Raw genomic sequence first — 221,121 nt, forward strand, 5'->3', positions numbered from 1 at the left:
AGATGCGCCCGCCGGGTCCCAGTCAGCTCCCAGGCATGAGCGGACCCAGCGGGTGTCTGCAAGACAGGTAAGGATTCGGCGGCATTCCCCTTGATGTGTGGGAGTGCCGCCGCAATAATGCGCGCCGGCGTGACTCAGAGAATGTGTTATATGTTATTTATTATACCGTTTTCTGACCTTGGATTGTCTGACCATTCTTGATCTCTGAAAACCTGCTCTTGGCTTGTTTCTTGTTTGTGTACCTCTGTAATCCCTGCTTATTACCGTTTATTCTGTGTCTTGCAGACTTTCTGACTATAATCTCAGGGCTAGCATGGCCACTTTGCATATCCCTAGGTTTATGTGTTCGCATCAGACCAATCCTGAGAAAATACACATAACTACAAAAGGAATATATCTATCAGTAAGCATCAAAGATTGACTCCATGAACCAACGCTGGACATCCTCACGCTTTGCATAAAGATATCTAGAGTGTTGGAAAAAAAAAACGGTTTTGTTTTTTTATATTTCTTCTCTTTATTTTCAATGATAAAGACATGGCAAACAGTAAACATGTGATACATTTAAATGTGTGAAGATGATAAATTGTGTTATTAAGTGCATGAAAGACATATAAAAGAGTATCAGCACAGTATTATCATAGTTTTGTGGCAAATACAAAAACATATACAAACACAGGCACAACGAAAGACTGCAGTATCCGGGGCCCGATGTTGAGTATGGGGGGGGGGGGGTAAATATCCAAAGTAGTTTTTTTTTTTTTTTAAACCGTTTTCATCGCCGGAGGGGGCAGAGGATTCCTATAGTGTTAGCCATACAGATTTGAATTCCTAATACTATAGGGCTCCTTTAACATATAAATAATTAGTGACCATTGTATTTTCACTATGCACACCTATCTTAGCAATAAAGGTTTTTTAATTGGTTTTACCAAGCTAGCATTCATTGACGAGAATGGAGTTATATGTCATAAGCGGAGATCATTAAATGATTTTTTAAAATATTGGGAGAAGTGTATTCTGATACCTTCATGTGTTCATACTCCGTGTATATTGAGAAGCTATCGATATTTAGAATTATTCTGTGTGTATTAAATCGCTGTAAAACAATCCTGCGAACAAACTGCCTTTAATGGGGACTATGACATTCCTTCCTTGTGGTTTTCACGAAAAATTTATGAAACGCATTGAATTTGTGTTTAAGTGTCAGGTTTCATGCCGTGCAGAAAATGTTGGAATTTTCTTAATTCTTTCACTATTGCAATTTTAATTTTTTTATTTTTTTATTTTTGCAGTGCATATTGATGATACAAGCAGGCTGAGGTGCCCCGGAAGCAGTCCTCATGCAATCTCCTCGATAAATAGGCACATTTTATATTATAGTCAGGCTTAAATAGTCAGCTATTGCAAGAGTGTGTTACCGCTATTAGGCTTAATCACTGCACAACTTAGTCTTTTGACGACAGAAGTAATGCATGCATGCATGTAAATAGGCTTTGCTAGGTGGGTCGGTAATGCGTCAACAGTGATATGTCAGTAAGGTTGCAACGATAGTTATGGTGATTACATAATGCAAACAAACTGGGTTGGTTCTGTCAATTTAGCAGTCTCAACGTTATACATTTCAAGCGGTTAATAGCTTGTTCTGTCAGGCTGTCAAGTATCCAGTAGCTATGTGCAGGAGTGTAAACAAAAAACTTTTAAAAACTAATAAAATCTGTCAACATTGAAGTTGCTGTTTAGTAGATAGGAGAGTGTGCTGGATCTTGTGTATTGTTTATTGTATAATATGGCCCCCAGCAGCACCCCATTTAAGCATGTTCAGGTGAGTGCAACCATCCCCCATGTTTTTTATATATATATATATATATATATATATATATATATATACGTATATATATATATATATTTGGGAGTCTAGCCAACTCCTTGGTTTTGCACCCCTCCCTATTACAGGTGCCTCATCTCAGGTCCCTATTTAGCCTTGTACTGCAGAGAGCCTCAGATGGAATTTTTTTCCCAAGTAAGTGGGTTAATCTCATAAGAGCAGACATTAGACTGTGAGAGTAGGACCTGCCAAAGATGGGGTACATTGACGTTGTGGCAGGCTTATGCAATGTATGATCATATAATGTAACTAAATCCCCATTATTTTTTTTGCGTAGATTAGGTGTTTTTAAAAAAAACTTTTAAAAACTAATAAAATCTGTCAACATTGAAGTTGCTGTTTAGTAGATAGGAGAGTGCGCTGGATCTTGTGTATTGTTTATTGTATAATATGGCCCCCAGCAGCACCCCATTTAAGCATGTTCAGGTGAGTGCAACCATCCCCCATGTTTTATTTATATATGTATATATATATATATAAAAAAACACTACTAAAAAAAGTTTTTTGTTTGGACGGATAACAAAACCATGGCACCAATAGCACTTATCAAGAATGTGTACTTTGTTGGAGCAAGGATTGTTTGAATTAATTCAGTAATAATGGACTATTTAGGAGTTGATACACCTTCTGTGGGATAGTATTTCAGTTGAAGTCTATGTGCAGATGATGGGACTAGTTCTGGCAAACGCCGTATACTATACAGCACGTAACCTCAATACAATGAAACTAATGTTCACAGTAACAGCACAGAGTGTTATACACAGAATCAGTCATTTATACAGATTACATCGCCATGACGAAATAATAACACACAATAGGTAAATTACAGAGAGCAGGCATTACTGTGACAAAATAACGTGGAAAAGCAAGTTGAAGCATATAATTACAAAGATTAAATGACATTCAGAATTGTATAACAAAGGCCTGACCTCTGCTACAAAACGTAGGTAGGCATTTCATAGATCACTCAGAGATTGTTGCTGACTGATGGCTAAAATGAAGCATAACAAATGATCATTTATTAAATCAAATTGTTTGTTATTTGATACATTACAATTAAAGGAATACTCCGAGCACCATAACCACTACAGCTCATTGATGTGGTTATAGTGCCAGAGTGCCCTGGCACAATCCTATTGTAAAGAGTCAAACATTTTGACTTCTTACCTAGGATCTGCTGGGCGCTGCTCCCCGTCTGCACTACCATTGCTGAAGTTCCTAAATAGTGTGCAGCTCATTGGCTGAGCGCAATCATCTACGCCTAAACAGGAACTAACCAAATTACTCTGGCGGCCAGGAGGGCTATGGCCTCTAACTAGGTGCGGGGCTCAGTATCGCCTATAGATAAATTGACAGCAAACATTTGCTCAATGTTGCCCACATACAACAAAGTGTTGGCACCATAAAGGGCTATATCAATTCTATTTAACCCCTTAAGGACACATGACATGTGTGACATGTCAGGATTCCCTTTTATTCCAGAAGTTTGGTCCTTAAGGGGTTATTAAATGCCTAGGTTAATAAGATTTTTTTATTTCTTTTTTTGTAAATATCATTTTAGTGAAGAATTTTCAGAAAAAGGTCACAGGTATGCACATTCTCAGAAATAGGTACAGGTCCCCTACACTCCAGTAGTTTTCACAATAAGCAGTCGTGTTACATAAGTATAGCAATGTACCCAAGCACCACTAGTGTCTATCGCTTAACAATAATCATGACATAACTGTGATGAGTTTGCCCAACTAGCGTTGTAGTGAGGCGATCTGATGACGGATGTGTAGCTCAGTTCCCAGCTACGTGTATAGTATCGACCGGGAGAGTTGTGTCAGGGCTGAAGCAACATGGGGGACCGAAAATTGTTGGATCAAGCTAATTAAGTATCCCTACCAGTCACACCTATGTGTAAAGAACCTAAAAGCTGGACACCCGCCTTGTCTACCGTCTCATATTCGGTGCGAACGGTGTAATTGTATCCGATGTGGGCAGTGTATGTTCACCACGTCAGCCCAATCACGCTTCCTGAGAAACATAAAAACATAGAATGTGACGGCAGATAAGAACCATTCGGCCCATCTAGTCTGCCCAATCACAATAGAGGATGTGATTGTATCAGTCAGGTCCCGACTCCCATCTTCACCAGGTGGTTTACTGTTTAGCTTTAATAGGTGTAGTTAGTATTCTGGGAGGAGGTCTTATGATGGTTTATTAGTATAGTCCTGGAGGGAAGAGAAGGAGTAAAGTAAAAAGAGAGTGTATGTAGAAGATTGAGCATGGTAAAGGATAGGAAGAATGGGGTAGGAGTTTGTATTTAATATGCCCTACCTTCTCTGTAGTATGAGAATTTCCTTAGCTCTTTTCTTTTGCATAAGGCCTGTTTCTTTAATCAAAAAAAAAATATTGCTCTTAATTCATATTGTCAACTCAACGTCGATTGAATGTACTTCACTACTTGACCAATAAATAAAGGATAAAAAAAAGATGCATATATAATTTCTTCTAGAAGTGAAATCTTGATAGGAGCAGCTGATAGACTGATGATTGATGTGAAGATGGTCAGATGGCTGAGGAATTCAAATAACAGCATGTGTGCTGAGTATCTGCATATATGTCTAATACCTCACATTCCGTGAGCTTTTCAGACCATAATTCACTGATAACTGGAATGGTTCTACAACTGACACATATTGGTATTATTATTTTATTAATAATGCACCAATATATTTCATTATACCGTACAAAATCAAAACGTACGCAGAAATTCTGGGAAATAGTTTTATTTTTTTTTGCTATACTTGAACAAGATTTCACAAGGGACTATTTGAAATGAATTTACAGTTTAAAATGAGTGTATACAATATAACTGTGAAAATATACCCTTTAAATTTGTTATTCCGGTGTAACTATCTATATTACAAATTAAAAAGTTAAGAAATATATAAATGTTATTTGTGGTCACCTAAAATTTCTCAGAGCAGCCCTAAAATGAAAATGTCCCTCTTTGTCCATTAGAAATGTTGTCTGGTATGTAATAGCATTTAGTCGTATTTGGCAGAACTCGGTGCCAAGACCATGACATTTTATCTTCAAAACAAACACGCACTCATTTTATTTAAAGTGTTCTTACTCAGTGCTCCCATTTTCCTGCCTCCATCTTACTTTATCTCCTGGTAATTTCGCCTGCCTGACGCTTATCAGTCATTGCATAAGCGCAAAAAAAGGTTATTAGGCAATCTTCGCAAGTGATGCCTTGGATATGTCAATCTGTGTTTTCCAATATCTTTCTGTTTAAACCCCTACCTCCACCAGTTCCAGTAATGGTGGCTTGTCATATTGTGTTTAATTCGACACTTTTTTGTGCCAAAGCTAACTTGTATTGTGACTTTAACAGCTAAATCTTTAATATACATTTAGAAAAATACACCTCTCAACATTTCATATCGACACAGAGGGATATTTTAATTTTAGACGTGTGAGTGGGGGTGCGACCAGGAGCTGGGTGTCCTGAGATATTTTAGGTGACTTACTAATAATTATTTTTGCAACTAAAATGTAATTTATAACAAGAACAATGTATCTTATTCACACAGACTGGTTTCTAAACACATTTATTGTATTGATGCAGAGCTCTGTTATACATTAAGACACACCAACAATATGGAGCTCCTAGACATTAGGACAGACAGAAAAGAGGGACAGGGGAATTTGGGCCCAACATAGGGACTGTCCCTCCTAAATATGGACACTTGGGAGCTATGCAAAAAAATTAAATGCATCAGATGAAAAAAAAAATAGTTTAATAGGCGATTTTCAATGTTTTATTGCCCCCTGCCATGCTGCCTGAGCCCCCCATGCCCCCGAGCCCCCCATGCCCCCTGCCATGCTCCCCGAGCCCCCTGCCATGCTGCCTGAGCCCCCCATGCCCCCTGTCATGCTCCCTGAGCCCCCCATGCCCCCTGCCATGCTCCCCGAGCCCCGCATGCCCCCTGCCATGACCCCGAGCCCCCTGCCATGCTCCCCGAGTCCCCCATGCCTCCTGCCATGCCCCCTGCCTTGCTCCCCGAGCCCCCTGCCATGCTCCCCGAGCCCCCCATGCCTCCTGCCATGCCCCCCATTCCCCCTGCCATGCTCCCCGAGCCCCCCATGCCCCCTGCCATGCTGCCTGAGCCCCCCATCCCCCTGCCATGCTGCCTGAGCCCCCCATGCCCCCTGAGCCCCTCATGCCCCCGTCATGCTTCCCGAGCCCCCAGTCATGCTCCCGAGCCCCCTGTCATGCTCCCTGTGCATCCCATGCCCCCTGCGCTCCCCATCAGGCTCCCTGAGCCCCCAGTCATGCTCCCTGTGCCCCCCATGCCTCCTGTAATGCTCCCCGAGCCCCCTGTCATGCTCCCTGTGCCCACCATGCCTCCTGTAATGCTCCCCGAGCCCCCTGTCATGCTCCCTGTGCCCCCCATGCCCCCTGTCAGGCTCCCCGAGCCCCCCATGCTCCCTGTCAGTCTCCCTGAGCCCTGCGCTGTCACTTTAAATCCTGACACATTACATCATGGCCGCGGTGCATGGTGGGGGAGGAGGGCAGGACGCCATTTTCGCTGGGCAGCAGACAGAGGCGGATACCGGCTACCGACAGCAGACAGGAGGATGAGCTCCGGAGCTCGGGCTGGCAGCTAGGAAGGCACCGGCCCTGTGACAGAGAGCGGACAGGGAGCGGCTTCACCCTCACCGGCCGGCCTCCACCAACAGCGGAAACAGCTCTGACACACACCGCAGAACGGTAAACGGGGACACCGGGGGACACGGGGCGAGAGAGACCGGGGGAGGGATGGAGGGGACCGGGCTGGGTGTGGGGGGACCGGCGGGGGGAGAGAGACCGGGGGAGGGACGGGATGGGCAGGATAGAGAGCCTAGGACCACCGCCCCAATACAGGAGACAGGAGGGAACATGATGCCATGGATATCATTCAGGGAGCAGGGAGGGGATGGAATGGCAGGGACCGGGGGGGGGGGCATGGTACATGGAGAGGGGGACATGGAGAGGGGGGCATGGTACAGAGAGGGGGTAGAACGGGGTACATGGAGAGGGGGGACATGGTACATGGAGGGCATCCCTGGGCTCCTCACATACAGAGATGGATGATTAATTACTGTATGTGCCACTGTCATTGAATAGCTTGCTAGCTGTGTTCACGCATGATGTTACTTGTAATCTGCTAATGGGAGACTGGGGATGGATAAGGGGGTACCTGGGGCCCCTGTAGGGGCCTGGTGGGTAGATATGGGGAGGGGGGCAGGGAGTTTTATATGAGGGGACCAGGGGATCTGATATGGGGAATCTCATGTTTTCCTATAGATTCTTGTTTCTCTCTTTGTTAATTCAGTGATGTTACGGCTGTTCTTCCTCATTTCTGTTGAGTGGGGGTACCTGTGATTAACAGTGACGTTTTCTTGTGCTGCAAAGGCTCTCTGTATTGCAGGGGGTTTGCTTTATCACATGGCTGATGGGTTAACCATGCGAGTGCCTAACTAGATTTCCTCCAAACAGGGAACGTTTGGTTAACCTTGGTTTAGCTGCAGAACAGCCAGGTGGCTATTCAGTATGGTAATAACATTATTATTACAAGTTTAGTTATTTAGTATTTTCAGCATTATCCATTGGCTGAATAGGGTATATATTTTGTCCTTTATTGCTTCTTTGCTTTTTGAAAATGCTAGGGATGGCTGATATTGCAGGTATAGATGACAATAGCAAATACATTATGTGCAGCTTCTAATGTGAGGTTAGCTCTTTAACCGCCTTGTAAATGGGGAAGAAGAAAAAAGAACCCAAACCCAATGCACTGCTGCTCAGTCATGTGACCTTCGAAAGGTTGTCTGTGTGGGTGTGCAGTACACACTGCTAGTTATTTGTGTAGTTGTAAATTGAGTAGTATTGATAGGTTTGCAATAACCCAGGGCTAGTAGCAATTGGAATTAAATATCCACAAGCTGTAGGTTATAACATTCGTTTGTAAAGGGCTTGACGCTTTAATTTGTCATCAGGAATGTGTGATATTGCGTAGCTTCCATTAATAAATAATACACTGTATAACAGGATATTTGTAATGGTGCAGGGAAGTCACTGCTTAGGCGGCACGGTGAAGTCACTCCGATTGCATTTTGCCATTTGCTCAGGATCAATGTACGTTTTGAAGATTCAGATGTTGCAGTAACATTATTGTGACTGTAATGTTGTGTATGCTTCCAGTTCGTATCTTAGCATTAGTGTTTGTTTCTTGTCATTCCATCTCCTGGGAATATATCTCTGCATCATCGCAACCTCTCAATTAACCGCACTACCCGAACAATTTAATGGCACAGAGGCCTCAGCCGAGACAGCTATCACAGGATTAGACACGTATATTGAAAAGAATGATCTGGAATACTACCCTGCAATGCACTGAAATATTGCCATTATTAAAAGGGAGTATTCTTTCATACGGTGTAAAATCTGGCCGTCATTAAATGCTACTGACTCACAAATTCCGTCTATAGTACTTTTAGTGGTGCGCAGCAGTATTTTGTTGCGATGGGCTGAAGGCAATGCTTGCGTTAAGAAATATACATGTTATCTTAGGGGATATTGTGTTTTGGACTGAAGAAATGAGTGAACAGTTTATTTTTGGAGACTAGGCGGAGGCATGGGTGCGTAGGTGCATGACAGAATCTTTAGCAGTGAGGCTGAACACTGGCACTTAATATCTATTGCAGAGTTTTACTGTACTAGAAAGGATCAGAGCATGTTCCGAATTCTGGGATGTTCCTGACACACCCAGCTAGAGCTGTGGTGCATCTGGGTCACTGTCATCCATCTACCTCCTCACACAAAGAGCATGTTATAACAAAGACATTCTCCTTTAACCCTTCCGAATGCCAGAAGAATGATTGAAACCTCTTAGTCACACAATGTGACACTTAATCTGCTTTGATATGCAAGTTTTAGAGACGGTTTAAACTGTTTTCATTTTACGCCATATTAAAATTCAGAGAAGGCCAAGGCTTTTAGGGCATTTAAATTATGATCTACAGCTGCACTGAAAAATACAGTCATTATTTCCTGAGGGTGCTGGTATGATTGACCAATTAAATCAAATTTTCTGCTTCTTGGTTGCCAACAATTACGTTTTTAATTTTTATTTTTTTAGGTGGCAATTTTTAAGTATCATGCTTCATGATAGATATCCTTTGTTTCTTGATCTAGGTTATAAAGCATTATTTATCTTGGCACTTCTAAATGCAGCTCAAATGGTATGACTATGGACTAGAGGTCAGTGGATTTAATAAACTAAAGAACAACCTGATTGTCAGAAAGCAGAGTTTTATGTGAAATGTTCCAAAAAGGTGTCCGTTATATTTTGTTACCTTCTGAAACCCTGGGAAGTTTTGTATATGAATATACGTGACACAGTGATTGCGCCGTTTTATTTGGCATAATCAATAGAATTTACTAATAATGAGATTTTCTTGGCATTATTGCTGCTGCAACTTAAGTCAAGGTTGCTCATTGGTTTATTTTAATAAATATAAGACCATTTTATTAGTAGGAATGAAAATACGTTTTTGTGCCGGGCTCATTGAAATTTCGAAGCTTTTATTTTTGTAGATGAAGGACGATCACGAAGTATGTGATATGCTACAAACACCATTCCGGTTGAAATTTTTTTTTTTTTAAAGTAAAATTATCACACATTTTGTTATATTAATTCATGGTTTGTCAAATAAACATTACCAATATATTTGCTACTTATGGATAAAAAAGGAGCTGGTTATTAAAAAAAACAAAAAAATAAAAACACGCACACATTAAAAATAAAAATTGTTAACCTTCAAGTGTTCTTTTAAGTTTATTGATCAAAATGTTTGGATTAATTCAGCAAGCAAGAGAAAAAAAATCTGATGTTGCAGGTAACTTTTGTCTGTCTTTCAGTTTTCGCTTGTAATGGGATATGCTTATCCATAGTGATCTTTATGGTTGCTTTAATAACGGGATTAAATGATGAATAAAACTGTGTCGTATAACCTTTTTGTATATTCTGCAGACCTCTTCAGTTTTTCAATACTTCTCTGCAGTACTTCAAACTTCTACAGCAGAGTATGTTTATCAGCTACACAATACTGCTGACGTATTTTATTTTTCAATTTCTTTTTGGGTATAACCGACTCTATGATTAATCATGGAGAGAGAGAGCAAAAAAATAACTGACTTTACATTTTTCCAAGGAATGGTTACTTTTCTACACAAATTATGTAATCCTTACTATATATTTTCATTCAACGCTTGGAGCAGTCAGAATACAAAATGCTACCTTTGACGTTGCTCTCCTCAGATTAGGCAGGTAGTTTGAGGAAGAGGATGAGGGCGTAGATCACTCTGTGTATAATCTCAAGGCTATTCTGGCTTTAGGTTAGTTTTGAAAGTACCATCCTGAGCAATTTAACATTTTAATATACAGTAACTATAAAGTCTGGAGGGCATTAGGTGAGATGTGACTTTTTAGAATATTGATTCAGACCAGCGGTCAGTTTTATTGATTTTTTATTTTTTATTTTTTTTAAATCACTACAGGATCTCTGTAGATTTTAATAAATTGGGAGAAAGATTAAACAACCCAATGCATTTTTTATTTTTTTTATAAATCTTTCTCTTAAGGTGTTAATGTAAAGATTGTGTCCCTGTCAAACCTGGACATGTTGAATGTCACACCCAGAGACTTGCATACCTACACACAGGTAATGTGTGATTCTCACGGTGTACCTCCTCGCAAACAGGATTTGTATGGTAAAATAAATAACCTTTTATCTAATTTAACACCCTACATAAGAGAGTGGGAAGATGTGGCATATATTTGAAACACTAATTATCAGCCTGCTTGTTTTGTTACAAATAATAATAATAATAAAAAAAAAAAGATTCAGAGAGTCATAACAGAATAGCAAAGGAATTCATTGCAAAATGCTGTGAATCTTCACAGTGAAAGGGCTACTACAAGCACCATGGCCTTGAAGTGGCCCTAGTTCCTGGAGTTCACTAAAGTAAATTTAATTTTTTAAGACCAGAATGGACAAAATGAAAGCATAGTTGAGACAATTTGTTAATTTGACTTTAAACTTCACTTTGACTTATTACTTTCATTAGTAACACTGTGAGAGACTCCTAAGTTCCCCATAACATTGGGCAAGACCTTTCATCAATACAAACATGGCTATTTCCTCTCAGGAAACTACATTTTTATATTTTATTTAGACCAAAATTGCCAAAACGGAAGCATAGCTGACTAAAATTTCCTAAATTTGAAATATACTTTGAATTGCCCATAATTGAGTTTGAATAAAACTGAGGGTTATAGAGTTCTATTAACACTTATGTTGTAAAGGGGACACTGTGCAGACCATGGTTAAAGTCACTAGCTGTATGTGACTGATTATTAACACATTTGGGGAAACTTATCAGAGTGTCACCAACACTTTTCCATAAAATATTTGGAGAATTTATGGCATTTCTTTTGTTCAATTAATAAATCTGTCGTAACTCTTTTTTCATCGGTTTTCTTTTGCCCCCTTAACCGCCATTTTTGAACATGCGCCATTTTTTGCCAATGCAACTGATTTCTGAATATTTCTCGTCCTGCAAATTGAAAGATTTTTTTTTTTTCCAGCCACTGTACGTTTTGGTGGTCTTATGAAATGGAAGAACTGGCAGTATTTACTATGAAGAGCGCTGTCTATTTTTAGATTACTTTAATAAATACAATCAAAATAATAAGGTAATTTAACAGCCACTTTTCAGAAAACATGTTTTAATATTCCCCAAAATATAAAGTGAAATATAGAGTTGAAAAATCAGTCATTTCACTTGAAATACTTTTTGTAACACAAGTGAGGCACAAACAAGCTTGTACATTTCAACTTGGTATACTTTCTTTTTGCATTTAGTATATATCTGAAATGTGCTTTTACAAGCTGTCTTACTTTATTTTGCTAATTCAGGTCTAGGTTTTTAGCTGAATTTCGCACAGTTCATCAGGATGCCAGGACATGGGGGATATTGAGAAGCGGAGCATGTTTAGCATGAACTTCTTTAGAAAAAAACAAAGAAAGGTGCACTCCTACGTCTTACCAGTAATAACCTTTTTATTTACTGCCTCATGTGTTGAATAATTTATCTACCAAGTATTTGCCTGTAGTTGGCATACATGGTTTTAAAGCACAAAGTACAAAAACCACTGTAGCACAGTGTACCAACTGCGTTTGGTTTGACAATTGCATGGGTCCCCAAGCATCTCGGGTATCGCTAGAGCGAATATCCTTATCGTGCATTAGTGTCTTCAACATAGCCATTCTTTGAATGGAATTCCTTTGCTGAGAACCTCACCTAATACTCTCAGCCAATGCATTTGTCCAAACATTTTTTTTTAACCCCTTAAGGACACATGACATGTCACGATTCCCTTTTATTCCAGAAGTTTGGTCCTTAAGGGGTTAAAGGAACACATTATTGATTTTTGGGGTCTACAACTTTTGCAAGATCTCCCGTTTTTTTTTTTTTCCTCAGCACAGACTTTCAGGAATACGCCAATAAGCGGATTCTCATTGAGAAACCTCTCTACTGGAGCCTCGGACACATGCAGGCGGCATTCCTATGCTTTTTGATGCTATGAGTACCAATAAAGGAACACTACAGTGTCAGGAACACAAACATGTATTCCTGACCCTATAGTGTTAAAACCACCATCTATCCCCCTGCCTCATTAAATATAGCAAAATCTTACTTGTATTCAAGCATGAAGCTGTAGCTCTGCATGCTGTTTTTCTCAGAAAAGCAAACTGTCTGCTGACATCATCAGAAGTGATCCAATCACAGTGCTTCCCCATAGGATTGGCTGAGGCTGACAAGGAGGCAGATCAGGGGCAGAGCCAGCACAATTCAAACACAGCCCTGGCCAATCAGCATCTCCTCATAGATATGAATTGAATCAATGAATCTCTATGAGGAAAGTTCAGTGTCTGCATGCAGAGGGAGGAGACACTGAATGTTTGGATGCATTTTAGGCAGCCATGACCCAGGAAGGATCTGTAACAGCCATCTGAGGAGTGGCCAGTGAAGTTATCACTAGGCTGTAATGTAAACACTGCATTTTCTCTGAAAAGACAGTGTTTACAGCAAAAAGCCTGAAGGTAATGATTCTACTCACCAGAATAAGTTCAATAAGCTGTAGATGTTCTGGTGTCTATAGTATCCCTTTAAATTGGGTAATCGTAACATCCCCTGGACATAGTTGGAAACCATAGTAATTTGAATGTACCTTTCCTGGTTAATTACATTATTATTATTATTATTATTATTATTATTATTGTGTAGTGTTCCATTTTAGCTATATCTAAGGAGCACTGTAGCTGATTTGGGGAGTCTCCAATTTTCTCTTGAACATTTTGTTGGATATAATTCGAGGCATGCCATTTAAAAAAACAAACAAAAAAATTTCAATAATTTTCCATCAGAGAGAGAGAGAGAGAGAGAGAGAGGTACACCCAATTAGTTCTGGTCATTTCAATTACTCTCACATTAAATTATTTAACAATGCCCGTCAGGGAATTTTGAGAACATTCAGTAGGAAGATTATCTTATCTTTATCTGTTCAATAAAGTGGGGTTGTAACTAAAACTAAGATTGCTAAATAATTTATGAACCAGTCCTCTCTATAAACATTTCAGGTATTACACGCATTGATATGGCACTATATCACTCATATAAAGGAACTGTCTTAAAAGCAACGTAAGTCATACAGCCCATTGACTAAATCATGGATTTGGAGTTTGTCTGGAATCTCACAGTGGAAGTGCCTCTAGTGGCTGTCGGGTATGTAGCCACTAGAGTTCGTTTTAACCATTTAATGTGAACATTGCTATATCTAATAAACTGTAATGTTTTATAATAAAGGGTTAAAACAAAAGGACCAATGCGCCCAGACCGCTGTATTGAGATGTTGTTCTTTGTGCCCTTGATGGTCCTTTAGTACTGAACAGAGACTGCAATCACACACCATAACCACTTATATGAGGTGATATGGTTAAAATGCCTAGAGTGTCCCCTTAACAGCACAACTCCTTTTTAAACTGCCAAAAAATTCTCAAACGTTACTTGGATACACAATCCTGTTACAAGTACTACATGGTGCAGGTGTCAGATTTGTAACCACCACCACCCTGCATTTTGTAGACATTGCTCTAGCTCTGCAGTAAGATTCTTACAAGCATGGATTTCCTCCCTCCCCCCCTCCCTTTCCCTCACAGCGTACACCTCTACTGAACACTTCATGCCATTGTGTGAAGGAAAAAGCTGGGGGCATGGATACCTTTCCCTTATCGCCATGGAAACCTATTGCCAAGGTTTTGAGTTGTTATGAAGTGCCTTTCATTTGTTAGACATATTTTCCTTTTGAATTTGCAATACGAAAACACCATGTGCTATTTAACCTTTACTGGGATAACGTGATCCACCCATCACAGGCCTTCCAGTTATGCAGCGTGTGCAGGGACAAAGCTGCTGGCTCCAGCAGGCTGCAAGCGGTTAATGAACGTGGGTGCCCGTGCTGCTGTGAAAACATTGACAATGGTAATGTTTGAAAAAAAGCGTGTGTGCATATATACGATACAAGTACGGTATGTGTGTATGGGTATAGTATTTATAGAGAGATGTGTTGACCCCTTATCTACAAAAATATCTTTAATGGGCAAAAGGTCAATCCTTTTGCTGTTGCAGAACTCCCATGTTTCTTTAATAGCTTGCAAAGTATCATGAATTCTGTAGTTCTGCAACTGTAGGATTTGCTTCCAAAGCACCCTTGATCTAGACTGCGAGATCTGTTGTGGTTTTTAGTATCATCCAAAGTACTTGGCTGGCGAAGAATCATGGGACTTTTAGTCCAAGAACCACTTTCAGATCTACAACGTGTCTGTTGGCTGATGTATGTTTCATGGAACAGTTGTCTAATTTCAGAGATGATTTATTTTTATAGTGTAAAGCTCTTGAATCTTCTAGCAGAAGATATTTCACAAACTAAAACTACCTTTTGTTTTGTTAATATCCTGCGATTGAAAACGAAAAATCTTTTTATCAACAATTTTCACTTCCTTCCCCATTTGAAGTATCCCCTTGTGACGGGAGGAGATGATTCTGCTGGTGCAATGTATTTTTCTTTTTAAGGTTATCCGTTTTAAAAAGACACTATTGCATGTGTTTGAAGGCCCAGCAGTATTGCCGTCTATAGCACAGAGCAATAGGTCTACAGATTGCTAGTGCAATATGCAGATTAAACTCCTGTTACAAGCTAGAGGCACACATTTTGAAGGTGATAAGCTGACTTTACAGACCTGAAAACAATGGTAGGCATCTTGACTCCAGGGACTGTGAAGACTCCATGGCACATACTGCCGCTCATCATACTTCCACTACATTAGGATCGGAGATCCTGCAAAGTATTCTCCTCTATTATAGTCACAATTTTCAATTTGACTTTAAAAACCGTTTGTTTAGTGAATAAACCCATAATGATTTGGACCGTGGACAATTTACTAAATAGTTCATCCATTTTTGCATTAATAATTAAAACCCATGGTTAGGATACCAACCCTAAGTTGCTATATGATATTTATTTTTTTGTTTTTCCAATCCAGTCACGACACACTGCAAAAACAACCTGCTTGCATTAGCTTTATATTGCTCTATTAGATGTTGGTTGTTTTTTACTTTTAGATTTTTTTTTTTTCATTCTAATTTGGCAACTCCCTCAAGTCACACTATATTTTGGTTATGCGATCCAAGAGCCATAGAGGAATCACTCGGTAAAAGCAATGTACAGTGTTTGATATTGATGCTTAGGTGGCATTCATAATGCTGTGCACTGTACATAAAGGTTGCGTTTAGCAAGTGTCTTGGGTATGGTAGTCTGAAAACCAAAGGTTTGGGGAAGCCACAGAATAGAACAGCCATGGTTTCTAAAATTCTCTCAGAGAGAGAATCTGTGATATTTCCCATCAAAATACTTTAGTTTTTTCCACAAAATTATATATTTTTTTCTTCCTAAAAACATACATGAATATATCAATCTCTAATTATGGCATTATAAAAAAACAATAAAGGTATGTATGTTCTGAAAAGTCATGCAAATAAAAGGAGTAATCACTAATATATTGTCTGCTGATTAACAAAAATCTGTACATTTTGATAACTCACCATGGAAACCAATATAATCAGCAGACACGTTATATTGATGATTAAACCTTTGCACTATATTTAAGACTACAACTTCCCCCTATCCCCCATTGTCACCCCCCAACCCTCTTATGTCTATATGCTGATTGACCAGAGTGAAGCACAGAACTAATAATTATTTAAAAGGAGACAAAATCTAGACTTTCAGGATAGAGCTAAATGCATCCCTGTGGGTTTCTAAATGTAGTATTACTTTAAACGCTCACAATATGTAAACCTAAAGACAAGTTTCCATGGATAGTGGCCGTTCACTTTTAAGTCGATTAAATATTTCAAATAGGCTTATTAGGTTTGTAAAACAAGTCAGTGTTTTGTGCGAATGCAACATTTAGAGGGACTTTGAAGACAGAAATCTGTCGAAGACCCCCTAAAGCTGTCTGCGTCTGAACAGTATTCCTTGGGGGACACAATTAAATCCAGTGCTTGTTCAGCATCATGTGGCTTCAAAGTGCACAGTTTGACCGTAAAAAGGAGTCTTACTGAAAGTGGCCTCGCGGGATTTGTTGCAGCTAAGTAACTATTCTTGTGGAAAGGCAGCAAGCGGAAGAGCGTGCAGTGTGTGGCACCATTTTAACATTTATCTTTCTCTTTTATTAAATTAAATGAGGAGCAGTGCCTGTTCGTGACAGTTATTTCTTTATCTGCAGCCATATGTCTCCATATTGGCTGTGAATTGGAGATCTAAAACAATCGTATGTAATGATTTTTTGTAGATCATGCATTCCTATTTTGTTGAAAGAGGTAGTGGTGGTTGTCCTAGGAGAGAGTCAAACTGTTTTCGAATGGTTTGACGCTTGCTTGGGTCCCTTGTTATATCCATTATTTTCCCAAACCGAGTATTGAACATTTATGTGCACAGCTCATTCCAAAATGTCAAATAATAATGCTACATTTTATTTTTCATTTCTTTTCTTCAGTGCTGATGGAGGTAAAGGCAGAATAGACAAACACTAATTAAAGGGACACTATAGTCACCTGAACAACTTTAGCTTAATGAAGCCGTTTTGGTGTATAGAACATGCCCCTGCAGCCTCACTGCTCAATCCTCTGCCATTTAGGAGTTAAATCCCTTTGTTTATGAACCCCAGTCACACCTCCCTGCATGTGACTTGCACAGCCTTCCATAAACACTTCCTGTAAAGAGAACCCTCTTTAGGCTTTCTTTATTGCAGGTTCTGTTTAATTAAGATTTTCTTATCCCCTGCTATGTTAATAGCTTGCTAGACCCTGCAAGAGCCTCCTGTACGTGATTTAAAGTTCAATTTAGAGATTGAGATACAATTATTTAAGGTAAATACATCTGTTTGAAAGTGAAACCAGTTATTTTTTTCATGCAGGCTCTGTCAATCATAACCAGGGGAGGTGTGGCTAGGGCTGCATAAACAGAAACAAAGTGATTTAACTCCTAAATGACAGTGAATTGAGTAGTGAAATTGCAGGGGAATGATCTATACACTAAAACTGCTTTATTTAGCTAAAGTAATTTAGGTGACTATAGTGTTCCTTTAAAGTATACATTACAATCTGCATATTTGCTAGCACTTTGGCTGGTGCTGATACAGATAGAACACATTGTTTACAAATGCCTTTGTTATTTTTGTATAACGGCCTTGTTTTATGGGTGTTCGTGAAGAAAAAATAGATTTCTACAAGCGCCCCCATATTTAGTTCCCTTTATGTAAACTAAATCTCATTACTTTCAGTTATCTGAGTACATATATTGATCTTGGTTATCTTCTTGTTTGTGTATTGTACGGTTTTCCCATAATCTGTAATAGTTTACCTAAAATAAATTTTCAAAGTCTAACATCGCATGCTGCTGCAAAGTATTCTGATGTCTTTTTTATTTACATTTTCTTGTGTAGCTTTCTGTATTTTCCTTGCAGCTTTTTGCAATTCATTATTTGTCTTCTTGTGACAGAAAAAACATATCCTGGAAAGTGTGTATGTAATTGTTGCCTGTAGGTATGTTGGAAAATGTGTTGGCATCTTATCTGTTAAATGATTGGATTATCCCACAACGTATGTTTCTGAGTTTGGGGATAGATGGCATTTAAACAAAAAAAATAAAAATAATTATATATATATATATATATATATATATATATATATTTTTTTTTTTTTTTTTAAACATGTTTAAGATTTGCAATTCCCTGATTAATTCCCAAAGAATCGTTCTTTAGTAAAAACAACTTGGTCATTAATTTCTAATCGGTCAAACCTATTTAGACACCGTTAGCCTTTACTTACACATAACTAGTCACACACAAACTGCTGTGCTTTCCTTGTCATTTTTCACAGCTTCTCGCAGTTTACATTGCATTTGAATATATGTATTTTATCCCCCCTCTTCCTTCCTCCATACACCCTTAAACACAACTATCCAATGGCCAGACTCATTCACTCACACTTGCTGTAGGCAAGTGGAAATCTGACTCTTGAAAGGGAATATTGTAGTCCCAGTCTTGGTTATTCACTAGCTGGCTTATCGCCAGTGCTTCCTGTAATAACAGCGGCAGTTTGCGCTTTCAGCCAATGAGCTGGCCCGCCCGGCTTGGTTAAGAGGATCCTGCTGAAGTTCCATGCAAGATTTTCTGGCACCCAAAAGAATCCAGATAAGTTGTCAGAACCTTATCAAACAGTTTGACTTGTGTTAAAGCCATCATATAGGTCGCTTGCCCCCACTTGCCCTCCTTAAAAGGTAAGGAGATATACCTTTTTTTCACTATTTTGGCATTGACCCATCTTCCCCTGATCAACATCCTTGGCTGACATCAGAATTTATGACTTCAGCCAATCCAATGCTTTCCAATAGGAATCATTTGTATTGGCTGATGTCATCAAAGGGACCGAGCCAAATGCCGGCCTGGCCAATCATCATGAGGAAAGTTGTGTCTCCATGCAGAGGGTGGAGATACTGAATGGCACTCACACTGTGCAGCATTGCCTCAGGAAGCCACTCTAGCAGCCATATGAGGAGTGGCCAGTGGAGGTGTTCCTAGGCTGTAATGTAAACACAGGCCTTTTTCTAAAAAAAAAAAATAGTGTTCACTGCAAAAATCATGCAGTGACTGATTATATTCACCAGAACAACTACATTAAGCTGTAGTTGTTCTGGTGATTATAGTGTCCCTTTAAATTTGAAATGTATTGAGTTCACTCTGAATTCTCACTGTAATAAATGATCCTGATGGTTGTATGCTTAGCTGTAGAATTCAGCTTCTGCCATTAGCCTCAATCAATATACCACAACTGTGTCCATGTAGTGTAATCTGTGTGTGCACCCACGCTCTCTTGCAGTCAGTTCATGCTAAGCAGTGTGGGAAAACCCACTGCATAAAGAAATCATGAGTTGTATATCTCCTATTTAAATATACATTTCCTGTCAATTTCATGAGGGCAGTGTGTGGCAGAGTACATTTTATGACATACCGTAAGAGAATCTTACATTATTTTTTAAAGTGCAACTTAATGGGGATAAATAAACAAAAGTCCTCCTGTAATGTGTAATAAAGTTTTATTGGGACCAAGGACCATTATATTGGCATTAAATTAGCTGTTGTTCCATATTGACATGCAAACCAGGTTATTACATTTTGACTTACTGGCAATAACCGCCTGCAATGCATCAATTTTATTTGTAGGGGTTAAACTACAGTTGCAACGTGGCTGGTGCAAGCTGTATAGAATGCAACAAGCATGGTGAAGAATCTTAACGTGTATCTCATTGAATTGTAAAAGAGACGAAGAGATTACAAATTGGTTGTGATGGAGAACAGGGAGATTTGCAGAGCTGTCATCGAATGTGTTTTACACGTTAGCGGTTTCTTCTGAAGTTCTGGTAACTGTAGTTTGAAGGCGTAATCCTAGTTGTATGACCAACCTTCATATTGTGGGTGCCTGGGACTACATCTCCCATGATGCTCGGTGACCTGATTCTTAATTTGATGATCACAATAAATATTTTCCTATGAAGGGGGTCACATTTTAAAATGTATTTATTGATTTTAAACAATATTATGAAACTTAAGTGATTGGTGGACGTTCAATGATGAGACTCGAGTGGATTTAAAAAAAAAAAATTGAGTTTGTGGGCTGAAATGGAATTCCTATCCCTGCTGGTCCCTTAGTGTGCTTCCACAGGTGCCACCAAAAATTACACCAGCAGTGATATTTCTCTTCAATTCCCAATTGCACAAATGGCAAGGAGATGTCATTAGTCAAACCTAGTGAGAGCTAGATTTGTTAACTGACGCAATGGGGTTGGCTGGTTTTAAAGCAAATCAATCACCGTACAGTGCAGAGACATCTGCTACGTCTGTTATTGAAACCTCGATCATGCCTGGTATATCTTCTTCCGCTTTACCGAACACCCATGAGCAGAGCAAGGTATTATTTATTAGTAGTAGTCGTATTTATATAGCGCCAACATTGTCAGCAGCGCTTTGCAATTCTAGTAAGGGGAAATTTAAAGGCCCTGCTCATACAATCTATGAATGAAGACGTTTGTTAACCCCTACATAACTTTCCACCTACCTTTTCACAAGGAAGAATGAGGAACTGGACTTTTAATATGGGACGTCATTTACCCTGGTGGGGTTTTTTTTTCTGCTCCTGTAATGCATTTATTTATTTTCAGTCCTGTAATAAAAATTGACGTCTTGCAGCTCTTGGCTGCATAATTAAAATATTAAGTTGCTTCTATGTAGAGAGACTGCAAGACTTTATTTATTTTATAGATTGTTTTGTCGGCTGTTAGGATTTGAAGCAGACGTTAAATTGATTCCCGTCGCTTTCCTATAGACTGCAAGTGTTTTTTTTTCTTTGCTGCTGATGCAGTTAGATGTGTGGATGTAAATGGAGTGGTGCGAGCAATAGAACATTCACAAAATATTTTAGTTCTTGTAATACATTGTATATGCATTGCGTCAGTGGTTGTTGCCATCTGAAACGGCATCTGGCTTAATAGAACGATGAGTCATATCTCTGCTGGCTACTTTAGATTCTAATAAGCTGATCTCTGGATCTCTGGATATCTGCGTAATGTATTAGCGGATGTTGTAAGTTACTTGTGGCTCCATGTATGTCTAGTATGGCCAAATAGTGGATCCCCATGGTTAACTCCCATGTTACAAGGCTGGCAAAAAATATTGTTGTTCAGCAAAATCAGATGCCACTAATGTTTGTTAGGCTAAAGTATCTTGTTTTTTTGCGTGTGGTTTATTTGCAGGATTAGGCAAGTCCTGGACTGTAAACAGGTGGTTTTCATTATTTTTATTTCGAAAGTAAATTAAACTTCCTGTTTTTCTTACATTTGTTTAATATTGCAAAACACTATTTGTTGTGTGTGTGTGTATAAAGCACCATGTCCAATATGTGGGTCCGACTAGTATTCATTTGCCCCCTTTGTATCTCTTGTTAGTTTTATGTACTTTTATTCACCAAACTCTCTCATTGCTCACTTTACTAAATTCTCACAAGCAACTTTTATTCTGTGATATTTTCTGGAATGTTTGTCTTCGGTCTGTCTTGTGTCCTCCTATTTCTCCATACATTTGTATCAGTAAAATGGAATGCAGTGATCATTACATGACGTATGAAAGGAGCCCCTGATATCTGAACGGACGTGTCTACACTACAGAATGTTTTGAATCTATCTACTTGCTTTATTAATATATTCATAATGACTCAAAAATCTGGATATTTCAGGTGACCTAATCTTTACCTTGCAGAATGTATGACAACATGTCCACAATGGTTTACCTAAAGGAAGACAAGTTGGAGAAACTCACCCAAGATGAAATTATTTCAAAGACCAAGCAGGTGATACAAGGCTTGGAGGCCTTGAAGAACGAGCATAATTCCATCCTTCAGAGCCTCCTGGAAACTCTGAAGTGCTTAAAGAAAGATGACGAAAGCAACTTGGTGGAAGAGAAGTCCAACATGATCCGCAAGTCTCTGGAAATGCTGGAACTAGGACTGAGTGAAGCACAGGTACATTTGTAACTTCGTGCATTGGAACCATCTATCTCCGGTCTTGGGGTATAGAACTTTACATGGCTGTAGTGAAGCCAAAAATGTGCGTTGATGGCTACAAGCTGCCAATTATTAATTATTATTTTTTTAATCACAGGTAATGATGGCACTATCAAACCATCTGAATGCGGTGGAGTCTGAGAAACAGAAGCTGAGGGCTCAAGTGCGTCGGCTCTGCCAGGAAAATCAGTGGCTGCGGGACGAGTTGGCCAGTACACAGCAGAAGCTGCAGAGGAGTGAGCAGTCTGTGGCCCAACTCGAAGAAGAGAAGAAACACCTAGAGTTTATGAATCAGCTGAAAAAATATGATGATGATATTTCTCCTTCAGTACGTAGATTTTCCATTTTCTGTGATTCATGTGTTTTCATGTTTAGGACGGATGTGTTCTAAGGCTGCAAGTGTCTCTTATTTCTGTTAGGCTTTATTGAGATTTTTTATTGTTAATGGGCAAGTGAAGTAAGTGTTATCTAAAAAGAATTTTAATTTACAATAAATGGGACTGCACTCATTAAGTAGAAGGGTTTTCTAAGACTTGGCTAGCTACATACCCCATGATAATTTTTTTATTTTGTAAACCGATGCAATGTTTCGGTCCCAGTCAGCTTAAAGGAAAACTCCAGTGCCAGGAAAACAATCAGTTTTCCTGCCACTGCAGGTTCCCTCTCCCTCCCACCCCCCAATCCCCGGTTACTGAAGGGGTGAAAACCCCTTTAGTCACTTACCTGAGGCAGCGACAATGTCCCACGTCGCTGCCGCCTCCTCCGCGCTGCTCCTCTTTCTGACTCCGTCGGCTGGTGAGGGAGACTGATCCCGCCCACCGGCCGAGGAGACCTAATGCATGCATTAGCGCTCCCCATAGGAAAGCATTGAAAAAGATTTTCAATGCTTTCCTATGGGGAATTGAGCGACGCTGGAGGTCCTCACACAGCGTGAGGACGTCCAGCGACGCTCTAGCAAAGAAAATCTTTGCTATGAGTCAGGAAGTTCTCTCTAGTGGCTGTCTAGTAGACAGCCACTAGAGGTGGAGTTAACCCTGCAAGGTTATTATTGCAGTTTATATAAAAATGCAATAATTACACTTGCAGGGTTAAGGGTAGTGGGACCCAATAGGCAGAAGTGGTCTGGGTGACTGGGGCAGAAATACGGCCTCTGTTTCAATAAGAAAAATAAAAATCTGTCATTTGATTTAACCCTTTTGAGTGCCCATGCAGATTTTAGTCCTATCCGCTCTAAATCAGGGGTGCCTAAAAGGTAGATCCCCACATGTTTTAAAACTACAGCTTCCATTATGCTTTTTTTTATTATTTTTTTTTAATCCTAATATAATTCTAAAAGCATCATGGGAATTGTAGTTCTACAACATCTGGGGATCTAAGTTTTGGGCACCCATGCTGTAAAGAATTTCAGTGAGAGGATGCTGCTATAGTGTGGTTGTAGTGAAGACTGAGGTTTATTACCCTTCTATCTCACCTTTTGTGGCAGTACTGTAACATCTAGAATAAGGAGAGCAATTGGCCAATGCAAACACCTGTAAGGCTAAAAGTAATTATGCCAAATGGTGCATGTCTTTATGATGAATTGAGCTGCTCGAACCTATTATTTCACTAAAAATATTGAAAATTATCTTGGGCTACCAATATATTGTTTATATAGATCAGTTCCTTTGTTATGATATTGAGTCTTTTGGGTAGTTGGCAATACTCCATATCCCAGGGGGTAGACAACCTTCTGCACTCCAGATGTTGTGGCCTACATTTCCCATAATCCTTCCTGGTAAAATGCTGTTAAAACCATAATGCTGGCAAAGCATCAGGGAAGATGGAGTCCACACCATCTGGAGCTCTGAATGTCGCCTAACCCTGCCATAGCACCTTAATGACCTTAGCAGTGTGGGTAAGTCACTGCAAACTGGTTCTGAATGGTGAGTGATGTACTCTCTTCTCTTTATTTTATATATAGGGTGAGGTAGTGGCAAAAAATGCCTACAAAATTCAAAATATAAACAAATAAAAAACAAATTAGACCTGTACTGCAGATACTCCACACTGAAGTCCCAACAGTGTGTATACAACCAAAAAACAAACACGAGTCCTGCGCATCCAGTATAGGTGTGCACACCCAGGTGCTATCACAATTTATTTGAGGACAAAGTTAATGCAGCAAACGTTTTGAGCAGCAGCCCTTTCTCAATGCTAATGTCTACATGGGCCATTAGCATTAGAAATGGCTGCTGCTCGAAACGTTTGCTGCATTAACTTTGTCCTCAAATAAATTGTGATAGCACCTGGGTGTGCACACCTATACTGGATGCGCAGGACTACTGTTTGTTTTTTTGGTTCTCTTTATCTTATAAGCATACACTCACTTCTGGCTTTTTTATTTATTAAAGGAAAACCACAACACTTTTTTTTTTTTTTTTTTTTTTTTTTTAACAAAAGAATGAAAATGACCTTGGTTATGATGGATTATTAAGTGGAACTTTGCATATATTTGTTTTTGTAACATGTATCCACTGGAAACCGCAAGACCCTTGTTGTTTTGTTTGATACACACAAACATGCTAACAAACTGATATTAAAAGAACAGCAATTCTAAGAAATTAAAATCTATGATCTTGGACGGTCACTGTCCTGCGTAAAATGAGACTTCTGCCTCATCTAGTGGATCAGATTAATGGATTTTGAATTTGTTAATGTCGATGAGATTAGCATTGGACCATGCATAGAGAGCAAGAGTGTGTGTGTATTTGTGCAATGTTTGGTAATGGAGGCAAGCTCCAATCACCTACAGCCAAGGGAAAAGCCAGGCCACGGGAGGTACCAATCCTAGAAAGCATCTCCCAATAGAATTACAGTGGAAAGGCGTTTTATTTACACCAAAACCGATAGCCGCACAGGTGGAGCCACAAAATGTAGGAAAGATAATTAAGGACCTATGGGTCGGAAACCCGTTAGAATGCTTTGTAGCTCCCCCAATGTTTTTTTTTTTTCGTTTATCTGATTTGGTGCTATTAAAACTTTTACATTTATTGCTTGATAGTCCTTGGGCCTGCTTTCTGCAGTGCGTTGATTGTGACCAAATACAACATTGACCTGTGTCAAGTTACTGGTATTGTGTTTATGCTGCATTAACTAGCTTGGTTTTAATACGTTTGCTTGCTTTGGCTGTTTTTGCATTTGAATAGCTGTATAGAAGATTAAAATATTCTGGGTATTGACTCTGCTAAATTGGATCTTGCTTGCTGACTCTGCACAGTTAATGACATTGTTAGCAATGCCAAGCTAACATTAGCATGATCATCTTTCAGCATTTTAATGTACCCTTTTTTTATTTTATATATTTTTTTATAGGATGACAAAGACAGTGATTCTTCAAAGGAGCCGCTGGATGATCTGTTCCCTAATGACGATGATGATCAAGGTCCAGGAAGTAAGTGTTTTGTGCATCAAACTGTCTCTCTTGTAACAGTTTTGTCTGTTTTCACCATGTGTTAAAAGTGACCCAGCTATCCAAAAATTATATGGGTATTGTTGGTGAGAATTGCATTCCGGTTTAGTTCCTTGACTTACCTGTTTAGGTATGAGCACACTCTGCAGCTCCTTCGCACCTCTTGTCCTCAAGCTGTCTGGAGGTTCCTTTCTGTTTTTTTTTTTTAATTTATTTTATTGGTGTTATTCTGCAGAATTCATTTGTCATTGTGTTTTTATAATTTTGTTTACATGTAGATACTGACATTATAGTCTTAATGATGGTTGGAACAGAGACCACATTACGTAAAACTATTTCTAGCTACACATTCTGGTAAAATTAGAACAATAGTTTAATGATCTAAATATCTTGGTACATATTGGAACAAATCTATTACTTGTGTAGAGACTGCTATAAAGGACAAATAGTAGTGGTGGGTGGTGAACAGTTTGAAGCAGAAAGGTTAACAAAAACCAGAGCATTGTGACATTTGGATTAAGTGGCGTTAGTAACGTTACGAAGCTGTGAACAGGCTTATGGTCGGAAGAGAGTATTGGGGTCAGTTGTAGTGCAGATTAAGAACTGTAGGGGGTGTGTTCTGACTAAGGTTAGAAATTGGTCATCCATCGGCTGGTTAGATGATAAGCTGACAATTTAAATAAATAAAGTAAGATCAAGGAAATGGAGAAATGCCAAAATATTGTCCATATGGAATATTTCAAGACATTTCCATGAATTTGAATAGAGGTATGAAGAAGATTAACAGGTTATTGCTAATATGTGCAGAGAGATTTTCACCAGTTTAATGCTAGTTAGGCTGTAGCCATAAGACTCCCATCAGTCAGGGATGTTGGTTGTGCTTTCTCTATTTCTGTCAAAGATCCATCCAACTTGTGTGGTGGTAGTCTCATGAATGCTAAGCACTTCTCTCCCCTCCTGTCCTGCTCTGGAGAGAACCTGAGCAATGGCAGCGCACATGTGGTCAGTGTCTCAGGACATTGCTGCTTACTAGGGAATTCACAAACCTCTCAACTGGGCTGTGAATAGGCTTATCTTTTGACAGAACATTACTGCATTATGGAATATAATTTAATACAAGATCATGCGTTACAATAATAGAACATATGGAATATAGAAAAGTGCCGGAATGTGAAAATTGTATTGTCTGACGCATGGGACATGTGGTTTATTTGGTAGTTCACCGTAGCTGTGGGCAAGCGACAGGGCTGCTATTGACAGGACAGTGTTTGGGTCACGGTGTGTGAGCTCTATACTTTCAGACAACATTAAAAGTGAAATAATGTAAACCGGAATTTCACGAGTATCGCTGATGTAGCCTTAATCTCTGTACAATTTCTGTACAGTGCAACAACCACACAGTAGCGCTGCAGCTGCTGCCCAGCAAGGAGGCTATGAAATCCCTGCCAGACTAAGGACCCTGCATAATCTGGTGATTCAGTATGCCTCCCAGGGCAGGTACGAAGTTGCTGTGCCTCTCTGCAAGCAAGCTCTTGAAGACCTGGAGAAGACTTCTGGCCATGATCACCCTGATGTCGCCACAATGCTCAATATACTGGCTCTGGTCTACAGGTTGGTGTTGTTTTATAATCCGTTGGAATGCTAAGTAGATTAATCCCATTTAAATGTTTTCCCCGTGTGACTATGGAGCATGTAAAGGTTGGTTTTGAAAGGGTACATCTTGTTGGGCGTATTTACATTCTGTCATTAATAGGACAAATTAATTTTATAGCACCCAGTTACATGGATCCTGTTTGCTTTGCCAGACAAATTATCTACGAAAACGCTGTTTTTTGTTTGTTGTTCTTCATACAGTCAGGACTTAGGCATCATAAGCGCTGCATACTGATGTAGTGGTTATGGTACTACTAGGCTGTGGGTGTGTCCCTCTCTTGCTGGTCCTTGTTTTGAGCAATTTGATCAAAACTGGTCCCCGAGGACCCTTCGACCTTGCTCCCCCATTCTGATGGTAATATCAATAAAGCAATAGTCCGTATTTGGATGGTAATGATTGACTTAGTGTGACCTTGGTATGAGGGCTTTTAATTTATCCTTTGTTCTGATCCGTTCCTCACCTTCTGAAATCACAATCCCTGTGGAAATGTTAGTTTATATTATTTTCTTTATTTATAGAGAATATATTTTGAATTGTAAAATAAGCTTAACATGTTTTTATCATCTAAATTTATTTCAGGGATCAGAATAAATATAAGGATGCCGCAAACCTACTAAATGATGCCTTGGCAATCCGTGAGAAAACTTTGGGCAAAGATCACCCAGCAGTAAGTAACTGGAGGATTCTATCTTTAAATTTCCTTGTGTCTCTGTTTGTTACATTCTGCACACCGTTTAAGTTTTAATATTAAACTCAACAGGCAAGGTTGCATGTGAACTGGCTGTCGAGTAGAGGTAGAAGGTAGGTCTTCTCAAAGCCCCCAAAGCTGGTTTATCAATCACAACCTCTCTGCATTGCAGCTTAGACTTGTCATCCTTGTTAAAGCAGCAGTACTACCTGCAATATTTTAAGACGCAGATACTGGCAGCAAAATATTTCTGTTCCACTGGTCTAGGACTACATCCATATGTGTATTGGTGTATTAACTTCCTGTACAGCTAGCTTGTTTGGAAACACCTTATTTCTAATTTGAAGTATTTTTGTACTATACATAATACTAGAAATAGAATTTAAAGGAGATTAGTTTTTCCAGGTTAAATAAATTAGTCATGTGAAACAAGTAGAGGGAGCGGATTGGTTGGTTGAAAAAGCTATTTGCTATGGCAGCACAAAAATCTTGGTTTTTTTTTTTTTTTATATATGTATGTAAATCAGAGGAGACATTTTAAAGGAGACGTCTGCTTCCTCTTTACTTTTAATACACTGTTAATATTCAGTCCTAGCAACTCCTTTTAGATGACGTCCCTATTTTGCACTTTTTGTTATAGACAAATGTGTGTTTATTCTTAAAGGACCACTCTAGGCACCCAGACCACTTCAGCTTAATGAAGTGGTCTGGGTGCCAGGTCCAGCTAGGGTTAACTAATTGTTTTTGTCAGAGCCTAACCGCCGGCATCCGCTACCCTAAGACTTCCGGGTAGACGGAGCGCGGCCACTCCCCCTCCTGACGGGGTCGTTCCCAGGATACATAGGGAGACCGCGCCAACGCCAAAGGGCTGGATTAATTTGAAAGCCTCCCGCGAACTCCAAACTCTAAAGAGAAATTGAATTTACCTCTACTGTGTACCGGACCCGGACTGTTTAACGTTGACCCCCCTTCTCCTCTCCTCGACCACGGACTTGGCCTTTGGAATACTCTTTTGTCTGCAGCTACCTTATCCAATCTGGGAACAACTTTTACAGAACCTGGACTACCACCCCTACAAAGCTAAGTAGTACTCATCGTCCTAACCAGGATTATAACTGCTTGCATTTCTGCTTACACTCTATTGCCTCTACCTCACTAATTATTCTGCTGCCTATTTACTAATTCTAATTTGGAAGCTCCTCTCTGCTATGGACTAAATATTGCTTTAAACTAAACTACTGCGAATCCTGCTGCTGTTTATCTTCTGCCAAAGAATTAAAGATACGGTACAAGTACTGAATAACCTTTATTTCAATTGTTACCATTTAATTCACATTATCAGTTATCTGCAGTTGTGTTCCATATTGTTAATAAGTGAGCATAACAGTTTTATAAACATAGCAGTTTCAGAGAAACTGCTATGTTTATCAATTAGTTAAGCCTTCCCCTATTTCCTCTAGTGGCTGTCTCACTGACAGCCGCTAGAGGCGCTTGCGTGATTCTCACTGTGAAAATCAGTGAGAGCACGCAAGCGTCCATAGGAAAGCATTATGAATGCTTTCCTATGTGACCGGCTGAATGCGCGCGCAGCTCTTGCCGCGCGTGCGCATTCAGCCGACGGGGAGGAACGGAGGCGGAGAGGAGGAGGAGAGCTCCCCGCCCAGCGCTGGAAAAAGGTAAGTTTTTACCCCTTTCCCCTTTCCAGAGCCGGGCGGGAGGGGGTCCCTGAGGGTGGGGGCACCCTCAGGGCACTCTAGTGCCAGGAAAACGAGTATGCTTTCCTGGCACTAGAGTGGTCCTTTAAGCAAAATAGTTTCCATTGCACTAGATTTCGTAACCTGTGTTGAATAGAATCAACAAGGCCTTGTTCCTTCTAATTTTAAATCAAGGTTAGGCAGCTCCAGCCTTGTTATTGTTGTTGTGACTCTGTCATAGATAGCAATGTTGTGTATTAACTCTGTAGAGCTATGTGGTTACTGCACGTGAGGGATTTTTTTAAATCTATTGATTAGCACTATTGGAGTTTCAAGGCATTTTGTCATGAAAGGATATTGCATCAATAAGTGGCAGTTAGAGCTAAACTTTTCATTCCATTTTTCTTTTCCCCATTTCTAAAACACAAAACTGAATAACAGAGGAGATTTTACCTAGAGCAGGGAGCACTGCTGCTTTACAGGATTCACTTGAATTTCATTCTTTTAAAATATATGTATTTTTTAAATCATTGCATGCAATAGCAAAACTCTTCTGAAACAATTTTAATGTGATTTTCTTACAAATCTGCATAGATATATTTAAAGGAAAATTAAAAACAAAAATGACACCATTCTCTGTAGAATTCCTTATGTCAAAGGTAAATTCTGAAAACCGAAATAGGATTTTGTATTTGCTATTTTAACATCCACGTGATATCAACTGGTGCCAGGTGTCGTTGCAGAAGCCCAACATGACTGCACATATATGTAGTAATTAAAGAAGGTGTTGGCACTATTGTACATGAATCAACATGACAATGGAAACGGGCTACACCTAACATGTAAGGCTGACTGAAAGAAGGTTCAAATGTTAAGACGCTTGGATGGAAAAAATAGCTTTTTTGTTTTTTTTCGTTCAGTCGTTGAAGATTTCAAATTGTAATGCTTCAAACAATTATTCTTACTATTCTGTAAGTTAGAATATCTTTCCAGGTTTAATCATATCCTTCAATCCTCTGTAATCTAAACACTTTAAATTGTCAATGTTTTACTGTTCCCTGATTTGCAAATTGTTTCCAATATGTAGACTTCGGGTTGAATAATATGCAGCTTTAAAAATTCTTTGATCTCCTCCTGTCATTCTGAGAAGGGAGACGGTATTGGTGGCTTACAGATTGCAAAGACCAGCTCGCTCTTATAGAATGCACACATCAATCCTATTAGCACATTTTAAATGAACACTTAATTTAAAAATTGTGTTGCTAAATCTTTTCTGTGTGGGTATTCAGCGATTTATTTTCTTTGTTTAGGTTGCAGCCACCCTTAATAACCTTGCAGTGCTTTATGGAAAGAGAGGAAAATACAGGGAAGCAGAGCCTTTGTGTAAAAGAGCTCTGGAGATCCGGGAAAAGGTAATGTTCCAATACGAAATAACAGCCATTCATTGCTAATACACAAGGACCGGTCCTACACCTTCATTGGTTTCCGTTCACTCTCCAATTTATTCGTAAACCTGTTAAGTCAGTTCTGTGGGTCAGAAACAATGACTTCAGAATTATTTACTGTAACAAGAAAGATTTTAAAGCAACTTAACGCTGTTCCTATAACTCTGATCCTGCTGTATGTCTTCCATACAATTCTTAATTATTTTACTATTGTTGCCTCCCTTGGTCATCTGGATGTATATGCATTCTCTTGCATTTCTGATTTCTGGGTGTGAAAACTAGTGCAGTGAGTTAGGGTGGGGGTGCAGAGTGTTTGACTATAAAACAGCCTACGGATTAGTGTGTATTTATTTGGGTGGATAAAAAGCTTGACTATAAAGTGGGCCTGTCATTTACAACATGTATGACTAACAAGGCCAGCTTCAGGTGAGTATACAGTAATCCCTTTATGTGAAGGGCTTAGGCATGTCCCTTTAAATTGTGATGTGCAAGCTGTGTATGATGGAGCAGTCTGCCTATAGAATGAGCTTGTGATAAATGCACTAATTGCAAACTATATCGACCTAATACTTCTGGCTAATGAAATCCCTTTCTCTCCAACAACTGCCTGTGATCAGAATCCTTCACTTAGTTTTTGGATTTATTTATTTTTTTTATTTAATTTTTTAAAGTAAAACCACAAATACTTCATACAACTCTAGGTTAGCCATTACAATGGACTCTAAAATGTTTCTAATTATTGTATTTAGTGATGATTCCTACAAATATGTATTCCTAATATTACAGTTCCTTATTATTATTATTTTTTTTTTTTTAAAGAGAGATCCCTTACCATTATTGAGTAAAATAGTTTTACTCAAATTAGTTCCATGGCCCTCCGGTCCTTCCACGGTTCCTTCTCTGGCTAAAATCATTAGTTTATCTCTGTCGATCCATTGCTTCCCCATAAGGTAACATTAAGGGACTAGAGTGCATGTGCAGCTATCATTCATCTATAGAGATCCATCAATATAACTCTATGGTGACTGTTTGGCATCTTTATGTAGAGTGTGACGACTCTAATCACCAGTCCTGCATAGATACAGTACTGCAACAGGGAGGACCTCTAGTGGCTGCTGACTGATACACTAGAGGTGGTTTAAGGACAAATATAAACAATACATTTTCTCAGAAAAAACAGTGTTTACAATTGTTAGACAGCAGGGACATATTATTTGCTCTTGAACCACTACATTAAGCCGTATTGGTTCTGGTGCTTATTTTCCCTTTAAAGGCTGGCTGAGTGTCCACATACATCGGTGCTAGCAACATATCGTGTTACTGATGTAAGTGGTATTTGTAAAATGAATGTTCTTATGCAGGATTTGACTATAAATCCAATTTACTAGGATTGCTTGGAATGAAAGGGAGTGTAAAAGAGCTTGTATGTATAACTTTAAATATTTGCAAATCTGAAATACAGCTCATAGAGCTTGGGAAATGTTTTACTGTGATGTTGATCAGCAGTGAAGATTTGTGAGTATCGTGCAAAACCTCTATTATTTCAGGTTCTGGGGAAAGACCATCCGGATGTAGCCAAACAATTAAACAATTTGGCATTATTGTGCCAGAACCAAGGCAAGTATGAGGAAGTGGAATATTATTATCAGAGGGCCCTGGAAATCTACCAAACCAAACTGGGACCCGACGATGCCAACGTGGCTAAAACAAAAAACAACCTGGTAAGTTTGGGACTTACACATAGTAGGGTACGATTTTTCATGTGTGCGTTCGGTATGAAGAATGACTTATGTTTTTGTTTTACAGGCTTCCTGCTATTTGAAACAAGGAAAGTTTAAGCAAGCGGAAACTTTGTATAAGGAAATCCTGACCCGTGCTCACGAAAGGGAGTTTGGCTCAGTGGACGGTAAGGATCTCCGTTCAAAGCCTGGTTTAAAAGACCACACACGTTTTTCTGGTATCCATGCTATTTCCATTGAAATCAAAGTTCCATCCTTAGAGCTATTCTTGTTTTGAAGCTAACTTTGAGATTAACGTGAATCATTACACCATTACACTATTACTCTTCAGTAACATATGATTCCATCATAAGGTTGTTTTTTTGCCAGTGTTTAAATCCTGTCCTATTTTTCTTGTTTTATAGATGAAAACAAACCAATCTGGATGCATGCTGAAGAAAGGGAAAAATTCAAGGTAATAACAAAGTACCAAAATATTTAGTTCAACTGTAAAGTTATGTTCCCATACTTCTCTCCCTAAATAACAGTGACTTCAAGTTATCCAAATAAGAAACATTTTTTTTTTTTGAAAACACTTGTTTATTTGAAGCTTGCAACAATACCACACATGTCTGGGTGCAATCATCCAGTTCGCAATGAAGCATACATTTGATCAATCGGCATGTTGCAATTTCCACCTAGCATATAGCTGAATAAGAAGAAGATAAAACATATAAAAGTGTTACATAAAGAAAAATAAAATTATTACAGAAAAGCAGAGTTATATATGAAGAATAAGAAACATAGATATGAAAAAATTAAATCTGCATTCACCTGTGCTTTGGGTGCTCGCTAATGACTTCCCAGAGTGCTTTCTGTGATATTCTTTCCACTCTCTCAAACATTAACTGAAACATTGAGTTGCAAACTCTCCAGTCACCTGGCATTCATTGTTACTGTTAACAGTGGTTTCTGTGTCTGATTCTCTTTAAATGACAGCAAATGTATTCACTCTTATTAGGGTCCTAAATGTATACACCTCAATCTGATCTGTAGCCGATGATGCTCTGTCTAGACAGATTAGGAAAGGTTTAGCACAAGGTCTACATTTCTTGAAGCCAGACACCAGATATGTGTAAAACTTGATTGTTCCCATTAACCCTGAAATTTTCTTTTGGTATCAATTTGACTAAATTATTGTCCAAGGTTCCTAAATTAAGCTTAAATGTCGCTGTTATATGAAATCCGTATGGTATGTTACATTATTGGATTTTTTTTCTTCTTGATCAGAAATACTAATAAAGAAGATATAGTGACTAGCGTCTCATGGAGTTTTAAAGTGGAAAGATAACACTGAACTACAACTCGCAGAAACCCTTGATTTTACCCACAATGCATTGCTTTTTGGATTAGCTCTATGATATAGAACAGACCTAGGCAACCTTCGGCACTCCAGATGTTTTGGACTACACCTCCCATGATGCTTTGCCAGCATTCTGGGTGTAAGAGCATTATGGGAGATGTAGTCCACAACATCTGGAGTGCTGAAGGTTGCCTATCCCTGATATAGAAGGATGGTTGGGCATCATGTTTAAGTGGTCACAACCATGTTCACTACAGAATCTGCAAAACCTGGGGAAATGCAGCAAAATCAAATCCTAATAAATCAGATTTTAATTTTCTTTGCCATGGTTAATCATCATTACATTAGGAAATCCGTCACAAAACTGAAATTAAAATGGGAGCAATAGGGGACTCTGTACACCTCTCACTCATCAGCTCAGTAATTGGATTGTCTAGGTTTTTAGCACCAAAACGAGCCCTGACATAAGTGGCGTCTCATAACCCCCTATCACAACACAATCAACATATACATTTTTATACCGCTTTGTAGGAGTGTATATTCAAGTTACTGCTGTTTATCAGTTTCATATGAGAAAATCATAGAAAAATGATAAACCTTTCTTTTGAATTTGTTTTAATTTGTATATTAATGTGTTTTTACAAGTTAAAATCACAACCGTGTAGCTGCTGTCCATGGTTTACTTTGCTGCTTCCACTTAATATATGTCACTTAGACTGTGGCTTTGTGTTTCAGGGAAAGCAAAAGGATGGCACATTTGGAGAGTACGGTGGCTGGTACAAGGCCTGCAAGGTTGATAGGTAAGTGTACAATAATTTATATTTAACACTTAGAGCAGAACATGTCCACTGTACAAAAATAAGAGACGTTCCGTCACATGGGCTTACCGTTGAGAGATGACTTTGTAACCCCTCCTTGGTCCATACGCTTATTGAATGTTGGTGGGTATATCTGTGAGGTCTGCCCCGTGGCCAGTGTCTTCTCCAAGTCCAATTCTCACTTGACTAAAATTGTGCAATCTGCCAGGAAAAAGTACAAAAAGCTTTTAAAACATTTTTATAGGCTTATGTGTTATGAAATGTATAAGTGATAATATTGTTTGCACGTACTTCACTTATTTGAAAGTAATTTTGCAATGCAAATTTTGATATTAAAGTGAGGCACGCTATCGTAACAGACCTAGTTGTTTTTGCTTTAATATTTGAGTGTATAATTCTCCCCCTTCTTACACATCTCTGTCCAGTCCGACAGTCACTACAACACTGAAGAACCTTGGAGCACTTTATAGACGTCAGGGCAAGTTCGAAGCAGCAGAGACTTTAGAAGAGGCAGCAATGAGGTCAAGAAAGCAGGCAAGTTGTGATCTTTGTTGTGTTTGCACATAAATCCATCAATTTCCTTTTAGTGCATGTATGGAATATTCATTTTCCCTAAATCATTTTTTACCCATCTTCAGCTGTTAAGACAGTAGAACTCTTTCTGTTTGGCCCCTTTCATTTTGCATGTCCCTTGGTTGTCTTAAACCACCAAACATGTAAGATGCGATGAAGCACTAATACAAAGTAGGCTTTAAAAAAAAAAAAAATCACCCTGCAGTAGATTCAGTTGCGTTCATAAGTGATCGTTGCTGTTTCCTTGTGTTGAGAAGCCACATTGGTTGCTCCTAACTATTTCATTTGCTGTGAAAATAAATGAGTTGCAAGTTACTAAATGCCTAGTCATCCCTCAAAGACAGTGACTGACTGAAATAAGCCAGAAACCGTAAACGAACCGTACAAAGAATATATTTAAAGTAGGCTAAACTGTTATTCCTTATGATTTAGGGTATTTATAGGGTAGGCCCTAAAATGTCAAGTCCTAGAATACTAACCAGGCCTTAAAACCAGGTGTACGTTTTTACTCGCCAGGGTTAAATTTTAAAGGATCACTATAGTGTCAGGAAAACATAGTGGTTTTCCTGATACTATAGTGCCTTGAGGGGTTATTATTATTATTATTATTATTATTGCCATTTATATAGCGCCAACAGATTCCGTAGCGCTTTACAATATTTTGAGGGGGGGATGTAACAATAAATAAGACAATTACAAGAAAACTTACAGGAATAATAGGTTGAAGAGGACCCTGCTCAAATGAGCTTACAGTCTATAGGAGGTGGGGTATTAGAAACATTAGGATAGGAAATATCAAGTAGGAGTGAAGCAGAGCTGGAGGAGAGAGCAAAGGGGGGAGAGAGGGGTTAAAACCCCTTCAGCAGCTTACCTTATTCCAGCGCCGGGCTCCCTTGGCGCTGGTGACCTCTCCTTCCCCGCCGACGTCGGCTCCCTCGCGCATTCAGGCTGTCAATAGGAAAGCATTTTTCAATGCTTTCCTATGGACGCTCTGCGTGATGGAGGCATAATATGCCTCCAGCTTCGCAGATGTGCCTCTAGTGGCTGTCCGGAAGACAGCCACTAGAGGCTGGATTAACCCTCAATGTAAACAGCAGTGTCTATGAAACGGCTATGTTTGCATCTGAAGGATTAAAACCTGAGGGACATTGCACCCAGATCACTTCATTGAGCTGAAGTGGTCTGGGTGACTATAGTGCCACTTTAATGTTGTCAATGGTTAGTGGAGAGTGGAAAATGTTAGCCCTGGTATAAGGGTATACTTGACACTAACACTTAGTGCAGGTAGGCAAAGCATAAAATTTAAGAAATTGAGTGTGCTGCGTTCTTAATGGGTGTCAACTTTAGAAACATAGAAGGACATGGGGAAAATGCCTCAGTACCAAAATATTGCAACTAAGTTGCTTTAAAATCCTGCCTCTCTGCTGAATATTTTATTTCACTTTCGTTGTTTTTAGTAAGGGTCTCTTTCACTGCATATTGTGAAATGTAGATTCCAGTGTATGTAACGTTACAGTGTACTGAGCATGTTTGTTATGTTGATTGTGTTGTCATTGTGTATCTGTATAATACGGTCATAAAGAACCCTCTCACCATAGCTTCACCCCTATCATTTCATTATCACTGTGTGTCTTGCTGTACTGTTTTCTTTTATCTTCTTTCCTGCAAATGGGTCTCAGGGACTTCTTCCTCATTTACTTGTTACTAAAGGGTGCTGTCTCACAGGGACTAGACAATGTCCACAAGCAAAGAGTGGCAGAAGTATTAAATGACCCCGAAAGCATTGAAAAGCGGAGAAGCCGAGAGAGCCTGGACGTGGTAAAGTACGAGAGTGGCCCAGACGGAGGGGAGGAAGTGAGTATGAGCGTTGAGTGGAATGGGGTAAGTGCAGTACACATGTTCTCAATCTGTAACCAACCTTAAACTGCATTAACACAATTGGCATGCCGTTTAATCAACTTGTACAATAAGAAATCTCTTGCCTGACTCTTAAGTCTTTCACCACTTTTTATCCGGCCTCTTTTCTGAAAGTCTTGCAGTGCTGATTGAATGTCTACTTTTTTGGCACTTTATTATTTTTAGTATTTTATGGTGTACTTTAGCTCTCTGTTTGTTTGAAATCGTATTTCTATTTAATTGATAAGCGGTCCTTTGGAAGGCTTACCCCCACAAAGTCAACAAAACTCTTCCAACATCACAGCAACTATGCCAGAGCTGATTGCTGTGATCATGGTGCTAGGAAGATTCTTCTGGAGTCTGTCTAAAACCCCCATGCTTATTATTTAATTGTGTTAAATGTCCAGCACCCAATTTCTTCTGCCTCTCCCATTAACTTTTGCCATTCAGCTGTCTAAGTATTTGTGTGGAGTGTTCAAGCACTGTCTGTTCACACTGTTTAAGTCTGCCTCCTGATACTGCCGGAGGTGCCTACACCATAGCTTAGATGACAAATTGTGAAGCAGCTTTCGTTAAATGATTTTCATAATTAGCAATCTGAATGCTGGACACCTAATAGAAAATGCAAAGGAACTTCAAAATGGGAGTTTGTTGGTCCAGCTTTTTAGCGACATAACTACAGTAAGTTTTAGTATTTATGGTGTTAGGAGTGTCCTTTACAATTGTCATGGAGCGCTCTGTATATAAACGTAATGGATTTTGTAGAATGAGCGTTCGTCGTGCTACTGCAGTAAGAGGCCCATCCTTTGACCGTTAATGAATTGCTGGGAAAGCGAGGATGGGGACAATTGAAAGCTGATCTGTTAGAAATCAAAGGTGTATTCTGAATGGCTGCATTGAGTGATATTGGAGCACACCCACACTACATGAATCGTGAGATGCCTTCCTGGTCATTTTGGGCTTAATTGCCTCTTTCCTTTTTGGCTGTCGTGTTCCTGAAGAAGGAATAATTATTCAGATATTTAATTTCAATCTGTTCATTTTCTGTTTTGGCATATGTAACACTTACAGTACATCTTATTTATGTATGGCCTTGTTATTATTTTTATATATATATATATATATATTTCGTTTTTTTCCTGTGGTGTGCTAGCAGAGTCCCTTTTAATGGGTGCTAAATATTTTTGTTTTGTTTTTCTTCTTGTGACAATCAATCAGCACCTGTTAAACCTTCATTCAATTTCCTGTCCTCCGTTCTGTGAAAATGAAAAGCATGGGTCGTTCCCTAATTTCTGCTAATTTTGAACTGTGTACTGTGCTCTCCCCTTTATTTCTGCTGAACTTTGCATGTTGTGTGTTAAACCTTCTGTACTGTTATTTGAAAGAAAAGAGGGATGTTAATAAGCGTAGCAAAGGGTGTGGAAGATGAGTAGTTGTATATAATTTTTGTTTTATTGACTAGATATTGGGTGAAGTCTAGCAGTATTTCTAGGTCTGTCATTCACTCCCTTAACGAGTTTACTATTCATACTCAAGATGTTAATACATACTTCCTACAATTATCAAAGTTGTTCTCCAACATCTGGAGAGCAGCTTGCCAGGAATTTGTCACATGGATGCAATAAAAAAAACCAAAAAAAACAGTTTATTTCTTCATCTTTACTTCTCAAATCCCATATTGTTATGTTTTTTTTTTTCTTTACTTTTTATTTTAAAGCTTGTATGTGAAAAGTACCACATTCCATCTACTTTTTATTCACATTTAATTTGCTTGTGACATCATCCTCTTGTACTCCTGTGGCCATGTGTAGTCCTCCGATTGCCTGCGAGTATATTGGCCAATGATGACCATTTGGCTACCTCTCCTCCAGAGAGAATGTGTCCGTTGCAAAAAAAGGCATGCTTTGTTTAATTTTTCCATCATCCCTGCATGGATCGTGACCTATTACGTTTTATTTCGTTTTATTAACTAGGCACTTAATGCTCAGGTTTCGTAGGCACAATAGCGAAGTAAACGGGATTTAAAAGCTTTGAGGATTTAGTTTACAATACACAAGGTCCGAACGTCTCCTACCTACTGATTACAGGATTAAAGTTGACTTCAGCAACTTTCCCTCAAGTTACATTTTGCAAAGCCCTAGTGTTTGTAAACCGGATGTTGCTTTGGTGGCCTGACACTGAAAAATAAAGTCCTAGAAATAAGGAATGTTGCGGCGCTGCTCCTTCGCTGAATACATTTTATTTCAGCGTGCAGTAAAGTGGGCCTGGCAGGGTTGCACTTACTGTGCTTGTCGGAGTCCTACATCTTAAGTGGTGACACATTGCCTGGTGCACTGAGGAGCAATGTTGGGATGCCTCTTCTTACTGCTGTGCTATTGCGGTTTTAGGGGCCGGAGTATTTGTTCAACATTAAGTAGTGTAGAACAGATCTATTTTTTTTACAATTATTTTTTCTTTCTTCTTTAGATAGCCAATACTAAAGGGGTCTGTCTAAACACCATAACCACTACAGGCTGCTCTCGTGATGATCATGCTTGCAGGCTACTTTCTCTATCACCTAGCACCTCTTAGCCAATTACTAGCAATATTAACAGTGCTAATACAGAAATTCTGTATTAAAACTTCTATATCGGTAATATTGTGAGTTATAGGCCAGGCCACGCCAATAACCTGCTAGCACCTTAACCACTACATCTGGTTATGGTGCTCTGACTGCCCTTTTTAATGCTAGCACTTTCAAAACTAAGAAGAAAGTCTAAAGGGTAGGGAAACAAAAACCTTGCTAAAGCTTAACTTTTAATATAATAAAGTTTTATTAATGTTGGATCATAAAATATATTACAATGCAACGAAAAATAATTGCTGCCAAAATTGTGTTTGTGAAAAAACAGGGGAAAATGTGCTTTTAAGGACATTATGAATACACTTAGATAAATGTAGAATATGGATTCAGTTTATAGACCTGTGTTACTGAAATAAAGTGTAAATCACAACTACACAAGACATTGACAGTCTTCCAGACTTTCTAGTATTGGGTCGCTAGTAGACCCAGAAACTATCTGGCTTATACATTTGATAGTTTTTATTAGCACAATGTATGGATTAATTAGTGGGACATTCCTGGAAAAAGGCTGTATCTTCCCTAAATCAGTATATTCGTGTTCCACGTCCATTTTAAACATTTTGATTTTTTTTGTCACTGCATGTGCTTGGGCAAAGGAAGTGCATGCAAGCTTCATTTTAACACATCTTCCATTATTTTGTTATTTTTGTACTGCTTACAATTTACTTTTTCTTTTATCTTTAATGATTTGATTTTAACATTTGATGGTACACACAGTCTCTGTATAAAAGGTTCTACAGCACATCAATAACATACATATTTAATGACATTGCTAATGTCAGCCTCAGCTGCTGGAGGATTAATTTGCTGGTGATCCTTAATCCTGGTTTATGTCTAAAGCCAGGTGCTCATTAAAATGTTATCTTCTGTATTGAGCACTGAGAGTCCTATCCGAGGCCTCCCATCAGAGTAATATTTATGTAGATATTAAAATGAGTGTAGTGTGTATGTATACATAATGATAGCAGGTACCTGTAATTCTGAAATGTAAAAATAATCTAAAGAAAACAAAACGCTAAGCAGACTGAAAGGACCACAAGTGCCCAACGGAGCCAGGCAGGTTTTAAACCATGCATAAATGGCTTGACAGCTTCCATTTCTATTTACTTATTCATTTTTTTGTAGCGTCTTCCCTTGTAGAACGTTAGAATTTTACCATGCCTAAAAAAAAATTCTACTACTGATTGTAAATCCAGTCAGTAGAAAGTCATAAATTAACATAGACCACCACTTCAGTTACAAACTAGATTATCAAACTGGTGGTATTCATAAAATACCAACATAATCAGTTATAGGAGCAGGATTTAGTAAGTGCCACAAGTGTTCAGTATGAAGGGCTTATATTCTAGACGCAAAAGTGGAGTGATGGGTACATTCCAAAATTCAGGCAAAAAACGAATCCGAGGCAGTTGTTTATCAACTGTAGAACCTTTGGCAGCTGATGTGTTTTAAATATCATAACATTCCTTCCCTTCTTTATTGTATCCATCGTACAAATCTATCCTGCTCTTTCCTGACCTTTCTTATTCTGCTTCGTAGCGTTACTTGTAACTAGATTAGTTCCCTGAAGTAGTTTAGATGTCCAATTCCGCCACTGGATCAGAAGTTAAAGCTGTGTTAAAACTTTATTTGCTTTTCTCAATTCAGAAAATTAACAATTTCTTGCAAAATAGGTATTTATGGCCTAAGAATACTGTAGCTCAAATGTTCAAAACTGAAAACTGTTGATTAATTTTCCAACAGTTTCATGGAGATATCTTTTTCTCTCTCCCTCTTTTTCTCTCTCCCTCTCTGTCCGGCAGGCCTAGATGCCTTGTGTGAATCTAACTCTGTGTTTTGCATGACGAGTGTCAACCATCTAGAGCTTTAACCTCTGTCTCCAGTACTGAGCACTGTGCCCTAACCACTCCTTTTAGGAAACTTCTTCAAGCTATCATGCACTTCCTTGTAAATTGATCATTTCGTCCGCGCTGATACTCTTCCACCTGACTTTTTATCTTTTCTTTTTTTCTTTTCTTTTTTTTTTTTTTTTTTTTAGTAGTGTACATCAGTGGCTTTGCCAATCTGTAATCTAACTATAAAGAAATGTAATCTGATCATTAAACTGTGTGTACATTCTATTAAGTCACTAAATGCATAGGAGAGAACTTATAAGCTAGTTGCTCTCTGTGGAAGGTCAATAAGATCTGAAGGTCCATAATGGCATGATCGGGACCTCTGCACAGAAATTATTCACTGTAGAGTCAAGGCATGTGCTTAAAATATCCATGGAGAGACCCTTTATTTGGATACCATCAATATGGATTTATGGATCTCTGCAATTAATTGTAATTAGCACTAGAGCTAATACAGTCTTAGTGTGGCCCTTTTTTTTGGCAGTTGTGCTTCTACTAATCTTTAAGTGTTTGGTGATATGTGTAAAATGTCTTTCTAACTTCTAATAAACTATCTCCAACTGACCAATGACTGTGTCTCGTTTCTGCTTGTTGGACTTTAATGCTTGCGTGTCCATTCATTGATACTCTAGAGCAGCGATTCCCACATTTTTATTTGTTATAAAGTTCTCAAGTGGTATGATCTTTGGGCCAGTTAAAACACATGATTTAATGTTAAATAATCATTTTTTTTGGTTAACAAATTTCCTAAATGGGAGCACAGCTCTAGTGTAGACGACCATATTCATCTTTCTAACAAGTCTTTCTCTTTCAAAGTTTAGAGAAAATGTTACCATAGCATGTTTTTGTTGAGTCTGAAGCATGGTTGGACAACACCACCTTCCTGCTTTTACCACATTACAGCATGTCGTCAGGATGATGACGTTTGTGGGTCAACACCTGGATTACTGCACATCCAGTCCAAGTATTTGGGGTCTAGCAAGGTGTTGTCCCAGAATACAAATGTTTTATAGAGGAGAAAACACATGATCAAATAAAACTAAAACCCGTATGTATGCATGTCTGGTTTCCCCAAATACATTTTAGCAACTGCAGCCCTTTCCAGAGGGAAGTTGGTTACAAGTTAGGCGGTGCAGTGTTGTCCCTCCATGTAGAATAGTAGTTTCATGGCAAACTATAGTGTGTTTTTTTTGTTTTGTTTGTCTTCTAAGTTACCGGTATTTTATAATCCCACAAGCGCAATATTTGTGTTGGTGAATTACACATGAGTGGGCAGCTAGTTATACTACCAAGGTTTTTCACAAAGCGTGAATTTCCCCATTTTTGGCCACACTAGCTGAATTGGAAACCTTTTACAAGCCATTTAGACTATTTTGGTCAAAACTTTAAATTCCTTTTGAATTCTTGACTATTTTCACTTTAATTAATTTACAATTTAAATTATCAGGGATCCCAATAATAATTCAAAGTGAAGAATAGCAAATTTTAGACCAAAGTAACCCAAACCCATAATGGACTTAGATAATTTTTCCATTTCAGCTATTTTGGTCTTAAAGGGTTACTCCAAGGATCTTGATTTAAAGTGGTCATGGTGCCTGGAATCTGTATGCGCAGTGTTTTTGCTTTGAAATGCTGCACATATGGGGGTTTAACCATTCTGCGGCCGAAGGAGAAACACCTCTATCAGCGTCACTGGGTCATCATCCTCCAGCCTAGAACAAGAGTTCTGGGCTGGATATTGTCAATTCTGAGCATATTTCTATGCACAGAAGCTCATTCATTGGATGTTAGTGGTCAGCTGATGCACTCAACCAATGAATGAGTCTGAAACTGCATCCGGGTTCTGCAGCTCTTCAGAAGCCATATATCGCAAGCCAGCACCACAGGAGACCAGATGGCTGGCGGGGACCAAGGTAAGACTGCAAAGCTTTGCAGTTACCAGGGAAGGGGGCCAGAGTACTCCTGGCATCATAACCACTTCAGTTGGCCATAGTGGTTATGATCCTTGGAGTAACCTTTCAAATTTTAAATGAATTCCAGGCAATTTAGTAATTAAAACAAAATCCTGTAAGAGTCTTGGACCTTGAAATCAAAGCGAATTCTTGTCTGGGAGTAAAGGGTTATGTTAACTGTACAATGGTCTACATTGAAATCCGCTTCTCGTCAGTGCTAACTGCAGCATGGAAGGTAAAGCATTTAATTTTACCCAATATTACAAATGTATGTTTCATTTCACCTTTAGATGAGCTTTTTCTCATGTGGAAGTCCCTGCCTATGGGTCTAATATTTAAAACGGGGTTACCCAAATGGTAGTTATGGACTTACACCTTCCGTGATGCTTCTAGAGCATCGTGGGATTTGTAGTTCTGCAACAGCTGGGGAAACTACCTTTTGAGCACCCCCGAGTTTTAAAGAGACATTAGGATGCAACTGTGTTAAAAATTCTCTGTCCTCTCTGCCTTAGAATGTCTGAACAACGAAACACTCTCACCGCTCTTAAAGTAGTAAGGTGTGTTTATCATGTTCACTTGTCTCGCACGGTATGTGGATGTGGTACATTTTTCAAACTAATCCTCCAGCCAGTTTATGCACAAAACGGAAACAAAATCTGCAATGATTTTCTATAGTGGCTAAAATACTGTAGACTACAGCCATATTTTTTTCTTCTTCCCCCATCAAAGCCTGGTTACAAAAATCATTTGAGCCCTTTTTTTTTTTTTTTTTTTTTAAACCGTGTGAAATTTTAGACTTTGTATAATAAAAACTGACTTTTCATGCCTGTTAACCTCTTATTTTTAGGATGGCACTGGATCTTTAAAGAGGAGTGGTTCCTTTAGCAAGCTCCGCGCTTCAATTAGGCGCAGCAGCGAGAAACTGGTTAGGAAGTTGAAAGGAGGAAGTTCACGAGATGGTGAACCAAAGAATCCTGGGTAATTATCCATTGCTGGCTGGCTTTCGGTGCCCCTGGCAAAATGTAGCTTTGCACTGTAATGTAAGGAGATCATGTCTTAATGAAATGTGGATAAAGTATGCAGGGTCTAAGGTCATTCTGTCATTAATTCACAAGTTCATATCTTGCTCTTTTTACTGTACTGTGTGAGACAAACCGATATTCCTTCCTTTGTGCAGAGCAGGCACTCTTCGACCTCTCTACCATCTGATCAGCAGAAATTGTTCATATTACGTCTTCCATTCTAAATAGAAACCCCCCCCCCCCCCCCTTTTTTTTTGGCCATTTTTATTTTTATTGCCCATTTGCACATAATTATAGATCAGAGTGGTTGCATTGACCATTCCTTTGTGATTTCAGCACCATCACGGAGTCCATCTGTTGGTGGGTTAAATTTTCTCCGTTACCTGGATAAACGAAAGAATCTATTGTGAAATTTAATTGCTTTTTGTTTTTTTTTGTTTTTTAAATCTGGCTTTTTATTTGAGCATATAATATAGTGGTTCTTAAGCATTCTGCCTAGATCACAGTGCACGCCAAGCTGTCTAATACAACAACAAAACGTGAATAGACATGAAATGATCTACTTATTACAAAAGTTTAAAATTAGAATTTGGGTCAATTATGCTTCTGTATGGTCAAATTCTGTTGCACAAAACCCCCAAAACATTTATTTTTATTTTTTTGTTAAATCTGAAAGGCCTCCTGGCATCATTTAGAATAACTCATTTAACCTGTTGTTGCAAGTATTAATGCACAGATTCCTTAAATGATTTACCTAATAAGTTTGGTTTTCTGCCTTGAGGATCCGTTTTTTACTTTGCTTATACATATAATTTCCTGCAGCACTGTATATTGTCTTTTTGCTCCTGCAAGGGAATAATGTCCTCCGTTTGAAATGGCCTAGGCTCAGTTGAGCTTTAGATATTCATTATATTGTTGTGAGTTCCAAAAATGCTCTCTTGTAGGCGATACTTGGACTTTTGCTAAATCGTGGGTTTATGCCATCGAGATGATTAAATATCAGAATATCACTGAGCGATAATCACTGGGGATGGAGCTGGTGATTGGCACATTAAAGATCAGTGAACCATTTTCATGGATAATGTTCAAAAATTCCTAAAATGTTGTGTTTCGGCTGGTTTCCTTTGCTGCACATAGGCTGTTGTGGCCAAGCTACTTTTTGGCACAGCTAGATCTGTAGAAGAATCTTTAATAATGATCCCCATTTGTGTAGATGTTTAGAAAAGCAAAACTTACAAACTGCTTTGGCCTGCTCCAGATAATATCCATGTCCACGCTTGTTTTAGAGATGCACCGTGTGTCTATGCAGCTGCACGTAATGCACGATTACAAACAATAGATATAATGAATAAATGCCTTTACACTAAAGCAATCTTTTAAAGCACTAGTAATTTTATTATTCAGAAAAACATTGTTTCCTCCTAGGTAACCAGTCCCAATACATTAGGTTAGGAAAGGACACGTCTGTCTGTCTCCCATGTGGTGTTTGCAGATGTGATGTATAATATATATAGGGTATATATGTATATATATATATTTTTTTTAATTCTTATATGTAAAGTTTACCTTTTAGTACACCCTGTCTATTACTATTGCTTTAAATTGCACAGATACCGCAAGGATATTGCCCCCAAGCCATTGCAGCAGCCATTTAGTTTTTTTGGCGTGTTGCTAATTTGTTACATGATGCTGCTGTTGCGATTAGCACGAGAACCAACCTGTACCTCTGATAAGCCAACCGTTAACCTTTGTCGTTCTCAGTAAATATTGTACAGCTGAGCAAAATGAGGAAAAATGTGGGAAGAATTGCACAAATACTTGATGAAATTGTTAATAAATGAACTAAGGTTAAACTAGCATTGATTGCTTTTTATTTTTTAAAGTTTTCATTTTTTATTTCCTAATGCCAAGTGGTAACTGCGTGTGCCAAATGGTAACGCCACAGAATGTCTATTGTCAATGCTTATTCTAATGATTGTATTACGTTTGTGCTGTTTAACGTGCTAATTTTTGCTAACCTTCCTTTGTGTGCTTGCTTTATGTCCACAGGCCTGCTCTCTGCTTGGTCCTGATACTAATGCAGACTGTCATCTGCAAGTCCTTTTTTCCCCACTATTACTGCTTCTCAGTCCTGTTCATAACACGTTTGCAAATAATTTCAGTGTGTTTTTGCTATGTGACGCAAACTCTTTCCAGATTAAGAATTTACTTGGTTTATTACATTTTAAATAAAAGGCACATTATCCTGGTACTTCCATTAAATGATAATTTCCAAAGCAGGAAAGAACAGTTTGGTACCAGGAGAATTGCCAGCAATTTAGAACGTCTTAGACATATCTATCGATAATAATATTATCTTACGTCTAGAACATGCTGTGGCAATAGAATACAAAACAAACACAAGTACTAAAAATCCTCCTATTTTGCTTGGGAAGCGCCCTTAAAAAGTCCCAAGTAAAAAGGGTGGAGGAGGTGCCCCTAAATTTGAATAGGTCAACCAGAAAGGGGGGGGCGGGGTGTATGTTAACCCCCAAACAGACCATGCTGCCTGTCATGATTAGGGAATAATAATAATGCACATTAGGTGAAGACCAACATTCTGATTGCTTTTCAAGTAATGTGTTGCAAAGAAAAGTCAACAGTATTCTAAATATTTACTTTTTAATTTATTTAGAATGTCTTACAATTGCTTTCAGTTCAGCTAGAGACAATGTGCCGTTAAAGGGTTACACCAACCCTTATTAATATGTTTGCCCTATTGGGTATTATTCTGTAGGTCCCCCCCACACCCCCAATCGATTTTAAAAATCGTTTTGAAAGGTGGTCTACTTACCTTTATTCAACGCTGGCGTTATGTCACATTCCGCTTCCTATCAGAATGTGTTTCCCCTCACAGCACGGTAATCATCGGAACTCCTCCTTGGTGTCTGAAAAGGCTGCTCAACGAAGGTTCTGCAAGGCAAGTAATGTTACTGTCACATATATAGTTAGGGGCTCCACTGCAGCACTTGGGACATTTAGGGTTAGGAAGTAAATATTATTTAGCCTCTCTTAACCCCTTAAGGACAGACGACTGATATATTCCGTCATGATTCCCTTTTATTCCCGAAGTTGTGTCATTAAGGGGTTAATATATAATAATGGTAAATGTATTAATTTATTTTTCTCAGGTCCGTAACCTGTAAATAAAAATTGACTCCCTAACTCTAACCCTAATTTTAACCCTCTCCTTAACCTTAATGTCCCAGTGTTGCAGTGAAGTCCCCAACACTAAGCTGAGAGTGACAGTAACTTTACTCAACTTGCAGGACCTCGCCGAGCAGCATTTTTAGACCAAGGGATTCTGAGGGTGGAGGAGTTAGAATGATTGCCAAGCTGTGAGGAGAAGCACATTCTGATAGGACACTGAATGTGACAGAGCATCAAGTGAAGCTCCTGGTGCTTTTTCCAATGCTCCCATCTTACATAATCTGCAGCAGCGAGCGAAAGAGAAGCCTTTCATAGGCCTACCTAGCTGCTTCAGAGTGCATGCGCATGTTCTGTTCCGGGAAGGGGATAAAAAAAAACAACACGGCGGGGATAAGGAGGTGGGAGGGGGGACACACAAGACTCCCCTTGCAGGCTCTGCAAGAATCACATTGTTTGTCGCCAGCGGGCAGTGCGTGCTGACGAAAGATGTATTTTATACAAAGAATTGACATTGGCATCCCAGAACTGTGTTTTGGGCTGCCAATGTTACGTGTGCTAGAGGTGCAACTTGCCGCTTGGCACAAAAGTGCTAATAACTCTGAATGTGCAGGGTTTCAGTTTGAAATCCTACAAATTCAGAGTCTTGCCACTATGACCACTTCATAAAGCAGGAGTGGTCATGGTGGTTAGAGTAACACTGCAATGAGACTCTTTGTTTGTACTATATAATGCAGTGACCCCCCTGGTTATTATCATTGCCGCTACATTTCATATTTGGAACATCTAAGGAGGAGCCCTGTTCTAGAAATGTATTCGTTGAACATCGAGTCAGTGAGTCGTCAACAGGCTTGGAATACCTCAGCTAAAAAACAGGTGTGACGGTGTGCAGCTGTTCTGGCTGAAGTTATTTAAGTTGGTTGTCGGCTCACTGTTTAGGGAGTACACCCCAGCCCGAATGGAATTTACTAAAGCAATTTGTTTTCGTGGATGCTTCTTCTATAACAGAGTCAGAGGGCCATTAATGGAGACCTCCTGTCCAATAGCAACAGTGGATTAAGGTATTAAAGTGCGACCCTTAGAGAGATTATATTCCTTTACTATGCTATATCTAGATAATTCTGAAAGATTGTAACATTGTGATCATTAACCAGTTTCAGAATGCTGATTTATGATAACCAATATACAAAAACAACCTATGATAATGTAAAGGTTCTCATTGGAAAGCAGGGCTGCTGCCTTTTCCTTCTTTTTTCCTTCTCTGTGATGAAGTGGAGACATTAACCCTTTGTAGCTGTGCGTTCAGACCTACCGTGATTCTCATTGGTTTGTCCTTGCATGTTCTCACTGTCTCGGAATGCAGCATGAAGCGCGCCAGCTCTCTGAATGTACTTAACACGGGTGGCAAGGCTACTGAAGATCTCGTGCAAGTAAGAAGCACTACTATATACTTACACCATCCATTAGTAGTACTGTGCATGGGGCAGTGATATACATAGAGAATGTAGGGGTAAGGGCCGGGATATTTCAATCAATCTAGAACCCATGTAGAGGGCAGTCCTTTAAATCACTGGCATCCCCTGCCATGAAGGGGGATAAATCAAAGATAATGTTCGCATTGGCAGTATGTATTTACTAAAAGATTTGTTAATCCTGCTTTACTGAACACTGTCTTGTGCCCTCGTACTAACCCAATCACAAACTAACGACATTTAATCCACCGTCTAACGATACTGAATATGTCCTAATCAGTGATAACAGATATTTTTTTTCCACCTTTTTACTAGTTTTTAGATGTGCTTAAAGCTCACACAACAGTTAAACAGTAACAGTAACCTTACAATATTTAAAACTATTTGGCTACATGTAACTTCCCCCCCCCTCCCTTGAATGTTGTACACAAGGAAACAAACACCGTTTACTTATCCAAAAGTTATTAGACCCATAATATTAACAATGCCAATAAAATAATGATTCTCTTGCTTGATATGAGGTTTTTAGACCCCAAGATACTTCCCACTCAAGCTAAACTGCTTTTCTTGGCAGCCACTTACTTTTTGGTGTAAGGAGCTGAACTCTGGTCTAACAACCCGTCAGCATCATTGAGAAAACCTTAAAAAAAAAAAAAAAAAAAAATATCATAAAAACTGAAACTTTAAACTAAGGATCTTAATGAAGACTGGGTTGATTATAGGCATTAGACAAAGGGTGGGACATGTCATATGAAAAAGATTTAACTGGAAATATGCATTACAATGGTTTTTTTTTGACCATCCAATTTGCAGTAAAAAAATGATCGATGTAGACTTGCTCTACAGTATTTAGACAGGATTCTTTATGACGATCATAGATGGTAACCATGACAACAATTCTATTCATGCACTGTGGGCAAGCCATTGTAGTAAATGTAAGCTGGGAGATGTCAGTGAGTGTTGGGAAAGCAGTAATTCTCTATAAGGCAGCCATAGTTCCCTACAATGGAAGTTAAAACGTGCACTTCTATAAAATATTTTAACAAAGCTTCTCATATTTGTTTAACCCCTTAAAGAAACATGACATGTGTGACATGTCATGATTCCCTTTTATTCCAGAAGTTTGGTCCTTAAGGGGTTAAAGTGGACAATTTCTTTTTTAGCCAATCGAATATTAAAGTATATTTAATGTGTGTAAAACATACACCTCTCAGTATATGGAACAGCGGTGTTTCTTTTCGATTCTTTTCCCCTGATAGTCAGATTTAATAGAATTTAAATTATACTTCATTTTTTTCCCCCCTCCGTTGTCTTGAGAATAAATTTTAATTTTATAATAAAATATCAAAAGTTAAACATATCCAGCATTAGGACAGGGTATAATTTTAATGTTTATTTCACTAAATAATAGTTTTCCATCATTTTTATTTCTCTATTCTGGGAAGTTGGCATGTTTTGGGATCAGGCTCTGTAAATGTAGGTCTAGCATAAGCAAAGAAAAAAAAAAGAGTGCAAGAGAATGTTGTATGGTATAGACTCATGTGACCGAAGCAATTTGTAAATTATGTAAATGCACTCTCACTTGAAAAAAAGTATTAATTGTTTTTCAAACATTTTTTTCTTCTATACAGGAGCGAAATAATTGTCTGACAGACTTGAGAAGTCTCAGTGCCAGTCACACTGACTTGGCACATTAAGATTCACGCGGAGACGCTAGCTAAATTTCCTTTGAATGACGACGCACTGAGACAGCCCTAACCTGTGCTTCCTCCCCTACCTGCATATGGAGGTTATGCCTGTTTGATAATGGACTGCCCTTTTTACTTTTCTAAAGGAAAGAGATCTAGACTTTTTTTTTTTTTTTTTTTAAATTAGTGTAATTAGTTTTATTTCTTTTTAAAAGGAAGATTTTATTTATAGGTGTGTGTATATAAATTGCTTATTGCACTGTGGTCTGTAGAAATCTATAATATATACCGTACCCAACAATTGGTAACTGTTACAACAGCCAAATACTAGGTAGAAAACCCATAACCTCCCATTTCTCTTGATCTCAATGATATCCATCATGTGCAACTAGTGACCCTGTCACTCAGTGAGCTGATTTGTAAAGCTACAATGAAGAAAATATAAAAAAAAAATGTAGTTTTCTAGAAAATGTGTTGGGTTTTTATTTTGTGTAAAGGGGAATTGTCATTTCTCTGGATTTTTATTTCCTTATCCTCGAAATCTAATAAATGTTTTGTGAGGCGTGCAACTAAATGTAGAGTTCCACACCTCTTTATCCTATAACTGGGGGCTGCCATCTTGGCGTCCTGTCAATCATTGTTATAAACTGTGTCCTTTCCACCTGGCAGTCAGCATAGATAGCATACAGAGAACAGGAGAAATTAAACTATTAATATTTTCATCTATTCTCAACCTTCGTGTGTGTGTGTGTGTGTGCTCTGCTTGGCCTGCATTGGGTAGGATGCCGTTTTCTAGATCTCTAAATCTAAAAGTACTTTATTTAAAATGTGGAGCATCACATGGGGGGGAAATAAAGGTTACCACCATTACTTATTGATGATTTCAATGTTATTCAGTGTATCAATTACAGAGAAGTGACAGGTCTCCTTTAACTCTTGTGAACGTTTAAAGTCTCTATTATTCCATCATGTTATAATATTTGTTTTTAAGGATTCAGCCTATTCACATATCAATGATTGAGTCCCTCACTTGTAGTACATAAATTTATTGCTATTATTGAATGCAGGCATTTAGACCTAGATATTAAAGCTCACAGTAAACCAGATTAACTCATAGAACATGCGTGTGCAAAGTTTTAGGTTGTATCCCTTTCTACATCTGTGTTTACCAGGAAATTAACTCTATACGATACGTTATGGTTAGGATAGACCATTTCTAAACCAGGCACCGTAAAATACAGAGGAACAATACATTTTAGTTTTCTTTCCTAATTGACAAAGTTATTCGACTGAGGCAATCCCCCAAATGAAATGTTTGTAGGCCAATAACAGTCTAGTACGCTCATCTTCATATGTTTTGTACAATAACCAGTAATTGTGATGGGTAGAGTCTGACCCTAATGTTGTTGGCTCAAATGTGTTTGTGGTTTAATGATAAAGTCATGAAATACGGTAGATTATTTTCTTATTCCTATTTAGTAATAGGGTTAGAAAAAAAATGTCTGTACAGAATCTTACTATGGGAGTCTACATAGCTATTACCTCGCAATTCGAGAGACAATGTGTTTGTTCGTTCCTAAAGAGACAGTCATCACCAGTGACAGCCGAGGGAATTGTCAAAACCTGATGGCAGTAGTTCTGCCTTTTGGTAAATGGAGGGAAATACATAATCTAAAGTAGTCAATACTCTCTCATGAGATCTTTTACCATTTAATTGGTTGCATATTTATGATTTTATTAAAGATTCTATCATAATGAAACGCTCAAAGTGAAGATTGGATTACTATTGAATAAATTGCAAAGCCAAAACAGGTGACAATGCTTTGTTAGATCATCCGTCCATTCATGCCTACAACAGCTGTCTGGCGAAGAACTCTGCGAGTCAGGGCTGGCTAAGGATTTTGAGCATTGTAGTTTACGGCTGGAGAGATATCGAATAGTCCTTACACTTGAGGTTTCAAGATTCAGTTGTGTTCTCTTCTACATACTTTTGATCAGCACACGAGTACAATGTCACGCATAATGTAGAATCTGTTCTGCTGGGAGGAAATTTGTTAATCAAGGACTTATCATAAAAGAAATCTTGAGGAGTTAATTTAGTTCCTTTAATTTGACTACTATATATATATGACATGGCAGCAGTCTTGTGTTTTCAGCATGTACATATGTGTCCAAGAAAATGTGGTGAATCTGTAATCCTAACCGCTCTAGGGTGTAAGTAAATTCTAGATCATGCAAATTTCATAAAAATAGTAAAATGTTAGATCCACGTTTGTTCCACAAAATCCAGATAGGCCATGTGTAATTAAGAGGAATGCAGCCCACTCTATGCAAGCTTTATGTGATTATTGGTGTTGGTGATTCTTGCTCACACAAGAGGGTGTTGCAGTTACATTTTATATGCTATGAAATGTTTGTACAGGTTCATACAGAAACTATTCATAGATCAGGAAAGATTTGGCTGTATGTTAGTAAACATGCAATGACCCAAATGTAACTTATCAAACACATTGTACCACCCTGTGAAATATGTTGGTTCTTCACAAATAATCAACTGCATGGGTTAGTTTTATCAGTTTGAAATGTGCTTGGCCCTACTGTATTGTGTTGTACACGTGGATTTTGCTTTTACTAAAATGCATTGATCTCTTTCTATAATTGAAATATAGATCCAGATTAGATTTCAGTGAAATATGCACAGAGCCTCCATTTACCAACAACTCCCTGCCCCTACAGAGGGTCAGCACATTGTACACCCAACATACATCGAAAGGGTTGTATTTAGAGATGGATTATTTCCACACGGTAAAGTTGTATGTATATTACTGTGCATTTTTGTTCTACATATTAGTTTGGCTGGTTTATAATTTTTGATCCTGACTGTTACAAATGGAACGGTTTAATGCTGACTGAAAAAGGCTCTGTAAATAGATCTTTGTAGTACCTGGGGTACTATATGAATGTGTAATTTTTGTATTTTAATGTGGTGTGTAACATCAGTTCTTTTTAAATGCCAGGGTAATGCACTATAATAATATCTAATAAAGTTCCACTAGATTACATGTGATTTTTCTTTTTTTACATTTCTTCAGATAAATGTATTTAATTATGTATCACTGCTGTATGTATACCATGGCAGTGAAGGCCATCTGAGGATAAAGTAATACCTTTTAGACTATCATGAAAAATAATAAATGAGCATGGCTTTCACCATCAATGGTGAAAGTCATGCTCTGTTTTCTGCATGTTGGAATACGAAATGGTCTGATTTGGTCTGCCACAATTACTTTGTTCCCTTTTTCCCAATCCTGAAAAAGTACATTTAAACTGAAAAGGACAATCACCCACTGCAGCACTCGCATGTTGGTGTCTTTCTCCATTAGTGGCCCTGTGTAAGGTGGCTGAAAGTGGAATTGCTGTATGACATTTTTACAGAAGCGTTTAAAATCTTTGGAAATAAACAATACAAACATATATTAAAGGAAATAAACTCCAACTTTCATGATAGAAAGCAACCCAAAATGTTTAAAATTAATCAAAGAAAATATACCATAACACTTTGTTTGTTAATTATGCTAAAATAATTCTAGAAAAAGTGCAACAAATTTTTTGCACCAAAAATGTCTTAGAAAACGTTTCAGTGAAAGATAAATTTCTTAATTGGATTCTATGTAGCGCAAATTTCTACCAAGCGTGTGAGGGGAGTATCTTAGCTATGCAGTAACATGTAACGAAAGCTAGATATAGTAACAGTTAGGACATATCCCTTTTAGTGCCTTCATGGGCACCCCTTAAAAAATTCTAACCCCCCCTTCCTAACTGCTGTAACTGGATAACTAAATCATGCAAAATAAGAAAAAGGAAAGAGTATAGCACAAGTACATTAATAAATGTGAGGTGGCAATCATAAATGTAAATTGAAAGGCTGCAGCATCATCCCCAGATCAAAGCCACCCTCATATATAACAGTCCCAACGTGCGTTTCGCCAATAACTGGTTTATTAGTTGTTATAACAAACGTTGTTTTATGGTATTTTTTCTTTGATTAATCTTCGACATTTTGGGTTTCTTTCTATCATGAAAGTTGGAGTTTATTTCCTCAACTTTCCCTTTCATAAATGTTGGTATTGTTTATTTTCATTATCTATAGGGGGTTACCCACTGGCTTTAATAGCAACCTGACAATCTCCCTACAATATACTTTATTACAGCTATTTCAAGTCACTGGGAAGCAGACCCATCCCTTTTTTTTTTTATGGACTTTATTGGGGGGGAATGTAAGAAATTGAGCTAAAACAAGCATCATGAGACTGTTTACAGCTGTTTGGAAACAAAACTAAACCCACTTAAACATCTTTATGAATTGTGGAACTATAGTCAATGAATGAAAACTAGATTTAATAATCCTGTAGCTCCTTTTAGTCAAAAACGTGGACCTGCCACAGGTGGGGTCTTTGAGGTTTGTAGAAGTCTCCTCAGGTTGAAATATCTACCTCCATAGTGCTGCCTGCTGCAAAAGAGGGAAGGCATTATTGCCAAAATTCAAAAGTGAAAAATATTTACACCACAAAATGAAGAGCCCGGCATGAAGTATTTTTATTTGTACACAATGTTTGTTTCAATAAAGAGACCTAGATAAAAAGTACAATGAAAGCAAGGTGAATCCTACTTTATCAGAGACGTTTTGTTAGACACATATACAACAGCAGGACCAGGTGTGCACAGAGAATAGTAAGAGGTGTTCTTGGCATTAAAGCAAAAGTTATATTTACAGTATACCCCATATACAGGGGTATGTGATCTTGCAATCATCAATATTTGAACAAAGGGTGTTACAGCTGTGAGGAAGATTAAATGCCCAGAAGAGGGAAGTAGACAAAAAGGAAAGACATGGTAAAGATAATAAGGAAGGTAGTGCACAAGGAGAAACTCAGCTGAAATGCTAAGCACAGACAAAACAATGAATTGGAGGGTTAAGTGCACTATTTTGTTTCTTCGTTAGTCGGTTTACCAAATTAATTCTGATCACTGAGATAATGGCTGGTCAATTCCTTTGACACCGTCCACATCTACTGTATAGTAACATGATGACTGAGGAATGTGCGGAGCAAAAACTACTTCCATGGTTCGCAAGATACACCCAGGACATTCTTGGGGTGCTGCATATGGAGTGCGTGTTACAATCATTCTCACCAGAAGCTGGTTTGACCACGAGATGCCCAGAGCTGGAGACCCTTTTCTGTCCTTTAATCTTAAAAGGGGAAGAAAAAAAAATGCTTTTTTTTTTTTTAGACTCAACCGTTAAAACACTCAAAGCACCATAACCACTAAAACTTACAGACTTCACTCTCCTGTAGTCCATTTTATTTATTTTTTACATGTATTTATATAATGGTATGGCTTCCTACCCAACTCCACAATACCAGTGAGCCTTAAGTTCCTAACCAGAAATCTGTCTTGGCTCTGCTGAGCTGAGAGCATCTGCTGATTGTTGTATAAGCTTTAGTCCAAAAACTAAAACCACTGCAGCGAGCTGCATACAACTTGTAGGAGCCAGTATCCAGGCTGTTTGAAAGTCATCCTTACAAAAATAGGCCAAAGAGAATTAAAAACCGGGAAGTACATCAGGAGCAGTAGCTCAATAAAACTTGCAGATTTGAACACAAGGGCACACAGAGGAGGCTTACATAGGAGTTCCATTTTTAAAAACAAATCATATTAATAAAAACACAACCCAGGATAACCAACCTATACTTTTTAATCATTGATCAAAGATCTGCCATGCATGTGTGTGCCTGACTTAACGTACTTTGTTCTTCGAGAGACTGCAAAGTGTATATAAACATATTCTGAACTATCCTTGGACGAGAACAGCAATGTATCTAATCGCATATTTACTGGTCTTTTGCGTAGCTAGTCTAGCTTGAATTACTAAGTAGGTACAAAAGCATTCTCTAATAAAACATGACAATCCTTTTAAAAAGCACACAGTCTTCCATAGTTTGTCTGTAGAAGGTCCCCTTTAGTGACTTAATTTTTTTTTGCATTGTAATTATGGTGCATTATTTCCCCAGTTAGCGTCAAATGGCTTGAACTATATCAGAAAACCAGGTCTCTCTCAGCACTTAAAACCTATCCCGTCTAATGCAGAAATGATTTTCCTGATTAGATGTACAACTACAGCAATGATATTCTGTCAGAGTTCACTGTCATCGAGAGTTGGACAACTAATGAATTAGTTTTCTTTTATTAGTTAAGCAGTCGCAGCGTGTTTTAGATGACAAGACCATTATGTCAAGCTTGTTTCTGTCTTGCTTCATATGACGGCTAAAATGGATTTCCAGCCATGGCCATTTTCAAAGCTTCAAGAGTTTGTTCCCTGCCCAGAGTAAGTGGTAAGTAAATTAGATTACATACTGCCGGCAAAATGCATGGATAAAATGTGCTCTATAAAAAACTTATTTTACCATGAAAACTTGATTAAAGGTTTTTTTTGCAGATATCTGCTTGGCATTTGAAAGCAATAGCCGCAGTGTAAGGAAATCTCAATAGCTTACCCCAGATTGTCCTGGACGGAGTCCCCAACTGTATCTGTAATCTAGAGGGAAATTAAAACAAAAGACAGGACCATTTGTGAGAGGGTTTTGATAAGAATGGGAATGCTATTTAATGTATGAAAATCCTACAGCCAAGTATGCACTACATTTCAACTTGCCATTAGTGAGTGAAAGTTGAGCCCAGGCAAGTAGAACTTCACTCCTTGTACCATAGATACTCCAGGCTTGCAGTTGCAAGTAACGTTTAAGGTTTGGCTAATTGTGTAGGACTTTGAATCTTTTTTTAAAACTGGTGGACATTAAATTGATGTAATAAATAGGGTTTAAAATGTAAAGATTGTGCACACTGTTCCCATTCAGCTGACTGTTATTCAAACATCCAGCAGGTGGATTTATTAACTCTTAAAAACATAGTATCTACCGACTGACTTTCTGTGCGGTTAGCCTACAGCCACCATGACTTACAGTAAGTAAAAAGTGACACGGAAGGAGAGATTCTTGTAGATTTAAATAATTTTGAAAGGCAAGGACATCATAGAGTGTCTATTCACACAACTATTTTTTTCTGTGACAAATAGCACAACTCGTGTCAGGGAGTAATGTGACAAATAGCAACTCGTGTCAGGGAGTAATGTGACAAATAGCAACTCGTGTCAGGGAGTATTAGGAAAAGACTAAATACCTGATTAATGCAGAGTACAGGAGTTCTAAATCTGCTGCTTAATTCATGCAGTTTGGCTCCCAGCGTTTGCACATGTTTTGCTTTCAGGACCGCATCCCTGGCCGCGAATTCACAGCGAAATAACGCAGCGATGGAGTCTATTACGATTAAGCGGACTGCCCCACGAAGGAGCAGAATGGGAACCTTTTTGGTGATGCAATCAGTAAGCATCTCCTATATAAAAAAAAGTTATACATGTAAACCTATATAATTATAATAGAAAAAAAGAAATGCTTAAAGGATCACTATAGGTTCAGGAAAACAAACATGTATAGGTGAATCAGTGAAATCTTTGTCTACTGTGATAGGTTGAGGATACTAATATACCACGAAATATGTCCGGACCGGATGTGTGGCCATATTGGAGGTGGCATTACACATCCGGTTCAGACCATATAAGGAAATAAGTGTAATTGCTTGCTACATGTGTAGAGGATAATATAATTAAGTATCCATGCTAACTCATAAATAGGATACTAGTGTCATTGTTATGTTGAACAGCACCTGAGGAAGACCATATGTAAATGGTTGAAACGCGTTGTGCATATTTTATATGTAATAAATCTTCAACTTCACATTTTCTACTCCGGACTCCAAATTCTTATTGAATGGCCACTACAACTACTGGACCTATTTGAGAGGAGGAAGGCTTGCTGAATGTCCTTGAAAGTGACATAAAGGCATTATAAGTTCTGAGCCAACTTCCAAACGGCTCAAAAAAGTGTGAGTGGTTTCAGCTCATAATTTTCCTATTATTGAAAATTTTGTACAGATTACACTGTTTTGTTATATATTTATTGTATAGGTAATCTGTACCGTGTATATTTGAACATATCCTTTATACAAAAAGAGAGGAATATTTACTAAACAGGGGGGCGTGGCCGCGACCTTGACCAAGATGGCTGCTTAGTCCGTTTGCTCCGATCCACTATACCCCCTAAACAGCGATTCATTATAGCTACGGACGACAGATGGGTCGCAACAAGCGCATGGAGCCCCCACAGACACCGAGGGGCTCCCAACAACACAATCCCCAAGGCACCATGGACTCCTTTCTGCAGCCGGCCTCCGGCTCCGGCGGAGAGCCAGTAGGCCCGAGTTCAGCACCGCCGTCTCCCTCATCACCTGCCGGCACGGAGCACTCCACATTCGCCAAGATAAGTGAGGAACTTCGCTCCATATCGGCCTCTATAGCTTCTATGGCCACTAAAACAGATTTACTCACTTACCACCACGATTCAGGATGCTCTACGCGCGGAGATGGCAGGCATCAGGGCGGAAGTGGCTGCACACGAGACCTGCATTGAAACCCTGGAGCACTCCACAGAGACACAGTCGGCCAGGATCTCTGCGTCTGACATGGCGATTACACGGCAGGGGGACATGCTACTCGACATGAGGAGACACCTGGAGGACCTCGACAATAGAGGCCGCAGGTGCAACATCCGGGTAAGAGGAGTCCCGGAGATAGGTGGGGAGGAAAACGCGGCGGAGGTCCTCTCGGACCTGTTCAACATTATACTACAGGCTGCAGCACCCCAAACATTTGAATTCGAAAGGGCACACAGAGCAACACGCCCGCGCTCCGCTGAGGATGGACCGAGGGATCTTATTTGCTGCCTCCACTCCTTTCCCATCAAGGAAGCCATTATGAGGAAAGCCCGTGAACGACCAGAATGGACATTCCACGGCTCTCAGGTCTCTCTTTTCAATGACCTCTCCCCCCTCACACTTGAGGCCCGTAGAGCCCTCAGGCCGGTCACAGCGGCCCTGTGAGAACATCGCATCACCTACAAATGGGGCTTTCCTTTTGCGTTGCTGGCTCGCCACCATGACAACTGGATCTCAGCGAGGTGGCCGGCAGATATACCACGCTTTCTAGAAACCCTGGATCTACCGCCTATCCAAGTCACGAACTGGGTCCTGGGCCCCACTGGACAGGGCCCGCGACCTCAAAGAGCTCCACGGAGGCGCAGAGACGGATCCCCTCAGAGACAGCCCCCCAGACGACGCATGGATCAGGGAGGCCAGGCCGAGTGAGTACCATCCCCTGAAGCGGGATACCTGTTCCTGTACCCCCGGTCCCAGCCACTCCTTGTGCCCAACGCTTATCCGGATGTCTGGGCCTAATACCCCTGAACTGCCCCCCCCCCCCTCACTTATTTTCACCTCCCCGCCATGGACCGCATACCCCCACTTATGGTTGCCCTCTCTCCGTTTACCGCTGGCTGATACCTAAGGAGGACGTCCCCTCTGTCCCTCTGACGGACACCCCTATACAACACTTGGCTGGGGCGCAGGCCATAAGCAACCTAAGGAGTTTACTTTACTTTCCCCAACCACAGATGCTGGTGGCTCTATAGCACTCAGCAGCTTCACCCGAGCACCGCTTTGATCTGAGCATGCCCCATGATCCTCCCACTCCCACGGAGACAGAAGTGACCGCTAAGGCCCTGCCCACAAGTCTGCATTCCAAGGTCAGGGACCACTCGGGGCAACGGCCTTGTGAATCCCCTCCACGTAGGAAATACACACATGATGAGACTTGTCCTCCCGGCTTTTGCGGCCACCTCACGACCGGCACCCACAGGATTGATTACTGCCATTACTACCGTTCTATTGCATTTTTACATTTGTCCAACAGCGACGACATGCAATGGCCCCCGCTCCTTGTAGTTTCCCAGATGGAACGGGACAGGCGGGATGATCCCGCACGACCTTCCTGCCTACCAAACTAGAATGTAATCGGTCCCTTGGGCAACACTGGACTTTTATACAAGGACCTACTACAATGTTATGAACGGCTAGGCTATTGACCATTTAGGTCATTGGTAAGCTAAGATTGAACTGCTGTTTGCTGATATATACGGTAACAATAGCCACTGTTTATGATAACTTTATTGTGTATACCAGACAGGACTGTCAGACTCACCCACGCCCCAACCACCCCCATCACAGCGACACACCTATAGACTAAATGTAGATGTATATGGTATGACGGTATATGGTGAACAATGTGACACAGGGATGACGAGTTTATCCTTACTATATAAGGGACGCTTGCCGTGTGGCGCACCTGTGATCCACGCAGTTGTTGACTGGGACGGACACGCTTCTGGGGAACTGAGGGAGGCTCATGAGGACAGCGGCCAACCCCTCACCACAGCTTACAGTACTGGTCCACGACCTACATACTCTAGAGACACGCGGGCCACAGGCGGGGGGAAACAGGAGGGCCATTACCACCCAAATGTGCCCACGAAGCGACTCCTCACGGCCCGTCATACGCACTAGACTAGGGGGGCGGGACTGACTGACGGTTCGACAGACTGGGCCCATGCAAGATTCACGACACTCCACTATTCAAGGGACTGAGACCGTAGGCAATAACTGCCTCCGGGGGGAGGGGACCTCGGACGCACGGGGGAGGGGCACAACCGGGGATCTACAGGAAACATGGAAAAACTTTTTGGTTGGTTGTTGTCATTATCAATATTGTTATTATTCTGTTACTACAATGCTGCATAGTTGCTGCTCATCTTACTGTTGTTCTGTTAAATATGCTTAATTTCACATACACTGAATCGCTCTATAGACCGTGTAAGCTCAGCATACTGGGGTACTACGTGGACGGACCCTACGTCTCCACTGACACCTGTTAACACTTGGTAAGGTACTGGCCCACGCAGTCCCACACATACTCGTGCTACAGACGTGCGACGGATCACAGTTGGACACTGTCTACAGGTCTGGTTACCGAGACGTGCTCCCTGTGCTACCCGCCGCAGCGCGAGTCACCACCCCCTGTGGGGTGGCACACGAGGGGTACCTCATACCCCGGCGGAGTTTCCCAACTAACGGGAAGTTCCTCACTTTTCTCTTATCCCCCCCTCTTTCTCCCTCCTGTCCACTCTCCTCTGCCTACCTTCTTACTCCTCCCCCCCCCCTCCCCGTTCCCGCCCCACTACCTACTGACACAGACTTCCCCATCTAGTCCGATTGGCCTGCCACGGGAACCCGCGCCCGCGCGGTGCGGCGAGAATAGACTTGCAGCGGGGAGGTGTTCGGGAACTTACTGCCCACCACACATATCCCTTATTCGTGACAGACCATGGCTTACCAGCCGGCACCACTATCTGTCCTCACCCTTAATTGTAGGGGTTTGAATATCCCGGAACGGAGATCCCAACTTCTCTGCGAACTTAAGAAACGACACACGTCGGTTGCTCTGATACAGGAAACGCACTTTAAATCCGGCGCAGTGCCTAAGCTTCAAAACAAATCGTACCCAACTAACCACTTTTGCAACCACCCCACGGCGAGGAAGGCCGGGGTAGCAATACTGATTTCCGCAACACTGGAATTCCAGGTTCTAGACACTGTTACTGACCCACAAGGCAGATACCTCTTCCTAAAGGGAGCGATAGCAGGCAGAATATATACCTTTGCCAACATTTATGTACCTAACAAACGCCAAGCAGCTTTCATGAAGAACACCCTAGCGAAGCTGAATAACTTCTCGGAAGGAATCCTTATCCTTGGAGGCGATCTCAATGTCCCACTAGATCCTATTCAGGATTCCTCCACAGGGCACAGCAGCATCTCACAACTACATTTACGAGCAATTCGGAAAACCCTGGGGGATATGGACCTAGCCGACTGCTGGAGAACACTCAACCCCGCTGTAAAAGACTTCACACACTACTCCGCATTCCATGACAGGTACTCGCGCATCGATTATCTCTTTATCAGACAAATGGGCCTGTCACGGTTGATCTCGGCCAAAATAGAACCCGCCACATGGTCTGATCACGGACCCGTGGTGGTGGAGCTCCAGTCACCGCTCTTTCGACCGTCCACATGGACGTGGAGACTCAATGAGACTCTACTCATGGACCCTGGCACTCGGGAACAGGTTGCCCAGGCCCTAACACACTACTTCCAAGACAACGGGTCCCCAGACGTCTCTCCGATCTCAATATGGGAAGCCCATAAGAGCGTCCTTCGGGGCACACTTATACGCATAGCCACTCATAAGAAGCGGGCAGCGATGACGGAGATGGCTGAACTCTACAGACGTATCACGGAGCTGGAATCCCAACATAAAAGATCACGTCTTCTGGAAATATACCGGGACCTGATGCAAGCTAGGCGACAACTACGGGAGCTCCTGCTGAAACGCCACCACCGCTCACTACAGCGCTCTAAGGCGTTTTTCTACACCCACGCCAATAAAGGGGGTCGGCTCCTTGCGCATCTCCTGAGGGGCCAGACGGCCCACACTCAAGTTCACAGATTACGCCTCTCCTCGGGCAAGGTCTCTAGCCTACCAGCGGTTATCGCGGGGGAATTCAAGTCGTTTTACCGATCACTATATAACCTGGATGCGGAGACGCCGCAAGCACACACCGCAACGACCATGGCTCATACATGGGACTACCTCCGTGCCACGATCGGACCGACAATCTCACCGGACACAGCTACCGAGCTAGAGGCCCAGGTCACAGAGGAAGAACTGGCAGCGACATTAAAGGCGACCAAGAGAGGGAAGGCACCCGGCCCGGACGGCTTCTCCACAGGCTATTATAAGGCGTTTGCACCGATACTCCTACCGTGGCTCACGAAAGCCCTTCATGCAATTGCTGACGGAGGCCGCTTTGGCGCCGAATCCCTAGCGGCTACCAAAACTGTTCTTCCTAAACCCGGAAAGGATCCGATGCTATGTGGTAGCTATCGCCCGATCTCGTTGCTGAACGTGGACACGAAGCTCTTTGCAAAAGCGCTCGCGACCAGACTACGATCCACTCTCCCCTCCCTCATACACAACGATCAAACGGGATTCATACCAGGCAGGGAAGCGAGAGATAGCACACTTCGTCTTTTCGCGATACAACACCAGGCGAGGAGAACTCGGCGGCCCCTTCTCCTGATTTCCAAAGACGCCGAGAAGGCGTTTGACCGTGTGAAATGGCCCTATATGTTCGCCACACTCAGCCAGATGGGATTGGGACACAGATTCCTAGCGATGATCCGGGCTCTATACGATAAACCACGGGCCACGGTACGAGTCAACGGAGCGCTCACCGGAGATTTTGAGATATCCAACGGAACGAGACAGGGGTGCCCGCTATCCCCACTGCTTTTCGCTATGTCACTGGAACCCTTCCTTCAGAAGATACGCCAACATCCAGACATCAGTGGCTTCCAGTGGCTGGGCACGACACATAAGGTGGCCGCATACGCGGACGATCTCCTATTCTATGTAACGAGCCCCCGAATTGCGATGCCCTGCTTATTGTCGGAAATCGAGATATTTGGGTCGATCTCAGGCTTCAAACTCAACCTGTCGAAATGTGAGGTGCTGAATGTGTCTCTGCCTGAGGATGAATACGCGGCCCTGGAACCACTGTTCCCGTTCAGATGGTGCCTCCAAAAGATGAAATACCTTGGGATCTGGATTACCCCAGATCCCAGCGACCTTTACCGACACAATTTTGCTCCCCTACTGAAGAAAGTAGTGTCAGACCTGGACAGATGGGCGCACCCACACATTTCATGGCACAGACGAGTAGCCATTCTAAAGATGAACATCCTACCGCGGTTACTCTACCCGTTCCAGACTATGCCTCTGGCCCTACCGAACACCTTTTTCTCCGCTTTAAAATCCGCGGTCATACGGTACGTATGGAGGGGGGAGAGGGCGAGACTTCGACACGACCTACTCTGTCTCCCAAGACACCGTGGCGGCCTAGCACTGCCTGACTTCAGGAAGTACCACCAAGCCACAGCCTTGCAGCGTATAATTGAATGGCATGCAGTACCTCAGCGAAAGCAATGGGTTTCACTGACACGGAACGACCCAGACACCCCTGTGCAACCAACTATCTGGGGAAAGGGTACTAGAAAAACAATGAGGACGGCAGGGGAGGGAATACTGGAGCAAACGCTATATACCTGGAACTCTGTGAGAGAGGCCCCCCACATCTCACCTACGCCTAGCCCAATGCTTTCCATCACACACAACAAGGGAATAGGGGGCGGATTCCCGCAGACGATGTGGCCATCTGCGGAAGGACGCGACTACATACCCATACACACAATCCTACATAACGGGTCGATACGACCACTGGACACCCTTCTGGAAGGACAACCCCAGACGCCGCTAGCGGCGCTCCGTTACCTACAGGTGAGACATTATCATGATAGTATGCGGGACAAAGAACGCCTACATAGGGCACGCACGTGGTTTGAGGACTGCTGCGAAAGGAACACCATCATGGACAACGCTATCTCCATACTCTACCAGCACCTCCTGACAGGACATCTGACAACGAATACACAGTTTCGCAGACAATGGGAGGAACGGTTGGAAACTACCTTTACCCCACAACAATGGGACAAAGCACTTCTGTGGCAACACAAAAGCTCGGTCAGCTCACAATATCAAGAAACCAATTACAAGCTGATAACCTCCTGGTACAGGACCCCAGTCCTGTTACAGAGTCTTCCCAACTGTTGCCCCAACGTGCTGGAGATGTCAGAGGTCTAGAGGAACGATAATGCACATTTGGTGGGAGTGCAGCGAAATAACTCCGTTCTGGAATATGATCAAACACCGAATAACAGATATTCTAGGCGACATACCGGACTGGTCGGCCGCTTTAGCCCTCCTACATATTTCACAGATGTCGCTGTCCTCCTATAAAAAGTCTATCCTTAGACATCTTTTGAACGCGGCTAAGTCGCTCATCCCGTTATACTGGAAACGGACGGAAGTGCCTAGCGAAGAGGAATGGATCCGCAAAGTGGAGGACATCCAGGGTGCAGAGGCACTGCAGGCATCCCTACAGGATAGAGGCAGTAAACATGCCGAGCGGTGGTATCCATGGTTTGCCTTTGTATCACTTAATTCACGGGGCTAGGTCGGTGAACCGATGTCACGCGCAGGGATGCTGGACATCCCGTGGTGAGGCCAATGTATGCTCCCCGACGCTAACCCCCCACCATCATCCTCTATACAACTGACGAACCCCTGCCTCCCCTCCACACTCTGTCCACGACTGCTTCTCCACACAACCGTTACTGAACGACCGACTGACCGACTAAACCCCAACGCGCACATCCGATCAACACCGAGAGCTCTGAACACACATACCCAAACGACCCTGGAACCACCCTACAATAGGCAGGAGACTACCCACACACACTCATAGGACACTCTAGCCTATAACCATATAACCCATTGGAGTAGAAACTGAGACATTTTGGACACCCCTTATCCTCTCTCCCCCTCTTCCACCCCTCCCCCCCCCCCCTCCTTCCCTCCCTGCACCCCCTCTCAACCTTTACCCGCTTGGATCCCCACTTTTACAATAGGTACTCTAACACACTTCCATGCAACCCAAGCATGCGGAGGCATGACGAGACAACTCCGATTGTCGGACAAGTCTTTGCTACGCTATACGCGTATTCCATATGCCGTAAAGGGCGACACTTCAGAGATAAATCGTCTGAGCTTATAGAGACACCTACAACGGTACTTCTTTCTAGAACCTCAAATGGGTAACCGATGTTATGTGACTGATTATTGCTTAATGCCGCTGTGTAACACACTGTATTGACCCCCACTCTGTTTAAGAATGATGTCGCACCCTTTCTTTTTGTACCCACATGCTTTTTTGACCTAATAAAAACCAGATTATACAAAAAAAAAAAAATATTTACTAAACAGTTACCATATCCACCTACAGGTAACCATCTTTCATCTTTTTGGTGTGCGCCTTTACCTTTTCGAATTTCTTTTGCTGCATCTTTAAGTGTATATATAGTGGCAATATACTTGGGTATAGCTGCTCCCAAAATTGTATATATCCTTAAGCGCCATCTCTATCTTTTCTCCTTTGCAATAGTCCTGGTCTGAGCCTTGCTAAAACACTGATTATGCTAAAACTTATCATTAAATATAGAGCCACTACAATACCAAAGATTTACTTTATGGTATTAAAATCAAATACCTGTGTCTATATAAACACACATATGTATGTCAAACAAAAATGTCATATTTGTAAATTGTTAGAACAATAGGAACTTACAAAATTATGAGTTAGCTTGTTTTTTTAAGCATTCCGAGTTAAAAGTATCAAAATTTACGGTTTTGATTTACGATTTTGAAACCGCATGAAATACACAGGTAAATGAACACTTTACTTGGAAAATTATAATCAACAGGAACTACAAAGCTTGCAAAATACTAATCAAAGGGTTCAACTCTCTCTTCATACAACAATGCAGAAGAAGAAGTGTCAAATAAAGCTTATATCCAACACATGCAAGGGTAGTTTTAGTTAACATATTTGATATTCTGAAGAAGGATGACATACAATGTCAGCAGCATGTTCGATAAAAATACCATCTCCGAATTGGATTTTCTTGATGATATCAGGGGGTACACTGGACCTCAGCTTTTGCTGACATTTAATCAGCTGGTGCAGTCGCTTACTTGGAAAGGCATCTTCTGTGCAAATGTAAACAGCACCTAGAGAATGCAAGCAGAATATACTTAGCCAGTATCTCCAAGGACTGTGAAGGATTGAAATAAAATGAATACTCAAACTTACCTGCCCCTAGCCCCCCATACTCCGCAGGGTACTGAACAGACAGGCACAGTTGTAAAGCAATTTGAGTTTTACCAGCTGAACTCTCGCCAGCAATCTCTGTGATGCCAACCAAAGGAATCCCACCCCTTAATAGGTTGTCCAGAATTTTACATCCAAGGCTAAGCTTTTGGTGCTGGGATGGGAACTGAGTCTTTTCACTGAACATCTGAAAAGCTGAATAACATTAAAACAATAAGCAGAAAGTATTTTTAAAATGGTTAATTAAGTGTATTTTAAATGTACAGACACCTGTACTATGTGCCGGTAAGACAGGAATATTCCCACAGCTAATCACGTTATTTAAAATAATATAAAATTATATTTAAATACGGATATATAACACTTTTGCTTAAAAAAAAAAACTAAAATAAAAAGCACAATAATGATGTATGATATAAATGATGGATAATAGTAATTGCTGAAATATGTCCTCTGGTACCCAGTCACACTAACAATTTGTTAGAGCTTAAAAATGTATTAAAAGCAGGATAGTTTAGAACAAATTGGTTATTTTTCACTAATGGGATTAAAAAGTTTCCTCTAAATGACAATCCAGAATCACAGACTATATTTCAGTGTTTGTGTTGGAATGCCACCTTCAACAAAAACAGAACGTGGCACTTTGTTAGTTGCAGAAAAATAAGAAGCAAGTAGAGTTTTGTTGTTTACTTCTTTACTGGTTAAAGCTGAATTCCAAGCTGTAAAAATCACTTTGGTTAAAGGACCACTATAGTGCCAGGAAAACTCGTTTTCCTGGTAATATAGTGCCCTGAGGGTGCCCCCACCCTCAGGGCCCCCCTCCCGCCGGGCTCTAGGGGGTGGAAGGGGTTAAACGTACCTCTTTCTCCAGCGCCGGGCAGGGAGCTCTCCTCCTCCTGCCGCGCATGCAGCCAGTCTCAGGAAAGCATTTACAATGGACGCTTGCGTCTTCTCACTGGTTTTCACAGTGAGAAGCACGCAAGCGGCTGTCAATGAGACAGCCAATAGAGGCTGGCTTAACCCTAATATAAACATAGCAGTTTCTCTGAAACTGCTATGTTTAAAGAAAAAAAGGGTTAATCCTAGCTGGACCAGGCACCCAGACCACTTCATTAAGCTGAAGTGGTCTGGGTGCCTATAGTGGTCCTTTAACTCTGCAGATACTAAAATAACTATCTATGTAAGTTAAGTTAAAGGGACACTATAGTCACCAGAACAACTACAGCTTATTGAATTTGTTCTGGTGAGTAGAATCATTACCGTCAAGCTTTTTGCTGTAAACACTGTCTTTTCAGAGAAAATGCAGTGTTTAACAGCTGAGGAGTGGCCAGTGAAGTTATCACTAGTCTGTAATGTAAGAGATCCTTCCTGGGTCATGGCTGCCTAAAATGCATCCAAACATTCAGTATCTCCTCCCTCTGAACTGCAGACACTGAACTTCCCTCATAGAGATGCATTGACTCAATTCATCTCTATGAGGAGATGCTGATTGTCCAGGGCTGTGTTTGAATTGTGCTGGCTCTGCCCCTGATCTGCCTCCTTGTCAGTCTGAGCCAATCCTATGGGGAAGCATTGTGATTGGATCAGGCCACCACTTCTGAGGATGTCAGCAGACAGCTTATTTTTCTGAGGCATGCAGATCTACAGCTTCAGGCTTAAATACAGTAAGATTTTGCTCTTTTATGGAGGCATGAGGTGCTCAGGGGGGCTAGATGGTGGTTTTAACACTATAGGGTCAGGAATACATGTTTGTGTTTCTGGCCCTATAGTGATCCTTTAACTCCTTAAGACCGCAGGGCGTTCTATGCCGTCCTTATTTATATGGCTCTAAACGCCGCAGGGTGGCATAGAACGCCCTGCGATCTTTTCTACTTACCCGGTCACCGGCGATCCCACTCCGGCGATCGCGGTATGGGGTCTTATCTGGGAGCCATGGGAGTCCCCCTCCATCCTCTTCGGCCCCCCTGAGCCATGTGATCACGAGGTCCTTGCGAGGACCCCGCGATCACATGGACGGCATAGCCGTCCATGTCGATGCCAGCAAGGGGAGTGCCTGTAATGACAGATACTCCCCTTGCTGCCTGAAAATAAAATAAGTTAAATCAGTGTAAAAATAAATAATATATACACATATACACACACACACACACACACACACAAATATACATACACTGTCTACATATATATATATATACACACACGTGTAATTTCATTCTAACTGTATTTTAAAATTAATATATATTGATATCAAAATACATGTAGAACGAAATATATATATATATACACACACACACACACACACATATATAAATAAAAATATTATATATATATCTATAATAATTCTACGTATATATTTATGTAATAATTTTACATCATTAGGTCATTTTATTAATTACAATTTGCAGGACCTGCCTGACAACCCAGGCCGAAAGTTCAGGGAATTTAATTTTCTAGAACTATATTTAACCCTGTAACGTTTCAAGACACCATAAAACCTGTGCATGGGGGGGACGGGGGGGGGGACTGTTTGACTCGGAAGGCTTTGCTGTACACAAATATTAGTGTTTCAAAACAGTAAAATATTACAACGACGATATCGTCAGTGACAGTGAAATTTTTCACACACAAATGGCACACTGACGATATAATTGTTGTGATACATTTTACTGTTTTGAAACATTAATATTTGTGTTCAGCTCAGTCTCCTGAGTATAACAGCACCCCTCATGTACAGGTTTTCAAAAGTTACAGAGTCAAATATAAGGCTTGCATTTCAGTTTTGTCACATTAAAATTCGCCAGGTTGCCTTTGAGACCATATGGTAGCACAGGAATGAAAATTACACCCGTGATGGCATACCGTTTGCAATAGAAGACAACCCAGGGTATTGCAAATAGGGTATGTTCAGTTTTTTTTTTAGTAGTTTTTAAGTTTTTTTTTTTACTGTTTTACATGCAAGACATCGCTGAATACAAATATGTGTATTGTATTGCAGTAAAAGCAAAACAGTATTTTGACATTCACAGTTAAAATGTCACGTAGAACTAACAAATCTTTTCAAAATTCTTATTTTCTCCCATTTTTTAAATATTTTTTTTCATATTAAATTATGTTCCATACCTAAATATTTGATGTTAAACGAAAGCCCTGTTTCCCCTGAATAAAAGGATATATAATAAGTGTGGGTGCATTTAATATGAAAGAGGTGAATTACGGTTGGACAGACATAGCGCAAATGCCAGGTTTTGTTTTGATCACAACTTGTACATTTGCCTGCGGTCTTAAGGGGTTAAAGTGCTAGTGATGCCTAAAAACCCTTCAATTATGCTAAATGTGCATAGAGATTTGGGATAGTGCAGGTAACACTTGTTTTTTATTGTATGTATTGGGGCTGATGAGTACTATGGTCATTGCTGTTTACCAGAAGTAGTGATCCTTTAAGGTTTGCACTTTAGTGAAAGGAACACTATAGAGATAGGACGTTGTATTACTAGCACTATAGTGTCTTTCAGCCCCGCATGACAAAGGGTTCAAAACCTTTTAAACACTCACCTTAACCCCTTAAGGACACATGACATGTGTGACATGTCATGATTCCCTTTTATTCCAGAAGTTTGGTCCTTAAGGGGTTAAACCAGCGTTGAGGTCCCTGGGTGCTGAGTGCATGTTTGCCTCCTCCATCATCATCACAAGGCGGAACCTAATGCGCGTTAGGCCTTCCCCGTAGAAAAGCATTGAATGAATGATTTCCTATGGAGATTTAAAAGATGCTGGACATCCTCATGCAAAGTGTAAGGACATCCAGTGTCGTTTCACAGGGTCGAACTCTGTGAAAAGCCAGGAAGCACCTCTAAAGGCTGTGTTCACCCTGCATTGAAAAAAATTTTGTTTCTCTGAAACTGTAATGTTTGCAGCTGCAGGGTTAAGGGGACAGGGATACTGCACTAGGACCACTTCAATGAGATGGTCTGGGTGGCTGTAGTGTCCCTTTAAATACAATGTACTTCCACAATTTGAGGAAACTATTTGTATATTACATGAAATAGGAAGCTTACTATAATGTAAATAATAAAGATTTACCAGTGACCATTTCATTTTTCCGCAGAGCATTGGCTACAGTCTTCTGTAAGAGACGGACATCCGCAACGGAAAGTTGTGTCAACTTTTGTAGCTCTGGGACAGAAAACGTAAGAACATTTTGGGCAGATTTTAGATTACCTAAGAAAAGAAATTAGAACCATGTGAATTATTTAAAAAAAAAAAAAAAAAAGCCATCTATTACACCACAAACCATATGAACCATGCTAGACCTGTTTTATATTAACAATGTGAATTTCAGCTGGAGACAATATTTTAGAGGAGCTCGAAGTTAATTTAATAAATGATTTGTAGACTTTTAAGATCTTTGTTATACGTACATCTGTATACAGCAGTGGATTCTTATCACTCACAAATGCATTGCTATCCATACTAATGGGATATAATCTACATGGTGTACGCTCTTGTCAAAACAAAATTTCATATTGGAAAAATATATTACGCAGGGATTTTCAAATTTTAGGCCACTATAACCAAACTGCAAAAACATCTGTGTTTGAAAGGTTTTTACTAATTTGGTTTATTTTAGTTGAAATATTGCAAATCCTCTGAAAGTTGTGGCGGATTTGATGAGCTGCAGGATTTAGTCTTCCAATGGAACAGGTCTTCTATCAAAAAACCCTACCCAGTGAAAATTCCCTACACCTGTCACTTTCGGTGACACAGCTGCACTGGAAGTGAGCCAAATCAACTGTATGTGGGCTACAACTTATGTTAACTCCACTAAGCCTATCCAGGGCCAATTCGTAGTCTGAGAGAGTGTCAGCGGAGTTAATTCAGCCAATGAATGTTGCCCTGCACCGCTGGGTTAGATCAGTACAAGAGCTGCTAACTGGAGATAAGGCAATGGGGTGGTAGACCAGTGGACACGAGGAATGTGGTGAAATTGTTCTCAAATGGTTTGTCTACTTATCCTGGGAGGGGGCACCAGGGAACGCTTGACACCATAACCACTACACAGGGGATTCAAACATGGCTCATCAGCTGTCTGATGACTTTAACTGTTACATGCCAACAAATATGAAAAATATGGCCACTTCGGTCACAGAGAAACTGGTATATATCTTGGACAACCTTTAGTAACCGCTGCCGAGATCCGAGGGCTTAAATCCAACTGATCCCAGTCCATGTCTTCAGAGCACCCAATTCATTCTGGGCTAAAAAACAAAAACAAGATCCAATTATTGAGGGTCACATGAAGTAGATCTAATTACGCGTTATTAATATTGATGTCCTTGTGCTATAATACTGTCCAAATTACAAACTAAGTTTCAAAGTCATTGTTTTATTCTGTTTTTCCCGGTTTATCATCGAAGACTAAGGACACGCCAAGTGGGCAGGACAAACACGAGAACATCCAGGCTTCCCTAAAACACAGGGGCGAAAAATGGGAATTCAAAATTACATTTCAAATTCTAACCAAATTCGTTTAACTCAAAACAAAGTCTCAGTTTATTAATTCCCATTGTACAGCGCTACGGAATCTGATGGCGCTATATAAATAATACAAATTAACGAAACTTGGAATTAGAGCAGATCAGAAACCCACAGGTTGGGGGGGTCTGGATATTTTATTTCTAACCCAAATCATCTGGTATTGCCATTCATGTTTACTCACAATAGACCATGTCCTGGCCCTGGGTAAGGAATGCATTGCTCACCAGGTGGAATGAGAGCTGGAGGAGGCAGGGAGAGGGTGCACTGTCCCTTTAAATGGTCAAACCGGAAGTGGAATGCCAGCTCTCACCACGCCTGTTCGTTGCTATAGTAACACTCCATGTAGCTCCTGGTCACATCACCCGCTGTCAATATGCAGCCACTTCCGCCTTCACCCCGCGCGCTCATTGGCTGAGGAAATTGACAACAAATACCACGTGTTCAGCGGGCGCCGCATTCTATTGGTCGCCGGGAGTTTGGCTCCAACGCAGTGATTGGCGGCCGGATTTAACTCCTCGCGCGCCGTGCGGGGGTGGTGGTGGATAGGTCTAGTGAGCACCCTGTCCTCTGATTGGTCAGACTGTCCTGTCACTCAGCAGCCAGGCGCTCCGCCCCCTCCTCGTTGGCTGTCTCGAGCGCCCCTCTCCGCCACTCCCCTTTCCGCGCTCGCTGATTGGTCGGCAGTGTGTGGGCGTGGCCCCGGCGAGGCGGGTGTCAAGATGTCCACCGAGTGCGACGTGAAGAAGCTGGTCCGCTCCCCCAGCGGGCTCCGCATGCTGCCCGAGAACCGCGCCTTCACCAGCCCCTTCTGCCTGGAGGAACCGCACTGGGTCCCGGATAAGGAGGTGAGAAACCGCGGGCTGTCCGGGCACCGAGGGGTTAACGGTAACTGTGGGTCCGGGCACCGAGGGGTTAACGGTGACTGTGTGTCCCGGGCACCGAGGGGTTAACGGTGACTGTGTGTCCCGGGCACCGAGGGGTTAACGGTGACTGTGTGTCCGGGCACCGAGGGGTTAACGGTGACTGTGTGTCCCGGGCACCGAGGGGTTAACGGTAACTGTGTGTCCGGGCACCGAGGGGTTAACGGTGACTGTGTGTCCGGGCACCGAGGGGTTAACGGTGACTGTGTGTCCCGGGCACCGAGGGGTTAACGGTAACTGTGTGTCCCGGGCACCGAGGGGTTAACGGTAACTGTGTGTCCCGGGCACCGAGGGGTTAACGGTAACTGTGTGTCCTGGGCACCGAGGGGTTAACGGTGACTGTGTGTCCCGGGCACCGAGGGGTTAACGGTGACTGTGTGTCCTGGGCACCGAGGGGTTAACGGTGACTGTGTGTCCCGGGCACCGAGGGGTTAACGGTGACTGTGTGTCCCGGGCACCGAGGGGTTAACGGTGACTGTGTGTCCCGGGCACCGAGGGGTTAACGGTGACTGTGTGTCCCGGGCACCGAGGGGTTAACGGTGACTGTGTGTCCCGGGCACCGAGGGGTTAACGGTGACTGTGTGTCCCGGGCACCGAGGGGTTAACGGTGACTGTGTGTCCCGGGCACCGAGGGGTTAACGGTGACTGTGTGTCCCGGGCACCGAGGGGTTAACGGTGACTGTGTGTCCCGGGCACCGAGGGGTTAACGGTGACTGTGTGTCCCGGGCACCGAGGGGTTAACGGTGACTGTGTGTCCCGGGCACCGAGGGGTTAACGGTGACTGTGTGTCCCGGGCACCGAGGGGTTAACGGTGACTGTGTGTCCCGGGCACCGAGGGGTTAACGGTGACTGTGTGTCCCGGGCACCGAGGGGTTAACGGTGACTGTGTGTCCCGGGCACCGAGGGGTTAACGGTGACTGTGTGTCCCGGGCACCGAGGGGTTAACGGTGACTGTGTGTCCCGGGCACCGAGGGGTTAACGGTGACTGTGTGTCCCGGGCACCGAGGGGTTAACGGTGACTGTGTGTCCCGGGCACCGAGGGGTTAACGGTGACTGTGTGTCCCGGGCGCGCCGAGGGGTTAACGGTGACTGTGTGTCCCGGGCGCGCCGAGGGGTTAACGGTGACTGTGTGTCCCGGGCGCGCCGAGGGGTTAACGGTGACTGTGTGTCCCGGGCGCGCCGAGGGGTTAACGGTGACTGTGTGTCCCGGGCGCGCCGAGGGGTTAACGGTGACTGTGTGTCCCGGGCGCGCCGAGGGGTTAGCGGTGACTGTGTGTCCCGGGCGCGCCGAGGGGTTAGCGGTGACTGTGTGTCCCGGGCGCGCCGAGGGGTTAGCGGTGACTGTGTGTCCCGGGCGCGCCGAGGGGCTAGCGGTGACTGTGTGTCCCGGGCGCGCCGAGGGGCTAGCGGTGACTGTGTGTCCCGGGGGCGCCGAGGGGCTAGCGGTGACTGTGTGTCCCGGGGGCGCCGAGGGGCTAGCGGTGACTGTGTGTCCCGGGGGCGCCGAGGGGCTAGCGGTGACTGTGTGTCCCGGGGGCGCCGAGGGGCTAGCGGTGACTGTGTGTCCCGGGGGCGCCGAGGGGCTAGCGGTGACTGTGTGTCCCGGGGGCGCCGAGGGGCTAGCGGTGACTGTGTGTCCCGGGGGCGCCGAGGGGCTAGCGGTGACTGTGTGTCCCGGGGGCGCCGAGGGGCTAGCGGTGACTGTGTGTCCCGGGGGCGCCGAGGGGCTAGCGGTGACTGTGTGTCCCGGGGGCGCCGAGGGGCTAGCGGTGACTGTGTGTCCCGGGGGCGCCGAGGGGCTAGCGGTGACTGTGTGTCCCGGGGGCGCCGAGGGGCTAGCGGTGACTGTGTGTCCCGGGGGCGCCGAGGGGCTAGCGGTGACTGTGTGTCCCGGGGGCGCCGAGGGGCTAGCGGTGACTGTGTGTCCCGGGGGCGCCGAGGGGCTAGCGGTGACTGTGTGTCCCGGGGGCGCCGAGGGGCTAGCGGTGACTGTGTGTCCCGGGGGCGCCGAGGGGCTAGCGGTGACTGTGTGTCCCGGGGGCGCCGAGGGGCTAGCGGTGACTGTGTGTCCCGGGGGCGCCGAGGGGCTAGCGGTGACTGTGTGTCCCGGGGGCGCCGAGGGGCTAGCGGTGACTGTGTGTCCCGGGGGCGCCGAGGGGCTAGCGGTGACTGTGTGTCCCGGGGGCGCCGAGGGGCTAGCGGTGACTGTGTGTCCCGGGCGCGCCGAGGGGCTAGCGGTGACTGTGTGTCCCGGGCGCGCCGAGGGGCTAGCGGTGACTGTGTGTCCCGGGCGCGCCGAGGGGCTAGCGGTGACTGTGTGTCCCGGGCGCGCCGAGGGGCTAGCGGTGACTGTGTGCCCCGGGCGCGCCGAGGGGCTAGCGGTGACTGTGTGCCCCGGGCGCGCCGAGGGGCTAGCGGTGACTGTGTGCCCCGGGCGCGCCGAGGGGCTAGCGGTGACTGTGTGTCCCGAGGACTGAGAGGTTGATAATTGGAAGGCTGTCCTGCCACTGAGTGATTAATGTAGGTCTATACAATGGGGGGGTTAATGGGGGTCAGTTACAAGCTATCTGGGCATGGAGGGGTTAAGGGTGAATCGCTGTCCTGGCACTGAAGGGTTAATTTGATTAGTAAGTAGCGTAGGTCACTCAGACATTGTACAAATCTAGCTTCTAGGAGGATTATAGTTGGCTTACCATCATGCGAAGTGTAGATTTAGTACATTTGAGGATCTACACCCCCCTCCCCCTGCTAATGGCTGTAATTTGTTGGCTGAGCTTCATAGGAAGGGTAGTCCATACGAGTTGGACAGAGGTTGGTATGAATAGGGCATTTCCCTTGTAATGCTGCCCACATCTCCCACACCCAGGGTTAGTGATGCTGTTGCATTCTCTCTGTTTTTGCACAACTCCATAATCAATATGTGCAACAAATTGTACTAATTTATTTATTTTAAATACTGATATATATATTTGTTTGTTTTGTTCATATGGTATTGTAGGCAGTCTTGGCACAGCTGGAACATGCAAATGTCATCGAAGTGAGACAACGTGAGCTGTCAAAGACTTTTTTAAATTTTAAACTCTCACCTGTCTACGTGTCAAACATCTCACCATTTTTATTGTGTAATTTTAACAGGCTGTCCGGCACAGCCAGGCACAAAGTACAAATTGCGTTACTATGTTTGAATCCCAACACATTGGCGCATGCTTGCATTCAGCACTGTTAATGCCCAAGCTCATGGCATTTATTGGGAGATGTTCAAGAGCATAACCCAATAAGCCCCAAAGTAGCGTTTACTCGTATAAGGGATTGAGGAACTGTCACTTCCAGAGAAGTAAACTTGCTTCATTAAACCTTAAACAGACGTTGTAGAATTGCAACAACCTTATGCTTTGGCAACCCTGTTGTACAAATTACACACATGCGATTTAATGCTTAAAAGTGTACCTGTCATGGCGCATTCAGCATTGTTTTAAAATAAAGGGTTAGTGAAGATACCATAAGCACTACATGAAGTGATCTGGATGTAGTGGCATTGTAGGTTTAACCCTGCAATGTAAAACGGGGCCGTTTTGTAGAAACTATAGCCAACTAGACCACCTAAGCTCATGGAAGTGGTGTGGGTGTAATCTCCCTGTCCATTTAACCCTGCAATTGTAATTATTGCAATAATTACATTGTAGGGTTAAGATTAACAGCCACTAGAGGCACTTCCCGTGGTTAGGCGACTTTTAGTCAAATAAATGGCGCAGGACATCCTCTGCATGAGGATATCCAGCATCAAACAAAACCCCATAGGAAAGCATTGCAGCAATGCTGACCTATGGGGAGGGACTAATGTGCTCGCCGCGGCTTGTTCCGCCTCCGTGGCTGAGATTGTCAAATTTTGTGATCTCTGCCATAGGAAAGCATTGGGACACTACTACGCATGCGCGGCAAAGCATCATGCTGCACCAATTAGCGTCTTCTCGTAGTGATGCATTTAATCTCTGCATCTCTATTGGGAGCATTCAGCATCTCCACACTCCGACCGTCGGTGCTGCACACTATGAAGCACTGGACTAGCAAAGAACCTCTTGTGGCCGTCTGAGTGACTGTCACTAGAGGTGTTACTAAGGAGCCTGCAGGGACAAGCTATAGACCACAGAACAACTACATTAAGCTGCATTTGTTTTTTCGTGTCTATATTGTCTCTTTAATATATGAGACAGCCCCAGGGCACTCGGACTACATAATCACTACAACAACCACATATTATATTGTAAAGTTGCTTTGATCAACATACCCTTGTCACTGAAATCCAATCATTTAGCTAACCTGTCATTATCCATATCTATGGCACAGTAGACTGGGGGTTGATGACTTGTGTTTGCTAATTGTTGAGCCTTGTGTGGACTCACTGGGATGCAAATAAATCTCATCAATCCAGGGTTAGTCAGTTAATGGTTGGCGTGAACATCCATTATGTGGAGCAATAAAGAATAGAAAATTACTACAATTAAATCAACAAAGCTGCATTTACTGTGAAATGCTGATGCACCTCAGCGGTATCCAAAATTCTGAGGTCATAACACAACTCTTCTGATAAGAAAAACATGTATACGTGATTATGCTCTTGTGTACCTTTTGCCTTGAACACAGATATTGAGCGATAGTGGTTAGCTTTGTTTTTCTGTTGAATACTGCTTTCAATATTTTGTAACGTGTAATGTGGCTATTTTCACAGTAGCACATCTTGATAAGGAGTCAGCTTAAAAATGTACGTTGCAGGAAGTAATGTGTTCCATGGCACCCAGGCTGCATCTGCCACACACTAGATCCATCTATATACCTATATATAATCAATTCGTCTCATCCACTTGTCCATCTGACTAGCACTCGGGTCCAATTCATGGCTCCCATGGATCTCCCACATCACAGCAATGGCAGTGAATGTAGCGTTGACCTGGGTACACTGTGACTGGGTGTTTGACCAGAAATTGCTGATCAGATAGAAAGTGCAGGTCTATCCATGTATGCATATAATATGTGAATTGTATCCCTCTATGTATTCTTTCTATATAATAGTATACGCACACACTTCCTTTTTGGCTCTGAGATGTATGTGGGAGACGAAAGATGTTCAGTTTTATTTGCCGGCCTCCAGGCAGCTCCCACTCTGTAAACAGATATCTGGAAATTACAGCTCAGCGAAAGCTAACCTTTGGCACTCCAGCTGGTGTGGGCTGTCCCTCAGCAAGTTATTGGCTATGCATAATGAGAGTTGGATAAACAGCTGGAGTGCCAAAGATTTGTCCTTACAGGCCTATATCTTGATGTAACATTACGTCACAGTTAGGGTTTAGTGGCCGGTCTAAGACCCATTGTACAGCGCTACAGAATCTGATAGCGCTATATAAATAATAAAATAATAAGAATTTAAGCTTGAAAGCTTAACGATTCCAATTGCTACCAAGCCATGCAGATTTAGGAACACCACATCGAGAGACCAACAAATCAATCTGGTTGCTTTATTTTTATATTTATGATTTTTATTGCCGTTTACAACTGACTGAGTTTTGCTTGGCGTATCCCGATCACATTTTGTAGTGAGCTTGTGGAGTAGTGTGGTTTTAAGAAAGTGTGATACATGTATTGTATCTGTTGACCCTGTGGTTAATCTGCGGTATTATCTTTCGGACTCTGCATTGAATGTTTGGCTGTAGTCATATTTTTTATTTTTGGTCACATGGTCTCAAGAAATGCATTCAAGGTTTGTTAAAAAAACAAAAGGGGGGAAAAAAAAAAACATTTTAAAATAAAATCTATATGATGGTATGATTATAGAAGAGGGAGAGTAAACTGTTGGCAATTCATGGTAAATAAATAGCAGCTAGATGGGAGCTATTGTTGCACTCTGCACGGGATCCCTAACAGATTCATGCCTTCCATTCTGTAGCCGCTACAATTCATGTTTATTTTAATTTGTACTTCACATTCAAAGATTTGTTCTTTTAACATTGATCTCAAACACATTGGTTTTGAGTTTACATTGGAGCTGTCACCTCACTGGAATTCATGCCATTAAATTAAACATTTTTTAAAAAAAAATTATAACTTTTTTTTTTTTTTAAAACCTTTTTTCCATAAGATGCTCTGTCTTTTACATTTTAGATCCAACCGCTATGACCACTTCTGATTTTTGAAGTGGTCATGGTGGTAGCAGTTTGGATGTGCTGTGTCTCTGTTTGAAACACTGCACATCCAGGGATATTGGCAATTGTGTGCTAGGTCTTAGTTGCCTCCTCAGTAAACGTTACTTAGGTAGCCTAGAACTCATGGGAGAGTAAATACATAAAGGGAATCAACACAGTAAAGGAAGAGACTATATTGAAAAGAAGAAAAACTACCACAACAAGAGGACATAGTCTTAAATTAGAGGGACAAAGGTTTAAAAATAATATCAGGAAGTATTACTTTACTGAGAGGGTAGTGGATGCATGGAATAGCCTTCCAGCTGAAGTGGTAGAGGTTAACACAGTGAAGGAGTTTAAGCATGCGTGGGATAGGCATAAGGCTATCCTAACTATAAAATAAGGCCAGGGACTAATGAAAGTATTTAGAAAATTGGGCAGACTAGATGGGCCAAATGGTTCTTATCTGCCGTCACATTCTATGTTTCTATGCCTTCCTGCAAGAGACACACTTTAAGAAGGATGCAGCTCCCACCCTTCGAAACAGACGTTTCCCAACCGAATACTTTAGCAATTTCACTGACACCAAGGCTAGAGGGGTGGCGATCCTGTTATCAGCCCATGTGCCCTTTACACACTCCGCTCATAAGACAGACGACGCTGGCAGGCTGCTCCTAGCCAATGGCCAAATTGGCCAGACTACAGTCACACTAGCAAACACATACCTCCCCAAATGTCTACCTTTAGTTTGTGTAGTTCATGAAGTGTAAGGGAACGTTTCTCAGGGGTGTTTAGGCCCCTAACATTTAAATGTAACAATACGTACATTGGCCATTAGGGAATATGTTTGTGAGGTAGGTCCCGCTCCGGTTTTTCCCAGTCGGGAACAATGGGTGGGTGTCTATAGGGGGAGGAAGAAGAAAAAAAGGAAGAAAAACTAAACGTCTTAACTATGTACAGAAAGGTATACTGCCTACAGTTACTGTGTGTGAACAGCAAGGGATGTAGACTGCTGGGGGGTATCCTTAGGTGGCGTACCCTGGGTGGTTTAACCGGGCCACCCGGGTATCAAGTGTGCACCTTGGATAGGTCTCTCAGACTTGGAATGGGAGCTAATGGGTCTTTTTGTCTGGTGTGCAGTGGGTGTGTGTTCAGGGGAACTGTATAGATCCACCGTGGGAAGGTAAATATGCAAGTCTGTAGCGGTTTGGCTCTCGAAAGCCAATCCAAGTGTTCAGATTAGGATGAGTATGTGTGGGGCAATGTCTTTGGAGGGGAAAGTATTAGGTATGGCCTATGGCGCGTCACGAGAATACGGAGAGGGGCTAGGTAGGTGGTCCTGCCGACTTCAGATAGGCATGTGGTAAGGTAAGGTCCGTAGAGGCATGAGGGGATGTATTGTTAGGGAGTTTGGGACAAATATGTTAAACTTTTGTACCAGTGTATATAGCGGAGGTACCCCAAGAGTAGTTGTGCAGAATTCGGGGTAGCAAGGTAGGAGTGTGAGGGTAAATGGGTTATTACATCGAATTCTGCATGTGCAACTTCAATAAATTTTGATAGAGAAGTGGCTGCTGTGAGTGTTGCAGGGCATCCAGCACTTTGTTTTTACACTCATAGTAATGAAGTCTGCAGACCACGTCTCTGGGCATCTCGGAAGGGGTGCCTCGCGGATGCAGGACTCAGTGGGCCCTATCTAACGCCACTGGAGTGTCTGTGGGTCGGCCCAAAATGAGATTGAAGAGTTCCTGGAGTACCTCAGGAAGAGGTGTTAGTGATCTGTTTCGTGGAGGCTTTTTACCCTCAGATTGTTGCGCCGTCCCCTATTGTCCAGATCGTTGAGTGACCGCTGCATTATTGAGAATTGGTTGTTTTGTGCTGCCACAGTTTCTTGGAACACTCTGATTTGCGCCTGCATTGTATCTCTGTCATCTTCTAGGGATGAGACTCTTTGTTTAGTCTGTTGGAAGTCTGCCCCTATAGCATCCAATTTGATCTGGAATGAGGCCTCTAATTTGTTCAGCATAAGGGCCAAATCTTGTTTTGAGGGAGGTGCTCGAAGTATATCCCTGATGTCTGTGTCCACCGGGTGAGCTGAGCCATCAGATCCTGAGGGGCTCGATGGTGTGGAGCAGGGAGGAGGTGAGTCCTACTGGGTCGGGTGGATGTTCTGCCGTATCTCAAAAGTATTTAGTCAGAGCCCCGGATTGTCCTGCAGGGGTCTTGTCTGAGGGTTGATGCCCTGCATTAGAAAGTTTTGAGTGTCCCATTTTGAATGTTTAGTGCCCGATGGCGATGGATTGGCTTTCCGAGTTGGAGGAGCTCAGGTAGCTCACGTCCATGCGACTCGGCAGTCTGCTGCGCCCCCTTTATACTCCATTTTATGTACCACTTTTATATTTGGCGCAGCCTGTTTTTGATACAATAACTTTGTTTGTGGGGTCTGTAGTTAACTATATATTCAGTGTTTGCTGCCTTTGATCTTTTATCATTTTTCCACTCTAGTTTTATTTTGATGGTTGGAATTGTCTGCATGTGATTGTTCATTCTGTGCTTCATGTTCTCTCCCGAATCCCGTATCTACATGCCATAGGGATATGATGTCACACTTCATGTAGTTTGACACTTTTGCTTAGTCAGCTGACATTTTCTCCTGGGCTGTGCCGTGTCAGCTGGTTTTATGCACACCATGCTGTTTCAGTTATTTCGATAAAAAAGAGAGCTGCTGTTTTAGGCAGAGTATGTAGGAGGACCCTGCCCTATTTATTTATTTAATAATTCTTTATTTTTGGCGTGCAAGAAAAATACATAGAATCTAGCAATGCCACAACTGCTTTTGCCAGTGAATCGGTCAACAATTAGGTACAGTTGTTTGGCATGTCATGTCATGTCATATTGCACATGTTTTGTTGTAGTATAGAGTTAACACAAGTAAAACCAACCTGTCATCTACAAGATATATCAGACGAGTTATGCATTTGGAGTATACATACTGACACATTTCGGGGTGTTACGGGGACGCACGTTTAACTGAAACCTATTTTGTCTGTGTGCTTCATAAAATAATATGGCTACACAATTCGCTGAATCTACACACCATCTAAAATGGTATAATACAATAATAGTAACATAATATAATGATAATGATACTCAGCACTTGTGAGTGACATCTTTGTCCGATTGAGCACCGGGTTTGGCGAAAACAGGTAACGAGTGCAGAGGTGTTATTTAGGGTGAGCATACAGACAATCCACATATTATTTTTAAGGAAACAAGCTTAAGTGGTGCCTTTCACAGTTCATCGGCTAGTATTCAGGAGGAGATGAGAACAAATGTAAAAACAAGAGAGGGTTGACTAAGCTAACCTATGCAATATAATAGCAAGGTCAGGACGATTGTAGGTCACAGATTGTAGAATGAGCACATCACTGTGGGTAGGTAGCCAGGCCTTATTTGTGGCAACGTGCTAGAACCATTCCTGAGAGATTTTGGTCCATGTTGGCAGGGGAGCAGCTGGTTCTGAAGACTTGTCTATTGAGTGTTTATCTGGTAAAACCCCTTGTCCTCTACATCCAGATCTAGTGACAGTGGAGTCCACTGTAATCGATTGAACTCAGTCATGCATGTGGACCCAGTCGGAGATGGTGGTTTTTGTGACATTCTATGTTTTCCTACTAGAAGATGGGTAGAAAGTAACCATCAAGAGATGCAAATGGTCAGCAATAACAACTAGTTAGGCGGTGTCATTTAAATGAAGTTTGGTTGATTAGAGGCTATTGCCACATAGAAAATACATATACATCACCACCACCATCTAGGATCGTTGACTTACTGCACGGTGGATCCATGGATTTATTTTGTTTACGGCAGAGTTGTAACATTTGTGCAGGCCCAGCTTATTGGCTAATCGTGTCAGCTGAGTGCTCCCAGCTAATGATCTAAGCCCTACAATGCTGGGATAGCTCCATGCAGAGGAGGTGTCTGACGCCTGGTGTACCCAAGGTTTGCAAATGATGTGACAACTTACACTGGTAGCACCGTAAGAAGATGGTTTTGTGTTTTTCACTTTGTTCTATAAACTATAGAGGGGCGGGGGGATGGGGGTCCATAGCTTCTGAGATACTTTAATAACCTATGTCCGGCACCAACAATCATTCCACATCGTCACATCACATATTCAGTGATCTGATAGGGTCTATTTCGGCTATATGCATATGTGTAATAAACATTGACCATTTGCTCACTCTTTATAAAGGGGTCTCTGATACACCTCATAAAGTCCCAAAGAAAGTCAAAATGAAACTTGTCACCGTAACACCAGGTATACCTCACCTGGGCACAATGGTTAGTGTATCTTGTGGTGTCTATATGTGATCCCTGCTGATATTACTAGTGGCTGCCTCTGATCACTACATTAGATAATATAAAGCATGTATGCATTGTGCTCTCAGGGATTCCTACCTTTTCCGGGTTTGTTCACTAGGTATAAAACTAATTTCAAAGACTTAAACCCAAAAAATGAGCTGCCAGTGAGGTAGAGCAGGTGGGTTACGATCAGGGAAATAAAGTTATGTGTCAAACATGAGACAAGTGGTGAATACAAATGTTTTCTAGGTAAACTATTGATCCGCTTTACCGAATTGTAGTAAAGGGACATTCCAAGCTCGAAGTGACTATTATTGCCATCAATAATAACCTCACCTTCTTAATACCCACATCTTCCCAATTCATGGAGTTCTATGGGCATCATGCAATGGCTAATTAACAAAAGTTGGATAATCTCTGTAACTCGCTTCTCTCCGCTTCCTCTAATCGCACAGTTATCAGAGTGAGATCTCTGGGCGACCGTTCTGATTGCCATTAATAATTGCTGGGTGTAAAGCAGAATTGCCTAATAATCGTCTATTTAGATCCTTATCTTTCCAGTCTGAATATGAATTTAAAGACATACCATAGATTAGAACTCTATTAGCTAGTGACTCAAGTCTAGATTCTGTCGTCTCGAGCGCAGGGATCCCGGAGACCTTTGCTACATGTTGGCAGACGGACGGGAGGTTATTACCTCTACTGGGGCGAATGTGCTTTAGCACACATTATCTGTTTGGCGGGCATATTTGTTTGAGAGTTTTAATTTCTTTAATTACATTGTAATAAGTCACTACACCATACATTTGTTTTATTGTTAATTCCCTATATATTATCCATCTGAGATCTGGAAGAAGAGGTCTGTCTACAACATGTATTTATTACATACCGGCATATAATATGTTGTTTTCACATATAATTGTGGTTTATATTCTAAACCACAAATGTTTGTATAGGAATACATTTTGAGGTTTTCTCCCTGAGTTCCATTTATTTATTTTTTATACAAGGTAGCTGCAGTAGGCACTCATGTTATTTTCTGATACAATTTTAGTTTTGCAATATATATATTTATTCATTAATTTCTGTAGTAATTGGGCTTCCAGGTTGAGCTCCCAGCGAGTGTTCTCATTCTTTCTTCCTTCCCAGCTTTATAATATTCGTATCACAGAAACACTGGAAATGTAAATGCATCCTTCACTATAAAACCCTTTTGATATTTACAATTCCTCTCAATCTCCTTTCTTTTCTTAGTGCCCACGATGCATGCATTGCGAAGCAAAATTTGACTTCATAAACCGGAAGGTAAGGGCATTCCTAATGTTTTTAGGGATCTGAATTTTAATGTTACGTTTTTAGTACATGAATATCAATTAATTTATAAATGCTTGCCTTCCTGTTGGAAACCTCTTTTTATTACTTATTTATTAAGAGATGACTGTTTGAATGTTGTCCATTTACAACCTCATCTGGTCCCCAAGCTATATCACCCAGCATAAGTAAATGGGTGACATCACGCATCAATTCTATGACCAGACTGAGCATGTGTGACTTCTATACTTGGACTAGATTTTTTCTCAAACAGCCTAAGGCTCTGACATGTCCAATAGAGTGGTCATGTTTCCTGATGGCCTAAAAGGTAGGGAGACTTCACAGGGTCATTCTATGCACCATAAACACTTCATCTTGTTGAAGTGGTTATGATTCCTGGAGTTATCTGGCACCATCATAAAGTTCAGTGATAAAGAATGTTTAAATGGTTTAACTCTGAATGAGTGGTCCCAGGGACTTGTGGCTCTGGTCCTTGTGGGACATCTGGGTAAAGTAGTGCTTAATTCTTTACCAGGAAATACAAGTGGTGAGCAGCAGTGAGTGAGCTCAGCTGACACTCTGCCAATCACTACTTAGCTAGAGTGGAAGCGTTAGTCCGAGCAGTAGAGAGAGACCGGGCAGCGGGTGCTTGGAAAAACTCATCCAGTGTTAAACAGTTTAACAGTGCCAAGCTAATCCAGGCACCATAACCAGCTCAATGAGATTAAGTGGTTGTGGTGCTTAGTGTCCTTTTACCTACTAGAGACAGATGCATCATGTAAGGCAGTTTCTTCAATATATGTGTGTGTATGTCTATATATACATTTGTTAAGAAATCCTTTGCCCATTAAGTTGCAAAAAAGTCTAAATATTTTTTCAGCAGTAATCTGGTGGGACAGCCCAGTGTCCTCCATTAATGCAGTATATAACAATGAGTCTGTCTAAGAACGTACAGTGCAGAAACACATATAAAGACAACTTCTATCAGTATTGAAGCAGCTCTGCTTGTGGAATTATAAAGAAACTAGCTGGAGCAATTTCACAGTATTAAGGGGGTGAGGGTGAGTAAAGCAATCTGCACATGCAGAAAATGGGAAGAAAAAGACTCTGGAAAATGTTTCTATAGGGATAACTGATTGGTATATTGGAGGAGATAGTTAGAAGAGCATGACACCAGTTTCATATGAAATGTAAAGGAAGGTGGAATGGTTACTGCAGGTAATGCAGCCGGTAGGAGATGGTCCTAGGGTGAAGATTCTAAGGCTATCACATTCTTTGGTTTGTCCTCGTCTACCAATCCTTTAGTCACTCTATAATGGTGAAGGACACATGTTATAACACTGTTAATGTAAAAATGTCTGTCTCTAGCACCACTGCCGGAGATGCGGAAAATGCTTCTGCGACAAATGCTGCAGTAAGAAAGTGCCTCTGCCGCGCATGTGCTTTGTAGATCCCGTCCGGCAGTGCGGAGAATGCTCCGTCATTTCACAGAAGGAAATGGAATTCTATGACCGCCAGCTGAAGGTGTTGATGGATGGTATGTACACCGGTTTCTGTGATTCAAAAACTTTTTATTTTTATAAATGTGTTTATTTGCTCTAGATGTCCAGTTCTCCTGCAATTAGATACAAATTAGGCATATTCCTGCTACCACTACATGGATCACAATACTATGCAGGTAACACCTGTTGTCATCGTAGAAACACAGAGAATGAGTCAATTTATTGGGCGACATCTGCCTGTCTGGGAAAGGACTAAATAGCCTCATTTATTTGTCTTGTGTGCTGTCACCATTAAAAAATAAATAAACTGTGCTGAAAACCTGTTGGTATGGGTCCTCCAAAAGGATCTGATCTGTATAAACCATACTGGAGAGATATGTATTATGGTGTAGCATAGTAGGTAATAGTGTCCCAGTTCCTTGCATTTTTGTTCTTAATGTTATTGTTATTGCTTTGCCAGTCATGGAATGACTGTTACAGAATGAGGTGCTAAATAAAATGCAGGATAAATAACGTCCTTGGGTGACGTTATTAATCCTGCGAAGCAAAAAAAAAAAAGTCTTTGCTCTAATATAACCCTAAAATACGGGAGTGGTAATTAATTCCTGTACCCTTTTCAACATAACTATTGCCTAAAGGGACATGGTATTCATTGCAGTGTGAAGGACGATCTGAGTGTCTAATCAATAGAGCAGATCCAGATTATTATTCTATTCAATTTTAACATGTTCACACGGACTGCGGCAGCTTTGCTTGAATTAGACCTCATTTGGAAAGTGTAATTTACTGTACTAGTGTTATTCCTGATGAGTCTACTGCATAGCCAACAACTACATTATATTTCTGATTATAAATATATATTTTTTTAATTTAGTTTTTGACACCTCAATTACAAGTTTGAGGAGTAATAAATAGAATACAACATAAAAAAAATGATATATATATCTAACACTTCAAAGAAAACTCAACTTTAAGGTTCCCCAAACAGCTGTCCTACTCTTCCCAAACCAGGAAGAGGGTCAACCATCAGGAGCCTATCTTTCTGGTGTATGGGTCTTTTTCTCACTATTTAGGCGAATTGTCACACATTCCATAGGATAGGATAGGATTAAAGTTTTATTTATTTTTTTAATTTTATTTTTTAATCACCCAAATAGTTAGAGCCCTTTCTGAACTGGTGTTTTGTGTAGTCTTTTAAAACTATCACACATGAGTGTTTAAATATTATATTCATTGTACACCTATTTTCCAGATGCTTTTTTGAAAGGTGGTACAATGGTATCTTCTCTATATATCGATCTCTGACCAGAATAAAGTGATCTGCATTAAATGACTAACAAATATGAAAATGGGAACCGTATTCTGTTAAATTGTATTTAAATTTTCTCCCCCCTCCAGGTGCAACATTCTCAGTTACCCAGGGATCATGTGAGAAGTCTGAAACCATGGTGTGTCGACTTTCCAACAACCACAGGTACCAACTGCAAGTGCCCCAAAATCAGAACTTGTTTCTAAAAAAAATTATTCATACTTGCTTAGCTTTGTGTTTGAATTAAGTCGTTCTAGTTATTAGCTTTAAGTTAATAGTCCATGTTGGCTACTGTGATAAGTATCGTCCAGTTACTGCCTTAGAACCAGACTTTAGAGTGCGCTGTATGTTGCCGATTATCAGCCCAAACAACGAAGTTTATCTACTGCTATTCAGCTTCCAGTTAATAGAATAACCACAAACATGAAGTCAGTGTGCATCTTGCCGTCCTGTAATTGCTCTCGAGTAATACAGACCGTTCTGTTGGTGTGCTGGTCTGATATTGTGATTTTGTTTGTTGCCTAGAACTCATTAGTTAGGGAAGATGGTTTTCTGTCCTGGGATAAAATGTTGATTCTAAGTTGAAGTGGATTGTCCCCTAAATCTACACTTTATGGATTTTGCAGAAGCCATGTAATATGGTACGGTTTTCTTTATACAGATACTTGTTTCTTGATGGAGAGAGCCATTATGAAGTAGAAGTTGCACAGATTTCTACAGTTCAGATCCTCACAGAGGGTTTCACTCCTGGAGGTAAGTTATCCATTGGTGATTATTATTTTATTATTTATATAGCGCCCGCAAATTCTGTAGCGCTGTACAATGGGTTAAACTTGTTCTGTTCTTATTAAAGTTTGCTAAAGGGCACAGCTATAGCGAAATAAACTGTGCTCAAATACATTTGACACTGGCCTAGATTTCCCCACACATCTTTATCACATCAGAAAGTGTGACTTTATACAAAGTGTCAGAAAAATAATGCCTTGTGTTGTGACTGTGCTGTCACAAATTAGCGAGAGAAGCGGGGAGAATGTCAGTCTGGGAGTCTATTCACTAAACACTGAATTGCTATTTAAATTTGAATTGCAAAGTTAAGCAAAAATAATGATACGAAGTTCTCCAATACGAATAGGCTATTTTTGCAGCTCAGACTTCAATTCACTCGAATTTTGTGTTTAATGAATAACCTCCCATCTTTAATTAAAATGGTGATTTATCCGGGGACCAAATATACAGGCAATAAAAGATCCTATTTCAAAAGGGGTTTCAGCAAATGTTTTCATTATAATTAGAGCCGAGTTCATTTTTGGTAAAAAGTTTCATTTTAGTTTTTTCCAGAATGTCCCATCTTAGTTTAGTTCTGCATGTACTGTTTGAGGCCATGTGTCCTTGGTTGCTCTATTGAAATGTTAATTAGTTTCCCTTACTATGCAACTGGACTGACTGCAAAGGTCAGACATATGAACTTGCATACAGTGAGCTGTTACAACAAGAGATATCAGAATTATATTCTAACAGCCGCTTCTTCAGTTGTGCCAAAAAGGTGAAATACGATTGCTCTGTCCGTGAAGATGAAGTATTGTTTTAATGCAGGTTTAAAAAAAAAAAAAAAATTATATATATATATATTTGAGCTCACTACATTGTGGTTGCTATTTTTTCTTCTTTTTATTATAAAGTTGGAAAAGATCCCTCACTACCTTCACAACTGCAGTGAGACCGTGCTTTGTGCTATTAACTCAGAGCAAACAACGGTCAGTGACCTGGTCTGACTGCAAGTTACACACTGACTCATGGAGTTTGTCGTAATTCTGTGTGCCTTATGATTATCATTAAAGAAACAGTACAGCATTAGGAATACAAACCAGGGCTGTGCTCCCGCGTCACGTGACCGTTTTATGCAGTCTGTGCCATGGAAGTGTCTATAGTGGCGCTCAGTAAGACAACCACTAGCGGTGGATTTGACCCTCTGATGTAGCAGGGACACTGCACCAAGACCACTTCTTTGAGACAATGCGTTCTGGGTGCCTATTGTCCCTTGTGTCTTCAGCAATAATTTTGTGTGTTTGTGTCGAAGTAATACACAGAACACACACTAAGAAATAATACAGCACAAAACGCTATTTTTATAGTTTACTATAAAATCGTGAGGTCTGCAGCGCTTTGCATCCTAAATAAATAAAATCCCCTAAGGAGTTTGAAGACTGTCCTTGACAAGTCTTTATGCAACATGTAAATACGTGAATTCTCTGAAACCTTGATCAGATTTGTGCTGAAGTGATCTTTGATAAGGAGAACATTGCAGTTAGAAAGCTATGATGGGCAGGATTTGAACTCCCAGCTTTTAATGTGTTACATAGGTAATGGCTACAAAACAGACAGCGGAGAATCGAACAAGTTGGACAACTTTGCCCTCTGAGAGCTAGTGGGGAATTCAGAGTTTTTGCATGTATGCAAGAACAGCCAAACTGGAGAAATTAGCCAAGACCCTTATGTATTCTGACTTTAAAGGGACACTATAGTCACCAGAACAACTACAGCTTATTGAATTTGTTCTGGTGAGTAATTATTTCCTTCAGGCTTTTTGCAGTAAACGCTATATTTTCAGAGAAAAGGCAGTGTTTACATTACAGCCTAGTGATAACTCCACTGGCCACTCCTCAGATGGGTGCTAGAGTTGCTTCCTGGGGCAGTGGTGTAGAGTAAGCAGCACTACTTTCAGTATCTCCTCCATCTGCATGCAGACACTGAACTTTCCTGATAGAGATTCATTGATTCAATTAATCTCTGAGGAGATGCTGATTGGCCAGGGCTGTGTTTGAATCATGCTGGCTCTGCCCCTGATCTGCCTCCTTGACCGTCTCAGCCAATCCTATTGGGAAGCATTGTGATTGGATCAGGCCACCACTTCTGATGTCAGCCCAGCAGCCAGATCAGCTGCAGACTTGAATACAAGTAAGAGTGTACAATATTTAGGGAAGACCCTATGGTTTTTCTTTTAAATTGACAATTACTCAAACTTAAGTTTAGTGTGTAACTTTTAGTGTTGGCAGAATTTCATAGAATTGAAAGGCCTGCTTTTCATTTATTTTATAGATGATTGTTTTCACAGGATCACAGTGAATGAGGATTCCTACTAGAAGTAGGGCCATGTAGTAAATACATACTAGTGACCATTATGTCTGGCTAATTGTTGGTGTGGTTTTGTTTTGGGGGGAATAAAATAAACTATGAGTAAGTCAAGCTTTGTATCTCGCAGTAAACTCCACATTTTAGCACATTCATTCTGGTATAGCAAATACCCCTGGCAGACGTTCCCACGTTTCTGGATTATTCCTGGATGCGGTTAGCCCCAGATAATCAGATTAATGTCAGTTTCATGACTAACCAACTGACCATTGACCTACTTGGCCCGTCTAGCTCTATAAGAAAGGAGCAGATTTTATCATTTCCCCTGTGCCATTTGTTGTCTTATCACTTGAACAGACGGTTTTCAGCTCTTTGTGAATGTGTGTTTCTCTTTTCACTGCTCACTTGCTGCTTTGATGTACAAAGATATTCATACTTACACCAGCCTGTTGGAGAGCCCGTGCATCACTGAAGGTTAGCAGAAGTCATGGGGGGTGCCTGCTTGTTTGCATGTTCTGTTGACACTGATTTGATAGTCCATTGAGGTGAATGCTCTTTGTTTTCAAGTTTCAATTGGATTCTTAACATGAATTTTTTTTATTTTATTTTAAACTGCATTATTGTTTGTTAGATTTTAATTTCATAACGTGGTCCTATCTGGAGCAGTGATTTGTGTTGGTGTCCTCCTTCATTTCAGACTGTTTTTTGCCTGCTACCTGGTCTGTTATGGGTGACTAGTGCCTGACTCTCTAAACCTCATGTGATGTCATAATTCTGCGCTTTCCATGTCATCATGGGCTGGAGTCTGGGTGATGGAGATATATAGCAAAGTCATGGGCTTGTTTACCCCGATTTGGTGTAGATTGTCATTATGGAGAAACAGTGGGTGCTGTGCAACAAAAGGAGATGGCAACTTGTGAAATCCTTCACCATGATCCCTGTGCCATATTTGGTAGGGTGTTCCCTTCCCGAGAACAGAACATACTAAGAATCCTGAAGCATTGCAACCTACAAAGTTGGGAAATCTACATTACTTTAGTCCAATGTTTTAGAGCATTTCTTTAGCTTTCATTAGATGTTCCTCTCCATGACTGATTATTGGCAGCACCTCTTGCCTCTTCTCACATTACCATATCTAGCTTCTCCACACCCAGACTCGCATAGCACATTGTGAATGCAGTTTGGAAATCTGTACTATGGATCATGTAAAACTATTTTGCCTGTACTGTGATTATAACTTGTCCAAATGTATAAATGATTAATCCTTACGATACGCCGTGTGATGTTACGGTGGAAGCAGTGATTTCAGAGCGATAATTCTTACACAAAGATGCATGTCTGCTTCTATCTTCCTCCTACCCTTTGCTAAGAGGGCTATAATTACTCTTTTCACACAGGGGGCAATAGTCGTGCCACCGGTATGCTGCTACAGTACAAAGCCCCCGGCTCAGACAATTTGAAGCAGATGAAGTTTACCACAAGTGACGACTTCAATAGTAACAAAAAGATGTCTGCTTCGTGGCTGGCAGCAATGCACAAGGTAACACACTACTTAAACTCTGCCATAGATCATGCCGTTCCCCGTCATTTAACAGAATATGTTACATCATTATTGAAGTGAATAAATCTCCAATTGAATCTCTTTTGCTGTAACTGTAAAAATCAGTGATGGGTCAAACCAACCATGGCTATAGATTAGCAGACAGGGTATTAGGAACACTTTAAGTACCATATCCACTACAGCTCATTGTAATAGCTATGGTGCCAGGAGTGTATTCGAACTGTCCTACAGTAATTAGTCCAATTTTTTTTTTTTTTTTTTTACAAATAATATTTAACAAATAAAAAGTAAATAAATGTGAATTAAAATAGAAGGGAATCCCTATAGAGTACTAAGCTTGATATCATACATATGACAAGTTACTCGGTATATGAATACGTTTATATCACAATTTAACAGAAGATATGTCTTTAAAGATAATCACAACTCCTTATACTGAGACACATTAGATACGGAGCGATCAGGGCTGAGATACTTGTAGTTAGATTAGAACACTAATGGTCTCCTGAACAAACAAAATATTAAACAGCACTGTGGCCCTCAGTTGTGGCATATTCCAAACAACTAACGTGGTTATAGTACCAATCCCACTTCCCTACTTGGAAACCTAACAGCACCAGCTATCTATACCATAAAATAGTTCACTCTTCGTAATTGGCTTTTAGATTTCTATGGTATTGATTAGGCTGCAAATCTAGTGCAAAAAGTCCATTCCTTGCTACTAGCAACAAGTGGCAATTACACAGCGTGATGCAAAACAGTCAAATATTAGATATAGTGGAGCGGTCCAAGATAGCCAGCAACATGGATTTAATAGACAATATAGCTAAAGCTAGGCCTTTTAAACCTCCCCCATGTAGATCTAATCAATATCATAGAAATCTAAAAGCCAATTACGAAGAGTGAACTATTTTATGGTATAGATAGCTGGTGCTGTTAGGTTTCCAAGCAAGGAGAGTGGGATTAGTACTATAACCACTTTAGTTGTTTGGAATATGCCACAACTGAGGGCCACAGTGCCGTTTAATCTTTTGTTTGTTCAGGAGACCATTAGTGTTCTAATCTAACTACAAGTATCTCAGCCCTGATCGCTCCGTATCTAATGTGTCTCAATATAAGGAGTTGTGATTATCCTTAAAGACATATCCTGTTATATTGTGATAAACGTGTTCATATACCTTGTCATATGTATGATATCAAGCTTAGTACTCTATAGGGAGTCCCTCCTATTTTAAATCACATTATAATATTTTTTTTTCACAATAGTTTATATGTAGAAGTGGTTTCCAGTTATTACTAATAATTGCATCGCTATTGTATTTTTAAAATTAGTGGTTTTATACTAGTGGTTATCTCTGGAGATTTGACTCTTTATTTAGCTTGTTGAAATGTATCAGGGGTTATGCCCCTTCATGATTTTCTGTTACATGGCTGTTTGCACCACATTTGGTCTCTTACTGCAGAAGAATCTGAATTTTCAAAGTACTGCTCTGCATGTGTGTCACTGAAATACTTTTAAAAAAACTAGTTGTTTAAATTGCTTCAGACAAACTAACGGAAGAATCAATGTAGTCATTAAACTGTCTGGATTGCTTCTAACTGCACATTGAGCAATAACAGCTGACCTAATTTCAGCTTGGTAAAGATTATTAATCTTTGGTCAAGAAAACCAAAATTGAGTATTGGTGAGTTTTTGCTTTAATGCCATTTAAACATCCCCAGAAATACATAGACGCATGTGGATTGCTGTGGACAAATGGCACAGCACTCACCTCTAAGCCTGTAAAATGGTTATTTAAAAAAAACTTGAAGTGATGTCATGTGGTATTATAACATGTAACTATTGTTTCAACAGGCAGCCAAACTTCTGTATGAATCCCGGGAGCAGTAATGGAAGACCGAGCCAAGAGATGACCAGTACAAAGTTATATTTGTAATTGTCATTTTGACAGCATATAACAATTCTTCTTTCCAACGGATCTCCGGACCTGTTGCAGCTAGGTTGTAATGGGAGACATTTTTTATAGCCATAATTATTCACCTTACTTGTGCAATATGTATACATTTTAATAATGCTTTAAATCTTAGTCTCACAAGCAAGACTGTATATTTTTGCTAACTTATCACAAACTAGCCACAATTATTCAGACAGCACAGCTATCACAGAAATTAGACGAGCTGGTTGTGGTTACTTATCGGGCCCAACGCAGTTTACTCATTTCTTCTGAAGAATGAGGTTTATGCAGTAGAAACTCAGGTTCGTTTTTTGCTCCGTTGCAAAGCACTACAATGCACATTGTCTATTTTACTGATGGCTTAGTCTGATTTCATTGAATTAACTTAAGCCAGGAGCAGCCCAAACCGTTCTCCAACAGCTGTAGAGAGAACTGTTTGGCATTCCTGCACTAAACGTTATACTCTCCCCATTTTTGATAGTGCAGCAATACATTTACCCTTTACAGAATAGTAACATGGAAATCTTATTTTAAGGTAGTACACTACAACATGGTTCTACCAGTGGCCATGAAAGGTTTCATTTAAAACTGAACATGGCCGGAATGTACTGATGGTACAGCAGATGGTTCCCAGGTGTGTTAGAGCTTTTATACTGACTATGTAATCTGTATTGCGGGAATTTAGCAGCTGTGATAATCTTAGTTAACACAAATGGTGGACAGGAACTGCAGTTCTTGTGTCTCTGCAGGAAAGTTACAGTCTGGGCCTTAGTTTTTGATTTAGAGGGTTTTAGTCAACCACAAAAGACCCAGGACACTGTATGCAAGGATATCAGCCTGATCTAGAACAAGCAGGATCTGCTCAAGACGTTATTTGCTAAAACCTGTAATTAAAATGTGCTTGTGAGTTACAATATCAAACTGAAAGAGAGCGCTGAGAATTAGTACCAGTATGACGTGGACATTTCATCCCTCAGCCTGTGTTTGGCAGATTGGTGATCTAGGTGTAGCTTACCCGTCTGTCATGCAGTGGGCACATTGCTCAGTAAATTTGGGTAGACATCTGTTGTGGACTACAGCTTCCATGGTGCTCTGAGAGCCTTCTGTAAAATCTGGGGTTTATGTAGAAAAGTGTTACACTATATACATAACCTCCACCGTGTTTCCTATATATAATATGCTGGTCCTCTAGGAGCCTCTCCTTTAGAGGCTTTGGATTTTGTACAGTTTCAATGTTTCTCTAATAAAGAAAATAATTTGTATCCAATACTGGTTTGTTTTCCTACTTTTGTTAGTGGTGTAGAGAATGTTGACTTTGCAGTGTTATTGTAAACCATTAAATACAGTGACTGGCTTTAAGAAACCGAATCTAGTATGACTGCTGCATAATGACATGATATGGTCTCTTTCCCAATAGCAAAACATGCTCGTGGTATCACATGACTCTTACCTGTAGTCTCTGCATTTCTTTTCGGCCATACCGTACAGGCTGGGTGGATTGACCAAAGTAGGGACCCTCACATCACCAGCCGGAAGAGTCTGTACCTAGAATGGTTAGTGCAATCTCACCTCAAAGCTAGCACACACTAGCAGACAACGCAGTGCAAATATTTAGAATACAAATTTGCACAAATAGTTTTCTACTAGTAGCATTTTTATGAAGTTGCATTCAGTTACTTCTCACAATTCTAAACATGTTTATATCTCTTTCCCTGGTCCTGTGTACAATTAAGGAAATACAAGGTTTTGTAAAAGGCACTCATTCAGCAGCCTGCTGTTTAACAAGTTAATTGTTAAAGGTGTAATATTTGGGTGCTGCTGAAAAAGGCACAAATACACAATGCTTAGTGGACATCCAGAATTACACAGTGTGGCTCAACCCTGATTTATTCCTTTACGTAGATTCAAACCGATAAACTCTACCACTAATAAGAACCATAACGCTGTCGACACCCAGATATCTCTCTCCACCCCTGAACGTGTCACCAATTGCCTTTCTTCTATCTCTGACTGGATGTCCTCCTGCTTTCTGAAACTCACTCTCTAAAACAGTTTCTTATTTTTCCTCCTCATAACACTGATCCTCCTCCTTCACTCTCCCTGCAGGTTGACAGTACCTGCCTCACCGCATCCTTTCAAGCTCGCTGTCTTGGGGTCACTTTTGCTCCTGGTCTCACCTTTGCGCCTCGTGTCCAGTCTGTTGCTAAAACCTGTCGATTCAAACTTAAAAACATTGCCCGCATACGCTCCTTTCTTGGGCAAGATGCTGCCAAGGAGCTTGTTCATGCTCTAGTAATATCAATTACTATAATTCTCTCCTAATTGGTCTCCCCTGAAGCCGTACTGCCCTCCTACAATCTGATGAATGCTGCTGCCAGGCTGATCTTTCTCTCCTGTTGCTTCGCTCACCCCTCTGTCGATCCTTACCCTGGCTTCCTGTCCCCTACAGGTGTCAAGTTAAAATACTAACCCTTATCTATAAAGCCCTAACCAACTCTAGCCCTTCCTAAATTTCCTCACTAATTCATAGGTATGTCTCCGCTCTACTGGTGACCTTCTCCTGTCTGCTGCTTACTGCAAATTCACGCCTGCAAGACTTATCATGCCTACCCCTGTCAGACACTCCGCCAGTCCTCAATCTTTAAGAAGTCACTCAAAACCCATCTTTTTAGGAATGCTTATGGCCTCCAAGAGTAACTTCTATCGCTCAAACCTTCCTCTTGCTCTCTCCTAAAGGGCCACACTCTATTCTCACCTCCAGTTCTGCTACTTTCCCACCATGTCTATTTGCTGTCTCCCTCAATACCCTTATAATTGTTTTTATACCCCAGCTCGTTTGAGAAGGGTCCTCAACTTCCTGTTACATTGTTATTTATAAAGCACCAGCTTATTCCGCAGCGCTTACTAATACCAATAACATATTTGGGTTAGTTAAACTCCATGATCACTCCTGCTCTTAGAAATGGTAATGTTGGTAGAAATCATTTCAGCACTTCCCACCCTGCTATTAGTGTTTTGGTTTTTGATTTACTTCAACTCCTTCCCCTCAGAGTGTAAGCATGTGCTCTGAGCTGGTGTAAACCATCCAATGAAATGCCTCACCACAAGAAGCATTTGGCTGGCCCACTGAGCGGGAAGCCGTGATGTCAGACGATCAATGGAAACCAGCGAGGGGAGCTGGTGCTGGATTCCCTGTAGGTATTTAGAAAGGGTCGGAGTAACCCTTTACACCATATCTCCCACATTTTGACACAGCTATGACATCCATTTGAATACATTAGACACGTGTTTGAAAAGAATCCTCTGTAAACACAGCTGTAATATTTGAACATGCTATAGCAGTATTTTATTTTTTAAATTTACAGGTTTGTTAATTTCTGAATTCTATTCACTTAGACCATCCAGAAATAACTTCAGTAGTAGCAAATAATTTTAAACAAATACCCTTAGTTTCCACCATCACCACAATATATACACTTAATGCAAACATTTTAAGAACATATTTAGCACAGTGGGACTGAAAATGTATATAAAACTATATGCACTCTGTGAAAGGCTGGCAACTCCCAGCCGCAGATTTAAACAGTCTACAACTTAAATAAAAATGAGAGAAAAAAACAAAAATACTTCTGGTATTTAAAGCAGGGACAGTAAATGCCACAAATGCCTTTCAGCTTCACTATACAGTGTAACTTATTGCAAACCTTCCAACGTGAACCAAACGCAAACCCCTTCAACCATTTAAATGGAAATCCTCCCAGACACACTCACACCATCCTCCAACCACCAATGTGCACAGACCTTCCTATACCTACATTGCAGCTCCCTCATGGCACGCATGCATGAAACCCTGTGTGGAGACACGTTTGTGAGTTACTAGATTCTAGTTATAATCCCTTTCTATAGACGTGTTTTGCGACCTGTAATTTCTCCCTTTAACATTTTACAGATCAAACATGTTGCAGTGCTAAAGTAAGTGTAAAACAAAAGCTTTGAGATTATCTCTTGGTATAAAATCATTTATGTGTGGGTTTAATGTCTTGTTACAACCAAGTGATGATAGGCACAATCGGTTAAACACAAAAAAAGAAGTAATTAAATTGTGTAATTTAGACTTGTACAGAAAGTTGTGTGGAGTGAACCATATTCCTTTTAATCCACACCCAAGACGAATCTAGCTGTCTGGTATTAACCCGTGGACTCTTTTATTGAATACGATTCCACAGGTCAATCGTGGACTCCTTCGGGAGAGAATTAAAAGGAACTTGATTCGGATGAACCACAAGTGTAACTGACGTAGATGGGACTTTATAAATTGAATGGAAGCAAACTCCTTTCTAGAAGCCCAGCATTCTGCTTAATCTATTATGAACATTTTCAAATTTACACATTCGAAAAGAACTCCCTTTAGTATCAAGACGACTTAAAGGAAATAGGAATAGCGTTTACTACAAACCCATACACGAGATAATGTGACAAATGAACAGACTCAGACCTGCCATACACTCGGTTACTATTACAGAACAATTAGAGCAAGTTGTATTTGAATCTGACCCCTAGTGGCCAGAGCGGTCAGTGCATGGAAAAGGACCGTGTTTTACTGCAGCACTGGCCTTTACAGTAAATAAGACTATCATAAATAACGCTAGAAGAAAGGAGCAGACTTTCAAAAAGAATTCTGAGATCAAACATTTAGCAATAGCAGCTGTTCCCTGGATGAACCGTGTAGGTCATTTCAAACATCTTAATCGCTTATCCGTCTCACCAAACCCCTACCCTTCTCATCTAAGTTTAGTGTTTGCTGCCGTCTGGGGAAAGCGGGGACGGTTTATAATGCAAGTCAGAGTTCCCAAAAGGTGGCTTCTACTTCAAACACTCGCTCAATAACGATGGGAAGGAATCTGTGTAAATGTTAGCTGGTATGGAACATTTTGATGCTTTACATCCAAACTCAGCGTCTTATTGTTAATACTTTGAGGAATAATTTATTCCTTAGGATTATGTCTTGGCTCTGCATACAACAACCTGTCTCCACACTTATAGTTTCTCCATTATAAATTATATCCGAATCCTTCATACACTTCCTTTATACAAACACCCAGTAGAATAAGCCAATTCTTCACATACTTTAATCACGCCATCTTCTTCAACCTATCAGTCATTCACACACACCTACAAATCCTTCAACATAGCATGTCCCTAAGTGCTGTATGTGAATATCGTCTTAGGACACTCTGTGCTGGCAAAAAAAAAAAAAAAAGAACCTTCTTTGAAATGCACTATAATTAGATCATTTCCTGGTCAGGGCAAAAAGAGCAAATGTGAAGTCTTCATTGAGTGCCTATTCTGGGTGCAGTCACTGGGGGACGATAACCACAGGCACTAGAAACATTACTGGTATAATACGCAGGCAGGCAAAATATGCTTCAAACTTAATGTGCACACAGTCAGAGGTGGTACCGGAGAAGAGGATTATAAACAGGGAAACGGTCCAAATGTCTCATTAAACGCAGTGCAGAGATGATTGATTTTGGCTATGAGAAATAAGCTCACACTACGACAGGAAAGTGCCACTCGTTTGTCAAAAGATCAGGATAAATGTAGTGGAGATTTCAATTATTTCCCAAGATGCTTTGTCTTTGAAATGCTGTCCTTTTAAAAATAAAGCACCTTTTTGAATAATGTTATCACTAAAAGGTCCGATGAAATGTTTGTTTACAGTGTTATCTATACATTGGTTTGGCTCTGCATTTTCTAAAGCAGGACGTGATGATTTTCCAGGTATTTTAGGCGAGGGTCCGCTGCCTGGGTTTTATTCGTGGGTAAAGCTAGAGAAGAAAGCAGATAAAAAAAAAAAAAAAAAGTGTTAAAGTCGAAAGGAAGATAGCAACAGATACTAGTGATTTAATCAAATCTATATATAAAACTTTATTTTCCACATCCACCTTCCCTTTTCTAATTAATCCTCCTGACTCTAAGACTCTGGTGATCCATCCTCCATCCCCCCTCCCCCAATTCTGCAATGCCAACCCTTAATTCCTAACCCCCCCACCTTCCCTTCCCTGCCTCTACGCAGCAGCTATATCTATGTGCTTTAGAATGAACATCTATTTAGACATTTAAAATTATTTCATATTTTGGTTTTTTTTTCCATAGTATTCATAATATTTTAATATTTATCCAAAAATGTTAAATAATTTGAAAAGCTTATACAAAAAATATCTAATATAAAAAGTATTACTCTTAAACCGTAAGACAATATTTTGAGAGAAGAAACAAAACAGGCATTTTTCCTGCACGCTAGATCCCTGCTTTATAGCCAACATTAGAAAGTATAACATGCAGAGAAATTCGAACATAGAACTGTAAACATCAAACTCAATATTCGAAAATGAAAGTGTAAAAAAAAAATTCAAAAAAAAAAAGTTTTGTTTCTTTCTTTTTATTTTTTAGAAAGCATACCCCCAGGAGGTTTTTCGGCACATATCCTTCCTTGTCACTGTGTCGTGCCCACCACCACTCTGTCTCCACGTCATCCTTACGCCTGAGAATCGTAATGGCGTCTCCTTCACGGAAAGCAAGCTCGTCTGGGTTTTGGGCTTCATAGTCCCACAAGCAATACACCAAACCTTTGTTCATAACTCCAAGTTTCTCCTGAACTCCTGGTTTGGGGAAGAATATACAGGTTAAATTAATATATGGTATGATGATCTCTCGTGATAAATACTCTTCTCTTTAAGCAATGGGCAGCAGACACGTTTACTCAATAACTGGACAGTGTTAATCAATTAATCTAGAGTTTTAAGAATGATTATTGCATTAAGTGAAATTTCACAAAGGCGAGTACACACAGTAAATAAAGTGTTTAAATCCACATTTAGCTAACTCCAGGAACTGAACTTAAAGGATCACTCTAGTGCCAGGAAAGCATACTCGTTTTCCTGGCACTAGAGTGCCCTGAGGGTGCCCCCACCCTCAGGGACCCACTCCCGCCCGGCTCTGGAAAGGGGAAAGGGGTAAAAACTTACCTTTTTCCAGCGCTGGGCGGAGAGATCTCCTCCTGCTCTCCTCCTCCGATCCGCCTCTTCTCCTCCCCGTCGGCTGAATGCGCACGCGCGGCAAGAGCTGCGCGCGCATTCAGCCGGTCACATAGGAAAGCATTCTCAATGCTTTCCTATGGACGCTGGCGTGCTCTCACTGTGAAAATCACAGTGAGAAGCACGCAAGCGCCTCTAGCGGCTGTCAATGAGACAGCCACTAGAGGACATAGGGGGAAGGCTTAACCCATTCACAAACATAGCAGTTTCTCTGAAACTGCTATGTTTATGAAAAAATGGGTTAACCCTAGAAGGACCTGGCACCCAGACCACCTCATTAAGCTGAAGTGGTCTGGGTGCCTAGAGTGGTCCTTTAACATTCATTTTTACTCAAAAGAACTGCTTTAAGATTATATATTAGCATTTGTTTTCCCATCAGGGAACTGACACGGGATTTGCTAATTTTAGGCTAAAATTAAAGGAGTTAAGAGATTTAACCAGTTTGGATATTTTGGCATAATATTTGCAATTCGACCTTTCCACTACTCTGTTCAATTTAGAAAAATAAATGGTCATAAATGTTTTCATCACTAAAGATGAAAGCCTGTTCTAGGAAAAATGTTCAAACCAATAAATAATCAGTACTTCCATTTAGTTTTCAAGTCAAATAACCGGTATTAAAGAAATATACATAAGATGCCTTGACACTGCTTAGTATAAATTGTACAATTTTTCTCAATGTGTGCCCCTTATTCAGCAGCTGCCCGGCTAACCCTCCTTCGTACTGCAGAGAGGAATGTGAGACAGGAGGATCCTAGGTACTCCTGCTACCATAACAACATATGTTTTGCTATTAATTGGGTTGGAGTGTTCCTTTCTATTACTGCCTTGTCTGAGACCTGTGTGTATTAGACATATTATGTTACTTACCGTACAAGAACTGTGAACACTGAATGTAACCTTCTTCCATCTCCTCACACTTGTCTGCCGCCGTTTCTATATCACTGATTGTGGTGGCAAAAATGGCGGCTCCACATTCCACTAACATCTTACAGAGGTGCACACTGTTACAGGACGCTGCGCAGTGTAAAGGGGTCCTGATGGGAGTAAGGATGCACCGTGTTAAGTTTATTCAGCATTCGTGATTTGTGGACTACATTTCGGTTCCAGCATCTACATGTAACATTCCTTATTGAAAACCACCTACCATCCATCGCTGTCCGCTGCGTTCACATTGACACCAAAATCAAGCAGGAATTTGACGATGTGGTGATGCCCAGCACATACTGCGTTGTGCAGAGGAGTAATTCCTTCATCATTGGGTTTACTGGGATCCTCGACCTGGAATCAATAGAGATTTTATCATCTAAGGAAAGCTTCACACACAAACATTTTTTTTATGTAATATATAAAACAAATACAATTTTAATTTAGATTTCATCTTTAAAAAAAGAATAGATCATGCTGAAGGAAATCCAAAACGACATACACTTTCTTAGTTATCTATTGTATGAAGTGAGAGGACCGAGAAGGAAGTATATTATCGCTTTGGGACTTCATCTATTTGACAGCCAATCTAATCCACAGCTTCTTCATAAACCGCACATATATCTACACATAACCTTTAACTAACAGATTATCTGTAACAAAATCCCCAAAACGGACAGGGGAACGAGGCACATTACCTCATAAATAATCCGCTGAACCAGGTCGAACTCTCCCTCTAAAGAGGCATCAAGGAGCAGGGCCAAGGGGTTGAATTTGACTCTTAGCCCATGGCCTGTCCTCTCCGAATTAGGTTTCTTTAGATTAGTGCGTTTAACTTGCTGTGGGGAAAAAAATAAAATAAAACAATAAACATTGTGCTGTAGAAATATAAAGTGATCAATATATAAATCATATCATCAATAAAAAAATATATATATATATATATATATATATATTAATGTAATAATTATATTTAGTTTTATATTAGATTTTCAATATATTAGTTTTTTTATGCATTTTAGAACTTTTCATCTAGTTAAAGGACCACTATAGGCACCCAGAGCACTTCTGCTCATAGAAGTGGTCTGGGTGTCAGGTCCCTCTAGTTTTAACCCTGCAGCTGAAAACATAGCGTTAATCCAGCCTCTAGTGGCTGTCTCACTGACAGCCACTAGAGGCCGCTTCCGCGATTCTCATTGTGAAAAATCACAGTGTGAAGACAATGACGTCCATAGAAAAGCATTGAGTAATGCATTCCTATGGGCGGTTTGAATGCGCAAGCGGATCTTGCCGCGCATGCACATTCGTCGCTGATGTTGGCAGGAGAAGGAGAGCTCTCCAGCACTGAGTGAGCCCGGCGCTGCAGAAAGGTAAGTGGCTGAAGGGGTTTTAACCCTTTTAGACCCGTGGGAGGTGGGCGATGAGGGTGGGGGGGACCTAAAGACTACATAGTGCCAGGAAAACGAGTTTGTTTTCCTGCCACTATAGTGGTCCTTTAACGAACTTTATATTTTGCATGCTTCATTTTGTATGCATATTTTTGTACAGTTTCTGCAAAATGAATACATTTTGCAGTATTCTGCATCTTAACCCCGCCTCCTTAGTCCTACCTCCCGCTTCTAAATTACTTCCTTCTTGCTGGTTACTGTACTGCAGTACATGATGTCACAGTTCAGGCACATACGGTGATTAGACGCGGCCCACATAGGGGTTTAACCAAATCTTATCCCCCTTATTTTCCTATTTGTTTCTCACAGGGATTCCTTGTAAGATATGCTGCTGCATATTGTTTCTTGTTATAGTGAGCGGCTTGTTTTCTTTTTATTTGGTACATACAGCACTAACAAAAACCAGAGTTGAACCACATAGAGGCCCCATCAAAGCATGGGGGCACCGAGCCAAATGCAGAGTAAGATAATGATTATATGCCTGGATGTAGCCTCTGCTTGTTGTATTCACCACACAGTCTGCAGAGTTCTAGATTATAATTAGTTACATGTTGGTGTTTTAATCAATATAAACCAAGAAGGTGGGTTACCCTAAGGGCTCTCATGTGCCTGTTCAGACCATTAAACCTGCTCCCTGTGTAGGACGGCTCCAGTTTACATTGATTAGAATGTTTTCTCGGTGAATCATTGAGCAAAGTATTATCCTGAAAAACAGACGTATTTGCATCTTTAAAAGGACCACTAAAAAGGACCATATCTTCTTAATGAAGTGGATTGGGTGCAGTGGCCTGCAGTTTTAACTCTGCAATGTGTTAAAGACACCTCTAATAGCGGTGTTCCTGACGGCCACTACAGTCGCTACTCTAGAACAACAGTGACATTAAGTCATGTGACCAAATGTAACTGATAGGAAAGCATTGAATTCAAGGAGCATTGGATCGGAGAAGAGAAAAGCAAGACCTCCATGATGACAAGGAGGTCTCGCCATGAATTAATTCTTTTATATATATATATATATATTTTTTTTTTACAGATTATAGGGGTGGAAGGTGGAGGGGGTGGCTAAGGCTGCATAAACAAACACAAGTGATTTAACTCCTAAATGGCAGAGGATTGAGCAGTGAGGCTGCAGGGGCATGTTCTATACACCAAAACTGCTTCATTAGGCTAAAGTTGTTCAGGTGACTATAGTGTCCCTTTAATAAGAATGAAAGCTAACAACCATTATCAGAACACGTTCTGAGAGCCAAATCACTGTAGGCCCTCTAATCACTGATTAAATAAGGCTGGGTGGCTCACTGTGCGACCCCATTTAAACCATCCTGTACTGCATGCCTTGAGCAGGCACTGCCCAGTCACTGAAACTTGGAAGGATAATTCGTATGTTAGAATTATAGATTCTTTGGGCGATAAGGGTCAGAGAAGGAGAGGGAATTGGACAGCCGAAAGCGGTTTGATATAAACAGAAGGACTGAACCCATAGCTTCCTAGACAATAACCACAACAGACTGTATTCATTGTATTGTATGGTGGTTTGGAGGACAGAATTAGATTTCCAGCTATCACTGCACTAACTAAACGTTATCCATAGCTTGTACTTTTATTTAAAATCTATTTCTTTAAATCCAAATTGTTTTATGTTTGTTGCTGGTTTATTTTACATGCAAGCCTGCGATGGCACAGCCATGGCATAAGATGTAAATTAATTTAACCTGCACAGCACTTCCCCAGCAGATAACAGAGGGTGCATGTCTGTTTAATGTAATACAAATAAAAGTTTACAAGCTTGCCCACAGAGGAGGAAATATATTGTACATTTTAGGCGACATAATCCTGAGAAGGGTGTATCCATACTTCAAAGTGAAGCCGGCTGGCTGCCCAGCTCCTGGCTGTAAGATGCAGTTAGGGACAGGTTTTTATGTGGAAGTGATAAGATGGGGCTTTACTAGATGAACTCATTACCCCTCACGGAACACAGAGGATAGGTGGTAACATGCGCTGGTGCGGTCACCACATGCTCCAGCTCAGGTGGAAACCAAAGTTAAAATGATCTTACTATAAAAGAGGCAAAATGTTAAAATGGGCCGTGTTACTTTAACAAGGCTGATCATTTGTTCTTCACAAAAAAAAAAAAAATTATGATTTTCCCTTCTGCAAATTGAAAAACTTTCCCTTCTAATTATTTTATTATTTATATAGCGCCAGCGAATTTTGTGGCGCTGTACAATAAGGGGTCTAACAGGCGCGTAATTGTAACCAGACAAGTTGGACGCACAGGAAGAGAGGGGTTGAGGACCCTGCTCAATGAGCTTACATGCCTTACACTACTTACACTAGACAGAATTGGAAACCATTATTTATATATTTCTGTTTCTATAAGTACAAATAACATGATTTGCATTTGGAATATTTTATGCAACTCACAGGAATAGCTGGAGCCGGAGCTGGAGCCGGTGGGGAGGGAGGAGATTCTTCTTTCACGGGAGATGGAACTTCAAGTATCGGGCTTGGCGTCTTCTCATTGGAAGGAATTATAACAGGGTTATTATTGTTGTTATTGTCTTCGGTGGTTTCTGAAATCTGGTTTATTTCACTAATCAGTTCTTCAGTAACAGGAGAACACATCTTATTGTCATTATCATCTGGTGGAATCTGTGCATCGGGAATAGGGAGGACCATTGCTGGCTGCAGAGAAACGGCCTCTTCGAGGTTTCCATTTGTGCTGGCGTTTCCATTGTTGACGTCGGCCAATACACCAACAAACTCTTGAGAGCCGCTCTGCTGGTAGAATGGTGCAGCCTCAATCCCACCAGCAAGTGTATTGAAGCGCTGGTAAAGCAACTTCTGAATGTTTGGCCCACTTGGACCTTCTGGCTCTGTGATAGAACTTCTTTTCTTTAAAGGTCTAGGTGCATTGGCCAGTTTTCTCCGTAATGCCTCAAGGTCTGCGTCACTTTGATACCTCATTGGTGAATGGACTATAGGAGTTAGTTTTGTGGGACTCAGAGGCCGGGGAATGTTTTCCACAGTACTGGTTTCACCCGATGGTGGAACTCCGTCCACCTCGGACTCTTTGTCTGCGCCTTCACTCAGGGGGTATGAGCTGTTGGGTGGACCTGCTCCATGCATGAAAGGTAATGGGGAGGAGTTTGTTGATCCAGGCTGTACAACAGGTTTTCCATAAACTGTAAAAATCAGTAAATAATATTAATATAAGAACATTAATACAACATTCTGTAGAGTGCCAGAAGTACAATGAAGATGGAAACATGTGTGTGCCCCTCATACAGCCAGTTAACGACATAATACAGACAATATCTGCACAGTGATGAGCGCACTTCATGTTAGCATTAGAACACTGTGATCCGTTAACACGGAGTGCATGCCGATCTGCCAGACTGCATTCCAGTAACACTGAGTGTGTAGACTACTTGTTTATTCTGTCACTTTTACAGATGACATGTGAGTGTTATGAGCGATACATGTGTTTCCTTCTTTTTAAAGGTCACCTGTAGTTGCTGCATATTTTATGGCTGTCACACGGGTACCACATGTGACGATTACTTTAGGTGAAGTGAATGAAGACGGATACAATACTATAGGTTACAGTATTACATGTTTGCAGTTTAGACTCCATGTAACACACGACTGCCGGCCTCATTGTTTGGGCTGGGTCCAAGAAACACACTAAACGTATCACAATCGGTCACAGAGGGTTTTTGTTAAAGGCTATGTACACCCTAACTGCAAGCTTTAAGAAGATGGGTGGATGTACGGCTTTGCTGCTTCTCAATGCTGGAAGGCGAGACACAACCTCTTATTAAATTCTATTAATAACTTCTGTCAAGGACACATCTAATCTTTAAAAAGTACAACAGAGTGCACCACTCCCATCTGTTACAAAGACATCAACTCTATCCTACACAAGTTCTTATTAATCCCCCTCTGCCTTGCTGATAAAAATAAAAGCAATTATACATCACGCAAGCTGTGACACAGTGTAAACATGGTTTGCATGAATTTGACCTCTTAAATGAACCCCCTGGAACTTTAAACTCTACAGAACCAACCATTACCTATGATGACATTAGTTTCCAGGTTTAAGCAGCCGAATTCCCCCCCCCCCACCCGGACATTCTCCTCACTGAGTGAGCTTGGAGTACTGTACAGAATGTGACGGCATATAAGGTCATTAATCCTTAAAAGTTTCCATGGCCAATTTTTAAATTTAATATCAATTATACATACTTGCTCATTAGTAAATGAATACATTTTAGAATTAAACTGATGATTGATTTTAGCTGCAAATGTCTTGTACATTAACAAAATCTAGATCGAGCAGAAGTGACTCAGAAACCAAACATGACAACATTTTTATAGGATGCCGAATATGACAAACTAAATCAATGTTCACACGGCACCTCTCGCTCCCTCTACTGCTCTTTTCAGCCAGGAGTGAGATGGGGAGGGGAGATCTAGAAGTCTGCAGCACCGTTCCGTGCATCTAGCGGGCTGTCTATGCTCGCTCCACCGACAGAGGTGAACATTAAGCTTTTATAAATATGGCCAACTATTTGGAGTCCAAACGTGACTCTCCAGTTAATTTTGCACTGTTAAAGTGAAGAGCCAAAGTGTGACATCCCTTATATGTTGAATGTAATTTTAAATTTTGAGTGGCATCTCTTTGTTTTAATAAAAAGTATACTGTTAAGCATTATTACCTGCTTTCACTGATTTATTTAAGGTGTTATAAACGGCTTGCTGATAGTTCTTTGGTGGAGTTGACTGCTGAAGGTACATTGAGTAAATGGAGCTTGAATTCACAGTCTGAGGACCTTTCCTTGGGGACTGTGGTCTGGACCCCTTTTCGGCAAGAAAAGGTCGAATAGCAACGGTCAAAGGCGGGTCTGGCCTACTGTCCGATCCAGGAAACAAGGGGGAAGATGAGGGTGGGTACGTAGGGCTCGGTGGCACAGAAATTCTCTGCTGAATTTGTTGTGAGGAGCCTGGGGGGTGCACGTTGCTGGATGCAGGTAAAGGGAGTGGCCGCGTTCTCGTGGTTGGCCCAGAACCAGGACGTGGCAAACTTCCATCCTTTCTTCTCTCTAAGGAATTGGTTGCACTCAAAGGCAGTGGAGCCTGGTACATGCCATAGTTGTGCGGCAATGTTTTGCTTAAACCTGGCATTGGGGGAGGGAGCTTTCCGGCATCCGCAGCCTATAAAAGAAGGTCAATAAATTAGAACCAAAGACTTCAGATTACTACTCTTTCCAATAGCAACAACTTCTATTTGTAAAATATTTTTATTTCCTCATGAGTCCAATTAGAACGGCTTCAAAAGTATTATACTGTAGGAAACCGTAAGATTCCTTCTCCAGTAGACTGTGCAAGGGACTAGAATATGGTCAGGGGGAGTCCCAGGAAGTTAATCGAACTAGAAATAAACTAAACCAAAAAAAGTCACAGTCCTCGCAGCTAGGCTTCATTTTGTAACGAACGTTCCATACGTCGGGATGTAGGTTTCTCCTATCTGCCTTCTAACACTATAAACAAAAAAACTTTACATTTTAGCCCATAATGGACACGTTTAATTAATTCTCAAACTTTGCTATTTTGCCATAAGATTTTAAATTGCCTTTCCAATTCATGTTTTACTGAATAACCCCTAATAATATAATCAAATATAATATAGAAATGCAGATAACTGTATGGGTCCTACAGAGCTGCTACCTCTTCAAAAGGTGGACAGCAATATCTGATCTACCAGATAGATATTGGCCTCAAATTAATGTTGTTACATAAGCCTTTAATATTTTTTGAGAAACTTTTAAAATGATTTAATATTTTGATACATTATTTTTATTCTGAAAAAAAATTTATTGTAAAATATTATCCAAAAATTTGAGTTGAGGCCATAATTAGGATTGTTAGAAGGGCCAGGAGAGATAAAATAAAACCTGTTTCTTTAGTTCAATGTAAATATGACCCCACATTAACTTTGTAAGCTCTTATTGGCATAAGCGCTACTCTAAATATTAACAGAGATTACTAAACTACATCAGAGGCAAAAAGAGAAAATGTTGGCTCACTATAGAATACAATCCATAAACACTATGATGCTTAATGAGGAAGTGTCCCTTTTTTTTTTTTGACAGTTCCACTCTCCCTTCAATAAATGGGCACACTGCGTCACGGCATTTCCTTATGTGTATTGTTTGCCAGGCCACGTTTCGGAAAACTTAGACATGACACAAAGAAAAAATAAATTATATATAAATATAAATAAATGTAATTTCTTTATTTCAGAGGTGAAAAATAAGCACAACTCAATGAATAGATAGCGCTTGACACGGAGGGGCAAATATTATCCCCAGTATCAATAAAGGGGAATTTAACAGACACAATGTCCATTGCATTACAGATGGCTAATGCGTTATTACCAGTTTCTCAGTGGATCCCACGGGAGCCGTAGGTGTAGGCTGAGTGGATATAGCTCCAGCTTTGAATGTTGAATCGATTCCAGATTCCTTCCGGTCTAATGTGCTCAGCTGGGGCGGTTTTGCCACGGATATAGTGCTTTGTTTCAGGGTTGGCCAAGTGGCATCATTTGCTTGAAAACCAAAAAAAAAAAAAAAATTATTTAAGATTGGCAAACAGAAAGCATATTTAAGGAAAATCACAGATAAAGAGTATCCCATGTTAAACAGATTTTTTATTATTAACCCATGGCCAATTATAACTATTCAGAAGCTATATGGCCCTGATTTGAGCCCATCTTGATTAATGAAATCCCGATCTAATAAATTGAGAACGTGCTCATGTTATTTCAGTCTTGATTTAGTCAGGGTATAAAAACTCGTCAAAATTGATCAGTAAATGTTGTGAAATTGATACCGGAGAAACTGACGGAAGCCAAGCACAGAGAGATGGACACAGGTTTCTTCAGGAAGGAAGAGATTCTTTATTGGATCACCGATCGGGACTCAGAGGGACTAGCGTCACCAAAATACAGCAAAGTCTGAGTACTGAATACATAGAGTACATTCCTTATATAGCACTGTAGCTCCTCCCACAATTAACTACACCCACACATACCCTTAACCTATTTAATAAATAGAGTCTAAACTCATCCATCCGGTCTAACCACGTGGCTCATCTGATACAAAGGAGAGGGACGCGTAATTCCAGTTCTTACATTCCTGCACCTGGTCAGTACAGTGATAACAGTATCTTAGCTACGTGTAATTAACTAACTGATACTACAAACACATATACATACATATGCCTTGTGGCAATCTTAGCCTGCTAAACTTGTATTTTACTGGAATTACATCACATTCCCCCCTTTGATGCCTCTGATATTTCACAATTACTTGAGGCATCACTTAACCTTGGTTTGCATATACCTCAGGTTACCATGAACCAGACCAGACTTATCTTATGATGTGAATCTTTTAACACTCATCTTCCTGCATTGGTTCTCCTTGATCTAGAGCCTTATACTTATATATCGCCATTATCTGTGCAGCAGCCTTCCTCTCTGCTATACTTCCTATCAGGCTTTGCACAGACCTAACTACTAAGGGTATAAGACACGGTAGGAGTAGACACAACAGTAAAATCAGTAGGACTCCACCTACCACTGCCTTAAGCCCTCCAAACCACTCATACCAGCTACCAAACCAACTACTTGGATTGTACCCTTTCCATACCTGAGTAGGCACATGCACTAGTTTAACCATATGGCTAGTAAGCTCAGCTATTGCTTGCCCTTCGTCATCTATTTGAAGACAGCAATTGCTCAGGTTAAACTTCCCACATACACCTCCCTCTACTGCCAAAAGGTAATCCAAGGCTAATCTATTTTGGTACACTGCTGTCCTCATCCTGGTATTATGCTTCGCTAGAAGATTGAGTGCTTGTGAGGTCTCATTAGTAATAATCTCAACCACCGCCTGTAATCTTATAATACGGTTGAGCATATAAATTGGGGTTCTATAACCAAAGGTACCATCTTCTGCCCACGTGGCTGGCCCATAATAATCTATGATACGCTGGGGAGGCCATTCATTATCTTCCCAGGTGCCTATCTCTAAGGGTCCCCTTTTCTTCCTATGATTCACATCATACACTTTAACACCTAAAGTCTCACCTGTTTCAATCGGTAACAAGAAGAAGGATGGTTTGAGCATACCCAACACACATGCCCCTTCCCAGTCCTGTGGCAACTCCGAATAGGCTTTCTTACCACAGATCCAGTACAAATTTGCTGGGGCTCTCCAGGTAGATGTGATGGATAAATCAAACCACACATCCTTTAAACTGGCATATCTAGCAAACGGGTTAGATGGTTCTGAGACATTTGAAGCCGACCACCAAGTTGTATTTTTAGTATCATCATCATAAGCTTTTTGCCCTAGACAAGTTAATTCTCCTACAGAAGTATTATACATTATTCCTTTCCTTGCTATGCAAACATAACCTATGATGGAGGTCTTTAATCTCCACTCAGATTTACCTCTAACACTCAAATGATAATCGGCTTGTGTAGATATTAGTTGGTCAACTGCCTCAGAACCGGACATTACCTCCTTTGCTTCCCAAGGCCATTGGTCTCCCATGTTAGTACCTCCACACACATAGCAGTTGGTAACATTAAGACTACCGGCAATACTTTCAGCTAGGTCAATGAACAGGTTTTTAGCGTTATGGGGGATCTTATTATCTATACTCATCTCTTCATAAAAGGAATGGTATACTTGATGAGTCTGGGAGGATACCGTATCAGTCTCTATTCCTATAAACAATAATGTCCCAGGATCTAAACCCGTCCCGTATATCTGAAACCCAAATAAATTTCCATACTTATCTAGGAACTTGTCGGGGTTATTAATAAGTATATGGACTGGGTTGCATTCCATAGACTTACAATAAGGGCTAGTCGGCAACTTAGTCACTATCATGTCTTTATCTACTGTCTGTCCCCAAGTCGCCCACCCCACACAAGACCAATATGGACAAAAGTTATAGTCTTTATTTGGGCATCTAGGACTCACATATTTATTTTTACTACTGGGACAAATATATTTATCATTAGACCCATACGTCCTCTCCCATCTAAGATCCCCACATACATTCCACGGTTTTCTACCACTTGATATCGCCTTACATGCATCAAATAGCAGAACACCCGAAGAATGTACGGATTCTAACACCGTCTTATTAATTAGGGTCCCCTGAGGATCTCCATTCCTGAGAGTCAACCAAATTGTACGAGGTTGATACTCTGGACTGAAGCACTTAGGTTCTCCTACTCCTAAATGGCACACACTATAGTCTATATTTAGGTATCTACATCTCGATACATCTCCTTTACACTCGTATTGTGAATGCCAAATTAGGGTTTGGGAAATATGGTTACCTGTTCTCGTAGTCTTAATGCATACCTCACAGCTAGGAGTGTCGGTACCTCTACCTTCCTGAATATAAAAACACATATAAATAAACACAATCAAAAGCACATCTTTCGCCGTCATCCTCAGTCTTCGTCCGTGCGATGGAACCTCAGCTTCCAGGATGTGAGGGCTGCAGGGAATGGAGTTCTGCTCGTCTTCACAGGTGTCCCTTCGAGACTTTCCTGGCTTATACACTATGTGTTGGTAAGCGGACAGGCTTTATTATGGCCTTCTCACTCACACCTGTAACAATAAAATTTGTAATCCACAATAATTCCTCGTTACTCCGACTGAGTAGTGCGTTTCAACCGGATCTTGCAGGGATTCTCTGGATCTGCTGTAATTTGCCAAGAATCGACTGCTGCTGGTTTAACCCTGGAGTGATGTATCCACGGAGTTACTTCGGCTACTTTTATCGCTGTAGGGGTAGACAAAAGAACAACATAAGGACCTCTCCACTTGGGCCCTAACGGTACATTATTCCACTCTTTAATCCACACTTGGTCTCCTGGATGATAACTATGAACAGGGGGATAAATATTCACAGGTAATCTATCTTGTACCCATTTCTGTACCTCCTCCATAGTCTTACCCAACTCTACAACCTGCTGCCGGGTAATTCCTTCTCCCAACTGACTCAAGTCCCCCCTTAAGTTACCAAGTACGGGAGGTGGTCGCCCATACATGATTTCAAAAGGAGAGAGGCCCATCCTTCTGGTAGGGGTACTGCGGATTCGCAATAAGGCTATAGGTAAGAGAACGTTCCACTTAAGTTGGGTTTCCTGACACATTTTAGCCAACTGGTTCTTTATAGTTCTATTCATTCTCTCTACCTTACCAGAACTCTGGGGTCTATATGCAGTATGAAGCCTCCACTTTATACCAAGCATATGAGTCAGTTGTTGTAGGCACTGGTGAACAAAAGCTGGACCATTGTCCGATCCTATAGAACAGGGTAGTCCATATCGGGGTATTATTTCTCGTAGCAGGAATCTTACAACTTCTCCTGCTTTCTCTGTACGAGTAGGACATGCTTCTACCCAGCCTGAATAGGTGCACACAATTACCAACAGGTAACGATGTCCACCCGATTTAGGCATTACTGTAAAGTCTATTTGTAGATCGGACATGGGGAGTCCCCCCATAAACTGGACTCCTGGTGGCTTTACTGGTCCTTGTCTTGCATTATTCTTAGCACACGTTACACATCTGCGTACAATGGCCTGAGTCAAGTTGGACAATCTTGGTATGTAGAAATGTTTCCTGAGAGATTCTTCAGTACTGTCTCTCCCAGAATGTGTCCCGTTGTGATAATTTTGGACAATTTCTACCGCTAGTGATGCTGGTATGACTATTCTTCCATCTTCTAGCTGATACCACTTGTTCTCCAAATACTTTCCCGGTTCAGTCTTTAACCACTCCTCTTCTTGAGCTGTATAAACTGGAGTCCATTGGGACAGTGGAGTTGGTATAAGAGCAGCTATATGCCCTACATACTCCTGTCTTCCTGATTCAGCAGCACGCTTAGCTGCACTATCTGCCATCCGATTTCCCTTGGTTACATCACCATCTCCTCTCAGATGCGCTCGACAATGTATGATACCGACTTCTTTCGGCTCCCACACTGCTTCCAATAGTTGTAGGATTTCAGCTGCGTACTTGATTTCTTTGCCTTCTGAATTCAGTAGTCCTCTTTCTTTATACAAAGCTCCGTGGGCATGAGTGGTTAAAAACGCATACTTAGAGTCCGTATAGATATTTACTCTTAAACCTTCAGCCAATTGTAACGCTCGTGTTAGTGCTATTAATTCTGCCTTTTGTGCTGATGTTCCTTTCGCCAATGGCCGAGCTTCTATCACCTTGTCTATTGTTGTCACTGCATATCCTGCATAGCGGATCCCTTCTTTCACATAACTACTGCCGTCGGTGTAATATTGAACATCGGGGTTCTGGATGGGAAAATCACGAAGATCTGGTCTACTTGAGAATACTTCATCCATTACTTCCAAACAATCATGTTGACTTTCAGTAGGTTGTGGCAAAAGGGTAGCTGGATTTAAGGTGTTTACAGTCTCTAAATGCACTCTTGGGTTTTCACACAACATTGCTTGATACTTGGTCATACGGCTATTACTAAACCAATGATTTCCTTTGTAATCCAACAACGTCTGTACTGCATGTGGGACTCGTACATAAAGTTCTTGACCCAGAGTGAGTTTATCGGCTTCAGCTACTAGCAGGGCGGCTGCAGCTACGGCTCTTAGACAAGGTGGAAGTCCGCTGGCCACTGCATCCAATTGTTTAGACATGTAGGCAACAGGTCTTTGCCATGATCCCAAGTACTGTGTCAATACTCCCACAGCCATTCTTCTTTGCTCGTGTACATACAGGTAGAATGGTCGTGTGTGATCAGGTAGACCTAATGCTGGGGCACTCATCAAAGCCTTCTTCACATCTTCAAATGCCGTTTGCTGTTCTTGGGTCCATAGGAAGGGGTCGTGCTCTGTACCTTTGATAGCTGCGTACAGAGGTTTTGCCAGTATCGCATAGCTGGGAATCCATATCCTACAGAAGCCTGCTGCCCCCAAGAATTCTCGCACTTGTCTTCTATTCTTGGGTATTGGTATTTGGCAGACAGCTTCTTTTCTCTCTGGCCCCATAATCCTTTGACCTTCAGAGATATGGAATCCCAGATACTTGACAGTTGGCAAACACAACTGAGCCTTCTTCCTGGACACCTTGTATCCTGCCTTCCAGAGAATATGTAGTAGATCGTGCGTTGCTTGCTGACATTTTTCTTTTGTAACTGCTGCTATCAACAAGTCATCTACATATTGTAACAATACACATTCTCCTGGGATAGACTCGAAATCCAGTAGATCTTGACTTAGAGCTGAACCAAATAGGGTAGGTGAATTTTTAAACCCTTGGGGCAGTCTTGTCCAAGTCATTTGGCGTTTTGAGCCCGTTACAGCGTTCTCCCATTGGAAAGCGAAAATACATTGGCTTTCTGCGGCAATTCGGAGGCAAAAGAAGGCATCTTTGAGATCTAAGACTGTGAAGTAAGTAGCCCCGCCCGGAATTAAAGCAAGCAGGTTATATGGATTGGGTACAACTGGATGTATGCTAACAACCGCATCATTGACTGCTCTTAAGTCCTGTACAGGTCGATACTCATCTGTACCGGGCTTTTGAACAGGCAGCAATGGGGTGTTCCAGGGGGAAGTACAGAATTTTAGGATACCATACCGTATGAACTTATCCAGATAGGATTGGATGTTCTTCTTAGCCTTCTGCGGAATGTGATATTGTCTTAGGCTCACTGGATAAACCCCATGTTTCAGTTCAATTTTTATTGGTGGAATATTGCGGGCCAGTCCTGGTGGGTTGTTCTCTGCCCAAACTCCTGGTATGTTAAACAATGTCTCATCACTCCTAGGGTTTTGGCTAGTCAACACTGTATAAAGTCGCCACTCTTCTTCCTTTGGTACGGATAAAGTCATAATACCTGAAGGTCCATTAAACTTTAAGGATGTTGTTCCATTTGGTAGGAACGTAATCTGCGCTTGTAATTTTGATAGCATATCACGTCCCAGCAATTGGACTGGACATTCAGGCATATAAAGGAATTGGTGTTTTACTACGTGGCCTCCCAATGTACAGAGTCGACTTTTAAGAACCGGTTTTTCAGCACTTCTTCCAGTTGCTCCTATCACAGTAATAGTCCTTCCAGATGGAGGAGCAACTAGATTAGTCACCACTGAATGTTCAGCACCAGTGTCGATCATGAACGCACTCCTTTTCCCCCCTATTGATACCTCGACCATAGGCTCCGCTCGACCAAGGGGGATGGAGCCCGGTCGGTATCAATAGTCCTCCATGACAGTGTCAGCCAATCCTACAAAGTCCCTACCTTCTCTATCGCGGGACCTTTGCGCTGCTGGAATATACCTGTCTTCCCTAACACTTCCTCTGTTCCCATTACTCCCTCTATAACCATTACTCCCTCCGGGGCCTCCTCTACCTCTCGCTCTGCCTCTAAAGTTTCCGTAGCCTGCCCTGGGTAGGACCCTCTCGTACTGCTCTCTTTGCGGACATTCGTTCCTCCAATGCCCTTCTTCCTTGCAATACGCGCACTGATCCCTACTCAAAGGCTCCCTACTCCATCTATTATTGCCTCTATCTGGGCCCCGTTTATCTACGCCTGCGATCGCTACCGCTAGCATATCAGCCTTTTTACGCATCTTGCGCTCCTCCTCTTTCTTGCTTTCTGTTTCCCTATTCATATACACCTTATTAGCTACCTCCATTAGTTGGGTGATTGACATACCTGCAAACCCTTCTAGCTTTTGTAGCTTGCGCTTAATATCTCCGTATGCTTGGCTGACAAAGGCGGAGTTAACCATTCGGGAATTGTCTGCGTCTTCCGGATTAAAGGGGGTATACAAGCGGTATGCCTCCAATAATCGGTCATAAAAGACACTGGGCGCTTCATCGCTTTTCTGGATCACCTCAACTGTCTTCGACATGTTAATGGCTTTCTTTCCTCCGGCTTTCATGCCAGCAATTATAGCGTCTCTATAGGCTCTGAGTTGAACCATATCAGCACCATTTACGTTCCAATCGGGATCGGTGTTGGGATAGTGTGTCGCGGCCCATGCTGCTGGATTGGCTTGGTTCAAAGCACGGGCTCTATCCTCTAATGCTTTAATGGCTGCTTGATTTATTCTTGTCCTTTCCTCATTGTTAAATAAAGTCATTAGTAACTGCTGGCAATCAGCCCATGTCGGATTATGCGTCTGTACTATTGAGGTGAACAGATCAGTCATAGCTTGTGGTTTCTCAGTATACGAGGAATTATGGGTCTTCCAGTTTAAAAGATCGGTTGTGGTAAATGGGACATATACGAAGACTGGGTCAGCGTGTGCCATTTGACCTGCGGCATCGATATAAGCTGACCCGGGATTCAGACGAAGAGGCATCTGATAGTGCTTTAATTGTTGGGCACCAGTCAACTGTCGGGTTTGGATGGGGCTACGTAGAGAGGCGTCAGTCATGGGTTCCGGTCGGGGAGAGATAGGGTATGGGGATGTGGGAGGTCGGTTTTGGGAAAAGGTCGTAAATAAAACACTTCGAGCCGAGCTAGATGAAGCTTGACCGGAAGTCTGAAGTGGCGCCAAATCAGGATATTCGTTTCTAATGGGGGTGGATTCTGGTTCCGGAAGGGGAGATTTAGTACGAGGGGGGGTGGATCCTGTACTGGAGGAGGAAGCGGAAGTGGATGAGGGTAATGAGGGGAGGGGTGCAGGACTTCCTGCGTTTGCGTCACTTCTTCTTAACGGAAAGTAAGGGGGCGGCAAAGGGATCTCGGACTCAGGGGGCGTGTCCAAAATGGGCCTAACACCAGTCCTAGTGGACGAGCAAGTCCTAGCTACCATGAGGCGACACTGCTCCTCGTGGCATGTCTGGAGCCATTTTGGCGAGTCATTTACGGCCTGTCTCCAACAATCAATATAAGGAAACTGGCCGTAAAGTTCAGGCCTACCTGATACAGCCACGTGTAAGCGCTGTACCAGAGTTGGATCCAAACTGCCACGTGGCGGCCATGCCGCAACCAAAGTAGGCCACTCCCTAGTACACAAAGTGACCAAACGTACAGGAGACATCTTTACCCCAAAATCACAAACTTTGAATCCCTTTTTAAAATTCTTAACCATACATCCTAAGGGATCCGGAATCGTTGACTGCGACGCACCCATATTTAACAGTGGAACGTCGTCGACAACGATTACTATACACGCGTACTATTCAACAGTCACACCCGTTTCCTCTGGCAACAGCACCACGTGGTACGGTTACCAAGTGAAACGTACACAATAACAATAAACACTCAGGGAATTCCCGTACACACACAGCTGTTACACCAGTCACTATATAATCAATATTATGCCCTTTGGCGTAACTATACAGTCACCCACGCTATAATTCTCTATATACGAATTACCCGTCTATAACACACCCCAGTAACATCGTCTTTTACAAATAGCGGTTACAGTACGGTTAGCATAGGTCAAAGCACAAGTTAAGGTCACAATACAATTATTAGTGGTTATGGTGTTAAACATGCAATGGACGACAATGATTAGTACTTATTATATAATGTCAGTAAATATACAGGGTTATGGTACCGTGCACTATAATACAGCAACACACTATTAACACTCTCGCTAGACGGCTGAGCTCGCGCTATCTAACAAGATATACACTTTACTAAAACAATCGTTAACACATTTACAATTCCCAACTAAACTATTGGCCAGTACCTTGAATGGACTACCTAAAACTATATACACCCGTTTTGGTTAGCCACACTGCCCAATCACCACATATACATAGCGAGCTAGAGATCCGAATTTACACAGGCGCCTCTTAGTCGCACTATACAACGAGCTAGAGATCCGAATTTACACAGGCGCCTCTTAGTCGTACTATCAAAAGTCTAGTGGGTTCCAAATTTACACGCCTTCCCACTTAGCCCAGATAGGATGAGAACTAGCGAACCGAATTTACACAGGCGCCGCTTAGTCTCCCGGTCCCTCCGACCTAGCGAACGTAATATACACCCTAGAACGCTAGTCTAGACAAGACACCGGTGTCCGGCTAGGGCTATCTTACACCTGGACCCCGCCTGACTAACCAAATCAAACGGTCTGACTAAAGAGCGTTCGATCGAGCGGTGCGCCTTCGCTCCTTCCCTCCGACAGAGGGGGCAGATACAGATTCAAAAACCCCTTTGGGCCTACCGCACAATCGGTATACCCCTAGCGGGTCCTGCCGTCTAAAACAGCAGTTATCTTACCTCCTCGTTCCTGAACCTGAGTTCACACTCATCGACGGGGACACCCCAGCACTTCTCACGTAGAGGCCGATGATCTCCTGGACAACAGACCAGTGGCGCCGAGACGAAGGGAGGTCCACGCAGAAGTTCAGGGGTGCAGCCGTAGAGAACGTGGGCAAAGATAGACCGTCTCACGCCTCTGCCTCTCAGCTACCGTTGAACGATGAGCTTCCCGGCCAATGCACCAAATGATACCGGAGAAACTGACGGAAGCCAAGCACAGAGAGATGGACACAGGTTTCTTCAGGAAGGAAGAGATTCTTTATTGGATCACCGATCGGGACTCAGAGGGACTAGCGTCACCAAAATACAGCAAAGTCTGAGTACTGAATACATAGAGTACATTCCTTATATAGCACTGTAGCTCCTCCCACAATTAACTACACCCACACATACCCTTAACCTATTTAATAAATAGAGTCTAAACTCATCCATCCGGTCTAACCACGTGGCTCATCTGATACAAAGGAGAGGGACGCGTAATTCCAGTTCTTACATTCCTGCACCTGGTCAGTACAGTGATAACAGTATCTTAGCTACGTGTAATTAACTAACTGATACTACAAACACATATACATACATATGCCTTGTGGCAATCTTAGCCTGCTAAACTTGTATTTTACTGGAATTACATCACAAAATCTAATTTAACATAGGAGACACACCTGGAATTTAGCCATGATTTTCACAGTGAATATATGTCATTTTGAATTGATCCGTATAGCTTAAAGAAAATGTTAACTTCATACTGTTAATACGTGACAATTATTCATTAATTTATTCCTCAAGAAAATATGAAAGCACTGTTCCCCTTAATTAAAATAATTACATACATTATATTTAAAGACAAACTACACACAAACAGAAGTGATTTTCAAATAGATTCACTAGATTTTCAGCTAAATTACAAAATTAGATTGAAGCGACAGAAATGCTTAAACTAAAGTCATTTTATATAAAAACGCAAGTTTGCAGAAACCTTTATGTTTAGATAAAAGTTATAGAAATTTGAATTTTTACCTAGGAAACTCAGGGAGATCTCTATGTTTACAGCCGACAGGGGGCAGCCATTAATGTATTCTCACCTTTATAGTTTCCAATTACAGGAAAAAAAAAATCTGAATTCTAGCCATATTCTGATTGGCTTCCCATGCTGTGAAGCTAATCAGGAAACTGCGAAAATTTTAAGCTACATCGATTAGAAAAAGCAAAAAGACAGAACAGCTACTATAGATTCCTGCATTTGTAAAAACAAAATGTTTCTTGTGCTTCTTTATATAATGGCTCATTTTAAGCATTACTGATACTACAATGAAATACGTGAGTTGGCAGAATGTGAAACACCAAATCGAGCATCGTTCTATTTAGGTCACAGGTGCTGTGATCACGCAGTTTAGGGTTTAACAAATACAGTATCAGGCACTGTCCTGTGTACATGTCCTCTTTTCTAATCTTAAAAGGAACCTATCGTGCCCCAAACTAAAAATAGGGTTTGCTCCCACCTATCAATCAATTCGTTGGCATTGACTCTATGCCAAGGAATTAATTGATAAAGGAGAGCAGTACGTCTGCTGTCCACCCATCATTGACTAAGGAGTACAGGAACTACGTTAAGTAGCATCAAAGACTGAGCGTCGGCGTCATGGAAGTTTGTCCTGTTTGGTGAAGCATCCTCAAGCAGGGGAAATAAGTGAAGAGGCCAGGCAGAGAGGGGGTTGTAATGAGATTGCAGTGAGCGAGTGGAGGGTCAGCAAGTGATAGAGACTTTTTTTTTTTAAGAAGAAACGTCTCCACAGCAACCAGTGACATTTAAAGTACGTCAAAAGCCCAACACGATACTCATCAATTGCATGACCTTAATACACGAGTTTATTTTGTAGGCTTTCTGCCAGAAAAAAATGTAAAACTAGGGCACAGGGCAAAATTTTATTAAATAGAACTAAAAAAAGAAAATGTGATTAACCTAAAAATGAATTCACTGCTCGTTTGGGGTTTCAAGTCATAGTAGGATAATTGAATAAAATCATTATTTTGAGCGATTTGATTGCCAATTATAGAAAACATACAGTCCACGTGTGGTTTTAAATTCTGGAAAGAACTGGGATCTGATTCAGCATCAAAGTCTGACACGGTGCAAAGCACGTTCTCTTTGTGTTTGTCGTCTTCTACATGAGCAAAATAACAGAATGAAAGGGACCGACTGATCTGGGGTCTTTGGAGTGTGGGAGCATTACAGATGGAAATGGATTGGGGAACCTGCATAGTACCTTACAGGAGGCAGAGTTCTCTTTCCCTTTTGTATTGTTGTGTTCAATTATATATCAACCTGCCTGTATGATTACCAGTGTTCTTTTTACACATATTGGAAACACTCTGAATAAGAGGATTACATAAGAACCGTTAAATAAATGTTACCTGCAAACGATTCTGATCAAGACTAGAGGTGTAGAGAAAAATAAATAAAATATACATATTATCCCTAAATATTGGTTTGTGTGATTTGTTGTGCAATTTATATCCTAGATACAAGGATATAACAAATGGACGGACAGACACAGATATTCCCTCTCACGCTTTGTCACATCACAGATGTACACACAGCCACACATTTACCAAAACACATACTCAATTCCACACACATATCCAAACAGATACGCATGGCCACACACAGACATATTGCCACACATATTGACAAACAAATACAGACTGCTATACAAATGTAAGGGCTGGCAAACACACAGATAGCACTAACTGAGCTGTATTATCCAGCCTTTGCCTGCCTGTGTATTGGAGAAGAGTGGCTTCCCTGTGGTTCATAGGGGCAGTGAGCTGCTCCAGGCTGCAGGTAGCACAGGCCTTCCCGTGTGGCTTCCTTCTCGCTGAGAGGAAGTGTGCTGACATCCCTTCCTCCTAGTGCTGCTGCACAGGAGAGGAACACGGCTTCACTATGCTTTAATTCTTTAAAGCTGTAGATCTCCCCCAACTGGACTGCCTGGCATTTGTGGGCCCCTTAACAGAGTAATGTCCATCTCCCCATGATGGCTGCCCAGTGTACGAGTGTCCACCATGGGGATGTACAATCAAAACTGGTATAAGACGTCGAGATCTGGGATCTAGTTATCAGTCATGGCAGGATATAGCCAATGAGTAATATGATCTTTCTTTTTGATTTTGATAACAATGATACACTGAGGTAGGCATTAGCTCTAGGAATCATGTTGGACCCTTCTTTTCCGAAGTAACACGATTTAACTGGTGGACACCACCTCTCTATTTTAACACCTGGACCTCAATTAAGAGACACGTGAGGACTCACTTCTAAGCCATTAAAGCCTGTAGAAGACTGGAAGCACTACATAAGTCTGTTACACACTAGGGTATATCCTGCAGTAAGGTATACAAAGGCCAACATGGTATGATGGACACTAAAAATATATAAAATAAGGATCGTAACAAAGCTGAGCCCCTCAAACCTATAGTATCTACCGTGGGATCGATATGTTGGCGATGCGGATACAAATCATTGGGCTGGTGACAAATCATTACAGATAAGGACACAAACAAAAGTAAAACAAAACAAAAACAACATTTTACAGCATGAGCATAATTAATAAATAAAAAGCGTCAATTATAACCCTTGTTGATTGGAAGGGAGTTAATAGTACACATGCAAACATTCAATACAATGGCAGTGATACGAGAAGATAGGAAGCAGCTCTAGTATGTGGTTGAGTCTAGTTAGTACTTTTATCTCTCTACACGGGAGTAACAGTTCTCTTCCCGGTTAGACTCACGGTGCAAGGTGCCAGAGACAGCAGGTGCCTGAAGGATGACACTGTGATCAGAAGATTGTAGAGAAGAAGTGGGAGATGATAGCATTGGATCCACTATGATGTCTAAATCTGAAATCTTCCAGGGACCTGGAGATTTTTTCATACACCCACTGTCTGCCTCTATTGGAGGAGCACAAAATGTATAACAGACCGCCCAGAGATTAGGAAAGAAAAACAAAGCACGCAAACCATGGAGAAGACAGGACAGTAGGATGCAAAAAGAAAAGCAATGATGAGAAAAGAGACACAGAATTGCCAGCAAAACAAAGACAGCAATGCAGTTTAAATGAATACAAAACAGAACAATGGAATGGAATGATAGAAAAATAATAAGTGATAAGGGATTGTGTCGACACTCCGGGATCCATCACGCAGTGCTTTTTTATGAAATGCCTAATCTGGCACCATTTTGATTTTAATGGGACCCATGTAGCATTTGCACTGTCATACGCTCCCCTGTATTTCAGTTATGATTTTAAAAAAAGGCAGTTACGCCACACGTTAGGCCATTGCATCCTGGGTGAAAACACTTATTTTTGCCCAAAATTTGATAGACAATGCAGAAGTTTATTCCACTTTAATTGAGTGTCAGGAAAAGGACTGAGCATTATTTGGGGGTCGGGAGGGGGGAAACAAAACTATTTTTGTGAAACATTTTGAAAACACTTTGATAAAAATACAGGAAGACTAATACTAACAGTGAGACTTTTGTGAGTTTTCACATTTCAAAATGCCCAACCTACCAGACTTAGAGCGCGCATGTGTTCCGCTGGCAGTCAGAGAAAGAGACTGTGGTTTGACTGGATCCGCAGGCATGGTATAATTCACAGCGGTAGGAACCTGAATATACGGCCCCACGGCCGCTACACGCCCAGACGCAGATAACGTGGACTGGGGAGACGGCGCTCCATTGATGCGATTCAGCTGTAAATGGAATGGGACGTGAGAAATATAAAACCACATCACAATATCGGGGTGACTGTCAGTAATGCGAGCGGTTGGTTTATATGGATGATCTGGCGCACTGAATATTACAACATTCTCACAAAGCGTCAGGGAGTTTAGGGTTTGGCCATCCCATCGCCTTTCCCTACATTCACCACTTGACAGCAGCAGCTTGTTAAAATGAATCATAATGAAAGGGCACAGTTTGACAACACTCATCTCTGCAAGCAGGGAGATAAGCTTCTAAATTAATACTGGGCAACAAATGACATGAAAAAGAGATGCAGGACCCCTCTCCCCTGTATTAGTATCTTACGGGAATGTTTTCTTTTTGACGTGCCTCAACTTTCTTCTTGTAGAGACGTTCGCGCAACTCATTGATTCGTTTATCCATTATGGCGACTTCAGTGTTGCGCTTGTTCAACAATTCCTTCTGCTGCTGAAGTTTTGAATTTTGTTCTTGGTTGAGGCGATTCCTGATCTGAAGACATAAACAATAGCAAAACATTTTACAACAGACAAACCAGAGGTATTTTTGGCCAGGTAATCGCTACTCCTGACTAATAATTATTTAAATGGCAGCATTTAGGAGGAGACTTTTTACTTAAAGGATCACTATAGCGTCAGGAACAAAAAACATGTATTCCTGACCCTATAGTGTTAACACCACCATCTAGCCCCCCCTGGGCTCCTCACGCCTCCATAAATATAGTAAAAATCTTGCTGTATTCAAGCCAGAAGCTGTAACTCTGCATGCTGTTTGCCTAAAAAATTTTTTTCAAAAATCACAGTGCTTCCCCATAGGATTGTCTGAGACTGACAAAGAGCCAGCATGATTCAAACACAGCCCTGGCCAATCAGCATCTCCTCATAGAGACAAATTGAATCAATGAATCTCTTTGAGGAAAGTTCAGTGTCTGCATGCAGAGGGAGGAGATACTGAATGTTTGGATGCATTTTAGGCAGCCATGACCCAGGGAGGATCTCTAACAGCCATCTGAGGAGTGGCCAGTGAAGTTATCACTAGGCTGTAATGTAAACACTGCATTTTCATTGAAAAGACCGTGTTTACAGCAAAAAGCCTGAAGGTAATGATTCTACTCACCAGAACAAATTCAAAAAGCTGTAGTTGTTCTGGTGACTATAGTGTCCCTTTAAACCTTACTGCTCTCTATTAACTGCTTCCTATACTACAAGCGAAATCTGAAAATTCTAAGCATAACCATCTGTCCAGCCCATTGTCCGCCCTTTACCTGCAGTTCCTGATACAGCTTTTTCAGCTCCAGAGCAGCAGGTCCAGACATTTGGCCATTGTAGGCCTGAAACCCATTGAGTTTTCCCTTCCGGAGGTCATCCAATTGCTGCGTGAGTTGTTCCACTTTCATCACAGCCGCTTGCAGCTCTTGCTGTTTTTCTTGGAACATCTCACTGATGTGCTCAATTTCTGTAGCTATCAATGGAAAAAAGTGATTAATACTCCATTAGTAAATACTTAATGATTCATCATCTCAGCATCTGCATTTTATGACAACGTACTTATCCAAAGCTATAGTGTACAAACACAGGAACACACGGGAGCACAGAGGTTTCTGTTATTTCCCCAACAGGTAAAACTGTGAGAATTGTTCTAATAACATGTTTAGTGTAATTCGCTGCAATAGTGCATTCCCTTATGACAGGACTAATCCGACATCATTACTGTACTGTAATAAGGCCCGGAGATCACTACTGTACTGTATTAAGGCCCGGAGATCACTACTGTACTGTAATAAGGCCCGGAGATCACTACTGTACTGTAATAAGGCCCGGAGATCACTACTGTACTGTAATAAGGCCCTGAGATCACTACTTTACTGTAATAAAGCCTGGAGATCACTACTGTACTGTAATAAGGCCCGGAGACCACTAGTGCTTCATAGTAAGTAACCATCTAATTCAAAATAAATGACATTTTATCACATTCAGCCACTAGGGTTTCCGATACTAAATAATGGGACGATATCTACTCTAGCAGTCGTCTCAGGCGATGATTAGTCTCTCATCGCTCACATCCGTTTAAGCACCGATGTGCAACACTATTAATTACATTAAAATATCTAGCAGTGAAAAAGGATGTCTCCTATCTAATTATTATTTGAGCATGTTGAGCCACAGGGTGGAAACAGAAAACTCAGTTTGAAATGTATTGCACATTTATCAGCTATCACTGTGTGAGTACAAGTCCCGCAATGTCCTACCAAGAGATTGTTATGGACAGCTTGGGAGATATTACTCTCGTGCCCGTGTGCAACATCAGAACAGGCTCTGTGGGTGACTCTTTGAATGAAAAGTATTGGGATATATAACTAGACCTACACAGATTTCCATTCATGACTTTACTGTAGTCAACCTGGCCTCTCATGGCACGGATCTTCTTCAGCTTGCTCTCTTGGGTCTCCACGCGCTCTTTGAGCTTCTGAAGTTTCTCAGTTTCCGAGACGGTCTGCTGCTGGCGTCGCTCCTGCTGCTTCAGATAGCGCAAGCGCTGCTCCTGCCAAACACAAGCAGAAAATGGATTTGGAACAGGAAAGCCGTTTTCATGATTACTCCATTCAAAACAAGACAGAGGGGCATGTACACACAGGAAAAAAACAATAGCCGTATAAACACTGGGCCCTCACATCTGTGCAGCTTCCGCAGATACTCACTTCCTACAGCCTGCCACACTCTTCCTGATGGGACAAAATGTCTCCCTGATGTCTAATTCTAAGCATCCAAATGTAAACTGTGATAAGCAGCTGTTGCGAGATAATGGACACAAGTTATCCATGATGAGTAGAACGAAGGTTTGCTGAGATAAACTGTTATTTCTGCACACAAATCATGTTGTAACAAAATGACCGGAGGAGTACTCAACGGAAATGATTTTTTGGCAATAGTAGCAGAGTTAGGGAATCTCGCCAAATCTTAATTTTGCCTGAATGTTCCAATTGAGATTCGAATTCCCTATAATTAACTGTTTAGTGAATAAACCCCTAGTTATAATGTGATTCTTGGCAGATACCAGAAATTGATTAAGTTGCATAATATTCCAAGATAATTAATATTATGACTGCCAGGAAAATGAAGCCCACGATTATAAATAGTCTAAGTTCAAGTAATATTTATTTATAAAAAATTAAAAATGAAAAATGAAAAAAATAAATAAATAAATAAAAAAAATCGGAAAATAAATTATTATAATAAGTAATATTACTGCTAGAAAGATGAGACTAGTTTTAATGGAAGACAGCAGGGCGGCTCTAGTCAAACTGATATGGACATGTGCCAGGGCTGTCACAGATAAAATAGGACATGTCTGAACTATATCACAAGCCACTTGCCGGGTGACAAGTAAAGACAATTAGATTATGTACGGAATCCGAGGGACAGGAACAGCACTATCTAACATTCAACAACAAAGCAGTGGCAGACATAAACACAAAATGTACCAGCCATCGCAGAGAGTACACACTGAAAGGTAAAACTAATATTTAAATAAAGTGTTACCCTTTACGGATAACACTGGGGATATAAACCATATATGGGGACAACTTCATATAAAAGGTGATCATCAACTCTCTGAAAATGACTCCACTGTATATAAAAGGAAAGCCTCCCATAACTTGTTTTAAGTCTTGTTTCTGTTAAATGTTTATCAAATATAACTGGGCAGCATGAACAGGGACATGGTACTGCATTTGTACAATATGACTGTTCAGTAGAACAGTGTTAAGGCATAATGAACCAGCTATGTCTTTGGTAAACCTTGAAAGTGACTATTATGTATGTAACAATAACAAATCACATGGCGTTTCTGCGTAAGCATCCAATCTAATGCTTGAGCCTGTAATGCTTGCCAATGAAAAAATAAAGAGTTAAAAAAAAAATATTTATCAAATCTAAATCCAGTTGAGCCCTGGCAAAGCGAGGGCACACATTGCATTGGTAAGCCGGTAAACTGAAGCGTAGGTTCTGTATCTCCTGTGCTCCCTCTTTGACGGACAGATGCAAAGGGCAGAGCTTCTAACAATGATTGACAGGGAGCCGTGATGGATGTGATCTGTTCCAGGTTAGAGCTAAATACGGCTGTATGGATTCCTACATTTAATTTTATTTTCAAGCAATCACTAACACGTATTTGTTAACTATTGGGGGTAAATAAACATTATTAAAATCCTGGGATGTGAGAAAAGCACTACTACTGTGATTTGGCTACAAAAAGCACTATTTCCGATATCATAAGAAGGCAGGGTCTAGGGGCACCTAACTGGGTCATTTTTATGAGCCAATGTGGGTTTGTTAATATTCTATCATTGAATACCGCACACAGTCATCCTGCGCACGTTCCTGACACAAAGTGTGTGTACAGACTGTGACACATTATAAATACACCAGCTTTTAAACAAAAATAAATAACACACTTCAATCTTGTTGTTCTACCCAAACTCCTTAATTTTGCCAACACTAAGCACTGGTTAAAGGAACACTATAGTCACCCAGACCACTTCAGCTCAATGAAGAGGTCTGGGTGCCAGGTCCCTCAGGTTTTAACCCTTCAGATGCAAACATAGCAGTTTCAGAGAAACTGCTATGTTTACGTTTGGGGTTAATCCAACCTGTCTTCCGGGCAGCCACTAGAGGCGCATCTGCAACACTGGATGCGAATTTCGCATCCATCGCGCAGAGCGTTCATAGGAAAGCATTGAAAAATGCTTTCCTATGGACACTTTGAATGCGCGCGGCACTTGCCGTGCATGCGCATTCGGCTCCACTGACGTCGGACGGGGAGGAGAGATTCCCAGCGCCGGATTAAAGTAAGTAACTGAAGGGGATTTAACCCCTTCAGCTCCACGGGAGGGGGACCCTGAGGGTGGGGGCACCCTTAGGGCACTATAGTGTCAGGAAAACCGCTTTTATTCCCTGACACTATAGTGATCCTTTAAATATCCGTTTAATATCAGTTTTCTCTTGCCTTTATCCAGGTATGGTTTGTGTCGATAATTTATGTAACTATATTTTAGGTTTATCCAGGACACGCCGTCTCTGTTCCAGCTACTTACAATATGTTTTAGAACACAGCTATATAAGGCTTCAGAGTAACTCGCAGCATTATAAATCACACTAATAACCTTCACTGTATCTGTTGGAACAGGTCTGTGAACTTTAAGATCTGGTTACTGCTAGTGTCTGCTGTAGCAGGAATAACTGTCCGACTGACCCGTCCAGCTCGTTGGATTTGTTTAGGTTGTTTTGGAAGTGACACCGCATTTCAATAGGCTTAAGGTCGTTTGACATCCCTGTCATCCAGTACTGATAACCTCTTCCGTTGCAGCCACATTTTTCTACATTAGAGTGCTTTGTAGCTTAGTCATGCTGTTTGACTGACGCTTAAAGGGACACTCCACTTCCCAAATACAAAATAAATACAAATCACTGTTTAGTAGATATACCCCAAACGAAAATGTTATGCATTTAAATATGTATTTTTCCATTGGGGATATATCTAAAATCAGCTTGTAAAACATGCAGTTCTCTTGTCTGCTGCCTTTGTAAACCATCCGTTCCTACCCTCACGCAGACTTTCTGTGTCTGACCAATCACAGTCTGCCCAATACAACTCAGTGAGAAGTCTTTGTAAGTCAGGTGCTCTGGGAAATTGCTGCCTCTTGAGGGCAGCTGCATTGAGCCAACGAAACCAGGAAATAACAGGACCTGTTATCTGCTGAAAGACAAGGGGGTGTAACCAGTCATTTATAAAAGTGTCAATTTCTATTGAAATCTGAACTTTTTGCAAAATGAAACAAAGAGGGCATACTCCTCACACAAAGCTTCTCAGCAAGATAAAGTTGTTTAGGGGTCTGGAGTGACACTTTAAAGTTTGTACATCCCAACATTTCAAAGGGACAAAGAGGAACAATTTAATTTAGGGTTGAGGAGTGGGGGTGTGATAGGGGTGGGGCTGTTTCGACAAATGCTAGGTGACTTATTTATGGAACTAAGATATAAAACATAATGTGTCTTATGTACACAAACTTATTTCTAAACAGATTTATTGTAGTTTAAAGACACATTACTGGGAGTATTATTACTGTGGAGCTCTGTTATACACTCAGACACATTACTGGGAGTATTATTGCTGTGGAGCTCTGTTATACACTCAGACACATTACTGGGAGTGTTATTGCTGTGGAGCTCTGTTATACACTCAGACACATTACTGGGAGTATTATTACTGTGGAGCTCTGTTATACATTCAGACACATTACTGGGAGTATTATTGCTGTGGAGCTCTGTTATACACTCAGACACATTACTGGGAGTGTTATTGCTGTGGAGCTCTTTTATACACTCAGACACATTACTGGAAGTATTATTGCTGTGGATCTCTGTTATACACTCAGACACATTACTGGGAGTATTGCTGTGGAGCTCTGTTATACACACATTACTGGGAGTATTATTGCTGCGGAGCTCTGTTATACACTCAGACCCATTACTGGGAGTATTATTGCTGTGGATCTCTGTTATACACTCAGACACATTACTGGGAGTATTATTACTGTGGAGCTCTGTTATACACACACACATTACTGGGAGTATTATTACTGTGGAGCTCTGTTATACACTCAGACACATTACTGGGAGTATTATTGCTGTGGAGCTCTGTTATACACTCACACACATTACTGGGAGTATTATTGCTGTGGAGCTCTGTTATATACTCACACACATTACTGGGAGTATTATTACTGTGGAGCTCTGTTATACATACAGACATATTACTGGGAGTATTATTGCTGTGGAGCTCTGTTATACACTCACACACATTACTGGGAGTATTATTACTGTGGAGCTCTGTTATACACACACACATTACTGGGAGTATTATTACTGTGGAACTCTGTTATACACACACACATTACTGGGAGTATTATTGCTGTGGAGCTCTGTTATACACTCCGACACATTACTGGGAGTATTATTGCTGTGGAGCTCTGTTATACACTCAGACACATTACTGGGAGTATTATTGCTGTGGAGCTCTGTTATACACTCACACACATTACTGGGAGTATTATTGCTGTGGAGCTCTGTTATACACTCGGACACATTACTGGGAGTATTATTACTGTGGAGCTCTGTTATACACTCAGACACACCAATATGGAACTCCTAGAAAAGAGGGATATTAGAATAGAAGAGAGGAACACAAATACAGATTGTCCCAACATCTACAGTTGGGAGGTATGATAGTTTTAGGAAATGAATGGATAACCAGACATTCCTTTGTAGAGTTTGCTGGGACAATCCAAAGTACACAATTAAGTTCTGAATGAAGAAGTATCCTTATATTTGAGAAAGTTTCCTTATTATGACAGATTTAAATGAAGGTCAGATTACAGATAATTCTAAAGCATTCACAAAATGGCTCGACAATTCCCCTATAATCTATAGATCGTGCTAGCGAGATTACCAACAAACGTGTACATTGTTATAATGTTCTGATCCAAATCTCTGCAGTGAGACTAAGAGCGTCTGTAATGGTCACTTGTAATTTACACCGCAGTGGAATACAGGTCCATGGTAATTATTATTTGAGCTATACATTTGCTGTAATCTAGCTAGCAGGACTTACAGATGTTCATGCTTAATGATGTCATTCAGTTTATTTCTCTTTTTTCCTTCTTCTTAAAGCGCTCGAACCATGCAAACAGCAAACATTGACAGCAGCTGTCCCTCACGCTTTGTATACAATTAGAGATGCTGTCTATTTACCTTTGCAACCAGCATCTGTTGTTGATTCTCAATCTGTTGTTGCTGACGGCTGGCCATGTCCTGGAGCTCGGAGAGTGTCAGCTCAACGCGTGGATTTCCTACCTGTGCAGAAACAAGACGGCACATCAAGGTACGAACCAGAGTGTAAAACCACAGACAGAAAGCACAAACAGATGGCATTGATCTGGAAAACGAACAGCACACTCACAGCGGTCATTGTGGGACAGAATTAAAGGGGCTCTACTACAAAACATGAGGGTTATTAGACAATCTAAGCACCAAAACCACTACATTTTAATATATTAGTTCTTTTACTACCAATATAATGTAAGACACTTCTGAGAAACCATTAGATAAAAATTACTTTAGGTACTTCTTCCTTTAGAATTTTAGTTTTTGACGAATGTCTCCAACGCTTTATGAGAAGCATTGAATTAGCGGTGCGTGGCAATTTCTGCGCATGCACCGTAGGTTCACAGAGCTTCTCTGAGAAGCATTTAATTGGACCAGAGATGATAGATCTTGGTGTAGGAGAAGCATCTGCTGCAAGGAGTCTGTCTCAGCTTTGCAGTACAGGTAAGATTAAATGATTTTTAACAATCTATTTTAACAATGGGAGTCCCTGAATCCAAACACCAACATTAAGAATAAATATATAACAAACATAGTCTAAAGTACAGTACAATGACTGCAAAGTTTCAAACAAATGACACTTAACTTATATCTTCTTAAATGTTTACTCTTTGCCTTTGGTCAAGAGCCCCTTTCTCTTTCAAATCACACCCTACTTCATTAATGTAACCAGTTTTATCAGACACTGTCCTGTGATGACAAAGTGGGTACATGCAGCAATCACCAGGATTAACGGACCATACTCTGGTCATAATGAAAATATAAACTAGCCCTTCTCCACAAATGTTTCTTTTGGATAGGAAGTGGCTGAGCTCACTCAGCCAATCCGGGTTGTCCTGTAACTTTCTATGGGAAAGGTTCTGAGCATACACTGCATGCAAGCCTGTGCAGAAATGTCCCCTTTACTTGACTGAGTGGCTGACTGTGTATATGCAGAAGAGCAGCAAGCATTTGTTTCCAAAATAGATGAACAAGAACCGCTCATTTCTAAGTGAATTAAAAGCACCTAACAATTCACTGCACACACACTTCTACTAAGCAACGAATCAGAATAGATTTTAGAGCAATAGTATACTAGAGGGAGATCTCACCACTAGAATGTGGGCAATTTCAAGGCCAAACCAAGCTTTAAGAGGATTTTTTTTTTTAATGATATAAAATATTTTAAAAAATGACATGCATCTGAAAAAAAGTGTTCCCCCCCTTTCCCTAAGACACTAAAGCGTGCATTCCTGATGTCTAATGTGTCTCTTTAACAAAACTAAAAAATAATAAAAACACACACACACACGTTTTTGGCACCATGAAGATGATCCATTTGACACCAGCATTCAAAAACCACTGCCGTGAGTTTTTGTTATGGCAACATACCCAGAAACTAGTTTACAGTAAGTGAAATTAAGAACAGTTTAGCTCTCGGTTAGTAACAATAATATATATATATATATATATATATATGCTCTAAGTGTTATTGCACCAGAGATTAGCGCCAGTTTAAACTTGTCAAGTTAAACATCACTGCGTAGACTGAAAGAAAATGTATAATTATACACAGCAGAGCCTGATTAATCCCAGGAGCGAAAGACTAAAACCCTAATGTTGGTTTTAAAATGAATATTTTATGCACTGCAATTTCCTTGTATCACATCGACCCATCCTTATTGCACTATCCTGCAACAAAAACCTTTAGTTAAACCTTTAGTTGTGACTTATTTCATTTTTAGTTATAAAAAAGTCACACCCACCCACGTGATCCTATTCTCTGGTTCCTAAACTGTAAACATTTTGAACATAGAGATACACCTAACCGTTCATAATAAACTATTAACACAAACCGCACCAAAAATAAAAAAAGTTGTAAAAAAAAAAATGATTATATAAATTTTTTAAAAAGAAAGATTTTACCGTAGTGATGCTTAGTAACGTAAGAGTTTGCGTATGGCACCTAAAATATAAAATAAATGAAGAAATGTCCACGCCGATAAGGAAACATCTAAGTGTAATTCCCCATGGATTAATTATCGTAACACACAGTTCAGAGGAATTTTAATAAACTCGCCAAAGAAAATAGCTAATGAGCTAAAATTAAAACGAACTTCCTTGATACTACCACGTTTGGTATGAAGTTATTTAACATTTTCCGAGCCCAATATCAACGTCAAACCTCACCAGCCATAAACGGAACTTCTAAAGTCATTGTTCATTAAAGTTACATATTCTTACATTTTGATTATTTACATTAAACAAAAAAATAAATAAATAAAGGTAAAACATATTGGAGAACAAAAATAAAATAAAGTAAAATTCAGATGATTTTATCCCTGCCAATATTTTCAATACAGCTTTACACTCATTCAGCTTTCAAACTGATCACGGATTCCGAGAGACAGTGGAAAAGGACAGATCTTCAGATTAACAAGAGACCGGCAAATTGTGAAATGGTTACATCCATCTGGCTGAGCAAGATAGGAGTTTATTCACAAGCAGCTCAAGCTATTGCACTGCCTGGTGTACGGACATTCCACGCGCTTGTTTTCAGCTCATTTACTAATAAGCAATTTCTCATGTGAAGGCAGGCACATCATGCGGCCCCCACCCCGAAAAAACAAACAAAACAACTCGAATTTAAGAAGTTACTAGACTGTAAGCTCGTTTGATCAGGGTCCTCTTCTGCCTATTGTTCCGGTAACATTTTGTAATTTTCTCATTTATGGTTACATTTCCCCCTTTTTATAATATTGTAAAGCGCTGCGGAATACGTTGGTGCCTGTAATAATAATAAATCAAAAAAAAAAAAAGCACACACTATAAATGTAAGCAGTAAGCAGTATATTAATAACCAGCGAGGGGAAATTAAATAATCCGAACCTGTAACTTGATTTGCTCCGTTTTCCTTCGCACCCACATTGTTAACGGAGGTAGGAAAAGGGAGAGGAGGGAAAAAAATGTAAATAAAAAAAGTAGAAAAAGTGGAAAAAGTGGAAAATCTTCCAGATAATCCCCAGTAACGTGCTTGAAGCAGCAGTATTTTGGCCGCTGGTACCCGGGTGTATCATTCAATAAGCAGGCACTGAGCTGCGGAGTTTACACAAGGCAGACGAGCAAGCAGCAGGGCACATAGTATATGGCACAGAACATGCCAACAGGAACAATAACAATATCTCATCTGTGAAGGGATCCGCCAACCTCTGCTATAATCCCACACATTCCAGCTGTTTAATATCAGTCTATAGGAACTAGTAACCTCCCTCTTCAAAACACAAGAAATGGGCTGCAATCCAAGATCCACTCTGGAAAGCAGCATTGTACAGAAACGGCATATTTAAAAGGCACTGCTACCTCGAAATGGACAGACGGGGGTAGGGAATACATGGCACCTGTGTGATTAGTTGGAATTGGCATGGATTATGCATCATAAAATGGTAAGTATTGATTATTGTGCCATCCATAAGGATCTAGGAGCCATCGCTACCAGTCTAAAGTGTTCAGTCAACTCTAAAAGAGAACACCCAAAGCTACAGACGTTCACCTTTAAGATAATAATGCATTGTATTATTTTTACTCGGGTTTATCAGTTATAGTAATAATAATATAATAATAATCATGTGATTTAACACACCACTACTCACAGACACACCCACACAACTAGTGAGACACACCCACTTCGCAATACACACACATAACTACTTACAGACACACCCAATTTCGCAATACACACACACACACACACACACACACAACTACTCACAGACACACCCACTTCGCAATACACACACACACAACTACTCACAGACACACCCACTTCGCAATACACATGCACAAACACCTACTCACAGACACACCCACACAACTAGTGAGACACACCCACTTCGCAATACACACACATAACTACTTACAGACACACCTAATTTCACAATACACACACACACAACTACTCACAGACACACCCACTTCGCAATACACACACAACTACTCACAGACACACCCACTTCGCAATACACATGCACAGATACTCACTCATAGAGGCATACGCAGACACTTATTTCTTGAGAGTTTTGGACCTGAATCTGATGATACCCTACAGGCCAGCCTTAGTTATGGACAATGTGTAGGGTAGGTTACAGTCTACTACAATATACGTGATTTTTGTATTTATTTATAGGTTGTTGTTTTAATCCCATAATCTCACTTATTTGCCCTATCCCTCAAACCAGCAGTGTTTTTTCTCTCTAGTAACATGTGTATGAAACAGTTGTATTTTCTTGAGAGGCTGTGCAGCATTGGGTTCCAGAAGTTGCAATTGATCAATACAGAAACCCAACAGCGGAGACATTATACATTAACATTACACATTAGATACGAAGATACTAAATGTGCACTAATTGTACTAAGGCACAGAAGAAGAAAAAAAAAAAAAAATTATATATATATATATATATATATATATATATATATATATATATATATATATATATATATATATATATATATATATATATATATATATATATATATATATATATATATATATATATATATATATAAGCTCTTTATCGGGATTTTGTTTCTCTGTAAAATAGAATTAAAAATCCATTCCATTTGTATAGGCTTGCTATTGTAATAACAGAACGATGCCTATACATTATACCATTTCATGCTTTTCTATCTCATCCCCCATACAGGAGGGCACCCATTGCTTGTGCTGGATGGGAACTCTCTGAAGCTGGGTCTGAGATTTAGGGAGGGTTGCAGCTAAGGAATAGGAATGCAAAATTCAGCACTTTTCTCCTAAAACAGCCAGAGGTGGGCTGTATCTGGGTGTGGGATACAAGATCCCTAGACAGCCTGATGTCCAGGTCACATCGTCCAAATCTATTGTCACAGCGTTGCCAACACGGTGCACTGTCCCACCACACACACTCTCGCTCTCTGTCTCTCTCATTGAAAAGAATGATAACTGAATCTAAATCTAATTGAATCCAATATTTCTTAATTTTTTTTATTTTAGACAACACAAAGGTAATAATGTCCAACAGGTATAAATTTAGAATAATTATTTACATACAAACAATAAATAAATACAGCAACAGTCATAACCACAATACGTCTAGCCCTAATACATTACAAACAATATTGGAGGAAAGACAAGTGAGAATTCAAATTTAAGGCCAGAGCAGCCGAACTGAAAGCTTAGAGAACTTTTCAAGTTGCGCTTGTTTGGCCTGGAATATGAAACTCACTTTTAATTCAATTAGAATTATCACTTCAGTGAATAGCCCTGTAAAACTGGAGATTGTTCGTATTTAACTTCACGGTTTCTAGCACTTTGTACAAACAGGTGAGGTATGTCCTGGCAGCACACATGTGCCAAGCAAGAAGTGGGGTAGAACAAAAACAGTCCGGGATAGTAAGACTGGGGGCACATGTAAACTATCCCTCTGGATCCCAGAGTTTTTATTCTTTTCGTACAGATCTAATAATATTCTGTGCAGTCGTTAACCATTACCTCCATGTGTAAAGAACCCCGGATCATGCAAACAGCACCAAAAATGGATTTAAAATGTCAGACTACAACCACTGACGAGCACAGCTTGTTGATACAGCAGATACGGAGCACAGGCAATACTGGATTAACTGGATATTATTGGACTCCTAATCTCCTAATGGACTTCTCACCATACACAGCTCATTAAGAGTAGTCTAAAGATTGGATGCACCACTCTGTGAATGGATCCACACTCCCCCTTTAAATTGTAAGCTCTGGAAAGCAGGCTTCAGGACGCGTCTGTTGCACCGTTAGAAAATTAAAGCCCTGCACTTCCATATTAATGAAACCCTTTCTCGTCGGTGTCACTGAAAGAATACTTCAAGAGCTTAGAGAGATCACAAACTATTTATACGGAGCAAACAGCAGACCAAAAAGCTTTCAAAAAAAGAAGCAATCCAGTTTGATACGGTTTTGGATATACCCAGGTTACATTTGTGCCACTGGCTAAGCATCATGGAAAATGTAGCGATATACAAATACCTGCAGCTCTAAGGTTATCCTAAGGGTTCCATACATTATCTGATTTCTAGTACAAATATTTCAACTTGCAGAATTAAAATTCATCTACATATAGACAAGAAAAAATATCTTAAAGAAATCTGCTTAGTATTCCACTTTAATGTAAATGTTGGACATTGTAAACAGCTAGGCTGCCTGCACAAATATGTTATTGAAGCCTGTGGCATGATTACCATGTATTGACAGGGTTTGTTTGGCAGACAGAAAATTACAGGATGTTTTTAGAGTGTTTTGCTCAAACTTGCTGGAAGTGCCGATTTAACTCAACGAGAGTGAAAGAGATATACAAACGGATTATAAAAGAAGGCATTGGAGCAGAGTATAGACGAACGCATACAATGTTACAGAAACCACACACAGCACAATCACAATGACAAGAGAAAAAAACAGACATGTTATCATTGACTACAGGTAAACGTGGTACAATTGAGAAAGCACCATCTCTATTTCACACGATCGTACAGAAATATTTACACACAAGGTTTAAAAATGAAAAATTACATTGCTTTGAAATAAGAAATAACTTACTGCAAGAAATTAGTCAATTAACGGAATCTGAATAACAGTGCAGCTCATCAACGTATCCCAAACAATTAATGAATCTATCAACTCAAACTATTAAACAGTAACAATTCTAATGCAATCCCGAAGAATACATCCCATAAGAGTCCTTTAAAAACGTGAAATATTACTGCCATGTGCCCAGCTCACCAAATCCCAGCTTTGCGGAGTAAAAGTTCAGATCAGGAGTTTTTATAGTGTAATAGTCCTACGTTATACCAATACCACATTCCTCAAAATTGACACCCATGGTCAATATACTGCCGACCCCAAACTACCCTTCCCAAAACCTGAAGATAATTTTTTGAGGTTTTTATTTGTGTTACATGGGACTGCTCATATACATGTGATTTATTAATCTACCCTACTCCGTGATTACCGTACTTGTAAAATCTATAATAAACAGAGGAAGTGGGTGCATATTAAAAAACGCTTCTTAAAAGGATTAGATCCGGTCTGGGTCAGCAAGTGGCAGAGATGATGGTTTAATAATTCCAGGCAATGGAACGCAGTTGGCAGAATGTGGATCCGTCAGTTAAAGGATTAGACACAATGAAAAGTCACCCAGTAAAAGTAAATACAATACATACCGGTATATCTAATATTGAAAAGTCTTGTTACCTTGCTCACACGTTCCCATGTGACTGTAAACGAGCTCACTTTGATCTTGCTAAAGTCGCCGTCAGATATAAACTCCTGAACCGTTTCCAAGTGTGTCAGCTCCATATTGATACTTTATACCAATCTTTGCCAGAGGTTTTAAGGTCATGTGGGACCAAGAGACGTAAAGGACGCTTGGAACTAAAAGAATGCCAAAGCACTATGCCAACGTGCTGCAAAGAAGCGATGCTTCCTCTCTGGGGAAACCGAAGTTCCTACTTTTTGGGTTGTTGTGCTGCTCTATGATTTATCAATATGAATAGGGTCCCTGTGCATAGATAAGCAATCAGCGGATAGACTAGTGGATTTTGCCAAGAGTCAGACACCTAATCAAGGCAAGATCAGGCCAGCTGTCAGCCCCAATTAGCATGATGCCCTGCACTTTCAATACTCACAGCAGGAGGCTGAATGCACCCGCTACCTCCCCCTCCCCCAACACACACTAACACTAGGACAGTGATGGCTAAACTAAGCACTGCAGGGGGCTACAATCCCCATGATGCTCAGACAGGCTTTAGGGTGGCTGAGCATCATGGAAACGGTGGCTCATGTACGCACCAAAAGCCAGCCATCACTGTGCCAGGCTGTAATCACACAAAAACACTCCATTTTACATTAAATCTGCATTTCCTTAGGCAGTCCACACAACAATTAATTCAACATATTAAAATATGCCACAAGGAAATGCTGGAAATGCTAACTGCATCTAATTATTAACATGAATAAATTAATGTTCTGGGCATTTAATAGTTTGCATAAAACATTTTCTATACACAAACTCTAGAGACGATACACATACACACTACAATATGTTCTGCGATATAGCCCCACCCCCTGGCTTCTGACATCATATGAGGAAACGACGCTTCGGTTGACTGTCCAAATATTTTCTACAGCATGTGACAACATATGACCCCACACATGACTTGCTCAAGCAGAGGGAGTTAGAGAAGCGATATTTAGGGTTTTAGAGGCTTGAGAAATCCTCTATATTGAGCCCAAAGATTGCCGTTTTAACCGTGTGGAAATAAAAATTCAATGATCCGCTCTCCCATCTTTCTTATAACCGTGGAATCAAACCACTCTGACCAAAGGGCGCCAGGTTTAACGGGTTAAAGGGAGTGCCATTTCAAATGTGAGGTTTGCATTTATTTTGGAAAAGGTTTTAAAAAAGACTAGTAAATGCAGAGAGTATAATGTATCCATACTACACACTATATACATTGACAAACAAGAGTAAATAGGATTTTTTAATAGTGAGAACATTTACTGAAACTGAGGTCGGTACGGTAACAACATTCGGAAAATTACACCAGTTTCCAGACTAGCCTGGTCTGTGATGTTCTCGACAATTATGGAGAGCTTTAAACACTAATCTGTACATCTTGCCCGCTTGCTTCTGTATGTCATCCTCAAAGAAGCTGCTATATATCAGGTACAACGCCCCTTGGCTCTACTAGACTGCTATGTTTAGACTATATGGAACACACGGACAATATCATTCATGGATAGCAATGTTTCCGGGAATTACTACTTCAAGATCTGACAGTTATGTTAGTGTGTAGGTGATGTTTATCTTGATATTTTATCATTATTTAAAAACACACTGTGACAGAAATAAAATAAAAATCCACAAAGAACATGTCAGCAGCCAATCAGAAGCGTCAATTTCTGGCGAAAAAGCCCATCGTTCTATGGGACAGAAACAGAGCAAATGGATCTCTGAATGCAGACAACGCTGTGAGTAGATTGTGCCCAAGAAAAAGAAAAGCTCCAAGCACCATAACCACTATAGACTCCTTGGCCAATGTAGTGGAAGCAGGGTGCAGTGCCCGGGGACCCCAGGTAAGATGTCAAACTGTTTTTAAACAGTTTGACTCCTTCCAATAGGAGGTGCCAGGGCAACACATAGCACCATAACCATTACATTGCCCTGTTAAAAAAAAATATAGGCAGGTTCTATAGTATTATACACTGGTGCATTTGGCATATTTCATGGTATTATATGCCAGTACATTAAACGTTTAAAGGAACAGTCTAGAGTCAGGAACAAAAACATGTATTCCTGACCCTAAAGTATTAAAAACATAGGAAAGCATTGGAATGGCTGAGATTGTCAATTCTTATGATCTCAGCCAAGGAAGCAGGCCAGGAGCGGAGCCAAACGCCATCCTGGCTAATCAGCATCTCCTCATAGAGATACATTGAGTCAATGCATCTCTGAGGGAAGTTCAGTGTCTCCATGTAAAGGATGGAGACACTGAATGTCAGTGCTGTACTGCCCCAAATGGGAGGTATGTAACTGGGACAGGTGGGGGTGTACTAGCGACGCCACTTTTTAAGAAATAATTGCAACTAGTGGCAGAAAATAGAATCGAACCGAGATGGCATACATTACAGATTGCACGCGGTCATTATTTTATCAGCCACTTCATTTATCACACATCAGTTTACTGAACACAAAGTGATTTACATTTTTTTTTAGCTGCAGATTTTAAACAGTGTGCGCTGTATCATATTATTGCAGAACTTCAACATAATCAAAGACTACGCTTTTAAGAAGTCAAAACATATTTTCAATTGCACTGTATTACAGTATTCTCATTTAACAAGGGCTACTAAACAGAGAAATTTTGATGTTTCAGGATTCCATCCGGCATTCCTGTAGCCACCCTTCACCGTGACCTGCTGTACTAAAATCAATGTACGATCGCACACTGATTTTAATGTCGATACACAAAATCTCATTGAACAAACTGCAAGCTGTGGACAGAGATCCTCCATTTCGAAGCTCGTCAGCGCAATGCTGGTTTTGGTTCGAAGAAGGAAACCTCTGACATCTACAAGATAAGGATGGTTAATTTCTGGTGAGATCAAAAGTAACAAACGCCCCACTGATTTACACCGATTCCTAAATAGGTTGCTGTACGTTTTGTTTTCACAATTAACCTCATGACTTGCATTAGTGAATACAGTTTTGTGAACTGGGCTGCGTGCAGCGATCACAGAGCCACGGACCATATGTTACGATGCAACTCCTGCAGAGAGGAAACCTCCTTCTCAATGAACTATGAGACCTGCGGACGCTGCAAGCACAAATTCGATGAAACGGACAATATAAAGGTGGAAGTGAGATTGCCAATACACAAACTGAATATCCCATAAACACGCAGATTTGGATACAGCACTACGGCCAACAGGAATACGGAGGACATGTTAGTAACTCACAAAGTACCTGTATTGGCTATATCATGGCAATGCAGATGTTTGTTAACTACATTACTTGGTATGATGTTCAGCGATGATCTATTGTTACAGAAAGCTCATTTAAACATTCACTGCTTTGCACTGGACCACATTCCCTCATTAAGAACAGTATCAGGTTTTAAAATTGGAAGTCCTATCATGCTCGCCACTGCAAGTCATTCTCACGAGGGGTGAATTTATATTATTTCTATACACCAGGGCTACATTTTCACTCGCCAATGGCAAGTGGAAAATTTGGGACCTGCATTATATCACCCCACTTCCAGGGAGAAATTAATTCCTGGCATTTTCTCCTTAATAATCTTCCCAAGCTCATTTACACCCAATTTTTTTCTTTTCAGAACCAGAGATCACCCAGGTTTATATACGATTTAAATTATAAGAAAACTTTAATCATCACTGCAATGCACATACACACACACACACAAATCTATATATTTATATACACATACACACACACACACACACACACACACAGGCTTTATGGGGGGATGTGGAGAAAGAGGAAGATTTTCTTTCAACTAAAACTTTATTAAAACCAGAGTTGTTAATGTAACGTCTTGCCTGCTGCTCTTTGATCATGTTTATTCACAGCGTTTAGTGGACAACTGCACGGTGGCCCTGGAGTCCTGCACAATATCAGCATGTTTACAGTACCCAGCGCCAGTCTAACTAAATTATAAGGCTGGGAACTCAATCTATTCTCTAACCAAACAATTGCAGAATTCTAGAAACCAAACCCTCAAAAACAGTTTTACAGTGAGTCAGGAACAGGGCAAAACAAAACATTTGTTAAGCGGGCACCACAAGGTGAGCCCTTCTAGCACATAAACACTGGCCCGATCTAACTACAAACAATTACAGCGAGAAAATGGCAGCCAACTCCAGCAGAGATTACGAGAGCACAGGATTATGCTTAGTAGTTCGTCAGCTGCAAAAACAAACCAGAACAATAACAGGCAAATATATTCATATTATGCAGTGGAAAACAGACATTAAAGGCACCACAGCAACAACTAGTGCTCTCGCTTAGGTTAGGGATGAAGCAGATTAGAAAACATTGATCAAGCGATATCCCAGCATCCACTGTGACATCATAGGCAAGTTATTATTTTCAAATCAAATATATTAACTGTATAGATAAAAAGCTAAGTTACATTGCCTATAGAGCCAAGCTCATGCAATAATGTTCATTAAGTTAACACTTTTCAGGGAAAATCTAAAATGTTTTCTTGTTAAATAATAGTATTTTTCTGAAATATTTTCCCCCTACTTGAGCTCAATAGATCAGTCACTTTCTCAATTATAAAACAGACATGCCTGGTGCCAATACAATATCAGCAGGTAATCAATTACTGAAACTGTTTCATTATGGGTACTTATCTGTCCAGAGATTGATTAGTGGCCTATTCAATGCCATATGCATTAATGCAGGTCAGATCAGGATATTAAATGCCAGATGATCAATAGCCTGTCCATATTAGCAGAAAACACCATTTTACACGGAGAGGAAAATGGCGACGGATGACTTGTATTACGGAAACATACAGAGAGATTGAGAAAACAAGCCCATTCACTCAATATTAAACCTGAATTGCTACCTCCATTGTGTCTGTTACGATCTTTCATCCATTCCCTTAACTGGAAACCGTTCTCTGGGCAATCTAAACAGTACGTACTACTCTAAAGGCCATTAATGGGGGCAGGATGTCAGACTATATAAAACAACGAAAATCGATATTGATAATGACATTCCATGACACATACCTCCCAACATTTCCAAAGGACAAAGAGTGACACGTTAATTTTAGGGGTGTGACTGGAGGAGGGAGGGGGGGGACAGCTGTTTTGAGACATTTTAGGTGACTTCATAATAATAATAATTTATGCAACTAAAATGCAATTAGAAAAACAAGAACAATGCCCCTTATATTCACAGACTGATTTCTAAAGGCATTTATTGTGGTTTAAAGACCCATTACTGTGCTGTGGGACTCTGTTATACACTCAGACACACCAACAATATAGAGCTCCTGGAAAAGACAGACTTTGGGATAGAAAGGGAAGACAGAGATTTGGCCTGAAAAATAAAGCATAGCTACTCAAATTTTTTTTTATTTATTTATTTTTTTTTTTACTCTCACTGTGCCATGGAACAGTACCCTACTTATAGTTTATTATTTGATATGCGAAGGATTATCAGCACATACATAACATGAGGCTTGTAATGATTTTTAAAGGGGTTTAAAAAAAAAAAAAAAGTATTTCACAAAACGTAAACCCTCAAAAATGTAATTCTATTCATTGTTGTAGACACAAAAGTCAGTCCTCAACAACTTCCCTTCTGAGGACTGAGAATGAAATGTCTGATTAGACCTTACAGGTGGACTTTTTTTCTACTTCAAATTTTGGACCCAAATCCTTCTGTCCCTCTTTTCTCTCCTAATGTCCCTCTTTTAGGAGCTCCATATTGTTGGTGTGTGTGAGTTTATAACAGAGCTCCACAGCAATAATACTCCCAGTAATGTGTCTGAGTGTATAACAGAGCTCCCCAGCAATAATACTCCCAGTAATGTGTCTCAGTGTATAACAGAGCTCCCCAGCAATAATACTCCCAGTAATGTGTCTCAGTGTATAACAGAGCTCCACAGCAATAATACTCCCAGTAATGTGTCTCAGTGTATAACAGAGCTCCCCAGCAATAATACTCCCAGTAATGTGTCTCAGTGTATAACAGAGCTCCCCAGCAATAATACTCCCAGTAATGTGTCTCAGTGTATAACAGAGCTCCACAGTAATAATACTCCCAGTAATGTGTCTGACTGTATAACAGAACTCCACAGCATTAATACTCCCAGTAATGTGTCTGAGTGTATAACAGAGCCCCACTGCAATAATACTCCCAGTAATGTGTCTGAGTGTATAACAGAGCTCCACTGCAATAATACTCCCAGTAATGTGTCTGAGTGTATAACAGAGCTCCACAGCAATAATACTCCCAGTAATGTGTCTGAGTGTATAACAGAGCTCCACAGCAATAATACTCCCAGTAATGTGTCTGAGTATATAACAGAGCTCCAGAGCAATAATACTCCCAGTAATGTGTCTGAATGTATAATGGAGCTCCACAGCAATAATACTCCTAGTAATGTGTCTGAGTGTATAACAGAGCCCCACAGCAATAATACTCCCAGTAATGTGTCTGAATGTATAATGGAGCTCCACAGCAATAATACGCCCAGTAATGTGTCTGAATGTATAACAGAGCCCCACAGCAATAATACTCCCAGTAATGTGTCTGAATGTATAATGGAGCTCCACAGCAATAATACGCCCAGTAATGTGTCTGAATGTATAACAGAGCCCCACAGCAATAATACTCCTAGTAATGTGTGAGTGTATAACAGAGCTCCACAGCAATAATACTCCCAGTAATGTGTCTGAGTGTATAACAGAGCTCCAAAGCAATAATACTCCCAGTAATGTGTCTGTGTATAACAGAGCTCCAAAGCAATAATACTCCCAGTAATGTATCTGAGTGTATAACAGAGCTCCACAGAAATAATACTTCCAGTAATGTGTCTGAGTGTATAACAGAGCTCCACAGCAATAATACTCCCAGTAATGTGTCTGAGTGTATAACAGAGCTCCACAGTAATAATACTCCCAGTAATGTGTCTGAGTGTATAACAGAGCTCCACAGCAATAATACTCCCAGTAATGTGTCTGAGTGTATAACAGAGCTCCCCAGCATTAATACTCCCAGTAATGTGTCTGAGTGTATAACAGAGGTCCACAGCAATAATACTCCCAGTAATGTGTCTGAGTGTATAACAGAGCTCCAAAGCAATAATACTCCCAGTAATGTATCTGAGTGTATAACAGAGCTCCACAGAAATAATACTTCCAGTAATGTGTCTGAGTGTATAACAGAGCTCCACAGCAATAATACTTCCAGTAATGTGTGTGAGTGTATAACAGAGATCCACAGCAATAATACTCCCAGTAATGGGTCTGAGTGTATAACAGAGCTCTGCAGCAATAATACTCCCAGTAATGTGTCTGAGTGTATAACAGAGCTCCAAAGCAATAATACTCCCAGTAATGTGTCTGAGTGTATAACAGAGCTCCACAGAAATAATACTCCCAGTAATGTGTCTTTAAACTACAATAAATGTGTTTAGAAATTAGTCTGTGTACATAAGACACATTGTTCTTCTTCTAATTATACTTTAGTTCCACAAATTATTAGTAAGTCACCTAAAATTTCTCAGAACCTCCAGCCCCTGGCCATACCATTACACCCCTAAAATAAAGTGTCCCTCTTTGTCCATTTGAAATGTTGGGAAGTGTGGGATGTGATTACATTTCAGTTATAGTTACAGAGGTCACATCCCAACTGTGTTCCTGCTAAAACAACAAACATGTCAGGGGCATGATCTTACACTCTCCCTCAACGTTCACGCTTTATTCTCAGCGTGATACATTCCTGGACGAAGGAGTGAAATATTTTCGTTTACACTCCCTGCTTTGCAAAATTAACAATAAGTTAAGATCTCTCCCCTGTATCATTACTGTATAGAGCAGGGATGTCTGTGATCTTTAATCTTGGCACTACAAGTGGTGTTATACTATAACTCTCATAAAACCTGGCATGCCCAGGGACACCATCGCAGGGGTACAGCCAGTACTGGTACAGTGGATTTTATAATGGCAATTATTGTGGGGCCCCACAGTGTACTTTATATTTATCTTCCTGGCCTCTGTTGCCCCCACAGCTCTAGCAGTCATTATTCCCATTAGTTGGGAGGTTGGCCATCTTGTTCTGGTGCCCGCACAGTCACGGAGAGAGGCAGAGATGGGATCTGACTTCATAGCTCTGTCCCCTCCACAAACTGAGCCTGCAGGGAAGCTGCTGAGAATGTGCAGACTGCAGACTCCATAAGGAGCTACCAGCATTTAACCATTCAACAAGACAGCCAGCAATACAATCAGCTAACAAGGCAGCCATCCAACCATCCATTTACATGCAGTGTGCCGGTGTGTAAACGCAGGGAATGTTTACAAGCGGTGTGTGTGTGTTAACGCAGGGAATGTTTACATGTGGTGTGTCTGTGTGTAAACGCAGGGAATGTTTACATGCGGTGTGTCAACGTAGGGAATGTTTACATGTGGTGTGTCTGTGTGTGTGTGTTTTTCCTGGGATATGGACACTTGGCACGGCACTTTGTTTGCCTAGTACTTTTTTTGTTTAGGATGTGGCTATGATTCTCTCCATTTCCTGCTCCTATCTCTGTCTAGTTAGTTTACCAGGGAGAGAGGCTATTTAATTAATTTACCTCTACTGCCACCATTCCGTTGTAGCTGGTTCATTGATTCTTCACACTCTACCCTTTATCTACTAACTTTTTTACAGTCTATATCCTCAGAGTTACTTGATATCCCCGGAGAGCACTACAAGCTTTCACACCGAGTGCTTCCTGAGGGGACCATAGTTGGTGTATGAAGATTTACACCCTATAGATGTATGAGATACACCCCATGAGGAGGAATCTTTTGAGTATATAACATGAAATAGATCATCGGGGGAAAGTTCTCATATATTAAGAGCCATAATTAATAAAGCTCACACATAAATATATTTGAAACAATACCTGTGCATAACGACTGGTTTGTTATATAATTTTATATAAATAGGAGCATATCTTATTAGACTACTACTAAGCTTTTATTATTTAATATATGTTCACCAGATCTCATCTATATATATATTCACCTGACTTTAGGTATTTTGTATACATACTTTGTTTTCTGTACTATCAATATCAATTTCACTACATATGTTTCCAGGTGATACAGTGATTCATAAACGCTTTAGGTGCTGTGATCACGTTTGTTCTTTTTCTGTAAAAACGCAGGGAATGCACAAGTGGTGTGCTAACAACACACCTGGTTTCTTGCAGATTGATTAAGAGCCTGGAGCTGTAACCCACTAGTTCTGACCAGCACAACGCAGCAGAGGCACAGTTTTGTGCGGGTGGACTCCCTATTGTGTATAGGGGTTCCTTATTGTGTATAGGGGTTCCTTATTGTGTATAGGGGTTCAAGCCCCACGTGTTGTGTGTGAGATGGTTTTGTTTTCCAAAATGTGTTCGCCAAAGAAAAGTGAACATTTTCAGCCCTCTGGGTAACCATGTCTGAAGCCCATGAAATTGTACAATAATTACAGTTACAACATAAAATGAGACATTGGAGAGTTTGAAAAACATACCCCATTTTCAAGGCGTTTCTCTCCAGTCACCCCATTTCGCTGATTTGTTGTCGGACGAGCACCTGGGGAGAAATGACATTAATTAAAATATTCTAACGTCTGATAATTATATTTTTTTCAAGCAAAAATATCTGTTTAGTTTCAGTTTGCATCAGAAAAGGCCCATGAGAATGGAATCACGTATCTGAGCAGTCAGTTTAGCGATCACATTGCAGGCAGGCAAAAGATTCAATGATACAATGGGGGTTATTCAGTAAGCAACAAACTTAAGTGAAATAAAAATAGGAATGTAAAATTTAAAGGGTTACACCAACCACCATGACCACTTCAGTGACTTGAAGATATCACATTGGCAGCAGTATGTATGTGCAGTGTTTCTGCTTGGTACAATGCACACACAGATATTTTTAATTGCGTGCTGGGGGCTAGTTACACACCCAGCACACGTGACATTAGCAGACAGAACCTTGTTCTCCGCTGCCAATGGCAATTCTGTGCATATTCAAAAATATGAAACCCTTCCTTCCTCTCTACTTCCTCCCTTACCTGGCCCGCCAGGAGCGCGTATGCACTCTATGAGAAGCTTGTGATTCGACTGCGCAGGGCCCCAGTAACACCAGAGGGGCGTGGATGATCAGCGCCTGTATTTGCACCTGGGGCTTGCTTCTAGGTAAGTAAAATGATTTTATTTGCAAGTCGGAGAGTGGGCATATAAAACCAGACAGGCCCCCCCTCTAAAAGGGTTGGAGTAACACTTCAAGCAAAGAGAGGATTTAGAAAAACTATTTTAACTCTGCTGTAGTCATAGCTTGGATATTTTAGTCTACATCTTACAATTAGCTTTATATTTCCCTACTGTGTATAGTAAATAAACCTCAAAAGAAAAACAAAACAAAACAAAACAGTATTTCATATCAGGGGGGACAGAAAACAAAACAAGGCGATTATCAGAATTTGATGTCTCATAATAGCTACAGAGACAAGTACTTTGAAGTGTTACAGCAAACCTACAACATACTGGGAACTTGCTTGGTTCAAAAAGAAGTTATGCTCCATCTATAACAGTAATGGTGAACATGTGATTTGGCACTCTGTCACTCTCTATAGGGTATCTATTAATTCTGCAGACTTGCCGAGTCCAATGTGCCACCAACGGGACAGTCCTGTGATTTGGCACTGTGACCGACTATAGGGTATCTATTAATTCTGTAGACTTGCAAGTCCAATGTGCCACCAACGGGAGAGTCCTGTGATTTGTCACTCTGTGACTGACTATAGGGTATCTATTAATTCTGCAGACTTGCAGAGTCCAATTTGCCAGTCATTTCATACCCAGGGACCTGTTGCTGGAGCCAATAACCGGACACATCTAGCAAAAGTGGGCTTATTGTTTTGCGTAAGTTTGGGTCTCAGGCTCAGAAATCTATGACACAGCAGCTACAATGTACAGGGCCAGGGATACCTTCTTGCACTATAAGCTATACAAAGAAAATAATTGCTTGTTTTACTGAAGAAATACTACAAATATTAAATTTACTAGAGAAATACAAAAAACTCATAAAATACAAAAACATTCACTATGTATGTGAAAGGAAAACATATCAACGTAAAGTACTTGAATTATGCGATTCCAGTAAATAAGAATGAGTGGTTATGGTACTCGGCGTGTCCTGTAGTGTGGGTGGTATCTCAGCTCATTTATTGTTAATCCTATAGATTCTAAGTACCGTGTATTTCCCCTCGCTATTTGATGGCTTCCCAGAAGTCACACTTCCCATCTCTTTTGAACCAAACTTAAACAGAAGGGTGTCAGCCGTAGGATGCTGGAACCCACCAGGTCGGGATGACTTCCAAACAATGCTATGCAATGAGTCACCAGATGCATTGTGATTCCCGACACACAGAATATTTTTCATTATTTCATCTCGTTAAACAGAAGTTACTATAACTTAGTACTAAACATTCCCCTCCCCCTGTGCTCACATAGACTCTTATTACAGTAACTGTTTAAATGGGAGCCGTCATTTTCCCAGGATTTTTAATATTATGTTTGTTACTCATAACGGCCTCTACAGGCCATGAGAGGCCCAACTCCCCCCCCCCCCCCCCCCCACACCCACTAACCCCGCGCTACATGGGGACCACAACACACCATGATTCACTCCTGCTACCTCGCAGGACTCAACACACAACCCCACTCTCCAACTCAAACACTCACCATAAGACGATAGTAATGTGAAAGAATGACACTTCTGTATTCATACTCTCCAAAGATCTCCACACCCCACCACACCCGCAATCTCATGTATATTGAATAGATGTATGTACGCATAAGGTTCCTTACAATACACACGAAGAGCTTTCACTTGAAGGAAACAATTATGGTTTATGTTTCTTATCACCGGATGTAAACTGACGTTACATGTTACCTAGAAAAGTATGTTAACTGGCCCAACATATGTATTTGCATTGTTTCTCTGTTAAGCCTGTTTTATACAACGATGTTGAGAAGGGCCTGCGTGCCCACAATGTGCTCCATCATTTTGACAAAACCCAAATAAAAAGATTAACAAAAAAAAAATATTATGTTTGTTTATACGCTATATTATGAATTGTCCCTGTGACGTCTTAAAAATAAAATAAAATAAAATGTAGAAATAAACCATACTCTATCCTGGAACGGGACGCCTCTATGTTGGCTCCCTATTATACACAGTTATAGGTGCTGTCATTTCAAGTCATTATACACGGTAAGTGGAGGAGAAATTAAATAATGCTTCTGCATCTCCTTCCCCAATGCAACGAGTGCTTGGACTGAACTCGAGTGTATGGAAGCCCAGAGAGGCCATGTGTTTTTAATACTATTCTGATTTGTGATCTCGAAATTGTGTTATGTCCAAAGAAACGACAGCTCCCACTTTGAGCACGATTTTTCAGTGCTATACTGCAGCTAAGGATAATGTGATTTGGAAAGATGCAAGACACAGCTCATTACTGCACACGTTTAGAAATGCCTTACTGACTGCCAGGCTTCACCCCTTCAAATAACCAGTTTTTAAAAAGGGGTCTTTATTCACTAAACATTAAGAGGACAATAGCGGTAACTCAGGTTGCTGCGGGATATAAAGATTTTGGACTGACACATGGTGGATGAACACAGAGGTGACTGCCTGAACAGACGTGTTTACAGAAATCCTGGAAGCCACCTAAGCCTTTTAACTGGATTATGTGTGAGTAATAGACTTAAAGGGTAACGTTTGTAATACCCTATTCACCTTTGTGCAATGCCTTATAGAGGAAATGACAGGTTTAATAGAGTATTTTCAAGTGTAGCACACGTATGCATTATTCATCTTTGTGTATCTGGTTACATTTTCACATATTTTGATTAATAAAACTGACCTCAGACCATGTCTTGAAAACCATCAACCAGACCTTGTTAGAGTAAAAAAAAAAAAGTATACTTTTCTGTACTTAAATATTCTTGAATGATTTACATCATGAGATCAGTGACTACAGTTTTCCGTAAGTGTGCACAGATTGTTAATCTTGTATAAATATAGGTTTTTAGAGCAGCAAGACAATTTAAAAACGTATGATCTGGGTTTGCATTTTCACCCAGGTGTATTTGAAGTTTGTATTTTCCCGAGATGTATTAGAAGTCCTGATTGGACTCTTTAGGTTGAGTCCCAACTCCCGCACTCACAGTCGCCCCATTAAAGGTGATTATACTAAAACCGTAAATTTGGGGACAACTTCTTGAAGCAGTTTAAGCAATGTGTTTTTCAGCCAACATGTTTAGCAAGATCTCCTAATCATTCCACATTCCATGGTACTATCAAGATTTTGGGGTCTTGTATTGCTTCCTTTTTTTGATTTCTGTTGTCCCATCTCTGGGAAAACCAAAAGGTCAGCTCTTCAAAAGGCACGCAGAGGGTGCATAACACACAACGGTGCTTTAGGAACGGAGCACTCAGCAAATTTAAAGTGGTCTACTGAAGGGCTGTCATGAGAGGGTCCGGCTAGCTTCACGGACAACCCTGCATGCAAGCATGTTGGCCATATCCTCTTTGAATAAACTACTTTATGGAGTCAAAAGTGAGCCAGCACTTCTGCATTCAGAAGTTGGAGGAAAAGAGCGTCTGTCAACAAGAGTTCCAGACTGCACTTAGAGCTCCAACTTAAAGAAGCCACCACTACGTCCCTCAATAACAACCGACGGATGTCAGCAGAGAATTGTATGAAAAATGGGAACCAAGGGAACCCACAGCAGAACTACCACATAGGATACAAATAACTGCAATGTTTACTTGCAATGTTCAAATATATTCATCTGAAATTAGATGGTTTCTGATTAGCTCTGTAAAACAACTTCAAACACAATACATGTGTACATTTGAACAAAAGTTTGAAAACACTTAGCATTCTGTTAAAATCTAAAATATAGAAATTGCAATGTCCATTCAGTACCTACTCTACCCCTAGAGCAATAGTTTCTAATATTGCTACTGACACCAAGGTGAAAATACCCAATCGTTGAATACTTGAGAAAATAATTCCATCATAACGAACCAACCTATGAAGATCAGTTATAACAATGGAAAGGCCCATTAATTTAAAGATTCACAGCTGCATATAAAGCTGCACAGGGTCCTTAACGTGATTAAGGAGATTATGAATGTGGGCCTTAAAGGGGTTAAATAAGTCAAGCAGATACCATCACTCTTTGTTTATTGATTCAACACATGGTGGGAGTGAACGCCAACAAAGATGGGAGTGGAAAGAAATATTTCAAGCCTTAAGCATAATTTTAGGAGTGGATATTATACCAGGTTTCAACTGTCTGACTAAAGAGGAATTTCTGCATACCAGATCACACTAACTAACAATATTTTGTACTTTATGGCATGGCCTCAAGGTAGATGTAAAGATTTTAGGCATTAATGAACGTTACAAAACAAATAAAATAATTGTGTGCCCGAGGCCGGATACCTCCTACCAGTGGACAGATGATTAGTTATGAGATGTATACCGACACTGGCTTTGCCAAGATGTATCATGTCTGTAATCAGGGCAGGTATTTCAAGCATTTATCGGTTCTCCGCATGTTTCCATAGTGCAACATTTACTTACCCTGCTCATTATTTTCAGATGGAAATTCTTCATGTCGGAGGAAAAATTTCACCTCTTCTCTGCGAGGGCCCCACTTCTGCAGGTGCTCGAACATCAGATGGTCAAAAGGCAAAGGACGCTCTAAATAAATCAATTAAAAGAAGTATTATCTTCCGTATAGAGGATACATGGCACAGTGAAACTAGGAGTAAAATTATAAGGAGTATAAACATGTTCAAAGCATGTGTCATTATTTGGAGCCTATCCCTGACAGCAGAAGCACATATAAGTGTATAACAAAACATTTGTTCCTTACAGGAAATTAACAACACATAATGATGACATGACACTTCGGTTTCTGGGAGGTTTATTTCAATGGTTACCTTTCTACAGGAGAAGGGTGACAATTGAAATACAACTCCCAGAAACACTTGCTGTGCCCATGAAGACGTGGCTTTGTGGTTTGGGAGACAGGTCGCTGCAGAGTGCAGACCATGCGCAACTTGAGGATTTGCAGCAAATGCAAAAAGGTTTAAATGTGGTCAATTTTATAATTTTGTATTTATTTTTTTTCATGCATTATATATTACAGACGCAAAAAAAACACCGGCCACAGTGGTCTGTAAGCAGCATTTACAGTACGGACTGACAAAGTATCAAGCCAATCAAAATACTGCTATGATCTCAGTCAGGTCCTTTTTTCCTCCTTACTTTCCTTGTAGCTCCAATTACCCAGGTTTTTTTTGTTTTGTTTTGTGTTTTTCTAAATTGGGCTTTTACACAACCAGTCTCATGGCTTATCGGAGCGCCATTACTTTAAAAAACCACTGGAGTCTTTTAAAGTTACATTTAGAACCCTTTAAAAATATCTCTTAAATTTAAAAAAAAATAAAAAAATGTGCTCAATATAAAAAACAAAAATCCCTTTCAACATACGATTTACAATTTCAAGCTAGGTATTTTTCCCCCTTCTTCTTCTCTAACATTCCACCCTAATCTAGTGCCAATGACTGAGTAATATGCATTGAGAAAGGATTACAGGAAACAAAAGATAGTACAGTATTTCAGGAAAAATGCAGGCAGGCAAAGATTTGTAAAAGTAAGACGCCAAGCGTGACCTTGAGAAAATCCGTGGTGCTTTGCCCCAGATACGAGAGCAGCAGAATAAGTGTTGCATACATGAAATGATGCATTGGCAGCTCTAAAATAAAATACATATGGCTGCGGATTGTCGGCTCACTGGAAATAAAAGGTCTTTAATGACCTTGACATGGTGTGCTTATCGCAAACATTAACAGCTGTCTGCCTGTGATCAGCCACAGAGCCTCAAACAATATTTATTACGAGTAAAAATCCAAGGCGAGAATGAATCATCGGTTTGGAACCAAAGAGCAAAATTAAAAAAAAATTATAATTTCTAGTCAGTCAACCTCTTTAAAATTTTACTTTTTTTTTTTTTGAGGATTTTGTCAGGAAGCAGACTCGAACTCTTCCTAAACGATGTGCGTGTTAATTCGTTTCAGCATCAAACATCTGGAAGCTGAAGCCGCAAGCGCTGACAAACTTTAAAAAGCATTAAACGCCTCCAGAGGAGGATGGGGAGCCGCATGGTGCCAGGCCCTTCTGATTCTGTTAACTAAAGTGTCCCTTATTGCCGAGGCAACAGAGCAAGGATTATTAGATTCCGCTCATTATGCATCTACATCTTGCTATTTTAAAGGGAAAAATTACTGAACGATTAGTAATAGAACAAAACAGCAAGTCGCTAATTTTAGAATTTAACCCCTTCCCCTCTAAATTCACAGGCGGGAAAAGAAAGCACACTATAGATTCTTATTCAGCTTATTCATGACAAAAACAAACTGTTGCTGGCACACTTTATTTTGCCACTTTGTGAGTGGTCTAAAGTCATTGCAATCTTTAAAACAAACGTCAATGAACAGCTAGTTAATAGAGAATTCGCTCCATTCATAGAAACATTGAATGCGACGCCAGATAAGAATCATTTGGACCATCTGGTCTGCCTAATTTTCTAAATACTTTTCGAGTTATTGATTCAGATTTTTCTTGATATGGTGGAGCAGTACCATTTTTAAAAACAATTCTGCCACCGTGGGTTTTCATAAGCACCTTTCAGAAATGTCCCTAAGTCCAAGCCACCAAAAAGCGGTACCTATAGGTGTGGGGGATTGGAATCAATACTTTTTAAACCAGATGCAGCTTTTCAAAACACTGGACCGTACATTAGATACCGTGTTCAGTAAGCTGACTCAATATATGCCACTTGCTGGTTACATAATGTGCACATCGGGACTCCTATGGACAGCTAAAATAGAAACTTGGCTATGGCAAATATCTGCCATGAAACATAATACAGCCAGTATTGAAAACACACCCATAATTGGTCCCTGTAGATGGAATGTTAGCTCAGCATTCTGAGCCCATCGTTAACCCTCAGTTTTAGCAGGTAACCCATAGTATTAGTCAATGCATTGAAACCTGGTTTGACACAAGTGGGGGAGTAGGGGCTCCACCCCCACAGATTCTTTAAATCAGTACCACTACCGTGTTACTTAGCATGCCCCTTTAATTTGCATGACATGCCGTGCCTTTTAGGAGATAGTCGAGTAAATTCCAGTAACGATTTATTCATATAACATTTTACGTACCGGAATGGAGACTATCCGAATTTGAGATTTGACAGGTGCTGCTTAAAAGTCGGTTAAAATGGGGCGGGGCCTAGCTACTGAACAGAGAGGATGCAAAACAGCATGGCTCCCGCTTATCGAGGCAATAATCGCTGCATACAGGCCACAAATGGCCCGCAAACAACTCAAAAGTGTCACCAATCGAGAGGTGAACTAGCGGGACTCACAATGACACCAAACAAGATGCCATCCCTGCAACAATCATCGGAGAGACAACTGTGGCCCACAAACCTGCATGGCACTGGGGAGACAGCCGCTCCCCGGCTGCCCTCAAAGGCAAACAGCTGGCGATCGGACCCCAGTTCCCCCCCCCCCCCCCCCTATGGACCGGTGGGGGTCATCCTGGTACCTGACAGATCCCAACAGCCCTGGGGGAAGCACACACAAGCAGCGCTTACCGAACCCGAAATGGCAGCAAATGCCCCAGAGCCACAAGATAAAGCATATTGGCCCGACATCCTCACGCGGCTGGAGGCCACATTTGCAGCCTTCTGGACGAAAATGGCAGAACGGCTGGCTTGGGCACAAACTCTGAAAGGGCACCTACCGACGGCACTCTCCTCACACCCTCGGCCACGAAGCACACCCCGCAGATAGAAGGGAATGCGAAAATGGCGCCGCCGAAAGCGATACCTACAGCAAGAGTGCAGACTCACGCGGCTCCAGCCACAGACCACCACCTTCTCAAGCATGAACAAGCCGTCCAAACTCATACAAACCACCAAGCTTCGGCCCAACAAGAGACCCACAGACCTGACCAGAAGTTCTAGAGGAGGCGGTCCAGAGATACACACCCTCTTGCATGCCAAGGACTGGAGGTATCCCTCGTCCTGCTGCGCTACAGTGGATCCAAACGCTCAGAAGGCCGTTCGGGACTATGCATTCCCCATGCAAGGGGTAGGATGACTATACTATATGAGCTCTCAGCTGGGCACCAGTCTCTACTGCCTGCCCCACTTACCCATAAGAGACTTATGGATCCTCCGTGGCACACATGCTACATCACATCTCTTCGCTCTATCCACCTCTCTATCTTACTAATGCTTGTTATTTAATTAATCTATTATCAACTGAGGCAACTGTTATACGTTATATGTGCTGTGTAGTAAAATCATGTGTGATAACCTAATACTGTTTTAACACTAATGCCTCGTTTCCACTGAGCGGATCGGTTCGGGTTGGTACAGTTTGGAAGGTTTAGAATGGACCAGCCCATTCTGGTGAGCGTTTCCACTGCAAGTCAGACCTTCAGGGCCATGCAGGGTTTAGAAAAAAAGGCTCTTCCTGTCCACCAATCAATGGATTGTATAGTAGTTCCGCCCTAACCGAACCGTTCCATTTTCTATGGCCCTACATCTGAAGCAGAACCCTGAATGGATCGGTACGGTTCGCTTGTATGGACCACATTCATAATGGAAACACCCAAAATAGCGAACCGTACCGAACCGATCCGCTCAGTGGAAAAGAGGCAATATAGGACAAACGCTGGCAAAACTACATGTCAAAACACTAAACAGTACATACTTAGAACCACACTCGTTAGCCCTCAATTTAAATATAAAATGTCAATCTTATCATCTTGACGCATGTCTTAGCTTGAAATATAACTGTTTAACCCACTCAAGAATACAATGCCACATACTTTTAACCCTAGGAGCACCAAGGAATGTTATATGCATGTTGTGGCGAAACCGACCTCGCCACGTGTCCTTGGAGGGGGCTGATTGCCCGCCTCTTGCCTTTGGACTATGGACCAGACTTTATGGGAATGTGATACCCCAGATAGCCATACCATGGAGCCTATTCATATAATGAAAGACTATGGGAAAGACTTTAGCTCCATGGCAATTGTACTGTGTGAGTAGGATCTGCGCGCTATTCGGTAGTTTTGTGCGTGCAGATCCCAGCTATCTGGGGATAGGTGAAATGTCTGTGTGTTATGTGTAAATGTGACTTTATGTATTTTAAAGTGTTTTATGTTGTTTTGCAACCATGTGGTTAATGGAGTCTGCCTTTAGTCCTGGGTAATTGGATTACTTCTCCAATTAACTCCAGGGCAGAAGGGAGGAAACCAGGGTGCATTGTGGGGATGTTTTTCTGCCAGCCAGAAAGGAACAAAAGATACTTTTAGTAACTTTTGAACCCCTGGTCGGATTCATGCCATTTTTTAATATGTTGTTCCCCTGAATGGATTGATTGTGGATATGTATTTTTATGTGAATGTGATGTATGGTTTTAAAGTTATGAAAGTTGTGTAAAAGTATATTTTACACTGTATGCATAATGGGATTATGTGTCACACTAAGGGGAGGGGATGTGTGGGAGGTAACATCTATGTCATTGGTTCTTTTATGCCTCCCCCTGGGTGTGGCCTGTATGTGTGAGTTGGAAATAAAAGCCAGGCTGGATGAGCCAGTCCAGAGTTCCTGTTTTACCCTCAAAGTGATGTGTCGTCTCATTATTGGGGGAAGGATTTATTGCATGCTGTTCCAGTTGACTGCTAGGAGTACAAGCCTATTCGTATGGTTCCTATTCAATGGTCTACAGCATTCATATGCTTGGGAGAATTTAAAAGTTTTCTCGGATTCGGTGATTGTGGTGTCTGCCAGAGTGCTTGGAGTCCTCAGGAAGCACTAAGAGCATCCATTAACGGAGGTACCAAGTCAGGGTGCCAGGTGTCTAGCCTAGTATACTCACTAATCACTACTAATGAAACACAACTTGTTGTTCTCATGTCTAAAAAGAAAAAAGCGCTGTATCATATGCCACTCATTGAAATGCTACGAATATGCCTGCAGTTGCTGTCGTGGCCCTGCAAGCTTGTCTGTTACTTATTTGCACATACAAAAATTAAGAATAATAAATAAAAAAAAGTCAGTTAAAATAAATAAACCTAATAAAATTCTAATTATCCTATATGTTACAAATGTAATTTGTGTCAATGGGAGCAGGATAACCAGCCACATGCCTTCACCAATTCAGTGCATTTTAGGATCTCTGTAATCAACAGCAAATCAATGGCTTAATTTCGCAGAATTATTCACTATACAAGCTCCTAAAAACTGAGCTTTTTAATGGTTTTACTTCCTAAATACCAGACCTTAGTTTATGTTTCAAGCCGCACAATTCTTCTATTCAAAGTGTAGCAGGCAGGGAAATGTGATGGCGGCTGTGCGATTTGCTATTGAATATATGTATATTTATATAAAAGATTATTCTTAACGAACACTATAGGCTCAGGAACACAAACGTGTATTCTGACCCGATAGTGGAAAAGCCACCATTTAGGTGGCCTGCCCCTCCCCCATGAAACAGTAAGAAAACTTGCCTTATTTCCAACACTACGTTGGTCAGCCAGCGCTGGCTCTGCCCCCGATCCGCCTCCTTGGTTGACATCAGAATTGATTATCTCAGTCAATCCAATGCTTTCCCGTAGGAGGTGAGCCAATCAGCATCTCTTCAAAGAGATGCATTGAATCAATGCATCTCTATGGGGAAAGTTCAGCGTCTCCATGCAGAGCGTGGAGACGCTGAACGTCAGTGCACTGCCCCAGGAAACACCTCCAGTGGCAGTCTGAGTAGTGACCACTGGAGGTGTCTCTAAGGAGCATTGCAAACACAGCATTTTCTCTGAAAATACAGTGTTTACATCAAAAAGCCTGCAGGGACTGACTATACTCACCAGAACAAATACAATAAGCTGTAGTTGTTCTGGTAGCTATAGTGTCCCTTTATATTCAAGTACACCTCAATTATCATTCATAAAGAATATAAAATATAAGAATGGCATCGGACAAGGATACTTCGATGCTCTCCCCCAGAGCAGAGCTGGGAGTCCCATAGCGTCAACTTGGTTAGGTGCTCAGCTTCATGAGACAGAACACAAATACAAGATGTGTATCCCTGCCATTGCATCAACTGGTATGTGTGTGATCCAAGCATATGGGTTTGCAAAAAAAAAGTCTAGTATATAAACGTGAAACCTTAATTAAGGGTGTGCATACCAAATTCTAACATGTATCCATTCCTTACCGTTTCCACGCCATACTTCTGCAAGGTGACATGCACCTTCCCCGGGCTCCTTGCAAAATTCCACAACATCTCTGCATGTGGTCTCCGGGCTTATAGGGACTTCAGTCAGAATCTGCTCATTGTTGCTCAGAAACACGGTTAATATTGTCTGTAAAGAGAGTGAAAGCCAATCATGAAATATGCTTCACCCAATACTGAAAGCCTCGAAAAAAAAAACCACAATATTCCAAAATCATAACAAAGCCTAAGACAATGGAGCATCTTGTGGAAAAAAAGGTGAACACCCCTAATAGGTTAGTGTTCAATGTTTTATTGAGTGGAGTAAAATCCAGAGAAGTGACAGTCCCCTTTTAAATATTAAACCAAACGGGAACTAAAATACACAACACAAATGTCTCATACTGTCAGTTCACAGGAGTCGGGTCCACAACCTTTATAGCTATTCATAAATTAAAATATACATATTTTATACTAGAATTCATTCAACGGTTTCACGGTTGGTCAACTTTGTAACCTCATTCAATTATACAGTGCTTTGAGGAAATAAAAAAGGTGGGGTTTATTAGAAGAATAAATATCTAAAAAATTCCCAGATGTAACAGCAGATGGTTTAAATGAAGGCAGAGAGAAGATATTGTCTTGTGCAGCGGTTTTTAAGAGCCCTTCCTAAACGATTTGTGACTGCAGGGAGGTTTAAAACCAGCTATAAGAAAAGAAGCAATAGGAGGGAGATGGATTTACCAACGCCACAAAAACGCAAGCGGTTCCACATATCTTTCAAATAATATGGCGTGTGTGTGTGCGTGTGTGTGTTTTCGTGGAAAAGAGAAAAGACATGCAAACAACTGCACAGTGAAATTGCTGAAATGTTAAATGTCTATTGAGAGTTATTGTTCCCATAAATATTTTTTTTTATTTTTTATTTTTTTTTTATAAATTGCAATTTTTTTTTTATTTTTTTTTTAAATATAAGACGACTGTGTAATATAAATCAAACACCGGATTTATAAACACCTCCCCACCAGAAAAAAATAATTTTATCAGTGTATATAGCATTTTCCTAGGTCGGACAAGAGGCAAATACAATGTGTTGATCATTTCAGAGATGTAATTTTGCAATAGCATGTGCTGCATACATGAAATAAACACGATTAAAGTTCCTGGTAAAAAAGACGGTTTACGGGCTAATGCATTGGGGCATGTCCCTGTAGTGTTTGACGTAGCTCTGCTTTTATAAATATTAAAGTGGGAATGTAGACAGAACTGTCTGTTTGACTGTGCAGACATAATTCTGGTTCTGAATATCTAGGTCAGCAGAGAGGATGCGGATTCCTCATGCGTTACAAACAGCACTGCAGATCAGAAACCATTTTTTTTTTTAACATTTTTTTTTTTTTTTTTTTTTAAATCAGCGCGGGATGCTGTTTGAGCCAAATGTCGTTCATTTTAAAACTCCTTAAAATTAATTAACACTTTCCACGAGAGATGGGCACGTTTAACTTGTATTAGGCCAGGCATTTGAAGAATTGTTGAACCTTTAGACATTCACAAAAAGTTGCTGCGTGATTGACAGGTTGAAAATGAAAAGGCTGCACAATGCAATAAGCTTGCCTTCAGCTCACCCCGCAAAAGATTGCACGGTGCATAGTCAGACCACATTAGCGATCTCCACTGCCTGTAGAATAATTTACTCGTTACTTTAACGCATCTAGCACTGCACCTTTAAACCACAGCAAATTAAATTCTCAGCAGCTCTGGGTAATCGTAATTATAAATGGCTGGTCCCTGAATTGACTCCAAATAATTAGAAACAATAAGACTAGCACTAGTTCAGGAGCAATGCAAGTTTATTCAGACAACCAAAAATGACAGGCAACGTTTCGACACCATGTGTGTCTTTATCAAAATGGCTTGATAAGGACACACATTATGTCGAAACATTGCCTGTCATTTTGGATCGCTGGATAAACTCGCATTGTACCAGAACTAATGAGCGCTGGAGTCTTATTGCTTTGAATTACACTTGGGTCTCTGGCACAGGGACCTTCGCTCACAGCACAGGTACGAAAATTTGAAGCTTGAATAGTACCCCATCCTACAAATTGAGTGTATGCTGGACCTCTCTAGTTTGTTTTTGCAATTCCTTAAAAACTGGTATACTTCTATCGTGGGGGCTTTGCTATATTCAGGATACTAGACTGAACACAAAATGAGGAATATACACAGTAGCACACAGACTTAAAAACTTCAATAACATAAATAATTATCTAGATGTGTGCACCCTGCTTAATATAGTAAATCTGCGCATGGTACGGCTCTATAAATAACCGGCTCAAGTCATGTGAAATCAACCATCATTTTATGTCCTCCATAAACCATCACATAAGCAGCGAGCTGGACGAAATGTTACAATTTTATATTTCTGTGTTTTAAGCCCCCCAAATAATGTATCTATGCGGAGGAAAAACGTGTATTTATTTAAAAAAAACTGCACTTTAAATAAAACATAGCGTGATGGCAAAATGGCAGTACACTAGAGAAAGTCTAAAATGACGCATGGCAATTTACCAGACTACACCAAACTAAACAGACCTGTCAGATTTAATAGCTTTGTTTTTAATTAATGCCAAATTCATACGACACTACTCAAAGAACAATTAGAATTGGAAGGCAATTTCTGGGACGACTTCTCACCTGGAAATTAGATCCACTGGGGGAATGTAACCAAACAAGCTCACCCAATAAGATGGAGATCTACACTTGCAGCAGACAACACAAAACAAGCGCTGATTAACTATAACTCCCACTATCCTCCTGCAGACCCTTGTTGGTCAAGGATCGTGAAAGCTTTACTTAGCCACGTAATTGTTCCAACACCAAGCTATATTCTCAGTCTAAAAAATTGATATGGGTAGTTTTAAAACATTTCATAACATGTACGTGTATAATCTGTTTAGATCACGGTGTGACAAACTCCAGATACCAGGCAGATATATTACAGCAGGCGCCTACGTTGTAGATCAATGGCAGCGCTACTTCCTCGGCATATATATATATATATATATATATATATATATATATATATATATATATATATATATATATATATAAATGACAGTGACTGCTAAATTCTCCCAACAACTGTTGTATGTATATATTTTACATATATAACACTGAACCATTGAACTGGCAGTTTAAATCTGTCTTCTTTCTTTAACGTGAATATTTAAAGTAACCCCTACTACCTTTAGTCTCGCCACCCCTTCATTCCCAATCTTAGATTGTAAGCTCATAGGCTCTTGCTGTGCACTTTGGACATAAAAGAGGAAATACATTAGATTTAACCTTGCGTGCAGGGGTCTCATTTCCTTTTGTAACATTGTGTTTAAAAATATACACACATGCATATTTGTATTGTTCAAAATTAGACATTTCTTGTTAAATGAGAATTCTTGTGAGCTGAATTACAGCTGATTGAAAGCATCGCAGCACCGAACTACATATTACATAAAGCTATATTTGGATAACCATAGTTATTTACTAAAGTGAGTCTTCATAAAAGTATTTTAGAAGTGAATTTCAATTTGTACTATATAATGAAAAATAATTTAGATAATACAGAGCGTATATAAAAATAATGAAAAATTAACAAAAGCAACCTGCAAGACTACAAATAATTGGCTAATATTTAGCGCTGACACAACCGGTACATTAATTCAAAATTTGCAAAACAAGATAATTATGTGTGGGAGGAGGAGGCAGAGGGGGGACAATCACGCAGTCATCCTACAGTAAACAGATCATTATTTGTACACTGCAATATAAGTAACAAACACAATACAAAAAATAAATAATCATCACTTTAAAGGACAGTACTCAACCCATTCTGAATGTAAATACTGTGTGATGCACCCACATTTTTATCCATTAATATTTCACACAAGATGACACTTCTAGACTCATTTTAAATAGAACATTTCTTTAATATTATTACAATCTGTTTGCCAACTTTGTAAGGTAGCAATCACACCTATCTTTGCTTCACACATTGTACCACGCTGCAGAATATGTTGGAGCTTTATAAAAATAAAATAAAAAATAAACTCCTACATAGAAAAAAATATATTATTAGAAACAGGCAATATTTAAGCCAAGGCTGAGCAAAGATCAGCAGTAATTACAAATAACGCTTGCTGCAAGGTATTAACTATACGAGTGCTATAGTGAAAACATTTTGACGCGCCCTGCGGGGACAAGGCGAACATCGCGTACGATTCTCGGCATCCTACCTTTTTCACAGTCACTTTCTCCTTTTTCCTGTTAGCAGGCTGTGTTCCTGCTCTCTCCCATGTCTTGGGCTTGTCTTTGGGTTTATTGATCAGACTTTGGAGAATCATTGAGAAATAATTCCTCATGTGTTGTCCGCTAAACAGAGACGTTCATCGAAGGAAATGGGTAAATCCAGGAAAGCGTTGGTTAAGGAGAGCGAGCGGCAGGTGGAGGGAATGTTAGGCAGTCAAGTGCCTGGACTGCTGGAATTTGGAGACTGGGGTAGCTATGCACGCTGATAAGGAGCAGAGAGGACATAAACCAGTCCAGGGATGTGACAGCTCCATGATAGTGCGTATTACGGTTCACCTAATTAGGCAAACTATCCCTAGGACAGAGAGCTGTTGCGCAATGCAAGTCTTGCATGGGGAGGAAACTATCCCACTAACCTCTGGTTTTGTTTACTTTCTGTTGGTGTTTTTATTTAAATATCGGATTAAAAAAAAAAAAGGCATGTTATACGGGTAACCCTTTGAGGGCCAGAGTTATGCCCAAGCACCACCAAAGTAAAAGCTTAGGGTACACCCCTGGTTTACAAAGGGTTTAAATATGTATATACACAGGTTCCAGAGTCAGGATTGGCACAATTATAAAATCAAAACTGGGTATGTTCAGTTTTTGTTATTATTAAAGGGTTACTGAAGGCATTATGACCACGATTGGAAGTGGTCATAGTGCCTGGAGTCTGTATGTGCAGCGTTTCACTATTAAACACCTCTTGGCGGCCCAACGTTGTAACATCACCTCCAGCAGCATCATAGGGGCGTCCAGGTGGCTACTGTTGACTCTGGACATCCAATAACACCACAGCCCCGACCCACCCCTTTTACGGACGCACCTGTTTTCTGCCCAGTCTTGGGGAGGGTACGCAGGAGCAGACTAGAAGAGCAAGAGTTACTTTAACTAAAAACACTGTTTTTTTATGTATCACACAGCCATGTTACAGTGCTGCCGCTCACCCCATGTGTTCCCTATTAAGGGTTAATAAGTATGTAGGGTTTAGAAAAAGGCCCCTCTCTGTCTCAGAGATTTCTTTGCCTGAAGCTCAAGGAAGTTAAATTGTTAGTGTAGGACGTACCTAAGAGGTTTGCCTTGACGTGGCAGGTGGGCTTGCATCTAATGGCCGTTAGAGTTACTAAATTAATAACTCAATTTATTTAAATATGCATAGGGATTAGGGCTAGTGCGCAGGTAACTTTTTTCTTTGCTTGTTTTGTATCTATTGGGGCTGTTGTGTGCTATGGTCATTGCTGCCGCCCAGGACTTACTTAATGTGAGCAAATACAAAAGGTGATGAGGGATCTGATCAAAGCAGCTTACAATATATTGTCACTCTCTTACTCTCCAGCTCACCCCAATACAGATGCTCCTCACTAACATTAAAGGCTTGCTCCAATCACCTTCACCACTTCATTGATGTTAAGTGGTGATGGTGATAGTAGTCTAGGTGTGTACAGTTTCTGCTTGAAATGCTGAACAGAGATAATTGCAGGTGTCAGTTGCACCCCCCTATCACACGTGACTTTGGCAGCCCGGAATTCTGTTCTGGATGTTAATTTTGTGCAAACATAACATCCATCGTCTGTGCACAAGGCAGCTGGCAATAGATGTAATTAGCTCCTCCCTTGCAGGCCTGCGAGGCGAAATGTGGGTGTCCCCTTACTCTGCGTTATGCCCTTCCACTTCCCAATAAGATCAATAGATTTGGGGGGGGGGGTTATTATCCCTCTCTGCCTCACCACGCCGACTCAGATAGTGCGCATGTGCTAGGAGCAGTCAATACAGACTGATCACAGGCTGCTCTATGACAAGCTTTGATTGGACTGTGCAAAGACAGGGATGATGTTGATTGAGGAGTGGAGCTCAGCCTGGAATGGATTGCAGGTAAATGTTAGACAGTTTTTTTCCCCCCACTTTTTAAAGGTGGTGATATGCATGCCCCCTGTTTTCAGATAAGCCCATCCCTTGCAGACAGAGCAGTATTAACCATAAGATGACTTTAGGCAGGCACCTAGCACCCAAGACTTAGACAAGGGCCCTGAAACAAAGATTTATCTCTTGGCTCCATAAACCATATGAAGATTGAATGGGAGCCCTAAGATGTTAACTGGCCTGGGGCGCTGTGTGATCTTAAATCTTCCCTGCTTGCAGCACTGACATGTCCCCTTATATTCCACATGTTTATACTAGGAGTGTGTCTCGGCATGTATATATTTATGCACGAGTGCATCGGTGTCTGAATATTTTGACTGGCTCCTAATTCTTGGCCAAACATGGCCACCAGAGGAGGGCATTAGGCTTGTGTTTAAAATGTATTAATAGGAAATAGGATAATCTTTCAACATAGCTAACAAGAGAATATGCAAAAGACCTACAGAGCACTTGTCGAGCTCCTGAACTTTAAATCAAGGATACTAAATGTTGCCAAGATTCTGGAAGTTCAAGTCAAAACATGTGCAAAGATCACCAAAACACACAAGACGAGGAGAGTAACAAAAAAATGATTTTCTCCAAAATTAACTGTAGAACACACAAACTGCTAGACAATTGTGAAAACAATAACTATAAATACACACATATCTCTTTCAGGCTACATCGATGTAGAAATACCATCTATGAATACCATGATGCTTTGAAACTGAACAAAAATTTATTTATTTTTTACAAATTTTAAGTAAATAGAATAGATTTGATAATGTGATAGATCGGTGACAATGAAGATGTAGCTCTACAATTGTGATAAATCTTAACATTTATGCGGACTGCTGAGCATCATGGGACTTTTAGTTCCACCGCAACAGGAGAGCTATGTGCTGACTGCCCCTCATTTACACATTATACTGATTGGTTTAAACCCACAGCCATACTATCCAATACTCTGACATTTATAGCTAGAAATAAAACAATAAAGAAAAAAGAAACTGCCCTTTTATTTAACAGTTCCTCTTTTCTCTCTGTAACAAACCGGCAGATCTTGGTAACTAAGGCAACAATCTACTTTAACACACAAACATGAGTTCTAAGTATCATATTTAAGATTTCCACCAGTGTTGGACGCCTGACTGTGCCACTACCATCTTGCATTAAGTGCAAAAAAAAAAAAGAGGATTTATTAGTTTTAAAAACCTTAAAAAATAAGCAAACGTTTAAAGGGACACTATAGTCACCAGAACAACTACAGCTTATTGAATTTGTTCTGGTGAGTAGAATCATTACCTTCAAGCTTTTTGCTGTAAACACTGTCTTTTCAGAGAAAATGCAGTGTTTAACAGCTGAGGAGTGGCCAGTGAAGTTATCACTAGGCTGTAATGTAAGAGATCCTTTCTGGGTCATGGATGCCTAAAATGCATCCAAACATTCAGTGTCTCCTCCCTCTGCATGCAGACACCGAACTTTCCTCATAGAGATTCATTGATTCAATTCATATCTATGAGGAGAAGCTGATTGGCCAGGGCTGTGTTTGAATCATGCTGGCTCTGCCCCTGATCTGCCTCTTTGTCAGTCTCAGCCAATCCTAGGGGGAAGCATTGTGATTGGATCAGGCTACCACTTCTGATGATGTCAGCAGACTGCTTGTTTTTCTGAGGCAAACAGCATGCAGATTTACAGCTTGAGGTTTGAATACAGTAAGATTTTGCTATATTTATGGAGGCATGAGGGGCTTTAACACTATAGGGTCAGGAATACATGTTTGTGTTCCTGTAGTAATCCTTCAATAGCTTCTAAAAATGTAGCCTTAACTTTAAAGGAACACTATAGTCACCTAAATTACTTGAGCTAAATAAAGCAGTTTTAGTGTATAGATCATTCCCCTGCAAATTCACTGTCATTTCTGTTTATGCAGTCCTAGCCACACCTCCCCTGGCTATGATTGACAGGGCCTAAATGAAAAAAAAAAAACTGGTTTCACTTTCAAACAGATGTAATTTACCTTAAATAATTGTATCTCAATCGCTAAATTGAACTTTAATCACATACAGGATGCTCTTGCAAGCGATTAACATAGCAGGGGATAAGAAAATCTTAATTAAACAGAACTTGCAATAATGAAAGCCTAAATAGGGCTCTCTTTACAGGAAGTGCTTATGGAAGGCTGTGCAAGTCACATGCAGGGAGGTGTGACTCGGGTTCATAAACAAAGGGATTTAACGCCTAAATGGCAGAGGATTGAGCAGTAAGGCTGCAGGGGCATGTTCTATACTCCAAAACTGCTTCATTAAGCTAAAGTTGTTCAGGTGACTATAGTGTCCCTTTAACCCCTTAAGGACCAAACTTCTGGAATAAAAGGGAATTATGACGTGTCAGACATGTCATGTGTCCTTAAGGGGTTAAAGTGTCACTTAGCATATTATAAACCCTTTACACAATATGTCAGGATTCACAATAACACCGAATTCTGGTCAGGAAGTGGTTACGGTTTATTTTACATTTAAAAAAAAAAAAATCCAACATTGTTATTTAATCAAGGGCAACAGCATTTCACATTTCGAAACCCACGATGTTTCCAAAATCTGATATCACTTTAATTGTGTTAACTCCCTGTTTTACATTACAGGTTTTGAGAAATTAAATTCATGTTATAGATACTGAAAGGATTTGACTTCTCCAATTCTCCTCGAAGAGATTTGGTTGCACTGTTTGTGCAGGTCATTGATTTCCAATAGAAACAATAACATATTTGTGAGTAATAATTCAGGAAGTAGTTCTGAGAAAAATGTAAATATGCAAAATTTGCACAGTGGAAGCAATTGCTTACGTAAAAATAAAAGGAAGCCTATGGACACATTTTCAGATTGGTTTTGTTTTTATAAGCTTAAAAGGAACTTTATAGTCACCAGAACAATGAAAGCTTACTCTAGTTAATGTAGTGGTTCTGGTTTCTAAAGCCGGTCTCTGCAGACTTTTTAATTTAAAACAATGGTGCCTAGGAACACCTCCAATAGCAGCCACTCAGGCAGCCACTAGAGGTGCTTCCCATCACAGTGCTGCACAGTGTGCAGCACCTACATTCAGCGTCTCTACACTCTGCATGGAGACACTGAATGCTCCCCTTATGGAAGCTTTGATTCAATGCATCTCTATAAGGAGATGCTGGTTGGTGCAGTGCGACGTTTTGCCACAAAGGCTTAATAGCCACCCAATGCTTTTATATGGGAAAGTATTGAATTTGCGGAGATTGTTTCAACGGATTATTTCAACCATGGAAGCGAGCAAGGCAGGGCCAGCAAGGGTGAGACCGGAGCGGCGCTGGAATATAAGTGACTAAAATCATCTTTATAAAGGAAGGCAAGGTGAGCCGGGAACCTAAAGAGTGATTTTTATTGTGTGTGTCAATCTTTCTTTTATTAAGGCATTTGATTTGGGAGGTACAGAATAAAGAAAGGGAGATGGACAAGATATACAAAAGATGGGGTTATCACAGCATGGTTTAACATCTCCTAGATATGACTGTCTTGTTTATTTTTAATTAAGAGATAATCACACTAAACTGGTGCATCAAGACTATGAACAGATGTAAAGTTAAACGACCACTATAGGCACCCAGACCACTTCAGCTCAATGAAGTGGTCTGGGTGCCAGGTCTCTCTAGTTTTAACTCTGCAGCTGAAAACATAGCAGTTTCAGAGAAACTGCTATGTTTCACTGAGGGTTAATCCAGCCTCTAGTGGTTCCCTGACAGCCGCTAGAGGTGCTTACGCGATTCCCACTGTGAAAATCACAGTGGACGTCCTGTGCATTGAGTAATGCTTTCCTATGGGCGGTTTTTGAATGTGTGCGCGGCTCTTGACGCACATTTAGGATCTGACATCGGCAGGGGGAGGAGAGGTCACCAGCGCCGGAGAAAGGTAAGGGTTTTAACCCCTTCAGCCCAGCGGGAGGGAGGCCCTGAGAGTTGGGGGGATCTAATGACCCTATAGTTCCAGGAAAACTAGTTTGTTTTCCTGGCACTATAGTGGTCCTTTAAAGGAGAACCTGCACTTTAAAGGAGAAAGAAAACAAGTGTAAGTAACATGCTTAAGTATGATGGTTGTGCAGGTTAGTAGCATATCATATAGTAGATAGGGTTAAACCACTAAGGCCAGTAAGATCGGCAGGTCAGCTCAGGGTGAGTAGTTGTGGGCTGCTGACAGTGTTAAGGAGCTCCGCTAGGGGGGGGGGGGGTGACTTAGTGGCACGGTGGTGCAAAGGCATTATTTAATGAAAAGAAAATAAGAGGCAACAAGCCTAAAGGAAAAACACAAGTATGTTGAGCAGTCTGTCTTGAAGGTATCGCTGAGATTCAGCATGTCAGAATCCCGCAAAACGAGCTTGGCGTTCAGCCGACTCCCTTGTGTGGTCTTCCCTTCAAGTAGTTAGACAGTCCATGCCATGGTTGATGAGGCGCATCTGCGCTCGCTTCGCCTTTCCAGTTTCTGAGTCGTGTGGACTGGGTGCCCTTTCCTGAAGTCCATTGATCCCTTCATCAGGATCGTGGGCCTTCCGGGTTCCGAACAGACCCCTGGGTATATGGACGGCGGTGGAGGTTACCTCCAATTGGGCCCCCAGCTTGGAAGACGAACAGGCATAGAGTCCAACAATACCATCTAGCTGTGCTGCAGGAGGTACGGGGCAGGCGTGTGCTCTGCTCCAGAGCTGCCTCTGACTGAGGTGGGAGGCTAGTTACAAGAGCGTCCTTGTGGGGCCCGGGGCAGCTGGGGGTGAAATATACCCAAGGGTTGGTTGGCAAGTCGGCACTAGAATTTCTGACATATAGCCTCAAACCTTTCATTGAAGGAGTCCAGCCATTCCTGCGCCCCCTTTCTTGTTAGTGCTTGCAGTGTCTCCCGTCCGGTGACCTCGTGGGCCAAGTTGCTGCATACGGATCACTGCTTTGGCGTATGTTGCCTCAGTGGGGACCGGGAAATCCCCCACCGGTCCGGGGGGGGGGGGGCATGTGGCAGGCCCCACCCCCCTAAAGAGTGATTTTAACACTACAGAGTCATGAATACATGTTTGGTTCCCTATACTATAGTTTTCCTTTAAAGGGTTACTCCAAGCACCACGACCACTTCAGTGATTTATGGTAGTCATGGTGACTGCAGACTGTATGCACAGCATTTCATTAAGATTCTTGCACATATTTTGCCTAATCACTATGCGGCTGGAGTTGTAACTCCACCTCTGGCAGCGCCATTGGGGGTCCAAAGCCAGCCCGGAACAAGAGTTCCAGACATGCTAAGAATATGAACAAAATTGCATTTATTGGCTGAGAGCAGATAGATAGACAGAAAGTCAGACAGAACGACAATCATACACACACACACACACAGTTACAAACATATTCTCTGTGGCCCTATGCCACACGTAATAGTTATAGAATTCAATAAGCACTGCTTAGAAAACAAAAAAAAAATCTGTAATATTTGCTGTATCAAATCGCTGCATACCTCCCCATTGCATCTGATACAATTACTGCACTAGGCAATAATGCGATGAGACAGCTTCAGGAAGGAAAAGGGGAGGAGGAGAGGATAAGCCTAAAACAATTTCAGGCTTTGTTTGTGGAATTTGTACAATACATTGAAAAAGCCCACCCAGTCTAATAAAAAGGATGACTAATCGAAGCAGTGAACAAGCCTGATCTCCACGTAGCAGATCTGGATATCCTGTGTCCTATTACACCAAGTAAATGGTGTTAAAACAACTAAATATAATACACCATTAAAATAGCTTGTATCCCAGGTTTTCATTATTAAAAATTTCAAAAAACAAACACAACCAGTCCACTTATATTCAGGATCTTCAATGTCTCAATACGTCCTGTAAGGAGGCATCACTCGCCCTGTCTACCAGGGCCCAACTCAATGCCACCAGTTTTCCACACAGAGTCACCTGCAGTGTCATATTGGGTCTAGGGCGCCAATTAACCCCTTAAGGACACATGACATGTGTGACATGTCATGATTCCCTTTTAATCCAGAAGTTTGGTCCTTAAGGGGTTAAAGACGCACAATGTCACTCTACATCTCCAAAGTCTATAATGTTCACCAGGCATCATTCCGTACACCACAATGACAAACGGTGTGAATCCATGGATTGCTGCGGCAATGGCACACGCAACGAGAGGAGACAGACTTCCATATTCTTGGACTGGCGAACGCCAATGACACAGACAGTTATGGTGTTCCCTCGGGGGCTCAACGCAGTTCACTTTGCCTAACAAAAACATTCCAGGGTGTCCAGCAAGTGCTCAAGTGTCTTGAGCCTTACAGACCAGACTAAGCTTTCGGATTGCTTGCTCCGGTTGCTGAACCTTTGTCATATAGAATTAATTGACCTTGCCTTTAGATCACCCTTTTCATACTATATATAAATATTAAATATAAACGAACACGCGCCATATTCAAACATGCACGGCTATAATATTTTTATACAAAATATACGAGTGTTTTTATTTATTAATTTTGACCATTTAAATCAAATGTGATAAACGAGGATACTGTGTTTGTTTTAAAACCGGTTTTAAAGAGGACTTTACGCACACAGTAGCTCGGTAAGCCACTGCTATTGTGTACTTCACAGGTCACGTTGGTATGTCAAACAAATCCACACAAACATTTGAAAACTTGGCAGTCACTACAGGAACGTTTCCTTCTAGAAAATCATTTGCTGGGTCCATAGCGGCTGCCAGCGAACTGCAAGGCAGGGTTACCAGAAGCTGCCCTTTTAATGACTAAATCCTGTGTGACATATCTCGCATCTACTGTTACTTGTGTGGCTTCGGAAGCTAATTGATTAGAGAATTCGGAACGGGTGTGTGTTTATCTGTGCATACATAGATATATCGGGGGAAGGAACACTTTTAGAATTTCCTACAAATAAAAGAAATATAACAATTTTAAAAAGAGCTCAGCGTAGATATTATAGCATCGTTTACATATTGTTGCCAGTTCTGCAAGAAGTGAAAGCTTCTTAAAATGACACTGTCGGCACTATAACCATTTCGTCTTATTGAATTGGTTGCAGTGCTTGGAGTCCTGTGGCACTGTCAATTCATATATTGTTAAACCATTTTCTAGCAGTTTAAAACCAAATGTGGATCCCTGGCCACTTGCAGCCCATACTACTGTAGGTATGGCTAGGGCCCAGATTACACACTTCCTTGTAGTCACACAGATTCATACCAGCAATGAGCAACTGCCATGCCAATCCCAGCTGCCCAGGGCTGCTCGGGCTAGTGCTTTATCATTAGCCCAAACAGCACAGAGGGAATGGGCTACTAGGGACTCGTATTAAACATTAAAATGGTTTAACAGTTAATGGAAGGACAGCGCCAAGGGACTCTTGACACTATAACCACTTCAACGATGAAGCAGTCACAGTGTCCCTGGTGATGGCTATGTGTGATGAGTTCTTTCTAACCAAGAGTAGTTGTACCGGCAAAACTGCATGAGTGTTAGCTGTTATTATAGTATGTCCAGTCTAACTAGTTTTTCATGAATCCCAGGAATGCACGGCGCGTGTTTTCCTAATCGTCCCCCCCCCCCCAACACATTCTTACACAGCTGTATCTTTACCTTGCATTTCCTGACTTTTTGTCATATGTCCGTAGGTAAATATCCATTCTTTAGTGAGCTAAAACTCCTGTGGAACCTTGTCTTTCAATACCGGTTAGTTTTTCCTTATCTGCAACCATACGTTGGCTGAGAATGATGGGCATTGTGTATTCAGATGGCATTGTAAGACTACATTAACGTGTTCGCTTGCCCCGCAGTTTACTGTTCATACTGTATTAGACTAAGGTCACTTGCGTGTTTTTTTTTTTAATCTGGGCTACTTGTACATGTGTGCTGGTATATTGGGCAGTTCGTCCCTCGATACTGCACGACCTTATATATTGCGGTCTGTAGAACCATGTTCACTTCTGGATCAGAACCCACACTGGATTTCCATGCTATTTTTATGGGTTCTTGTTACTTTAAAAAACACTAGCATTGTTAGAAGGCTTTGACATTATAAGCCATGTGTGTATATATCTCCTCCATTAGCTTGTTCTGGGCTAGCTAATGATGCACTGATGGTGCTGACAGAGGTGGTTACACAACCGGCAGCAGGGAGGTTAAACTCTGTATGTGGAGCAAAATGCCACACATACAGACTCCAGGCACCACAATCACTTCAAAACGCTGCAGTGGTTATGGTGTTTGGGTTAAGCCTTTAAATTAAACATAAAACAAAAAGGGACTGAGTATCTTTCTGCCTTTCATGAGCAACATTTCCTGGGAATACATGTAACCCAAGCAGAATGAAATCTCTGCTCACAGGAAGCTAATTGAATTAGCTTATAGGAGAGCTAAAGGTTCTAATAATAATGTGCGGTTGTAATGCTACTTAGTAGCAGGTAATGCATATTTGGGAATTAGCTCTCTTGCTGAGCTCCAGATTTCATGATGTCTTATGGAACAAAGAGATGGCTAGTGTTTAGTGTTAAAAAGGACTATTTGTTTTGAAATTATGTGAACTGTCTACCGTGAGTGGCCATTTTGCATTCTGTAGTGAACCGCTATCTGGGGATTTGCTGTAACGGCCGACTCACAGCTTTCTCTTAAACACTTTTACCCCAAAGCTTCCTTTTTTTTTTTAAATCCTATTTCCTATCTTCCAACTTTGCACATTCCATTGTTTGTATCACACCCTAACTGCGGAGAGAGTTACACTGTGTTTTCTTATCTTTGTATTTATTGGTGTATAGCAGGTTTTGTTGAATTATTTCCATAAGCGAGGAAAGTTGTAGAAATAAACTTGTGTATACTGTTCTGATGTTAACGCAATAAGTTTATCAAGCTCCAACAAATTCCGTAGCGCTGCACAATAGGTGGACTAACAAACATGTAACTGCAACAAGACGGGCTGGACGCACAGAAACAAAGGGTGTTGAGGGCCCGACATTGTATTCCTGACACTATAGTGCTGGTGTGGCTATTTAGCTACCTGATCGCCAGTCTGTGCAGTGCAAAGGTGATTTTAAATACCTTTTCTCCCAAGCCGCGCCAGTCTCACTGCAGTTGGCATGGCTGGCTCCAATCCAATGCTTTCCCATAAGAAAGCATTTGGAGGCTATTGCAAATGCATGGAAAAACTCCACGCCACGCCAATCCGCATCTACCACTTTTGGTCACCTGACGCTAGACATCCTCACACTATGCATGAGGACATCCAGCGTTACCCCGAAACCCTATAGGAAAGCATTGTTTAATGCTTTCCTATGGGGCTGTTCTAATGTGACAGCTGCCATTGCCGCTCATACGCATTAGGTCTCCCCCGCAGGATTGTTCTAAGTTTCAAAGTATAATCTGTGCATTGTGATCACAAATCTTTCAGCAAATGTTAAGATTAAATGATATACTTATCTTCAATGCTCAATAAGACAGAATATGTACCACCCAACATGGCTGTCAGAGGTATCCACAGAAACCTTTTCAGTAACCCCACCAGACAGGAAGTCCCTGGTTGAGAGAGGACTTTTTAAGGAGCAGAATTATGAAACCACGCCAAAAATCAAAGTAGATTTACCGTAATGCAAGAAAACATCTTGGCATGATTGTTGAACAGACACCAATATGACATTATTGTTGAAGAACATTTATTTAAAAATAAATGTATCTTCACTTTAAAATACAAAATCAGCTTCTTTTGTTTTGGCAGGTGCATTTTAACTCACAATTATTCGACAAACAAAAAGCCTTCTACCAGTCTTTGTTAGAGGAATTGCAATCTTCAGCGTTTTCATTGTAAAGTAGACAATACAGTCCTTATTGAGTCACCATTTATCTTTTTCAACACCCACTATTATTTCTGGATTATTTACGTACATACTGAACAAACAAAAAAATAAATGTATGGAGCGTTACTGTAGCTCAGATAGCAATCTTAGGCTGCCATGTCTGTCATGTCTGACCTACGAGTGACTACCGCAAGGAGGTTCTCAAAGTAAAGGAGCCATCAACAACATAGAAACGTAAAATGTGACGGCAGATTAGAACCATTCGGCCCATCTAGTCTGCCCAAACAATTATCAGGACATTAAGATGCTACATCACCACTCACAGCACAGAATCTCCAATAATACAAAGATTACGAAAATGCAAGGAAGAAACATGTAGACGTCAAGGGTCATATACAGACAACAAATGGTTTAAAAATGAAAATATAAAGAGTAAACAGTTTGCATCTGCCTCCACCAAGATGGCGACTGAGTCAGATACCTGTTCAACCATGCTGGTGCAAAAACTAAATATAGAGATAGCGTAGCAATGTGTGCATAGATATGCAAGCAATTTCGCTAAACATTATCCAATTTACACCATGAAGTGGCTCTGTCACCCCTCCACCCAAGTATTCCATGAAGCAAATATTTTAAAAATGACCTTAAAATAGTACCTTAGTAATCATTGGGGGGTCTTTACAACATATGCAAATACTTCCCACGACTGTGACAGAGCCGATTTAACTAAGGTAAGTATCTTACTTCATTATCCAAAGTAGTCAGAATTAATACACAAAATTCTGAGAGTGAACAGTTGTTTGGACATCACTGGCACCCTGAAAATCTGTGGAGTTTTTCATCTGATAGGCCGGCTAAAAGAAGGAATTTCACCTATTTTATAGAAAGAAAGATTTCACGTTTACCACAAATTTTACTGAAACATAGCGACTGGCTATAATGAGGCGATGCTACCAAATGAAAGGAAACATATAATACCAAGAACACCTATACTCCATGCATAGTTCATGGTGCAATCTGATTGTCTCTGTAACCCACTGAATAACCGCACGCATCCCATACTAACACACACACGAATGGGCGTTACTTGGTAAAATTATAGAAGCTGTACAGAGAGGTAAGTGTACCAGCTGCTGCACAGTGACTTGTATTCAATAAAATAAGCACAGACAAAAAGAAGTGCACGAAATGTCACATGCAGACAGCATGTACACAATAACAACAACAGTGTACTGTGCAACAAATAGCAGATCTCACTTATACAAATAAATTAGCACAAACACAAAAAAAAAAAAAAACATTCAAATCCACACCATGTACGACATTCAATACGGAGGTTAAAATGCCCGCTAATCCCTGCCTGAAGAGCTAGCACAATAAATGCGATGGTATATTCTCCAAAACAACAGCAACTGCAGCTAGTTGTGCATCATGGGAAATTATTTTATTTAAAAAAATGGCCGTGGCGCATGCTGCCATCACTAAAATGGATCGCCATTTCAACAGGGAAATTTACAAAATGGATGTGTCAAATATGTGAGGAGTAAATGTAAAAAAAAATTTAAAAGGTGTTTTTGTGTATGTTTTTGAATTTATGTATTCAGATTAATGCAATTCGTACAAGAACCACCAAAAGTCTTTTGATTATTTCTCAAATCAAAAGAGCCCCATCTCAGGCCAAGATTCATAAAATAAGCCCTTAGTCTCATCTTAATAAAAGGGAAGCAATAATTTAAACAGCAGTAAAATGTAAACAAACATTCAAAATGGCTGCACACATTACCCTTGTTTAGGTTTGCAGAGGTATGTTCATTTTATCTGAACTTCTGCTTCCAATTTGACTAAACCACACACATGAATAAGGTTTACTGGGAAGAAGTCACAAAATGGCTCCATATTATTAAGCATGTCAAATTTGCCAACCTCAAATTTGTATTTGAGTTTTTACCAGAATACCAGTGTACTAGAAACTTTTTATTAAAGAAAATCACTGCAAATCATTATATATTTACATATTTTAGATAACTAGATATATACAATTTCCATATGATAAGCAAAAAATAAATAAATAAGGCACAAAAATGAATGGCAACCGAACAATTTCTGTAGGCTTAGACAAAAAAAACAAATAAAATAGTCGAGTGGAGAAAAAAAAAAAAAAATTCTCCATGGCCCTTGGTTACCATAGAAACAACAAAAACCCAAAGAGAAATGTTCCAAAATCACAAGGTATTGCGAGAAAAGGAAACCGAGTCTCCACAGATAAGTACATGATGAAGTCGGCCAATGTTGTGATTAGGTAGGAGGAAGAATAGATTAAACTTAAATAAATGATTTAGCATGTGTCAATCAAACCAATTCAAAATTGTGTGTTTGCACAATACACGTATTAATTGTGTGTACAACACCAAAGGATACAATTACTACTAGAACACCAGACTTTTATATGTACGTAAAACAATCACGGAATTTTATTTTCCAAATGACTAATCAGCATGACTCCTCGAGTGACATTTATCTCTGATCATCATCACAGGAGAACCCTGTGTGAAGTGGTCATGGGTGGAAGGCAAGCTGACTTTATTGCTGTTTATGGAGTTTACCAGACTACAAGGACAGGGTACAGCTCGGATGCTTTTAATATTCACTGTTGTAAGACAGGTTCAAAGGCAGGTAGAATAGATGGTGTCAGCCTACCATGTATCATGGTTCCATACACAACAGCCAGTTCTTAAATTAGAACCCATCATTGGTGAACTTCACACAAACCTTAATTTATCAATACAATAAACCTTTAGCTAGATTAATTGAGGTACCCCTTAAAGTAAGGAATCAAAGTGAATTTCAAATTTAAAGATCAAAATAGTTTAACTGGAAAAATTCTCTACGACAACTATTCTTTTAATTTGACTACTCCGGCTTTAAATTAGAAATTCAAATAAAATTCACATAGAATTATCACTTGAGTAACTAGTCCTATAAATTGTAATGTAGCAAATGGCAGGTCATTCAGAAGAGCTTGGAGTGAAAGGATCATGATATATTGGGGGAGCAGCAATACATTTGCTTCATCCGAGTACCGAAAGTCTTTTACATCAAGAAAATGGCTAGTGGATTTTCTCATTATTGTGATGGAGCTCTAATACTCAGACTGAGTAGCTCTGTTAAGTATCCACTCACCTCTGGAACAAATCAGCTAGAGTGATTATAGCTCAGTCACCAAGTATCAGCCGAGGCATGATGAAGGGTAACACAGACACATTTTCTTCAACAACTCATATTTATACAGGTGTTCTAAACAGGGGGGTAATCAAACCAAATACAATACAATCAACCCCCGGGCACCTTGGTGTCTGGGACATAATTCAAATGCAGGAGAATTGAATTACTACACACCAGGTTGTCTTACAACACTGTCACCAAAACAGAGAGCTCCCCATCAGTTATCCCCAAATGTTATACATAGCAGAGAGCTCTGGTTTGGAGGTGCAAGTGGTCTAAAAAGTGGGTCAGAGGTGTCTAGCCAAGTAATCACCAGTTAACGTTTGGCCAGGCCGCCATCCGATGCAGAATTTTTGTTTGGTACCAAGTCCGGGTCTCAAATAATGGCTTCTCTGAGTCCTGTAGAAGGGAGCTCCTTCAAATCCTTGTTGACGCTGGATGCCCCATTACCGCCCTGACCTCCCCTCCAAATAGCACTCAGTTGGGGGTGCAGGGAACGAGCGATACCCACTTGAAATTTCACCGGATTGCAGCAGTCTTCCCATCCGTAGTACAGCTCCATATGGTTTCTAGGTACCCCACCCAGTAAAGCACTCTGTGCTCCATTCAGCCCCAAGGAGTGTCCTGAAAGCCAATGGGGGCTCGCTGGGCCAAAGGCTAGGCTCCTTATGTCCTGTAAAGTCCAAGTACAGCATGGAGGGGCAAACATGATGATAAAAGCTCTATTGTGGATGAGTTGATTCAGAGTCCAGTGCCAGTTGTTAAAGTGACCAGGTTAATCTGTCACAATTATAAAAGACAAAGCCCATCAAAACACATACCTGGGAACAGTGGTGTGTTTGGGTATATGCCTATATGAAACAGCAATTCCAGGGACACCAAGCCAAAACCACCTTTTATTCACTCTAATATTCTTACAGATTAGATTTATCCATGTAAAAGGGTGCTATTCTGGAGCAAAGTGCTAAACAAGGAGTGATTGACATGGAAACCAATAGAATGTTTCACAGCATATAGCATTTTGCACCCACTATGACACCTGTTATCCCTTGAAAAATCTCCCCCAGGTTTTTTTTGTCTACCCACGTGTCTGTCCCCATCTCCCAGGGTAGTGACTTTTTAAAAACAGTTCAGAGATGAAGGGCAACCTTTAGGTCGTCCTGTGTTTTTTCTTTCTTTACTGTAACAATGCGAACGTTTATGAAGTACATGATGATGTCCGACTGTTATTACGCTAGTTAACGGTAATGGTTTTGATAAACATATGTAGAATGAAAAGGCTGACCCTGCATGGATCAAACCTAGGACACCAAGATACTGTATTTGGAACACTATCTCACTGGTCCCTTGCCTAGCATCTTCAAATGTTATTTTGACAGCTCGAACGTCACAGTTTGAAATTCCTTCTCCGCAAGCTATTGCTGATGAAGAACTGATTTTATCTCTATCAAACATCCCATTCATTCTGTGCAACATCAGCACACCTGGCTCAATTAATCAACACTTTATTAAATGGAATCAGGTGCGCTGCTGAAGGAATTCAATAAACAGGTGGATTGGCTACGCACCTGTAAGAGAGCATGCCTATTTTTTTAGGGCAATCAACTGTGCTACATTTCGGTGTATTCATGTGTATTGCTATTTTTTTTCTAATGTTATTAAGTGCGTTTTTTTCACAGTGCATAAACACTGCAATGATTGGGGGGCTAAGCCTTTTACACGGTATACTGCAGATACTAATTTGGAGTGCTGCAGTGTGGCACAAATACCAGTTGCAGTGCTATTACTGTGCCAACCACACATTAAACTGAATACCAACTCTCTAAAAGTGAATGCAATACAGTAAAAAAAAATAAAAAAATTAAAAAACCATTACTACAACAGAGACATACGTAAGTATATATACAAATCCAATAATCAAAGGCAAAATCGCTCTGATTTGAGTACTTATAGATCTACAGAACTTTCTCTAGGGAAGGACAGCAATTCAGACAGCGAGGGCTATGTTTATACAATGTAATTCTAGAAGGACATCTTAGATTAATAGAAATGTGTTTTGGTCATGGCTAAAATCTAGTTAAACTCATTTCAGAGCCAAGTGATTATAAACTCAGTGTCAGGAAAGGGTTAAATCATAATAATTAACCTCATCAAATGCTTGACCTTTTCCAGAACCACACTGTTAAACCATCTACTAGCAATAGACAACCAGGACAGTGTATATTTTCTTAACACTGCAATGCCCTTAGCAGAAAGGACTGAACACTGAATGGGCAGTAACCACTGCAGTGCATATAGGATGTGAGCTGCTACCATCACAGCAATGAATAGAAAGAGAGAGCTGTACACAGGGAGGAATACAGAGGTTATGGGCATGCTGTTCTACAGCGTACTTTGATTTACAGGTATTTTATATTTTAAAAGGGGATCATCAGATGCCAATAACAATAGTTAACCCCATGCAGGCAAATGTTAGTAAGCAAATAATATTCAAATATACAAAATATTCCAAGAGAATAGAATTCTAGCTCCATAAAAACATGCATACACATATAGTGTAACTGTGATCGCTCTGTGAAGCAGGATTACATGCACATCAATAAGCACACAGCACATCAATCTGAACACAGTATAAACAGCAAATTACCATGTCAATCGGTACACAGTGTATACAGCTCTATACCACAAATGTCAATCTGAACACAGTATATACAGCAAATTACCATGTCAATCGGTACACAGTGTATACAGCTCTATACCACAAATGTCAATCGGTACACAGTATATAGAGCACATTAATACCACGTAAATCAATCTGAACACAGTATATACAGCTCTATACTACAAATGTGAATCTGAACACGGTATATAAAGCACTATACCACCATGTATGTCAATATACACAGCACTATACTGTGTATGTCAATATACACACAGTATACACAGCAATATACCGTGTATGTCAATATACACACAGTATACACAGCAATATACAGTGTATGTCAATATACACACAGTATACACAGCACTATACCGTGTATGTCAATATACACATAGTATACACAGCACTATACCGTGTATGTCAATATACACATAGTATACACAGCACTATACCATGTATGTCAATATACACATAGTATACACAGCACTATACCATGTATGTCAATATACACACAGTATACACAGCACTATACCATGTATGTCAATATACACAGCACTATACCGTGTATGTCAATATACACACAATATACACAGCACTATACCATGTATGTCACTATACACAGCACTATGCCATGTATGTCAATATACACACACAGTATACACAGCATTATGCCATGCATGTCAATATACACAGCACTATACCATGTATGTCAATATACACACAGTATACACAGCACTATACCATGTATGTCAATATACACACAGTATACACAACTAATATGAACACAGTATATCAATCTAACCAGTAACATAATATATACAGTATATAATCCTAGCCCCATATTATCAGCACACATAGCATAACTCTATCCCCGTAATCCTGTTATCTGCAGTATACTATTATTATTAATAATAATGAGTGCAGGGTGATTGGAGCACACTGTCTGTATATAGCAGATCAATGGCAGTATGATAGTAACAGTGATAATGAAAATACAGTAATGATAATAGTAACAGTGATAATAATGAAAATACAGTAATAATAATGATGGGAGCACACTGCCAGCACAGTACATGAATGGCTGCAGTATAATAATAATAATAGATAATAATAATAATGATAATAGATATAATAATGATAGATATAAGAAGAATGATGATAGTTATAAATAATAAATATAATAATAATGGATGCAGGCTGATGGGAGCACACTGCCCGCACAGTATATGAATGGCTGCAGTATATTATAATAATAATAAATATAATGATGATGATATAGATATAATAAGAATGATAATGGATATAATGATGATAATGATGGTGTGTGTGTGTGTGTGTGTGTGTGTGTGTGTGTGTGTATATATATAAGATGGTGATGATGATGATAAATATAATAATGATAATGATGATATATACATAGATAGATATAATAAATATAATGAGAATGATAGATATAATAATGATGGTATATATATATATAATAACGATGATGATGTGATAAATATATTAATGAGAATAGTGATAATAATGATGATGATGGTGTATATATATATATATATATATGTATATAATAATGGATATAATGATGGTGTGTATATATATAATGATAATAATGGTATATATAGATATAATAACGATGCTGGTGATAATGAATATGATTATAATGGTGATAATGAAAGTCCGTCTCCCGGCGCAGAGCATCTTACCGGCATCATGTCTGCGGCCGGCTGTCAGTCAGTCTGTGTGTGTGTCCGGCCGGGCCCGGTGACAGCTCCGGGGATCAGCCTGGGGACAGGGAGCGCGAAATGGCTGCGATCCGCAGGGCAGGCGGCCTCCTCTCCTCCCCGCCTCCTCCTTCCTGCCTCACGGCCCCGGCCTTCCTTCCTTCCTGGATAGGTACAGCTCGGGAGAGAGACAGGAGGCGGGGCGCAAAGGGACCGGGGGGCGGGGTGAGGTGAGGAGGGCGGGCGCTGAGGGACTGGGGGCGGGGTCGGCAGCTGAGTAACAAGGTGAGGAGGGCGGGGCGCTAAGGGACTGGGGGGCGGGGCCGGCAGCCGAGTAACAAGGTGAGGAGGGCGGGGCTTAGACACTAATGAGCGCTGCGGAGAAAAAGACGTCCTCAGGTGCTGCGTGGCCACGCCCTCTTCTCGCCGCCCCCTCCCCTGCTGTCAATCTCGGTGTGACGTCACGAAGCGGAATGCCTGGAATGCGGCGAGTGGGCGTGGCCCCAGTCAGAGAGAGCTGCCAGTCACTGTCCCTTTAAATCCATGGCTGAGGTGTAGCAAGATGGCGGCGGGGATATGTGTGATTCAGACATGGCAGCCCTGGGCTGGCTGTCACTGGCCATTTCACCCTGAGTTAGGAAGCCCAGCAACAGGAAACAGCTGCAGCAATGCGCATAGCTGTCCATAAACAAACAAGACATTTTATATTTATTTTTATATATCTGATTTAATTAAATCCCAAATCATGCATTTTACTAGGTTAATATTGAAATGTGTGGGTTTTTTATGTTTTTGTTTTTTAATAAAGAAATATGCTAGAACAAGAGAGCAATGTTTGAAACACCATAACAACTGCAGCTTATTGTAGTGGTTATGGTGCATGGAGTCTTTGGGTGCCATTCACATTTTAAAATTGTTCTCTCAGCATCCAAGACATGGCCCCTCTGTCTCTGATGGAGTTTGAATTCCAATATTATTTGTCCAAAGCCAGCCAACTTTTAAAAGCAATGAAGACCTGCAGGTGCTGGGTTATGCCCAGCTTTCTGAGCCTATAACTGCTGTCCAAGGTGGGCCAGCTTTGTAAAGACAATGGAGGTGAACCTTTTAATTTATCAGATGAAGAGCTGTGTCTCTGGTGCTAAGAGAGAGACCTATTTTTTTTTTTTCACAAACCATTTGAAAACAAGAATGGCACTCAGACTCCATGGACCATAACCCACTTCTCCAGCCACCATTCATTGTCTGAGTGCGGTCAATGAATGGCGCACGGTGAAAAAAAAATTAGTAGAGAATTGACATTGGCAAGCTGGAAAACCTAGTTTCAGGCTGGCTAATGATGCTCCAATGATTTTGGAAGTTACACCTCTGGCAGCAGAAGGGTTAAATTCCATATGTGCACCGTTTCAAAGTGAAACGCTGCTCGTACAGACTCCAGGCACCATGATGTGGTTGTGGCGCTTGGAATTACTCTTTAAAGCAGATCCGCTTTGTGGGATCTTTACATATTTTTAACAAAGATCCTTGAAAGCGACAGATCCAGTATTGGTCCAATAGGTTCAGTGAAATTCCAACGCAGTATTTCAGTATTTAGGGGAACTGAACAGGAAGACAGATCTGGAAAAGTGTGTTCGTTCCTCAAAAGGGTGCGCTGACAAGAAGCAATAAGGGCTGCCTACGTAAAGTGTGTCTTGATCTCTGGTGTCCTCAAAAGTGGTACAGAATATGTACCTGAAATTGTGACTGTTGGGATCAATACCAAGATACTGGTGAGACAGTTTTACATACAGAGTTAACCTGCGTCACTAGAAGATGCAGTTCACCTGAATGATTTTTAATGCATTTGACATCGTGTCATCATTGCTTTTTTTCTGTGTTTATAGATAGATATCTCCGAGTCAGAATGGTAAAATTGTGGACTAACAAGGCATGAAATGAAATGGAATAAATATGAGTAGTCACAAATGATTTAATTCTACAGTAACTTTATTACATATTTTTGTATACTAATTTATTTACGACGTGAACGCTGCAATAATTAAAGTGATGATAAAATGTGATCATGGTTAACCAGTATGCATGCCTTTACTATATTAAACACTCCATACAGTTACTGTACTGTTTGTTTTGCGTTAGCATTCTGGTAACCATAATATTCTGTTCTCATGGAAACCGTACCTTATAGGAATATTTTTGAATCACCTTTTCAAGCATGAATTTCGTTTGTGAAACTAAACTAATAAAAACACCACTTTGAAGGCTCAAGGTCTAGAGAGAGCTTATGTAGTTATATACCTGTATGTCCCTGCGGATTGGAGTGCCAATAGCACGACTACAGACCAATCTTGCCCAAGACTAGATGAAACGTTTACACTAGAGGTTGGTGCATATGGGAGGTTGGTGCAATGCCAGGAAGTTTTATTTTTCTCAAAAACAAAAAATATTATAAAATGTAAAATCAAAAAATCTATTCGCGGCGATATGAGTACTTCTAGCCAAGAGCCTGCACACCAAATATATATAACCATAGACACAGGGAAGGTGAAGTAGGGAAGGATGTCTTTATAATAGTTACCGGAAGCAATGACAGTGAGTATGACAGGTACAAAATCTCTAATGGAATATTCTTAATGTATTGTACTCAGTAATTAATATTTTACTTGTGATTGTACACACAGATTATGTAATTCATTGTTTAGTTCTTGATATATGTTGTTATATATCTATGATGAAACATAATCCTCTGTATTATTTGTATTATATTGAGGTGTCAAGTCTTTTGATACACTATCAAAATGCTCCACCAACTTTAGAGCCAGTCAGTGCTCGATAATGCAAACTATATGTTTTTCCCTAAAAATAAGACATCCCCAGAAAATAAGCCCTACCTTATTTTCAGGAGATGCTTGTAATATAAGCCCTACCCTGAAAATAAGCCCTAGTTAAGATCGTCGCTTGTTCGCTAATATATGTTCGGGGAATTTGGCCTGAACATAGATTCGCTGGATTCCATGCCCTATTTTACTGGTCTATGTTTGGGGGAATTCCTACATACTTTCTTGCACATGCTTGCTACCGTATTCCCCTGAAAATTAAGACATCTCCCGAAAATAAGCCCTAGTAAAATTTTTGTAGAAAAATTATATAAGACCGGTCTTATTTTCGAGGAAAACGGTATTAGCATTTATAATTATAGAATACATGTGTTTAGAATAATAATTTGCGATTTCTATAGCGCTTTTCTCCCTGTGAGACTCAAAGCACTTTACAAATATACAAACATAAAGATATAAAAGTTAGGAGTTTCTGATGGTCAGATGAGCGGACTGAATGCCTGATGGAAGAGGTGGGTCAACAAGTAATTGACAAGCAAAACATTAAATGAGGCAAGTGGTAAAGAGGCCTTGCTGAAACGAGCTTGCCATCTGTGATTCATATGTAAAAAAGAAAGGAATCATCACTTAATATATGCAAATACGATTTTACATATATAAGTACAGGAAGCCAAGGACAACATGTGCAACTGTTAGAAATGATGGTGAGATGACAAATTTGTACTACTGCACAGCACACTACGTTACATTGCTTTCTTATGGATGGAATGTACAAAAATGCTGCAAGTGGTTACATGAAATTCAATGCCAGCACTCCCAGGCCTACTGCGCATGCAACCTTGGCATTTGCAACTATCTTCATCTCTCTATCTCCTGTTGGGGGGCGAGCTAGATAATGCAAGGTTTGCCGGCAGTATTTATATTTTTGCAAAAACTGCATGTGCCTCAGCCTGCGTACTGAGCTCAGGGACCTGATCCTATTTTGAGCCTTAATACACATATATGAGTGTTTTATAAAGTTTCCAGCAGTTATGATTATTTTATCCCGATATAACAAATCTGGGAACGTTAGCAACCTGAAGCTTTTCATTCAGAATGTGTTGATTCAGCTGGATCGGAAAAACGCTATGAGGAGTGCTACATGTGGAGGATTGTAAAGTACCCTTCCCAAAAGCGAGTTGGAAAAACAATGTAACATTCTGTAATGGAAAGTATCAATTAACAAGAAAACATTTCACCACTCTGGAAGAGATAAGGAAATCCGCAGGGGGGCTATTATTAAACAGCAAGATTACAACAGAGTTGTAAGCCCAAATCTCAGAACTGAGAGAAAAATTAGCTGAAAGGCGCAAAGGGCGGAGCTTGTAACAACAATTTAAAGGAAGCCAAGATACAGGACAGGGGTACATACATGGTTCCTCACACTGAAAGTTTGCAGTGTCTACGTTTAAAGCTGCGCTGTCACCTCTTCCCTACTAAATAGATTAGTATTTCATAAACATAGAATCTTTCTGAAATACTTCAATTGACTCTGTTGGCATTTAACTGAAAATCCAACTTAGTCAAAACATATACTGAGACAAAGTAGAGACTATTTTGTCTCAGTATTTTTGCTTCGCCTGACAATGCTTAATCCTGAGCAGAGCTACCGCCATCATGTTCGTCATTTTCCCCAGCCGTCACCAGTGACGACTGTAGGGAAATGAAGCTCTATCTATAGAGGATCCATAGAACTCAATGCTATACTATCGCGCATGCGCAAGAGTACAGCACTGGGTTCGGCTCCTGGCAGCTGAACTCAGTAGATAAAGAAAAGCAGATGAAAGAGGATGGCGGCTCCCATGGGGGATAGGTACAGGTAAGTAAAACTTACCTTTGCCTGCCCCATACCCCCCAGGCCACCGGACCCTCAACAGCAATGTCACCATCCAGTGTCTTTGCTAATTATGTAAAGATCCCAGACAGTGACAGATCTGCTTTAATTATATTTTTCAGATTATAAACACGTATTAAATATACGGTAAAGTTATATCATATTAAATGAACATAGTATTAAAAATCTTGGTTCTGCATTTAAGTTAGTTTTAAATGGCCAAGTCAGTCATTATGGAGAACAGTCACCAACCTCTGGCAATCCAGTCACACTATTAAACCTTGGCTGAGCATTACGAGAGTTGCAGTTCATCACTAAGGGCCAGAGGCTAAAATCTTTAATTGGAACGTGACGCTAACTTACATTTCTATAAAAATGCCTCTATGACCTCTTCATACACACGATGAGTCAGTGCTAAGGAATCATGATTCATTTATGTAGACATTTTTGGAGCTTGAATGCATTCATAAGGTTACATGTCGTAGGATGATATGTTAACTCTTGAATGTGCTTGGTTGCATAGAATTTAATTGCTTCATTTATTATTACCGTGTCATTCTCGATTTAAGGAGATGGTGTGTTTTTAATCTTTCATAATATAAATCTCTGAGACTGGTTATCATATGGACTGGTATATATGGGCGTCGTATTGCATACAAGTTCCTGTGAATTGCAACTCCCAGCAGCTAGCGCAACAAAACACGTATTTTACTTCTTTTGTCCATATCCAATTCCATGTCCCTTTCCTTCTGTTATTATCTCTCGATTGGGAGAGATAAGGTGTTTGTACCAGTTTAACAGATGTATGTTTTGCACTTATTGGAGGTCACGATGTGTAGACTGTACTGTCTCTCTAGCTGAGACATCTAACAATGTCTATTAGTGTATGATTGGCACAGCTGTACTTTGAGGGCTGCAGACACCTGCTTTGCTCACAAAGCAGGTTTATTGCCTCCGAACGGTAGCATCAGGTGATGAGGTAAGGTGAGAAGAACCCCCTTATACAAATATAGATATGCTAGCAGTGTCTTTGCCTTAGCAACCTTTGTCCACAAATGAATAGTGGAGTAATCACTATTGTCCACAGATGAATAGTGGTCCAAAGTAGCAGGTGGCAGACAGTGCACCCTTCCCACCAAATTTTATTGGAAAATGTTTTTTTTTTAAAAGTTGGCATGGTAAAAACTAATGTGTATTAAAAAAAAAAAAAAAGTTTGTCATGATTATATCAATGGTTCTCTCCCTTTAGAAGATGCTTCCGAGAGGCTGAGTTACTAAGATTTTGCAATAAAATTCTCCCATTTTCTGTACCTCCACCCAACCCAGGTTTGCATGGGATCATCATATCTACGACACCCTAAAAGTCAGGTCTGTGTATTATCCTTTTACTGAGTAATAACCTCATGGGGTGCATCATAAATATTTTCTTCTCAAATATGTTTATCTATAGCTTCAGCAGTATTGAGCAGGAAGTTAAATCTCAGTGGGGCAGGGGTTGAGTATATTAGATTAAGATGACAGAGCCCAACAAGTAATTATTAAACTTCACAAGCCTCCACTGCAGGTGAAACCATTGGATAATAGTAGCTGCTCTAAATTTTGTTGAGATTCCAATTGGTTGGCTCTCTTGGTACCTTGGGAAATGTTAACCTCCCAGACACTTTACCTAAGAGGGCAGAACTGTATTACCTCAGTGGTGTGAATGTATTCATGGGAAGATGTACTCCATTTCATTATGCACCCCCTGCTTTACGTGGAGTAGGAGAGGTTTAGGGTGTACTCAATGGCCACCATTTAAAGACCTTACCAGTGTCACATTGGGTAATGAAAATAAGAGAGGGCTTTGGGTTCCATTTTGGTTAAAATGATATCTTTGGTAGTATCCCACTGTTAAAATATCTATTTGTAAATTTAGGGGACAGGAACCCATGAGTATACCTATCCACTAGGTGGTCTGGACCTTAAAGCAAACAATGTGCATTAATACGAGGGACATACTATTGGGTCCCCTTTTCTATCTGGGGTCCTAGGGCCCCCTCGCAATAAATTACCATCCAAACAAGCCCTAGATGCACATTGATTGAGGAATACAATGACAACCTGTATTTGTTTCCCTCACCTCCTATTAACCAAACGAGGGAGGACAGTGAAGGCAGTCTTTTCAGGTTATATGAGAACTACCGGTATATAAGTTTATAGTTCATTCCTTAACAATTTTGATATGATCTAGATTAGTTCAGGGATGGTTCAATCCACAGCTAATCTGAGTGACTGATTTTCTAATTTCAGATGGTAAGACAAATATATAAAATCCTATCCTTATACTAGCTAGCGGTCGTACGTAGGTTACATATCCATATTAGCCAGATGGACTCAATATAAGACCAGCTCAACACAAAGTAACTCTAAACAGGGACACTTGAGATGTATGCTAGACTGTGGCCTCTGGCACTAAAAGAGAGTTAGCAAAGACATATTTCACCTGTTGTCAGTGCAGAGTGTATTGTATCAGCTTACACAAATAATTTACAGTCAGTAGGCCGCCTGCCGCCTTCACACCACCTGGAAACATTGTCTTAAAGAAAGGAGTTAAATATAGCTCTATATATCCAAGTGCTTGAGATAAGGTCGATGGGTGGATCCATAAACAGGAACGACAAATGTCTGGAAAAAGAAATGTAATTAGTAAAGAATGTTAAATGATTACAAATAAATAGTAATCATCTTTACTCACAATCTTACCTGAGGGCCCAGGTGTCAGAGTCAGACACTGCTGTGTCACGCGCTATGCAGATTTGCCACAGGTTATAGAATTAGTCCATTCATTACAAGGGCTGTCGTAAAAAGAAAAATCATAATTCATAAACATTAACTCTTCAGTGACTTTACTTCACATTCTTTTCTCAAACGATCTTGAATTTTCAGACGCAAAAAACAGGAGTTTGTGAAGGGGCGATAAATAATCTAAGAAAATAAATGAGTGGTGTTAAAGCTAGATAATAACTGCTCATGTCCAGATAACATCTCTGGGGTCCCTAAGCCAGGGGTGGTAAGAAGGTGAATTAAAAACTACAACTCCCATTATGCCATGATGCTTTAGAACTCATTACAGTACAACAGCTGAGGAGACACCTTTTGGCCTCTCCTGCATTATGTAGTGTTCACCCCTTCAACAATTAAAAAGTCATGATGCCCACTTTAAAGGACACCCATGGTTTTCATTTGAAAGCCACTGCCATATCATACTTAGGCACTCAACAACATGTAACCACCAAGCTTAACCATGTTAAACTTCTTCAGACGTTCCAAGCAACTCTTCTTGGCCATAATTTCAATTGACCTGGCTGGGTAGACTACATTCTGTTTAACCCCTTAAGGACCAAAATTCTTGAATAAAAGGGAATCATGACATGTCACATATGTCATGTGTCCTTAAGGGGTTAAATGCCTATACTTTCTATGATTTTGTTCCTATTCAATACCTTTGAGATAGCTCTTCCCAATAAACTCACAATTTCAACAAACAACTCAAATATAAAAACCCCAGGGTATCTCCTGCCATGTGTTGGCTACCCTCAAAGTTGAGAGACCCAAGAGTTCCCAATATAAAAAGGTATCATACTGTCACATCTTTGGCTCAGACTCTGTCCTTGGTGCCATGTTAGACTAGGTTCCACCGTGGGCCACAATGCATTTATACTCCTACGTGATATATCTGTTATTGGCACCAAAGACTAATCTACCTAACCTTCGATCAATTCTATCCCCCGCAAAATTAGCTTTCCAAACATGGTATAATTGATTGCAGGTTTGTTAGACATTTTCTCACTATCCACATAATGTATTAAGCATACCCTATACCCATTACCTCCTCAGATCTGAATCCATTCAATAAACTAGTTTATTCTGGCAAGAGAATCACAAAACTCACCTCAACATATGATTGACAATTGGCACTTAAAGCTTCTACTGCTAAATGTGCTTATACATACCAATGGGAACAGGGATTTACAATGGACATTTGCCGAAAAGCTGCATCCCACATGATGTAAAAACCATTTGGAAGGCTCTATGGAAAGATACTTACTCCACACGTGTTGGTTTCAGTCAGTTGATAGCTTAGCAGTGGAAATCTACCACCCCTCTGCCAATTCAAGAAATTAACACTGCATACTACCACATTTTACAAACAAATGGAATTCTGACTACTGGGGGCCTTTAGCAAAATTTGAGAGAGTTTGCCACTCATGGACACAGCAACCTTCCCTTTCATAGTGGAACTCCCTGGGGCCTCTTCCCTACCACCATCACTTGTGCTTCTACCCCATTCTGCGGTTTTCTTTTCTTTTTTTACCTTTATGGTCAAGGTGTGATAATGAGGATGTACAGTATTATATCTAGGAGCTGACACAAACTTAGTGTTTACCTTGATGTTACTTGTGATTTTAACTGTAATGTCCATCACTTTGACGGTCATATAATTTTTGTACCTTGAAAATCTAAAAATAAATGTATACGGGGAGGGAGAGAGAGACATGATACACTATTCAAAAGATCATAAGGTTTGAATTAGTACAGTACAGACGTGGCCAAACTGTGGCTCTTTAGACGGTCGAATGCAGATCATGAAACTTTTCAGGGCCGGAGTTACCATAAGACAGCACTGACGGCCACCTTAGGGCCCAGCTGACTGGTAGGTGGTTAGCACACTGCACAACACTACCTCCTGCCGGTCAGGTTCCCGTCAGATTAGGGGAAGAGAATCAAACTCCTCTGCAGCTTGGCCACGCTACACATGGGAAGTTAACTGACACATGGGGGTGGAAGAGGGGGCTGGAGGAATGAAACACATGGGACACTATTTGGTTCTGTTAAATACTCAAATACATTTAATTGCAGCTCTTGAATATTTCTAAATGTTAACATGAGGCTCTTACAGACATTACATTTGGCCACCCGTAGTGTAATATGTGAGTTTCTATAGGAACACTGTGGATGTGATAATTACCAAGAATTCAAAGTGAAATAATGTTTATGTTTTAGAGTAAAATAGACAAACTGGAAGCAAAACGGACTTGGAGTTTTTACAATTCAGCTAGTTTAGATTTACATTTCCAATTTTCAATTCAGTGAATAACTTTGAAAGACATGTTAACAACACAAGAAATATTCTTTATATACTGGAGTGAAAAGAAATTATACACTTTGAGCTAATTATTCTATTCGAATAGGCACATAATCAATGGTATATGAAGTACCGTAAATGGAACTAGTGATAAAAAAAAATAATGCCAGACAAATACAGCACATTTTATTTATTGATTTTAAAAAACTTTTTATTTCTGGCTAACTACTCATATGGCATGGAAGTCTGTGCTGCATCATATATCTCCATTCATAAAAAAACATGAATTCAATTATTCAGCCAGTTAATAGGTCTACTATGGGTCTTGTTTGCGGGCATACTAACATGTTCATAAAACCAATTGGTACTTTTGAATGACATGTGCCATAATTACCAGCTATTTAAGAATGTATATGATATCCGCAGCTTTCCCCCTGGATCAAAAAAAACAGAGAGTCTGGGACAGTAAAGAATAATTAGTTACATAGACAAACTAACCAAATTGCATTCTACGAAGAAGCAAGTAGAAGTATAGATCAGGGTGTTGCAGTGGATGTGATCTACTTGGATTTTGCCAAGGCATTTGATACGGTTCCTCACAATAGGTTAGTCTTCAAACAAAGAAATCGGTCTAGATCAGGAGTTCCCAGTTAATTTTTCCCGTGGAACCCTTTGACATATTTGTATGTGCCAGTGTGTATGAATCTGTCACGTATTCATCCGCTTATAAAAATGTGGTTAATGACATTTACTGTCCACACAGGAAAAGTTGTGCCGAGCAGCAACCTAATCCACAGAAGGGTTAATGCTGAGCAGCAATTATGCAAATGAAACCTGGTAACTGACTTTGGGGTCAAAGGCCGGTTACAGCCTATCAGAACTAAAGGAGGGGTATTTAGGCCCAGTTCTCATCCTGCTCAGTGCCCTGTCGTGGTTTCCCTTGTGGTTGTCCGAGAGCACGTTCCTGTTTATAGTTTTCTGTTTTTTTACTTTGGCTTTGTTTATTAACTTGTCTATATTCTGGTATCATGACTCCTGGCTTTCCTCATCTCTGTGTCCCTTTCTGTGTTCCCTGACCTCAGCTAGTATTTTTGACTATTCTTTGTACGTTAAATCCGGCCATTCTAAGGACCGGTAATACGTTACTTATTTGTCATCCGTGCTGTACAGTTCTACGTGCTGGATCAAACAATAATCCTGACAGAATCTGACACACAGTGTGCATCTTTGTGTGTGTGTGTGTGTGTGTGTGTATGTATGTATGTGTGTGTCACGGTGCGTGTATCCATGTATCTAAGTGTGTGTATCTGTGTTTATGTGTTTGCATGTGCCAGTGTGTATGAATCTAACACAGTGGCACTCAGATACACACACTGTGTATGTATGTGTCAAGGTGTGTGTATCTGTGTTTGTATCTCTGCGTCAGTGTGTATGACACATATACATATGTCACTGAAGTGTATCTGTCAGGAGGTCTGGCAGACAGGTGAGCGGGGGAGGCGGGCGGTGAGGGATCTCTGATCTCCCTGCTCTTCTCCCTCGCGCGCCTCTTAGTAATGCCGGAGTGACGGCATATTCCAGCTCCGGCATCACTGCTGTGTGTGTGTGTGTGTGTGTGTGTGTGTGTGTGGGGGGGGGGCTGAGCAGGGAGATCACTGCTCCCTCGCCGCCCGTGGCCATTTTACTTTCTAATTTTTTGGCGGAACCCCAATTAGTGTTCCGAGGAACACAAATTGGGAAACGCTGGTCTAGATGAATATTCTTGTTCTTGGGTAGAACATTGGCTTAAGGAGGGGATATGATAACATTATACAAAATTTTTCAGGGTCAATACAAACCATTATCTGGAAATCGATTCATAAACAGGGCTATACATAGGACACGAGGTCACACATTTAGACTGGAAGAAAGGAGATTTCATCTAAGGCAAAGAAAAGGTTTTTTTTTTTTACAGTAAGAGCAATAAGGATACAGAATTCTCTGCCTGAAGAGGTGGTTTTGTCAGAGTCTATACAGATGTTTAAACAGCAATTGGATAAATACTTGCAAAAACATAACATACAGGGATATAATTTCTAATTATTGGGGTAATAGCTACTTGATCCAAGGAGACATCTAACCGCTATTTTGGGGTCAAGAAGGAATTTCTTTCCTAGTTTGTTGCAAAATTGGAAGATCTTCCAACCCCCGAAAAGCTGCGTATTTTCAATAAAGAAGAAGTTCAGAGGTTCATCTTTTACCTTTCAATATTCTTAACTTCAGAAATGTGGTTCTAACAGGCTGGATGTTGACACACTGACACCTACTGGTTGAACAGGCCAATAACCTCAAGTTTGAAAAAGAAAACTGGGGACGGGAGGGGTGTTCTAGCATGTTCAACTGTGTGTGCGCAACATTTTTATATATTATTTTATTTTTTATTTTTAAGTATAAAACTGTTGCAACCCCCTTTACATAGTGGTGGCACAAACAATAATCCATCTTTTAACCGTTTAATTACAATTTGTATTTTCCCCCAACCCCGTTTATTTTACCATTCATTACACTTACAAATTAATATAATGTGTAATATTAGTAGGAAATGTCCCATTTGCAATTTAAAGATTTTTTATTTGTAAACTAAAGGGAGAAGGTGAAAGTGGTTTAATGGTGTTAGAAAATCCTCCAAGATTACTGGCAGAAGAATTTGCCACAAAGGAAAGGTACACACTTTTACACCTATTTTATATATTGGGAGCAACACATTTGAGTCCCCACAATCAAATTTTGAAATAAATAGGTACACATTACCAGCAACAGAAACACTTTTCACAGATCGTGTGGAACTACATTACAGCACATCCAAAGTTAAAGGGCTTCTCCAAGCACCACGACCACTTCAACGATTTGAAGTGGTCATGGTGCCTGAAATCTGTATGTGCAGAATTTTACTTTGAAATACGGCACATATTGAATTTAGCCTCTCTGCTGCCAGAGCAGTAACTCCACCTCCTCTGTCAATGTCACTGGGGTGTCTTCAGCCAACTTTCATTGCACACAATGTCAACCACTGGCTGATGCAGCTCTGCAGAATCAGGAAGTACATCACCAGACTAGCAGGGAGTACAGGAGCCAAGTGTGGACTCATAAGGGGGGCAAACCATTGCTAATAGCATCATAAATACTACAGTGGGCTCTAGTGTTTATGATGATTAAAGTAACCCTCTAAAATAAAGCAGAAAACTACATTTAAAAACAATTTGCTTACGAGCAGGTATAAAATAAGAGTTAAGAAAAACACTGACATTCGAAAAATCCACCGTGAAATATGTCTTTATTAAATAAAATGTTTAATTGTTTTCCCATTGTCGTCCAATTTCAGCTTCCTGTAGGTACTTCGAGTTGTTTCAGAGAATTAATGGATCATCTAGTGACCATGGCCGGAAGATTCTGAAAACAAAAAACATTTTCAATTGTTGAGATTCTGCACTTCTGAGCTCTTGTTACATAGTTTATATGAAATGCAACCAAGGAAATATTGTAACCCGTCATCTTTGTCACTACTCATGCATGATTTTACACGCAAACCCCTAAAAGCTTGCTCATTTTTAGATATTGGAGAAGATATAATACCATGGGCGCGCTCATTCCAAACTATGTGGCTCACCACCATCCCTGAGCAGTGGTTCATTTTCCCTGTTGCTTGAGATATAACCTAACAGCAAACCAGCTCATCAGTTCCACTTAATCCTAGCTTGTACTGCTGCTTGCTGTGGATAACAACTTTTTTATTTTTATGGTATTGCATTTTTAATGCCTTAACTATAAAACGCATTAAGAAGAAAAAAAAAAGGGGGGGGGGGGGGGGGGAAGAACAGAACAAGTATACTTTCCTTTCTAATTAAGGAGTATCATAGCAATTTAACCACTAGAGCTTTACCTGTTCACACTGTCCCTAAACTACACTGTACTGTCAGCATACTAAATATTTGACATAAGGTGCACCCTGTTGAATTTGTATTAGTATTATTAATTTGACAAGTAAGTGTATATATGAAGTTCCCTGCCAAGCTGAGAGCACAGTACTCCGAGCAAGGCAAAGAAGGTAGTACTGTGTGAATGCAGGTTTAGAAGGATCGATTGTACAGCTGTATTGGAAATCGATGTAACAGATAGAAAGCAGTACATTTCTAGTACAGCCACCACAAACCAACATATAAAAGAACACAAACGTTTAAAGGTAACCGCAACAGAGTCAAGCTGAAGGACAAAACATTAAGCCACTCAAAAATAAGTATCTTTCTCAAAAACCCCAAGTATATCGATATATAACAGAATATTGAAATTTAGAGCAAGCAAAGGTCATTGTTAGCATTCAGTAGCTCTATAATGGTATCTGTAACTGGATTTTGTTAATACAGAAGTTGCTTATGGGATGCAGTACTTACTGTCTTTCACAGCTTTTTTGCCTGAGAAGAAAAGAAAATAGACCCATTTGTTAGACATATTTCATATCCTGATAAAAGAAAAAAAAAAATAACAAAACATTTTGCATAACATGTCACATTACTGATTTACAATTATTATAATCAAATATACGCTGTGCAACTCAAACAGCTGGTAAAAGCAAAGACTAGCAGACTTTTATAAAATCCATCATCTTCACCATCTCCCTGGTAAAGGGGCTGATTAGCCTTGTGCTTCAAACCTATAAAATTATAAAAATTTGGACAGCTAAAAAAATAAATAAATGCGCATAAAGCATAATCCTTTATTGTATTTTTATGTTAAAGGGACACTATAGGCACCAAGACCACTTCAGCTCATTTAAGTGGTCTGGGTGCAGTGTCCTTGTCCTCTTCCAGCATTCTCATGGTGCTTACTCAATGAAATGACATTGGACGTCCTCAGTTTGCCCGAGGACATCCAGCGTTTTCAAACCCCCATAGGAAAGCATTGATTTAATATTTTACTATAGGTAGGGTCTACTGCATGCTCACTTGGTTCCCCTATTGGCGTGACATCGCAGGAGGAGTCCGACCTCTGCGCTGGATGTTTTCTCACCCTTTAATCACAGAGTCAGGGGAACCGTAGAGCCGAAGGGACACTATAGTGTTAGGAATACAGTTTTGTATTTTGAACGATACAGTGTTCTTTTAAACTAATGTTGGAAGGTATTATTATTATTATTATTATTTTTGTGTCCCCTTGTGGGACCTTACTATTTTTGGCTTTGTTAGCTTACTAGAGGTAGTGATCGCAACCTGTTGCCTAGCTAACGGAGGCGTTCAATACACTCATTCATACAAAAAGGAAGGATAATTATTTATTTCTAAGGGGTAAAATGATTAGCTGAATATTTTCCCCCAAAACCATTAAATTAAGTTATAGCGCCTCGAGTTTCCCTTTAAAATGGATCATTGCTCTGCTATCTATAAGAGTCCAGTTACACTGGGGTATTTGCAATTTCTGCCAAGACCCCCTGAAGGTGACATGATTGCTTGGTGTATGGTGGCAAGAGAAAAGGCGCCACAATCCTCTGTTCCTTGTGTTTCATCCTTCAGGAGCCTGCAAACGCGCTATATCCTAATTCAAGAGTATAAGTACAAAAGGTCCATAGAAGACCTAGAAAGAGCCACATAGAATAATGTGCGCAATGCACAAGAAGATGTCTACTTCCCAACCTCTCTCTGGCAACATTGCAAAATACTCAGAAGAATAGTTATGTAGTGTAACCCCCAGAGTACTAGTAACCATTTGTTATTGGCAAGTATTAGCAAACACTTTGCTACAAGGAAAGGTGTTCTGAGCAACACGACTTTAGAAACGAACCCATTGCACACATTCTGTGAAATACGTGAATCAGTAGAAGAATCAGGATTTTGCAAAAACAAAATAAAATGGCAATATTAAAACAACTAAAACCTGATAAATTGCATTAATAAGAGCATGCTTACCTCCATATGACAGCTTGTAATAGAGGACTGTCATGATGCCAACACCAACCCACATCTCTTGGTAAGCTTTACTGTAATACGGCCTCACCAAGGTCCACCATGCTGAAAAAGCCTTGCCTGCCATTTCTGGAGAAGTGAAAAAACAACTATCAGTCACAAACTTACATAATATAGAGGGAAACAGATTCTTTGAAAACAAATATTCTGTATTTCTATGACAATTGGGTTTTATTGCACAGCTCCTTAAAGGAACACTCAAAGCACCATAACCACTACAGAGCAGTCAAACCACTAGCAAATGGCTTGACTAATTACTCTGGAAAGGGTCACCAGGGCACTCCTGGAACCATAACAACCAGACCGTGCTATAGTGATGATGGTACTTGGAGTGTTCCATTCATAAACAGTCATATTACTTCAGGACATCAACGATACCCAGCATTTGTTCAAAGTAGCACTTTCAACACAAAACAGATCATTGTAGTGATGATACTGCAAGTCTATAGGCAAACTCCATATTTATTTTTCTTTTAATAATAATAAAAATAAATAAAAAAAAAAAACGCCTTGGAATATAAAACAAATATTGAATGCAAGAGGATGGACATTATTTTAATCACGTTTTTAAAATTTGGAATTCAACTTTACTTTTTGATCAGCTATTTTAACTTAAAATTCCACTAATCAATTTCTAAATTACTAGTATGAATAGTAAATAGTGTGAATTTACTATTAATTCACAGCCCCAGGAATAACCCCCCCACAAAAAAAAAAGTTCTGATTTTAAAGAGAATCAAACTGCACAATGTACAGTAAATATAAAACATCACATTCAACTGTGGGTTTTTTTTTTGTTTGTTTTTTTTAAGCCATAAGCTCCTCTAATATTGATCTGATAATATTATTATATTCACTATATTGTCTGCTCTTACTGTGGGCATTGTTACATGTCTCTATAGGTCACTAGCATTTTATTTCCTTACCCTTCAGGTTTGCCTTTCAATTGACAAAGGAGTTACAAACTGTGGGTTAAAATAACCAAAATTTGGGGAAGAAACACCCTTCCTTCCCCCAAAATTTGGTTATTATATCCCACAGCTTGTAACTCATTTGTCAAATGAAAGGCAAACCTGAAGGGTAAGGAAATTAGATGCTACTGACCTATAGAGACCTGTAACAATGCCCACAGTAAGAGCAGATATAATATACAATATAATAATTATATTAACACAATTATCAGATTAATATTAGAGGAGCCTGAGGGTTATGGCTTTAAGGCAATAAGGAGTTAAGGCCCAGGTAACGAGCTGTATGTCCCCCACCCAGCACTACTTGCTACCCAGGGCCGATAATAAAAGGCACCGAGCACCGGACACGTCACCCACCTCACACCGTGCGATCACTCGCCGCTCAGGAAGGTCACCGGAAGCGAGCCTGCCACTGAGCTCTGTAGGAAGAAAACGAGCAACGCGGGGCTAGAGCGTCCCACCGCCTCAGCTGTCACAGAGAATCCCAGCAGCGCCACCTGCCGCCGGAGGCCGAGTAGCGCAGCTTCCATGTCTATTGCAACAGGGGGTTTATTCACTAAAACCATAAATGGAGCGAATTGAAATATGGAAAAATGGCAAAATGTGGGCTGAAGTAACCAAGCTGTGGCTATATAGATTAGGGGTCCTCAAACTCCGGCCCTCCAGATGTTGCTGAAATATAACTCCCATGATTCTCTGGCTATCTGTGTAATTCAAAGACTCATGGGAGTTGTAGTTCAGCAACATCTGGAGAGCCACAGTTTGAGGACGCCATGATAAAGATGATTTGGAGATCTTTTGCAGATCAGTTATTCTTTGCCTATACTTTGCGGTCCGGATTACAATTTCCAGCTTAGTGAATAAAACCCAATATTTGTCCTAGAGTCGCTCTATGTCATTGATTTCAGCAATGGTTAGAGCTAACGAGACATCTGCCTTACACAGCCAAGCTGGATGCAATGTAGGCACCTGGGGGAACCTAGGTAAATTGTCAAACTGTTCTTAAAACACTATGGGAGGGTGCTAGGGCACCATAACCACAACAGAGGACTGTAGTGTTTATTGTGCTTGGAGTGTTTCTTTTTTTTTTATAGAAGTCTCTAAATCAGCTAATAATCCTTAAAGTACTGTCCAAACCCCTACAGTAGTTCAGCACACAGAGTGGGTTATTTACTAAACTGAGAATTATAAAGAATCCAAATTGAATTTTAAATTTAAAGGGACACTTTAGGCACCCAGACCACTTCAACTAATTGAAGTGGTCTGGGTGCTGTGATCCTTTTGCACTTAGTGAACGATAATAATAATAATAATAGTAACTGCAGTGTTTACATTGCAGCTCTAAGTCTGCCCTCTGTGGCTGTCTACCAGACAGCCACTGGGGCGCTTACAGAATCTAAACGGACTTTTGGTTTTCACCCCTTCAGCCCCACGGGAGAGGGGCATGAGGGAGGGGCCTATTAACCAAATAGTGCCAGGAAAACGGGTTTGTTTTCCTGGCACTATAGGATCCCTTTAAGGCTAAAATAGCCAGATTGGAAAAAATCTGCTAGCCATCTGTACGTGCAGTTAGGCTTCTTTGGCCTTACATTTGAAATTCACTATGAATTGCCAACAATTTTTACTTTAGTGAATAACTCTGTGAGTGTCTCTCCTTCTCATTTTCAAAAAGTGCAGATTTCAGGGCCGTAGGTGACCAAATGACTGTATGAAAACATTTGGAACAAGCTCCATGTACAGTCGTGTTCTACTTTCTAACTTTTAAAAATACCAGTCAAGAAGCGTTGTTAGAATGGATCAGCTAATGGGCCTGGATCCTGAAGTATCGGGCAGCAAACATCGAGCAGCATCTACAAAGGTGTTGTATCAATGCTTAAGGGGAGCATCCAGACACTATAACCACCTCATAAAATTCAGTTGTTATGGTACCCGGAGGTTCCTGGCGCTTTCTTAACTTTCAGGGTTAAACCGTTCTGCAAAGTCTCTCCAGCACTGGATCGCTGTGCCCTCTCCAACATCCGATTGCTGGAAAGCTTGAAAACGTAAGCCTTGGACTACAGCGGGAAGGGGCGCCACTAATGGGCTTAAAGCGGTCAGCTGACAAATTCAGCCAATCAGCGGCTTTCAAGCTTTACAGCAAGAGGATGTTGTTGGGGGCAAAGCAATCTGGGACTGGAGAGAAGACATGGGAGCTCTTGAACAATTTAACCTTGAAAGATAAGCCAGCGCCACGGACAGCCTGGGAGCTGATGCGGCGTCCTGTTATAAAAGTGCTGATTTCTATTGAAAACTACATTTTTACAAATTATTGAAAAAATAACAGACTCTAGAGTCTAGACAAACAAACCAAGATGAAGTGCTTTATGTTTCTGAAGTGTTCCTTTAAACCCCTTAAGGACCAGACTTCTGGAATAAAAGGGAATCATGACATGTCATGTGTCCTTAAGGGGTTAAATGTATGGATATCATTACTGTGACAAACTCCCCTCTCCAAGTGAGTTTGCCACAAGCTTTTGGAGGAGCCTGCCAGCCTCCTGCCCACAGTGGGCCCTGCAGGGAAACCTGTAAAAGGCTACCAAACTTGGCAGACTGTTAGCCCTGATTTCATGGAACTGTTTTGGGCATAGGACCATGTGCACGGTCGGTCAATATTATGACTTCGAGGAAATTCCTGAACCCCTAAACTGATCTGGTGATTTTTGGATATGTTGGTCACCCAGATCAGGGCTATTGGGGGATGTAAATTTGGGGGATATCATGTGTTTTGGGGTACTTTTTAGAAATGTATGTTTTTTCTGTGCTTGGAGATAATTTGATTAGAATTAGTACAGTTACTGATCCAATTATCTCCCAAGCAGAGGGGAGGGATTGTGTGCTTTGTGTGGGAGTGCCTTACATTGTAAATGTGTTATTATTGGTTTGTAAGTTGGTGTCCCTGTCCCCAACAAGGTCCATATGGGCGTACCCCTTGCTTGGGTACTTGCATAAAAGGCCAAGTGTGGCACCATTAAAATCTATACCAGCTTACACTTCAATACTGTGTGTTGTCCTGTTATTGGAGGGAAGGAAGATTTAACTCCTGTGTCTGCTGTTCCAGCTTGCAGGGGATTCAACGAGGAAAGTCCTTGTAAGGACTAGAGCTAATTCCCCATTCGGCTCCAGGAAGGAGCGGTTCCAGGGCCCCAGTCAAGTCACAGCTACTGTGGGCAGAATTGCTGCGGTTTCTCCACTGTTCCAGCTAAAAAGCGGTCCTTGGCGGAGGTACCCAGCCAGGGGTACAGGGAGCTCCACTACAATTACTATCTAAATTTTAGTGTTTCTTTATCAGTGGTAATCCTTATACATGTTGGTGCTGCCGTTGCTGCAATTAAACCCATATCCTCTTCATATATGGTACCAATGTATTGCATTATTTTGTGTCTACTTACTGCTGAACATTCAAGACTTGTTTTGTTTGTACTGTTTCACAATATAAATAATTTAAGATCTATTTATCTAAATATGTAAATATTTTTTAAAAAAAGTACAGATTTCAATAGAAATCCTCACTTTTATAAACTGCCACGGTTGCACACCTTATCGACCTGTACGTGTGGTGGAGTGGGGGGGGAATCTGGACCATAGGTAGTGAATAATAGCTTGCTGTTATTGGTGTAATACCCCGACACATAATGCCCAAGGCTGATGCGGAGGTGCGCTTGACAGTTGCATGTTTATCCCCATTTATTAGATTTATTTATCACCACTCCGATGTCCAACCCTTTACCCTCTCACCCATGGTCAATTATGTCCATTCCCCTTTTATTATATTATGGCCCCCACCCACAACCCATGGGCGATGGACGTAGAACACTGTTTGTAAATCTGTATTTTATTGAGGTATATTGGATGGGATACAGAATAGAAGGCGGGAAATGTGCATTTAGGATACAGCATAGGATTTACTAACAATGGTATCTGACATTTCTTGAACATTTGTACCTCTTTTTAATATATTATGGTTTAATATCGCTTTTGCATTCAGGATTAGTCAGGAAGCAGTTTAATTCGCTTAACATTAGCTAGTTGTAAGGGAGTGAGTGCTCAAGCTTCGCATAAGATAAATATATAGGTTCAATATTTCACTGGTATAGACGTTTATCTCAGATATTAGGAGCTCGCGATCACAGTAAGTGACATGCTGCTTGCAAAAGTGATTATAGCATGCTAAAATCAGAAACAGGCTAGTGTGGTTATATGAGCTAGTAATAATGTACATGTGATTTAAACAAGCTGTTTATCCAAAATGTGCTATAATCCTGTGATAGTCATTAAGTACAGTTATACCATGTCTACTACTGTGTAGATTCTCATTTTAGTTATGCATCAAGAGGGGTCTGACAGGCAAGAGAAATCAGGGGGGAGACATAGATGGGGAGCACTGCACTGTTAAGCATGCCAGTCCCTGCTTACTAAAGTGGACAGGTGGTTTACCGTATGCATTTATAATGCAGAAAGGCAAGTATAAGTCCATCAGGATGGTGGTCGTCAGGGTATACATGTGACTGCTGGCTGGTCCTTTTGGGACATGCTCGCTCATGGGATACAAAGGCAGTCTCTCTAAGTTAAGCCCTCTGCAGTGGCTGGTTCTTGCCTACGGTGGTCGTCCCTGGGGCATCTCTGGACCAGGATTTAGCTCCCCTCGCCTACCGCAGTGGGCAGCTTCGCGGCTCCTTGCTTTGCGGCTCCTTGCTTTACGGCTTTAACGTGGAGGAATTCAAAGTTGCGTACGGTTGGTGCAGAGGTTTCTGGCCCAAGTCCAGGTTGCATGATAGATTCCCTCTGCTTGTCTTCATACTCCACCGGGTACTGTTGCGGCTCAGATTGGACGTCGCTCTTCCCAATATTTGTAGAACACTGTTTATTTACCGGACCCCATCTCATTTTTACAAACCTACTCACTACTTGGCAATTGGAGTGGTTGTAAGGGATAACTATAGAAAGGAAATCCCCACTTATTCTTATACTCCATTCGAGTGCCCAGGGCAGTCAATATCACGCCATTCGTTATATTGGGGTGATATTGATCCCATGAGCATTTTTTTAATTTCTACTGGAGCGCTGGCCTGCAGGAGTTGGCCAACTATTGATACCGGAGAAACTGACGGAAGCCAAGCACAGAGAGATGGACACAGGTTTCTTCAGGAAGGAAGAGATTCTTTATTCGGTTCACCGATCGGGACTCAGAGGGACTAATGTCACCAAAATACAGCAAGTTCTGAGCCCCGGACAATAATGCAGGCTCCTTATATAGGCATATAACTCCTCCCATATTAAGCTCCACCCGCACATTCTCTTGACCAATCAATACAAATAAGAATTAACTTCCTGCTTGACCGCATGGCCTGTCCAGCACAATGGAGGAGGGGAATACCACATCCTGTATTCTCGCACATGCTCCGTACACTACTGATCATATCTTGCCACGTGCAACTAACTGATCGATACATCAGCATATGCACGTACACATGCCACGTGGTAATCTCGGCCTACTAAATTTATTTTTACCGAGATTCCACCACATTCCCCCCTTTGATGCCTCTTGATATTTCACAATTACTTGAGGCATCACTTAACCTTGGTTTGCATACACCTCAGGTTACCATGAACCAGACCAGACTTTTCCTATGATGTGAATCCCTTAACACTCCTCTTCCTGCAATGGTTCTCCCTGATCTAGAGCCTCATATTTATATATGGCCATTATCTGTGCTGCAGCCTTCCTTTCTGCTATATTTTCTATCAGGCTTTGCACAGACCTAACTACTAAGGGGATAAGACATGGCAGGAGTAGACACAACATTAAAATCAGTAGGACTCCGCCTACCAATGCCTTAAGCCCTCCAAACTGCTCATACCAGCTACCAAACCAACTGCTTGGATTGTACCCTTGCCATACCTGAGTAGGCACATGCGCTAGTTTAACCATATGGCTAGTAAGCTCAGCTATTGCTTGCCCTTCGTCATCTATTTGAAGACAGCAATTGCTCAGGTTAAACTTCCCAAATACTTTCCAGATTCAGTCTTTAACCACTCTTCTTCTTGAGCTGTATAAACTGGAGTCCATTGAGACAGTGGGGTTGGGATAAGAGCAGCTATATGTTCCACATATTCCTGTCTTCCTGATTCAGCGGCACGCTTAGCTGCATTATCTGCCATCCGGTTTCCTTTGGTTACATCACCATCTCCTCTCAGATGCGCTCGACAATGTATAATACCAACTTCTTTCAGTTCCCATACTGCTTCCAATAGTTGTAGGATTTCAGCTGCGTACTTGATTTCTTTGCCCTCTGAATTCAATAGTCCTCTTTCTTTATACAAAGCACGTGGGCATGAGTGGTTAAAAACGCATACTTGGAGTCCGTGTAGATGTTCACTCTTAAACCTTCAGCCAATTGTAACGCTCGTGTCAGTGCTATCAATTCTGCCTTTTGTGCTGATGTTCCTTTTGCCAGTGGCCGAGCTTCTATCACCTTGTCTATTGTTGTTACTGCATATCCTGCATAGCGGATCCCTTCTTTCACATAACTACTGCCGTCTGTGTAATATTGAACGTCGGGGTTCTGGATGGGAAAATCACGAAGATCTGGTCTACTTGAGAATACTTCATCTATCACTTCCAAACAATCATGTTGACTTTCAGTAGGTTGTGGCAAAAGGGTAGCTGGATTTAAGGTATTTACAGTCTCTAAATGCACTCTTGGGTTTTCACACAACATTGCTTGATACTTGGTCATACGGCTGTTACTAAACCAATGATTTCCTTTGTAATCCAACAACGTCTGTACTGCATGTGGGACTCGTACATAAAGTTCTTGACCCAGAGTGAGTTTATCGGCTTCAGCTACCAGCAGGGCGGCTGCAGCTACGGCTCTTAGACAAGGTGGAAGTCCGCTGGCCACTGCATCCAATTGCTTAGACATATAGGCAACAGGTCTTTGCCATGATCCCAAGTACTGTGTCAATATTCCCACAGCCATTCTTCTTTGCTCGTGTACATACAGGTAGAATGGTCGTGTATGATCAGGTAGACCTAATGGGGCACTCATCAAAGCCTTCTTCACATCTTCAAATGCCTTTTGCTGTTCTGGGGTCCATAGGAAGGGGTCGTGTTCTGTACCCTTGATAGCTGCATACAGAGGTTTTGCCAATATCGCGTAACTGGGAATCCATATCCTACAGAAGCCTGCTGCCTCCAAGAACTCTCGCACTTGTCTTCTATTCTTGGGTGTTGGTATTTGGCACACAGCTTCTTTTCTCTCTGGCCCCATTATCCTTTGACCTTCAGAGATATGGAATCCCAGATATTTGACAGTTGGCAGACACAACTGAGCCTTCTTCCTAGACACCTTGTATCCTGCCTTCCAGAGAATGTGTAGTAGATCGTGCGTTGCTTGCTGACATATTTCCCTTGTGACTGCGGCTATCAACAAGTCATCTACATATTGTAATAATACACACTCTCCTGGGATGGACTCGAAATCCAGTAGATCTTGACTTAGAGCTGAACCGAACAGGGTAGGTGAATTTTTAAACCCTTGGGGCAGTCTTGTCCAAGTCATTTGGCGTTTTGAGCCCGTTACAGCATTTTCCCATTGGAAGGCGAAGATACATTGGCTTTCTGCGGCAATTCGGAGGCAAAAGAAGGCATCTTTGAGGTCTAAGGCTGTAAAATAGGTAGCCCCGCCCGGAATTAAAGCAAGCAGGTTATACGGATTGGGCACAACTGGATGTATACTAACAACCGCATCATTGACTGCTCTCAAGTCCTGCACAGGTCGATACTCATCTGTACCGGGCTTTTGAACAGGCAGCAATGGGGTGTTCCAGGGGGAAGTACAGAATTTTAGGATAGCATACCGTATGAACTTATCCAGATAAGATTGAATGTTTTTCTTAGCCTTCTGCGGAATGTGATATTGTCGAAGGCTCACTGGATAAACCCCAAGTTTTAGTTTGATTTTAATAGGTGGAATATTGTGGGCCAGTCCTGGTGGGTTGTTCTCTGCCCAAACTCCTGGTATGTTGAATAAGGATTCATCACTCCTAGGGTTTTGGCTAGTCAACGCTGTATAAAGTCGCCACTCTTCTTCCTTTGGTATGGATAATGTCATAATACCTGAAGGTCCATTAAACTTTAAGGATGTTGTTCCGTTTGGTAGGAACGTAATCTGCGCTTGTAATTTGGATAGCATATCACGTCCCAGCAATTGAACTGGACATTCAGGCATATAAAAGGAATTGATGTTTTACTACGTGGCCTCCCAATGTACATAGTCGACTTTTAAGAACCGGTTTTGCAGCACTTCTTCCAGTTGCTCCTATTACGGTAATAGTCCTTCCAGATGGAGGAGCAACTAGGTTAGTCACCACCGAATGTTCAGCACCAGTGTCGATCATGAATGCACTCCTTTTTCCCCCTATTGACACATCGACCATAGGCTCCGCTCGACCAAGGGGGATGGAGCCCGGTCGGTATCAATAGTCCTCCATGACCGTGTAAGCCAATCCTACGAAGTCCCTACCTTCTCTATCGCGGGACCTTTGCGCTGCGGGATAGTATCTATCCTCTCTTACACTTCCTCTTTTACCATTACTCCCTCCGGGACCTCCTCTACCTCTCGCTCTGCCTCTAAAGTTTCCATAACCTGCCCTGGGTGGATCTCTCTCGTACTGCTCTCTTTTCGGACACTCGCTTCTCCAATGCCCTTCTTCTCTGCAATACGCGCACTGATTCCTACTCAGGGGCTCCCTATTCCACCTACTATCGCCTCTATCTGGGCCCCGTCTATCTACACCTGCGATCGCTACCGCTAGCATATCCGCCTTTTTACGCATCTTGCGCTCTTCCTCTTTCTTACTTTCTGATTCCCTATTCATGTATACTTTATTTGCTACCTCCATTAGTTGGGTGATGGACATTCCTGCAAACCCTTATAACTTCTGTAGCTTGCGCTTAATATCTCCGTAAGCTTGGCTGACAAAGGCAGAGTTTACCATTCGGGAATTATCAGCGTCTTCCGGATTAAAGGGGGTATACAAGCGGTATGCCTCCAATAATCGGTCATAAAAGACACTGGGCGCTTCATCACTTTTCTGAATCACCTCAATTGTCTTCGACATATTAATGGCTTTCTTCCCTCCGGCTTTCATGCCAGCAATTATAGCATCTCTATAGGCTTTTAGGTGACGCATATCTGCGCCATTAACATTCCAGTCGGGATCGGTATTAGGATAATGAGTCGCGGCCCATGCTGCTGGATTGGCTTGATTTAAAGTACGGCCTTCTTCCTCCAGTGCTTTAATGGCCGCTTGATTAATCCTAGTCCTCTCCTCATTATTAAACAATGTCATTAATAATTGCTGCCAATCAGCCCAAGTCGGATTATGTGTCTGAACTATCGAGGTGAACAGGTCGGTCATGGCTTGTGGTTTCTCAGTATACGAGGAATTGTGGGTCTTCCAATTCAAGAGATCGGTAGTCGTGAACGGGATATATACGAAGACTGGGTCAGCATACACCATTTGACCTGTGGCATCAAGATAGGCTGACCCAGGATTCAAACGAAGAGGCATCTGATAATGTTTGGGTCGTTGGGTACCGGTCAGTTGTCGGGTTAGTATAGGGCTACGTGGAGGGGCGTCGGTTAGAGGTTCCGGTCGGGGGGTAGTAAGACATGAGGATGTAGAAGCTTGATTTTGGGGAAGGTCGGTAAATAGAATATTCCGAGCCGGGCTAAAAGAAGCCTGACCGGAAGCTTGAGTTGGCGCCAAATCAGGATACATGGTTTTAGCGGGGGTTGGTACCGGAAGGGGAGGTTTAGTAACGGGTGGGATGGATTCTGAACTGGAGGAGGAAGCGGATGTGGATGGGGACAACGGGCGAGTGGGTGTGGAACTTCCTGTACTTGTATCACTTCCCTCTACAGGGAAGTAAGGGGGCGGCATAGGGATCTCGGACTCAGGGGGCGTGTCCAAAATGGGCTTAACCGTAGTCCTAGTGGACAAACAAGTCCTAGCCACCATGAGGCGACACTGCTCCTCGTGGCATATCCGGATCCATCTTGGCGAGTTGTTTATGGCCTGACTCCAACAATCAATGTATGGAAACTGTCTGTAAAGTTCAGGCCTACCTGATACAGCCACGTGTACACGCTGTACCAGATTTGGATCCAAACTGCCACGTGGCGGCCATGCCGCGACCAAAGTAGGCCACTCCCTAGTGCACAAAGTGATCAAACGTACAGAAGACATTTTAACCCCAAAATCACATTTTGTAAATCCCTTTTTAAAATTCTTCACCATACAACCTAAGGGATCCAAAATCGTCGACTCCGACGCGCCCATACTTAGCAATGGAGCGTCGTTGACAACGAATACTATACACACACTCTCTTCAACAGTCACACCCGTTTCTTCCGGCAACAGCACCACGTGGTACAGTTACCAAGTGAAACGTACACAATAACACGATAATCACTCAGGGAATTCCCGTACACACACAGCTGTTACACCAGTCACTAAGTAATCAATATTATGCCCTTTGGCGAAACTATACAGTCACCCACGCTATAATTCTCTATATATGAATTACCCGTCTATAACACACCCCAGTAACATGGTCTTTTACAAATAGTAGTTACAGTACGGTTAGCATAGGTCAAAGTACAATTTAAGGTCACAATACAATTATTAGTGGTTATGGTGTTAGACATGCATTAGACGACAATGATTAGTACTTATATACAATGTCAGTAAATATACAGGGTTATGGTACCGTGCACTATAATACAGCAACACACTATTAACACTCTCGCTAGACGGCTGAGCTCGCGCTATCTGACAAGATATACACTTTACTAACAATCTTTAACACATATACAATCCCAACTAAACTATTGGCCAGTACCTTGATGGACTACCTAAAACTATCTACATCCGTTTTGGTTAGCCACACTGCCCAGCACCACATATAGCGAACTAGAGGGCGGAATTTACAACAGAACCCTTTTAGTCTTTCTACTCTATCAATAGTCTAGTGGGTTCCAAATTTACACGCCTTCCCACTTAGCCAAGATAGGTTGAGATCTAGCAAACGATAATGTACATCAGAGTCTGCTTAGTCTCCCGGTCCCTCCGACCTAGCGAACGTAATATACACCCTAGAACGCTAGTCTAGACAAGACACCGGTGTCCGGCTAGGGCTATTTACACAGAACCCCGCCTGACTCCAAACCAAATCAAACGGTCTTACTAAAGAGCGTTCGATTGAGCGGTGCACCTTCGCTCCTTCCCTCCGACAGAGGGGGCAGATTCCATACACAGATTTAACCCCTTATGGGCCTACCGCACAATCGGTATACCCCTAGTGGGTCCGCCGTCTAAAACAGCGGTCGTCTTACCTCCTCGTTCCTGAACCTGAGTTCACACTCATTGACGGGGACACCCCAGCACTTACTACGTAGAGGCCGATGATCTCCTGGACAACAGACCAGTGGCGCCGAGACGAAGGGAGGTCCACGCAGAAGTTCAGGGGTGCAGCCGTAGAGAACGTGGGCAAAGATAGACCGTCTCACGCCTCTGCTTCTCAGCTACCGTTGAACGATGAGCTTCCCGGCCAATGCACCAAATGATACCGGAGAAACTGACGGAAGCAAAGCACAGAGAGATGGACACAGGTTTCTTCAGGAAGGAAGAGATTCTTTATTGGATCACCGATCGGGACTCAGAGGGACTAATGTCACCAAAATACAGCAAGTTCTGAGCCCCGGACAATAGTGCAGGCTCCTTATATAGGCATATAACTCCTCCCATATTAAGCTCCACCCGCACATTCTCTTGACCAATCAATACAAATAAGAATTAACTTCCTGCTTGACCGCATGGCCTGTCCAGCACAATGGAGGAGGGGAATACTACATCCTGTATTCTTGCACATGCTCCGTACACTACTGATCGTATCTTGCCTCGTGCAACCAACTGATCGATACGTCAGCATATGCACGTACACATGCCACGCGGTAATCTCGGCCTACTAAATTTATTTTTACCGAGATTCCACCACATTCCCCCCTTTGATGCCTCTTGATATTTCACAATTACTTGAGGCATCACTTAACCTTGGTTTGCATACACCGCAAGTTACCTTAAACCAAACCAAACTTATCTTATGATGTGAATCTTCAACACTCATCTTCCTGCATTGGTTCTCCCTGATCTAGAGCCTCATATTTATATATTGCCATTATTTGTGCAGCAGCCTTCCTCTCTGCTATATTTTCTATCAGGCTTTGCACAGACCTAACTACTAAGGGTATAAGACACGGCAGGAGTAGACACAACATTAAAATCAGTAGGACTCCACCTACCACTGCCTTAAGCCCTCCAAACCACTCATACCAGCTACCAAACCAACTGCTTGGATTGTACCCTTTCCATACCTGAGTAGGCACATGCGCTAGTTTAACCATATGGCTAGTAAGCTCAGCTATCGCTTGCCCTTCGTCATCTATTTGAAGACAGCAATTGCTCAGGTTAAACTTCCCACATACACCTCCCTCTACTGCCAAAAGGTAATCCAAGGCTAATCTATTTTGGTATACTGCTGTCGTCATCCTGGTATTATGCTTCGCTAGAACATTGAGCGCTTGTGATGTCTCGTTAGTAATAATCTCAACCACCGCCTGTAATCTTATAATACGGTTGAGCATATAAATAGGGGTTCTATAACCAAAGGTACCATCTTCTGCCCACGTGGCTGGCCCATAATAATCTATAATACGGTGGGGAGGCCATTCATTATCTTCCCAGGCGCCGATTTCTATGGGTCCCCTTTTCTTCCTATGATTCACATCATATACTTTAACACCTAAAGTCTCACCTGTTTCAATAGGTAACAAGAAGAAGGATGGTTTGAGCATACCCAACACACATGCCCCTTCCCAGTCCTGTGGCAACTCCGAATAGGCTTTCTTACCCCAGATCCAGTACAAATTTGCTGGGGCTCTCCAGGTAGATGTGATAGATAGGTCAAACCACACATCCTTTAAATTGGCGTATCTAGCAAACGGGTTAGATGGTTCTGAGACATTTGAAGCCGACCACCAAGTTGTATTCTTTGTATCATCATCATAAGCTTTTTGCCCTAGACAAGTTAATTCTCCTACAGAAGTATTATACATCATTCCTTTCCTCGCTATGCAAACATAACCTATGATGGAGGTCTTTAATCTCCACTCAGATTTACCTCTAACACTCATATGATAATCGGCTTGTGTAGATATTAATTGGTCAACTGCCTCAGAACCGGACATTACCTCCTTTGCTTCCCAAGGCCATTGTTCTCCCATGTTAGTACCTCCACACACATAGCAGTTGGTAACATTAAGACTACCGGCAATACTTTCGGCTAAATCAATGAACAGGTTTTTAGCATTATGGGGGATCTTATTATCTATGCTCATCTCTTCATAAAAGGAATGGTATACTTGATGAGTCTGGGAGGATACCGTATCAGTCTCTATCCCTATAAACAATACTGTCCCAGGATCTAAACCCGTCCCATATATTTGAAACCCAAATAAATTACCATACTTGTCTAAGAACTTGTCGGGGTTATTTATAAGTATATGGACTGGATTGCATTCCATAGACTTACAATATGGGCTGGTAGGCAACTTAGTCACTATCATGTCCTTGTCTACTGTCTGTCCCCAAGTTGCCCACCCCACACAAGACCAATATGGGCAAAAGTTATAATCTCTATTTGGGCATCTAGGACTCACATATTTATTTTTACTACTGGGACAAATATATTTATCGTTAGACCCATACGTCCTCTCCCATCTAAGATCCCCACATACATTCCACGGCTTTCTACCACTTGATATCGCCTTACACGCATCAAATAGCAGAACACCCGAAGAATATACGGATTCTAATACTGTCTTGTTAATTAGGGTCCCTTGAGGATCTCCATTCCTGAGAGTCAACCAAATTGTACGAGGTTGATACTCTGGACTGAAGCACTTAGGTTCTCCTACTCCTAAATGACACACACTATATTCTATATTTAGGTATCTACATCTTGATACATCTCCTTTACACTCGTATTGTGAATGCCAAATTAGGGTTTGGGAAATATGGTTACCTGTTCTTGTAGTCTTAATGCATACCTCACAGCTAGGAGTGTCGGTACCTCTACCTTCCTGAATATAAAAATACACATAAATAAACATTATTAAAAACACATCTTTCGTCGTCATCCTCAGTCTTCGTCCGTGCGAAGGCACCTCAGCTTCCAGGATGTAAGGGCTGCAGGGAATGGAGTTCTGCTCGTCTTCACAGGAGTCCCTTCGAGACTTTCCTGGCTTATACACTATACGTCGGTGGGCGGACAGGCTTTATTATGGCCCTCTCACTCACGTACCAAATCTCTGAAACAATAAAATTTTGTAATCCACAAAGTTCCTCGTCACTCCGACTGAGTTGTGCGTTTCAACCGGATCTTGCAGGGATTCTCTGGATCTGCTGTAACTTGCCAAGAATCGACTGCTGCTGGTTTAACCCTGGAGTGATGTATCTACGGAGTCACTTCGGCTACTTTTATCGCTGTAGGGGTAGACAAAAGAACAACATAAGGACCTCTCCACTTGGGCCCTAACGGTACATTATTCCAATCTTTAATCCACACTTGGTCTCCTGGGTGGTAACTATGAACTGGGGGATAAATATTCACAGGTAATCTATCTTGTACCCATTTCTGTACCTCCTCCATAGTCTTACCCAACTCTACAACCTGCTGCCGGGTAATTCCTTCTCCCAACTGACTCAAATCCCCCCTTAAGTTACCAAGTACGGGAGGTGGTCGCCCATACATGATTTCAAAAGGAGAGAGGCCCATCCTTCTGGTAGGTGTACTGCGGATTTGCAATAAAGCTATGGGTAAGAGAACGTTCCACTTAAGTTGGGTTTCCTGACACATTTTAGCCAACTGATTCTTAATAGTTCTATTCATTCTCTCTACCTTACCAGAGCTCTGGGGTCTATATGCCGTATGAAGCCTCCACTTTATACCAAGCATATGAGTCAGTTGTTGTAGGCACTGATGAACAAAAGCTGGACCATTGTCCGATCCTATAGAGCAGGGTAGTCCATATCGGGGTATTATTTCTCGTAGCAGGAATCTCACAACTTCTCCTGCTTTCTCTGTACGAGTAGGACATGCTTCTACCCAGCCTGAATAGGTGCACACAATTACCAGCAGGTAACGATGTCCACCCGATTTAGGCATCACTGTATAGTCAATTTGTAAATCGGACATGGGGAGCCCCCCCATAAACTGGACTCCTGGTGGCTTTACTGGTCCTTGCCTTGCATTATTTTTAGCACACGTTACACATCTTCGTACAATGGCCTGAGTCAAGTTGGACAATCTTGGTATGTAGAAATGTTTTCTGAGAGATTCTTCTGTGCTGTCTCTCCCAGAATGTGTCCCGTTGTGATAATTTTGGACAATTTCTACCGCTAGTGATGCTGGAATGACTATTCTTCCATCTTCTAACTGATACCATTTGTTCTCCAAATACTTTCCAGGTTCAGTCTTTAACCACTCCTCTTCTTGAGCTGTATAAACTGGAGTCCATTGAGACAGTGGAGTTGGTATAAGAGCAGCTATATGCCCCACATATTCCTGTCTTCCCGATTCAGCGGCACGCTTAGCTGCACTATCTGCCATCCGATTTCCTTTGGTTACATCACCATCTCCTCTCAGATGCACTCGACAATGTATGATACCGACTTCTTTCGGCTCCCACACTGCTTCCAATAGTTGTAGGATTTCAGCTGCATACTTGATTTCTTTGCCTTCTGAATTCAATAGTCCTCTTTCTTTATACAAAGCTCCGTGGGCATGAGTGGTTAAAAACGCATACTTGGAGTCCGTGTAGATGTTCACTCTTAAACCTTCAGCCAACGCTCGTGTCAGTGCTATCAATTCTGCCTTTTGTGCTGATGTTCCTTTCGCCAGTGGCCGAGCTTCTATCACCTTGTCTATTGTTGTTACTGCATATCCTGCATAGCGGATCCCTTCTTTCACATAACTACTGCCGTCGGTGTAATATTGAACATCGGGGTTCTGGATGGGAAAATCACGAAGATCTGGTCTACTTGAAAATACTTCATCCATTACTTCCAAACAATCATGTTGACTTTCAGTAGGTTGTGGCAAAAGGGTAGCTGGATTTAAGGTGTTTACAGTCTCTAAATGCACTCTTGGGTTTTCACACAACATTGCTTGATACTTGGTCATACGGCTATTACTGAACCAATGATTTCCTTTGTAATCCAACAACGTCTGTACTGCATGTGGGACTCGTACATAAAGTTCTTGACCCAGAGTGAGTTTATCGGCTTCAGCTACTAGCAGGGCGGCTGCAGCTACGGCTCTTAGACAAGGTGGAAGTCCGCTGGCCACTGCATCCAGTTGCTTAGACATGTAGGCAACAGGTCTTTGCCATGATCCCAAGTACTGTGTCAATACTCCCACAGCCATTCTTCTTTGCTCATGTACATACAGGTAGAATGGTCGTGTGTGATCAGGTAGACCTAATGCTGGGGCACTCATCAAAGCCTTCTTCACATCTTCAAATGCCGTTTGCTGTTCTTGAGTCCATAAGAAGGGGTCGTGCTCTGTACCTTTGATAGCTGCATACAGAGGTTTTGCCAGTATCGCGTAACTGGGAATCCATATCCTACAGAAGCCTGCTGCCCCCAAGAATTCTCGCACTTGTCTTCTATTCTTGGGTATCGGTATTTGGCACACAGCTTCTTTTCTCTCTGGCCCCATAATTCTTTGACCTTCAGAGATATAGAATCCCAGATATTTGACAGTTGGCAAACACAACTGAGCCTTCTTTCTAGACACCTTGTATCCTGCCTTCCAGAGAATGTGTAGTAGATCGTGCGTTGCTTGCTGACATATTTCCTTTGTAACTGCTGCTATCAACAAGTCATCTACATACTGTAACAATACACACTCTCCTGGGATGGACTCGAAATCCAGTAGATCTTGACTTAGGGCTGAACCAAATAGGGTAGGTGAATTTTTAAACCCTTGGGGCAGTCTTGTCCAGGTCATTTGGCGTTTTGAGCCCGTTACAGCGTTTTCCCATTGGAAAGCGAAGATACATTGACTTTCTGCGGCAATTCGGAGGCAAAAGAAGGCATCTTTGAGGTCTAAGACTGTAAAGTAAGTAGCCCCGCCCGGAATTAAAGCAAGCAGGTTATATGGATTGGGTACAACTGGATGTATACTAACAACCGCATCATTGACTGCTCTCAAGTC

General features: G+C 41.0%; 4 protein-coding genes across 23 annotated transcripts; 2 read left to right on the top strand and 2 right to left on the bottom strand.

Moving 5' to 3' along the window:
* Positions 1-6,450: 6,450 nt before the first annotated feature.
* Positions 6,451-54,423, top strand: KLC1 (kinesin light chain 1). 9 transcript variants are annotated; one of them, XM_063439940.1, is made up of 16 exons: positions 6,451-6,656; positions 21,923-22,184; positions 22,324-22,554; positions 25,578-25,656; positions 27,060-27,285; positions 27,908-27,995; positions 31,021-31,122; positions 32,703-32,876; positions 32,962-33,061; positions 33,299-33,348; positions 34,972-35,036; positions 35,480-35,588; positions 37,338-37,508; positions 44,841-44,971; positions 49,565-49,631; positions 51,305-54,423. In XM_063439940.1, exons 2-16 carry the CDS (start codon positions 21,924-21,926, stop codon positions 51,368-51,370), a joined length of 1,920 nt encoding a protein of 639 aa, XP_063296010.1. In that variant the 5' UTR covers positions 6,451-6,656; position 21,923; the 3' UTR covers positions 51,371-54,423. The 9 variants fall into 9 exon arrangements, with proteins under 9 accessions (XP_063296010.1, XP_063296012.1, XP_063296011.1 ...); XM_063439942.1 differs by having other exon boundaries at positions 37,338-37,481; XM_063439941.1 differs by having other exon boundaries at positions 37,353-37,508.
* Positions 54,424-55,806: 1,383 nt separating this feature from the next.
* Positions 55,807-79,607, bottom strand: XRCC3 (X-ray repair cross complementing 3). 5 transcript variants are annotated; one of them, XM_063439951.1, is made up of 8 exons: positions 73,447-73,707; positions 72,355-72,492; positions 68,257-68,469; positions 68,020-68,174; positions 58,601-58,813; positions 57,919-57,959; positions 56,373-56,612; positions 55,807-55,871 (listed from the first exon to the last, which is right to left on the bottom strand). In XM_063439951.1, the coding sequence occupies exons 1-7, from the start codon at positions 73,499-73,501 to the stop codon at positions 56,387-56,389; spliced, it is 1,041 nt and encodes a 346-aa protein (XP_063296021.1). In that variant the 5' UTR covers positions 73,502-73,707; the 3' UTR covers positions 55,807-55,871; positions 56,373-56,386. The 5 variants fall into 5 exon arrangements, with proteins under 5 accessions (XP_063296021.1, XP_063296022.1, XP_063296020.1 ...); XM_063439952.1 differs by having other exon boundaries at positions 55,820-55,868; XM_063439950.1 differs by lacking the exon at positions 55,807-55,871 and adding an exon at positions 79,589-79,607 and having other exon boundaries at positions 55,924-56,612; positions 73,447-73,529.
* Positions 74,473-97,301, top strand: ZFYVE21 (zinc finger FYVE-type containing 21). 2 transcript variants are annotated; one of them, XM_063439954.1, is made up of 8 exons: positions 74,473-74,654; positions 86,522-86,572; positions 87,947-88,115; positions 89,479-89,554; positions 90,051-90,142; positions 92,945-92,992; positions 93,916-94,058; positions 95,935-97,301. In XM_063439954.1, the coding sequence occupies exons 1-8, from the start codon at positions 74,529-74,531 to the stop codon at positions 95,968-95,970; spliced, it is 741 nt and encodes a 246-aa protein (XP_063296024.1). In that variant the 5' UTR covers positions 74,473-74,528; the 3' UTR covers positions 95,971-97,301. The 2 variants fall into 2 exon arrangements, with proteins under 2 accessions (XP_063296024.1, XP_063296025.1); XM_063439955.1 differs by lacking the exon at positions 92,945-92,992 and having other exon boundaries at positions 74,478-74,654.
* Positions 97,302-99,352: 2,051 nt separating this feature from the next.
* Positions 99,353-187,141, bottom strand: PPP1R13B (protein phosphatase 1 regulatory subunit 13B). 7 transcript variants are annotated; one of them, XM_063439184.1, is made up of 19 exons: positions 186,928-187,141; positions 163,245-163,392; positions 156,526-156,645; positions 151,393-151,454; positions 134,435-134,536; positions 128,993-129,167; positions 127,891-128,087; positions 126,954-127,118; positions 126,436-126,616; positions 125,654-125,812; positions 111,947-112,116; positions 110,228-110,723; positions 107,931-108,691; positions 104,757-104,897; positions 104,279-104,412; positions 104,002-104,168; positions 102,497-102,696; positions 100,251-101,862; positions 99,353-100,212 (listed from the first exon to the last, which is right to left on the bottom strand). In XM_063439184.1, exons 1-18 carry the CDS (start codon positions 186,934-186,936, stop codon positions 101,821-101,823), a joined length of 3,429 nt encoding a protein of 1,142 aa, XP_063295254.1. In that variant the 5' UTR covers positions 186,937-187,141; the 3' UTR covers positions 99,353-100,212; positions 100,251-101,820. The 7 variants fall into 7 exon arrangements, with proteins under 7 accessions (XP_063295254.1, XP_063295253.1, XP_063295252.1 ...); XM_063439183.1 differs by lacking the exon at positions 186,928-187,141 and adding an exon at positions 167,534-167,972 and having other exon boundaries at positions 126,978-127,118; XM_063439182.1 differs by lacking the exon at positions 186,928-187,141 and adding an exon at positions 167,534-167,971.
* Positions 187,142-221,121: the final 33,980 nt, after the last annotated feature.

This window comes from Pelobates fuscus, chromosome 13, assembly GCF_036172605.1.
Source record: "Pelobates fuscus isolate aPelFus1 chromosome 13, aPelFus1.pri, whole genome shotgun sequence".
Classification (NCBI taxonomy): Eukaryota; Metazoa; Chordata; class Amphibia; order Anura; family Pelobatidae; genus Pelobates; species Pelobates fuscus.

Bases quoted from the DNA above. Each gene is read 5' to 3' on its own strand.
- KLC1 (XM_063439940.1), top strand. From the start codon at position 21,924: ATGTATGACAACATGTCCACAATGGTTTACCTAAAGGAAGACAAGTTG. The intron at 25,657-27,059 runs GTAAGTGTTTTG...ATTTCTGTACAG, and splicing joins TGATGATCAAGGTCCAGGAA to TGCAACAACCACACAGTAGC. The intron at 33,349-34,971 runs GTAATAACAAAG...TTTGTGTTTCAG, and splicing joins AAGAAAGGGAAAAATTCAAG to GGAAAGCAAAAGGATGGCAC.
- XRCC3 (XM_063439951.1), bottom strand. From the start codon at position 73,501: ATGGACTGGGATCAGTTGGATTTAAGCCCTCGGATCTCGGCAGCGGTT. The intron at 72,493-73,446 runs GTTGTCCAAGAT...TTCTTTTCTTAG, and splicing joins CTCGGCAGCGGTTACTAAAG to GTAATCTAAAATCTGCCCAA. The intron at 57,960-58,600 runs GTATTTAGTCTT...ATTTCCCTCTAG, and splicing joins CTGTACTCTGCATTAATCAG to ATTACAGATACAGTTGGGGA.
- ZFYVE21 (XM_063439954.1), top strand. From the start codon at position 74,529: ATGTCCACCGAGTGCGACGTGAAGAAGCTGGTCCGCTCCCCCAGCGGG. The intron at 86,573-87,946 runs GTAAGGGCATTC...GTCTGTCTCTAG, and splicing joins TTGACTTCATAAACCGGAAG to CACCACTGCCGGAGATGCGG. The intron at 94,059-95,934 runs GTAACACACTAC...TTGTTTCAACAG, and splicing joins GGCTGGCAGCAATGCACAAG to GCAGCCAAACTTCTGTATGA.
- PPP1R13B (XM_063439182.1), bottom strand. From the start codon at position 167,659: ATGAGGAATTATTTCTCAATGATTCTCCAAAGTCTGATCAATAAACCC. The intron at 163,393-167,533 runs GTAGGATGCCGA...CTCTCTTTACAG, and splicing joins AGAAAGTGACTGTGAAAAAG to ACAATATTAACCGTGTTTCT. The intron at 112,117-125,653 runs GTGAGTCTAACC...TTGGTTTTCAAG, and splicing joins TGTCTCTGGCACCTTGCACC to CAAATGATGCCACTTGGCCA.